At 41.9% G+C, this 258,621-nt stretch overlaps 2 protein-coding genes across 2 annotated transcripts; one reads left to right on the forward strand and one right to left on the reverse strand.

Moving 5' to 3' along the window:
• The first annotated feature begins 5,963 nt into the window (after positions 1-5,963).
• Positions 5,964-204,928, forward strand: znf407 (zinc finger protein 407). The gene is made up of 10 exons (XM_023331438.1): positions 5,964-6,043; positions 9,578-10,209; positions 10,398-12,599; positions 21,805-21,919; positions 90,384-90,458; positions 123,635-123,801; positions 136,655-136,738; positions 139,256-139,376; positions 144,995-145,173; positions 203,422-204,928. Exons 2-10 carry the CDS (start codon positions 9,645-9,647, stop codon positions 204,270-204,272), a joined length of 4,359 nt encoding a protein of 1,452 aa, XP_023187206.1. The 5' UTR covers positions 5,964-6,043; positions 9,578-9,644; the 3' UTR covers positions 204,273-204,928.
• Positions 204,929-252,008: 47,080 nt separating this feature from the next.
• zadh2 (zinc binding alcohol dehydrogenase domain containing 2) lies at positions 252,009-257,198 on the reverse strand. The gene is made up of 2 exons (XM_005799046.3): positions 256,563-257,198; positions 252,009-253,160 (listed from the first exon to the last, which is right to left on the reverse strand). The coding sequence occupies exons 1-2, from the start codon at positions 256,847-256,849 to the stop codon at positions 252,230-252,232; spliced, it is 1,218 nt and encodes a 405-aa protein (XP_005799103.1). The 5' UTR covers positions 256,850-257,198; the 3' UTR covers positions 252,009-252,229.
• Between the last annotated feature and the right edge of the window lie 1,423 nt (positions 257,199-258,621).

Below are 258,621 nucleotides of genomic sequence, written 5' to 3' on the forward strand. Positions count from 1 at the left end.
AGAAAATGAAAGAAACCAACGTTAGTACAAAGAACAGGTACAACTCCTAGGACATGCACTCAGTGCATTGCCAAATTTTTATACTAGTTTCCCCCGACTCTGTTGGGTTTTTGTGTGGTAGACTAACACAAATTAGTGTATAACTGCAAAGAACATTTTTTGCAACATTTAAAAAGGGAAGAAAAATCTGAAATTGTGGGATTCTTTAAATAATAATGATGCTGTTTAAGAATAAACAGCATCAGGAAGATCAAGAAAAATCGCGGACAGACCAGGGAGAACGTTGATGCGTAACTCGTAAGATATGACCAATTACCTACACTTACAGGCTGAGCAAGGAAAACATTGAGCCGAAAAGCAGCTGTAAGGTCCTTGGTAACTCTGGAGATGTTGCTAAGAATCTGTTTCTTGGAAAACTATTAATCCTCTACGCTACAAACCTGGCCTCTGATGGACGAGAAGCCCGAGGAGAGAAACATTTTAAGAAGTTTGTCATAAGCTCCATAGAGGGTACGGCAGACATATAGGAGAAGTTGCTCTGGTCAGATGACGCCAGGACTGAACAGTCGCCCTACAAGTAAAAAAAAACAATGCGGACTAAACCTCTCAATAAATCTGTGGGGATGCAATCCTTCAGCAAGGCAGATGGTCAAATGGGAAGATGGATCGAGTTAAATACAAGGCAACCGTGGAAGAAAATCTGCTAGAGGCAACAACGCACTGGGGTGGAGGCTCGCCCACTGTCGAGATCCAGCCCTTCGCAGTCAGCGTTCCGTAACCTTTAGATGCGTCTCACCTTCAGAGCACAGGGATCAAATAATTGGTTTATTAGTGGAATTCTGTATAACTTGACCATATGCTGACTAAGTAATTGAGTTAATGAGTCCAAGTGTCTTTGGACTGAAAACAAATGTAAAAGTTACCAGATACCTTTGCCTTTAAAACTGGAGTTAAACACTCCTTGTTTCAATAAAGGCCTAGTTACAGAGGAACAGTGGGGTGCAATAGTCAAACAAATGTTAAAACCCATGAGAGATGCGCGCTCCAAATTGATACAGTTCAAAATTCTGAATTGATTATATTGGACACCAGTTAAATTATTTAGAGCTAGAATAAGTAACTCTGATATCTGCTGGCGATGTAAACAAAGTCCGGGAGACATGCTTCATATGTTCCTCATGTGTCCGAATCTAATCTCTTATTGGCAGGAGGTTATGGTAAAAATTAACAGCACACTTAACTCCAACTTACTCTTGATACCTACACTGGGACTTCTGAACTTCTTAGACTATAAGGTCGGAATAGGACCAAAGGAGGCAAAATGGTTAAAAATTGCCCTCACCACAGCTAAGTAAGTTATATTAAGACACTGGAAAGGTCAAAATATCCCTACCTAGACAGAATGGTATGCAGTACTTTTAGAAACTGCCTCTTACAAACGACTCATCCACAAGAAAAACGGTCAGATTGAGGCGTATCAGAGTACGTGGGAACCATTCTTAAAACCAGAGAGATAAGGCTCAAACACTATTGGTCCAGAATAAAAGATACAGTGTGTTTGAACTTTTTGTTTACATTATTTTATTTTATTTTTATTTTAGTATATATATTTTTTGCTTTAGCTCCTTTTGTTGGCTGGGGTGGGGGGCGTATGGGAGGAACGGGGGAAAATGTTAAAACTCAGATCCTTCTCTGTATAACTACTTAATGTTGTATACTTTACAGTACTGATATTGTCAACATCGGTTTCACTGTATGTTTAATTGTTGAAGGATTTAATAAACATTGAAAATTGAAAAAAATAAATAAAGGCCTAGTTGAGCTGCGTTGGGCCGGCCTGTGGTATACTACACCAGCGGTGTGTCCGCATGCACTCGTCATAGGGCTGGAGACCTACATGCCTGAGATGAGTCCCTGCTCCAACACAGCTGATTCGAATAAGCTCCTCGGCATGCCGTCCAGTTCTCCGGGAGTCTGCTAATGGTCCATTCATTTGATTCAGGTGTGTCGAACCGGGATAATGTCTGAAGCACGCAGGACTCTGGCCCTTGAGGACCGACTGAGCGCAACGCTGAATCCAGCAGAGAATCTGTGGCAAGGCTTGAAAAAGGCTGTCGACAGACACCCAGCATTCAATCTGGTTGACCTCGAGCTGCTTTGCAAAGAAGTATTGAGTCAGTAGGGCTGAATGAAAAATGCATTGCAGAGTTTCCAGATTTTTGTCTGCAAACAATCGTCAACTTTCCTGGTAATGCTCTGACACTTTGGCCGTTGGCCTTGTGATGGACGGTGAGGGTGGCTATCCAGTTGTACCCGGCCTTTGGACTGTTGAGATAAGCTGAAGTTTTCATGCTGAAAATTGATGGAAGACAAGAAACCTGGTCAATGACAAGTAAATCCACAGAGGCTCTCTATGCTAACCAGGTTTCTTCTTTTGGGTTCTTTGGTTGTCACTCTCAGATTTGGACAAACATCTTCTCACTTTGCTTGTCTGATAGGCAGCTACAGCTCTCCTTATTGCAGTTTTATTCCCCAAATCGCAGTAACAGCATTTGCTCTTTGACAATTAGCCTCTCAGCAGATCATTTTTGAAAAAAAAAAAAAACGTATTTAGAGGCAGTTTCCCATAGCAACAGATACACACAGTGAACATCTGTGGTCTCAAGACAGCCAGCGTGTTAGAACGTGGTCCCATTGCGCCCTCTGGTGGTCTGAACTTAACTTTAAAACGCCATGTTGGAAATTTGAACAATTTTTTTTCTAGGGTGAATATTTTCACAAAACATTCCTAATTAAGTTAACCAAGACAAATTCATTGGGAATTTTCTCTACTCCAAACAAGGTCAAAATTATTTATGCAGTTTTAAATATAAAGCACCAAAACTGTTTAAATCTATTTCTGCTAGCAGGTTGGAGAAAAACCACATGCTTTTTGTAGGCATCTGCACAGATAAGACTGGATATTTGGCCTCTCTTCTTGTCAGGAATAATCGAGCTTCTTTTAGGTGACTGATTTGTTTGCGTAGACCGAAACCTCAGTCGGTCAGTTTGAAGTCAGGGCCCTTCCAGCATAATGTTAACGTTTGCATTCATTTAAAAATTAAGACTTGAGTTTTGGATCATATTCCCATGTCCATGTTTAAGCCAATGCGAAATGTAGATCATTTCAACGTAGCCTTCAATATTCCATCTCAAATGCTCCAAAAGTAGCTGTTGTCATTGACGCCAAACAGCTCAGTCTTTGTCAGATCTGATCATAAAACTTTTATTATGCAAAACATTTTCCCCAAATTCACTCAAACTGATGATGATAGCATATAAACTCTCAAGCAGCACTCTCGCAGCATTTATGATGTTATCGACATGAGAAAGAGACTTAGTTTCTTTATTGTCGTTGCACAAAGACATGACAGTGAATTTGGCAACGCCATGTTGTCACTCGGCTGCTGCAGTAGCCAAGTGACATTATGACGTTATAAACATGACGAACTTGTGTGGTTTGATTCAAAGTTAAGATTAGTCTGACTGATGAAGGCCCTTCAGACCTACACATGTGCTTTCAGTTTGTCTGCCTGTTTAGAACTGCCTGGTTTCAGGTTACTTGTCATAAGTTAATAGCGTAATATGGATGATTAATGTGTAATTTCATCCTACCCCAGGGCACACATGCAAACTAAAATCGGACAAACGGCAGTCCAGAGTTTTTAAATGTCGCATAAGATTTCAACCTTTGACCCCTTTTAGTCAGACATGTTTTAGTGTCCTGGTGTTACGCACCCTGACTCACTATTATGGCTTCCTGAAACCCTATTATGGAGCTGCAACATTATTAGTACCACCTGTGCTTTTCCTAGTGTGTGCAGTTCTACCCTGCACTGTGGAAATACCTATTAAGCTTAAACAAGTGGACAAACATTCATTCATTTGACACATGATTAGTTGTGTTAAAAAAATACTGAAACAAAGGAAATAGTTTTACCTTGAACTGTGGTGAGGTTTAGATATGATTTAACTATAAAAGACAAAAAGTTTCAGCCTTATGTATTTAGCCCAAATGGTAGTTTTTATGTTGTTTGGACAGATGTTTGTGAAGTTTTAAGCAAATGTTTGGTCATTGTAGCGTTATTGTAGCTGAGTTTTACTTGTTTAGTATTTCAGGTTATGAGTTATTGTTAACAGTTCCCGTTTTGGTATCCTAAACACTAGATGTTAGTTATTTCAACACATATTTTTTTCTCTAAAAGCCTAACCTACTATGCTCGGTCAACCCAACTACTTATAATCAACCAATAGGGCTGTGGCATGTAGCAGTGTATCTGGCGACCACTAAGGAGGCAACAGTCCTCTACAGATTCAAATGTATCTCTCAAGATCTTCCCTGTATGTAATTGTGATACTAAAATGATCCAAGTCAGATTGTTTTAAGCCTGCAGCTGTTAGAGTGAAAATGTTGAATATCTTTTTATTATCTGACCTCCTGAATATTGACTGGTGGAAGCAAATTAATCTATTTTGAATGGCTGAAAAACAAAGTTTTTGCAGGGTTAAAGTAGTCACATGGAACCAATTTGAAATGTATTTAGAAACATAAATATCTAGCTTTTATTTTCTGCTTCTCTGTGGGATTTAAGTTGAATAAGATAAACAAAGATATATATCAAAATTCAAGCGATTCATATTCAAATTTCAACGGTACAGAAGAACACCCACCAAAGTCTGTCTCTTTTAAAAGTTAACTAATGGAGAAAAATTTATGATAAATCCTGGTGAAAAATGAAAAACGAGGTAGGAGGCCAGTTGTGTTTCAAACCATCCATATAATATAAATTTGACTGTGATGAATTAAAGCGAATTACTGCAAAGAAAAAAACAAATTGTGTGTTCATTTGGGGTCGGTATCATTTATCACCTCCTGACTCGTCAGACTGCTTAATCAATTAATGCTCACGAATTAATCCATCTTAAGTGTTTCCATAAAGCTAATGCTGGGTGTCACATGGAAGTGGTGATTCGTCAAGGCTTGACCATTTGAAGAAAAGAAAAAAATGTAAACTACGCATGCAGTAAGTGGGTTTCTATCTCACACACACACACGGTGTTTCTGTATAGCACACAAACTAAAATTTAGAGTGTTAAGCAATGGAAAGTCTTATTTTTATTTATTTTTTTATTCTCTTGTTTCAAAATCTTACAACCAGTTAGAAACATCTCTTTAGCAAAGGTAAAACTATTTTTATAGACAACTGGAATCACATACACTGAATAAGAGGACATAAAAACCTGTCTTCCATTTGTTGACTGTAATTCAGACTAAACATTCTCTGTTTTTAGATGATTCAGGATTACCAAAATGAACATTTGTTTAACCTCAAAATCATGAGTGAGCTAATTATTTTTTCTTCAAATTTCAAAGTTTACATGTACTGGCATTACTATGCCTTTGAGCAATTTGGAAAAGCCCAGGTGATGATGTCATGGCTTTGGAGGCGAACCTGGCAGCAACTTGTATACAAAAAATAAATTAATCAGAGGTATACAGGTATAAACGGGGAATGTCCAATCACCCTTTTTATTTGGAGGTAAAACAGAGATGTCAGTAACATTAATGTCAGTAACATTAATACAGTAACAGATATTTAAAATGCTGATGCATCTTTATTTTATATTGACCGCCTGGTTTTATGCTTCATTTTATCGTTGAAAAATTGGCAAATTCAAAATGAGTAATGAGTTCATATTTTTCCTTTCTTTTCCAATACGTTTTCAGCTTTTATTATCCATCAGTTATTCACTATCAATGTATTTAAAAGGCAAAATGCAAAGTCCTTTTTACGCTAAATTGTTTTAAGAGGTTTTAACGGGCATCTTTATTCAATATTCCCACGGTACTAAAATGCATCATGTGGTCTACCAGCTGATGTAGAAAAAACCCGGGGACAACAAGGCCGCCAGTAATTCTGTGACGCACCGCTCACGCTACGGTACGCCATTTGTGTCTAGCAGCAAAAAAGCGCGCACCCTGGAAACACTCACCTAACAAGGGGTAAGTCCGCTTGATTTATGAAATTGAGTCCATATTTTTACTCAAGCTGCGTTTAAATTGGCGACCTTTATGTATAGAAGGTGTTTTAACGTGCTGTTCAGACTATATGGGTGACTAATTCAGAGGTCGACGTTAGCCTCCTTTTTGGGCCTCTGTGCTGCCGTCGTTTTCCAAACGTTCGAGCTTGTTAGACCCGCCTTAACCCCGCTATGATTGGCTGACGTAGCCGAGGAAGGCATTTCATTGGACGCGCTGTGAGTCTGTGAAAGTACAGTAGAGGAACGTGTTGCTAGTTAGCAAGTTAGCAGCAGACTCCAGCTTCAGCAATGCTACATAATTTTACTCTGACACGGGGACATAAACTACTGAACCCTCAAATATATGGGTTTTTCCAAAAGTGGCTCAACTTGCGGAATGTTTTTTTAATAGTTTTTCTCTGGTGTAGCCGTTTTAGCGTGCTTTATAATCATCTGTGGCTAACTTTAACACGACTTTCAGTTAATGTTGCCGGGCTAGTTAGGAAGCAAAAAGTCAAACTTAATGTAGTCAGCCGCCAAAATGAACAACGTGGCTGTGCTTTTAAGTAGTTTTGTAAAATATTAAGGACGTAAGATGTTGCGTGAGTCTATATCTGCATCTCCTCTCATAGCAGCTATCGTTCTAAAACGACACCTTTCACTGTCTGTTTGGACATTTGGTCTTCTCAAATATTAGCCAGACAGGCGTCAGGAAATGTACTTTAACTAGGAGTTTTATAAGATTTTGTTAAAGATTTGTTGCCTCCACTTTAATTCCACACGCACAGTGGATGGAGCTGATGTTTCATTGTCAAAATAAAATAATGCCTCCTGTGGTTTATACTTTGCACCTTTCTTGAAATGTTTAAGCTATGTTTTATAGGTTTTTCTAAAATTTGTGGATACAAAAACGTTGCATTAGTTTAATTTAATTCATAAACACAAGCGGACTCATTTGAAATGTAGCAATTTATATTGTCACTGTGAGTTGATCAGATGTACATTTGTGGCCAGTCTTTTTGTAAGCCCACCATTTTGCTGTCAGTAGAGTAGCGCAACTGCATGTTGAGAAAATGTGTAAAGACAGCAGCACAAACATTGTCAGCCATTTGTGTAATGTTAGCAATTAGGGAAAAAAAACAGCTGGATGGTCACTTTAGAAAGTGGAAATATAGAAGTTAAATTAGGAAATGAAATTGAAACATAAGTAGATAAAAGGTAAATCCCCAGTCTTTGGCTTGTTAAAATAGCATGCGACAGTTAGAGAAAATCATGTTTTCTGTCCATACCTGATGTATTTTGACATGGATACAGAACCTAAATTGTGGACAAAATAGTGAAAGCTTTGCCAAGGTTTGAAAATACATACAAAAGTGAACAATTACACATTAACCTTAGTAGGATACATACATATGCCCATTGAAGTGCTATTTGAACTGTGCAGTTACAGTTCCCTAAATATTCACCACCAAAAACTTTAAGGTGAAAGAATTGGATGGAAAATGCTAACACAAAGTAGCACATAGCTGAATTATGTTCAGCCCTATTTACTTCTGATTAAAACCCACTGCAACCATCCATTTTCTGGTGGTGTCTAGCTCCAGTGAACGTTTTGGACGAGAGGCAGGGTTCACCCTTGGACAGGTCACCAGTCGCAGGACAGACAGACAGACAGGACAAACAACCATGCACACACACTCACGAGAATTTAGAAAGACCAATTAACAGTCAAATTTTTTGAACTGTGGGAGGAAGCCAGAGTACCCTCACCGGCCCTGCCTACAAAAAACACCCTCACCTTTGCGTTCCCAGCTGGCAGGCTGTAGGGAAACAGCCTGCTCATTGAGCCACAGAGTCATGTCGTTCAAATCCCGCTACAGATCCCATAGCTCTGTTCCCGGCCCGGGAATCGAACATAAGACCTTCTTGCTGCAAGGCAACAGTGCTACCCACTGCGCCACTGCCTCTGCAACCAGTCAACTAATAAGTAAACATAGTCCACTTCAGTGTAATTTAATCTTAGTATGATTCTCGGAGTTTTGTTAGAGACAACTGGTGAACAGACAGCATCATGGAGACCAAGGAGCACGGCAGAGAAGTTATAAAACATGTCATGTTTGCAAAAATGGAAAGAGTATGGCATAACTTCAAACCTACTGAGACAAAACCACTGACTATTTATTTAACTGACAGGCCAGGTAAGGTGTGCATTAATCTGAGAAGATAACTCTGTAGGTAGCTGCAGAAATCCACAGCTCTGTTGGGAGAATCTTAAGAAGTCTGATGGGAAGGTCAATGTAGCTAGTTGTGTAAGAAAAACCTGTTTGAAAACCTGGCTGAGACTGTGGCAGAGGCTCATCTCTCAGCAGGAGAACGACACTAACCATCCAGCCAGAGCTAGATCAAAACACATGTGTCTAGGATGGCTTAGTCAAAGTACAGACATAGATCCAAACTGGGGTCAAGATTTGCAAACTGATTTTCACGGATACTCTTAATCCACCCATCCAGTCTGACTATATAGGAATTAAAAACAAACATTTCAGGGGATAAATTCCCTCAGCGTCTCCTACACCCCCCTAAAATAAACTGGTTATAAAATACGATATAATTGAATTTATAATATTTATATCATTAATATAACTCAATTAAGAGCCAAATAAAAACCTGCCTTTAAATATCTTTTCATAAGTAACAACAATCATTAAGATTGTATGTTTGCTTTTAATTATTATGGTCTGTAAATCTTTTTTTTATTTTATTTTAAAATAACGTGATGTTGAATATTCTTCAATCAAATTTACCAATCATATTTACTCCAACAAACCAGACTTTACCTAAATGTTTCAATCTGAGATAAAGTTGAAAAAAGATGAAGCAAGTGCATTTGTTACTTAGATGTCACTCGGATAATAATGATAGCGATGTAATGAAACCTTTTAATTCTTAGAAACTACCTGTTATGTTACCATGCTTTTAGTAACAGCTCGTGTCTATTAACACTAGATGGCGACATTTACTCATGTTTAACCAGACGGAGTTGAACTGGATTTACCTCTTGACATAATCTTGGGCCGTGGTGTCCAAACATTTTGCCATGCAGGCCAAAATTGTAAAGATGACAGTAGTCATGGGCCACAAAGATTAGATTTTTAAATAAAAATGCCAAAAGGAATGTGAGGTTTTTTTTTTCCAAAATTGTACATGCAAAACAGTAGTCAAAAATGGGATATTTAAATGAAAGTAATGTTTTTTTTATAGGATATTAATATGTAATTCATGGTAATTCTGAAATATGGAAAAAAAAATTCACATTGATCTTATTAAAAGAAAGACGTGTCATTTCTGAAATGAGAGGGTCAATTGTCATAGGACATTATGACCTACATACAAATTCATTCTGAGAGCTACATCCGATCTTGGAGTTGGTATTAGCTGTTATGCAGTAATATATTCTAGACACTTGGACATGCCGCATATAAATATGTTGTATTTCTTTTTTTTTTTTCGCCCTCAGGATTTTGATGTGGTTTTGATGATACCCCTGGATTTCACATTTGTGCAAAACTATAACAGGAAATGATATGGAAAAAAACCTGGAATTAGGAGAGGGGGATGCTGAGAGCAAATCAGCTGAAAACGACTTTGTGAGGGTGCAGGCAGACAATATGGAGATGGAGAAAACCACAGGGGTCTCCCCTGGTAGCACTGGTGAACTCGATAAGGCAGAGGAAGAACGTGCCGAGAGGCCATTGCCAGACGGTGGATGCGAGGCCGGGGAGAACGTTTGCAAAGTTTGTGGGTTCTCAACCATGTACCCGAGATCACTGAAAACTCATTATACAAGAAAACATGGGAAAGTCATTGGAAAAAATCCTCGACCTCATGAAGAAAAGGTAAATAATCTTAATGCTAGTGGAGTCCAAGAGCAAGCCACCATAAAAACCGAGGAAGACGATGGTGAACAAAACCAGAGTCCAGATTTAGACCAAGAAGAGACTAACACGGCTCAGGAGAGAAGGGTCAGCAAGCGAACCCCAAAACCAAAGATTATTTATTCCTGCAACTACTGTGGACATGAATTTAGGGACAAGGCTCCTCTTGATGTCCACATTCAGAGATACCATGCCAAAGATGTCCCTTTAACTTGTGAGTATTCCCTTATCTCCTGTTCACAGTTGACATTTCATCCATGAAAATATTTACATCCGCAACCATACAGGTGAATTACATTTTTAAGTGAATTAAATATTAATGTTTGCTAGTGATGACGATGGTGTTTCTCTGTACTTGTTGAGAAAGACTAAAAAGAAGGATATCTCTCTGTGTCTTTTTAGTTGAGGCGGAGGAGAACGTGGGCGAATCGGAGGAAGCCGCGGAGAGCTGCAGCACTGAAAAGGCTTCACCGTCAAAAGTGGCACCAAAGCGTGTTCTCAGCAGGTTCCAGCTGAAATGTCCAATCTGTGATTTCAGGGTGGGCAGCACTGCAGTGCTGGAAAGGCACGCTCGCGATAAACACCCCGCCCTAGAGTGGTTCCGCTGCAAAGTCTGCAACTTCTTTGCCGCGACTTCAGAGTGGATGAGTTCTCACCTGTCGTCGGATGGCCATTTGGAGCAACAGAAAGTAAAGAAAAGCTCAGAAGCTTCTTCATTTGAACAGTGCGTTGAGAAGGTTAGCAGAGACTGTGTGGGAGATGATGCAGTTGGGGGTCACCTCGATCAAGTGGTTCCTGGAGATGAGGGGACTACTTTGACCGAAGAACAACAGAAAACTGATGAGCTGTCAGAGGCAGCCGAGTCTGTGTTGACTGAGGAAGAAGATGAAGAGCTTGAACCTCCAAGAAAGAAAAGAGGAAGACCAAAACAAGGGTCTTCTACTACTTGTGGATACTGTGGCTTGGTTGTGTCCAATGCCACTAATCTCAGTGTTCATGTTCGCCGCAAACACAGCAAAGATTATGGCTACAGCTGCACTTTGTGCAACTACAGCTGTGTTACCAAGGGAGATATGGATCGTCACTGTTTTACTAAGAAGCATGTGAAAAGAGCACAGGAGAGTTCAAGTAAGAGCCCGGCGAGGGCCGACTCCAGTGCGCCGTTGCTGGAGCCAACCAGCGCACCAGCTACTGCCACACAGCCTACTGACGCAAAGCAAGAACAGGATGGGGAACTACTCGAAGAACGCAAAGATGAAGACCAAACTGAGTCTGACACAAGCCAGCAAAAAAGCAAGTATGACTCTGTTAATGCTTGCAGTCTTTGTGATTTTGTTGCCCAGTCAATCCCATCCCTCCATCTCCATGTCAAGAGAAAGCACACCAAAGATTTTGAGTACATCTGTCTAGCATGCAGCTACTATGCCGTTACTAGTAGGGAAATGTATCGTCATGCTAGCACAGAGAAGCATAAGCAAAAGAGTCAGAAATACCTGGAACATCAAAAGAGCAAAGAACAAAGAGCTTCAGAACATCCTTTAAAAGGGACAGAGATCAATGAGCCTCCTGGGCAGAACTCCAGCACTGGCTGTGAACATCCAAACTCCTCAGATTGGTCGGGATCTTGTTACATTGACAGCCCGTGTGTGGAAATGCAAGATCCAGCTGCGCCATCTGTCACTACAGAGATTGTTCGTGTTGTGGTTGGTGGAACTGGAGATGAAGATGAAATGCAAGTGACAACTAATACATCATCGACTGACAATGAACCACAGTCAACCAACCAGACAGCTGAGAAGACTGTGCAGCAGGCTTCAGCTGAACTTCAGCTTCCACTAGATGAGTCTGCACATGAAGAGAATCAGAATTTAGAGTGTACACAAGCAGGAGAGGAGACTTCAAAGGAAGATGTAGCGGTTGTTGATATGCAAATGTCCAAAGCTCCCCCGTTTGATGCCAGTATTGTTTCCTTCAAGGCCCTTGCAGAGCAGGAGGTAACATTGGCAGAGAGTATGGCACTGGAAGGAGAGGCCCCTGTCATATCTTTGACTGGAGGGCCAATATCTAGCGTTATGTCCCCCAGCTCCACATATGTGAGAAAGCTCAAACCCAAGGAGGTGAAGGTTAGGGATGAAGCCAAAGGCAGCAACTCTCGCATACGCTGCGAGGACTGTGGCTTCATGGCGGACGGCCTCAGTGGCCTCAATGTCCACATCTCAATGAAGCACCCGTCCAAAGAAAGGCACTTCCACTGCCTGGTGTGCGGCAAGTCCTTCTACACCGAGAGCAACCTGCACCAACACCTCTCCAGCGCCGCCCATCTCCGCAACGAGCAGAACAGCGTGGAGGAGCTGCCCGAGGGGGGCGCGAGCTTCAAGTGCGTGAAATGCACCGACCGCTTCGAGACGGAGCAGGACCTGTTTGTCCACATCAAGGAGAAACACGAGGAGCTCCTACGGGAGGTCAACAAGTATGTGCTGGAGGACACGGAGCAGATCAACCGCGAGCGCGAGGAGAACCAGGGCAGTGTATGCAAATACTGTGGCAAGGTGTGCAAGAGCAGCAACTCCATGGCCTTCCTGGCACACATTCGCACACACACCGGTATGTGAGCTCGCCTTTGCACACTCACTCACTGAATCTTCAACTCGCTCTCCTACTTTGAACATGTTGTGAAAACATGCATATCATTATTAGTAGTACCACATAGTTTAGCTGCTTGATTTGAAAACATCATTACATATGCATTATTACAAATTCACTACTTTGCAGCTGCATACATTATTAAAACCTCTTGTAACTGATACAGATTACATACGCTGCTCTTTGGAAGTCTGGTGAGCACTTAAATGTAACACGTTTTCCTGAATATGTCAAAACAATAATTTCCTTTAGTGAGTGTCTAGCGATTAGGCCTTTGTTTTTTAGATGCAACAGCATGAAATAGGACGAAACAGACTCCTTCAGTGGCCGCTTAGGCTATTGTTAAGGCCACTATCTACTTCAGCCAGGTAGTAGTTCTTCTTTTTGTAGAGGTGAAGGTAGAGACTGATTGAGCTTCAAACCAACAGGAGAGACGCTAATGGACCCCAGATTGGGATTTCCTGAGCAACGCTTGGTCAGAGACATGTGCGACTCATAATTGATGTGTCCATTACCAAGACTCAGTTGTAATTATAGTCAATAAGTCTCTGTAAATGTGTTAAAGCTTAGGCTAAAAGCATTGGAGGTCCAAAGAGAGGTGGGCTAATAATTTAAAATAATCAATGCAGACATATTCAAAGCCTTTAATTTCCCTGGTGTCTGTATGTCCATGTTTGCGCATATATATATGTGTGTGTGTGTGTGTGTGTGAGAGAGAGAGGGGTTGTATGCCTGGCGAGCGTGCGTGTGTGTATGTCAGCCTTCATGGCTACCTGATTATCCTCAATCCATTAGGATTTATCTTGTCATTTATAATGCAAAGCAGGGCTGCATTGGTCAGGGTTTCGGCTGGGAGACGTCCGGCAGGTTAAGAACACGGGGCGCTCCATTACTTTTCCCTGACCGTGTGTATTAATTGCTTTTAAAATCAACTTAATGCAGGAACGAGATGTGAGGGCGCCATCAATAAACGCCCCTCTCTTCCTCCCATAGTCCATCCCCCCTTTCAGGCTAAACTTTAATGGGACTTTAATTGAAGTCCGTGCTCTGTGTTTACTGTGTGTGTGTACATGTGTCTTTGTGGGCGTGTGAAGCCTCCTTTTAGAGTCAGATAAAGTAAGGAAGGTTTCCACTTGGAGACAGTGGATGGCCTGAGTGGGTATTTTAGCTGACCAGCTAACCTGATGACTATTTATCCAAGTTTGTCTTGACTGTTGATTTTACCTTATGTATAACTGCCTAGCTAAAGTAAAAACACGGGATTATCATGAAAAAGGTCAATATTTTTTGTTGCTTCTTTCAGAGGGTGAAACTCATGAATTATATAAACATCAAGGGCGAAAAATCACCCTGTTATGTTTTGTAGTTTTGATGCTTATGGCATACAGATAATGAAAACTCCCTGTGAAAATTAGAATATTGTGTATAAATAATATATTGGAAACTCATGTTGTCACACCCTAGTCAGCTAATTAACTCAAAACACCGTCAAAGGTTTTTTGACCCTCTCAGTGGTCTTTCAGTCAATAGACTGGACAGACGTCCAGAAGACTGTCATGCACACCCTCCACAAAGAGGGTACGCCATAAAAGATTATTGCTGGTTGTTCAGCATGCTGGATCCAAATATATTAATAGGAAGCTGAGCGGAAGAAAAGTATTTTAGGTAGGAAAAGGTGCACCACCAACTTGGATAACTTCAGCCTTGAGAGCATTGTCAAACAAAATGTATTTAAGAATTTGTGGGTCCAGACCCAAATTCAATTGAGAATCTGTGGCAAGACTTGGAAATCAAATTATATTTGCCTTATGTCTCACAATTATAGACTGATTTTGTGTTGATTCAGCCCAGGAATTCAAGGGGCATCCGCACATTTTATTCCAGTGCAATGTTCTTAAATTTAAGGTGGTGTTGGAGGAAATGATGCCGTAGTCCTAGATTAATACAATTTATCTAATTTTACAGATCCTACATCACGGTTCCTCGTGTGCCAAAGTCCGATTTCTTCCTGCTGAACTCAAATGGCTTAAAGCTGTGAAAACTGGAGGTTAAATCCCAATGATTAATGCTTAGCTTCTACACTTTTCATATTAATGGTTACCCTACACATATTCATAATTTTACCCGGTGTCATAATTCTTGAGTTTTGACGTCACTTACTTAGTGTTACTTAAGAAAATGAAAGTAGTGACACTGAGGTCCCAAAAGATGGCATCCAGTCAAGGGCACATTAAAGTTTCAAATAAACAGTTTGTTTTGTTTTTATCCAACAGAGCTGTGGACTTGCTTAGGTGATTAAATCCCCACTTTTATGTGCGCTTTCCGTTTCGAAGACGAGCCTTATTTCTCCTCGTTTTGACAGCATATGTCAGTTGCTATTATTGCTAAATTCTCTCATTACAGTGAATTATTTACCTTTCCACGTGTGGCCATTCATTCTGAGAGTGTGTTCGCGGGGGCCGCGGTGGGGTTCTGCCAGTTTCTGAGCAGGGAGCACGTCCAGATCCTTTTAATTAAGACCTAGTTTTTATTCACTTGATTAATCAGTGAAATCAGGGAACGGTGGTGGGAGGCTGCACACAGATTTGTCAATTTGTCCCTTTAAGGAAACCCGTACACATGGCTTGCGTATTGCCAATGAGCTGGAATTAGCATTTCGAGCTAAATTGGTCACTTTTTCACCAAAGCGAGCTGTCTGACCTCAGACCGAGGCTTCAAGCAATGTGCGCACATGCAAGGCATGGAAGTTAACACACAGGGTGGGATTTGGGTTGCTATTTAGAATTGCTAATAAAAAAACAACCACCCAATACAATGGCAATTTCTTTGTATGGATATTTTTTTTAAAAGTGGCTCTTGAAAGTATATACACTCCTATTAATATGTCAGATTTTTATGTTTTAAAAAAAAATCACATGTACTTTGCCCATAAAGTAAGGGAACTTTTGTTTGGCTTTTTTTTTTTTCCCCTTTGTTGCAACAACACCTACCGCTAACACTCCCTAGATGTTTTTGCCAAAGTGACCAACATGACTATTTTGGCTGAAAAGCAACAAATGCTGTTCGAAGATTAGGACGGTGTCCCACAGCAGTGTGTGGCCAAGCTGGTGACCAGCATGAGTAGGTGCCTCTGTTTGCTCCATAAATGAACTGTTAGATTGAAAACATGCCATGTTTCTTGAAACATCAACGATCCAATCAAACCGAAATCAAAAATGGCCTAATAAATGTGGCACCATTTAAGAGGAAAATAAGCAGGCTTTCCAACAGTATACTTACTGCCATGAAGCATTGCTACAACAAAGACAAAGTCATCCAAACAACATTTTCTCAACTTTTCTGCAAAGTTTAGAATTTTCCACATCTGCTGTGCAACTTAACTGAAAAAAAAAACCCAACCAAAAAATTAAAAAATTGAAAAATATACATAGTCATAATAACTCAGTCACAAACTTAAGCTAATTGTTTGTTTCCAGCATTTTTAGTAGGAGCCTACCAGCATCCTTGCAAAAGTTCTCCTAATGTATCAGACTGTGGGGACATTTCTTGTCAAGTAACCCAGATGTTATGTTAAATTTAGTTCTAGACTTTGGCTGAGCCACTCTAAAACCAACGCTTTAATTTGTTTTTTGGTAAATCAGGAGCCAAAATGAATGGAAGAAATATATCTTTTAATATTAACATACAATTCAATTAAATAATACACCAAATCTGAGCGTTTTATGACTGTTATAATACATGAAAATCCTTGTCAGCAAAGAAAGGTATACTAGTACTCACAGGCACATGGACACGAACAAATGGGTTATTCATAGGAAGTAAATGAAAAGGGCCTCATAAAAGTAAAAGGGACAAAATGGCAATCTGTAGACGAAGAGTCACTCAGAAACTTCAGATCAAATCTCACACAGGAACTCGAGAAGGAACCACAAGTCAGCTTGGCTCTTTAGAGAACTGTCTCAGGCAAGAAACTGAAACGGGGCAAAAGGTCTAAAAAAAGAAAAATTACAACCATTTTGCAGTCTTTAGATCATTCCAGGAGACAACAACCTTAAAAGCTTTTCTTCCCCCCCCCTTGTCAGGTCTATACCCTCTGCCAAGCTTCTTCTATGTTGGCCTTCTGTCCTCAAGTTTGTGTAAGAAAGCAGTTAGTTCAAAGAGAGCTCACTTACATTTCCTTTACTACTATACTATAACAGCATAACAGTCAGCTTCAGCTTATGCATTGAAAGATGCTTTTGTTTGAACCAACACATGTTCATCCATGTTGACACAAAACCTGTTCCTTTTTGCGAACAGAAGGATTTTTGTCGCGTTTTATATTTGCATATAATATTTGAACTCTGTGGAAGAGCTTGGGACCTGCAGCCACAGGCAAATTGTACCCAACAATGAACTAGAGTCGTTGAGGTCCATTAGTCTCTTCCTTTTGTTTTGAGAAATTTATTGCAATATTTCTGTGACGCAACACAAAAAAACCGGTGTGCCTCTTTTACACTCAGTTGTTGTAATCAGAACCTTACGAAGCCTATATTATTACCATCTAAATATATCTAAATATATTACATGTAGAAATAATACATGTTATAGTAGTTTATTAGTCAAAGTTACTGTCATGTGCCACAGTTTATTTTGAATTTTTGTAAAACCAAAGCCTGAAAGCTGGATGAAAAAAAAAATATATATATTTTTATATTTAAAAAAAAAAAAAAAAAAAAATATATATATATATATATATATATATATATATATATATAAAGGGAACATTCAGCAGCCTGGGGGAATGTGTTAAAACATGCTTCCAGGTTGCATAAAGGGAAGTGGAGGACGGCTTTGCAGTTTACTCATGCAGTCCTCCACATGTCAAAATATTTCAGGCTCCATTGCATCATTATTTAATTTCCATTGTCATGTTTGTCAGTTGTGGAAGTGCAGTATTAACATACTTCATGCGTTTTTTTGTTGTGTTTTTTTTTTTTTTTTACAAAAATGCTGCCACGTTTTAAAAAAAACAAGAAGTACAATTTCTTGGCTTTGTGTACAGAAACCTTTCACAGATGCCACGGAACTATGTGGCGACACGCAGGCAGAAGTGCTTCTCTGGGTGCACTTTTCACACTCTGGTGCTGACAGGTGAAACGTTTCAATAAAGGATCATGTTTAATATATCTCTGACTTGGAGCCAAAATTCAGATCCACTCATTTCTATGTGGGGGAAGAAAAAAAAAGATATTTGTAAGCTGAAATAATGGAAAGGAAGGAAAAGAGATTGAAATAAACTTTATGTGGGTATCTTGCAATCTCATGTGTCAAAGAGAAATGGAACAAACATGAGCACAAAGTCATTTATTCATGTGAAATTGACATGTTTTTATTCTTATTTTCCTCCAAACCTGAAAGCTGAAGGCTATGGCAGAAAGTGTGTGGCATGTAAAAAAAAAAAAAAGCTTAAGACATCACGATATGTGAGGTGAAACATTGCATGAGGTTTCTCTCTCCTCTCAGGAAATGAATTAGTCATTCTCTGTCTCATCTGGGATGTGAAGCAGCCACATTGCCCCTGTGTGGATGGCAATATTAATTTAACATGACACCGCATTGATGGTCAATTTCAGTTTCAGGGAGGCTGTTTAAGTAGAGTGGTGGAGTATTAATGTGATAAGATGTTTGAAGAGGGTTGTGGGGGGTGGAGGCGACAGTACATCCCTCTCTCTCTCTTTCTACTCTGCCATGTTTCATGCTCAGCCAGCCATCTGGACAAATCATCTCCCCACACGCCTCTCTCTCTCTCTTCTCAACTTTAGGTTGGATGTGTCTGAAAGTGTGTGAGTGAGAAGGGAAGAAAGGACGATTGTCTCTTTATGTTTTCTCAGTGGCCAATGTGTTTTGGGAACATAAAGCTCGGCTGTGAGGCGGGGCTCTGAAACTGCATGTAGGTGTGATGGTGGGTGTGGTGTGACCCTGTGCGACTGTCGTTTTGTTTTTTATTAGGTGTCGACGGCAGTATTGTTGTGTGTGATTTCTCGGCGTTTGGGTGTGAAGTCTGCAGCTACAATTGGGGCTGTAATAAGTTTTTCCCTGTCTTTATTAGCTCCTGTGTTTATGCCTATGTAAATATGTGTGGTGTACTGCAGAGATATGTGAAATGAAGAGGCTGGCCATGTGCACCGCCCCCCCCTCCACCGCTTTCCCCCCTCCACACACTCTCTTTCTCTTGTCCCTTGTGTTTATGGACCTTGTTAGCACAAGCTTGCCTTTCAATCTTCGTTACTGGCGTAAAATTCGATGTGTCGTACTTCCAGCTCACAGCAAGTGAACCGTGTATGAACGAATTAGTAATCTACACAAAGTGCTTAATCAAATCAGCAGCTGCCCCTGGAATAAATATTATAGAACGTCTTGGGATATTCGCTGGCAGAGGGTGAGGGTTTGCTCAAAGATGCATGCGTGGATATCATACCCGGCTGCCACTTAGAGTGAAGTGTCGCACTGTGTCATGCCAGCCTAAATTCGGCTCAGCCTGCTAACAAATTCTACATTTGACTTTGTCGTACGCATATGCTTAATTTATGTTTTTTGGGGAGGCTCTATGAAGAGTAGGTACAAAATAAATTAGAATAATGTTCGATTTAGGCGTTTTATTTTTCTAAATATACCAATCTTGAGATATGGTGTATTTCCTCAGTTTTCAAATATTTACATTTCACTCCATTTCATACAACGGTCATTAGTGGATTTGCATAACGGACATCCAGTGAGAACATACCATGTTTTAACTTATTATAGTGTAAAAAAATGGTGCTAAGACAGACATTCTCCATTGATACGGCTTTATTAAAACATACAATAATACATAAATCACAAAAAGAATAAAATGATGAACAAAGATTTACACAGAAATTAAGTGGAAGAAACCATGACTTGTTTACCGGGGTTTTATTCATTCAATTATTCACTGTGTATGTGTAATTAACCTTAAATAAATGGTAATTAGGGCTATTTGTAGCTATACAAATGGCATAGCTCTTATGTATAGGTTTTCATTTTGATGCATATAATAGAATAAGAATACCCTACAGTGTTGGAAGATACCTATAGACATGCATCCACCCATTTACAGATTATTTTTAGTTCAGCATTTCACTTAAAAGGTCTACATTTATCCACTATAGACTGCTAGAGGGCGATACTGAGCTGGTTTCTGCATTGTGTGCTCAGGTGAAGAAGAAAACCGGACAGAAAGTGTTCTTCAGCGGAATATCAACATAGTTCTCGCATCCTTGTTATTAGAAAAATCCTCCGAAATATGAAAACAGCAGAGATATCTCGTCGCTAAATTTCTTTACAACAACCTTTGGTGTTTTTTTTTTTTTTAATTTTCTCCTCATAATGTAAGATTTGTTTTGTTCATCTGCTGTGCGCGTGGTGCCAGCCTCCGACACAGAGCTTTATTGTCCCTGCCGGCCTGCACAACCAAGGTCTTCACACAGTTCTGGGCGTCACCCAGAGCTTTGTTGCAGGAGGGACTAGTTCATTTCACAAATTGTTGAATTGTTTTTATATGAAAATATGGAAAGCTTCACACATTATATGCGGTAAAGAGGACTAAGAAGTTTAAATCAGGCTGAAGTTTTTGTCACCTCTGGGCCAATTCGTCCTGTCACCAATTCATACACACACGTCACCATTTTGCCCCTCCCCACTTCAATTTCATACACTTGTTCTTCAGTAGTTTCATGTCGGTTTATTTATTTTTGTAGTTCAGTGTATGTAAGATTGTAGTGACAATCATAAAAATGCCTAAATCTAAAGGTTATGTCCAGTTCCCAATGATTTGGTCTCCGTTTAAGAAATATGAGAAATTCATAGACGGTAGCATGACCATTTAATGATTGAAAAAGATATAAAATTATTTCCAAGAGATTGAAAATGTCAATCAGAGGTGCTCAACCTCTTATTAAGAAGAGGAAAATGGGGGATTCTTCTTAAACTAAACATCAGCCAGGTAGAAACTAAAGTTTCAGCCACAACTGCAATATCAATTGTTTAGGATGAAAAGAAATCCCCCACAAATTAACTTCAAATGTCATACAGGGCTCTCCACTCCAAGCCACTTTAAGATGCACATGAAGAAAGACTGCGCTGGAAGGTCGAGTAACCAGGAAACAGCTATTTCTACACACCAACGTGACAAGACAAGCCTCAGAATTTGTTGAGGAATAAGACTGAACTTTATGGCCATGATTGCTTCAGTTTGAGATGAATCAACAAGGTCTATGATTAACAATGCTACATTCCTACTGTGAAACATGGAGGTGGAGCATTTGAGACCTAAGAAACTACAGGGAAGTGAGTCAAAATTAACAACAAAGATGGTTACTGGAAAATGATTTGCTCTCGACCTTCGATTGGTTACAGCAGGAGAAACTGAAGGTTCTGGAGGGGCCTTCTCTTTCACGATACGCTTTTGATCAGAGTCATGTTGGTAGAAAAGCAGAAAAGTTTAAACTCTTCCGGGCTACGCAAACTTACAAGCACAACTGCATATAAATGATAAACACTTCCCTGCAGACTCTAACTGAAGGAGATGTTTTTGGAACGTACCGGACTAATTTCTTGACATCAGACATCCAAATGTATCCCCTCGAATTCACAGAAGGTGACTTTTTTTTTTTTTGTAGAATGCTCCCTTTAAGTTGAGCTGGTGGCTGTTCATGCATCACACAGATAGTGCAGGCATCTGCCCTCACTGCTCTGCGGTTAAATGATGGATGGCGAAGAGAAGCTTTGCCACTCTCTCAAACGCTACCCCGCCCTCCGGACTTATTAATGACAATAATTAGGAGGAAACCTCCCTGAGAAGCCCGCCAGAGTGATTAGTGCTTTAATGATGGAATGGGAGGTAGCGAGTGCACCCAGAATTGATTTACGTATTCGCCCTGACCTTTGGAATCCAATTTACACATCCACAGGCAAAGAAAGAGTCGGTAGGAGATGAAGGAGAGTGACAAGGATAGATGGAGAGTGAAAGAAAAGCTGCTTGGCACTTGAAGTGGGACTCTAGTTTTTATTGGTGCTGAATTAGAGACATATGTCTTTTTAAAAAAAAAAAATCTTTCGTTCTTTTTTTTTTTTTTCTTATTGTTGCGTCTGATTTGCTTTGCAGGATCTAAGCCCTTCATGTGTAAGATCTGCAACTTTGCCACTGCTCAGCTGGGAGACGCCCGGAACCACGTGAAGAGGCATCTCGGGATGCGAGAGTACAAATGTGACATTTGTGGGTGAGTGACAAGAGTCGGTTTTCGTGTGGCTAAAACACTTCTTGGTTAGCTTCCTTCCTTCAGAAGCCCTTCACTCAGATGACGGCGGTGGCGAATGAACAGGCTTTTACATACATAAGCAGAACTTGCAGAAATGTCTCAGGAGGAACTGTATCCGCAGCAGCTGCCAAAGTGTAGGCCGTTTTGTCAATTTGAGATGGAAACAAATCATCAAAAGCCAGGATTTGTTCCGCGAGCGCCGCTCTATGAAGTGTGAACTACAAATTATCTGTATTATAGCCTGCCTAGATTGTATTTGTCTCAGGTGAATTTAAAAGCCAACCCAGCGTGAGAGAGAAATGGAACCAACGGGTTTATGAACGTCAGAAAATAGTGTTCCTTTAATCCAGAGATGTCCCGATTTGATCACAGGTATCGATTTGGGTCCTGATCCGAGCTTTGTTAAATGAACTGAAACTGAGTCTCTGAAGAAACTCAAGTAATGATAATGTCTGCGAAATATGTTTCGTACATATTTGTTAAAACCGTCACCATGTCAATGACTGTAACATGGACAATCTGAGAAAATTTTGAGCTCCTCTACCTCCTCCCAGTGCCATTATTAACGTCTGAAGAAACCCGTCCCGATCAAAAACAACAAGCAGAGCCAGGAGGAGGGTCTTATTGCTGTCAATCAAACTTGTGTATATGGTTCTAAATGTGCTAATGACTAATCCGTAGGTTAAGCATTCAACCCACGGGCTAGTCACATGTGAACTGATGAAATTATATTAAATACGCAGTTTGAGATCTGTGAAATCTGCTTCAATTGTGAAAACAAGAAAACAGGAATTCCGAGGTTTCCTCAAAATATGTCAGGAGTCTTGTGAAGCGACTAGCTTTTACTTTAAGCTCATGACATTCGCCGACTGTGTCGTCGTCAGTGTTGTATAAAGTACTGAAAACTCAGAGTCAAGTAAAAGTACAAGTACCTCTCCAAAATACGACTTTGGTAAAAGTCGAAGTCACTGACTGAAATGTTACTTGAGTAAAAGTCTTAAAGTATCTGAAACTTCTTGTACTTAAGTATGGAAAGTACTGTAAAAATGGATGTACTCAAGTAATGTAATGAAAAGTACAAGTAAAGAGTAAAACAAGGCAAGTTTGAATGACATTTCTTATATTTTGGTAAACTTGTCAAATACTTAAAATAATGTACCCAACCAAGTGCAGGCAAAATGAAACCTGCTAATAAATTGTTCCAGTTCTAAAGAGTAGCACATGTTAATGGTTTGTGGTTTTGAACTCGCATGCCTTTCCTATATTCGTTGAATTCAGTCTAAATTGCTATCGCTATGGCTTCTGTCCCCCATTGAACTAGGGTGACCAGACGTCCTCTTTTTCCCGGACATGTCCTACTTTTCAGACCTAAAAAGATGTCCGGGGGGAATTTGAAAATTGTCCGGGATTTTGGTCAACTGCCTCAAACACATTACATAGCTTACAGTGCATTATAGGGCACGACGCTGCGTGTCACGTAATCCCTGAGCCGCGTCAGTGCGGGCAGCACTCTTCTCTGTTCGACCCTCCCCACCCACCCGCTGCAAGGTGTTCTGATTTCTAATTTCCCCAACACTGGGAGAAGCGAAACAGGTGTATCCTATTGGAGATGATGAACAAGCCCAGGCAAGCAGGCTACGGACTTTGTTCGGTAGCCTGCTTGCTACTTGCTAATCAGTAGGTGGGGTCAAAACACTTTGTTTCTCTCTCGCGCTTTTTTGTAACGAGTAACTAAACCACACATTGAAAATGTATCGGAGTAAAAGTACGCAATTAAGTTCGGAAATGTAGTGAAGTAAAAGTGAAAGTCATCAAAGATTTCCATACTCGAGGAAAGTATGAAGTACTCCAAACTATACTTAAGTAAAGTAGTGAAGTATTTGTACTTTGTTACTATACAACACTGGTCGTCGTGCTTTTACACGGCACTGATTTAAATGAAGTTTTGAGCTGGGAGTCTTTATCAGCAAATTCCTGTTCTCAAAGAACTCTGAACGGTGCAAAAATAATCCTCCTCCTCGTCATTATTTTAATCTGTTTAAAACCGCCAACAACAGAATTGAACTGATTAAGCTACGAAGTGAAACACTTGACATTATGTATGTCTGTGTGCACTTATTGCTTCGTGTCTGAATATCGGCAGTCCAAAAATAACATGAAAATGCGTAAATAATGTGGGATTCTTTATTATAAAAGAAAGGGGGGGAAAAAACAATCATCTGCATCAACTTTCCTCTCAGCATAAGGTGAGAGAGATTATTTAGCCAGCTGTACAAATAATCCTAATTGGAAGTTTATGTAGGTTACCACAAGGCTATAAATACCCAGTAGTTGAGGAGTACGGCTGTTCTGGCGGTACGCCGTACCCCCTGCATGTTGACCATATGTTGTGCTCAGCTCCCTCCATTCCCGTGATAGACCTCCTCACAGCTTTGCCATGTTCAAATAAACGTGTTAAGCTGTTTAACATGCAGCCGGGGAATAGAGTAAATTGTGGGATTTTCAACCTTTTTTTTTTTTTTTTTTTTCCTGAAGTTTCTGCAGGTGCATGTTCTCCGGGACGTACTCCACTAAAGCATACACGTCGGAAGAGAGCCGTTAGTTTCTCTCTGTGCGATTTTTAAATGTATTTTATTTTTTTGGGTGTGTGGGGGGGTGGGCGTGTGTGTGTGTGTGTGTGTAAACTGGTGTCATTCGGTCTGGTTGCAGGCAGATTTCTTTTTTATTTACTTATTTCTTTTTTATTTTTGTTCCTCCAAAGTTGAGCAGAGCAAATGTGTTTATTTGCTCCCGCTGATGTTCGCAAACATATTACAGCAGGAGCCAACAAGCTTTGCTTTAAACACAGCATCTCCTTTAATGAGAGGAGAGGCTCATGTTTCACAAGCCCTGAACATCCCCCCCCCACCCCCCAACACACACACGCACACACACCCCAACCACCAACACACATCTGAAAACCCGCTTCTCCCAAGTGCAGCAAACATGTTGGGCTTTGACCAAGCGTCTCGCTTTACAGCGCGTGCGCGCGCACACACACATGCGCGTACGACTGGAGCGGTTCTCCAATATGCTTTTAAATGGGACTACTAAATACAACCCCAGGTTTCACAAATCATGCGGCTGTAGGAGCCGCGTGCTGCCAGTGCCAGCCACCGGTGACAAATCGGCCCTGTGTGTGCTTTCAGGACTGACTGATCACCAGGCCATCCCTCGGCTTGACTAAAGAGCAGCAAACACAAAGAAACTCCCAGCAACAACCTCATTAAGGCCAGAGCCATACATACACATAACCCGGCCTTGCCTTTTTTTTTTTTGTTGTTAAATATTTTTCATCCCCCCAAAACTTTTCACACTTTGATACGTCCCTAATCTGAATGTAAAGCATGGTACTAATGCGTGGCAATGGATCAGGTGTAATGTGTGATGTTATTAGCCGTTTTGTTTTAGTTTTTTGGGGTGGGGGGTGACCCAGAAAAAGTGAGATCATAGTGAAGGGAATGAAGGCGTTTTACTTCAGGAAACTGATGTTTTTGGGAGAATTTTTAGGCGCAATCACACTTCATCATGTCAATTAACTCACCACTTTGTTTTTGGACTCCTTTTTTTTCCCCATGCAGTGTTGGTTTATGGTTTTCATTAATCATTGATAAACTTTCCTTTGCCTCCATAGCATTTATCGTCATTTTGTTTCAGCTCAGATCATTTCCTATCCCCTTTTCCCAAAGAAAAGGAGGGAGAACAATAACAACAACAACAAAAAAAAGATTTCTGCTCTTCCATTGATCGCCACGTCTTCCTTGTTAAACTTCCAGACTGGAGGATTACCTCGCCTCTGACTCTTTGAATGAACGGACGCGCGGCACCTCGGCTGTCCGCCTCGCTTTAGCAGCTGCCTGCCGCTGCTTTTCTCTTCCCGGGAACCTGGGGGGAGTTGTTGATAGTTAAAGATCATATTGTTTTGGCATTTAATTAAGAAATGCAAATGCAGGGCCAAGACAGATTAGAACCCCTGACCACGCTGCCAATCAAAGCTGATTACGGCAGTCGGCGTCCTGTTCGCCATTCACTTCACGGGCATTTGGCTGCCGTCTCATTGTTTCATTTGCTTCTCTCTGTTGTAGCCTGCAAAAGTATTCACATCCATTAAACTTTTCCACATCTGGAAATATAATTCTAATTCAGTTTCTGGAAGGAAATGGATACATTTTTAAAATACTGCACAAATAATAATAATAATAATAATAAAAACAAACCTATAAAGTTTAGCCAAGAGGCTCACTGTCACTCTGGAGGAGCTACATAGTTTCACAGTTGTGGAAGGAAAGAAAGAAAGAAAGAAACACATAGCCCGAAACAAACGGATGGAAAGGTTTGATCTTTTTGTGGAGAAAACGTAGGACTAAATGTTAGGAGGAAGGTGTACAAGTAATGTTAAGCAGAAAGCGTTTGCCTTGATTTTGCATGACAATGATGGCTGTCAAAATGAACTTTTCTAATCTTAATGGCCAATTTGTAAATTCAGATCTGAGCATGCCGAAAATGAATCACAAAACTCAGCTTATTGCTCCATGTATCGTCTCTTTAGTTGGCGTTTTTTATGCAGCTAGACAGAACCCTAACCCTGCAGCACTGATTAAAAGTGCGCTACAAAAAACCCGAAGAATAACAAGTATTGTTGATCTAGTTTTATGGTGCAAATATCTCAAAATAAGACAAAACCTAGCAAGATTCAGGAGTTTGTTTTGAATCAATAATTCCTTATTACCGATGAAAAAGTTCTACGTTTTCACTCACAGTCATATTTCTTTGATAATACATTTTTCCCATGTTGGATGTGAAATAATCTGCCAGTCGAATTAGTACTTCTCTCATCAATATTAGGAAATTATTGACTTAAAACAAGCTGCTGTATCTTGCTGAAAAGTCACTTGTAAGGCAGTTTTGTCTTGATTCAAGTTTAGTAAAACATTTGCACTAGAAACTAAACAAAAAAGTACTTGGTGAGATTTAGTTTTTTTTGTGATGTGAAAAATAAAGCAAATCTACTTGTAAGAAATAGTTCGGACAACAGGATCCGGGTACATATTAACATTTTTGAAACGCCAGAAAGTCATAGTTATCACTGTAAAAATAACTGTTTACCTAACCAGCCTGCATCTCTACAGCGAGATCATAAATGTAGAGGTGGTACGCTGACCTATCATATGTTGTAAGGATAACCACATACTGTGTGATGATGCGAGTCTCTTTAGAAGTGGCGCGAACGAGTGGAAAAGCATCAAAAAGCAGAGCGGCAGGAAAGAACCGCCTTGTCCCTGCAGAGGGTAGCTTAAAACTGGGAGACGCACGGATATCATCACACCTGAATATTAAACCTGTCCAGGAGAAAGTCTGAGGCTTCTCGTACTCCCGGGAAGAGCTACAACAGAATGGTTTTGATCGACTCCTATTCATGTGTTAAAATGGCCCAGTCAAAGTCTCAAGCTTAACTCTAGCTGAGAATCTGGGGTAAAATGTGAATACTGTTGCTTACAAATGCTCCGTCTAACCTGACTGAGCTTATAGAGAGAAACCCCATGAGGCTTGCACCTGTGTTAACTCTGGGAAATCGAAGGGGTGTGAATACTTTCCCATGGCCCTGAATGCTCTCGCTGTCCTACATATCTATCTGCTTACTTTTGTTTTTCTTTTTGAAAAGCCTTATTTGTCTTAATTTGCCTATAAAGAATTCTTTAGATCTAAAAAACCAGCAGAAAAACACAAATTGGCTGTTAGCATGCAAGATCAGATTCTTCAAATTTAATTGGTTAAGAGAAAAAGAAAAAGGATGGCAGAATCTTGCGTTTCCTCCTGGTGTTTTTTTTTTTTTTTTTTTTTTTTTGTCCACAGTGGGGCTTGGCTACTTAATGAGCCTCCTCTTCCTCTCCTCCATCATCTGGCAGAAAGGCCGTGGATTCAGCACTTCCAGCTCCCGCTCTCTTGTCCTCCCTAAAGATGCAGCGGACGTCCAGTGCTGTTGTAAGTGTTAAATTATGGATAAACAGTCTAAATGCTTTGAAGCATTGGTTTAATATCTCGGCTCGGGCCCCGGTAGCGGGAGCAGCATCCGCCTCGGACGCCGATTGTCCTCATGTGGATCGGCGTTTTATGATTATGGGTCACGAATCCCCCACCCCCCTTCTCTACTCTCCCGTTCCCCCGAGTGTCACTTGAGAAATTTGAACAACTGTTTAAAACCAACATCTTTCTGCCAACACACAAAAAAAAAGTTTCCCCCAAGCTACAAAAAAAGTTTTGTTCCTCTCCCTCTCCTTAACTTGGTGTTGCAGAGTGTGTGTGGGGGTGGGCGTGTGTGTATATATATATATATATATATATATATATATATATATATGTGTATATGTAGTGGTGATTTCATGTGTGTGTGATTTGACTGTTAACGGGCCGGGGCCGGCTCGTGTCAGGGGTTTTTATGTCGTGTGAGATTGTCTGGTTTGTTCCCAGAATAGCCCATCAGTTCCGCCCTGCGTGGCTCATCCGCTTGTAATGTGCCTTAATGCCCGGGCCCGTATGAGGAGCGTGAGGCCCCGGCGGTGACAGCGGAGGAGCATCTTAGCTTGCTGCTTATCCAGAGAAAGCCGTCACTTAACTCAGCCCCTCTATTGTCTGTCCACACACCCTCTCCGTCTCCTCCGCCGCCCCCACCCGACGTGATTCTCTATAATCCTCAAACAGATTCTGGTTAGAAGTCCCTGAGAACTATTTTTATGTGTTTTTTTTTTTTTTTCTTCGTTCCTTCTTTCCTCCTATTAAAACATTAATGGCTGTTGCAGATGAAGAGAGGGATCCCTATGAGGATGATTATAATGTCACTCCGCTGATCTCCTGCCGCCCCGAAATAATTGTACATCATCGCTTCATAACGTGTCAGAGGGACACGTTGGTGGCGTGCAATTAAAACCGCAGAATATAATACAGCAAATTACGGGCTGTCAGGCCTACGAACAACACACTCGGTATTTGAGTTACACTTAATCATCACGTACATTAGTGATTTCGCTAAGATCCCTTCAGCTCACCCCCCCCTCCCCCCTCGCCACCACCGCTCCTCCCTCCGCTCATGCAGCAGGACTGTGAAAGGAGCTGCTGCTTGCAGGCTGCTGAGGGATGGTGGAGTGATACCCCGGCTGTGCGTTTATGTTGCTGGTAGAGCTTTTTAAAGAGTCGCCCAAAGTTGGTTCTATAACACCTTCCATACGCTTATAAGCAGCGTTCCAGCTGTTTATAAGCTGGAACTCAGAAATTGTGGAGGGTGGCGGAGCACGCAGTAACTCGCAATCTGTCAAAAGTTTAAATGGGGGTCGATTTAAAAAAAAAAAAATTAAAAATACGCAAACGCAACTTTTACAAGACTTCTGGAAACGTGTGGAGTTTGATTTGAATGTTGTTTCAGCTTTAAGCCCGGATAACTATGTGAGTTTCAAGGTTATTATAATTAACTAAAACTAAACGAAATACCAAAAAGCTGAAATTGAGGAAACGTTTTTGTGAAGTGTAATAAAACAAAAATGTTAATTAATGGGCAAAAACAATAACTAACTGGAACCATATTGGGTGTTTTATGAGACTAAAACATACTGAAATGATTATAATTTCATTTGTTTTTGTGTTTGCGGATCTCCCTATTGGCCTTTTGAACTGACGTGAAGTTGATTGATTTATTTGTTTTGTTTTCCTTAGACTGCAGATTGTTTAGATTCCAAATAAAGTGTTATTATTGTTAAATAAAAAGGTTATCACTGATCACAAACTGTATTAAAGAATTTATGCTCAGTGTAAATCCAAAGTAACTCATATATATATATATATATATATATATATATATATATATATATATATATATATATATAATTAATCATTTTACTTTTGTATAACCATGTAAGTTGATTGAGAACAAATGTTCTTTTTAACAATAACCTGTTCAGTAAATACTAAAACATCATACTTTATTATACAAAAATGAGGAATCTTAGTTGATCTAGATACCAAACATCTAGTGCAATACTTCTTAACCGTGCTGTAGCTTTTGAACCTACCTTGTTGTGTGTTGTGTACAGATAATTAAACAAACCTTTTTACTTTTTACTCATTACACAATTGTCTGTAAAAGAAATAGAGTCCAGAGAAGTGTGAAAATTTAGTCAGCATCCTGTGGTAAAGATGCATGAAAGTTCTTAAAATAAATAAATCATCTTACGCTAAGTTTAAAAGAACATCAAGCTTTGACTGGAGAACATTTATTCACTTGAGGAAACGTATGCCTTTAAGAAAATGCTTAAAAAGAGAGAGAGAGAGAGAGAAAAAAAATCAAAATCACACTTTTCGGCACACATAACTTATTCTACAAGGTAAAAGTAACTGAAGGATCTTTAGTCGTTTATGCTTTACTTTTTCTTTTGATCATAACTGATAGACTTTAAATTAGTGATGAAAACAATGGGGGTTTTAAACCAAATTTACCAATGTGGGGTCAAAAAAAAAAAACCAAGGCAATATTTTATCATTTAATATATTAAGTGAGCCAAAGACGCACTTGTTTGAAGACAAAAACTGTGATCCTATCTCAAGACAGCTGAAGCTTCTTGAAAACATTCAAGGAGTTAAAACTTAAAAACTTTAATTTTTTAGCTCCTTGTTAAAGTAAAACTGTGATGGTAAAAAGGAAATTGGTCCAAGGAACCTACTGGTCACGTTTTTTGTGCTGGTGCTTCTTTAGTGTTTCTTTAGTTGCATATTGTGCAAAAACGTCCTTTGCCCTCCCCCACCTGTTGCTACGTTTTTGCCGCTGTGCATAGTGGCAAAAACACAAATTCTGAACTTTTCCCTCAGTCTCTGCTTTAAGACTTTTGCCATGAAGCAAAGAAGCATTGCTCAGCTAACAGAAGAGTTCCAGCAAGCACTTTTTTAAAGCTGTTATTGTTTTGAAACATACGCTTAAAGCAAGCTGTAAAAATTAGCATGTGCTTGAGTCTAATAAGCAGCTGCTTTCAGAAGAACCAGTGCCGTATTCTGTGTAAAAACAACTTTTGCTGCTAGGACAATTGCAAAATTGAGATGGCGTCTACTTTCCATGCTCGTTTAGGTCTCCTAGTGATAATTGTGGAGGGTGCCGGAGCACACAGTAACTCGCAATCTGTCAAAAGTTTAAATGGGGGTAGATAAAATAAAATAAAAAATACGCAAACGCAACTTTTACAAGAATTTCCCATCTATTTGCTTGATCTATCTCCCGTAATTTCTCTTCCTCAGACGCAGCACCTGGCACTTCCTGTCAGGAAGACAAATTAACGCTTGCAGCCTCCGAGACTTTAAGAGTCTCGGCGCTGGAGACGCGGTCCTTGTCAGTCAGCGCGGACCACCCTTCGCCAAAATAAACACATTTTGCTCTAATGCGTTTAACTAAATCTAGTGCGCCATTATGGGAAATGAAAGAAGTAACGGCAAAAGGTCATTTGGAAAATAATGCAGAGAGGCTGGTCTGGAAAGGTTAAGTATGTGACGGAGCAGCTCTGATGATAACGAGGGCTGCGCGTACGGCTCGGAGAGCTGTGCGTTCTGGTTTGACTCGGCGCCGCGATCGCTCTTTATGACCGAGACAGCTTTACAGCCCGTTCCCCCCTCCGCAACCACCACCACCACCACCACCCCTCCACCCTCCAACCACCACCACCATAACACGATAAAGCGCGGCATAATGGATTGGATGTGTTTAGTAGCCTTAGGCTGATGTTTGTAAAATTAATGCTTTTTGCAATAGAAACACACTCTAACCCGGGCACACTTGCTCACACGGAGAAAGGCAAAAGAGAAGGGAAAGAAATTCAGACAGCGCTGATGAATCAGTGCATTTCCACGGGCCCCGTGTTAACCTTTTATTTATTTATTTATTTTTTTACCTTGAAGCACAATCCCGAGACTTTTTACATATTCATAAGCTGTGCGCCCGTACAGGTAACTCTCAGCAGAAGAGACGGAAAATACATGGCTTCATTAGTTAAGTTTGTGTTGTAAAAGCTCAAAAGCGAACAGAAGAGGCAATGAGCGTTATTAAATTTGTGTCTCAAATTACGCCGCACGAGTACTTGAGGGAGATGGTCTTGCTTGCTCCGTCCGTCTCTGGTTGGGCAAAAGACTCTTTTGAAGAATCGGAATAGGACCCCACTCAGCATCTCTGAGCTCGAGAGACAAAAAGAGAACTCTCCGTCAGCATTTCAGTCCCATTAGGTTTTAATAACAGTCTCATATTCTGTCGCGGGCCCACAACGGGGGCCTGGGGGCTTCATAATCAAACCATTTTTCCTTTAATCAAAGACAAAGCAAAACAAACTCTCGGTCCAGACGCTAAGCGGCCAAATCAGTAGTAAAAATAAGGAGGCGATGCTGCGCGTTAGCTCGTAATGGTGTGTTTTACAGCTCTTGAGGACTGTTGAAGTTAAGAGGCCATTGTGTGAGCTGTGCATGACCAAAGTAATCACTCTACTTAAAGTAAACTTCTTTTGTTCCCAGCATATTTTTTAGCAAACGTGAGTGAAATTACTCTACATCCTCTACCGATGAAGGGAAGAAAGGCACACTTTCTTAAACCAGGTTAGTTATGAATAAGTCTTTGCTCTTATTGGCCGTTCCTATTTCGTCGCCTTAAAACTGCAAACTGTAATGTGTTCTTAAAGGATTTCATGTGATAGACTGCCATTTTGAAAGTTTTCAGCTTCCTACCCACAGAATGACAGTGTTATCCTACTTATGCATACATGTTTTACAAGCGGCATAATGAGAAGATACACATTTGAAAGCAGTGAGAGTGTTTTGTTGTACATAGAAATAGAAAATTTGATTAACCCAACCTCAAAATTGGCCAATTTTGTCTTAATTGACTCTAATTTCTGATTGGCAGGTCTGGTATCAAAATGTCTGGACAATACTCACCCCCATCCTTTTTCATTAATGTGTCAAAGCTACAAACTGTCACCATTTTTGGTCGTAACAAGCAGCATACATTGAACCCTTGCGGATTCAGCCATTTGTGTATTTTCCTGTAGAACGTGATTCCACATCATTTGTGAAATATTTGCCTATTCGAGGATTTTTTAGAGCGCATCTAAAATCTTTGAAAGGAAATGCATCCTACGAAGCGGAAACACCTTGGTGCGATGCTACTTGACATGCTATTGGCTGGTCTGTGTACAGTGCCAAGGAAAAATGGCGCCGATTGGTTGAACCCCTAAGTGTGGAAATAAGAAAGCCTGCAGATATTAGGTTCTGCTGTTGTCTTAAGATGGTTTCCACTGTATGTGTATGAATGCATATTCAGATATATTTTCTGTTTGAACTGTTGAAATAGGCATTTATACACGTCTTTAGAGGGCGTCTCAAGAATTTGTGGATTTTAGCTTTTCTCTAAAACTACAGTACATAGTCGTGTTGTAGTTTTAATAAAAAAATGGTAAAGGTTGGCAATGCATGCTTTAATGTAGAGATACATTTATAACTCCTTCACTTTCAGTTGAATTTAAAATTATAACTTCTGCCAGAGAACCTGTAGCTCCTTTATGTGATACACTTATGGAATAAACAAAGATGAAAAAGTGCAAGATTGTAGTCTGTAGCTCAGACACCAAAATGTATAAAATAAGTAAAATTGCTCACCAGTGCATCAATTATAGCAATCATATCCTTTTACTACTTGCATCTTATTTACTTTTCACTTCTGGTGATGATCTTTCCAACGGGGTCTTTACCTCAACTTTGGGCACCACTGTGGTAGAGAAACTCAAACAATGTTTTTACAAACAAAACATTCATTCATTCATATTGAGCCCCCTTCAATCTGATACCTACAATAAAATGCAGTGCACCCAGCTGCCTTCAGACGTTGTCTTATTTGTAGATAGAGTTTGGGTTTGTACCGCGACAAGATGTGTGAAAGTAAAAGGTAAAAGAATGCTTTACGAACGCACAAAGAAAATAAAGAGCGAGAGAGAGGGGAAGTTAATGAGTGATTAACAGCAGCAATTAAAAGATGAAGTGAGAGGCAGATGAAAAAAAGGCCTGTAATTAAAATATCAGTCCGCTCATTGTCAGAAGTGCGTGTGTCATCCATTGTGCTCTTATTAAAAAAGCCGGGCGGAGGTGGGGGGAAGGAACGCGCAGTGCTTAATTCCAGCAGCACCAAAGTGTCTGGTAATCTGCCCGTGGATGGGGCTCCCGCGAAGGGCCGTAACTCACATTTAAGTGTTGGGGCCGTGTCACGGCGGGTTCACAGTCGTGCATTTCCGTGTTGACACCCATCGGGGCAAGGGGATATTTGGCAGTCAGGAGTAATTTAACTTAATTAATGGGATGCATATTTGATGGAGGAATAAAATATCCCGGCTCAGCAAAGTGGAAAAGGCGAAAGATTTAGTGGGAGTTAAAGGTGGAGGGGAGAGTAATTTGTGCCTTCGGTTACCGGCTGCTTGAGAGACGAAGAGGGGAGAGAGCAAACGGAGACATGGGGGAGGGAGTCTGAGGGGGGCGGAAGGGGAGATGGATGGTTGACACAAAGCTGGGCTGATGTGTAGACGGGAATGGGCCTCCATTGAGAGGACCATCAGAGTGACAGTGCTTGATTTAATTGATATCCGGACTGAGCTCTTCCTCAACGCAAACAGACACATTACACTGGTTTGCAAACTTCTAGCCGAGCAGCCGACTGCCAAGGGCCTTTTTAATATTCATGAGAGGGCTTTTAAAAGTGTTCGCCGATGGTGTCCTCCCTCTGCTGCCACCACCGCCTGCTTTCCAACTTGTCTTTGCTACCAACACATACACACGCACACACGCATTACCTTCCACTCACACGCCAGACACGCAACATGCCGATTTCTCTCAGACAAACCCGTGGCCTGACGAAAAGCTGTCAAGCCACTCTTAATCTCCCCTGGCACTTTTTAATTGACTTCCTGTAGGTATAGATTATATTCATGCCGAGTCTACCGCCGGGTTGTTTGATACCGTCCCAGAGACTGGCATCCGGGTTGCTTGTAGCTCACCGAGGGTGACGCCGCTATCTCCGTCTCTGTCTCGGCCCCTCTTTCTCCTCCTCCATCTCTCTCATTGTGATTGCCAGACTTATTTGGGCAACAGGGGAGAGGTAAAACACTATCACTCATTGCCATCATCATAATTGAGCTGATGTACCTGCTGGGAGTGATGGGGAAATTCTGGCTTGGGCATAGGGAATGCTGCTCGCATCTGACCCAGGCTGTTAGTAGCACGAGGGCCCCGGCACACGGGGCAAGTTCTGGCCTTCTGCTCGGAGCTGGATGGCAGCCAGCTTGCGCTGTCCGATCAACGTGATGGATTTGTTGTAGTTGCCTTGATTATGTGCTGCATTTATTTGTACGATTGTGTCGCGTCTGCCCCTTGAGATGTTCCACGTCTTGTTACGTTGCAGCCGCAAATGTCGTTGGATTTTATTGTGATTTTATGTCGTAGTCCAACACTAAGTAGTGCATAATTGAGAAGTGGGAGTAGACTTTACAACACAATCATTACAAAATGCTTAGTGTAAAGTACCAAACAAAACTAGTTAATAAGTAAGAAAAGCTGCATTCGAAACTGAAGACAGGAAGCTAATCAGAATTGGACCACAGATCAGACCAATAGAAAAAAAGTTTAATTTGTTGAACCACCTTACCATTCAGGCTTTAGGTGGAAGTATCTACCAGTTTTATGCATCTGCAAACTGAAAGTTTGCCCTTTTTTCTATGAAAAAGGCCAAAGCTCATTCGGATCAGATGGAGAGCATTTTTGAACATCTATGTTCAAGTCTCACTGCTGATTCTCAATTGGATTTAACTGTGAACTTTGACTGGGCTATTCTAGCATGTGAATCTTCTTTGCTCTAAACAAATCCATTGTAGCTCTATCTTTATGTTGAGGGTTTTTCTTAAGGCAGCTGGCTGTGTTATATTTTAATCAACGTTATCAGAACATAATGGACTGAACGCAAATGGACCTTACGCTTTTACAATTTTATTTCTATCAAGCAAACGTAGCTCCATGGATCATTTTCTTTCCACATAAAAATTTTTACACGACTCTGTAAGTGTTTGTCACATAAACCCCAGTAAAATCTACTGAAATGTGTGTCTTTAATGTGACAAATTGTTATCAGGTGAAGAAAGCCATTAAATCTGTTAAAGCAGTTTCGCTGGATCTCAAATAATTATCTGTGGCGTATGATTATAATAATTAAAATGAGTTTTTTGTTTTTTGAAGCACACAAGAATCATTTTATGGATGAACTTGATCTCTTTTATATCTTTGTTTTTCTTCTTCAAAATGGCAAAACTTTCTAGCAGGTCTTATGAATGTGCCGTTTGAAGTTTTTTTTTGGGTCTATTGCAATTGTGACATTTTGAAGTTATGAAATACGAGCACAAACTGTCGTCTGTCAAAGGCTCCAATCCAAAAACCACTATGTTTTGGATTCAGGCAGCTCAAGGCAATCGACGCGCCAAACTCCACTCTCACTTTATGTATCACATGTTGCCTGGCCCACACACAGCAGGCACAGTAGCGCACAGGTCCCCCGCCTACACACCGTCGACTATTTACACGTTTGTCGGATGAACACTAACTTGGTTTCAGAGTTGGAATAAAAGCCAGCTGATGCTACAATGGCATTTAAATCATGGTTTTATCTCTGTTTGAATTTGTGATTCCCATTTTTGGCGAAAATATGCCACCAGATAGACAAGAGCACTGTAATCAGCTGCTTGTTTCCCTGGGTCATTTCCCGCCACAGGTCAACTGCACACATCGGTGCTTAATCTCTCGCAGTAGCTGTTTTTTTTTTTTTTTTATAGTTTGAGTTACCTTGCTTCCTAATTTTGGCCCTCGTTCAGTGTTGGCCATTATTCGGTGGCTTAATATCACTGGATCCCCATGATTCTCCCATTTATGAAGCGATATTGACCATCGTCTTATGCGAAACAGATAATAAGCCGTGATGAATGGCTGACATTAGTGATGAAATTACATCAACCTTAACAGGCTATTGTATTAACACACCTTGCCGATTCCACTCCTCCCCACCGCCCATTTAATTGATTAATTGCTGACGGGGATGGATGAGGGGCCGGTTGGTACTGGATCGGTGGGGCTGATTGCTAGTCAACCGTAAACAAGGAGTGGCCACAGCGGGCCCTCAAGGGCAATATTCATGCTCCCCAACCTTATGGTGATTCCTTATCCAGCCGTGACAAGAGGAAAAATATTTGACCATAAAAAGGCTGGTATAAACCGGGCTGACATATATAAAGCCCCTCTCTGTTTTTCTTTCCCTCCCTCCCGCCTGGCCTGTTCCTCGTCTCCTTTAGTGCTCAGCGCACCCGTCGGACTCCGAAATCACCCGACCTCGTCTGTGCGCACTATCCAGAGTCCCTCAGGTAACCCCTGAACATCTCCAGCTTTAAATATGAGCAAATAATGGCAGCGTGAGTGATGCCGCCCGCGTCCTTGACTGGGATCCTTGGTGTGCCGTAGCCACTCCTCAATGTCTCGGAGCCTTGTGGGACGCATAAAACACCCTGATAGCAAAAAATCCCGAAGCCTGACTGAGGCATCTGTTGGAAGGATGCGAGCCCACCCAGAGCAAGCGAAGGGTGTGGGCTCGCATAATCCTTGCTCTGCTTTGAGTTTGATGACGGGGACACTCTGTCCTCTTTAATGTGTTTACGTTTCAGAAGTGGCGCAACAAAGTCATTAAAGCGCAGCGCCACACATCGCAGGTTCTTTCCGTCTTTCCAGCCTGGTTTGTGGCCCCAGTAAATAATGCCGTGTTTACATCCGACAAGGCTAGGGGTCGGTGTATTGCTGCTGGCGCTTAAAGGCACACGACTATTCTGAACCATCCAATAGAGGCAGAGGGGGGTTAAATTTCATTGTGCAACCAATATGAAAAAGGGGGTAAGTTTCTACTCAGGCCTCCCCGACTGTCAAGACAGGAGAACATGCGATTGTAACAAGTCTGAGACCCTTCTGTCGTTCGCGGCGCCTCTGCTCTGTCCGACGCAGCCCCACGTTAACCTCTGTTCCGATGAGGCCCTGCAGGCAGAGGCGTATAGGTCTGAACCCCCGCAGCCAGCCGTGAAAACGCCGACACATCGATTACCCCACAAGAAAAAAAAAAAAGAAGACGAAGAAAAAAAAAAAGCAGCGCTTGATGAGTTGGAACGCACAGCTCGAACATGAAGAAGATGCATTTATTCACTTATTCTGTTTATTCAGCAAAACAAACACGAGGTCAGGATTATGCTGCAACACCGACAGCCTGTTGTCTGTTAGAGTTAAATTTCAAATTAACCGGTTCACTCTGCCCACTTTTATGGTCATTTCAAAGCATGCACGCTGTCCTCCCCCCCATCCCAATGAGATAGCCGGCCGTGTTTTCTCCAAGTCTTCTCTGGAGCTCAAAGAAGCACTCACTTGTGGGTTGCACTCTCTCTGCTGAACATTAGATGGCGCCATTCAACTTGGTTGAAAGCCCGAGCACCGGGCTCTTTTGCAAAATGTGACTGCCTGCTGTGTGGTGCATGTAGATGTCTAGCACAGATGAAATATAGTTAAGATTCAGTTTGTTCTGTTGAGAGTTGAGTTTGGATTGTCAACTTTATTTGTATGTGAAGGTTAAAGTTAAATAAGATTGCACTAGAGCAGGTTTTTGGTATAAATCTGCAACAACCGGACCTGTTTGATAAAAATGAACCTATTGATTATTATTTATAATACTTGTGTTTTGCTTTGATCTGATCAAAGAAATTCTTACCTTTGGTCACAAATTCTAAGTAGGATATTTCCTTTGACATGGCGGACTGCTGATAAATGTTAGATCAGAGGAAAATGAGCCAAGTTGGAGGTTGGGCTAGTCAGTGGCAGGTCAGACGGCGTGATCAGGGGAGTGGGGGACAGAGGAGGGTGGTGGTGTTCCTGCCGGTGCTGCTTTAACTAGGACAAGGCTCTCTATAGCAGCGGAGCTCAGGGGCCGATCAGCAGGTCTCAGGAGAGGCTCCCTACACCGCCGTCTCACCAGGGCCTGTCACGGGGGAGCTGACGCTGGGGCTGGCTGGCTGGCTGGATGTGGAGCTTCTGCGATGATGATGATGATGGTATTGGTAGTGGGTGGGTGCGGGGTGACATGCCGAGAGGGCAATTATAGCAAGGACAAAGACTACACAGTGATAAGTCCCCACAGCAGCCCTAATGAAGAGAGCAGGTTAGCCTGTTAAGAGGAGCGGGAAAAGGGGGGTTGGGGAAGCGAGCACGGCCTCGGCGCGTGCGCGTTTGTTTGCTACTGAATACGTTTTGCGCGCGTTTAACCTACCCGAGGAGGATACGCTTCCAGAGGTCAGCTTGCTCACCGTCCCTCGCTAACCTCACTAACTGACGCCTCTTCCCGAGACGCCGTTTTTTTCTCTCTCTCTCTTTTTTTTTTTCTTTCCTCCTCGTGGAGCAAACGCAAACAACAACACGAGACTGGAAACCAGTCCCATCTGTAGGGAATTCTGTTCCTGTGGCTCTGCGAGGAGCTATGAGGGGAAGTCCCGGTGCAAGCTATTAATGAAACAAAACGTTTAAAATAAGCACGCCTCCGCCAGATAATTGTTTCGCCTTAGTGGATCTGAAAATGTGTTTTTATTATAAAGTGTAATTATAATTTTTTTTATGGCAACACAAAAACTTAAGAAATTCCTCGCATCATTTCCTGATTTTTTTTTTTCATAAACGGAAATAAATGAGCTTGATTCGATTGAAAAAAAACACACACACACTCACACAAAAGGTGAGCAGAAAAAGGTGGGAACTTTACATTTTTCAGTAACTGGTGCGATTATAACCAGGCCCCCAATACTTCACCACTTTTCATCTGCTTTTCTTGTTTTCTTTGACTTTCTCGTTTTTTTTTTTGTTTTGTTTTGTTTTTTTGGGGGGGTTGTGGGGCTTGCGGAGAGGAAAGATGGTGTGTACCTGATACTGCTGTGTTGGCACACCAGTCTGGGATCTGATAAGGGAGCCCCGTGGAGCGGCACTTATTCAAATCAGTGCATGTTCACAGTGAATGGGGAGCAGGTAGAGGCAATAAGATACAAGGCGATAACCTTTCTGGAGAGGCAGAGGGAACAGCTTTACACCCCGTTTCACAGCTGCATAGGATGAGGGATTTTCAGCTCAGTCTAATTGATTAGCTTTATGTAGAGTTCAATGCTAAAAAAAAACAACAAAAGGCTTTTTTTTTTTTTTGTTAAAGTTTAAACAGTTTTCTAATATGTTAGGCTGTTTTACCCTCCCGATCTTTAGCTGCTTTGTGCATTAATCAGCTCTCAACCTCTGCATTTACTGCTTAGAAGTTGTAGCGCAAGTGGGGTGTGTGTAAATATGTAACTCCCTGTTTCTATTAAACACACATTTAAATTTAACACCACCCATTTATTATTTTTTTTAGCATCCCCCACCTCCCTCCAAACTCAGTCTCTGATAAAAAGCAGAAGCGTACGCAGCATCGGGGTGGGCCTGGAGAAGTTAAAAAAAAATAACTATCAGTGTTTATGACACAAACACTGACATGCACACACACATTACATGAAATCAATTAAGTTTAATAACTCTGATCCGCAGTGATCAGTTTTAGAGCGGCTGTGCAGAAGTCTGAGGCGAGGCTCTAAGCTTAATTGCGGCGCTCGGTGGTGGTGTGCCTGGCGTTCTCGAGGGGTGATGGGGTAGAGGAGTGGGGTGGGCGGAGGAACATATGTTGCTTGAGCCTAACACACGACTCAGCAGTGATGGTTAGATGTTTGGCTGGGATGCAAACTTCGAAGGCCTCGGCCATAATGTGTTTGGCTTAGACGTGCGGACCTGGTCTTTAAAATCGCACTGCTTTGGGGGGGGGTAAAAAATAAATAAAAATAACAGTGCTGCAATAGTGTTTCTGATCACGCAACTAATGAAAAAAAAAAGTTTTAGATTTATCACTTTAATAAATGATCCATCTTTAACAAATTTGTTGTAAATTTACAACTTTGTTTCTTTTTGCTACAAGCAAAAAGCCGGAAAGTAATTCTTTAAAATTTTTTCTTCTTCTTTTTTTTCTTTGTGGTTATTTTGTGAAAATCTATTTTCAAATTTATATTTTATGCATTAAAAAAAAAAGGCCATACCTCAACACACACTAGGAGAGGCTGGCTGTATTAATGGGTTTTAGATTTAGCAGAATACTGACATCAAGTACAATAAGACTAATAATATATATGGAGGGCTATTGGGCAGCTCATTACTGTCAGGGGTCTAATGTGCAACCTCCGTATTTCTTCTAAGTAGCCCACCAAGAGAACAAGATAATGAAACACCCAACCCCCCTGCACCCGCTCCCCCATTTGCAACCAAACATCAGTAATCTAATATATTAGTCGCCCGTGCTCCTTTATGCGTGAGCAATTATTCTACAAAAAAGTTTCCACGCCGCAGCGAGGCGACGAAGGGAGAGGGACCGCGGACACGTTTGACGGCTGCATGGCGACGCTGATAGGCCAAACGGCGGTGGGAAGCTGCCACTTTTAATCACGCGGGAGGGCGACAGCTTTCATAAGAGCACGCGGCGACTCTGACTGCTCTAATAAGGAGAGGTGACAGAGAAAAAAACTTTGTGCGTTAGTGGCAAAACAGAGACATGGGGTAAGGAGGGTAGGCGTGGGGATGGACGGGGGGGGGGGGGTCATTTTTTTATTTTATTTATTTTTTCCTAGTTCAGGTTGAGCATAACAGTCGAATTTCACTATCTGAGACTGGATTTGTGGTGAAAGAATGTCAGCATTAATAAAGGGCTTTGGGGACAAGGTCACGCGGGTGCCTGTGCAGCAGAACACCTCGAGTCTGTTTGTTTCTTTAGAGACGGGCAGAACATGCTAAAACGTCTCCGTGTGCGTAAGGTAACCGACCGGGACACCTCCCCACCCCACCCGCGGCCTCATCCCCTCCGTCAATGTCTTATCGTAAAGTCTAATTTATGATTCCCCCCTCCCCCCTTTCTCCCTTTTTTTTTTTTTTTAGATTCAAAGACAATCTGGGCTTTGCTTTAGACAAAAAAAAAAAAAAGAAGCGAAAAGGAATGATGCTTTGAGGATATAATTAAAGATATCGTTCAAAGAACAACTTTTTGCATATTTGAATTATTACTGTCGTTAAAAACCACACAAAATATGGAAATATGATTGCCGGAAGCACATAAATCAATGATCAGCAAGGCCTCAGAGCCCAATAAATATGGGGAGTTAAATACTTTAAAATGCAAATCACATCTAAAATTTGCATATGGGTGAATTTAAAGGAAGTGTGCTTCCTTAAGACCCTCTGAGGTAGAAACTAGTGGAGCTGGAGGGGCTTCAGGGAGGGGTTGTGGAGGACACAGACAGACAGGCCAGTGTGGTAGATTTTATATTTATATATATATATTGTGTGTTTTATTCCCATTGTCATTGGTCAAGTTGTTGGATCGCTCTCGATGATAGCAGCTGAAGTGGGCTGACAGACATGACTGCATTGCTTTTTGTGGATCCAGAAAGTGCCTTAAGTGATCTGAATAATTAGGAGTTAATTATTCTTCATCCATCTAAATCAGAAAAGGACAGATATGGGAGTGGAATTATAATTTTAGCCTGACGCTCCGTCTCGTCCTAATGTGGTAAACTAAAGTGACTGTGAATAATACCTACTGACCTTCGAGTAATTACGCCTCGCTTGGCAATTTGCTTGCTGTTGCTAATTGAGGGTATTGATTCAGTGATATTCATATTAAAAATACATATGTTTTATGGCTGGGATTCTTTTTTTTTTTTTTTACTTCTGGTTGTGTTTAATGTATTATTAATCCTTATTATTATCTTATTTTTTTGAAAGCGTAATTAGGAGACAGGATATGCAGCACTTGAGGGTTGGAGGAGAGTTTCTTTGTCCTAATCACCGTTGCAGGTAGTTTATGTTTTGCAAAACTTTCTGCTGAAACTGCAAAGCCTTTCAAAAGTTTTCATACCCGTTGCGTCTTTTGTTTTTCGGAAGGAAAATGCTGCGTCTTTGTTTTTGTGTGTGTGTTTTTTTTTTTTATTAAGAACAATTTTATGCACTGCATTTCAATCTGATAATCCTAAATAAAAATGCGTCAGAAGTCTTAAAGAGTTTCCCCTTTTTATAAAAAAAAGCCCAGTCTGTCTTAGTAGCATAGTGGAAAAAAGAAAAGCTTTATTGACAGAACATCTAATTTAAAGTTGGGTCATGAGAGCAGACATGTGGGATTGGAGGGTTCTGATCACATAAAGTAAACATGTGCATGCAAAATGCTAAGTGTTGCATTAAATTACAACTACACATCAGTCTGAGCGTTCCGGTCCTTACTATCAAACACAGTAGCGGCAGCATTTTGCTGTGGGGATGCTTGTCTTCACCTGGGGCCGATTCTGCAGAGCATTCCTGGAGTAAAACCTGAAAAAATATGGTTTTGCCATATTCCATTGAAAACTATATCTAACTTTGCAATGTTTTTATTTATTTATTTTTTTACAAATAAAGTTATGTAAAATATGTATTTAGCCCTTTTACTTTGATACCAAGTAATTAAAATTCATCAGAAATCTCCAGAAGTACTCGAAGGAGTCACTACTGTTGATCTGTGTGTAATGTAACCTCAGTATAAAGTATAAGTACCGCTGTTCGGTGCAGGCTCTGAGGTTTGTTAAAGCATTCTAGGTTTTTATTTTAAATCATACAATTATAAATATGTATTATAAAAATGCAAGATGGTCAAGTTTCTCATATAAGCAAAGATCCTAGGAGCTCTGCATAAACTCCCCCTCTGTTTTTTTTTTTTTTTTCATTTATTTTTCATCCCCTCCCCCCCCCATCAGACATTTAAAGATTCTCTGGTGGCTCCACCGGATCAATGGACATGATGTCTCCTTGTGCATTAACACTTAGGTTAGACTGTTAGGTTAGAAACCTGCCCTGCACCCGCCTGCAAAAAAAAATAAAAAATCAATTTCCCCTTTGGAGTCAGAGGGGTGGTCTGCTAGTTCCGAAAGCATACCTTTACCAATATTTCTGTGGGTGTGTGTGTGTGAAGAGTGTGGGGGCGGCCCAGGGACTGTCACTCGTGAGCTTCAGTACACGCGGACGTCCTTCCTGTGGCGCCTGCAGGTATTGACCAGAGCCGAGGACGAGGTGACTTCCTTCAAACACATCTCGGCCCCGTAATATTTTAAGCCCAGCGGTTCTCCGATGGCATCTAGCAAGCCTCATAAAAACCCAGATAGGGATCGATGCCACTGGATTTAGGCACTTACCCCTGCTAAAACCGGTAAACTCATTTGTCTCTCCGGAGCGAGCGTTGCCTCCGTTGTTAGAGGAGACACTTTTAAAAGAATCCCCCTGAATTAAGATAATGTGACTGTCTGGTGTGTGATCAGGCAGGCTCAACCGAAAGGACAAGCAGCTTTAGCTCTTTTATTAGCTCCGTGTTTAAGGGGCCATACATGTTTTGACGGAGTCCAACTCTCTTTATGTTATTTCTGTCATGCTGATTAGTGTGCCGGAGAACACCCGCGCTGCTCACGCAGCCCCTACTCACACATGTGTGCGTTTCTGCATGCATGTGTGTGTATGTGTGTGTGTTGAGCAATGCCGGCTCTAAATGAGATGGACCAAAGTGCTATAGCCCCGCTGCTCCGCTGGTTCAAGCCTGGACACAGATTCTTGGTGAAAGACTCAATGGATGCCGTGAAATCGTATTTGCGGTACAGCTAATGGCATGGGACTGGTTCTGCTGGAATGTTCCTCAGAGCGAGAAAACACGTCATTCTGCTGTGATGCGCTCTGACCATCCACACTTTGCCATGCGCGGACCTCGTGCTGCATGTACGGCGCACCCAAATCCATGCCAACTTGCAGAAAAAACCACTTCATTATTTCCTATGATGGGGCATTAGTGCCGTACTAAGACAAAATAAAAATGAAACATTACAAGAATAAAGTCACAGTATTACAAGACAAATGTCGTACAAGAAAAAAAATTGCAATAATATGAGGTTAAAGTCAGTATTTTTCAAAATTAAAGTCATAGTATGGGAGAATAAAGTCAGAATGTTACAAGAAAAAAGTCGTACGAGAATAAAGTTGAAATAACGCGAGAATAATGTCATAATACTATGAGAATAAAATTTAAATAAAACTAGAATAGTATATTTTAAAAATAAAATCATAATGTCAGATTAAAGTTGTAATATTGTGACTTTATTCTTGTCTTACTACTACTTTACTCTCATAGTATTATGACTTTATTCTCTGAATTTTATTTATTTTTTATTTTCTTAGCAGTGTCCCTCATACTCTGTCGTAACTTCTAGGAAATTATAGAAGAAATTCTCATTTAAAATATGCAGGGTTTTTGTGTGCGTGTGTGTGTTTTCACCAGAACGCATAAGGTGCGTGCCGAACACTCGGGGAAGAGAGCACCTCCGAGTCTTTAGAGGGGCCGCTAAAGGTGGCGGCGTCTGGAGAAAGTAGGACAAACTGACACCTTCAGTGGAGAGGAGAGAAAAACACAGTAAAGACAAAGGGAGGGAAGAAAGAGAGGCGATTTGATGAGTCAGAAAACAGTAAAACCGCCCATAGTTCAAACAAATCTCGCTTTGCTTTTTTTCTCTCCCTTCTTTTTAAAACACCCCTTCATAAGGAAAAAAAAAATCTACAAAGGGCCTTCCATCCGTAGGAGCTACTCTGCCGTGGGTGTCGCCGACTGCTGCTGCTGCTGCTGGTGGTAATTAGGCGTCACAACACTTAAGCCGGGCGTCTGGCGCAGTGCTGGATTCCTCCTGACATGACGGAGGGATGGAGGAGTTGTTCAGTTCTGCACTTTCTTCTGCTCTGCTGGTCATCTGTCCTCTTCCGGGCCCATCCAGCCTAAACAGCCCAACCAACACACACATATTTACAAAAAAAAACAAAAAACAGGCACGCACGCTGTGTGACCCCCCCACACCTCCCACCCCTTACACCCCACTTCCAACCCCCACTAGTACCCTCAGGCAGAGGAGGGAATCAGTGTGTTGGAGGGAGAGATATCAAAGCCCTGGAGGAGTTAGGATAGGGCTATGATGGGTGTGTGTGTGTGTGTGTTTGTGTTTGTGTGGCCGAGGTTGGATGATGGCGGATGGGGTGGTGGTCAATACTTGAACCTCTGAGTCACCGGCTGTTCAGACGATATAGATCAATATGAGGTGAAGCCACATATATTTTACTAATTACTGCAATAATTAAAAAGGTCTTTTGTGATTAAAATAAAATCAGTGCATAGTCAATTTTTTCTTTTTTTTTAAGCTAAGCGCATCTAGACACAGTGGACTAATCCTGTTTCAGCCTTGTTGCTCCCTTGTCATAAAATCATTTGACGAAATGAGATTAGCAAAGGGAAGCCTTTTATTCTGTCTTTCTTTATAGGTCAGCGCCGTAGAGACCGGTGGGAGAAGTTCTGGGTTATTATCACAACCTTCAGAGGGAATAATTTCACCTTAATCGCTTCGAGTGGTTTACTTCAATTGAAAGGGAAGTTAAAGTGTGATGGAACGGCACTTTGGTTTCGATTGGTACGGGCTGATTTCTGGCTTCACTGAGTTTCAGGAAGTTTTACTGTAACGTCTTGCTGGGACAGAGTTGGAAATTTGACCCAGTGTAGAGCATAATTATAAGAGTAATCGGAATCTTGGCCCTTCTCAGGAACAAATGAGTCAAACTTCAGGTCTCGAATACCTAGATATTAAATGTATGTGATAATAAAATCAGTCGATGTGTTTTCACATTCAAAGAAAGAAAAAAATTATCGTCCATAAAGTACCACAACTCTTCGAATTGTCGAGTAAAACTTGTGATCTTGGTTTCTCTCGAGGGTGAGACCCCAAGCCAGTGACAGACATTCAAGAAGAAGATAAACTAAGGAAATTGTAGTAATATAAGTAGAGAACAGCACAACCGAGATTGTTTGTTTCTGTTTCTCTGCTTTATATTAATTTTAGTGACACTAAAAACCATATTGTCTCTTAATATGTATTGGTAAGCAAATGCTCTGCATTACCTGCCTGCTGCTGACAGTTGTCAGTCAGCTGTTTAAGATGGCTAACAATATTATTTCCTCTACTTTCCTTCTTCAATTCTTAAAGACCTCATTAAAATAAAACAGCAGTTTTTTTTCCTTCTTTGCTGCCCAAAAGACCACAGGTGATGTTTAACTACATAGAAACACCACCTTTCTTAGGGCAAGACGTTTCAGAAATTAACATTTGGAGATTTACTGCGTTGGAAGAACGTAATTGATTCTGCTCAATCATGAGTTTGGAATTTGTAAACGTTGCTGGTGTTTATTTAATATTTCGGTGTCACTATTTGTGTTATTGGCTCTCTTTGTTTCAAAATATGCTCACAAAACAGATTTTAAATCGATTTTGTAAGCAAATAAATCAGCTTAACAGAGACTCTACAGAACAAATGAGCGCCAACACACTGAGCTGTGTGTTTTTATTTCTTATGTTTAGGATAAGAAATGTTCCTCTAAATGTTCCTTTAAAGTAAAATGCAAAGCTTATCAAGATTATAACTATAAAGATATCTGTAATACTTCAGCATCAGTAGTAATGGTAGTTGCATTGCTATTTTAAAACAGTTAAATTATATGCTAACTTTTATTTATTTTTATTTTTTTTTATGTTTTTACTTTTAGGGCATTTTCAATTGAGTGAACTTGTGATATTTCTGCTCAAACTTATGACATTTAATACACATACTCCTTTACTCTGATGCCTCTAAATAAAATCCTTCAGACGTATTGAGAAGTCACCTCAATCAAAGGGACTCAGTGGAATCCATCTGTGTGTTATTTATTATCAGTATCAATGAGGTTCGTTAGAAAACATTTATTTCATTCATTCAGTAATTGTGACAAAGTTCCAATATGGAAAGTAGACAACCATCTGTTCCACACTTTATGTATTTATCCTTATATATTTTTCTATGTTTTGATTTTATTGTTAATTTTTCGAAAAACAATCTCATTGGTGCTCCATATATCTGCACGAAAGAAATAATATGGCCGGCTACTGTTTTTGTACTTGCAATAATCTGTCATTTGGCTCTTAATGCTACGTACACTAGTTCTCTCAACAAAAGGTTTGATTGAATAATGAAAAAGTCATGGGGGCTAACAGAAACTTGCTGTGGCAGGAAATTCAGAGTTTGCATGGCGTGCCGAGCGCAGTGCCAGGCTACGAGAGAGAGAGAGAGAGAGAGAAGGAGAGACATGCTGCTTTTATATCCCCCAAGCCACGTCCGCTGAAGACTTCTGTTTTTACACAGGTAGGCAGTTTGGGGACTATATCTGTAAGAAAATGAGTGGTGAGAAAAAAAAAGAAGAAGAAGACTGGAGGAATCAAAGGATGTTCCCCCCTTTAATAATGTAACAAATATTCTAATTTCCAAAAATAAAACCTCCTCTTCATCCTTCCTGCTAATCTGAGCTGTAATTTATTCCAACCCAAGGCCATATTAGTATGCTAGCCGAGGGCAACGTGGTTATGACTAAACCAAGATCCCCTCAGACACATAGAGGAGCTCAGGCTCCAACTTGCAGCCAACAATTGAATTTGGACTCCAAACTAGTTGGCGACAAAAGAGTGAAACTAGCATGCGACATAAAGTTGCAGCCTACTACTTCCCTATTCAGCTTAATAGGGCTAAGCTGAATTTACTTTAGCACTGATGCTCATCATTTATTTCATTGTATTCTCATATCAGACAGAGAAAAAGGACCAAGGTAGCATAGATTTACAGCTCATCTAAATGTAATATGTCATTCTGCTCTTTGCACATGTAAGCATTTTTATTTCTGATTAATTGCGTCTGAAGTGTACGTTTCAAATGCGTGCGCGTGTGTTTCTGTCCACGTGGAAATATTTAAACCATTTTATTAAAAGCAATTGAGCAATGGGACTTTGTACTAACCATCACACAGACACTTCATTACGGGAGCAGTGATAACAAATCCATTGTGTAGGATAATGACGGCAGTGGTTCGTACTGTTCATTATATGTCTGGGTGTCACACGGCACTTGGAATTTATCTGTGTGTGTGCGTGAACGTGTGTGCGTGCGTTTCTGCTTTTCGTCATTTTACAACATCGTGTTTTAGCAAATGAACGCCTGAACCATCAGGAAGAAAAATATCCCATCATCTGCTATGGGTGACAAACAATATATTTTGGATAATGATTGCGTCTATTGGCTTCTGCATTTGTAAATGTGAGGCAATGAATTTCCTTTGTGAGCAATGGGAGTGCAGATATTATGCCACTTTCCTTCAACAGGCCTGTTGGATGCGTGATGTTCGCTCGTTCAGTGATGAACCGTTTCTCTTAAAATGTTCCTTCTGCGGTAAGAAGCATGAAGCACATAAATATTTCCATAGAATATACTTCTGCTCAGGCACCTTGGCGGAAAGCGGGAGGTTCCCGATGTGGAGTAAAACTGGAGAAGGCCTCTGGCACGTTGAATGGCTTCGGCTTGTGGGCCTGTCAAAGGGTTTTTTTGGGGGCACTGGACTGAATCGATGCCTGCCACACACACGTCATGCCCTCCCTCCCGGACGAGCCCTGCAGTGCCGCAATCAACAGTATTTTCGCTTCCAAATGTATATATTTAATTTGTGAACCAATGACAGTTTCGCTTGATTTATGGTCCAAGGCGAGATTTAATTAATTGAAAAACGCATATTACCCCGTGACTTAATTATTAGCTAATTAATCACCGAGTACTTGTTCGGAGCTCCCCTCCTTTTCCCTGCTATTTTTCGGGCATATTTCTGTGTGTGCCTGACACTTGAATTTCCTCCTGGGGTCATTTTTATGTGAGGTCATGGTTTTTCTTCCTGAGTGGCTGTTAAGATAAAGAACATGCGTCATAGAGAGCGCGGTTATCCAGACACAGTCTTCATGCAGAACACAGAAGAGAATTTTCTCACTTTTTAGCAATAAAATCTCGCTAAAGATTAGTGGTTTGGGGTAAAGTTCTCATCAGCGATGGACTCCTTACCCCTTGTAAACAAATGTCAGACGCTGAGGTGTAGAAAAGGAGAGAAACCCTTGTACTGGTGGAAGGCAAACAGATAGTTTGCAGACATCACCTGTTGTAGCTCATTTTAGCTGTTCAAAACATCTGAAATGAACTCAGACTGTTCACAACCACAGTATGAGGCTGTTTGCATTCAACATGGACACAACACCTTGTAATAGCAATTTAAAGCAACCTAGACTGAAAATGTATACACTTCTGGTGTATGCTATATTATAGTACAGTTTTCGTCTAAGGCTTCATAAGGTGGTGTTTTTTTTTGAAAGTCGAAGAATTTCATTGTCACTGCATGGAGTTATGTTGTCTGTGGCTGCCAGCAGTTTTGATCTACCCAAACAGCTGATCAGTGACCTGTCAGAGCAGCTTTTAAAACGAGGGTTTGGGTTAGGTTAACCCACTCTAATGAGACCTGGACAAGCCAAGCACCGAAACATACCAACATAACAAGATTTAAAAAAAACAGCAACACAGTTCAGTCTCCTGTAAAAGTGTGCTCGGTATGTATCCGGTAACATGGTGCTGCACAACATGGATGGGAACATTTTCAGCTTGAGTTTGTGGTATGGATAAAGGAGTTGTTGCTGATAACTTTACTGAACATCTCAAAATATCCAAACTATCCCTTTAAGACCTGAGCCTATGTGAGAAACACAAATTACAGATGGACTAAAGAATTATTGCCTTCCATCTGCTTCTCTCTACAATTTGGGATTCCTTCAGACTTTGCTAAACTATCTCAAAGCTGAAAATCAAGAATCTATCCCTACATTTATAGTTGCCCACCTCTTGTCCAAGTCTACATCCTGTTTATCAAACTCTACAGACTCAACCCTGAGAGCTTTGGCGAAATGGCTGCCTCACCGCCAACTACAAACACTCACACTCGGCTAGAATCGTAACACTCGCCGATCACACAAGCATTCCCAAATTGCTCTCTACACTTCAAACCCTACGAGAAGCACAACTGCCAGTTTGTTGCACACACAGAACATATTCATATCTTGTGCGGTGGCCTTGGGAAGCCCAATTTGCCAAAGGTGTAAGTTGATCCTCGGGGTCACGGTCAGAAACGATGAATAAACGTCTCACTGTTACAGCTGTCAGTGGTTTACCTCTCAGCGGCGGAGGGTCTGAATGGTAGTTTTTATGCCGGTTGGTTTTTTCCACTAAAAGAAAAAAAAAGCATGGCAGGTTGATCTGGAGATCAAGGATTTCCCCTGCCGTGAGAGCCTTTCCAGATATGTGCTGTTAGAAAATGATAGGGAACGGACACTTTGGAACGCAGGCATGCAGGAAGGTGGGCTGAGATGTGGCTGCTATCAAAAGCCAGCCTGCCAAAAACACCTTACCTCTCACAGCCGTTTGCCTCTTCTGACCACTATCTGGCCCCCATGTGTCTGTGCTTGGTAATGGTAAGCGTTTTAAACTATTAGAGCTGCTGTGTAAAAGGCCTGTTTGAGTGCAGGGCTGTCAGTCTGCAATGAGGCAATTGGGGGTGGGGGGCTGTCATGGCTGTCACTCAATGGGAGGATGAGAACTGTTTGGCCCTAATGGATTTCTCCAGGCGGACGGCTTGCACAGCGGTTAGAAGTAAAATCGATGCGTTGTCATGAGCGAGTGAGGCATCATCAAACGGCCAGGTGGACGGGGAGGAAAGGAAAGGGGAAAGCCTGCTCGGGCAGTTACATCTATATCTAAAATTGTGTGTGTGTGTATGTTATGGAATGGAGGGAAGAGACAGACAGATGCTCAGCTTGGCTTTACATGCCCAATGGGGCCTCCGCTATGATTGTTAGCGTGAAAGGGGGCTCTGACCTCCATCATCTCCGTTGCTTTTATTTTCCGGTTCTCTTGGAATCAGACGCAGATGCACGCGGACATACCCCCCGCACTCACTCACACGCACACGGATAAATGTGAAGCTAAGCAGACAAGCGGTGTACTGCCCTGACAGGTCAAACATCATCTTGTAGGCAAAAAAATCACTTTCCATTTAACAGATTTCCATCCAGTGATTCCCGGTTTTGACTAGAACCTGCAGAGAATGACGCAGCCAAAGCCCAGGTAGTCTAACAGGATGTGACAGAAATTCACATCTGCACGTCTTTTGTGCAAACTGCAAATTATTCAATGTAGCAAGAGGAACAGACTGGAACATTCTGACAGGATAAGATGAACACAAGCAACCTGCAGGAGGAAAGTCAAAGGGGGGAGGAAAAAAATGAAAGAAGAAAGCCCATAATGTGTAGTGGATTTCTGCTTTGGAAAACCAACAGTGTCACCCAGATTGCTCAGGAGAGGGGAAAATATGTCATATATTAGTACCCTGAAAATGCCATGCTTTTGTTTGCTTTGAGACACAGACAACCGTTACAAGGTTTGTGGTTTTATTGTACAGCGTATTTACCCTGGTGGCATGGTGTGTCTCTGGAGGGACCCGACGGGGGCCACACTTTGGCTTCAGATTGGACCTGAGGGAGCGGCTCTGGCTTATTGATCGGGAGAGTTGGAGGAGGTCGCACCAGGCTGGCGGACTGCAGGCAGGCGACTGATGCTAAGCAGGGTTGCGAGGGTTCAGTGTCTGCACTCAGCTTCTTTGGCTGGATGCCACTTGCTCTTGACGATCCGCCTGCCACTTTTTAGTTTAAGTTTAACTGGCGGACGACAAAAAGATGGCATAAAAACACCTGCAGCACTGATGTTCTTGAGGGTAGTACCTGTCAAAGCATGGCTTGGTTTTGGCACCAAGGTTCTCCATTGTTTTCTGTCTTGTCCCCTCTTTTTTCATGCACCCTCCTACCTACCTCGAATTAAAATAGCATTGAGAACCTGATAATATTTCATTATCTACATGTACAAACCACTGGCACCTGCTTTCTGTATATATTGAAGTGACTGTCAAACAGATTAATGACATTAGCTGGACCGTACTTTATTGTTTTAGGTCTTAAAACAGTTTCCAAGATCAGCTTATTAACTCAACGTTTAACCAAGACTGCTTATCCTATTAGCTTTCTTACAAGATAGATTCTGGCACTTGGAAAGACATGTAGGTGTGATTAAAAACCAGAAAGTGGTGGTATGGTGAAAAAGTTCAAAGAATGTCACAGATCTCTTTTGTTAAGGTAATACCGTTTTAAACCTACAAGTATCAAGCTAAAAGTGTTCATTAAGCAGCCAAATGCAGATAGCTTGACTACTTAAACAACAGGTTGTTGTAATTTGTGTTTTTACAAAGTCTGTACAGGCCAAATCAGGAAAAAGTAAATTAAAGATCATTGTGTTTCCTTTATGTTACCCCAAATCAGAAGAAATGTCACTTTGAAGACACTTGAGGCAAACTGATATAAGATGTTGAAACCTCCTGTCTTAATAAAATAGTTTATGGTTCACTAGGTAACCAGTTCAAAGTGGTAGAAACAGGATAAGTAAAGTGTTTTATTTAACTTTTTAAAGTTAATAATCTAACAGAAGCTTTTCTCCCTTTCACATTTTTCTTTTTGTCTCATTATTGAAGGCGCAGACTAACAAGAGCGAAAGTGTTCTGGAAGCCCCGCGAAGTCGGAATGCTTCTCGTCTCTTCCTCCGACTGGACTGATAAGCTCGTGTAAATCTATTCTGTTTGTTCAACACCAGTTTTCTGTTTGGAACTTGAGTCGAGACATCCTCCGCACCCCGTCTTGTTAGCCCCTTGGAAACAGGAATCTCTTCTTTTCCTTACTGCTGAACACATGAAAGAGTTGGTTTTGATTAAGGAGGCCTTTTAAGCCGTGAAAGCCCTAAATGTGCTTTGTCCTTAGGAAGATGAAAAGGAGCTGAAGTTAGCCCGAGCCGCTTCTTACCTTAGCTCCTCCAATGGGAGAACCTCTGGGAGGATGCCTGAGAGAGAGGCAAACTCCAAGCCTTTATTCTCTATGCTAATTCATCTGCATTTTACTTGTAATTATGCCCCAGTATCCCTCTTTCTCTTTCGTTCTCTTTCCTCTCCTTTCTAACTCCTTTCTCCTTTTCTAACCGCACCCTCCCTGCTTGCCTTCTCTGGCAGATGAAACATTTTTCCTCGCCAGCTCCATCTTCTTCATTTTTTTTTACTTAAACCCGATCCGTATCTATTAGAACTTCACCAAAACTGTATTTGATTACTTCCATCCAACTTCCTGCTAGAAGAAAGTAAGGAAGAAGAAGAAAAAACAAAAAGAAAAAGACACCTTTGTTTCTGGATTCATAAGACATTCATTTGGAACATCTTGCGTCTTTATCAATATGCCGCCGAGGTCCGTTCAAGCCAAAGTGTTTCGTGGTGACGTACGTCCTCTTTCTCCTTCTGACATGTCACTTTCCCTCCATCTCAATGCTGCCATTGCCCATATTTATTTTATCGTGCTAATGTGGGTCACCCCTGCATGGCGGCCGTCAGCTAGCCGCTGTCAAACAGCCGTGTCTGAAGCCTACCTTCGGCATGATTTATGGGCCCGTGTGACGCTCGGCTCTCAGAAGGACCGCCATTGTCCTGCTCCAGCTCTCAGCCCTCGACGTAGGGGCGCTTTGTCTGCGTTTGAGGCAAACCAGACCCCTTTTCTTTAAAAAGAATCAAATTATTTCATCATGTTGGAAATGAAAAGGCTGTAATTACTCCTAATTAGAGCCTGACTTTTTTTCTTCTTCTTCTTCTTTCTTTCCCTCCTCTCATCGTGCCTTTTTTTTTTTTTTCTCCCCTTTCCAACTCGGGCGTTTCTGAGGTGAATACTGTTTTCCAGAGGGGTTCGAGATTGCTCTAAATCAGAGCCCCCTTTTAGGGTGGGAGAGTAGGAAACAATTTTCTGTTCAGTTTGAAATTGATTAATGTAGGCTCTTGACAGCTCTTCTGGCTTTGATACTCGGTGAACGGGGGGGGAGGTCTCGAGTGATGTGATGACAGTGCAATGTTTGCTTTAGGATCTACCTTAATGAGGCCGGCTCCAGCCGTGTCACCGTGTTTCGCAAGCCGGAGGGGAAAACGAGAAGCGAAACACACGCCGGTTGCGGGGCGTCCGTACACGCGTCTGTGTGTTTGTGTGCATGGGTGAAGCCTTGGTGGATCGCCTGGTTGTGGAGGGAGCGGGCCGTGTAGGGTTTCCCCTTTCCAATAACAGCTTTCCATGCCAGAGAGAGAGAAAGAGAGAGAGAGAGACCCAGCCTAATGGTCCGACATCACTGAAAATCGTTTTCGGCCCGTCGACTATTTACATGTATCTTTACTGCACAAGTCTCGCCGTTTTAGGCAGCTTGGCAATTTGCTTAGCAAATCCACTTGCCGTTGATCTATCAAAAGGAGGCGGTTGGTGTGTGGCTGGAGAAAGTTAGGGGCTGAGGAGGCGGTGGGCAAAATTATTTTTTCTTCCCTTTTTTTTTTTCGGAGGACAAGGTGGGGTGGGGGGCACCGAGGGAGGCAAATATTTTCTCTGGCTTGCGACAGCGCAGTGAAAACACACTCGTGATGCTGATGTATATTAGAAGTGAACCGGGCAAATATTAGGACTGCCTTACAGTGGCAGAGCGGCGGCGTGCGGATGTTGGGGTGTGTGTGGGATCGGAGGGGCTCACTGTGCTGCTTTGTCACAGTGGTGCTACTTTTATTAGCTTACCATAACACAGCCTTACAGAGATGACTCATTTCATGGCTTAAGTGAGCATTCTTCTCCTCTTAAACCAAAGTAAGCCCTGAAAACTGTTTATAAAAATACAGACAATTGCCACAAAATTCTATAATTTAATTTCACAGAAATCTTGTAAAATAGTCACATTTTGTTACAGCCTGTCCTACAAATGAACCTCTACGTAGGTTATATTGTATGATTGTCAGCATTAATGTCATGTTTATCTGAGGCTTTTTTCCAATGCTACTAAACACCTTATAGAATTGGATGGATAGGTTTGAATTCAGTATAAATTTTTTGTAATTCTGACAGAGTCAAAAAAAAAATTGCCTTAAATATATGCATACACCCTGTCTACTCTTTAGGTAACCTTTCATTACAAAGTTGCAGATAAACCATGTTGGTTTTTTGTAACTCTCCACAAAGGTCCGGGGTTTCTGTAGATCCACAGTATTTAGGACCACAACCACTCCATAATGGCTAGAATCCATGGATTCTTGAGACCCCTCTCTAAATACATCCTATTTCGATCGTTCAAACAGCAAATTTACTGTAATCTGCATAAATACGTACAATAGAAGCCCTCTTACAAGTACCGCTTAAGCTAACAATTACAATCTTTCTTTCTTCCACTCTTGAGGGTACAGCCAGTCAACAGCAAGGAAAATAAATGGCAGTCCTGGACAAATCTTTGGAAATTGTAAAGATAAGTTGAAATGATAGTTACTTAAATGGTATTTTAGGCTAAGTTAGTTCTTAATTTTAATCCTTTCACCTGTTTTGAGCAATGCATCAGTACCTCTGCCAGCTTTACAGCCCCTTATCACGATGCATTTGCTTAACACTTGGCATTAGGACTCAGATTTAAACACTCCCAAACATAATTCTTGTTGCTGTGGCCAAAAAAACTCAATCTCTGTCGGACCTGGTGATAAAACCGTTCTCCATTTGGGGGGTTTATTTCTGTGGGAAGCTGCATGGTTCAGTTCAGCTGGAAGAGGTGGATTTTGGTGCAGGAGTTTCTTTTCCTTTTTCTTTATTTTTTTTGTTTGGGACAATTGGAGCCCATGTGTACTGTCGGCTTGCTTCCCCAGTGTTCTAGAAGCGTCGTGTTTACGAAGGGCGTAGACCTCTGTGGTTCAGAGGTGGTTCTCGAAAGCCCGAACCAATTTCTTTTCAGGTTGGAAGGAACATTTTTGGTGAGACATATAAAAACCCTTTATGGAGGTGGGTGTCCTAAAAGGAGAAAGATCATAAACACACATCAGAACTGATTGTGTAAGGACTAAAAGAGGCGAGCGTTAAGCGTCTAAAATGACTCTGACCTTAAGCCTATTCAACATTTACAGCAGGGTGTCCGCTCGTCTTTAAAAAAAGTATTTTAAAGTCTTAAATTCAGGTATATAAAGTGAAGGCTTTAAAATGTCTTAAATTCATTTTAAAAAAGAGTATGTTGGCCTTAAATACGTTAATCAAAGGTCTTAAATTTAGTCATGGCAGGACTATTTAATCCTGTATGCAGTCGTCTTTTTTCTCAGAATTTTGCTATCAGGCAAAGGTTGAGTCTCACAAAGACATCTTTATTGTTTTCTGTGACATGAGGCCTAGCTTGCTGGGGGTTTTTTTATGGGTAAATACAAATTTAGCAGCTGGACGTTGATCATCTTGGCCATTGGCTCAATTCTGTCGCCAATCCATAGAAGGCTTGATGCTTTCTGTTCAAATAAGTTTGGTACAGTGGGAGTTATTGCTGTTTAGAGAATGGGCAATTTTTCATCTGTAAATTTCTTTCGTGATGCAGGTCCTAAATTTAATTCATAATTGTCTTAAATTTGGGTTTGGTGAAGCCTGCAAAAACCCAGAAAACTATCATCTTAAAGGTTTTGTCTCAAGCAGGTGTTTTCCTCAAGACAGACCTACTTCCAACTGCAGTGGCCCCCAAACAAGCGCTGGCATCGACTGAGCCAGACATGAGCTGGTTCAGGTTGGCATGTGTCCTTAAGGGCACAACAGCAGCAGAGGCCAATTAACTCCACCCACCATTTCTGCATAAATCGGACACTCTTAACAGAGGAGGGAACGGGAGAGAGAGCTGCGAACGGGGCTGGTGGTGGTGGTGGTGGTGGGGGTCAAACCGAACTGTGACGCGTCCTGTTTGTCAGCGGCAGGCTGCGAGGAAATGTGACAGAGCGCTGGAGGAGGTTTCCAAATCCATTTCCTGCTCTTGTCTGTCCACATCAGGCGCTGACGACGGATCTGCTGGTTCTTATTGTTTTTTGTTATGGTGGAGTGGAGGGGGGAGTTGAAGGAGGGATGCGGATGTGGAGAGTGGTGGGCGCACACATGCCCGAAAATGATGCATCTCCTTTGATCTGTTCCAGTGCAAGGAACATGAACAGCTCCGCCTCCAGGCACACGCACACACACGCACACACACCCCAGCACGCAAAGCCCTGCAGTTTGGCCCTTTGCACTTTTTGCAGCCCTGCTCAGAGTATGCTTCTTTATGTATGTGGAATGTTTTTTTTTACATATTTTTTTCAGCTACATTTGTGTAGTGTAATAAGAGCTGCTGTTTGAGCTGCAGCACTTATTAGTTTCTTATCTCAGCTAATTACCCATTAAATAAGCACACACACACTCTCTCTGGTTAGTGGGTAATTAGAAACCGGACAATTATGAATATGCATTTCCCACTGCTTACTGCACAGAATTATGAATATATCCATTCTAATTTCCTCAATTGATTTGTCACACCTTTCATGACGCCGTTGCGCCTTTCTGCAGCTGAACCCAGGAATCGCAAGCTGAAAACGGGTCGGCTTGTCGGAGTACGCGTGGACTCTCCTCCGTGTGGGAGGTATGGACATTGGCAGCCACTTCAGTATTTATATCTTTAGTTTTCTGTGCGTGGTCTGCTTGATACTTCATTAGTTGGAATCGATGCCGCCGGGCTGCAGGCGACCTCATGAGTCGGTCCAGCAGATGCGAGGCCTAATTCAGTTCTCACCGGAGCTCTGCCAGCTGATTTCAAATGTTTTTTCGGTTGTTTTTTTTAAAGTTTTGAATATTAAAACCCACTTGATAAGAGTTCCAATCCTGCAGTTCTGGACAGTCTGCTTTCCATTTAGGTTTTTTTTTTTTTTACAATTTTCACCCGTTGTTGCACGGAGGACGCTCGGAGCGCCGCGCGTCACATCAGGCGCGTCAGGATGCCCATTGGCCACTGCTCGCTGACTGTGCTCGTCCCGGCCAATCAGATGTCGCCGCGCTGACCTTTTCGCTGCCACCTTGACCCTGATGGGAGGTGAAGTGTGTGGCTGGTAGCAGTCAGTACTGGCACAGCAGGTTGAGGTGGAGGAGGAGGAAGAGGGGGGAAGAGAACCACGCCGCAGGCTGAGAGGTTTTCTTGGCCAGCTTTTCCCGTCCTCCTCCTGGCTCTCAAGTCCCGTTCAGTTGGATTCATGACAGGTTCATTTGGCCGATTTGCTTTGAGTTTTACATACAGGGACAAACTCTTGACTCTTGTTTTAAAAGTCGAACATAAGAGACGAGGCATGGGCTGGGGTGAGATTCTCACGATGTCGTAAATATAACAATATGTGTCACATATGATCAAATGTAGGGCTGAAGCTATTAAACGGATTAATTGTGATGATTTGTTAATTAATTCAGTCAAGGGTTAATTAATAGGAGGACACAAACTCAAAAAAGGCCAACACACTCAGAGCAGCAAGTCAAAACTGTATGAACATATATGTACATTTTACATTTTAAGACAAAAAACACCTTTATCTGTAAATATGTTCTATCCAGAACTCCTTTAGTGTTAGTTTTAGCTTCACCTGGTTCAAATTCTGTAAAATAAAATCTTAATATACAGTTAATAATTGATTAAACAAAAAAAAAAGTCAATAATCAGATCATCGATTGTATTGATGTTGGGTCAAGCAGAAAGACTCAGCTTTTCACATGCTGATGTTAAAAGTTTTTTATTTTTTACCTGCATTCTTTGCTACAAATTATCAAGTTTTCACTAAATGAATGCTGCTGTTTTATATTAGGTAGTAAAATTATTATTTTCTTTTCTAAAAACGGGAATTGAATTGTTAGTTTGTATTTTTTAATGTATTTCCAGTACCTACTGTATAAAAAAAGGGTTAAGTGGGAAAATTCTCCCAATTTCGTCGCCTCATAAATCAATTACTAAAATTATCAATAACTAAAATAATCGTGAGCTGCAGCCCTAATCAAATTGATTTTACTTAAAAAAAAAAATCAATCAGTCAAATACAGTTCAGTCTGTTAAATTATGACAGCATACTTTATGTATTTTTGATTATTAATATCCTTAGGACGTGCCATTTAACCAATTTTGTACAATGTAAACTTTTGCAGAGCCAAACCTCTAGAAGTGTATTTCACGTTTTCGGGCACTAATGTGCAGTCGACCCTGTTTCTGCACTGATTTCCACACTTCATTAGGATTTGAGCTGCACAACGTAAGTAAAGCCTGACACTGCAATATCATTGTTTCATATTGCGGTGAGTGTAACGATTAACCCACTTTCTCCTCACTGCTCTATCGTCAGTGAGGAGATGACAGAGCTCGGGGAGAACAGCGAGAAAGCTCGCTGTTCTCCCCGAGCTTTATTGCCTAAAGCGCTGAGATCTGTATCAGCATCGGGCCTAAAGGACAGCAGAACCTCGTCTCATTGGCCGAAAGCGTTCTTGTAAAGCTGATCTTTCTGCTTTACTCACTGAATCCAAGCGTTCCTTTACAATTGCAATGTTGCACACTTGGATATTGCAACAGTGACTCTCAATTTGTTTGTATAACACTTCATGTCATAGATAATACTGTTTATCGATATTCATTTGTTGATGTTTTTAATTTTATGCAGACTTTAAAAAAAAATACAGGGATGCTCCTTAGTAGCTGTCATTTCAAAGCAATATTATTTTAATAACAAAAAATGGGTGATGCCAGTTTAGTTTGGCAAGAAACGTTTTAGCATTTGTAAGCAAACGAAAAGTGTGGCAGCCTTCTTTCAGCCAGCTGACGAGCAGTGAGCAGCAGCAGTACAGAAACCGTAGCTTCTTAATAGTTTAGTTTAGATGTTAAGAAAAAAAAAATAACTGCAGGAAGAGGCAAAAGCCCAACAGGCTTATATAAACCCTCCATCCAAATAGGATGGAAAAACATAAAATAGATTTCAATAATACAGTTGATCGTAAGTTTATGAAATACTATTATGAAGAAGAAAACATTTACAAAAGTATTAAGAATATGTAAGAATAAAAAAGGTGCAATCACAACTCTGAGTAGTTTTAAATAATGTTGAAACGTTTTTTACAGAAGGCTTGCCCTAAGTCACTTCACAGTTTATCTCCCGTTACCTTATCTGACCTGTGCCTAGAAAAAAGATATTTCTACACGCATCCCTATTGGATGACTTTCTTTGTCTTTTTGTTGTTGTTGTTGTTTCACTTAGCGGTTTAAAATTTCTAGCTAGTCTCGCCCCACAATACTTTGCGAAAACCGTCCTCCGAAACCAGAAAACAAAAATCGGATGAAGCTTGAAAACGCTCCAAAATGCCGTAATGACTATTTCCGACATAAAGGACCGCTCTCCCAGCTTCCATTTGCCTGGCTCTGTCCTCAAAACAGCCCTTTTAAAGTCAAGTGATAAGGGTTAAGTTAATTATGCACATTAGGGCCAGTCTCTCTCCCTCTGTTGCTTATTCAATCCCTTCGTGTGTGTGTGTGTGTGTGTGTGAGGGTTGCAGTGGTAGCCTGGGATGCCAAAACTCTGCCTTTAATTAAACACATATGCATGCAGGGAGAGACTGTCTGTCACACAGACCTTTAACAACAGCTGCATGCATGCAGACGTGCACTGTATGCATCTAGAGGAGATGAAAGACTCTTGATTGTGTAAGAGGAAGCGAGTTATTCTAAGTCGCCGCTCTTCGAGAGGATAAATATCTTCATCTAAATTAGGCTTGAAATCTGCTGGCTTTCAAAGGAGAAATGTCAGAGTTTTAATTGTTTTCTATTTTTGTTGTTGCTTTAACAGCGCCGTAAAAATGCTTCCCGCGTTTTGTCACGTTAAAGCCACAAATCCAAATGCAGCTTTATTGAGATTTCACGCATTGAGGTAGACCAACGCATAGTAGTGCATAACTGTGAGGTGGTAGCACACAGATCTGAAAAGTGTGGCATGTATATACCAGTGTTTTTCTATGGCCGCCGTTTCCTTGACATATGCTTGTGGAATGCCTCTACCAGCTTTGCACATCTAGAGACTGATCACTTTTCTCCCATTTCCGTTTGTATAATACGTTAAAAATCTGTCCAACTAAATAGGAAGTATACATATTCAGTTGCCATAAAAAATAAGCGTTTGCTCTAAACCAAAGGTTTTCTACCACAGGGTGTGGTTTGGTACGAGTTGGACAAGCATATGGTTTGTAGTTTGCCTGGGATTGAAAACTGGGCTAACGAAAGGAACATTTGATTTCAGAGAAACTTCTCCAAACCATAACGCTGCCACCACCACGTTTCAGGGTTCAGCAGCTTTGGCATGTTGGCCAAAAAAATTACATTTGTAAAATGAAAAGGAAATACTGTACAGTAGTTATCCCATTGACAGGTCTTTTTTTCCCCACCTGAGGAGTTCCCCAGTGGATTCTTCTGATTGGTTTAGATCCGGGATCAGCAACTCTTACAACCCAAAAAGTAATTTCTGATTCCAGCTGATTAAAACTTAAATGTTTACAAAAGCTTCTGAAAAAAAGACAGCTTATAATTTTTTTATGAATATAGCAGCCGCTATAGGAGGGGTTGGCAGCGGCTCCGGTGGTAGAGTAAGTTGGCCGCTGACCCGGAGGTTCCTGGCTCAAACCTCGCTCCTTTCCTTCCCGGGGAATAATCCAGGGAGTGTTTCATCAGGAACGGCGACATCTTCCAAGTCTGTGCGCACGCAACTGAGACCGCTGTCCTGTGGCGACTTCATGGTGGGAGGTGTCGAAAGGACAATCAGTTGCCATAAAGAACCACTGCGCATTAAACAAAGTGGAGAAGGATTTCACAGTTTCTTTTTAGTTGATTGTATTTGATCTTCCGAGACATGACAGCTGATTGACTGACTCTGTTTATGAAAAGGAAGGGAAGCCAGTGATGATGGTTGACTAGTCTTTGATGTACAATGTACCACATCGAGATCTGAAGCAACCAGAACACTACCAGAGTCCAGATGCTTCAAGCAGGAGTTCTTTCTTATTAACAAGTACATAATGATTCAAGTGTTATGGGAGCTGGATTCTACTGCCTTACCTTTACCTACAGCTCTTTTGACAAAGATTTTAGTTTAAGAGAATTTCAATTCAACAGAGTATTAGGGCCACGCTAAGAAAATAAAGGAAATTATGAGAATAAAGATGTAATATTACAAGAATAAAGTTGTAGTATTGCGAGAACACAATACCTAATATTACGAGTCGTAATATTACAACTTTATTCCTCTAATATTATGACTTCATTCTTGTAACATTATTTAGACTTTACTTTCGTACAATTTTTTTTTTTACACTTTTTGTATTTTTCTTTGTATGGCCCTAATACTCTGTGGTAAATTCAAGGCACAGTGACTGAAAACATAAAACGGATACATTTTTGATATTTTCTATTGTCACTCTTGAGATGCTCTTTGTGTTTAATGTACACATTTTTTTTTGTCAGTCGCTTTTCTTCGAAAGCCTGAAATTCCCAACTTCTTCCTCCTTTTTCTTTTTTTCTTTTCTCTTTGCTTCCTTTTGTCTCTCGGCCTCTCCTGTGCCGCTGCGACCGCCTCATTTTTCATTAGAGGATTGCCCCATTATTTCATTTCTTGTGATAAAATGACAAAAGATTACTCACGAGAAATACTAAATACAGAGCCGGGCCGATGGGATCTCCCCTCATATGTAACGGGGGCTGCGCAGTGGCTGAAGGCTTCATATTTCCTATTTCTCTCTCTATTATATATATCTGGCAGAGGTGGAGATATAAGGAGACTGGTGTTTGTGTGGGTCGTATAGGTTTGTGTGAACTGCATTGCATTCTGGGTGTCCCAATCTGATCAGACACCACTAGCTGGTCAGCTGGTCTTTTTTTTTATTATTATTTCTTATTTCACAAGGAAATTTTTTGTGTTTTTTGTTGGCTGTTTTTTTTTTTTTCTTTCTTTTTTTGTGTGTAAATTGATGCAGTACTGAGGGAAAAATCACCAGATTGTTGGAAGGACAACTTCTATATCTCACGAAGAAAGAGGATATAGGCAGCAAACATGGACCAAAGATGGTTAACTGGGGATTGGAAAAAAAAGCCTGTATAATAAATAAATAAATAAACACTGTATCTTTATCTGAGATGATTCATATTTTATTTCAAAACACCTCCTGCTTCGGTCATATTTTTCAGTGGTGGATAATAGAAAATGTAAAGATATGGGAGGTGAAATATGAGTCGGTTTGGGGAGGTAAGAATAAGAAAAGATTAGACTGAGATTAGAATAAGAAAGATGGAGGAGGCCAAAGAGCCCTGTGGTGTGCTGCTTGAGCGTGTGTGATTGTGATTATGTGTGAGGAATTTTGCAGGTTTCCTTGTCTCCCAGGGTGTGTTTGTGTGTGTGTGTGGGAGAGTGATGATTGGACACACTCCAACACTGCTTTGTTTTCTCCCCCACTTCCACACCAGAAGAGTGTGGGGATCCTTGACCGACCCGCTCACGGCAATTTCAGCGTGAACTTTTAAACTCAATCGCTCCCTTGACGATTTACCCAAAGGTGAACAACCACACACACACGACAAAAAATGTAGTCGTTACAGGCTGCTAGCCATCATGCAAAGTAATAAACTTTTTTTTCTGTTTCGTCACGCTAAGCCCGTCGTTTTTGCATATTCATTTGACTTTATGTATCGGGTAGCGCACCGCGAGCTGAGCTGCTTCAGTTGTTTGTCCAGCTGGTTTTCGTGACCCAACGTGATGCAGCTTCTTAGTGGTTCAGACGTTGCTGAAGCTCTTCCCTTGGTGGTCTTCAATTGAACGTAAAACCAAACAAGCAGTTTTGGAGTTATGGCCACGGTGAGGGAGACCCAGCCAGACATTAGCACACACAGAGACAAACGGTGCTTGTGTTCAGTGGAAACTTCTAGATCAAATTCTTCACGTTACCCCAGGTTTGAGCCATTTTTAGCTTGAGGAAGAATTGGTTATTGGCTACTCTATTCCTTGTTTTGTCAGCAACTTGAACTCTTATATTTATGTAATTGCAATTATGCAACCACATAAATATAACAAGTCAGGACATTTTCATGATGGGGCTCGACTCTGCGCTATGGGGTGTAACTGTACCCAAAGATTGCAGTGTGTTCACTGTGGTCACATAAGGTGGAAAAATCCCCTATCTGTCCAAAAACCGTATGTTAAAAATTAAACGTACAAAGTAAACGTGCAGTCCTTAAAATCCACTTTTAGATCATGATCTGCACTTGCACTGTTCCTGTGGGGATTTAAGCATCAGTCGTGAAGGCAGAAGCATAAAGCTTTTAGTTAAGTTATGGACTTCTGCAGCTATGTCATCGTACCAAGTGCTCAGTTATTTTTTATTTTATTTGTTGTTCTTCACTCTGTTTTTTGTGTTTTTGTCCTAATTTTAACTATTTGTACTTAATTTTACATTATTTGTATCTATTCTGAAACTGAACCAAACCGCACTTTAAATTTTGTTGTTTTTTCGTTGTGAGAATAACAATATTGCTAGGCTTACTGTTAGCCTAGCTTAGTTTAGCTTAGATCGGTTTAGTTTATCTTAGCTGATCTTGTCTATCAATGTTCTGCAGGTTCAAAACAACATGGCGTCCGTTCAGTCCACTGCCCAATGAATCCAATTGCAGGTGTGTTTTGGATGAAACTTTCTCACTCTTTTACTTTCTCTCTGGAGTGAGTTACCTTAGGAGGAACTTAAATTACCTTCAGTGTAACAGCTGCATCTTTTTGTATGAATAAATATCTGACAGGAAGGTGTAAAAGGCGTTTTTCTGCTAACGATTTAGCATTACATGCTCTTTGGTTCCTCATCTCAAATTAGCTTCAGAGTTTAGAGTTCTCATTACATCACCTTGAAAAATCAGTTCATATAAACAGCTCCTTATTTCTTCTTCTCTCATTATCGCCGTACCCTGCATCCCCCTTTTTTTTTTTTTAACAGAGCCTGCTCCGATGGCATCTGGTTCGCTTTAAAAGGAGAGCTGAGTGATTCGCAGTGATGGACATGGCGGACTCATCACGCAGGGCTAATTTACTTTAACTTTGGCCACGTTTGCGATACTTCAGATCTGCCACGGCACAGCTCAGACGTTGCTATGGCGTTATTTTGTTTTGTTGTGCAGAGAGCCGAATAACGCATGACGAATAATGCTGTCTGACAGACGGGGCCTGTTGTTGGTGGACGTAGCTGGCAGAGGCCGAGGCTGCCGTGTGTTCATGTGTGTCGGTATGCGAGAGTTACACGAAGAAGGAATGGAAGACAGAGTTTCTGTCTTTTGATTGTTTTGTTTTTTTGTCACTTTAATTGAAGCAGTGTGTTCCACGGTGCCCCGTTTCAAAAATGCTGCTTTATGTAACGTTTTATCTTCTTTACTCATCTTTTGTATGACCTGTGGCCTCGGCTTTCGAACACCGGCCAGCATTGCAGCTGCTTTACGAAAGCAGCAAACGAGAAAGCCAGACAGCTGCTCTAAAAAAATAAATAAGTCTACATTAAAAATCTAGGATTTAAGATGCCCAACCAATAAACTGATCTAAACTCTTTCAAATATAAATTTAAGAATAAATAAAAAATATCCCAGCTAGTATTATTTCACAGTTTTTGTGCTTGAAAACGTTCTCCTTTTCCTCTAAATGCACAAGTTTTCTTTAAGGCAAGACTTAAATGTGATAAAAAAGCGACTTTTTTTTTAATGTGTACACAGTGCAAGATCTGAATATTTCAACCCAGCTGTCAGACCATCCACCCATGACATGACAACTGTTATTCTCCTATACAACCGAATAAAAACAAGAAAAACTCCTCTAATGTTCAAATTACTTCTTGCATATTCTTGAGACTTCTTACAGAAGCTAAGGAGTTGTTTGTCTACTTAACACATGCACACTAGGAAGAAAAAAAAAACACACACACACTCTAAAAACACTAATTAGAGACGGGAATCACTGTCATCTGTCTCCTAACGAGGAATCACGATCGCTTTTTATTTCTTTTTAATGCCATTTGATATTTTACTGTGTCTACAAATGAGCAGCTTGAGTTGTTTCCATATTTTAAGGTTCTGCTGTAAACAGGGTCACTTGCTGTTTTTTTTTTTTTTTTTTTTCCTTCTTCTTCTTCGTCTCTGCACTGTCAATTACCGAGTGGAAGCACAGAGACAGTACAGTGGAGCGCAGACCGGCTGACTCGCTGGGCGGCTGACTTGGTGGCTGACTGGCTTGTCTCTCGGAAACCTCTGAAATGTGATTTACATTGTGAGCATGTTGTAGCGAACCCTATCCCACGTTATGCATATTCTCCCATTGTTTGTGACAGTTGGTTGTATCTGTACTGGAGGAGTGGCGGTGGCGGGGGAGAGGCACCAAACAGGCATCCGACTTTGCATTTCAGTGGCTGAGCTCGGGGGTCAGGAGCACATCTGGTTTACTGGGAGCTCTGCGCGTGCGGTGTGTGTATGTGTGTCACTTCCCCCCAGCCTGGCGCGCGCGGGAGCTCACTGAGCTCACTTGTTGCCGTCCAGCCGGATCCCCGCGTGTGGTTTAAAAAAAAAAAAAAAAAAAGGCAGCACAAACAGCAGAACCCTGCGCACTGATTCCCTCCTACACAAACAAACAAACACACCTGCTGCTCCTGGCAAGTCGCTCTGACAATCAGCCGAAGGAGGGGAGGCAAACAAAACAAACGGTTTAATTTACATGACAGTAGCCTGCTGTACATTAGCATGCCGTGGCAATGATAGAGCGAAGCTCCACAGGAAGCGCTAAGTAATGAAAAGTGATGGTCCCTATTTGCGGCGTACTGTAAAGCGAAGGAATCGGAGGCTGAAACAGTCAGAGCTAATAGTGTCCGCGCGCACGCACACACACACACCCACCCACACACACACACACTGCTCGCGTGTCTCCCATGAACTGCGTGTTGCTGTGTTGTTGGAAGAAGCAAATAAATAATAAATAATATAAAAAAGAGGCTCACTTCTCTATTTCTCTCCTTTCTGAGGGAACAAATTCTTCAGCAGCACAAAATAAATGTAAGCAATTTGTTGTGGTGAGGAATTTAAGATGCGTACAAGTGTTATGTGAAGAGAGCGCAGCCGTTCGCTTTTAAAAGCTATTTTCTTTCTCTCTCTTTTCTTTTTACGTCTTCACAAACTTTTTTGCTGGAGACAGAACATGAAAGGTCCCTGCTGCTTCTGCAAACTTTAACGAGCAATTAACTTTATCAATGGACAAGGAAAAAAAAAATTGGGGGGATGTTTATAGTTGCTCAGAATAGTATTTGTATAATGAAGCTCCTTTTTATTTTTATTTATTTATTTATTTTTTACTTTGTTAGCATTATTTTTGAAGACATGAGTCTTAAATTGTGTATTTGTGTGGACTAGGGTGTTGGTATGGTTTGAGACTGCATATTTGTGTTTTTCCATGGATGATGGTCTACACTCTTCATGCCATGTGTTCATAGTAATGGTGTGTGTGTGTGCGCGTGTGCGTAAGGGTGTGTGTGTGTGTTCTGGCTCCAGTGGTCTGCTCCTCATGTAAAGAGATAGCATCTTTCCACAACAGATCAATAAGGGAATATTTCTAGATTCCCTGCTTCTGTCTCTGATTTAACTAGCTGTGTATATGGGGGTGTGTGCGTGTGTGTGCTTTTGAAAAAAAGAAAAAATGAAGAAAACTCAGACTGACAACCTTGCTTGTACACTGGTGGTACGATTCAACTTTGCTACCATTATCAAATCTATTGGCATATTATCAGCCAGGGAGAGGCTGGTGGAGCTGGGTTTTGTTTCGCTGCTGTTCTATAATATGTCCTTCTTCTTAATATGGCTGCCCAAACAAACACCTCAGCAGCCCCATACTATAGCATATATGAAATAAAATGTGGGTAGAAGTGCACCATCCTCTCCAGACTCTATACAGTCATATCTGGATAGACTCTGTCTCGCACTCAGGCTCTCCACCACCTCCACTTTTCACGTAGCCCGTGTTTACTTGCAGCAAATTGTCCTAAAGGGAGGCAGTCACTGATGATTTATGGTGTCGGATGTGATTAGATCTCATTGTTTTACATACTTTTTTACCTGAGCTGCTTCAGTTGGAAGTCAGTCGTCATTAAGGACTGGAAAAAAGATTATATATATATATATATATATATATATATATATATATATATATATATATATATATATAAAATAAAACGGCTTGTTCCTGACTTATTAAATCGCAGCTTTCACGTTTCCTCCTCAGGAAGGTGGCGGTGGCAAACACCCTGGCAACTGAGGTACATCCCACTCGGCGGGAATGTGAAAGTATTTATCTGAGAATGAGGGCCGGGGGTGTCGCAAAAGTGTGGAATGGACTCCGGCAATCGCTGGTAATTTAAACTGCTGAGTGACAGCTCGACCGGGCTCGTCCTGAACCGTAGCTGCTCTGGTCGTCCTGCACAGCACGATGTGCAAACTACTGGCTGTGCGTTCGCAGAGGAAAATCTATAAGTGGATTCATTCGATTGAAAAAGTAGTTACAGGCATTTTTATCACTGTGCTTTTATTACCAGTGACAGCTGCAGCTGTAACATTTTAGAACTAGCAGAAGAAAAGATTGTTGTAGCTAAATGCAAGCTGCAACATACTTGGTGTTAAATCTGTAGCTGTAGCATTATAATAGCAGCAAAATGTGGAGTTATCAAAACAGCAGCTCCAACAGTGTTTTGTTTTTATATGCTGATTTTGTTATGAGTAAACCTGCTCTCTTCCTTTAATGTTCAGCTGTAACTTTAGGGTGCATATCCCACCAACCCTGTTTAGTCTCCTTTAATCAAACTCTAGTTTGTTTTTCTAGAAAGTCCGGTTTGTTTGGGGAGGTGGGAATGTTCAATCGAACTCTGATGCGGACCAAAAAAAGCAAACTCTGGTCCGCCCCTCGGTTCCATTAAAGTGATCTCCGCATACGTGAATGCAAGCCAACCGGAGACTGCTCCAGAATCAGGAAGTGGTTTATAGCACAGGGCATTCTGGGTAAATGCAACCAAAGCAAACACGTGAGTGTAGCGCTAGAGAGAAAAATGTCTCATTGTCTTTTACCAAAGAAAGACAGAAGCAAAATCCTACAACAGTTAAAATCTGACACCACTCCATTCTTGTTTACATTTAGTGAAAAAGGAAGTTGCTGTCAGTGTCTTCTTCAGAGGTTTTCATGTAGCTTCCGTCAGTAGTTTGTGGTGCAGCGCCACCACAGGTGAGGGGGAGAACAACTTTTTTTTAAAGTGTGAAAATGCCCTTAATGAGGGTTAGCAATGAAGATATAAAATTAACTGACTTTGACTCAGAAAAAAAAGATTTAACAAAATTTTGTTAAAATCCTTGCATGTACGTTTATCTAAACGATATTCTGTGGTTTCAAGTTCAACTTTGTCAATTTTTCTATAAGATGGTAACGCTGCCCCTCCCACTACTTGTTGTTGCACACTGACAGTCAGCTGGCTTTAAGTAGAGTGCTAATGTCTTCCCTGGCTTCCAGAAAACGTACATTTAGCTATTCAGAAATATTCCCGGTCGTGAAAAACACAGACGTTCACCATATGGAAATAATGCAGCGCCACCTGTTACTCTTAAAGTGCTATTTTACAGTAGCATAAGCTGATAACTGGAGGCTGGTCTCCAGAGATCTGCTGGGTTTTTTTGGAGTTTTTTTGCTAATTTTTTGGAAAAATATTACTGTGTGCAGTAAGAATGTTTCCCGAAAAACTCCAAAATTATAACTGGAAAATGTAAGTCTATGTGTTCAAATCAAGTTAATCAACTCATCACTTTAGCAGCAGATGATGTAATTGTACTTTTATGTTTAAAAAAATTCACACAAAAAAACCGCAGCATACTTTTTCCAAAGAAATACTGTTCTGATTCCATGTACTAAGTGACTAATTATTCTCAAAACACTTGCTACATGGCAATCTCTCTCCTCTGCGAATGTTCCTCTGAGGTGGGACATTCTGAATGAAAGCCGCTCTGTGGAATACTCCAGGGATGCGCTCACAGTGCGCTACATGTGTTTACTTCCCCATCACTTCATTCCTAACATCTTTAACCTGTTTACTTTTTGCTCAGGAGAGCGTGCCGGCATGTTGGACCAGTCTATATGCACTTTCTTCGTGTCTTGCAGAGGTTAGACATGCATGGTTCAAGGTTATCCTCCAGCTCAGATAATTGTCAATAAAATTGATCTCTGTATTTTTTATTTATTTATTTTTTACTCTACTCCCATTTTGTTATCCTTCTCCCCTTCCTCTAGACACTTCCCTTCCCTTCACTCCCTCACTCTACTCCCTTGCCAGTGTCCTTCTCTTTTCATCTCAAGCCAGATAAGTCTGCTGCTCCGACTGCCAAGAGCAACGAGTATCACTGCCTTCTTTTTTTCTTTTCTTTTTCTTTTTTTTCCCCTCCTCCTCTTATGTTCTTCTCACAGTGCACTGAAGCCATGTCGCAATTTCTCAGGGAGTTTTGAAGCCTGGATGTCTCCTGTCTGGGCCCATCTCGTCTGAGGCGCAGCGCGGGCCCTATGCGATCTGAACTGCGCTGCCTCGCTGCAGGTCAGCCTTCACGGCCGATTAGTGTCGACGCGCCACTTTGGTCACAAGTTGTCGGGAGCGCTTATCGTGAAGATCAACAGCGATCAGTCTCGCTGCTGCCTCACTCTCGCCCTATCTCTCTCTCTTTCTGTCCAACTCCTCTGTATCTCCTCTCTACATTTTTTTTCTGCCCTCTTCCCCTTTTGGCATTACCTCCCTCCCATCACCCCCCTCTTCATGTTTTTTTTCCTCCTCAAATCACCATATTTCCATCTCTATCTCATCATTGTCATCCTCCCTCCTTTACCCCCCCGTTCCCCTCAGTCTCTCTCTCCTACCTTCCTCTGTGTTGTTTGTTTTCTGGATCCAACCAGCTCAAAATGCCGGTCTCTTATTTTGGGTGGAAAACATCAGGAGGCCAACCGAGAGCTTGAGTCGATAAATGTTCCGAGATAATCTGAAGAAAGCAAATCTATAGCCGTCTTTCGTGTGATGGCATTGATTTTAAGCAGGAGAAATATACATTTTCTTTGTTTAAGAGGCTGCAGGAGTGGATCGGTGTAGCGTGTTAGCAATAAAACTCCAGCTTTATGATGTCAGCACTTCACTTTTTTTTTCTTTTTTCTTTTTGCAAATGAAGGAATGAATTCTATAAAATACGAAACCCTCTGCAGAAACTTGGCCATTTTCTCACTTAGCCATTTTCTCGTCGGTCTGACAGAGTCGCAGCCTGCATCTCCGTGCTCTTTCCTCCCACGTTTAATCCCTCCATCCCTCCTTTTCATGGTGTCTCTGCGCGCCGTCAGGCCTCGTCTGTGGCGGGAGCGGAGACGAGTCATGTTTGGCCTGTCAGTGTGGCTGCTAGTGTCAGTATCTGGAGCTGCTGGTTCCTCTGACAGCGCTGGAGGGGCTGCTGGTCCTAGCAGAGTGCAACCATCACCCTGTGACACGCTCAGTGTCACCGATCCCCTACGTCTGGTGACATGGCATCCCCCTCCTACCCCTCGTTCTTCTTCTTCTTCTTTACTTGCCCCAGCCTCCCCCCCAAGCTGGTGGCCTTTTCACTGCCACTCTGCAGTCAGTCACTCCAGTCAGTCACTAACTGCCTCACTGAGGACTCTTTAGTAGAATTTGACCTACATGGATTTCTGAATGCTGAATTTCCCCTGTAGTTTTGGACTGATGTTGCTGTTCAGTATTATTTTTTCTTTTAGATTGTTTTTGTGGAAAAGGTGTCTGCCGAGTGCTGATAGAGTCCCAGATGATTATAGGTAGGAAAATAAACACCATGTGTATGTTTGGAAGACTTAGCTTCAAACTACGATAAAATAACACCAAATGTGACCATTATTACAATTAATTAATAACTGTTTTTTTTACCTGTAGTAGAAAGATGTCACATTGAAGTAAGTTTGTTTTAAAAAAAAAAAAGAATAAAAAAGCTAGTACAGTTAACCCCCGTTATTTGAGAGGTTAGGGACCACAATCATAAGTAGTTTACTACTACTACTTACAGTGGAGTAGGTTCCCTTGTTTGCTGGTGAATACTAGGAGACCACATTACCTGCTTTTTGCTGCAAAAAATAAAATAAATCAGATAATTGTCTGGTTTTTAATTGTGTGGCAGAATGTGGCTCTTGCCCAGGGAACCATTAATGCAAGAAACAAAAACCGCATGCACATTTATTTATATGTCAAGCTTACAATTCTAATTTAAAAAAAATTGACACAAACCTTGCGTTAATAAAACAACAATCAAGAAACCTCAGAACTATCCCTTTAATATGCTAACCCAGCACAGAAAAGCTACTGTATTGTCCTGATGAGTCATCATGTGCAACGATCATAATTTTGAAGACACACCTGACTTTACAGACATAGTTTCAGTCTCCAATAAACTCATATCTCACTTCTGCTGACAATATTTTTACGAAGTTTGGGAAAGTGCCTGGCTAATGTTATGAATTGTTGATCATTTTGCTTGTGACATATTTCGTCATGGACTCAATTATTTATGTACAGATAAAGGTTACAGGAAAAAAAGCTGTTCCCTTGTTTCCTAAACTCAGCGCTTTGCTTTGAACGTCGTAACAGTTAATGGCCAGTGTTTCAGCTGCTCTCTGTGCAGCCCCTTCTCCCAAACACCAAGAGGTATCTGTGGATCCTGAGCTGGCATTTGGGGTTAGATTGGAAGAACTGACTTCAGATCAAAAAATCTGTCGCCCCCTGCCTCAACACATACTCTTCATGAGTTTAAGAGATTCCTAAAAGAAATTCTAACAAGCTGAAAATGCATTTCAATGTTCTCAGGCCTCTGTTCTAAAGTTTTACAAACCCCTGAACTAGAAGATGAAAAAGGGAACCAACACAATCAACAGGAATAACATGATAGATGGACGGATAGAAAGATAGATGGAGAGATGGATAGATAGATGTTATGTGCACAGCAGAGCTAAATATGTGTGTGATTTAATCTGGCCTTGGCGAACATGCAGCAGTGACAAATGGATGCTCACTATGAAACTCTCTCATCCAAGAGACAGTATTAGTTTTTGCTTTAATTACCAGCAGCAGTAATGTTTCCTATCCATAACTGTCGGCCTGCGAGAACGCAGCCTGGCAGAGGGGTGAGGGCCTTGTCTTTTCTCTCAGTGGGCTTCCTGTCTCGTCTCCAACCAGCCCACCCCACAACTCCAGCCCCGCTCTCCCTTTATCCTCCCCCTCTCCATTCCCCTCCTGCCCCCTCTGCATCTTTCATTTCAATATTTCAATATTTATGCCTCATCTGAAAAGTTCAAAGTCACAGTAAGGAGGCATAACTTTCTCTCGCCTCCCCGCCGACAGCGCAGGACCCTGCCCTGTGGACGGGAGAGGGGATGCCGCGACGGCTTGTTTCTCCTCCCTTCTGGTGACAGAAACCGGACTAAAGTCTGCGCTTTGGGAATCTGATGTACAGTTGAAACCAAATATTTACATTTACTGTATAAATAGACAGATAATCGTTTTTATTCCCCTCAAAGTTATATGTAAGTCAGACTGATTTTTTTTATTTGCCAACTGTCAAAAATAATGAGAGACAATCTTTTATTACTTTCTTCAAAATCACCTTTTCTTTTCACAGAAATATTGCTTTAAGTGACCTAGGAAAGTCCAGATGATGATGGCATTACTTTGTAAGCTTCTAAATTGACATTCGAGTTAAATGAAGGCACACTTTTTGATATATTCTAAGGCGAGACCTCAAGCACACAGCCTCCTTGCGTGATAACCTTGAAAAATAAAAAGAAATCAGGTAAGATATCTGGAAGACAATTCAGGTCCTCCATACGTCGGTGCATACTTGCGTGCAAATCGCAAGTGCCAGAAGGAGTTGAATTTATCTATTTAAATTGTCATATCCTGTCTGTAATGTGAAATCTGCTTACCAAACCTAGAACAAAAGCAAAGGACCTTGTAAATTGTCTGACACTAGAGTGCAATTATCTACAGAGAAAGTGGTCCTGACATGAGCTGAAACATCACTCAGGGAGGTAGAAGCCATTACTGGACAAAGCAACATAAAAGGCAAACTGTACTTTAATAATTCACTTGGGGCTAAACGCATGTGTGAGAAATGTCCTGTGGTCTAGTGAAACTAGAACTGAAGTGTAATGTACAATGTTTCATTTGGAGGGAAACGGGAAATGCTCGCAAACCCGAGAACACAAACTGCATGGTACGGTGGTGGCAGCATCATGTGTTGGTGCTATGTTGCAGAAGGGACAGCTGCACTTCAATAGGTCCCATGAGTAGGAATCATTATTCGCAAATATTGAAGTATCCGAAGACATCAGCCAGGATATGAAGCTTGGCCACAAATAGGTCTTACAAATTAATAGTGAAGCTCAATGTTTGGAAGGAGCATCACAAAGAAGTGGAAAAGTTATGAGTAGAGCTGAAAACGTGTGATAAGTCAACCTGTAAACCTGACTCAAATAATTTGCAATACCATCACATTTTCATGAAATGTATGCAAACTTCAAAATGTATGCTAATAAACTATTACTATTCGGTCACTTTTGCAGTCTTAACACGTATAAAAAAGGAAAAGTTTAGCCTGATTTAATGTCAAGCAGAGGGAGAATGTTTGGTTTTGAATGAAAATCCAGAAACATGAATGTAATCAACTTTATAACGATTGTCTGAAACAGTTTGGCAGCTTTTCAAACCTATGTTCTTAATACTTGTTGATAGGACAAGTATTAATTATCCGTCATTACCTTACACGCGTATCCCTAGTGGGGTCGCAACGGGTACTGGTACCTATCTCCAGCAGACGAGAGGTGGGGTACGCCCTGGACAAGTCGCCAGTCTATCGCAGGGCAACACGGAGACAGACAAGACAAACAATCATTTATACACACACCCAGTCAGACCTAAAGACAATTTAGAAAGACCAATCAACCTGACAGTCATTGTTTTGGACTGTGGGTAGAGCCGGCGTATACGGAGAGAACCCACCCATGCACAGGAAGAACATGCAAACTCCGTGCAGAAAGACCCTGGGCCGGGTTTCAAACCCAGTCAACAGTGCATCTAACTTTACCATTGTACAAATCAAGCCTTTATAGCAGTGGTAAAAAGACAGTCATGGTCCACCAAAAGCCATAAGCAGTCCTTGCTCTAGTTTGTTAGAACGAGGAAAGGGTGCCCATCACCCTAGATACACTATCCGGCCCTTGGAACCATGGTGGTGGTTGCAGCATGCTATGTGAAGACTTTTCTTCAGCAAGGACACAAAAGATAGTCACTTATAATGGAGAGATGGATGGAGCTAAATGAAGGGCAGTCCTGGAAGAAGATACTTTAAAGGCTGTAAAAGACCTTAGATGAGGGGTTACCTTTCAGCAAGACAGAGTCGCTAAACACGCACCAAAATTACAATGGAATAGTTTAGACTAAAGCATATTGAGGGATTAGAATACCATTAGTATAGGTATTAGAATGTTACAAGATGTGGAAATGTTCAATGCATATTAATACTCTATATTAATACTTTTAAAACTGTCACTTGTAACACCTCAGAGGTCAAGGGGCAGCAATAGTTCCTATGGGTTCTAGTTCTTTCCAGAGCTCAAGTCAGTTTATGAGTACTTTTTTCTGTACCATTAGCTGACCATCTCTTTAAGAAAAGAAAAAAATAAAACTCTGCGGCCATTTTTAATAAATAAAATGTCTGACAAGTCTGTCCTTTGCCATAAAGCTCTCTGACAGGCACCGTCTGGTAATAGATTAGCCTAATTACAGCGTCCCTGAGTCTAGATCACAACGTCACGTACTCAGCCTGTCGCTCTAATAGCCATTACAGCCACTGCTCAACACTCCCCTCCTGTTAATGTAAAGTTGTTAAAAAAAAAAAAAAAGGAACGGGTGGGGGGAACTTGGGGAGAAAAAAAAAAAAAAAGACCCGAAAAGGTCGTTGTCATTTGCATGCAAGCCTTCATTAGAATATGCGAATATGCTAAGGACCAGAGCTGGCGGTTTGCATGTGCAGGTGATGAATGGGCAGCGCGTTGAGGAATAGGCCGAGATGAAGGCTTCGTCACCCTCATCTGCATAACGCACTTTATTTACTTATTTATTTATTTCATAATTTAGTTTTTGAGTGCTCGCTCTCCGTTACGCATTCCGTGTCTGCGGATGTTGACTGAAGACCTTTCCGATTTTAACCACCTTCCGATTCCGTGACGCATTAATAAGACGTGACTGAATGAGAGCTAGCTCTGGGTTTCAAAGAACGTTGAGAAAGGCCTTTATGGTGAAGTCTTTGTGTTTGCTTGACACCGTGCACAACGCCAGAAAGACATACCCGACATGTCTTGCTAGTCGTTGAGCGTTGATTTAACCTGTAGCGTTAGCCAAAGAGTGTCAAATAGCGGGGAAGAGGGCCGAGCACTGGAACGAAGCCTCGCATTGAAGGATTTGGGGGCGGCGGGGGGCTTGGAAGGTGCCCGGTGAGTTTACAGGAGAGAAACTCTTCTCTTCACTCTTCTGCGCTGTCAGGGCAGCAGATGGTGGGTGTCAAGACAACGGCAGCAATAGGCAAACAAAGACATCTTTTGTGTGTGTGTGTGCACATATTTTTTCGAAATGTAGAAGTGCGATGGCTTTGAGTAGGAGGCATCAGCAGCTACAATAACACATGGACAGTGACTTGTGTTAATTCCAAATTTTTTGCTCTCACTCGCTCTCCAAAGTGTCCATCGGAGGCTCCAAAATGAGCCTGCCTCAACCGGAGAATGTGACAGATGTCACGTTTGTGGAGGAATGTTTCACTCCAAGAAAATGTGAACTTCCACTTCCTGCACCAAAATTTCGTCTCCCTTCAACACGTCTTATTTTCTTTGAGCCTAATAAGTCATCCTTTAATAGCGCAGCGGAATATTAGATTAGTGCCTTTGCAGTTTATTTTGCTCCTTTAGAGTGTGACCTTAGCCGCCCTTCACAAAGGCGGGGAGATAATGAGAGTGGTAGCCCGGGCCGACAGACGGGCCTGACATCCCAGCTGCGCCCTTCACTCAGCCGGCTGAGGAAAAACGTCAATACGGAGGCCTTATGTTTTATGGATTATCTGCTTTTGCAAAACTATGGTGGGAGAAATCCGACTCTCGCTTGTCATGTTGCTTCAGTTCTTTTTAATGTGCGAGACCACTCTCCGAAACAACACCGGTTGAAATTAGAGGCTGTCTTCCGTCTTTGTTTTTCCAGCTCCCCCCCACACTTCTCTCTCCTCCTCTCCGATTCTTGACATCCTCAGATCACTCAAGTCTGATCGCGCTGACCTGGTTGTCTTTGGTTTTTGTGGATAACATTTCTTCTGCCTTCATTGGGGAAAGAGCAGTTTTGCTTCACAGTTTTGTATGTGTGTATGGCTTGCCAGCACTCTCTAATGTGTCTGCTGTGAATTAGGCACTTACAGTCCTTCAGCTTTGGGATTTTTTTAATCTATTTTAGTGTACATTATTAATTCTAATCTTCTCTTATTTAACAGATTTTTTTTCTTTACAGTCTATTTCATACATTTAATTTGTTCTCAGAGGATTATGTAGTAAACAGTCTGAATAAATCATGTTCCTTTTTTATTTTATTGGATTATGGAGGTGGGCAGGGGGATACTGCGTTGCTGTTATTCCCCCAGAGGGGTAGGGCGCGAGGCCGGATCCGCGGTCGGGTGTTTCTGCTGTAAATGGACCCAAGTGCGCCCATGTTACATGCAGTTTAATCTGTCCCTCTGGGGGAGGGGGAGCAAGGCGGGAGAAGTCGGAGGGCATGGCGGCAGGCTCGTCACGACTCATGACGGGGCTCAGAAGGGGGCAGAGGTTGCAAGGGGTGCCTGGTGTCTTTCCCCTCAATTAGGCTCCCTAACAGGGCAGAAGGCCCTTCTGGGGTGCTTTCCTGTTCTAATGAAGCAGTGGTCATGCGGAAAAAAGTGGTCAAAGTTGCTGTTCTTTGAGTTGGTAACTGTAAATTAGGTGCCAACTAGGCATCATCTCCAGTCTCAATAAGTCAGTGCCCATATCGCTAACTGAAACTTTAACAGTTTTATTAGGAAAAAAAAACCTTTATTACAGTGAAAAATTACGTTCCCTAAACATGTTTACGAGTGAAGAAAGAGAAATTTGAGCATATGTTTTGCTTTTGTCTGTTATAGGGATTGGTGACCTGTTTGGTTGCCTGCCAGCGTGGTAAAAACCAGCTCCTTGTTCTACGCTTTGCTTCGTACAGAAGGTCTGGACCCTCAGCTATTGAGAAACCACTGCTTGTTGAAGTTTTAAATGATTAGCTCTGATTTTACCCAGTCGGTAACATTTGGCCGTGAGTAAAAAGACGACTGACAATGATTGATAATGCTTCATTTGGATTAATTGATGCATTCTGTTTGCCGTGGAGGTTGGATTTTCCATTTTCAAAATCGGAAACATGATCAGAACGCCTTAAAGTCAGAAATATCAACTTTAAAATACGGAGCTTTCCGACAGACCCCAGATTTAACAGCTAATATGACTGCACACATATGGAATGTTGGTTATTCTTATAAATTGCGAGTATTATTAGGACTTCAGCAGAAATTGCCAAACACCTGGTGGTGTCTGCTGATCTCGTCATACTAACTGCTTCTCTGTCTAAGACGATTTAGACTATAAACTGGCAGAACAGTTTTCTGATGAAACTTTGATTTTTGTTGGAAAGAGTCGGAGCTTCTTAAAGCGACAGAGGCCAATTTCATGGCAACAAATTGCAAAGTTGAATTTCTTCTCAGCTATGTCTGGCGTTATGTGTCTGGAAAAATACATAAATCTTTAAGAATAATCTCATATAACCAGGTAAAGGGCGGTAGAACGGTATTTCAGAAGGATGAGGAGAACATAAATTATTATGAAAAACCTCATAAATGTTTGCTTTCTGTAGATCACATCCATTATTCGAGGCCTATTGTGGCCCCTCGGAGCCTTAACCTCAAGCTCATATTGTCGATTACTAATTACTGTTGTGGGTTTATTAAATGTGAACAGAACTAGAGTCTGGTTTGTTTTGCTATCATTTAGTGTTCAAAGAAATAGGCCAGTCGTTAGAACGCCCACTGCTTAAAACTTGGAAACATGTTCTGAATAATTGGAAGGAGTGAACAGGATGAAGCTTTTACCATTTAGATTTCCATCACATCTGTTATCTTTATCAAGAACATAACATAAAATGATATGTCGATCCATTTATAAATTATATGCTGCTACTAGCTTTCGAGACAATTGAGTGAAATTGGAAAAAAGTGTTTTGTTTTTTTTTTATTTGTGGCAGTTTGGCTCCAGAATAGTTAGCCGGTGATCTTGGACCACAGAAATTAATGTCCTGGTATTCTAATTGACAGTGTTGTTTGGAATTTTGTTGTTTTTGTTTATGTTAAGTCAGTCCTTCTCATGCTGGAAGATTTTCACGAAGGCTCCTTCAACAGCGTCAGTACTTCAGTTTAGAGAGGCTTCTCAAACGTAGCGCGTCGAGATGTCCTTTATTTGCATCCCGCGACGCCGAAGAACTCTTTCATAAATCATGAATGATTAAATGTTTTTCTGTTTTACATCCCCGCAAACTGCTCACTCCTGGGAGCGAAGCTCTGTCCTTCAATCCCAAAAAAATCAACAACAAAAATAACTAAAAAATGTAAACAGCTCCTTTTCAAAGACGGCTCCAAGTCCCTCCAGTGACAGCGTGCGCTTTTTTCTCTCTATTTGTGCGGGTTCTGGCGAATTTTCATCCACTTTATGAAAACATCGTTAAACTAATTCGGCCCGATAACACTGAAAGCGCGCGGAACGGCACATTTTTCACCTCTCCTCTCCCCGGGCGTGCGCCGCACACACCTGAAGAGGCCGAGCGAACCGAGCATAAGGCGAACCTGCATTACAAATTACTGCACATCATAGAAATTGTGCAGCAAGCTTTTTAAAATACCAGCGCTGCCAGTGAGGCGCTTTGTAATTTATCCCTTCACGGCTGTTAGCTGCGCGGCGCAACGGTGATTTATTTGGTTTAAGAGAAGTTTTGTTTAGAGAGATAATGAGCAGGACTTCTCTTTAATGATTTAACACGGCGCGGTGGAGGAGAAGGAAGGGAGGTGGTGAGGGTGGTTGGGGGGGGTAGGAGAAAAGGAAAGGCACATATATTTTTCATATCTTTAACTGCACTGCAGAGAGAGGGGGGAACGGAGGAGAGGAATGAAAGAGAGAAAGAAAGATGCATTAGCGGCAGAAGCTAACAGCCCTTAACACGGGGCATTTTTGATTCATTTTTGTTTTGTTGCGTAAAAACGACTTTTTCACCTCCTTCGGAACGCCGCATCATTTTCCCTTGTTATGTATTTCACTGGAAATGTTTCTCGGGACGTGCTCCGTCTTCACAGCACTTCCTTCTCTCCAGCTTCTCTTCACCCCCCGTCCTTTTTTTTTTTGTTTAATCTATAAAAGTAGATCATGTTTGTGCTGATACCACACAATATGCCAGCTTTTGGAAATCTATTTTGAAAAGTGCTTTAGCTGCTTTTGTAACCCCCCCTCCCTTATCCCCCCCCCCCCCCCCCAACACCTCTTTTCATCTTGACACAAAATACAGTATTATTCTTTCTTGTTCAGCATTTTCAAGTTTCTCCTCTCACTTAGGATTCAGACCCCAAATTAAAGCAGTTAATTAGAAAATATAATGAAGCTGAGGAGCATAATATGCAAACAGGGCTCTGACGCTCGGAGCTGGGGGCGTGTGTGGAGGAGGGTGGGGGGGCGGAGGGGGGTCCGTGATGCTGAAACCGCCATCGGCTCATAACGATGATGATATCAATAATGGATTACTTCATCAATCGCTGTTCCCTCTTGAAGATGGGAATGCGCTGTCGGGAAGGGGACAGATTCCTTTTCTTCTCGCCGTCTCCCTTCCTGTAGCTTGAAAATGTGTGTTTCATCTCGCATTAGGGTGTGCTCTGCATAAGTGCAGGTGGAACCCAGCCGCCCCTCCCTCCCCTAAATGATCCTTTAATGGAACAGTGTGCACTGGAGCCGGGAAACTCTATGGGGCGCTGCCATCGTCGATGAGAACTTCGCCTCAATCAATCCGTCAAGCCCCATCACCTGCCTCACCAGATGATCCAAAAACCCCTTCGGAGAGGCAAAGTGAGCTTTTTATGTACCTCCTCTAAGACTAGAGGACACACACACAGAGAGAGAGAGACACACACACACACAAGCGACGGCGTCACAAGTGAGAGGTGTCTGTTTCACTGAGAGCCTTGACGTTGATCAGTCGTCAGAGAGCCACTTTGCCTCCCCTTTTATTTTTATCAAGATCATCTCAGAATAGATCGAGTGCTTCGCTTTCCTCCGGCTGGCGCTTGAAAACACAATCAATTCGGATGCTTTATTCATTTATTTTCCTCCAAAATGTCCGTTAAGGTTACGGGATGTTTGCATAAGTGGATCCCTCTAGAGTCTGAGCCGTATTGACGCGCCGTCGTTTCCTGCTTCGGTCAAACAAAGTGACAACAACTCAGACTCCCCCAGCTTAGAGTTTTTCCCCTTAGAAGACAAACACTCTAAAGGGGCAGCATTATGTATATTCCTGGCACATAGTGTCATTTTATAGCACAATAAAATAAGCATTACCTCTAGTTGTCTGTGTGTGTGTATATATATATATATATATATATATATATACAGTATGTATATGTGTGTGTGTGTGGTATATAAAAGAAATTTGACTTTGTGATTTAACACCTTGAAATAGGGCCTGTCTCTTTAAAATCTCCTTCTCTTTCTGAAACTTCGCCTTCAGAAAGTCATCACAACATGACTCCTCTATTGACCCTTAAAATAACATTTTCATCAGCGTTGCACTGAGAAGTAGCTGCTACAATGAGCTCAGTAGATGTGCAGCTCCACCAGAGGTTTGCTAATTGCCACTGGCTAGTCTGAAGGAGCTGAGCGGGGAAGTTGCAGGGGAGGGGTGGTCTGTGAGGAGGAAGTTTATAAGCTTTTAAGCTGCAGCTCTGATGAGAAGCTGATACCACACACCTCTAAGGCGGAGCTATGTCCACCCAGGCATTTTGTACAGATGAGTGGTTGCCACGTTTTTGATGAAGAAGTAATATTATATCATGAGATCAAAAAAGTCAATTTCAAATGATACTGCCCCATTGATGTATTTTATTGGGATTGCATGTGACACATCTGTATAAAGAAAGCAAACATGGTTTTAATATTTTACAAATGAAACTCAAAGTAGGAAGTAGCTTGGGAGTTGATGGACAGATGGATGGAGATATAATAACTAGGTGATCCTGGAAGAAAGCCTATAGATGACTTGAGACTTCCAGTAGGATTGTGACCCTAAACCCACAGTAAAATGGCCCAGCCAAGACCTAGATCCAATTCTTAAAGAGTGTGATGTTGACTGCTGCTCTGTATTCAATGTTACTGAGCTAGATCTATTTAGCAAAGAAAAATGTTTGTCTCAATGTTCAAAGTGGGAGGAAACACACTTTTCTCCACTTCGTTTAAGACTAAATGCGTTCTTGTTTGTGTCTGAATACAGTGTAATTACTGTATATGCAAAAGGAACTGATTGACTCAGAAAATGTCTTTTACTTGCTGTATGTATATTTATTGTAAATATTTGCGTATACGTGGACATATACAAATGTATTTTCTTTGTTTGTTCCTCTTTTTAATTTATTAACGTGCATTTTTTCCCCCCTAAATTAACCGCAAAATACCGATAGGACAACCACATAACTCAAAGGGCTGAACATGAAGACATTCCTCACTTTTTTGATTCTTGTTAGAAAAAAACTTTATTTTAAAATAGCCAATTAGTCCCTTCTTATTCCACTTGACAGTTATCCTGTACTTTGGGTTGGTCCATCAAATAAAATCAAAGTGAAGCACATCAAAGATTGTCAATGCAAAGAGACAAAATTCACAAAACTTCAACGGCCAAAAGAAGTTCCGCATGTCAAAACGGCATTCATTTCCTGTCCTCTGTCTTTCCATCAGCCTCCATGTCTGCTACGTATCAGCAAATTCCACTTCACGTCTGCAGCGGTTCCTACCCATCCATCCCGCCTGCTGAACAGCTATCAAAGGGAGCCCTAAACTTCGTCTCGATTCCCGTCCCCCCTCCCCCGTCTTTCGCGAGCTCCTCCGTCTCGACGTGTGCCCGTCTTCCCTCTCCGTCAGAGAAGCAGCAGCAGCAGACGCCGCTCTCTTCTGTCAATAAAAGTCTTATCTGTTGACTACATGTTCCTGTCTGTTTGTGTGTCTGTCTGACACGTCAGCAGCTGTCTCGGCGCTCCGGGGTTGCTGTCAGCCAAGTGTTGGTTTCTGTTCTTCTGTCAATTCACCTGCCTGTCACCGTCTCTCAGATTAGACGTGTCAACTTACCTCCAGCTTTTCTGCCTCCTCCGAGATGACTTTATAAAAAAAAATAAAATAAATAAATAAATAAACAAGAAGGCAGCAACTTTCGTTTGCTCTGAAGAGTGAATTAGCGGTGACGTTGCGGGATGTGCCGTTTCATTTCACGGATCCCCCCCCCTTCCTTCATCCCTCCTTCTCTCGTCGGTGTTAAATATAGTATGCGACTGCATGCTTTTATAAATCTAGCATGTCTCCTACAGCAACAGAGAATTGTCAAGTTAATTGTAAAGGGGCTCGGTGCTTTTGCAACTTCAAATTGTTCTGAGTTCCCAAATTTCCCCGGTTTGTTCTAAATATGGAGTTACTCCAAATTGAGCGGGGGGACGGGGGGGATAGACGGATTGGAAAGATGGACAGAAATGGGATGAGGAAGTGAAAGGAGGTATGGCCCAAAGGATGTAGAAACGTAGAGGCGATGTGGAGTGGAGGGAGATGGATGGAGAAGGAGGCTCAGCCGAGACGAGAGCTAGCAGAGGCAGAAGATGGAGGTGAGGGGAGATGAAGGAACGTGAGATGGCAGACGAGATGGAGGTGGGAGGATGTGGAGGGGCGCTACCTGCTGCTGATGGCAGTCAGAGTCAGTGAAGGATGGAGGGCGATCCAGCTGTGACATTAAAGCAGCAGGTGGGGGCCGTCATTAGGACTGGCACAGTAGGCTAGATGAGCCCGCACACACTCATTTCTTTGGGGCCCAGCGGACCACTGTGGGAGTGTGTGTGTGTGTGTGTGTGCGTGTGTGCGCTCATCGAAAAGAGCTGAAACGTAGTCCCATAACTTCAGAGCTCATACCCACCTGCACTTTCATCTTCCCCCAGCTGAACTGCTCCTCCTTACTGAGATTTGTCGGCAACTCGACCCGCTGACGGTAGAGCCAAACTGCATCTGATGACTTTTTGGATCTCTTTTTGGCCCCAAGACCTTGTTGGATATGTGTTTTAACTTTTAACTTTGGGGGTGTTTAGATTGTAAACAATGAAAGCATCACAACTCAGTTTCTTTTAATTTTCATAAAGAAAACAATGGCAACTACTAGAAGAAGGTTAACCTGGTGAAAACCAGCATTTTTACGACACTTTGCTTCATACACAGGGTCTTGACTCTCTGCTATTGAGAAACGATTGCTTCCTAGAGGTGCGGAAGCAATCGTTGACTTTAAATGTTACGCATTTGTTAACGTTTGTCCGTGACATGTGAAATGCATTAGTTCAATGTGTTCAAGTTGGCTCTTCCCACGCTGCTGTGGGAGAAGAGTCGAGCTGAACCAGATGAATATTGATGTTGATTTGTTATTTGGAAGCGTGGCCAACACGGACTGACCGGCTTTGTTCGCTTCCTCCGCTGCCATTGCTAAAACTCCAGGCAAACTACAATTATGAAAATGGACATCATTGTTCACAGCTTCCCCTTCTGTTCGTTGATTGGCCCGGTAGAAATTGTACCAAAGGAAGTCAGTGGGAGAAAGCCTCAGACTGTGGATCGAGCAGAACTGCGTAGGAAGGCAAGGGCTAGGCTGGAAGAGTGTAGAAAATGCTGGAGATTTGAGTCTCGGCATGGTCTGCTTGCCGTTACCATGGTTTCATAAAACCCTTAGAGTGTTAAGATATCTTGTCATTCTATTTATATTATTGAAATTACTTTAAATATAATGCCAGACAAAGTTTCAGATTGGGTTTCCTCATTAAGTATGGAGCATAGAGTAATGCAGCTCTGCCCGTCCCCCAAAGCCAAAGATTGCAATTATATTAACCTGGCCATGCAATTCTGCTCGATTCTAATCTCTCTTCACTGACAAGTCTCGGCTTTCTCCCATTGAAGTGAATTTCTCCAGTAAAATATCAATCGTGCCAATCAGTGAACAGGAGGAGAAGTTGTGAACGTTGACGTTGATTTTGGGCGCTGTTTTGGAGTAGTCTGCCTGTAGGGTTAGCAATGACAGCGAAGGAATTGAACGAATCCATCCAAATATTGAGTTGGCATTAACAGCCATCTTGCTCAGCTCTTCTCTTTTCACAGTGGAGGATGGTTGTTTACAGCACAGGCAATTTCCAGTAAGCTTCATACCATCCAACTGGCACATTAGCCAGTTAGATTAGGTAAAATTTGAAACTTGAGTTCTTGCCTCCAGGAAGAAATCGTGTCTCAATAACAGAGGTGCCAGACCCTCTATATGAATTAAATGGCGCAGAACAAGGGGCTGGTTTTTACCAGGCTGCGATTACAGTGAAACTTCAAGACACCAGCATAACAAATTGTAGCAAAACTTTGCGAGATACACTCTGAACGTCCTTGCTCCAACCCGGCACGCCACGTTGAGCGCCTAATGGGCATACGCCCGTTTTGTTGGTGTGGTGTTCAGGTTCCCCTAAGCCCAGTCTGGCTTGAGGCCTTTCTTCTTAGATCTTTCATCCCTTGCAGCAGACCTGTGGACGAGCCTATCCAGGAACCCCGTTAGGCAAACAAAGTTGTTTGTATCAAATATTGACAAGTTATCTCTTCATCGTCAGGCAGAGGGTGGGAAGAGAAAGAGAAAGATGGTAACTGTGGGTAATTGAGCCGTGTCTCCCCTGCTTATCGGTAAAGCTCCGGCACGTCACGGACCTAACGAGCTGTGGCGCGCCGATTAGTCTGAGGGGAAAGTCGAACGTGGAACGCCAGAGCCTCCGTCTTTCCTTCTGCCTTTTCATTTTTTCTTTTCTTTTTTCTTTTTTTTTTCTTTTCATATCCGCAATGGATATTATGAGCATCCCTGGAGGGCAGAGGCACAGCCTTATTAGTTCAATTCATGAGGGGGAAGAGAATTGATATGGATGAATGGCATGTTAAAGTATCCCTTTGTTACAATAACCATCAAGGCTGATGGTTGGGGCTGATGATGCAGCCCAAGGCAGCGGGACGACAAGCTGAGGCCTTGACCTGGATGGCGGAGGATGCACACACACCGTGGGCAGGGGGCTGATTACACACTGCCTTAAACAAATGGATTTGGCCCCTTAACATTTAGATACGGGATCCTTCTCTGTGTTAGTGCGCGCATGAGAGATTGGGTACTTGTAGATGTCTTTTCGTGAGGAAGGATAACCATTTTTCTGCCCTTGTGTGTCTGCAGCCCACATTTGGGGTGTGTGTGTGTGTTAAGATAATCACATGGTGAAGAACTAATTGTGAACGTGTAATCGCCCTTTGTGCACGTTCTCCACTTCCAGTTACGCACGGTAGCCTGGCGGCGTGCACGTCCCTGAATATGAACGCACGTCGCCGTTTCTGTACGTGCCAGGTGCCTCCGCGGGCATTAACCGTGTTGCGCTGGTGCCATTCAGAGAATAATCCTGTTTTTAAAAAAAAAAAAATAAAGAAGCTGTGATGAAAATCTCACAACACGGCGGTTTGATTTGTACCCCTCGCTATCAAAGAATGCTAATTAAAATCATATTTTGCATATGTCTTGTCTTTCATGCGCATATGCAAATTGCCCTCGTTGCCTTTCAGCACTCTGTAATTAGGTTTATGAAGGACAGCTGTAATACATAATTAACAGGAATGTTTGCAAGCTCTTTTTTTTCCCTTCATGTCTAAACACGACGACTTAAACAGGCACGAGTGAAGTGTTCCAGAGGCTCACATTTTTCCCTCAAACATGATATTGATTAACTATTTTTCGCCCCACCACCTCCCTCAGAAATATCTTAATTTTGCTTGCATATTTATTTATAGACGACGGCGTCGGTCAAAAGCGAAGCCCGGCATTTTGATCTTGCCGGTCTCCCTTACTGGAACGCACAAGATGTAGCCGTGCGCTAGCTCCCGGGTTTAACTCCGAGGCATCACTCTGGATGTGGTGGACGGACGGAGTTGGAGAGGATTGCGAAGATCTAGAGTGACGATAATGAGGAAAAACAGTGGAACATGTTTGAATATTTATATGATGGTGTTAGTTAGAGTCGGCCTCGGGGGCCTCCGTGACGGACGGGACTCCAGGGCCGTGGAGGACACTGCAGTGTGTGTTGGAAGGGGGAAAAAAAGGGAAGCGAAAACTGACACACCGACATAAATGGTGAAATAATTATGCTTTTGCTTCACAAAATACGACTACCGAGCGAGAAGGAAAGCTTCAAAAGCTAAAAAATAGAATGCCGGTCGACTTGGAAGAAGGAGAGGGGGAGAAAAAAAATAATGAAAACATCCAGAAAAGAAGGAAAGGGAGGGACTGAGTTTGTGCAGCGACGGTGCCAGCCGCGCAGCTGCCGGTTCGACTCCGCTTTCATGTTTCGTCGTTGCGCCGTCCCCGGCTCTCAGATGTGGTCATTGTCTCTCCGTGGCACAATAATGGGAAGTGATGGGTGCTAAATGAAAAGGGCCAGGGGATGAAAACACTGGCGAAGCAGCTTGGATGTCAGAGTAGTTATTCCTGTCATCCGTTCATTATGTTTTCATAAGCTGTTTCGGAGACACGCTAAACTCGGGGCCCTCGACAAAGTCGGGACGTTGTGGTGACTGTCGAGCAATGGTACTCTGCTGGGTTTTGATTATGTGCGTGCGATTGCGTGTTCTGTTGATACATGTGCGTTTAAATTCTTGCACGTGTGTGAGAGCGAGTGTATTGGTGGAACACTCGTGTTACGGGGCGAGACCCACACAAAAACACCACCAAAAAGGTGCCGACTAAGTCAGGAGACTCACACTTTGTGCTCCTGGTTGTGCTAAAATTCATTAACAGCCGGTTGGTTTGGGTTGCATACTTTACCTTAAAGAGTTCATTAATATTGTTTTCTCTTTTATTAAAGCATGGCTAATCAGAGATATCATGGACAGTAAATGTCCTACCTACAAAACTCTGAAATATTCCCCAAAGATTTGAGCTAATAGCTAGTTAGTAGCCATCGTGAGGCCTTCCAAGCTGTTTGTAAAGCATTTAACTTTTAGTTATGTCGTTGCTATATATTGCTGATTGTAGGAACATTATTTCCTTTTTTTTGTATTGGTTGGGGATTTATTTAGCTGAAAATCCAATAAAAATATTCAGATAATTTCCTTTAAAAAAAACAAACAAAAAAAACTGTCACATTTCTCTTCATACTTTGGTTTCTTTCTAAGCACCACTCCTGATATTCAAAATAGATAATGTTGAACCTTCTAACCTCAGTAACAACATCCAAATTGAAGAGTGTTAGTCTGGCCTGGTAGCACTTTGATATGGTGCGTTCAGTGGTTGGAAAAAGATTATATTTAGTTCCTCACCAATCAAGCTGATTGTTACTCAAATTTAGTCACCAATTGATTAGTTAGGGCATCTGTAAATCAGTTTTTTTCAAAATGAGGTGAATGAGGTCCTACCTATTTCAAGTTTGATACTGACTGCTATAACCGCTCTTGGTAATCCCAGGCTACAGTAAATATTTGCTAAAATGTTTCTTCTTATGAAAAAAATTAAAGAATCTAAGCCATGAATGTGTTTTAATTCACGCTTTTTGAAAGTGATCTCTTTCGTCTAAATCGCAGTGTGCATATTTGACCTTGGCAAATAGAGCGCTTTTGTTTCACTCTTTTATCACAAAGCTCTGGCTTTGATCCTGCAGTAAAGTTCGATTGTATTCCGCTGTTAACTCTGGTGCTGAATTTGTGCTCTTGCTTTGTGTTTTTTTTTTTTTTTTGTAGATGGGCCTTTGTGATGAAGAAACACCTCAATACCCACCTGCTGGGAAAACACGGAGTCGGGCAGCGTAAAGAAAGGTAAATCAAACGCATGCGGCTGCATTTTTTATAAGTCACTGTCTGCATTCAGAATCACGCTTTGCTCAGAACGAACGTGTTTGAAAGAAACGCAAAGAGCCTCGATGTGTTTCTCGGATGGATCTAGTAGAACTGTTCAGCTTTTCTGTTGTTTCTTTACGCGCTGACTCTCCAGAAGAAGTGACCTCAAGATTTTGGAGGATGACTGCAGCAAACTCTGCCGGAGCCTCTGCAAGCTCTCAAACCCAAATTCCCCGCTAGTTAAATTTCCAGCTAAATATAACATGAAATCCTCTCATTCCCTAATGAGTTAAATGGCTGTCTGCTGTCTGTCTCCGTCTCTTGCTTACATCATTTCCCGCGCGCCCCCCTTCTGTCAAACTTTATCTCGCTCTCTCCCTCATCTTTCTCTCTTGAATTAAGGATGAATGATGTTGCTTTTTCCCCATTTCTGTCTATGGGATGTGAGTGTGGGGTTTGCTGCGCATGTGGAATGCCTCGCTCGCTTGGCCCTGTCTATCAGAGACAGAGTCCTGCTGTCAGAAGGGGTGTGTTTGCGCGTGTGTGTGTGTGTATGTATGCGATGAGCAGATGAAGTTGTGAAGCGCCCTTCCCTCCACCCCCCCGAAACACTGACAAGCCCAAATGAGACTTTAAACACCTCTCAATCTGTCAAGCGAGCTGCTGAAATAGAAACAGACGTGTTTTTTTTTATTTTTTTCATTTCTCCGCAACCAAAATTGATACTTTTGACAACATGCTGTATTAGACATGACAAGTGGCTTCAGATATAGCAGCGAGCGGTCCGACCAGATGCCTTTCAATCTTTCAGACTTTATCAGCTAAATTCCTACTGTCAGCTGCTGCTCTGGATTACGTGGCAACTCATCCAGGGTCTCCTCAGCTCCTGCAGGTCTGTTTCATCTGCGGTCTGGATGCTGTAACCTCCGTTTCTCTACAGGTTGCAGGAAAATTTTCCGTTTTTCCACTCCCAAAACATATATCTACCCTTTGTGACTTCCCAAATGCAGCGACGTTTTCCTTTTTAAATCCCTCTTTCCTTAAAACCCATCTAATATGAAAAAGCAGGCTTCTATGAATATTACCACCTGCTACCAACTCTGGTAATATTGAAGATTTTGTAATTTAGCAAAAAAGACTAGTTGTTGTGGTTGCAATTCTACACACAGTGACTTCTGGGCCAACCTTGTAACATCTAAACAAGTGGTCTTTCTCAGAATGAAACCTGTGGGAACATTACCTTTTACAGAGGACAACGTGATCCTAACTACACCTTTAAAAACTATGTATTGTTGGTTTTTCTCACAAGAGTTAGTTGCACGCAGAGAACTTCATTGCTAGCTTCCTAGTCACAGATGGCTAGCTAGCAAGCTTTTTTGCGTTTATCCTGGGTAAGTGCAAATTTATCGCCACTTAGGTGAACAAGTTCATACATTTCTGTGGAGATACATGTTTGTTCCTTTGATAGTGATCTTAAAGAGGTCTCAACTAGTCTTAAATTTGAGTTGGTGAAATCTGCAGAAACCCTTCCGCTCCTCAATTGGCTGGTCTTCACACACCAGTCAATAGTATATCAAGTAACTTCACATTTTCTTTTGAATATTTTATAGACATGTTCTATAAAAAAATACACAAGTAGGCAGAGTGGCAGAGTTTCTGCAGATAATTTAGAGTCTGCTAATACTTTGTCACCTCCACCAAACTGATTTTAATTCGATATTGATATGGGTTGTGTAGTTTTCCTACATTGTCTGCATGGGACCGGAATTAGCTTTCATCATTTCCTACTTGAATAAGTGTGAGAGGAAGTAAATTAAGTAGAGAAAAGCTTCATGCAGACATTTCCATAAGTAAGTGATTATCAATATAAATAACAAAAAGAACAAACTTCAGCTGCAAATTAAAGTTCCCGGACAAAAGACTATCAGGTCAAACTTTGAAGATGATGTAAAGTTTCAAAGAAGTTTGGGAAACTAAACTCAGTCTGCCCCGATTGATCCACCCTGATTGATCCGCCCCACCTGTACAAGGAAATGACAAAATCAAAGTAAAAAATAACTATTTAAATTCAAGTAGCGACATCTTCACCAACGTTTACCAACCAAGGAAATGTCAGATTTTACTCGGATGAAGTTACACTGATGTCTAACTGTATTCCACTAGAGACTCAGCTGTTGCTTTAGTTTGTTTCAACTCTTTCAAATTTTGGGGAAAATTTGCCCAAACAGCAGATTTAATATAGAAGGTCAAAGTGCACAGAGCAGCGTGGAGACCCCCAGTGGTTTGATTTAATCAGTGTTTTTGAAAAAAGGAATAGAAATTAAAAAAAAAAACAACATACCTACATGTGAAAACATTAGCCACCATGGCCTGCAAATTCTTTTTGCAAATGACCACAACCTCCTCTTTTCTTTCATTGCACACACGGACACACACACACCCCGGCACGCGCGCGCACACCCACACACTTCTGCGTCTCTCTTTGAGAGAGGACAGCCACAAGGTTTGTTCTATTTAAACCTGTAAAACACGGTGTCATCATTTTTCTGACAGTCCTGCAGACAGAATTTATCTCATCATTAATTAACCATCATATTTCCAACGCAGTGCAGCTTAATTAGCGCAAGGTCATTGGGGAGGGCTTATTAAGTGGAACAAATTTGGGCAAATGTGCAAGAGGAGGCAGAGGACGACAGGATTGGAAGAGTGAAACGGGAAGAGAGATGGAGATAGAGGGATGGAAAGACAAGAGAGACTGGAGACGAAAGGAAGAAGAGAAGGAAACTGAGAAAGAGAGGAAGTGTGTGTGCGGGTGGGGGTGTGTGTGTGGGTGTACGAGACAGAGCTGGCTCAGTGATTGATAACCGCACCGGTTTTGAAAGCCCAGACCTGGAGACTAGGACGCTTGCTGAGGGAGAAAGAGAGACAGCGAGAGGGAGCGGATGGGGAATTGTGCATGCGCCTGTGTGTAGGCGTGTGTGTTAGTGTGTAATGGAACGGGTGGAGAGGGTGTGTGTGTGTGTGTGTGTGTGGGGGGGGGTATCCGAACAGGCAACTGGGGACCAGTTTGCGGAGGGGTGGGGAGTTGAGAGGCAATGGGGGTTGTTGGGGGGAGCCAATTGCAAACATATGCTGGCTGGCAGGCGGTGGAGAGATGGATTGCAGTGGGACAGTGTCAGAGAGGCAGTTTCATCACCATCGCTGCAGCCCTGTTCACCAGGTATTTTTAGAACACTTGGGAGATCTGTTAGTCAAAAGTAGAGAGGAGGAGGAAGAGGAGGAGAGGAAGGCCTGACTAGCTGTTGGCTATGCTAGACTCCACTTAGCCAAATCTTCCTGGGACCACAAACACGGAGAGATTTCAGACAGATATCTAAAATGTCTGACGAATGTTGATTTAAAAAAAAAAAAAAAAAAAAGTCAACTCCTCATGATTTGTATTATTAGCTTACTATATGATAGAGCTGCATGATGTGGATCAGAATTAAAATCTGATGTTTTTCATGCCAGATCAGATTTGAGTAAATTCTTTTTTTTTTCATTTTTTTTGCTCGCGTTCTTTTCTAAAAAAATAAATAAAGAAAGAAATAAAATGAAATGACAAACGATTGAAAATATTTTTTCAGAACGTGTTTTTTATTGCAATCATCCCTTCTGTGAGTTGTACAACGGAGTATCGGGGCCAGGCTATGATAGTTTTTGTGTCATTACGAGAGTAGACATAATATTATAGAAAAAACATAACGTTTTTACTGATCTGACATGAGCAGCTCAGTTTGTCTTCGAAATAGACATGATCGTTTCAAAGTTCTGCTACTGATAATAATCTGATGCTGTTGTGTTAAGAGATTAAGATGATTTCAACTAAGTATTATCTGTAACACTTATACCAAAGTATAACTTCACAAGACTTGACATTCCTTATTGTATTTTTTGTTTACTACTTTATTCTCGTAATACTATGATAAAATAAGTCTTAGCCTGGCCCTAATATAACAAAGTTAACCTGAATTCAAACTCCAGTCCTATTCTATGTCTTGAACATAAACACCAGTGATATTTATTTATTCATTTTCTAATATTTAAAAACCTTTTAACATTTTCTTTTAGCTCTGGTGGAGCGGCAGCGAACCACAGCTCAGACCAAAATTGAACATTTTGAAATATATGCAACCATTTCCTGCACAAGGCCCCGGACAAACCGTCCCACAGTGATGCACGGTGGAGGCAGCATTATGATTTTTTTTCCTCGGTACGGCCAGGGAAGGAAGCCGACTGGTGCTGAACACAGGCGACCCTTTAAGATTGAGGCAGAAAAACGTGAGGAAAAATTGTAAAACAGAATCAAATCAGTCGAAAAATACTTTATTTCTCCCAAAGGAAAATCTTCAAAGAGCTGTTGCAGATGGTGATACTGTATGCTCAATATCTTGGCAGTGGAGATGAGATTTCAAGGCAAAATGTCCTGGACGACCCCGTCCGTCATTGACGAGCGCCGCTAACCCACCTCCTTTGCTTTTGCTTTAAATCTATTTCCTTGCTGCGTGGCTGTTCAGAGAGAGACGGAGCAGAATCCTGCTCTGCTTTGCCACTTCCTACTTGTCACAGTAGATCTTTTGGGATTAACAAGAATTGAATAAGTTTTAGTGTTTGATGAGGAAAACCGGGGAAAAAAAAAGGCATCATCAGACAAAAACCCGCAGTGTTCCAGTAAGCCTTAACCCGTATTCTCTCAAGCAACTTCCCCTCCCTCTCAGAGTCCATCCATCAGCGGGAAAAACTACCTGTAGGAAATTAGGACACGGTGTCTCCATACAATCACTTTGCACTAATGAAGAGCGGACACTGCTGGGTGGCGCTGGTCAGATCTGTTTAAATAAAAAGCTAATATTAGTCCCTTACATTGTTCTACCCCCCAGAGGAGGAGGGGTGGGGAGAGGAGAGGGAGGAAGACGAATCGAAAAGGAGGAAGGGTGAGACGCCAAACTCCCACTACCTGACAGGTTCTGGGAAAGAGAGAGGGGGAGAGAGAGGTAGGGCTGAACTGTTGGGAAGTGACACAACTGGGTCTTTGTCTCAGTCACACCAGCACTCCTAACTGCAGGCACTGAGCGCAGATGAGGGCTTTTTTTGTCCTTTTATCTCCGTGTGTGTGTGTGTGTGCTGTCACAGAGTCACGAGGAACACACGTCCGCACAGGTTTACGAGAACCTGCCCCATTTGACGTCGCTGGAACGAGCAGTTCGAGCCACGCTGACTTCTTCCGCGGATCCGATCTGGCGTTTCCAGTTCGCGCGCGCGAAGCGTCGGAGGCCGCAGTGCGGCTCGTGACGCTTCTCGTTTTGACTGAGCGCTGCTCGTCAAACACGCCGAGTCGTCTTAATTCACACGAGAACAATAGGGTTGTCCTGATTATAACAGGAGGGCTGGGATGCGGAGAGGTTACGGCAATCAGCCTGAAATATGCTGCGTTAACAAGCTCAGCGAAGAATGAAGGCCCCCTCAGGAGGAAGTCGGGTTTAAATTAAGGAGTCGTAACTGGGATTCTCAGCTTAGATCTGGTGACATTTTGCTTGACTACATCATTTTTTTTCTCTGTCATGTATGTTTGTTTTAAGGGGCCGTTTTATGTAAAATCAACTTTTTTGAGCATCACCCTGTGTTATAATATTATTCTGTCATCAAAAACATACCTGGAATGTTGCCTTTATTCTTTCATGCATGTTTGAGAAATCCTTTAATCTCCCTTGGCAACCAATCAGCCGTGCAAAACGCCTGGTTGGACCTAGCTCCGCCTACAAGGTCAAAGCTCCTCCTCTAATTTGCAGCTTCCAAGCTTCTGCTTCAGAGAGCATCCCTCCCACACAATTTCCCTATTTGGCTCCTTCAGACTAGCCAGCTATAATTGGCAAACAGCTGGTGGAGCTGCACATCTGCTGAGCTCATTATATGAGCTACTTCTCATAAAAACATTGTTAAAGGTTCGATAGAGGAGCCATGTTGTGATGATGTCCTGAAGGTGGAGTTTCAGAAAGAGCAAGAGTTTTTTTTAAAGAGACAGAGGCCCAATTTCGACAAAGTCAAATTTCCGTTGAGTCATATTTGAAATATTTATCATTTTTATAACAACTGAAGGTGACAGAGTTACTTGATTGATACTATGTGGCTGGAAAACATATAATACGGCCCCTTTATTCTACATTAGAGGTGCACATCTTTGAATTGTGTTTGATTTCAGTCATTCAAATCTTTAAAGCATATATAGATTCTTAATACGGAGTGATGTGTTTCATGTTTACTACTGTTAATTTTAATAACTACAGCTTACAGTTGTTCAAGATCAAGATTATAATTTGCTTATTTTTTGGGAATTAGAATATTACATTAAAAATGACAGCAGCTATCTTTTATTTGGTCTGTTTTTCAATTTCACCCCTGAAATAAATATTACTGTTTGAGGATGTTCTGATTTACACACATGGGCCAGTATTTTTTGCTCTTAGCACAACTATTTATTTACCTTTTTAGCCCATCTTCCCATCTTTATGAACCCGGTATCCTCTGTCATATTTGCATGGGGTCTCTGCAGACACCTAAACAAACACTCCACCATAAAGGCCAGAGGTTGAGAGCCTGACTGACAGCAGCAACCTTGACTCAACTGTTTGTAATTAGTCCTTTAAAAACAGGGCCCCGAAACACAACTGACCCGTCCCGCATACCTGTTTTTATAGGTAATTGTTAAAAACGCCTGCCATTTTCACGCTTGTAATAATAAGCATCCCCGACTAATACACTCGTCACTCTCGGAAGCGGAGTGCCGACAGGCCTGGGGGAAAGACGTATTTGTTTAAAGTAGAAGATGGAGCACAGGGTACGGTATGCGCAGCTGGGGAGAAAGTTTTTACTGCCATGAGGGGCATGTTTCCTTTTTTTTCCTTTTTTTTTTTAAAGCTACAACGTTAGCGTGTGTCTGAGCTACGTAAGCTGGTGCTAGAAACTCATGGAGGAAAAACAGGAATTCAAGGGGAAAAAGGCATGAACCCACATCCAGAAATAACTTCCAGGATGCACGAAAGCAGCGCAGGTGCGGTGACTCACCAAATGGAGACGAGACTGCAGCGAGAGTTGTGCAAACAAGGACTGGTTTTCCATTTAAACTCGCTACACTGAAGCTGTAGGTGAAGGTTATGCAATTGATAACTGGCTTCTTGTAGTTTGTCTTCAACTGAGGAGGTCTGGTTCACAAGTGCAAAAATCGACTCTATTATGGCTTTATAATATTACACATTAAGATGCAGATAACCTTTAATTTGAGTATGCTTAATCATTTAAGAAAAATCCTCTGTTATTAAAAAATATTTGTGCTTTACTGAATCGTCTCTAGTACAGTGACTGATTTGTCTAACCACTTATGCCAAAAGAACAGAATGCCTCCGATAACATTTTTCAAGGTAGAATCATTCAGAGAAGGTGATCTTTGACCTTTCAGATTCAGATCTTTATTCATTTTCCAAAGGGCAATCAATTTTATAGCAAGTCACAATAAATTTTTTTTTTTTTTTAAAGCAACACACCAACAATTAATGTTTAGCTAGAGAGTGTGGGGCAAAATTTCACTCCTTCAACCAATGGAGGTTAAAATCACAAAACCTGTTGATCAAAAACACGTAAGTGCGTTTTAAGGCTAAAAAGGTAAACAATAAATAAACTAATAAATACGTAATGTCTTGCAGAGTCTGTCATCAGCTCAGCTCACAGGGTCGGCGGATGGAGGCAGCCAGCAAAGAAAGTGGATTTAATGTCTAGCAGAAACACGGTTTCAAGGCAATTACAATGCATTTATCAAGTTTCCATCAGAGGCCACCATATTTTTATGTAAAATCTCTGGTTATTTTAAAGAGTTTATGATGCTACGCTGTTAACACGGTTCCAAGACTTTTGGAATGGTGGACTTCTTCCACCATACTGTGCTACAGAAGTGCTTACTAAACTCTACATGTTTACATTTGTAACGGTAGAGAATACTTTTTCATTACATTGTTCCTAAGCAACCAGTCAGCATTTAATTTCCAGTTCAGTATTTGCATGTTCACCTTCTTGTGAATTTTCTCATAGAGCAAAACTAAAATATTCAAAATAAAACACGACTTAGGAAGCTGAAATAACTAGCCGCAATGCTGCTTGGCGTGCTATTGACTGGCATTTGCAAAGCAGCCAATCCAGAAGCGCTATTCATTTTCCTTTTCACTGACTGGCTGTATCTCTCATAGCAAAGATAAGCAAGACAATAGATACTGGCTTCTGCGGTAATGCTAAGAGAGTTTCCACTGTGCACATAAATGTTAAGATATGTTTGGTATTGGCACTATTAAAATAGGGAACTATAAGCATTATTAGAGGTGATCTCAAGAATTTGGAGATCATAGGTATCCGGGGGCGACTCGAATATCGGATGGTCCAGACAGCCTCTTGTTTTGGAGCCTTAGTGACACCAAGTTGTCACATTAAGCTTCTTTAACAGCGAAATTTTAAGATTAGTTTTTCCTCCCTCATTTATACCTTTAAATATCTTGGATTGCTGGTTTAAAGTTTCTAGACACGTAGATCCACTCAGAAGATCAGAGTTTAGAGTAGATGCATAGAAAATGTAACCTCCGTAAAACTCCTGTAGCCGGTGGTGAGCGTTGCTCTGGTTGTGACTGCGCAGCATTTTTATTGCACGTGTCCACAAGACCGAACCGACACGAACCCGCGGTCGGTCGTGTTGTCGAGCTAGGGGCCGACCTCGATCTCGCCGGAGCAGGCATCTGGCTCCGCGGCGCAGGACGCAGGGCTCGCAGCCGCATCCCAGCATGCAGTGCAGCGTGGCCATATTGCCCCGGCACGCAGGGCCGAGACCGTCTGAGCTGGACGGGGGGAGCAGGGGCGGAAGAGCCATGCGTGGAGCCAGCATGGTGGCAATATGGAGCACACGGAGCAGGCGGGGGTCATGTCACACACAAACACCACTAGCAGTGTGGGCGAGCGGCGGGTACATGCATGTGGGTGTGTGTGTGTGGGGGTGCATGTGTGTGAGGGAAGTAAAAATGTTAGTAGCGTGATGGGGAGATAAAGAGTAGATAAAGACAACTCCTAATTCATTATAATAAATCCTTTCCCTTAATTATTGATAATGAAACTGCGCTTTAATCTTCGTCTTTCTTCCTTCTCTTATCTGCTCGTGTCAGCACTTTGCCTCTCTGGCTTGGTGTTGGGTGGTAAAGGCCTCGTTTTCAGCCACCCAGGGGCAGCAGTCAGTAGCATCCTGTGTGGCTGCTGCAAGAAGAGGGAATTTAACTGCATGATAAGGCAGGGAGGGTGTCTGGATTTCTTTAGCCCTTTTAAGTGATTTTATTTTTTCTTACACTTTGCAGCATAAAATATTGTAATACAAATAAAACTAAATATAAAATTATAAAAACACTGATAGGTGCATCTCACGGTTGGGCAATAGATCAATAATAACATGTATTGCAATAGACACATGATCAGAATCAACAGATATGATAGAATTTTCAATGAACTCTGATTCAGTTCTGGGAGATGTAGGCAGACTAAAGGCTTTAGCTGCTCAATCCTTGCCAGCTAAGCAAGGTTGGTGGCATCAACTCATTCGCTCTTTGGTTACCTAGCAACAGTTTCATGTTTGGCCACCATGCCCTGTGTTTGAAAATGTAAAGAACTATGTGGAGTGAAAGAGGAAATGAGTTCAGTAGCTGGAGAGGAAACTGGATAAAACAGGAAAAGGTCACCTCACCAGCTTGGCAGCCTTATAAATATGTAAAACTTAAAAATTAATCAGTACTTATCAGTGCCGACTAATATGAGTCCCTTGTATCGTGATACGTTTTTAAGTTTTATCGTCCAGCCCTAGCGCACCTAGAATCCAACTGATGTGGAATATCATAGAAAGTTTATTTTAACTCTTTAATTCAAAAAGTGAATTATTATTATGCTGTGTAGTATTATTACTGGGGGTGTACCGATACAACTTTTTCACTTCCGATACAATACTGATATCCCAGCTTTGAGTATTGGCCGATACCAATATTGTCCTGATCCGATATTAGCACGAATCATACACACTTTTATTACTTATTTTCTGGAGTGGAATGTTAGAAAAGGCTTCCTCAAGGGATATAACTCAAACAAAGAACATCAGTCAACAATAATAGGTACGAGAACAACTGGACCATTTATTAGTTACCAATGGGTCTGTGTGTGGGATACAAGAGCTGCTGATAGAGATGAAGGGGCTGATTAAATCCTGGAGCAGAGGTCTTACACCAGAGATTTTAGATTCAGACAAAGATAATCCGATACTTCTTTTTTTTGTTGTTGTTGTGTTCCCAATCCGATATTGGTATCGGAGTGATAGATTATTCTTCTTAATTTTATCAGTTTAGTTGATCATAGTTTACAGTCATTGAAAACCCCAAATCCAGCTTCTCAGAAAGTTTGCTCGGCACACTAGAACTGTCCTGCCCCAGGTTTTTTCCTTTCACTCAACTTTCTGTGAGCATGTTTGGAGACAGCACTGCGAGAACAGTCATCAGCAGTCAGGACTTTGCATTTTTAATATCCTCTAAATGAACAGAAACTCTGAAAATCTATCAGCTTGTGTGTAATGATAATGAGTATTTGTTTTTGAATTGGATTACTGAAATAGAATCCTCCGTCATTATTCTCCCCGCAGTATCAACAAAGCTCCGTCTCGCAGAGGGCAGGCGCGGCGCGTGCCGTCCCCGCTCGGTCCTGGCAGGCCCTCAGACCTCTAGCTCACCTTTGTGTTTCGCTGGCTGCTTCGTTTGAACGGGAGCCAGCGGACGCCGCGCCTCCCTGTTTACCCCGCTCAATATTTCATGGCGAGTGAACACTTGCAAAATGAGGGATCGCGCTAATATTGCTGTTAAAATTAAGCGATAATTAAAATTTGTTAGTTTAAAAGCCACCGCAGTCTATAAAAGTTTGATTACTGGAAAATTAGGTGCATTAAGTTTTTATAGGTTGGCCCCGTGCGAACGCCTGGGAACCATTTTTATGCACTTGTCACGGGCATATGGCGTCGAATTGGGAGTGTGTGTGGGTTTGTGTGTTTGTGGCCAGGAAACAGGACACGTTTTAGAGCTAAAAATCTTCATTTCCTTTTATTAGCCAGAATGCCTTTGCGAGAAAAATGCCAATTATAAATCTAAGCTTGTGTCTCAGAGTCCGGGTCAGAGGTCATGTTCCTCGGCATCTCGATCGGCCTGTGATATCATGTCGGCTCTCGTTTCAGGGCTGTGTGCTATTCCTCCTCGTTCTAGGGTGAGCCAGGGTGCTATCAGCTCCTATTACTAACAGTGACGCTGGTCAGCAGCTGACAGCTCGTCCCACAGTCAGAAGCCACTTTTCACGCCGGAGCAATGTGACCTTGACTCGTGGAATACACCGGCAGCAGTTGTTCATCTTCCACCTCATCTGGGCAGCGCAGTTCCAACAGTCCCTCCAGCTTTTGTATTTTTTATTTATTTTATTTTTTTTGTATGATCTCACCCCCGCCGGCTGAAGCCCGACTGACATTACTCAAGCAAAGAACAACAGCGAATGTCCACACCTCAGCTTCGTGTCCGTTTGGCATCCCGCGGCACAGAACCAGACGGGTAGTTCTGTGACGCCACTGTGCGGCTTAACCGTCGACAGAAGTTGGACATCGTGCGCGGAGGGACGGTGGAGCAACTGGGCTGCCGCCAGCCTGCGTATTTTTTTTCTTTCGTTCTTCTTTTCTTCCCAATTGAAACATCAGACTGTCATAGCAGAAATGGATGTTGCCAGGCATCACTAATGAACCAATTAATCAATGAATTAGCCGAGCAGCGATTAAATTAATGCGAGCTGGACGGGCGAGCGGCAGTCCTGGATGTATCCTGGGGAAGGTGATTAACAGCGCGCGCGGAACAGGCAGCGATCAACAAGGCTGCTATTAAGTTGGACAACTTCCTGAACTTTTCTCTTCACGGCTAAATAAGGAACGACTTCATTGGTGTGATTTATAGGGGGAACTGCAGCGTGCTGGGACACGCTGATGCTGTTATGTTGCGGAAGTGTCTTCAGCAGTGACAGATGACAGAAATAATGACAGGAATGAGAGTTCAGAAAGCCTCGCGCTCAACATTCCCAAGGCCGTCCGAGAGAAACAGATGTACAGAATCATATGTTATCCACCATACCTAACAGTGGGCATCACTTACTGTTCAAAGTAAATATCTTTTGATTTACATCAGACTCACCGATAATGCTAGCTGCCTAAAATCTCACTCTTAGTCTCAGCTGACAGTTCTACTGAAGGTGCTGGTATAGTTAAGCAAACTGCTTTTTTACTGGCATTCTTCCCAGGCAAACACATTGCATGTATAAAGTATTTAATGGTTGCTACGGCTACTTGGCGTTGATGCCACTCTTTACAGGAACTCTCAGTCAGAAGGTTTTGGTGAGTGTTTAGCCATCCACCTCACTGTGACCGGTCGCAAGTCAAGTTTATTTATACATCAAATTATGCTGTATAAATAAAGAGCAACAAGGCAGTTCAAAGAGCTTTACATCATAAAAACAGTCACCAATTATGAAAGAAGAAATAAACATTACATTTTGTCAAATGCCATCATTACGATTATCTAGCAAATGTACATTAACTATGTTCAGCAATGTTCCACTTGATGAACAGGTGGGTTTTCAGCCTAGATTTTAAATGAGCTCAGTGTTTTGGCTGTTTTGCAGTTTTCTGGAAGTTTGTTTGATATTTTGATTTTGTGCATAGAAGCTGAATGATGCTGAATGTGGCAAGATGAACTTGGGCCTTTGTCCAGCCTCCTTTGTCACAGTTTCAGTTGTTTTGAACTTTATCGCACCGACTATAGAAATGAGCAAGTTAATTTCATAATTATTGTCGTCATTTTGTTACTTATGAAGACAAACTTAAATGAGTGGCATGATCTCCTCTGTTGTCTATTTTCAGGAGCCTAAGAGAAATAGACCTCGCTCTCAAATCATATAATTTATACACCAGGACAATGATTATTTTTGTGTGTGATTTTTTTAGAGAAACTTTGAGCTAAAAAAGAAAAAAAGTGACATACAAATTAAAAAGTGGTTCACTTGCATTTATTTTACAATAATTTTGATGCGACAAGAAAAACATTTCTAAAATGAAAAGTAATTTGTAATTATCTTTTAGCGTTCATTTGTTTGGATGTTAGGCTACTGTTGATGAGTTTATTTTAAGTGCCTTTGCACATAATTAACAGAAGTGCCAATAAGTTTGTAATATATATAATAACCAGGTTAATTTCCTGAATCTCTGGTTGTCAATGCTACTAAACAAGTAACTAAAAATCCAAAATAAATAAAATTTATTCTACAAGAATTGCAAAATATGACATAGAAAAGCGATACACTGTGAAAACATTTGGGATCAAAGACTTTTACTTTTGCATATTTCCCCATGAGTTGACTTGAATTCTTGTTCTTCATTGGATATCTGCAGGGTTTGCTTCATCCATCTGTGAGCTTAGTTCATGTAAATCAAAGCAGGTGGCCCTCTGTGGTTTAGAACATTGTTTTTATAGTGAGTTTTTGGTTATAGGGAATCAACAAATATGGGAACGTTTCTTAGATTTTGTGTGGGATTTAGAAAGCATGGAAGGCTTTTAAGGTCGCTAATCCAATAAGACAGAGGTTGCCTTAACCCAGTGATTCTGAACGTCCTTCATGGGAGATGTATGAAGCTGGCAGTTCAAACGTCCGCCTGCGCCGCCGTTGTCTGCCGTCTCCAGGCCTGCCGTTCTCAATCTGATCTGCAATATTACAGAAGGCAGAGCCGGGCATGCCATTTTGTTTGGGGAGACGTCGCCGAGGCGGCATGTTTCAGAGGGGCGTCTCCCTTGATTATGTGACATCCTCCGGAAGAACGCTGGACTTGTGTCCTCCATTACTTAGAAGGGGAGGGGGGCAAAAAAAAAAAAAAGAGGCCTTTTCACCATTGAGACTGTCACTCTCAATTTGGACTAACGGTAAGCATGCACATGGTCTCCTGAACGCCTCCCCTCTACCCCACCTGCTCTCCTCCTCTCTCTCTCTCTGTGCACACACACACACACACACACAAACCGCACCACAGCCGCTGCTCCTCCCCTTGCAGCAGGTCGCCGTGGTGACAGTTTGATTAGATCATCAATCGTGGCCGTTAACAGCGGTTTTCCTGAGCACCTGGACCGGCAGGTCACAGCTGGCTCTGAGCTACCGCTGTCCCTCTGACCTGGCACAGCGTGTGTGTGTGTGTGTGTGTGTGTGTGTGTGTGTGTGTGTGTGTGTGTGTGTGTGTGTGTGGGCGTGGGCGTGCGTGTCTGTGCATGTGGAAATATGCTCGCAGACACAAAATTGCACTTGCAGTTTAATTGTATCTAAGGTTTTTGTTCTTTGTTGGCTTTGAAGTGGAGCTTAGCTCATGTTTTTTTAGTCGTTCCTTGTGTCCTTGTAGCTTAAGCTAAAAGGAAAGTGAATCCTCTTTCAATACACCGTAAAAATTATCCGGTTCTTTCAAGGTTGTGAGCCAAAATGGAGAGAACATCTTCATGACTCAATACCTTCCATCTTCAGTAGCTAACACTTCGAGTAGTTGTTTTCCGAAAGACTATTAGTCACTCCGACTCTTCTCAACTTCATTGCTTATTCAGGTTTGCAGGGACTTATTTCCGAAGAGGTATCATAAGGTTGAGCTATGGACTTTGATTGGGCCATCCCAACAGCTTATTTTCTTTTTTCAAGCATTCTCTTGTAGATCTGCTGTGTTTTGCAGGATTGTTGTTCTGTTGATGACCTTGATTTATGTCAAGTTCTACCTGCTGGGCAGATGGTCTCATTTTTAAAGCCGGAGTGCCTTGTGGTATGAGAGAGTTTGTGGATGCAAAACAAAGCCAAATCATAACCCCTCCACTTCCACGCTTCACAGTTAGTTTGAGTTGTCCATGCTGATATGTTGCCTTCAGCACTGTACGTGATGGCTAAAGGTCATCGTTCCAAATCCCTCATATTTAGTGATGCAACTACTAATTATTTTAATATATCAATTAATCCATCGATTATTCTGACGTTTAATCTATTAATTGGATAAAACTAGCAACAACGGCAAGATTTTTCATTTAACCACTTACGCCTTATTTTGAACAATATTGGAAATACATTGAAAAATGCAAATAAACATTCTTTTTAATTAGAAAATGAGCATTTTATTGCCTAAATTGCAATAATATAACTTTAACATTTGTAGCAAAGGATGCACCAATTAATGATTGGACAGCAAAAGACGCTTTTTTTTTTTCTTTAGAATTTTTCTAGAATAAAACTATGCCACTTGAGAAGTTTTGGTTAGAATTTAAATTCATTTTTATTTTATTTTTACTTTATCATAAATGCAAAATGTATATATATTTTTTTTACATTTTTGTCTTAATTGCTGATTTGAGTGTGTCCTACTTTCAGCAATACGCCCTTTTTCACTCTATATATTCCAGTTAACAATAATTTGATTATTTCAATTATGGATTCATTATGATTAATCCGATTGATCATTTCGGCCCTACTCATATTTTTCATCTATATTTTTTCTATTTTCCACATCTTTGTTATAAATAATGCAAGTGTGGAATATGTTGTGTGTTTTTGTTTTTGCATCAGGTGAGATTTGACTACATTTACAATCTGCCTAAAACCAAATCATTTTTTTTTTCTGTCCCAATCGGTAAAACTCTTCTACCGAAGCGGGGTGTACTTTCAAACGGTGATGCTCGTGTTTATGTAGTTAGTAGATATCTATTAAGTCATGCCTCTGCAGTGCAGAGGAGGTTTTTCAAGTTGAAACAAATATGAAATTGCATGAAAACTGGAGGGCCTTTAACCCAACGGTTTTATGAAAACCCTTTGTCTGACTGGGGAGATTAAACAAGTGCAAAACTCAAACGTTAATATAACCGGGGAGACTTCTAAAAGAATAAAATAATAACATTTTTATCTCCGTGTTCCCTCCCAGATGCTTCCCAGAGTCTATTACTCTCCATGTTTGCAGATACACAGATACCAGAGGATAACTGTTATGGCTATTCATCTGAAGCACCACACACACAAACACACACACACACACACACACACCCATAACACGCCGAGTTCACTTTGCAAACACACTCGTACATAAATTCACCTGCTTCCCCGCGTCGTCTCCAGCTTCTGCGTCAGCCCCTTCCTCTGCGTTCAGGTAAAGCAGTTAAATTTATGGCTTAACAATAATGGGACAAACTGTGTGTCTCGTTGCGATTCCTCAGGTATTCTGTGATTAAATAAATGTCCCCGCTCTTTTCATAAAGCTTGTTTATGGCACTGTGGCACCATATGCTGCCGCTTCCACCCAACCCACCCATCTCCTTCACTCTCTCTCTGCTTAATTCTCTTTTTCTTCGGCTCTCCTTCTCGCTCAGCGGTTACGGGAAAAAGCCAAAGTTGCGCGTCAACCTGCAGGCCTCCAAACCTTCACGGCCTACTACGATCGAGTCAGTCCTAATAGCTGTGTAAATACACGGAAAGCACAGAAAACCGTTTGAGTAATTAATTCTCCAGAGCGGTATCCAGCATCCTTTGTGTGCGTGTGCGGATGTGTGTTTTACTTCTTTTTTTCGGTTTGTTTTTTTAAAGAAAAAGTGAAACCAAATCAGAAAAGCAATTAATTTCTCCAGCCACAGCATGGCAGTAAACACATGTGATTGTTCACCTCATTGTCTCGTCGGGTTTCTTCTCTGTACTCCGTCAGACACTTGAGAGGCCAACTCCAGCTCCGCGTGACTTTTCTCGTGATTATTAATGGCCGCTTCACATTAACTTCGCTCTGGTAATATACTCCGACAATGGCCCAAATCACCTGAGCGATGAGGACGACGGCGGCGGCCCCCGTGTCCCCTTGTCCAGCCAGCTCTGTGGCGGCTACTCCGCTAACCCCTCCCTGTCCTCAATGACCAAGATTAATGAAACCCCCGCCGTTTTTAATTAGCATGGCCGCAGTCATCAATTACGTCTGCCCCACCCCAAATACAAATATTGTTATATTTTTTGGTGGGGGGGTGAAAAATTCTTGATTTATTTCATTGTGGCGGCCGAAGGAGTGAGATGAATGGCCTCCCATCATGGTCATTTGTGGAGATGAGGAGGAGAAGAGAAGAGGGAGGGTGCGGCGGGGAGGGGTAATAAGATCAGTGCAGGGAAGAAGGGGGTCGGCGCCTCACACAGTACAGTAGAGGATGTGAACATGGCTGGTTACAGATAAAGTCGAGTCTCTCCGTGTCGCTGGACTGCGGTCACAAAACTCAGAACTTCAGAGTAGTTTCTCCAAATCCAAACCTGGTAGGTTCAATTCCCTCCTGAGGCAATTTAAGCACCAAGTGGTTCAGATTCGACAGTCTCTGGTTGAGGCGACTGTCTTGGTACTGTCAGATACTGCAAACACTTGCATAAGTTATGATTTTAAAAGTATAAAGCTTACAAAACAGAGGTGTTCAGTAGACTCCATCACACTGGAGCCTATGTTAATTAGATGGCAAGATACACAACCTCTTGGTAAATAATACTCCATTATCATCTCCCTACTTTCCAATGAGCCCCAAAACTCTGGTAGCACATAAATACGGCACATTTACACAAGTGCCACTCACTCTGTCTGCTCTGATGAGGAATTGATCACCTTCACACCAAATGCTTGGAGTGGCTCCGACTGACAGCAAAGTGACGCAGTAAAACAGAGAGATTTTTACCGTTCATCCAACTATTCATACGTTAAACTATAACAGACACATGTAGAAAGTCGCAGTAGTGCATCATAGCTGTGACAGGACAAAAAATTGTCTTTTAACGTGCTTCATTTCTGTGCTTTCAAGCCCGTTCAAAAGATTCTCTAAATAGTTCAACTTCGGTGGTGAGGCAAGAATCTGTGACACCATCTTTAGAGGCAGTGTGTTCCCTACATGCTTTATTTCCTGCGGAATGTCCACGTTTTAAATCATACTTCATTTGGTATTTCCTGCTTCACAGGCATTGGCCAGACAGGCTGGTTGCCTCAATATGTCCCAAAGGCATGGTAAACAAGGTGTAAATGAAGAAAAAAAACAACAACAAAAAAACATGTCCCCGCTGATTTTGCTCTTTGGTTTGTCTCTCAATGAGTTTCTTCAAGTTGATAAATGCAGAATGGACTTACTAGGAAATGATTCCCTTTTTAGCTTCTTCCGATGTGATGGAGCAAAGAAGAAAACGAACATTTCAGCAACGGTGTGTCTCCTTTTGCACTTCTCTTGCTTTTCTTTTAAGAACAGTAAGTCTCGAGGTAAGTCGAGACTTACTTTAGAGCTCTTATTTAAATTGAGATATGAAAAAAAAAACTCTCTTAAATCTGGGGTTTGAAGAGTAAAAAAAAACAACAAAAAAATTTTTTTATATAATAATAAACCAAGCGATTCGACTTCTGCAGTTCTCCAAACTGGCTGAAGTCTGTCATGATAATAGTGCGAGCGCTGCCGCTTTATGACTCGAATATGTGTGCAGCTCCTTTTTGTGGTTTTCCTGAGCTCGGGTGTTTATGCTGCGGTGAGCCACCAGCCGCTTGATTCTTGATGGCTACACACACACACTGATTTTTATTTTATACCCCTGCCGACACAACCATCGCCTGCCCACTGGACTCGAGAGGGAACGGTGGGAAACATCTTGAATATTTTATGAGGCTTGGGAACCCCACCTCTCTCGTCTTGCCCACCCCGCGAAAACCGCGGCCACTTCGTCCGGCAAATTCGCACGCATACACACACACACACACACACGCATACACACCCGCAGAAAGAAATAATGTTTTAAATGCAATCATTGTCAGGCCCAAACAATGTCATTTATCAAGGGAGCATTTGGGACTGTATAATAAGTTTCACATTATTAATACAATTTTTCATCCTCTGTCAAGCCTATCTGATTTATGGCACGCGTGTGATCTAAGGTGATCATTGAATTACAATTCTAGTAATAAGAGAGAGAATGGACCTGGTTTACTTCTGCCCACTGGAGCACAACTCCTCCCCTCTTTCGCCCCCCATACACACATGTACACAGATAGAAGAAGCTATAAGATTTAACGGATAAAACCAGTTTAACAATTTATGTAGATTTGTGTAAGTATTTCTGAGTAGAAAAATATATACCTTTAACAGAAACTTAAACAGTTGAGGTGATTTTGACTTATTTTTCCGTTTACTTGACAAAATGAATTAGATTTAATCACATTTCTGTGGTGATTCCATTCAAATAGTTTAATTTCTTTAATAGAGTAGGTTCTCATTGTCGTTTTTACACTGACTTAATGTTTTGACAACAGCCAGTGTTTCTTGGGTTATATTTTGTTAATAAAATGGGAACCCGAGATATTTGTACAACCAACAGTTTATTCAGAACAGGATATTAGCCTTTATTCCAAGCATCTTTATTCAGAGCCATCTTTCTAAATTAATTTTTCAACCCTATTTACTCAAATTGATTAATAATCAACTAGACTTCTTTTAAATGAGAAAATCTTAAACTAAAGACGTAGTTTAACAGGTGCGGTCATCAGTGTTCAAAAGCACGTTTTTGTCAATGCAGCGGATCCTTCCTGTCCCAACAGACACCTCTGTTAGCTCCTCTTTGGAAAGACAAATGACTAACAATCACCTAAATTCCTCTGTTAAAAATAAACAAAACTAGTTTGTCATTGAAGAAAAAAATTAACTTCAGTAGTAAAAACGTTTAAATCTGCTCAAAAAAGTTTTCAATTTAGAGACTTTTACAATTCTTGAGCAGTGGCTCTGAGTTAAGAAGCAAAGTTGGCCGGCAACTTTGACATTAGCATTAGCAACTTGCTAGAGTTTTTGTTCCAACACAGAAACTTTCTCAACTACAAGTCTTACCTACAGGTTAATATTTCTTTTTCTGATGCAACTCATATATATATATGAGGTATATATATATAGTGTATGTATATATACACTATATATACAGTATACATACACTATATATATATATATATATACACTATATATATATGGTTTTACTGTATTCTTTGTTATGTCATGCCACAATGAGCTAGTTTTAAAATGTTCAGACCAGAAGAAAATGAAAAAGCTAGCATTAGTCAACTCGTATGCTTTATTAAATTGTAATCAATTTAATTACAATTATGTAACGCCGTCCAACATCCATTGTTATAGTGCAGCTGATGTTCTTGATGTCTGTCTCCAGCTTAAGCTGCTCAGGTAGCTAGCAAGTTTGATTGTAGCATTAGCACTGTTGCTAAACCAGTTCAAGTTAAATGTACACTTAAAATCTTACACCAACACAAAAACTTTCTCAATCTTAAAGTTTATTAAAGTTCTTAACTTTTACAAAAATAATATATTAATTCATAACATAAGCCATATAGTTATTTAAGCCTCACTATTATTTACTAGCTGGATGTGACGATAATGAATAACATTAGACTGAACCAACATGTTCAAGTAAAGCCCAATCAAAATGATTAGGCATTATTTGTTTTTAGGAATGCATAGAAAATTATTACGCTTGGTTGAATGTAAATACCTTTAGTGGTTTGTATTTGAAACCTGCCAATATTTTTACTTTCTTGTGTGCTTAAACTTTCTGATGAAAGACATCGACAGTTTAACTTTTACCTCTCAAGACTACGAAGCCGCTTTGCTTAATATTCCTGAGTTTAAGGCAGCGAGCCAGGGCCCTAATTTTAGTGACAGAAAAGAAAAAAAGAAAACAAACAAATGAACCCGGGTCCTGTTAATTAGATCAAGAGCAAAGCTCATTATTCTAAAATGATATTGGCGCCCGGAGAGTAAATATGAGTGGCCTGTTTGGGGTGGGGAGAGGGGAGGACTCCGTAATGGGATAGGGATGCAGGTCGTTACAGGGCCCAATGATTTACAACCACATGCTCTTTGATGTATAGACTGCACCTTTTATTAAGTGCCTGTCGTTATGGTCACTGGCTCAGTCATTTCCCTTTGTGTCTAATCAAAATCCATATCCGCACCAGCTCCGGCCATCCAGAGCCCAGCTGCTCCGCGCAGGGAAAGCAAACTCTGTGGGAATGTTGGCCTTCCTGCTCGTCTGCTCCCTCCCACCTCCAGCGGAGGCTTACGTGTTGCAAGTCGCTACAACTCGCAGCGAGCAACAACAGACAAACAAATGAAAATGCGAAATTCTCTTGAGGTAATTAAATAACAAAGACAGACTCCCGTCATAAGATTTCGGCTGCGTTTTTTTGTTTGTTTGTTTGAGCGAGTATTTTCACTATTAGCGCTCTTGCTCGGCGCTTTATCGAATTAGCCCGTCGTCGAGGGCCCGCTGATCGCTGTCATACATCACCCTGTTTGATTTCTGTTTAGAGCGAATTTGAGGAGGCCACTAATTGGATTGTGGCAGTTTAGCCCCGGTTAAAGATGGTAAATGGCAGAGCCGGCTCTCCTCTACCCCGTTCAAACTCAAAGGCTCCGGAGCCCGCCGGTTCTCCTCAGGACCGCCACAATTTATGGCACATTTTCTCTGTATTCTTAAAAGATAATTAGGTTTATCGCCAGTTTTTTTTCTTTCCCCCACCCCACCTCCCATTACTCCTCTTTTGTGTACCTGAGAGCACACAATTGCAGCATGAAAACATAAATATTTCTGCAGCACAGCCGCGCTGGCAGGTGAGCCTAATGAAATTCTAGCAGTGTAATTTGATTTACGAGGTGCTAATGCGGCCTGATATTAGAGAGAAAAAGCTCTGATATGGCTGCCTTGTGCTGTATTTAAGGCCTATCAGAAGCCTGATAAAGAGCATCCTGTCCTCAGCACTGCGCCTGAGTTATTGTTGCAGATATTCATATTGATAGTAATTCTTCCCGACGCAATTTAGCACCGGCAATATATAAAAACGGAGATAATAGTTAATTTCGGTGGCTGTTGCTCAGATTGCGATGCTTTAAATTCAAGACTTTACAATATATATAAAAAACAAACTTTCAAGATGTGAAGCATGTGGACACTTTTTAAAGTGTTTAAGCGATGTAGGCGTGTGCGTGCGTTGATCTTGGCTTGGCCTTTGATCCCCGCCACATCGCATAAATCACATTTTCTCTAATTTTAGCAGGAGGCCTTTTTTTTCTTTTTCTTTTTTTCAAAGCTCTTGATTTGCGGCCATTTTGTTGAAGCATTTTGAATAATTGTCTAATATCTGTAAGGCCTCTTAAGCTTTTAAGGTGAACCTAGAGAGGCAACAAGACATCATAAACACAAAAAGAAATCCTTTGAGGGGTTCATTTACTTCTCAAAAGGACTTCTTTCTAATTGAGGTTGGTGTGTGTTGTGGTGTATCCACAGGGTGGGTGTGTGTGTGTCTTTATTCGTGTTTGCGTGGACTTCTGAGGGTCATATCCAGGTTTGTCTGTTTGGGACCATTGAGCTATGGCTCCCAATAAAAACAGGCAATAACAGGGCCACCACAGAGGGACCTGGCCTTTGTGCCTCCTCCCCTCCTTCCTCGTTCCCTCCCTCACACACACCCCGCTCCGCTCCTCTGCACCCCCTAAGTTATGAGCTGAATAACCGCGCAACAATATTAAGATAACATTTCCTGATTGTTTGTCAGGCAGGAGGCTCCTTCACCCCGCTTTCATCACGTCCACCGTGTTCATTAAATTGACAATTTGTATTTGCCCTACAGCAGGATAAACAGGAGCTTATCTGATGGGCTTGGTCTTTTTATTATTTATTTCATTATCTTTTTTTTTCTTCTTCTTCTTCTTCTTCTTCGTCAATCCTCCGCCCCCCTCTTTTTCTTTTTCTTATTTCTTTCTTTCTTTCTTTCATTCTTTCTCCCGGGATTGAAGGTAAACACAAATCAGCAACAGCATCTCTGTTGAGTGCCGTTGTTTATATTGCAGCTGTATGCAGCAGCGCTCGTCTCGCAAGAGGTTCATCTACTGCACTCTGCAGACGCATGTGGCCTCCTCCTGGAAGTTTTAGGAGTCCTCAGTAAGATGTAACTCTGTGAATTTTTCACTTCAGTATTCTTTTCTTGTCTTCTAGTAATTTTGTCTCCTTTTTTTTGTTTGTTTGCTTCAGTGTTTTTGTGCTGTGGGTCAGTTCAGGCTTCTTTTTTTTTTTTTTTGGTACCCATGGATTTCTGTTTGAACCCATTTCCTGTCATTTCCTGCCCATAAACACGTCACTCCCACTCAAGCCGTGGAGCATCGGTTTTAGTTTAAGTATTTTCAGGAAGTATGGTAATAAAGTGAAAATGAAAGCACTACTACAAACCAAGACTCGTTGTAACATGTTAACTTACTCTGTTTAGAAAACTTTTTTGTGGCTTTTATTTATTAGTAGCCGGACAGTAAAAAGGACAGAGAACAGAGGGGGAAGATGTGGCGTGGCTCTTGGAATCAAACCGGGAACATTATGTTGCGCCTGCTCTGTACGGCTCCCCCCGCATTAACTCACTTTTAATTTTGTCACATTTTCACAATAAAGAAATTGTACCTGAAGACTTTACATTACACCCTACGACCAGGTGCTGTTAATCTTAGTTTGGGCAAGTCCACTCTTAATGAAATATAACCCCTGTTTAAGACAGAACAGCTTACAGACTTACAGATGCTATTTATTGAACGATCTGTGCTGTGGTTTTGAAAAACACAATTTATTTTGGTCGAAATGTGAAGAAATCATTTGGATTTCCGTCATGTCTTTGACGTATGCTAGTCACCTTTGATAGGCTCCTGTACTTAATAGTTTATGGAGATCTGTGGGGTTGAATTCACAGTGCTCTGCTGTGTCATGACAGGGTATGTTTTTTTTTTTCTATGATGTCATGTCTAGTTGTTTGTAGGTTTTACGTAATACCGACTACCTTGGAATGGCATTTTAATGCTCTGGGTATCAAATACTTGATAATTAACAACCAAATAATATGACCATAAGTGGATGGTAAATGATAAATGGCCTATACTTGTAAAGTGCATTATAAAGTGCAGAGGCCTACAAAGCATTTCACACAGTAATTCGCCCATTCACACACACACACACACACACACGCACACACACACACACACACACACATTCACACAGTAAGTGAAGGCATAGGTTTCATGTTCAGCATTCCAAGATGAGTGAAATGCCTGGATATTTTTCAGATAGTTTGAGATTATGTAATTATATTATAACTATCATTGTGAGATCTGCAGCATTCATGTGGTGGACTTTTTTTTGAACTGTTCAAATATATTGTAGTTTCAAAGTATTAGCATAAAATTTTAAAATAACATTGTATTCTAAGTATTCAAGATTTGTATTTCCCGTGAGTAAAGAAAACGGTTGGAGCCATCAGCAATGCTTAGCAACAGGTGGGAGAAGCACAGCCCTGCTCCATAAACCAGTACACTAAGTCCTCCTACACTCTTTTCAGGCCTCTTAATAAAACGGCTTTAAGCTGTTGCATCTGTCTAATTCAGTTTTTTTAGCAAAGTTTAAACTGTAATTTTGGAAAAACGCGACATACCTGGGCACCTATGGCAGGGTGGTAGCTGGCCGCTGCTTAGCAATATAACTTGCTTTCTTCTATGGGCTTCTTGAGAAGAGGTAATTGAAAAAGATACTGTAAGAGCTAAACCCTGTCTAACTAAGGAAGATTTATATGATTTAAAAAAGATGGGGACATTTTACATATCTATTCCTTAGGTCACTCTGCGTCATTATGTGGTTTCAGTTAAAAACAACAACAACAGTAAAACGGCTAAATATTCCTCTGGCGTTGTGATAACCAGCGGGTCTAGCAAATCTCATGAAAACATATTTCATTAAGCCTTAGATGTGAGTGCCTTAAGTTTGACTTCTGTATTTATGTTTGAGATGTCTATTTTGAAATGAAAAAGCAGGTCAGCTAGTTGTTTGAGAATACATAGACTGGCTAAGCGTTAGCCGCTAGCAAATACGCTAGCATTTGGTTCAGATGCTGTTTCTACACGTAGAGACGGCTGAAAAGAGTTCTATTTGTCAATCACATAAGAAACCATTTTAACACTTTTTCAACATTAAAAACACTTTAAAATTAGGCAAATACAAATACAATACAGCATTGTAAAACCTGGACTGAAATATTGTTGACTGATTGGATTCTTTGAAGTAATGTTTCTAAGTTTGTGAAATCTTTAGTGCACTTTTGACCACAAAAATAAGCTAAAGAACATTTTCTGGAAAAAAAGGGAATAACAATAGTAATACACATGTCCAAATCTTCGCCTCTCAACAAACCAAAGTACTGCTGTTTGCCGTAACAACCTGTCTGAACAGACAGTAAAAACGTAACGTATACAGGCTCAACCTTAATTGAATCATCTTCGTTTGAATGTGGAACTAAGCATTATGCCGAAAACTGATTTGCACCCACAGACCACAAAGACTACAGCTCTTCCTAAAGCACTTCTCCTTAGCACTGTGAGTGATGATGTTGCCCTCCTCAATCTCTTACCTCCCGGGGGAAAACCCAGCCTGTCGTCGGTCAACGTTGAGCCCGCAGACGAAAACTAACGAAGCCTGTGACTTTACTTAGGAAACAGTTGTCCCAGAAATGTAATCTTTTACCCATTTTTTTCCCCTCCTCCCCAACGAACCGCCCGCCCCACCCTCTAATCAGGTTTCAATTGACTGCCACTGAAGGAAGAGCCTCTCCTCAAGACGCTTATATAGGTCCGAACCGAGTCAGACGCCATTTAGAGCTTACTCAGTCTTCCTCCCAATATCTCGGAGAGCTCAGGGCCAAATGATTTAATCTTCATTCAGCTAATTTAGTCTGGATTTAAGCTGCCGGGGTTGTCGAAGTGCAGAGTGATGGAGTCTGAAAACAGGATGAGAGGGAGAAAAACGGAAGGAAGGAGAAAGGGAAAACAGGGAGAGATGAAGTTAGAGCGATGGAGGGAGGAAAAAAAAGGAGACGAGGGAAGAGGAGTGGGTAGAGGAGGGGGGGGGGGGCTGCTGAAGATGATGATCCATCCTGACCCTAGTGAATGCTGTCATGTTCCCCCCTCTAGGTAATCTCTCTCACTCTCTTGCTATTTTACATGTGAAAATGCTCTCCTGACAGTTGCATATCAGATAAATTTTCCTCTTTTTTTTTTTTTTCTTCTTCCCCCATCTCCGCTCCTCTCCCTTCGCCAAATAAACAACAGTCTTCACTTTGAAGTTGTCTGTTTGTGTCAGTTTGGCTTCGGGCGAGCGTCGGCCTCTCCCTCTTCTGTCTTTGTGCTGCAGCACGAGGGAGCGTAGCGGATCGCTTCCTCTTTGCGATGGCCGGCCAGAACAATGCGGAGAGAGGCGGGACGGGAAGCGGTTTGGGCGTCCGAACGGGTCCACATCACTGGAACTGATCAAATTAATTAGGGGGGAAGGTTTGAAAACAAGTAGAGGCGTGTTGCCAGCGTGGACTGAGCTTTAAGATACATTTTATAAGACATAAATTTTCATGGACTGGGTTAAAGTTGCCCTTTTTAAAAAAAATAATAATAATTTTTTAAAAATTAAACAGCATAGTTTCCAGTAAACACACTATTTTCCTAAACAGACACAGCCTCGCCACTTGGGGGTGGTAGTGAGTGTGTGGTAATGAACCAGATTCCCCTCCCCCCCCATCCCCTTTTCGTTTTTCCTTTTTTCTCCCTCCAGCCCCTATTAGAGGTGCAGTAACTCCTCCTGAGGGATCTCTGTCACAATTAAAGCCAGCGATGTTCTGACAGTTGCCCCACGTGCCGGAACTGAATCAGGATCACACCACAGTATAGATATGGTAACGAGTGACAGTATGGATACGGCGGCATGCCGCTCTCTGGATGTCGACTCGAGACGCTCACCTGTGTCTGTGAATAAATCGGCACAGGACGTCAATCAGGTGACTCTGCTTCGCCATCAGAGGGGGAAGGAGAAGGAGACACAGGAGGAGGGAAAAGGATAAATATGAATCAAAGTGGAGCTTGTCTGTGATTACAGATGAGCGTTTCGTAAAGTTATCACCTCGCTTTCTTATGTATATCTGATTTATTTTCGTCTCATTTATTTGTGTGCTAACACGGCTATGTAAGCATATGGTGTGGAAGTATATATTTATATATATAAGGTGTCATATAGTTGTAATTTACTGAGTCTGAGATTCTAGTGCATTTCTGCACTTTTGCCAGTATTTTTAAAGCACCTTGCCAGACTTAGCTCTACAACATACCCAAACTAATTACAGAGATTGTTTGTCACCTATATATATAAAAAAATGCAATGGTCAGTGGTTTCATTAGTCTTTGTTTTGCTGTAAACCATTTAGTCGGAGTAAAACACTTCGACTTCCTCTTCTGATGTCACAGCAGGCTGGCTGAGGTATCTGGAGCAATTCTGACTTCGTTTGTTTGTCTTGTTCTCAGTGATTTTAATAATTCAATGGTAGGGATGTAACGATACACAAAAAGTAAAGTTTGGTACTTCGGTTTAACGTCAAAGTTGGGAATGTTTTTGGTTTGCTCAAGAAAAATGGAATCTGGATGGATGAATGGAAGATACAACAATGAAAGCGCTTGATAATAAATGTTTAGGATGTTTTTAAATTAGTGCTGTACAGAAATTTTAAAATGTAGAAGAGTTTTTTTTTTTTACTTTGGAACTGATTCCTCATTACAGCACCAGTCTGTTGTCCGTCTCTCGTGCTGTGCAGCCATTTTGGGACTGTTGAACGCTGCAGGCAGCTGGATTTGGACTTCAGAGTTTTCTCAGGTTTGTCTCCATTCAGCTCGACATCGTTGTTTCCTTCAGTGCACATTTTTTCCTCCGCTGTAGCTGCACGAAAAACCTTAATGATCCCAAACTCCAGAGCGATAGCTTGGGAGTCCTCTCTTTTCTGTTTTGGTGTCACATTTTAAAGTTGCCCTGCAGAACATTGCGCTGCACACTTAGTTCCGCATCTAAACATTCTGCATGTGCTCATTTATAAAACGACGCTCTTTTTGCTCAGTACCTTTGACAAAATGGCTTTATCGGATATTTTCATTACTTCGGTATCAATACGGCCCTATTTAATCGTGTTGACTTGTGTACATAATGGCTGCAGCAAAACTTCTGAGCCGTAGGTGAAACACTGCGTGGATTTCTGGATGATTTGTTGACGAGAAAGAAGCAAAAGGAATTCCTCAGAAGGAGCACATTTCATCCTTGAAGACATGAAGAGATCATTTGTAGCGTCAGTCAGTGGGAGAGGAAATGTGGAGTTGTTTCATGTCAACGTCCTGCCTGGTGTGATGTCATCAACCCAAATGCACATAATCTGGAGTAAACAGTTATTTAAAAAAAAAAAAAAGTTTTTCTGCAATTTCTTTAGCAAATGCCATACCATCATCATCATCCAACTGTGATTTTGTAATCATTGCACAGTTGGTATTGAAAGATAACCCACCGCCTGTCGGTAAATTTAGAGGGATTTTATTTGAGATGCACTGATAGGCCAGAAATCTGATTCTGACAGTTCAGATCGGCGTTTGGTCAGTCAGTTACTAAAATTTCAGATTTTCTCCCAATCAGTAAAGGTATCACACAATTTTTGATCTATGGAAAACATCGGAGGAAGGTTAGGGACATGCTTTGATTCAATGATGGGGAAATCTTCATGTTTATTCAAAACTACGACCTCTACTAAAGAATCAGCTGATCAACTTTTACGTGTTGTTAACCTGAGGAGGGGGAAACGTTTTGGAAGGTCAGACTTTAAAGAATACTTGATATATGTATCCACTAGGGGGAAACAAAACATTTTTATTCAAGCTACAGTTGCAAATTTGTCCACTTTTAAACTTCATAAATGTCAATGTTGTCATTTGGTCACATCAGTTCTAATATTTGAACTTACTTACGATAACTAAATCTACAACCGTTTTATCATTTAAAGGTTTTTGATTGTCACTGTGTTTCCCTACTTCAATAACAATTATAAAAAACATAAACCCTTACAACTGAGATGTTTTATGTTATATTGGAATTTTTTTATCCCCTTTTTTTAAAACTTAAAATTGAAGATTATCTCTTGAGAAAATTGGAAGTGAATTTAGCATATGGTTGAATTCACTCTTATCAAAAAGGCCAATTATCAGGCAGAGAGACATGCAGGTCTTCCTTTTACTAAAACAAAGCAATACTTCACCCTACATGAAAGCACACCACATTTATTTCTGAAGACATCATTGGAGCTCTTTTAAAGGAGGACATTTTAAAGTATATGCTATATGAATGCCTTCTTGTGTAATTTAGATTATTATTATTACAATTTTTTTTTTATCTGGGTGTTATATTTTCATGCGGCCCCTCATAGGGAGGACTTTGCGAATATATTTCCACACCTTTGAGTTTAATTCTCAGAAGCACGATAAGTTTTCAGACATTTCAAATGGACAAAAATCTAATTTTCTCTTCTTCCTCCCTCTCCCCTCCAAGCACACACATCTGCTCTCTCCCACTCTCCATCCGTCTGCCCCTCTGCCTCCCACCTTTGGGTGCGATCTTTTTTATTTATTTATTTTTTAGCACGGTGCCTGGCGGTTTAGAGGCACTATGCATATGTATGGGCGAGACGGTGGATCGTGACGGGATCTGACATGCAGGGACAAGATCAAAGCGCTCCATCTCATCCCGTAAAAACAGAAGCAAACCTTCCTCTCATCCTTACAAAACCCCCACCGACTCTGCCAGCTCCTCGACTCCTCCATCTTCCCTCTTCCTCCCGGCTTCCTGTTCACGCGCCACCCGTCCCACCACGCTTCCCCCGCGCGCACACGCTTCCTTCAAGGCCCACGCCGACTTGGCGATTACGCCCCGGTGATAAACAATGGCCCCCCATTTAGCTCATAAAGCAAAAGGAGTGTTGTGCATAATGCTTACAATAAAAGATAGCATCTCTTCACTCATCTTATTTACTTCTGCCTGGCAGACGAGCTGTTTCTATAAATACCACAGGGAGAGCGAGGAAGGTGGAAGGAGCCGCAGATGCTGCTGGTCAAATAAAGTCTGGAGATGAGAGTTAGAAACCAGGATTCGCATTTTTAAGTCAAGTTTCGTTTGTGGCAAGTCAAGTTTATTTATACAGCAAATTATGCTGTATTAATAAGAGCAACAAGGCAGATCAAAGTGTTTTACATCATAAAAGCATCACAGAGTCGAGCAATAAACATTAGTTTGTCGAAGTGTCATCATCAAGAAAACACACATCAGACGCGTTGATCAATGTTTGATTTATTGCTAATCGAAGGCAACTCTACACAGGTGGAGTTTTAAGACTTGATTTAAAGCGCGTGTGTCAAACTCGAGGCCCCGGGGGCAAATCTGGCCCGCCACAACTTTTCATGTGGCCCTCTAGAGTCTAGAGGAGCACATAAATAAAACTTTCAAGATGACGGTTGTGTAATATTATTTTATTGTTTTATCAATCGAATCAAAGCAGTTTTTATCTGCGTCCTGCCACATTATACAGCTCTGGAATAAAATGAAGAGACCCCTTCACTGAACCTCATTGAAAACGTCACAGTTTTTCCACCAAATATTGACTCTGATCTTTTCCTGAGTTAAAACAGTAGCAATGTTGTCTCTAAACGAATATAAACTTGTTGCCTTTGCATTGTGTGAGGTCTGACAGCACTGCATATTTTTCGTTATTTTGACTGTTTTCTGTAAATAAATTAAAAAAAATTTGTTTGGAATTTCGGAGACATATTGCCCGTAGTTAGAATAAAAGAATAGTGTTTGTAAAAAAATGCAATAAAAATATTGTTGGGGAAAAAAATATTAAAACTGGTTCAATAAAACAGTTGTTGTTGGAGCAGCTCTGTTAGCTCAGCTCTGATTTGTTCTCTCATAGAATTGTACTTTTTTGACATTTTGCCACAGGGACCAAAAACGTCAAGCTCAGAGGAATCGAGGGCCACTTTTTTTAATCAAAATTAAAACTGAAGAATTTTCATCTCTACAATAATATACTAAATAGATATTTTAATAAAGCAAAGTAGCCAAAAACAAACAAACAATGTTCATTTTACTCAAACATATACCAACAAAGAGTAAAATCAGAGAAACTGATCATTTTAAATGGTCTCTTAATTTTTTCCAGACTTGTTTAAATTCTGATAAAAAGTTACCTAACTTTAAGAAGTACTCAGCAAATGCAGAGACAGCTATTTATTCATATTTTAACCATTTGTTAATGCGTGTTTCTATCTTAATACGTTCTACGACATTCGTCATCTTAAAATGAGTTCGACACGCCTGATTTGAATGGACTTGGCGTTTCGGCTGTTTGGAGGTTTTCTGGAAGTTTGTTCCAAATTAGGGGAGCATAGAAAGTGAGCGCTGCTTTCTTCCACGTTTGGCTCTGGTTCTGAGGATGCAGAGCAAACCAGAACCAGAACCAGAAGACCCGCGACAACAGACCTTGAACGCACTTTGGTGCTAAGCCATTAAATATCTGCCATCACTTTAAAGCCGCCTCATCCTTCCTCGCAATTGAGCCTAAAAAACGCCCTGTAAACCGTCGCTTGGCGACGTCTTCATCACATTTAGATCCATCTCCTTGGAGCATATAGATTGATACGAAAGCCAGCCTCCATCCCTCCAACCTTCCCCACACCTCCACCCTCACCCTCTTCCTTTCCAGTAAGAAAGATGTATGAGTTTGAATTATTGATTCAGACACATGCTACATGCTGCTCGGAGTCATTATTTGTTCAGGTGAGTGTCACGCTGCTCGCTATGAAACAGATACCGCGGGGATTAAGCGACACAATCAGGACTTAAAGACAGCCGCCCTCCCTAAAATAACACGGCCCCTCGCTGCAAGACGAATGCTTCCCAAAAGCTGACTTCATTTGTTTATGACTCGCGCATTAGTCATTCTGCGCCTAAATTATCGCACGGGGGTAAAGATTAATTCAAGCACAGGCGGCTTTCGCTATTGTCTTCTGCGTTTTTGTTTTTTCTTTTTTTTTTCTTTTTCTCAAAGCCGAACAAGGCGGCGGATGAATATAGGTGCAAACCTCCTACACACTGATTAAAAAGCCAGAGCTGTGTTTTTTTTTTCTCATCATCTTATTCTTTTTCTTCTTCTTTCTTTTTTATCAATCGTAGGCGTGAAGAATAGACAGATGTCCAGAGCAAAGACAGAATGGCGTGCATATTCACACGCCATATTTTGAGCGCCTTAGGCATCAACCAACAAAAACAAAAAATGAAATAAATAAATAAATTTAAAAAATGCACCAAACAATGAATTATGTCTTACATTCATTGACTTGATTCTGACTATCTGAAGCTGTTGATGGCTGGTGATCTTAAAACAAACAGCTGCGCTGTAGAGCAGGTTCTGATAGGCAGAGATGCTCCGGTTCAAGAGCCTTAAGAGGATAGCAGGAGGTAAAATGTTGCTAACTGTTCATTTAGCCCTGGCTAAGTGGTCAGGGACACTGGACAGGTGAACTCTATTCTCCCTACTGGCCCTGCAGGGTGTGTGTGTGTGTGTGTGTGTGTGTGTGTGTGTGTGTGTGTGTGTGTGTGTGTGTGTGTGTGTGTGTGTGGACTGTAACAGAATTTCTCTAGTCCTCTGGGCCCTGGTGCAAAGCAGAGAATAAATGGTGGAGGTGGCAGGCCTGGACAGAAAAATCAATGCCTGCTTATACAGACATGACACACCAGCAACCGACTGCATTCTGTGTGTGTGGGGTTGTGTGGGTGTGTGTTTGGATGTACAGAACACAATCACACAGCCCCCGTGCTCTGTGGGTGTAAGTACTAGTGCCCAGCAAACCCCCATTTCCCATCTCTCTCTTTCTCTTTTTCTCAGTAGATTTTCTACCGTTTTTTTTTTTTTAACATCAGCTTTGGGATCAGTAAATAACTCCTTGTTTTATCCCCTCCTCCCTCCCCCTGGTCCCTCTCCTCTTGCCTCTCTTACCCTCCCGAAGGAAGTTTGAGTGCGACCTGTGCGACCGCTCCTTCAGCGAAAAGTGGGCCTTGAACAACCACATGAAACTGCACAACGGGGAGAAGCCGTACAAGTGCATCTGGCCGTCCTGCCACTACGCCTTCCTCAACCTGTCGGCCATGAAGGACCACTACAGGACGCACACCGGTGAGACACACAGACGGCGATTCTCAGCGGCCGCGCTTTCACCCAAAAAGAAAATAAAAAATAGGTGCAAAAACACGTGTTTATACCTTGAACTTCTTGACATTGCGACTTTGAACTTCAACGTAAATAGTTTTGTTCATGCGCCCCCGTTGTAATAAGATCAAGCGCAGCTGATCGTCTTCAGTCACTTAATTCTATGCTGAAAAAGAGAGAATGGAGCGCCAATTAAAAAAACAAAAAATTTGTTCATTTGTTATGTGTAATCAAACTGAGAGATCCTCAGCTCAGGTGGGAAAATATAATGACACAACAGCTATTAGTCGTACATTCTGAAAATCTACTATTTGTAGAAGAAATTACTGGAAAGGTGTGGAAGAAGTTGCTCTGACTGGGCCCCGTTCTGTATGGGGAGGAGCTTTGCTGTGTAACACAGTAGTGAGAGTGTCATGCTGTGGGCATGGTTTCCTTTGGCAGATACAGGAAAACTAATTAGAGTCCTGGAGGAACAGCCAACAGAGACTAAAAAAGACCTGAGAAGAGGTTTAACCGTCCAGCTGGACGGTCATTATTATCCAGCTAAAGCTACAAGCGAACGATTTGGATTAAATCATACTCACGTCAAAATCTTATTTAGAATCTGTGGCAAGACTTGAAAATTGACGTTCACAGAGGTTCTCCTTCTCCGTCTGGCTGTGCGTGAATTTATTTCCAAAGACTGATGGGCAACGTCTTCGCCTTTGTAAAGAAAGTTTAGCAAAGCGCATGCCTTTTTCGCCTCTACTTTACATTTGTGCGCTACTTTGTTTCGGCCTCGTGCAAAATCCCAATAAAACACAGTGAACTTTTCTAGTTGCAACATGGCAAAATGTATGCAAAAAAAAAAAAAGTTCACGGGTCAGGAATGCGTTTGCAAGGCATTACGAGTGGCACTCTAAAGGGCGGATTCCATAAGATTTGACGTTTATGGGCAGTCAACAAGTTTGGGACAAAGAGCTGTTTGTCCGTACTTGGATCCGCTAAAATCCACTTTATGGCTGCGGACTTGAGCGAAATCCAAGTTTATGTGAACTGTGAAAATCTCACATTTACCATGAATCTTCTCAGCCTTGGCTGGAAGGAACATTCACAAGTTTGGGCCAATAATAGCCGCCGCTCGTCCATCTGTAGTCGTTATGAACATCCAGGCGAAGTGGAGCCAACACTTGGCAGCCAGTCGGACGGTTAAACACAACCTTCTGATCCTGATAGAACTGTGACTGTTATGAGATGCCTCGTCGGCCAATTAATAGTTTAAAGGGGAGAAGATGAGCAGTGCGGGGGAATCTTCGGATTCTTCTGTTTTTGTTTTCTGCCGTCCTCAACACTTGGAAAGAGTCACATTGCAGGGGCTAGTAAGGTGGCGTGCGTTTCCAAATCCGACGGTTGAATCTGCGTGGTCCCCCCCCCCCCCCCCCACCACCACCACCACCACCACCACCACCCAAAAGGCTCCATCTGGACACAGAGTGTGTTTTCTTCGAATCCAGCTGGTCACTAAGCATGTTTTGGTCAAATCCATCTGATGCCTGAGAGTATTTTTTTATCCACACTGGGCCGGTTTGTGTTGCCTTTTGAGAGGGGGAATAAAAAATGTTTTAAAAATGATGCAAATCCGAGTGAAAAAATAATCCTCAGAAGAAGAATGTTTGTATAAAAGCAAAAGCAAAAAAAAAGAGTCAGACTTTGAAAGAAAATGCAGAAATCTTTTTTTTTTATGTAAACATGTTGTACATGCTGTAATATCACTGCAACTTCCTGCTAATAGGGCAACATCGGGATTAAAGTTGGTATAGGTAGTTTCCTTTAATTTAAATCAACAAATTGATGCAGCGGAAAGACCCAACTTTCTTGTTCATCGCAGCCGAACTGAAATCTCCAGAAAGGCGATGGATCTCTAAGCAGAGCCGAGATCAAACGGGGGGGGGGATCTTGGGTTTTCAGATTAGTGCACATTTTCATTATGCCACCTTAATTCCATGCAGCGGCTTGTCTTTCCAATTCCTCTGCTCCTTTTCGTCTCTGCAGATCCGATAAAACACACTGTGGTGCTGCACTGAATGGTGTTTTTTTTTTTTTTGTACTTGCTAAAAACTTTGGATCGACAGATGGTTCAGTGGGCGGTGGGAGGATACTGTCTTGAATAATAGCCCCTCGATAGGAGCCCAAGTCAGCCTCTTTGAAAGTGTCTTTATGCTGCAGCCCAGCGGTTTCCCCTCGGCCTCGGTAATGTCCCACACATGGCTCCTTGATGCCCTTTTAAGTCAATGACAGAAGCAGCAGCAGCCACTGGCCTGACAGGCTGACTGAGCGCTTGCAGCAGAACCCTCCATCCGTCACAGGCGCCCGCTGTGCGCGCGGACTCTCAGACCCGTGTGTGTGTGTGTGTGTGTGTGCGCGCGCGCGTGCGTCCAAGATTTGCTGGATGTTATTCCAAATGTGTTTTAGCAGTGATGTAGCGTCAAGGCGTCTCTGACATAATTAGACGTTTTATTTTCATTAGTTTCCAGCTCTCATCACTCCTCATCAGGCGGCTGGCGTCACACTGTCACCGTAGCTGTCACCTGCGGAGGTGCGAGGTGCCGCAGGGGTGTGTGTGTGTGTGTGTGTATGTGCGTGCTCGGGTCTTTGTGCGAGTACGGCAGGAGGGAAACGCGCTCGAGAGAAAGAGAGGGAGAGAGAGGGTGATTGAGATGGTAAAAAGTTATTGAATAAGAGAACTTGAAAGATCAGGGGGTGAGCAAATATGAAAGCGGAGGGAATTAAGAACAGACCTGAAACAACCTCATTTCTAGTGAGCGACAAGGCCTGACTTGATTAGCGACACTCGGAACGATAACGCAATTTGCACCGCCGTGACCTCCAACACTCCTTTGTCGGTAATTGGTGCCGGGCTGGACGGTTAGCTGCAGTCTTCCCGTCGCCACAATCACATTCCGGGGGCCCACCTGACACACTGAAATATTATCTGCATGTTTGTGATCTGTTTAGGGGTTATAAATCGACTCCTTTGCCGAGCAACGATGCAATACTAATAAAATAAAGAGATTGAGAAGTTGAACTGATCTGTCCAGAGATCAGAGCTGTCAGGAACGGAGGGGATGTGAGCTATGGTCCTAATGCCAGAGGCGGGAGCAACGTAGAGGAGTAGAGTCCGTATTGTTCTTGTGTTGAACACAAGCAAAACTTGCTGCGTGGTAAGTGTAAGTAGATATTTTTGTTTTGTTTCTAAAGGTTCGACCTGCTAATTCTGATTTTAGCCATTTTTTACTCCTTTTCCGGTACCATGGGTGATAAAAGAACAACACCAAACACTTTTTTCTTGTCCTGTTGAGAGGAGTCATTCGCTAGCTAATTAATATGATGCTGTAAATGAGTTTTATTATTATTTTAACACAAGTTCTGACATCATCTTACTGATCAGCCCAGTTTGCGCAACTAGCGTACATGAAACAACATGTGTGTATTTTACAGAAAACAGACTTCAAGTTCAAAATGATCGGTGCCACTCCGATCGACTTTCTGTTATCTTCTGACCGCCCTGCTCTCTCTCACTTTCTTGCAGTTAGAACAAAATACGGACATGTTGTTGACATGTTTTGCCAAACAGCTTTCTTCTTTAGATAGCTTCTTTTCTTTCCATGGTTCTTTAAGCTCAAAATTTTTAACAACATCACTGATACCGGAAAAATAACTAACTGAATCCTAATCCTTCTTAACTCCATAACAGCATCGACACTAAGGAGTGTTGCTTCAGTCAATGCAAGCCATTAGCCCTTTGTGTTGTAGCCCAATGTATCATTGATCACCAGCCAATTTTTTCTTTGCATCTGTAGTGGTAAACAGTAAATTTTAACTAAAAATTTGATGAGAATTGCAACACCAGAAACCTTATTTGGTAGGTAATCCTGAAACCGCCTGACTACTGAAGTTTTTGAGAAGACTGTAAGACTTTGTAATTTTTCCATCCATCCATCCTGAATTTTGACCACTCTGAGAGGATCAGCCATGAATTCAAAACTAAATTTAAATTACAATATAAACTGGAAATTGGAGTCTGAAAAAGTGTGTAATTTTGACTTGAAAATATGGAGGAACTCTGAGATAAATTAACATATAGCTGAAATATAAATTGTATCAACATTTTACACTTCTTCTCCTCACATCACTGAGATGAAATGGAAAGCTAGGCTTCGTGTTGTTTACAGTGCGTAAATAGAAGACTAGAATTCACTCAGTAAAACAAAGTGAGGCCCTCCGAAGGAATAATCTACAATGGGCGTGCAAGCAATGAGTCCCTGTTCTGAATTATCATATTATCACATTCTGAGCTGATTGTAGTCATGAAAGGGACCAGACCAATCCAGGGAGTGTTGCAAGAGAAACACACTGGCGTTACTGAGGGCGGTGGTAGTTAATCTGGGGGTGCTGACCACACAGCACGATACATTCTGTATCCAGGTCCAACCCTCTGTTCAGTCAGCACAATGGTAACGGTTTTCCAACTAGATCATGTCTGCCCAGATTTTGTTATGACCTAGATGGCTCCTTATGAGAAAGGTGATGTAACCAAAAGTTAGTAGTGCAAGATTTTTAAGGCTCTCATGTTTCCTACTATGTAAAAATGCACAGGATGTTTCCGTCTGTTATAAAACTCCTTCAAACAAGGCCAGCTATGGAGCCGCTGGACCAGAAACTCTACAATTTTAATAGAAGACTGGAAAACTCCGCTCTTCAGCCAATCAGTGGCAAGGAAAATAATGCAGACCCTCAATCGGATGCCTTGCAAATAGCACATGTTCTACAAAGTAATCTGCAAATACACACATTTTCTGTGAGTGATTTTCTTTAAAATCTGCAATTAGGTGCATTCACAACTTTTGAACCGCAAATAGTTGGAGGTCCACTGTAGCCAGAGGGAGCTGGTGCAGGTCTCTAGCGGCTGTTGGGTGAGAGGAAGAGTACATCCTGGACAGGTGACTAGACTGTGATAGGGCAACAAAGGGCACATGAGAAAAAAAAGAATCTAAATGTGGAATAAAAAGTTGTAGACATTTATTTGTATACACCAAACAATGATTCAAATGTGAATAAAAAGTGTTTTTAATTAACCTGTTAGCTTCATAACGCTCTTGGCTAGCACACTTACTTATTAGCCTAAACGTAGAAAATGGAAATTATGCTGTTGGCTAGAAACGCTAACGTATTAGCTTACAGGTCGAAAAACAAAATTATGCTGTTAGCTAGCAACTCTAACTTATTAGCCTGAAGGTTGAAAATGGAAATTACAACACTGTTGGCTGGCAATGTTAACATATTAGCTTAAAGGTTAAAAACTGAAATTAAGATAAATCTTTATCGTCATTGTCACAAGAACAACGAAATTTAAAAAGTGCCACCAGTCAGTGCATTTGCTTAAAAACAAAAAATAACTGTCTCACAATTCACACACAATGTAAGAAATAACAAATAACTGGGGAAAAAACCCCAAAACAAAACAAAAAAAGAACTAATAAATAAGAATAGCCACATTCTCACATACATCATCATTCATGATAATTAATTACATACCTCCTTCACTTTATGCCTATGTCAGCACAGACTTTCAGTGATTCTCTTTTTGAAAAAAACATCATTAAAGTCAAAGTGTTTGTTAGAAATGTTAGCAATTCAAGCTAGATAGGTATGCATTTTGCTCTACTAAAACCAAATTTTTCGTGCGCCATTGTTCAAATATTATCTGTCATTGAGTAAATAAAGCTTCTGGAATATTCAGATCTTTCAGTTTAAAAAAAACATTTTTTTAACCGACAGGGGTTGTGGTCGTCGGAGGGAGTGTACTGGGGAATTACACCTCTATCGTCGGTTTCCTTCCTGCTACAGGATTCATTGTCCCTCTCTTGATTTGTGTGTGTTTTTATGTTAATCGCTCCCCGCTCACACAGCAGTCATGTCTGAAGAAGAGGGAGAAGGCCAGTGACGAAGAGGGTGGGAGGGGGGTCTTCAGTGTTCATCAGCTGCCAGGGTCATTTGTTACAACTGATGAACGAGCGACTCAAATAAATAAATAAGAGCACTGTATCTGACCCGCCCAGCTTTTCCCAGGCACTTGGGTGTTACGAGCGGCGGGGAGGGCCGGGAATGCAGGGGAGGCAATTGATTTCCTCATTGCTTCGGTTTGTCGCTTAATCTGGCGATCCGCTGATAAATCTTCGCACTTTGTCAATTAATTTCGCTGAAAAATGAGACCCAAAATGGCGGGCACATCAATACAGCGGCGGATTCCGTGTCAAAAATTAAGCGGTAAAATTAATTGCCCTCCCATCCGCTTCTGCTAAAACATAACTAATGAGGGAGGCAATTATAGCTGCATGCTGACTCCTCCGGGGTTATTTAAAAGACACACACACAGACAGACGCACTGTATGTATAAATCTGCACACACATGCAAAGAAAAGGTTGTACAGTTTGACTTTAAAGTGCTTTTATTGTCTTGCTGTTTAATTCAAAGAAGGAGCGGTAGGGTTGGAGTGCATCATGGGAACAAAGGCGGAGAATTCTTATCAACATATAGCGAACGTAAAGGTTTCTCCTCTCTGCGCAGATGCATTAGCTGGCGTGTTTCCAGTGGTTTTTGACCTTTGACCTGATTTATGTTCTTTGGAACCTCGATCTGCCAAACAAACGCTGTTGAATCTTCGTCTGAATGATTGTGAACTTCAGACATGAAATCAAACTTCGACTGAGTTCTCCCAGCGCATACATGAGTTTTCACCAGGTATCCCAGCTTCCTCCCACCGTCCAAAGACATGACTGTTAGGCTAACGGGTCTCATAATATGTGTAAACAAATCAATCAATCAATCAATCAATCAATCAAGTTTATTTGTAGAGCACATTTCAGCAGCAACAGCTCAAAGTGCTTTACATCACCAGTAAGGCATGAGAAATAATCTGTGAAAAATCTATTTCCTCTGCCTTCTTCCAGTGCTCTCTAGAAACAACTAGTTAGAGACAGGAGAGTTTTAGTGCTGTCGATCACAATTTCATGTGGCTGCTCATCCCTATGCTGCAGCTAATGCAGCCTGTTGTTAATGCTCAGTCTAGTTAGCATAGCTACCAATGACAGCAGATAAACATTTTTCCTGTAACAATAAGTTGTTTTTCCAGCATTAGCACATTTAGCAGTGAGTGAATGAGATTGATTGACAGCGCTAAGACCCTCCTCCTGGTTCTGATTGGTTGTTTTGGTCAGAACGTTGCATTACTTTAGCTAGCAATAGTAATTCAGGGAGCAGATGGAGGAGATTGATTGTTTTCACATATATGACATGGTGCCAGCTTTAACAAATATGGAGTAAACATATTTTTTATTAAAGTTATATACTGCAGCTTGGATAAAATGCAACTACATAGCATTTTTTGATAAGTCTGGATTGCTTCATGTATATTTTGCATCTTGCCTATGACTGTAGCTTGTGGGGAGAGACATTTCAGTAAGCTAAAACTAATAGAAAAAATTAAGCAACCTACTTGCATATCGTATGTGGACTGTTGCATGTAAAATTAATGAGCAGTAAATATTGTGCTAGTTATCAGTATTGGACCAAAGAAAGCAAGGCAGTTGCAAACCTTTAAAATTGTGACACTTTTGATGGGCCAGATAGACTCAAAAAATTATAACAGCAGCTGCATGGGGGGCCCGATTTAATTTTTTGTCATGGGGCCCAAGATTCCTGGTGGCGCCCCTGGCCACAGATATAAAGAAAGTTTTTCTGCCGTTTTGCAGTTTTCAGGAAGTTTGTTCCAGATTTGTGGCTTAGAGAAGCTGAATACCGCTTCTCCATGTTTGGTTCTGGTTCTGAGGATGCAGAGCAGAACCAGCAGACCTGAGAGGTCTGGAAGATTGATAGAACAACAGCAGATCTATAATGTATTTCGGTGCTAAGCCGTTCAGTGATTTATAAACTAACAGCAGTATTTTAAGGTCTGTTCTCTGGGCTACACGGAGCCGGTGGAAAGATTTTAGAACTGGGTGATGTGATCTATCTTCCTGGTTTTAGTCAGAAAGCCAGCAGCGGCCTTGTGGATCAGCTACATCTGTCTGATTTCGGGGGGGGGGGTTGACCTATGAAGACACCATTGTAGTAATTGATGCAATTAAAGGAGTTATAGAAGATTCTTGAGTTGCTGATGAAAATAGCTTCAAATGTCCAGTTTGCCTCGAGCCACATAAGACGAGCTCTTGGCAGATGAAAGCAAAATTTGAATCTTTGCCCTTACATGGAAAGAGTAGAGGAAAACACCCTACACGTGCCATCCTGACTGTAGTACACGGCGGTAGCAGCATGATGCTCTGATGTTGGATAGACATACAGCCAGAGGTCCAGTGGAATAGTTTAGGTTCAAATAAAATTAGCAAGTCAACTTAAAATCTGATGTTAGAAGAGGCTCTCCATTCAAAGCAGTCTAGACGTGTGATAGACATACACGTTTCAGAAACTTTCTGTTTGTTCCCGTACTTTTAAAAAAATAAAAAGGGATTTGTGTCATGTAAAATCTCATTAAAGAAAACATTGACGTTTACATGTTGTCATGTGACAACATGACAAAGATCACTGAGGTCTGAGAACGTTTTGGAGATCCTGGAAGTGCTGTGCTGATCCTCCAGTTTGATCACGGCGTTGTTCCCGCTAACCCCCCCCCCCCAACTCCCCTGTCGCCATGGCGCTCGGCCCCGCACAGCAGCAGATGAAAAGCACACATGTAATTTATCGCCAACGTTTCCTCCTCAGGAATAATTGTGCCGACGATGGCGGGGCAAAGGGATCGATGGCTATAGATTTCTTCTTTTTTTTTTTGTGGTGGGGTCTTGTAGCATTGGTCGTAATGAGAGATGGAGAGGGAGGGGTGACTAGTGCTGTCTTTTTTTTTTTTTCAAAGAGGCATAAACAACCTGAACAGATGATTGGTAGCTCATTGGGTTTACAGACCTGCACATAAAGGTGTTGTTCACTTTGGTTTTTCTTTTTTTTTTCTTCAATTATTTCTACATTTATTTAAATAAATGCCTTAAAAATCAACTCTTCCATTAATATTTAGTTATGGCAAGAACAACGAAACGTGGGAAAAATGTTTTGGTTTTTTTCTTGATTTGTTTCCCAAAATCCAACTTAGTTGTAGTTTTAGCAATTTTCAAAGTTATTCTGTCTTCCTTCCTTCTGTTGATTCCTCGATATGTCTATCGGGAAGGCAACTAAAACATAAATCTAGTCCCTCATGTTTACATCAGAGGACCAGCCAACTACATTTAATGTAATTTTACGAAGCAAAGTTAGAACATTTCTGTTAATTCTTTGTTTTATGCCAGAAGAATCAACCAGTAGTTCTTGTCATTTTCGCTTTCAGGATTTCATCTGTGTATGTCTGAGAGATCCAGTTAAAAATCTGAAATTCCTCCAGTTCTATTGATGCAAAGCATTTATGTTAAGAAACAACTTTAACCAAAATCCTCATAAATGCCCACAGATGAGCATTTCTTTGTGAATAACTGCTCATTGTTAATGTGAGGTGTGCCTAATGTTTTATCATTTCTCTACTTTACAGCTGCACAATTTACCTAATCGTAGTCATCACTGCAGTATCAATTTGTGCTGTCTCTTATTTACAAAGGCATGTGCATCAAAATTCTGCTTTCCAATGATATATTTGGCCTCTCCTACTTGTGGTTCATTATTCACAGATTCACCTATTTGTGTATTTTTCTGTGAAACTTAATTCCAAATTTCTTAGGAAAAATTCACCGATTCAAAATATCTAAAATAGTTTAATTAAAATTCAGCTTGGGAAGTTGAAATATCTTAGCACAATGCTATTTAACACACTATTGGCTAGCATTTGCAGCAAAGCCAAACCAGGAAATGCCATTCATTTTCCTTGTTGCTGATTGGCTGTACACCCAAGAATGGAAATATGGAAAAGTGTTGATATTAGACAGTTTCCATTGTGTGTGTTTATGCATATTAAGCTATGTATGGTAACTAAACTATTAAAATAAAGTAGTTTCAAGCATTTTTATAAGAAATGTCAAGTAATTACAGACTTGATCTATTTGTGGGTGGTGGTGATCTCTAACCCTTGTGAATACCTAGAGTCCACTGTACTTACAGTTGTGTCACTTTTAATATCCACATCACACCACAATCTCAATCCTCAGTAAATGTAGATTTAATGTAGATTTATAAAACAAAAAATATGTTACTTTTATTTTTTAACGTAGAACGTTTTTTTTTTATTCTTATTTTATTTTTTTTCTCTGAACACATCTAAGACTGATTTTATTGTATAAGCACAGAGAAGAGGGATTCTTTAATTGATGTGGGGGCGGGGGGGAGAAAACACAAAAAACTTTCTAACATATTTTCCAGGATTATTTTTCAGATGCATGCAATTATAATAATAATAATAATAATAATAATAATAATAATAATAATAATAAAATAAACTTTTAATGGATAGTTCTTTAACTTATAGGATTGTTCTTTGTAACGACATTCGGGTTTGGATTGTCCGGCTAACAAATGTCCCTTTTTAGGGTTGTTTTTTAAGTGGCACTGCATTAAAACTCCTCTCACAATCGAGTGGCTTTAAATGGGCGGAACAGAGGAAACTTGAGGCTGCCGGGTCTCTGTGGACCCGGTGAAAGCTGCTATCTGTGCCAAAGAGGAGCAAGCAGCGCCAAGGCCCAGCTGGAAGAGTCACCCCACATGTGTTATCAGTGTGTGGCGAGAGCCGTGCTGCACCGTCGGCAACTGGGATGAATACTTAAGTGTGAGGAGCTCAGCTGCACGTAGAAAACACACACATAGAGTACATGCATATACGACCTGCATGTTAAACATAAGTGTGGCACCTACAGCGTATCCACACACACACGCACACAAGCACGTACGAAACAATATGTGCGTGTACAGTAGCTCACCACATGCAGCTTGTGTGTGTTTGCGTACATTTGCATACACATCTGCGTCCAATCTGTAAATGTGTGCACTCGTTTCCCTGAGTGAGGCTAATCACAAATGTTGCAGTCTTTGTGTGTGTGAGGAGGCGGGGGGGTGCATGTGTGTGTGGTGGCAGACAGAGAGAAGTAGGAAGAGAGACCATCATGCCGTTAATGACGGAGCCAGATGCAGGGAAGAGAGGAGGAGTGTAAAAAAGCTCTCCACGCTCCCCATCTGGAAGGCATCGCCCCCAAATGAAGTTGTACAAAACCATCCCATTGATAATAAAGCTAATTTTTATGGCTCTGACAAGTATGTAATTATGTTCAGCGGTGCTTTTCAGATTTTATCACAGTCAATAAACCACACTGGCAATTTCCCGTCCCCCATTTGACATATTTACACGGATCCATCTGATTGGAGGAATTAGTTAGCTATGAGAGCTCTGATGGATATACACTAGTGATCTGTGACTTCTGCTTGGCTCATCTGTTAGCCAACTAGGCCCTCTGCTCATCTGCTCAATCTGTCTTTTCTTTTCTCGCTTTTTGCTTCGCTCCGACTTTACACGTTTCCCCCTTTCTCACCATGCCCGTCCTCTTTGTCTTGTTGAACGCCAAGCTTTTCTCAGTGGCACTTTAGCTGCTGCTCTCAGTGACAGGAATGTCACATTGAGGCATCAAGACTCATCAGTCTAATCCAGGGCCATATGGCAAGTGCGATTGCACTTGTGCCATTTGATTTTTATTTTGCGGTTGTTGACGCAGCCTCGGAGTGAAATACACGACAGCTTGAAACGGGATCAGTGTGAGAGAAACCAGCTTTACCAATAAACTTTGCTCCGTTCCAGGAAGGGATCTTTTGCATCCATCCATTGAAAGTATCATGTTTATAAGTCGTAGGCAGAGAAGTCACACTAAGAGTGTTTACACACACTCTTAGCCCGCTAGACTCGATTCGATTGGGGATCAAAATTGCAACATCTGCTACATTTTCAACTGGTGCGGTTCACTTTCACACTGCAGTGTACCAAACAATCCAAACCACCTTTACCCTCTGTCCCCCCTTCGCCGTTGGTGGTGCTGCACCAAGAAGGACTACAAAAACCTCAGAAGAAGACATGCACAACTTCCTTCTTCACAATATGCAAACAAAGATGTAGAAGCGCCATATTTTAGTGGTTGTAGGATTTCTCTTTGTCATTGGTAAAAGACAACGGGGCATTTCTCCCATTGTCGCGATAGTTTTAGTTGCATTTACCCAGAATGCCCTGCGCTAAGTCCACTTCCTGCTTTCGGAGTAGTCTACAAAAGCATCCACATATGAATTTGAACTGCGCCAGAGTTCTCTTTAATCAAAGTTCGCCCAAGGTGGATCAGTTTCATTTTTGAAACTTATGCATTCACACCTCCCCAAACAAACTGGACTTTCTAGGCAAACTGACTAGAGTTTGATTAAAGTGGACTAAACAGAGCTGGTGGGAACACACCTTAAAATGGTCATTAAGGTCAATAATAGACAAGCCCCTTTCTTGTTTGATGTTTGGTTCACTTAACAATCCATCATAACCCCTTGTTGAGACATGTCAAGGCTGTCCTGCAGGTGTTAGAAAGACGAAGCCTGTAGCCTCTTCTGCTGTTTAGTATTTGTTTTCATATTTATTTTAGATGGCTTCTCTCAGGTAGTTGAAATTAAACAGGCTGTTCTTTTACACCTTTGATCAACAAGCACTAAATTAAGGTATTAGAATTTCCTCACAACTTTCCTTGTGTCCTCAGTGTGTTTCTCTACGTTCCTTCTTCTACTCTGCATTTACAGGAGAGAAGTCCTACCTCTGTGACCTGTGTGGCTTCGCAGGAGGCACAAGACACGCCCTCACCAAACACAGACGCCAACACACAGGTAAACCACCAGGCACACACTCCGATCTCGCGATGTAAACTGATCCGAGCACAAACTAACTCTTGTGTTCGCGGACTTTCTTAATCTCAGTCGTCGATTGACGCCTTCAAATGCGAACTGTGGTGCAGTCCAGGCGACCCGTTTGCTGCGTCTCGCTCTCACACGGGCGCTTCGGTTTGACGCGCTGCCGTCGTTGATGGGCATGTGTACGAGTATGGCTGACTGAATCTGAGATTTTTAATTTCAGTTATCATTTCACCATGTCATTCTGTCGCTTAGGGAAATTGCATTTTTCAGATGGGCTGTCAGTAACAAGTGTTTTTATTTTTTTTCTCCCCAAGAAGGGGAGAAATTGAGATAGTGAAACAAATACCGTTTCTAACCCTCAACTGGCAGACTACAATTAATTATTAATGCTCTTATAAATATTCATTGCTAAATATTCATTCTTAGATTTTGTACCTAAAGCGTCCAATTCTGTCCAGCCCTACTGTGCCGATGCTTGTCGGTTGATTTACCCGCATGGTGAACGACAACAGATTTGACAATGTAACAACCGAGGCAACTGGGAAGCCCAACATTTTATTGCGCAAACTCCCGAGGGTCATATTGTGCCATTATTTTTGATGAATTCGTAGCTCTTACGCAGCAACAGCGCAGAACAGGCAAGCGGCCATCGCCATTCCTCTCAACGTGGAAATGTCACCGAGGCAGTAACAAACTGTGTCCAGTGAAGGTCATGTTAAGAGTAAAGAGAAACTTAGACTTAGACTTAGACAGACTTTATTGTCATTTTGCATGCACAGGGTGTATACAGAACGAAATTTCGTTGCATACGGCTAAAAGAAGCAGACTTTCTTGAAGATTTTGAATAAAATACCTTCCTGCTAAAAAAAAAACCCCAACAAAAAACAGGGGGGCAAGAAAAAAAGACGTTTTCTGGAAACCCCCGATGAATGGCTCAGTCGTTGCAGGATGCAAAGCAATACAACTAACTAACTAACGGAGAGATTTTATGAAAAACACAAAGACAAATACACATGAAGGCAGAATTTACTCTAATGAGTTGTTAGACAACAATATCAGCACCCCACTGTTACAACAGTTGCCACTTATTTTGAAAGGATAGTTCACATATCACTTCCTGGTGCCAGCTTATTTCTAGCAAAATAAGTGTTTTCCCCAGTCTTCAGTAAAATAATAATAAAAACAGACTTCTACTGACCTTTTATTTTTATGCAAATGTATTTAATGCTCAAAGAAGACTGAAGACTGCTTTGATTTTGCTAATTTTACACATTATTTGATCTGTTGAAGCAGATCAGACCCCAGTGGATTTTTTTGTTTTACTTAAGTTATGTAAGCTCCTTTTATCTTTGTCAAGTCATGTACAGGGCTCTGCACTAAGAATTAATTGTTAACTATTAAATAGTGGAAGTATCCGTTTCACTTTTTGGCATTTTTGCAACATTGCAGCAATAATATTTAATAAATTTTATTGGGATTTATTTGCGCCAGCAATCAAGACAAAATAGTACAAGGAAGAAAGAGAATTGGTGCTTTTCAATATTTTTTCAAAGTAAAATTTGAAAAATGCCGTTTTTATTTGTATTCAACCTCCACATCTTCCACGCACACAAAACAGATGACAGATTTTTTTTTTCATCCTTTGCAAAATACCTCAAGCCTACTCAAATTGGATCGAGAGGACGTGAACTTCAGTACTTCAATATCCAAGTCTTTTCACGGATCCTCAGTTGAATTTTATTTATAGACTTTGACTAGGTAATTCTAACATGCGAGCATTTTTTTTGATCCAAGCCATTTATTTGTATCTCCGGATGCATGTTTAGCTTCGCTCTCATGCTGGAAGGTTAACTTCCTCCACACTCAAAACAAAAGTTTGTCTCTCTCTCCAACAGTCTTTCTTCCAGGATTGCTCTGAATTTAGCTCAGTTCGTCTTCCCATTGAATCTAACGCACATCTTCATCCCTGAAGAAAACAGGGTGATGTTGCCATCACCATGTATTACTATAGAGAAAGTGAGACCTGTCTTCTTGTCCATCCAGTAGGTGGGCGGCCATGTTTTGGTTGGTTTCCAGTGGCGTACTCTTGCTTCATGGCCTTGACTCTTCTTCAAACGTCTCCACTAATTTATCCCTGATCTGTGCATTGTGTTTCTTGGTCTACATGATGCTGTTGGTCCACTCACGTTCTGTGTTTTGCTAATTAGGTGACTTGTGAAATGCGGATGAGAGCTGGATACAAATGAATGCACCATCTTTAAAATGAAACTATTTGAGTTACTTTGTGTTCTGCATACTATTCCAATAAAATACATCAAAGTTTGTAATTCTGAGAGGTTTTTTTTCCCTTTTTGGGGGAGTTATTTACCTACTTCATGTCAGCTGCAATGTTTTACTGGCGTGTGATTGTGTTTGTTTCTGTGCTTGTCTTCCCATGTCATCTGTTTCTCATCTCTAATGTCTACCTCCTGTCTTTTTCAACCCCAACAGGAGAGAGACCCTTCAAGTGTAAGCTCTGCAACTTCGCCTCCACCACACAGTCCCACCTGTCGCGCCACAAACGTGTTCACACCGGAGAGAAACCGTACCGCTGCCCCTGGTGCGACTACAGGTACCGGCTCATTGACCCACACTTGGCTGTTGGCGCCGGTGGCATCGATGATCAGGAGGCTGATAATGCAAAAGTGTGTGTATTTGACGGCGAGAAAGCAGGTGGCTTTGCCGGGTATTTTAAGGGGGAGCGTTTGGGGATAACGGTAAAAGCTTTGTGTGTGTGTGTTTATGGAGTTTTATGGTGTGTGTGTGTGTGTGTGTGCACGGTGCTTGAAAGCGGTGGAGAGCCGACAGGTCTAATCTCCGCAGCATGGCTCCATCTCATCACTCTGCCATCATCAACAAGCCCAGCCAGATCTCCACAACACGCACACCCACAGCCACGTTCCTGCTCGCATCCTCACACACCGTGTCACTGTCACCGGCGGGTCCCTGTCATTAAAACACCATCACACCACATCAGTAATTACACAGGAAATTGTCGGTGAAATTGAAAAAGTTTTGGCCGGCGTTGCACATCTCTCCCTCTCTCTCTCTGTCTCTCTCTGTCTCTCTCTCTACCTGTCTGCTCCTCTCTCGCCTTCACTCGTTCCCCCTTTCTCTCGGCCCGGATCGTGGCAGGAAAGTGTGAAAGGGAATGATCTCAAACCCATCATCGGTTTTAGATGTACTCATTTGTTTTTTTCCCCCCACCTTCTGTGACAAAATCATTTCAGCGGCTCGCTACACCTGCTTTGCTGAAATGAAGCACCGGACTCAAACTTTATCTGTGTTTTTGAGGCGACTACATACATATGACAGATAGAAGGGGGAAAAAGAAATGCTGACAAGCTATAATTGTTCTCAAATTATTGCTTTGTGTTTTAAAAAAACGAAACCTCTGGGTCACCCTATAGTTTATACTCAACTTGGTCGATACTCTTAAATGTCCCTTTTACGTCTATTGAACCAATGTTTGAATGTTTGGAGGGGTTTTTTTTTTACATCCAGATGTCTCTGCTTCCTTTATATTCATTAGTTTATTCAGTTTTTAACTCTGTGAGACGACGAGGACTGTTCTTATGAACCTGGGCGCACACAGTTGCTTCTTGCAGATAAACTCAGAGGGTGTTGTTAATGACCGATAAGCTCTAGTATTTCTAACAGATATTTGCTGGCGTTTGAAGTCTTCCTGTCTTCAAATACCAGCATCATAAAAATATACAGAAACTGAAGCATTTCGTCCTCCGTGATGCAAATGTTTTACTCACTTAGCCACTTTTACCTGTAGAAAACAAGGAACAAAAATAGTCAGGATACAGGACGATGCTGAACAGAAAGCTGTAGATTGTCGCGTAGCATTCAGTTTATGCGCTTAAAAAACGAAAATTTCTTGTTACATAAAAAAAGAAATCATCTCTTATCTCGTTGTCTTTTTCAAACCCAGCCGATTGAAGCGTCTCACTCACTTTGCAGCAGTCCCTCCACCTGGACGAGCATGTGGCGACTGTGTGCAGTCGATTTCATTCAGTCGTTAGCTGTGCAGCAGATCCTCATGTATTAAAACCTCCTGCGGTGTTAGCATAGCATCATTAGCTGCATCTTGAAATGGCTGCTCTTTCTCAATAAAACCTGTCACAGCTAGTCACATAAAGACTTTATTGTCATAGCAGTAGTTTATGTAAATGTCCTGAACATTTAGGTTCAACTCCTAGTAACTGTTAATAGGCATGTTTTAAATTTATTTTGGAAATAGTTTCCAAAAAAAAGTTGAGTATTTGCTCTGTAGACCATCCATCATATAAAAAAAATATCTTACGTTGAATGATGGTCAGTATTTTGTAAATTTTGTTCAAGCTGAACATGCTGAAAATCATTCAAGATCGTTTGTAAAAACTTGTGCTACTTTATGAGGATCACTGATCCACATGCTCCTTTGTGTGAAATTTGGGCCTCGTCTCAAACCACCAGGCTGAACTCGACTATAAGAAAGATACTTTCCCGCAGAACGAGCCAAATGTTCTCGGCCCTATTGTTCCCTGGCTGATACATAATGATCGTTACTGATAGCAGCAAATGAAACACTAAATTAGAAGCCAAATTAACATTTTGGTAGCCCCAAGGGTTCTGGGGATCCAGAGGGGGAGGAGGTAGACGGTGGAAACACCCTGCTGGCTTACGAAGATGAAGGCAGGACGTGAATGTGAGGGGCCGTACCTGCGCCTTGCTTTTACACCCTCACCTGGTTGTAATAAGGAGCTGCTGGATAGGTTCGACCTTTGAGTGAATTTCGGGCTTCTGAAATAAAAACGCCGCTTTCGTAGGGAAATAGTTCAGCCTTCTGTGACTGACAGCCGCTGCTCGCTGGAAACAAAATCCGCTCCAGGGATGTGATTCGCACAGCTACAGTATTGCATGTTAAATGTTCCGGGTGTCGTTCACGGTTCTCACTTGATACGATGCTATCCCCATCAAAGCTGCTTCTGAAACGCATGTAAATGAGCGGGGAGTAAATGATCTATCAAATGCCACTCATCCACCATTCAGACAGACACAGATAATGGAGGGGGGATAATTATAGTTGGGAAATAGTGGTGAAAATATTCTAATGATATTGCGCTGGGAGTCCGGGGTTGTCAATTAATGATGTCTGTCTCACTTTTCCGCAGCTATTTATGCAAGCTGCTAAACTGCTTTACTTCCACTGTTTAGAAATGATTGCTATTGTTCACAATGAGAAGTTCCCCCCCCAACCGCCTCTCGTTAAAGTCATAGTGGTTTCTTAAATGGTCTAATTAATCCGTAGCCTCTGACTTCTCGCGAGCCTGTGCCGACTATTACTTATTGGATGCTTAACCGTTTTTGTTTTAATCCGGCTGATGGCGCGTTTGACGATGAAATGCGTGCTGTCGGCGGCGGTCAAAGCCTGCAACCTTGTAAACTGACGGAAACGATCAACGGAGGAGAGGGAGCCATTAACCATTCGGCACAATGTTGCACAAATGATTCGCATTATAACCCCCTCCAAAAAAAAAAAAAAATACTCCAAACACACACAAGGAACACATTTAAATCTTTCCTAACAAAGCGCCTCTTCAATTACACCTCTCCCATTAGCATACAGTCTTGGGGAGGAGGAATGTGGAAGTGGCTCAGATGAAGCAGGGAGCCGCAAAGTGGCGGCGATGAGGTGACGTGTGCGTCGGCTATCAGTATGGCTGACTCCCGTGGCGGGCGCATAAGTTGGGGGAGGTTGTCGAAACGGCGTTGGACTAATTAATCCGCCGTATAGTAGGAGGGTTAGTGTGGGCTTTCACTAACTGTGACACCTGCTGACTCCTAAACGCACATTGTGTTGTTTTAATATGACAATTACGCCATTACCATATCTGAGAGATAGCATGGCCCCCATAGGAATCCACCCGCGCTCTCTTTAGAGCCTTTTAGCTCTGCTTCAAATTTTATCTGTTTATGCCGCAGTCCTAGAATACCAGATCAGCTCGCTTTTCAGCATTAAATGCTTTCTTTTTAGCAGTTTCGTTTGTGTTCATTTGAGTGCGTCACAGTTTAAAATTCTTTTTTTTATGTGTTTTTCTGTTGTTTTTTTTGTTCTCCATCAGGCTGAAGTGGATTCAACAGATGGCTGCAAGTTGCCTGTGAAGCTGCTTTGCTTTGTTAGTCACAGCAGATAAAACAGTAATCACAGAGAAAATATAGTTATTTGTTTGGATAAACTCATATTATTTAATACTGAGTTCTATAAAGTAAATGAATCGCACTGTGTACAAGTCCTTTACAAAAGTGTGTGTTTTTTTTCAGTTTGTCACTTTGTAATGACAAACTTCTATCAGTCATTACAGTTAATTCTGATTATTATATAGATATGAGTAGGAGGAAGAATATAACATGTTTTTTTTTACATTTTTATATGTATTTAGCCATCTGTAGGCAAACTTTTGATGAAAATACATCTGAAAACATTTAGCTTCTCCAGGAGGGTGCTTGACCACGTCACTTTCTTCCACGTTTGTTGTGCTCCATGACTGGTGGTAAATTCCTATCAGGTCATCTTGTAGCTTTGTTCCAATAACAGCTTTCTTTTAGCCACTCACCCCTAAATGCCAGATTTGTTGACTAAAACCAGTAAAGGAGGCTAAAATACACTTGCACTGCATACCTACATTTGTTGAACTGTTTATTTTTTTTAACTCTGCAGAATCCTTGACCTAGTGAACATTGTGCAACATTACCTGCATGCAATAAGGGAAGGTCTGGGTACTCGACGTCAGTTATGCAAAGCTAAATTAAAGTTGGCTAAGCTAAATCTATCTATGGGATGCTAAATATAGTAAAGGGATGCTAAGTTAAGTTATATATATCTAGATCTATATACAGTAGATAGATCTATCTATCTATCTGTTTGTCTGTCTATATATATAGATATATATAGATATCTATATCTGTATATATAGATATAGATATCTATATATATAGGTGTGTGTTGGTAATTTTCAAGACTCATAAAGGTATTATTTCTTCGGGTTGAGAATGCCTCAACAATAGAACATCTATTCTCTACTTGTGCACCACCCAGTGAGAGCTGGCTCCGTTTTTTTATTTTTTTATTTTTTATTTTTGGATTGCAGTGAAGCCAGGCCGGACCACAGACCTGTGATGGAGAGAGGCGTCTCTGCAAAAGTGAAAACAAATTCCCTCTTTGGCTGGCGTGAGCTATGACACAGTGGGGCTTTATTGTCCCGGCCAAGGTGATAAGGGAGAATAATTGCGTATTATACTGTCCGAGAATGTCAGGTCCAAACTGAGCACAAGTGCCTCATCCATCAACGCACGACGGTGTGTGAAGGAGTATTCCGCCCCGCACATGCGTATTTGTATGATGTATTGTGGGTGAGCACATGTCTGCGTGCGAGTTCATTGATTCATGTCTGTATATGAAGACCACTGCTGTCATTTGAGTCTTTATTCTTATTTTTTCTTTAGCTCACGCTTTTTATTTTGCTGGTATTCAGTCTAAATATGTACGCGCCGGTCTGGCTGTACCTTTAACATGAGCCTGTTTGTTTATGTGTGTATGGGGGCAGGTTTAGATACAGTCTGGGAGCAGATCAGGCAACATCATTAATCAGCAGCGGGTTGCGTCTGACTCTCCGAGCTGACATTGTTACATCCTATCCCCCTGCAGTAGCTCACTTCTTGGCCTGGACTGTTTGACCAGCACACACATACACACCCCCACACACAACACACACACCACAACAACATCATCCTTTACCTTTCTTACAGCTGCTGAAGATACATAACTGCATAAAGGATGTCCTCAGACATCTCTGTTCAATGCATTCAGTGGGCCTGGATCCTCCAGCGGCCCTAACATACTGCTCCCAGCATGCTCAGATGAAAGAAAAAGGTGTGATAAAAGGAACACAAAATAACTTTATTGTGTCAAAACTGGATAAATTTCATGCTCGGAGCCCTCGTCCGGTCTGTGTCTGGGGTTCTTGTCTCGTACATGTCCACATAACAATAAAATGTTGGACTCGATAGCAAATATTTCACTTATATTCTCCCTCTTGAAACATCTTTTGAGCACTCGCTGTTTCTTTTTTTAAATATAATTTTTCTTTACTCGGGAAGATAAGAGTTTCATTGTTTGTTTTTCTCGGTTTGCCTCCCCAGGTCCAACTGTGCCGAGAACATCCGGAAGCACATTCTCCATACGGGGAAACATGAAGGAGTGAAGATGTACAACTGCCCCAAGTGTACCTACGCCACCAACTCCCCCATGGAGTTCCGTAACCACCTGAAGGACAATCACTTCGACATCGAGAACCCAGACCTTGCCTACCTTCATGCGGGTAAGGTTGCACAAATACCAACCTAATTCCATATTCTACTAAGTTCTGGAAACAGATTCAACAATACACGATAGAATATGGCATTTGATCTTTACTAACTGTCTGACTTTATCTGTAATAGTCCAATGAAACCTTTGCCTTAGGTCAGACATAACAGAGCATACCTGAATTATTCAGATTTCTATCAATGCAACAGATAAATTCTTTAATTTCTTCTAAAAGTCAGATGAGTGTCACTCTTTCTGTAAGTTCCTCACTACTTCAATGACTTTGTTTGTCTTGGTTACTGAGCAACTCCTCTGGATTGGCCAAAGGCTAAAGGGGCATTTCACCAATTTTACTGCTGAAGATCTGTTCTGTAGTCAGAGGAGCCACCGCTCTGCCTCTGAACACATTTCTTTGCTATCTCCAAGGGGACCTCTGTATTCTTAGATATCAACCAAGGTTGTGTCACACTGATGCTATCGGCCTGTTAGAGTCTTCAAATATTTGCTAAAAAAACAAAATAAAATCAAGGCATACACTGCATCAACTTACAAATCTGAAAATATCTAAAGAAATATGATGGTGTTACTGATAATCATCAAGTTATTTCCTCGTTTTGCCAACTTTGTTGTGGAAGCAGAGTGCAGTCACAAAATATCTATATATAACTCATTTTGGGGGATCATTTATAGTGGTGGGTTGCCTCTCAAATGTAACCTCTTCAATGACACTGAATAGTTTTGCTTTAAGGTTTTTTGAAGTTTGTGGCATACCACAGGGATCGTTCCTTCTCCCCCTTATGCTTTTTAAATTCATGTCTTCTATGAATCAGATTGTTTAACAGCATCCGTCCATTCGTCATCAGTTCATTTTAATTACTAAGGAATCTTGAACTACGGTTCAGTTTGCAGATTTTTCTGAGGAACGTGTCTCCAGAACATTAAGCTATTTGCAGATTTTTTCATAGAGCTGATGTAAAATATTTAAAATAAAATACAGCTTGCGAAGCTGAAATATTCAGGTACAATGTCACTTGGCATGCTGTTGGCGGCAAATGAGCCCTTACCAAAAATGCATAGGATACATTTTAAGTTGAAGGAGACAGTTTGTTATAATATAATAATAGTAATGGAGATCATGCCTACTTCTTTTTTCTCCATTTTAATGTCACTCCCACTCTTCCTTTATAATGGTGCTATACAAATATTACACTGACTTTGTTGTTTTTTCTTCTTTTTATGTCTTCTACCCCACATCTCATGTTAGTGGGGAACATTTATTCTACTTCCAAAACCTTATTTCTTTTGTTCTTTCGAGGTTTTCAACCTTGATCTTGCATTACTTCTCTGAAGTGTGCTAGTCGACATTCTTAGAGTGCATTTTTGTCAGTGGACCAAGTCTTGTCATTAAGCTCTGATGGAGGTGCGCCCCGCCACAAAGAAGCGGAGCTCAGAGATTGCTGGTGTAGCCATCCCTGCCAATCACTCAGGCCACAGAGACAGATGAAATCTCGTCCTTCCTCGATTGGGTTCCTTTGTGTTCCAGTGTTCCTCTTTGTCCTTGAGGACCTCCAAATCCAATCGGTAGAGTGGCTGTCCTTCAGAGGTGCAGTGAGGACAGCCTTTATCCTGTTATCCCTCTGACCTTACACAAAGGCATTGGAACCAGAGGGGGGCACCATGGAAAAGAGGCCAGGCAGGGACATTACTGGAAAACCACTGCTTTCTGTTGATACGTATATTCCTCGAATTGATATGGGTTGCGTCCTTGTTCGGACCCTGAAGCTTGTTGTTCTAGATTAGTGACTCGTTCTTTTTCTTTATATGTTTTTGTCAAATTTAGAGATCTTTCTTAACCTTCTTTACTTCCACCTCCTAACCTTCCCGTTCAACCTTTTTACCTTAGTACTTCCATATTCTCTGTATGCTTTCACCTTTAACCAAAGCACACATTTAGGTTTAGATTTTATTTCTCACCTCAGTATAGTTCTCACCTTTGTTTTGTACAGCTTCCTATGTTTTTGTTTGTCCTGACCTTTGGTTAAAACAGATTCTGAAGCGATTGTACTTTATGCCTCCCAAGTTTCACCAGTGAACCGAAAAAAAAGAACTATGTATACAGACGGAAACCTATTCTTTGGCTTCCCTGATGAAGACGTGCAAGGCTAAAAATACATTTACCTTTTATTTTAGTATGGTAATTTAATGTTGAAAATTGCAACCTTTATTGTGGTAAATCCTTCAATCCATCCATTGTCTATATCCGCTGGAGTTGGTGTCTATCTCCATTGGTCACTGATCAAGAGGTTGGGTATACTCTGGACAGATTGCCACTCAAACACCGGGCAACTCAGAGACGGACAGGATTAACAATCTTTGACACATACATGTACCTCGGAACAATTTGGAGCAACCAATTAACCTAACATGGTTTGGGACTTCGGAAGGAATCTGGTGTACCCGACATCCTTGCATGCACAAGAAGAACACGCAAACTCCATGCAGAAAGTCCCCAGACCGGCATTTGAACATGTTAAAAGAATAACTGTTTTCACAGAATTCCTGGTCGGACAATTATTTGTACCTCCTACTGTAAATACTTTCTTTAACCTGAAAGCAAAGGACTTAAGGAAAATGTTGATTGGGAGCACCCAAGTGCATCTCATCAACACATTATTTGCATTGGGTTGACGGCTGCCGATACACTACATGGTACTGGACTTCAGCCTTGGATAGATTTACCAGAACTTGAAGAGAGCAGGTTGGAACAGGACCATACCTAGCCCATGGGGTTAGGGGGTGTGAAGTATTTGCGGCAATTATTAAGCCTGACACCATTCATGCGTGTTGCCTTTCAGTTTCCTCGTCTACTGCTTCAACAAGGTTGGATCATACAGAGAGGCTTTGAGAATCCATCCTTCCACTATCTCACTAGATCCGTCAGAGCATTTAATCCTCGCTTAAGCATCCCACACACCCGGGCGTACTTCACTCTACTGAGACTCATGCGTGCCAATGTAGACACAAAGAAGACTTCTGTGCAAGGGTCAGTTTCTACAGCCGTGTATGCATACTCGGCGTCTGAACTAATGAGGCTGAGACTCAACACAATCAGTCACAAGGACACACATGACATGTGACTGACACTTTCTGTGCATGCTGAAAGTGGCAGGTGTGTGAACTTGACTATCTCATCAAACTTGAAAGGATCTATACGGGTTGTGGGAAATGAAGGGATTTGTCACAAGAAATGTAGCCAGTTGGTATTCTTGACTATGAAGTCTCAACCGTCCATGAACAGTGTGCAGGGATTCCACATGGCTGACAAAATATGCACAATACACCCCAGTATGTGGAAGCCTTGAGGGATTCTTCCCTTCAGCTCATCCTATGGGCTTTCCACAAGACTTAGTTCTGTGGACTGAGACGGGTATGGGAGAAGGTTGCTTTTGTGTCTGACTAATCATTTCTCTTTTGATCTTAGTTGCTCATGATACAATGCACTCTAACATGGTTACCAAGGCTGACACAATACCACACTTTATAGTTGGCATAAGATGCTTTGCCACGTTTGATCAATTGTGTCATCCAAAACCCAAAACCTCAGAATCTGGCAAGATAAACCCAGGTCCGTGTCTATAATAATGTGGAGACCCGTGGATATTATATCTATATCTTAGGGGAACATAGAATCATGGAAACTATTATAATTTTTTAAGTATAAGTAAATAGCATAAATAAATTGCTAATTATTTTAAAGGACTTGTTGTACCAACATTTGTGCCACTGTTGAATTATTATTTATAACGAATGTTCTCTACTTTTTTTCTGTCCAGTACTGCAATGGGTTACATACGTTATCACAGACTTTTTTTTTTTTCTCAGTGTTTTGTGTGAAGGTCAGATCTCATCTGAAAAACACACCATCCAAAGGAAGCACATCCTCCTCCTTCAGTCAAATTAAGCAGCGTATTTTCAAGATGTCATCTTGCCTCTAATAGATATTCAGCTCACAGCTCACCACACGCAGGAAGCAAAGAATGACAGCAGCTGAAATAACCCAAAATGCAGCAGCTGGCCCTTTCAACCCAAAGAAGTAAACTTTTTCTCTGAAAAATAATTGCCTTTAATATTTTATCCTCCAGGAGTATCGGCATGTAAATAAGGACAAATTTTGTCGTTAAAACCCAAAAGCAAAAAAGAAGAAACAGGTGATGTGAAAGATTGAATATCCACTTGCGAAGCGCTCCTCTTTGAAAAGGAGCAGAAAGGGGAGGTGGAGGTGGCAGCGGGAAGAGGAGTTCTTCATCTAAGTAGACAGAACGAGTCCAAAAGAAAGAGACAGGGGGAAAAAAGATTAAGAAGGTAGATGTTGAATTAACCTGCTTGTGATTGCTCTCTGTCAGAGTGGCACCGGGGCCAGCAGCGAGAGGCAAATCAGCTGTGATGGCCCTTCCTGCTGTTCCCCCTTTGAAAGACACAGATCAAACGCAGCCCCAGTCACGGGCCCTTGTAGCCCCTCGCGCCGGATTGATTGACACCCGAACGTCTCGGCTCGCGCTTCGCCTTTCCATATCTCTTCTTCTCGTCTCCTCTCTCTCTCTCTCTCCCTCTCTTTCCTTCTTTATTCATCGTCGCACTTCGAATTAGAGCCTCTCTCAAGGATGAAAGCAGAGGTCCTTTGCAAACGAAGGAAGAGAGGGGAATTAGATCCAGCAACTGATGGAGGGGAATGGTGATTAGGGCATCAGAGGGAAGGAAGAGGGAGAAACAAAAGGAGGTTAGATACGTGAGGGGAAAATGTTGCTGACAGGAGTCATTTTGATAGAGCGGTAATGACGATTGTCTTTCATGTGAGGAGAGACGCCGCGGCAGAATCACGAGGCGACAGCAGAAACACGGCAGAGCTTCCGCTACACCTACAGAGTCTGCAAAAAGCATTTATACCCCTTTTATTTACATAATTTGTCAGGTTGAAACTTCAAATAATACAGATTTTTGGGGGGATTTGAGGCGTTAGACCGGGGGTCAGCAACTTTTTTCCATTGAAAGAGTCACTAACAAAACTCGCCTAGAGCTGCAAAACACGATTTACTAAATTTGTACCTCGTACAATGTTTTATTACAGAAGCCAGCAAGATTAAACTAACATTTATTTCTATTTTCAGATTTTACATCAAGATGAATCCTCTATTACTATAGAAAAACGCAACTTTGTGGAATGAGATGAGCCTTTTCTATAAATACAGAAGAAATATAGGTAGCTAGTTACTTTTAAAAGCCTGTTGTGGATATTGAAATCACATTTTCCATTCTAACTTATGAGAGAAACTTCTAAAACGTGCATTTCCTACTGCATCCATGATCAAAAGTATCTCTTTTTTGCTTTTGTAAGCATCATTGTGGAGGAGCCAAAGAGCCGAATGGGTGCAGGCCCAACACGCAGTAGTGTAGAATTATGATGCATGTTGTTAAAAAGCTTTTGAAAGTGTTGTGTGCATATTCAATCCCACTTACTCTAATACTACTAAATAACATCCACTGCTTTGACAAGGCTCACATTTAGAAAACGGAGTCGAATTTAACTCGGCATAAATGCAGCTGTTCTACTGAGGCCTCAGAGGTTGTTGGCGAACATTAGTGACATGGTGCCCGTGCATCCTTAAAAAGGCTTAAATTCATGTACCTAAAATCAAGGCCTTAAAATGTCTTAAGCTCATTAGAAAATGTATATTTGCCTTAAATATGTTGATCACAGGTCTTAAATTTTGTCATAGCAGGATTATTTGTGTAATTTTTTTCTAAGTCGCCCACAAACATAATCATTGTGTTTTTTGACTCTAGGCAGTTGTGGCTAACTTTAACTAGCTTCTAATATACCCTAGCTAGTTAGCTAGGGTATATTCTTTGCTAGGGCTTCTTTGCTTTTGTCATCGTTAAAGTGTAAATTTATCTCTTGTTGGCCGGACATTGGCTCGCTTCTGTTGACAACTCTGTATGTCGCTGCATTTATTTTGTCCTAAGAAGCTGGACAGTGCTACTATTTAAAATGTGCAATTTTCTATCGTACACTTCTGTCGTGATGCAGGTCTTGTTAACTTCATAACGGTCTTAAAACGGCCTTAAAAATCTTACATTTGTGTTTGTGAAACCAACAAAAACCTTAAATGAATCTGGAGGAGTTGTAGAGATCCACAGCTCATGTGACTGAATCTGTTGATTTGCAAATATTTCCTTTGTAGAGGAAAGCCATAGTATGTCCCACTTCCAGTTTATCACAAGCCATGAACAACAAACACAATAAACATATGGAAGAAGGTGCTACGGTCAAACTGCGACATCTTTCCTTCTGCAAGCTAATCAGAGATGCTGGGAAGACGGATGGAGCTAAATAAAGTGAAATCCTGGAGGAAAACCTGATGGACATGAGAGTGCGATAATAACCCTGCACTTAAACTCAGTGCTATTATGGAAAGAATCAAAGTATATTCAGATGCTACAATAGTTTGGCCAAGATGTGCTAAGTTGGTAGAAAGTTTCAAAAACTATTTGCAGCTTTAATTGTGGTGACTTTGGTTATAAAAAAAAGCATTTGCTGAGAGAAGCCAAATTTAAAAGTTTGCCACACCTTTCAGATTTTTCCTGCTGTTTCTCACATCAGTCTATCCTGTGAAACACAGTGAAGCTTTCAGTTGTACCATTTTTAAAAAATGTGGAAAATGGTTTGAATCCTTTAACAAGACACTGACTATCTTTGTCAGACCATCTCCGTTGCCCCCGGTTGTTTTTTTTATTTTTATTTTTTTGCATTTTGAAAAACTTTCCCACATTTTCAGCCAAGGTTATAACCGCCCACCTCCGGGGCTCAGAGATCAAATGCTTTGTAATTAGCTGAGAGCGTCTGAGGACGCGACGCTCGGCACCTGACAAAAAAAAAAAAAGGTGAAACAAATAAATAAGTAAACTTCTTGGAGGCATTGTTGCTGCTTTATGCAGATTATGTTTTCCATAATAATCCATGATGGATTGCCACGGCAGAGGGCCAGAGGAGGCGCTGGCCTTGTAAGTGATGATCTTAATACACAGTTATAACCACGGGCAAATTCATTTGTTTGCTCCTTTTTTTTATATTCCTTATTAAGCAAATCTGTAAACAAATATTCGATGGCTTTTACTTAAATAATGCACCTCTGTGGGCGCGCAGCTACCCCTCCTCGCTTTCACCTTCTGTTCATCATGTAATGAAACATTACTCTCATGAGTTTTACTTGCATATTGTGTTACAGCGGCACACTGGATTGTTGGAGGACAGGTGTGTGTGTCATGCAAATATGCCCCAGGTATTCCCGAGCATACGACACCGTGTTGACGTTGTGAAAGAAGCCGCAGACACCGGCGATAAAATCAACATCTGTTTCTAATAACACCGTGTTATATGTGACAAGTTTTTGTACGGGCAGGGACAAAAACACAACACAGGTTTTGAGAAAAAAAGAAAACGGTGATAGGACTTCAAGTCGTCAGCTTCGGTGATAAACCCGTGTCTCCGTGTCACCTTCCTTATGTTTGCGTCGGCTTGATGGACATTAATGAAAAACGGTGTTCTGTTTGGAATTATGTAAAATCTGAGGAGCAGGGTTGGAAAATTGTGCTGACGCCACGGCAGCAGCAGAAGAAACTTGGTGATGCTGATATGAAGCTAACGCTGGGATTCAAACCTTTTCTCATCCTGTTCGGTTCCGCTGCCGACTTTAAAAGTTTAGAAATGTTTGTGTTTGGATCTTTTTCTGCTCTGGTTGAAGACGGAAAAAAGCAAAGAGTCTCAAAATTGCATATTGTATTGTTTTTGTGATGTTTCATCCATCCATCCTTTTGTCATCAATCTATCATTTTCCATCCATTCTTTTTTACCAATCTGTCCTTTTTCATCCATCCATCCATCTATCCATTCTTTTTCCCCCATTCTTTGTAGTGCATTCTTCCATCCATCTGTAGAAATATGCGCCATAAATTCACTTCATCTTTTTCCATTCACACAAATTACTAAGAATTAAAAAAAGAAATCAAAGCAACACATTATATATTTTTTTCCCACCATCTGTTTGCTTCACTTCAAGATATTACAACCTGAAAATGACTCACTTTTATTGTATTGAACCAACTATAAAATATTTCTCCCACCATCAGTTAGTGACCTCAGCGTCCACGGACACAGAAGCCTTAAAGCAGCGATTGAAGCTCTGCAGGGAGAATGAAGCTATAAAGAATAAACCTTCCAGCTTCTTCTGATCCACTCACTTTGACCCGTTTATCCCAACCTTTAAAAAAAAAAAAAAAAACACCCTCTTTTTGATTGTTAATCAATATTCAATACCTGCTTCTCCCACATCCGCCGCCACCACCACCTCCTGTGTTGTGTTGTTTGAGTTATGAGAGCAGAGAAGCATCTGCTCTGTCTCCGGTCCCCAAGGAGACGAACGCCAACGGATGTGTGAGTCTTTTTGGGGTTAGCTAAGCATTTTATGGAGGTGGAGGGTGGTGGGGGGGGGAATAAAAGCACATCAGTTGCACGCATCTCAGAAAACCAATCCTGGCCCGGTCTGGGACGAGCAGGCAGCAATTCCTGCGTAATGACCTGCTCCAATGAGCGTGAAAGCTCTCCCAACTGGCTGCATTCATCACACATCAGCCACAACAAACTCTCTTTTGTTTCATCCTTTTTCCCTCCCTACCTTTTTTTTTCTTCTTCTCTTCTTCCTGCCGGCGTCAATCCGACAGCCTCTGCTCGGCTGCTTAGCCGCCATCAGGAGTCCTGACTGACATGTGGTGCTCAGTCAGACAGTTCAGGTCTTATGAAACCGATGTCTACATTTTGTATTTCTTATATATATATATATATATATATATATATATATATATATATAGATATAGATATAGATATATATAGATATATATATATTTGTCACCTTTTGGCTATCTTGAGCAAAATTAGTTCCGCGGGATAAATGATGACCGGAGGAGCGGCTGTCATTGTCGGACTGGGTCAAACCCGGTGCCTCTGGACACGTTCTGTCACATTCGGAACATCCGAGGCAGATTGATGACACATGATATATGCTCCCCGGTGTTGCCGGTGACACACTTAGGTTAGCTTTGTGCTTATGTTGCAGTGTTCTGAAGCGTTGCAGATGGCTTATGTAGGACACAGCCGAACGGGACGAGAAATGAAAACTGTAGGAATCTGTTTTTAACAGGCGCTACATTCCCGATTATGACATTTGGAGGGTAGGAAACTGGGCGAGGTAGCGTGACGCGGTAGCCGCGGCTCTACTGCTTTTGGTAAGGAAAATGAAAATAAAATAAAAAATAAAGCTTTAATATGATATTTCCTTATTCCCTGAACTGGGAGCAGTAGATAATGAGAAACTTTTTATACTTTCTTTTCCTTGAAAGCTGTGCTACCAGTTTTGTTTTGATGCACTACGCCGGCTCCCTCATGAATTGGATAATCACTTATATAAACTACTGGTTTTTAGAGTCCCCAGGGATTTACCAGTGCTTATCTGAGTTCCTTTCTCCTGTTTGTTTTTTGTTTTTTTTCTTGTTCTGTGGAGGTCGGCGTAGCTGCCGGTCGCTATAAAGTCTCAATCCCTCTGCCTCTCTTCTAACCATCCAGTTGCAGCAAACAGCTAACATGCTAGAGACAGACAGATGCAAGTCGGTATTGATTTAAAAAAATGTGTTGATAGAGTTAAGAGACTTAAAAAAAGAAGGGGGGAAGCAGAAAATATAAAACTGTTATTGAGCGATTAGTGCAGCCCACTCTGCCCCATCCTGACCTTTTACTGAGCCAACAGTACTCCGTAGTACCAACATGTTGTCCCTGATCGCCACTCTCATTGGCTGAAGTGCACTTCTGAGAGCTCCATCGCGACCTTTGCCCCCCCCTCTGCCGTGCCAGGGACCCTTGCGGTCCCCCTTCCTCTCTACCCCTTCCGTGTGTCGCCTGTTTGGTGGCTCTCCAAATGTGTCAGCGTCCCTAATTAGCTACAGGCTCAACTTTCCCCAACTAAACAACCAATTACCGACACTTTAGCCCTGCCCAGTCCCATGTTTCCTGATACAGTGGCCTATTAGGGCCCCTTATTTCTTCCCCAGCATAATTGAATCCCCTGGCTTCTCATCAGCGGGCTAATTTAAGCCAATGTGCAGAGTTGGTAATCAGACGGGTTGCCCATTAGGCTATCAGACCCCAATTAAGTGCCCTCTTTTTTCCACCATAACAAGACACTATCACTGCCGCTGTTATTGTATAGCGTCTTGTAGTTCTTAGGTTTGTTTGGGGAGAATCTGCGGTTTGTTTGGAGAAGGAAAGGAAAATGTGGAATAAAGAAGTTTTAATGTCAAGTTCTCGCCGATGCAAGAAGCGTTTCACCAGATACACTTACAAAGGAAAAAAAAGATGTGTAAAAAAAGTAAGCCAGAGAGAAAGAGGTCTCATCTTTAGAAAGTCCTGAGAGTCTTTAAGACTTTTCACAAAGTTTAATGTTGGTCATAGATTTAAATTTGTCTTAGGTAATAATTTAACTCTACGACGTAGCTAATCGGTAGTTGTGCAGGTTGATAGAGATGCTCCAAGAAATTATTTGGTGACTATTGTTGACCTATTTCCAGCTTGACTGGGCTCTACCTGTGACTGTTGCTCAATGACACAGTAGTCATCTTGCAATTGGAAGGTTGTAGGTTTGATTCCAGCTTCCTCCTTTCACATGTTGATGTGTCCCTGGGGAAGGCACTTCACCTCCAAAGCTGCCTACAATCTGTGTATTGGTGTATAGATGTTTCTGAGTGAGTATGGGTCAATGCCGACACCGGAAGCAGAAAAAAATTGCATCGATTATTTTTTGAAAGAGCAGTGAACGCACCGTTGTGAGTGGGGGCACTAGCATGGCTTCGTAAAACTGGAGAGACATCATTTTAATCTGAACATTGTAATCTTTTTTTGTTAAATTTATTCTACTTTTCAATCATTATTGTAAAGTGTATGGTAGAGTAATAACATGATCATCTTTCTGATTGGTTGCCAAATCTATGTAGCTGCTATGCTCCTCAAGCTAGCTTAGCATTGCCAACTAAACTCAAAAGGAATGAGGAACCATTTATGCCAAACGAATAAAATAATTGTTGAATGAAGAATAAAGGTGAGAAGAAATATTCTAAAAGTTTATGTTTCTTTACACATTTTGTAACGTCTTCTGTGGGCTTGCAAAGGGGGTCTGTATCCAGAAGCTAATGCTGTTTGAAGGGTCATGGCATGGAAAAGCCTGAGAAGCTCTGAATTATAACACCTTTCAGTGTGGATGCTGTGGTTAAGTGAACAGTGTTAACCTTTTATTAGTCTCCTTGAAATGAAGTTGTTAGAAGTGGAAGTACAAAGCTTTTCGAAAGGTTCTGTTTACGTAGATATGATTGATCCAGGCGGCAAGAGCGTTCATAACTTCCAGCATATAATAAGAAGGTTCAACTAAATTCAACAAAGTTTGTTTTTTAAAATGATTGATTTGGACATGTTGGGTGCCTCAGAGAGGAGGTAAGAATCTATGTTATCTAGGAAATAACTCAGAATCTGCTCTGTTAGCGATGCTGGTCATGCTAACATCAGGTGCTAAAATCATCCTGAACTTTGGTCTTTCATACCCTTATAGTTTAAAAAGAAATCATTATTGGCTCAAATTGTCAGGGGTAGTTTTATAAAAACTTGGGAGTTTGAAAAATTGGCAGTAATTTCAGATCATTACATTTTCATTTTTCCATGTTTTTGTAACAAAACAAGGCACTGCATAAACGTCCTAAAGCTCCCGGGTGACTAAAACTAGCCGGGAAAGAACTACCACACCTCAAAGTTAAAAAACCCCCAAAAAAACCTGCCATCAAATTATAAAAGTTTGTAGATGAATGCCTTCACCACGGGCACGCCTTTCTGTCCTCTCACAAGTGTGAGAAAAATCTTTAACTTCTTTTTTCTCTCTTTCTTCTTCTTTGCTCTCCCGGTTGCCTGTCCTGTCTTGGTGACTGGTGCAGCCGAGAGGAGCCCGAGTGTGAAAGAGGCCCGCAGAGGCCTGATGAGGACTGTCTCACCAATGTCTGGGACATCTCAGTACCCCCAGTGCCAGTGTGTGTGTGTGTATGGGTGCGTTTAAGGTAGCAAGAGTTCTGCTGCGAGCGCGTCTCAGTTTCTTTGTGAGTTTAGTGTTGGTGTCGACTCCCCATAGCCTAATTAAAAAGGCGAGAAAAGCCACTCACAGGGAGATTAAACCTAAAAGGGTAAATTAGTGCTCAAAACGGGTGTGGCATACGCACACATATGCACAGGCCATGAAATCTCTTCTGACACCTGTAAGAGAGGGGAACAGAATAACAGAATGAGGGGGATGGTAATAAGAAATGCCTTTTTGGTGATTCAGTACAACTGGGTCTTACGAATTTGTTCCAATGAGCTGCGCTTTGTGACAAAAACAGAAGTAATGAGATTTTGAGGGTTTTGATGGTGTGTTTTTGTTGACTGAACAGCAAATCCAAACTATTTGCTCTTTCTTCTATGAGCAGTGTCGAACCTTAAAGTCCTGTGTAATGAAAACTGCGTGCTTATGATGTTGAACTGAATTTGATCTTCGGCTGTTAAGGCTAAACTGTAAATTTGCTTTTGTAAAAACATAACCACAAGACGTATTATGTTAAAATTGAACACTAAAATTGGAAATTTAACACAGAGACAACTAAAAAAAAAAGAATATTCAATTATTCAGTTTGTTTTTCCTTTCTAGCGGAAATGTCCCGACCTCGCTTGTATTAACCCCTCTTGTTTTTAATCAGCGCTCTAAGACAGAAGGGCTGCTGCGCAGCGTGGCGCTGGAGCTCTGAGCTTGAGGCGATATTATTTACTCAAGGCCCTTTTAGCCTGTTTACACTTGACAGTCCATTTTATTTGACTCAAATCTGCTTTAACCTAATATAAGCTTGGTCTCTATATGCTCTGTTTTCGCACCTTTCTATTGTTTTTTTTTTTAACATTTATTATAATTTTTCTTTTGTTTTTATCAAAGGAGGTTATAACTCGCGCTTTACCGCTATTTTTTCCATTCATATTTTATAGACTACTTTTCCAGTTTATGCAATTTCGATGTTTGAGGGGAAAAATGCAAAATTTAAAAAAAACAAAAACTTTCAGCTCTCTTGAGGTGCTTTTTACATTTATTTCAAACTGTTTATGTTAATGAAGAGGTTTTAAGAATCCAAAAGGAGTCCAAAAGTGCCACAGTTTCAAAAATAAAACTGATATATCTGCATTTAAGCAAAAATCAATAACAAATACTGAGATAAAACCATATCTATTCAATATTAACATAAACAGATATGTGCTCCTACATATGAATGTGTTTTCTCCTTCACGTTTACTCATCAAAGCCAGAGGGTGGAGTTAACACTTCTCCTGTGGGATACTAGACAATTAAAGTGATGACTTATACTTTTGATGACTTGTACTTTATGTGCACACTCACTTTCCAGTCGGTGTTTTATTGCGGTGTGTACAGCTTATGAATTGTAGATGACAATATCTGCTGTACTTGAAACACACTTTGGGGTTTTCATGATTGAAAAATTTGCTTAAATTCAGCATAAGCGTGGAAAAATGTAAACCTTACTTCCCAAAAGATCTTTCCTAGGACCTTCGACCTTAAAAGCAGGACTTCACGGGACTTTACCACTTGGGAACTTGCAGAGAAGAAACCCGTAAATTCAAACTAATATCCTAAAGAGCTGCCTTCGTTTCTTCCCCATGTAGCGCTCGCCAGAACTTCTTTGCTCCAAGTAGAGTAAAAGTGTGTACAGAGCCTTCAAAAAGCTCACTCCAATAAATTGAGAAAAATGAAGCCTTTACGTAAAGTACAAAAACAAGATTTCAAAAGCAATTGTTTTCCCATGACCAGAGTCACAATCAGTGGCTCCCACAGTGATTCCAATGACTTGAATTCACCTCCAGCAATTTATTGCATACTTCAGTTTTTAATCAAAGTGTCGAGGAACTTTTAAAGAGCAACGCATGAATCCTAATACACTACACTTGTGGCACAGGTCCTCTTTCTCATAGCCACTCCTTAAAATGGGAATGACAAGAGAACATGGAAGTAAATTAAGGCAAATGTGAGCCAATCGTCAGAAGTCAGGAAACTGCTGTAAAAAAATAGATATACTGTATATACCAAATTACTTAAATTTGCCCATATCTAGATTCAGGTCAAAACATTTCCAAAACTCATGTTTGGGGAACTGAATCAATGAATATTTTCTACAGTTTGTTTGGTTTGGTTATATGTAAACGTTTTTGCCAGGGGAATTGTAGATGACAACAATATCTACAATTTATCGGGTTTTATTTACAGCCTGCATCTTGCCTGCGCTGAACTTTATTCCATCCATACATTTCTACAGTTTTATCTCTAAACTGTAGAGCTACACTAAAATGAACTTAAAATCACCCTAAACTTGTTAATATAAGCAGTTTGGGCAGAATTTCCTGTCAATCACAGGAAAATGTGAGGTCCAGAACAACTTTATTTTGTAGTTTCCCGCTAATTCTTGTTCTCTAGCTGCAGTTATTCTGCTATTCTCTTTAGTTATGATCTGATGTTGTATCAGGAAGTCAAATGCAATATCATTTATAGATCTCTGCAGCAGCACATCCTCCTACTTTAACTAGAAGACAAGAGGGAAGGTGTTTATTTCGCTCTTTAAATTTTGGTGACTTTCAATACCCTGAAATGTTAGCAGGAGTGCATTGTTGTCGTTTTTTTTTTCTTTACAGTCAAGCTCCACACACACACGCACACGCCGACACATGGATGTCACATCATCAGTCACCCCGTTTCATATAAACATCCCACATTTCAGCAGTGTGCAATAACCACCTCAGGCTACGCTGGTATCTCTTTACTACTATCTGCTCATTTTTGACCCCCTCAATCTTCCACCCCCTTTCTGCCTCGTGTTTTGTGCTTTTCTTGCACGCTGTGATGTTTTATTTTTTACCATTTCAACTTGTCCGGGTTTCGTGCGCGCGAGCGGAGAGTGAGTGATGTGACCGTGGGGCCGGCAGCTCAGCTCTGCCGAGCGATCCGTCTCTCTGTCTGTTTGCCCATCTTGCCTGTTTTGCTGTCTCCCCCGTGTTGTCTCTGCTCCGTTTGACTGCTATCAGACAAGTGTGCTGTTTGGCAGAGCAAGCGTACGCCGTGTCATCTGTCAGCGTCTTCCTCCTAAAATCCGCCGTCGAGGAGTAAATCTCGGCCTGGCACGCGCACAGACACGCACCATTTCACCCCACAACTTCATCTCCGATCTTATATTCCTTGTCCCCCCTACACCCTTCTCCCCTGGGGACTTGGGCGCATATGATTGCATGTATGTGAGAGTCAGTGTGCGCGTTTGGGCGCGCCCAAACACACCCGGTATGAGAAAAATAGATCTCCGTTCTGTCACGGCTGGGGCCTGCGGGCATAAGAGGCCTTAACGGATGTCTCTCTCAGCAAAACGCACACTTCCGTTCCCCTTCACCCGAGCCCTCACCCCCCTCGAGCCCATGCGGGATGACGTGCGCGAGCGGGTCCCAGACCCCTCTCTCCCTTCCAGAGCTCGTGGCAAGTAATACAGATTCGGGCTCCTCTCAAGATAGTGATCGGCCCTGCTGTGGCTTCAGAAATGCTATCTTTACCGGTGTGGCTGAATTGATAATACCCCCTCCCCCGAAACCCCTGCTGAACCCCCACCACACATTTTATTACAAAGGCCTAGTTTGTAAAAAGGTAATCATTTACTGTTGCTACTATCTCCCCTGAGCCATACATCTTCTGTCTTCGCAGGACAAAGTTCTCCTGCTGCTACTGCTGCTGTTTTTTCCCTCAGTTCTTGTGTGCGTGTGTGTTTATGCAGACTGCCTCCGAGTTTTCCCCACACACAACATTCCACCTGATCAAATTAGATCTGTTTTTGTTCAATCTCCTTCTTTTTTCTTTTTTTTTGCGTCAATCTGCGTGGGCACCGTTTGTGTCTGTCTGTAAAGGACAGGGAGGCTGAAAATGACAGCAAATGAAGGCCTAATCCCTTTGGGCACATTGAGGAATCCACCAAGGAAAGTACCAAAATCTCATAATTTCAATTATCATATTTATCATATTTATTCATTTTCCCCCAGCCAGACTTAATGCCGTCGCTCAGCCTTCCCACCCCCCGATTCCTCGCCGCTGCCTCCTCTGTACGTTAATCTATTTTTTTTTCTCCCCTCCACTTCTCTTTCCACTGGCGAGATGTGAGCCTGCCAGTCACGCTGACTGACAGCACTCAAGTGGCCTACGGAAAAGCAGCTCGTCTTTTTTTTTTTTGCTTTTGCTTTTCCTCTTATTTTTTTATGTATTTTCTCTCCGTCCGATGTAGCGTCGGTGATGCCGGGGCCTTATCAGGAAACCCAATTTGTGCGGGCGCGAGGGGGATGCCACTCACTCTGACTGACAGCTCTCAGATTTCCAGGCGGTGGAGGGATTTCCTTTAAGTTGTTGGGTTCCACACTGTCATTGGATTATTTTATCATACATGGAGGTGCTTTCACTCTGAACACACAAAGACTTACCAGACAGACTAGCCCATGTTCCCACTCCTCTTCTTTTTCTTTTTTTTTTTTTGCGCTGCTTTGTGTCCATCTGACCTTGGCAGTCATTTTGACAGACAGATGGCAATCCACATCAGGTAAGATTCAGCCTTGTGGACATTATTGAATTGTTTTGTTTCAGAGAGGAAAAACTGGGGTTAAAAAAAAGGCCTCCTTTGATTTGTGCAGAAGCAGGTATTTCTCTGATGTGTTTTTATGCAGCCGTGCAAAAGCATATTTGACTTTAAGAACATTACATTTGGGAATACAGGCATATGTATGTACTTATGTTCTCGTCTGATCTGCGTGCGTTAACATTTTCCTCCCCATCTGTGTATGCGTGTGTATGTGAGCTTTTTTGACTTTACGAAAGTATCACAAGCAATCACAAACTTAGCTTATTTTATTAGGATTGTGTGTGATTCACCAACTCAAAGTAATGCATAATTTTGAAGTGACCGGACAATTATACATGACTCTCACAAATCTGAAAGGTGCAGCACGTGCTAGGTTTGTATTTGTATTTGTCTACGCAACCTTGAAAAGTCTTAAAAAGTCTCAAAGTCATATATTTAAAATGAAGGCCCTAAAACGTGTTAAATTCATAAGAAAAAAATAAGTTGGTCTTAAATACATCAATCACTGGTCTTAAATGTTGTCATGGCAGGACTACTTAATCTCGTAATACCAATGTTTGTATTCTTGTCGGACTTTTCTGTCAGGCGAACGTTTGAGTCACCGGCAAACAGTCATTGATTCGAGGCAGTTGTAGCTATCGCTAACTAGCTGTTAATGTACCTTACCTAATATAGGTTTTTTGCGTCTATCAAGAGTAAACTTACCGCCAGTTGACTGAACAACGTTCATCTCGCTTCTGTTGCCAACCCATAATCCATCATCTGAAAATGGAAAGAGTGTGCTACACCTCTAAGTTTGTTTTCTTGCTGGAATGTTTAAACACTGTGTCTTTAGCTCAATTCAGTCTAGGTTCGGTTTAAACATGCAACCAGTGCTGATATTTAAAAGATGGTTTAGGTCAAAAAATTCTAATCTGAAATTACACATTGATCCCATAAGAAGCATTTCAAGTTTACTGGGAGAAAATGTGAAAAAGTTAGAGATGTGAATCCTTTCTCAAGATTCTGAATCTTGCTCTTTTCCCTTCGTTTTGAATAAAAACACACTTTGAGTCTGTCACTGTTTTTCTTTTTTGTGATGCCCACGTGTTGGGGTGTGTGGGGGTGTGTGGGGGTGTGTGTGTGTGTGTGTGTCGGCTGCAGTGATGCTCACGCCCGTGTTTGTCAAAAGTGACCTCCGAATCCAGAGGCTTATCGTGGCGGTGTTCCACATTATTGATGGCGAGCGGAGATATCGACAGGCCGAGCGCCGGCAGCTTCCAGCGGAGCCGGCAAGCGGGATGGGACTTTGATATGACATATTGTGCGTCTCAGCACAAGCCATAAATAATTCTGACACGTTTTTGTATGCATGGGAAAGTCCTTGATTCAGCCTCCCATAAAAATAAACTTCTATTATGGAAGGTATTTGTCAAGTGGGTGCGTGATGGATGGCCCGGCGTTTACCCCGTGGCAGGACGATGGGTTATAGATGCCCGCCGCCCCTTGCCGGGGGAGGAGTCGCACCCGGCAACGCTGACACCAGAGTAATTACTGCCCTCCTCGCCACGGCAACGGAAGAAGTGGTGTGGGGGGGAGGGGGATGCTTTATACATACACCTGCACCTCCCTTCAACCCTCCTTCCACAACGCCCCGTCACACCATCAGCATAAAGGGTGATGAAAGCTGGACATGGACGGATGAACGGACAAACACGGGGATACATAATGAGATTTGTATGTTGATTCGCTGAGTGATTGATTTAAAGAGGGACAGCCCCTGTTATCCGCCCATGAAGACGATAACTTGTCGTATATTAATCAATAACCTGGAATATATTGCTGAATAAGTTTGGATGTGTGATTGCTGACGTCTTCAAAAGGACATATTTTAGCTGTTTTATTCCTTGTGCCCGTGCATCCTCGAGTTGGCACTCTCATGAATATGTACGGGCCATCTGATTGCCAACAAGCACACGCTCGTGTGTTGTCATTCTCCGGGCCCAGAGGACACGTTTAGCCGAAGCCACGCTGCCATCTGAGCAGGAGGAGGAGCGTGGGCGTGGGGTTGAGGGGACGGGTGCTCTCCGAACTGCCATTGCACCTCGTCTACCTGCGCAGGCGTGCAGGTGGGACAGGCAATCGGGATAAGGGAAAGTGGGCCTGGGGTGGCAGCCTGACAGTGGGAGTGACACCTGCTCGCCTGTGCCCGCCGTTTTTATTCGTACAGCTGTTTCACTTCCTTTCCCTCAACCTTTTCCCTCCCTTCTTGCCTCTGCCGAACTCGCGCTCTTCCCCTCCAGCAGACGGAGCCAGGAAGAGGCCCGTCACAGCAGGCCAGGGAGCGCTGAGTGGGACCGGTCCAGATGTTGTTGCGGGCGAGGAAGGAGGAGGGTTTCTGACAGGATACAAACCCAAACTCGGAGAGTTACGGTAACATCCACACGCTGCCTCTGTGCCACAGAGCCTGCTGTTAAAGGAGACGGTTTTTACAAGACGGCGGTTTGTAAGTCAGCTGCCATATGCCATGCTCCGACACACAGTCTCCAAAATTACACATGAACATGGACCTAGAGAGTAGCACTCAGGGTTTTTTTTTCAACTGACTAAATTTAAAATATCACATTCGAACTGTATTTAAAGTAGTTAGTGTTTTATTTGTAAAACTTTCCATTTCAGAAGCCAGTCAAGAGATTGAAACAATAACATGGATGTCTGTTAGACCTTTATCCAGATTACAGTTGGAATAAATACAATATTTAGCCATTCAACAAATTGTATTTTAGAGCCTGAAAATCGTAAAACCACAAAACTTAAAGACATAACAATCAGCATTTTCTATTTTACAAAGCAGTAAAGTATGTTCAAGAATACTTTTTGAGTCCTCTACAACAGGTGAATACTTCTTTATATATGGATGACAACGCAGCAGTGTCTGGAAAACTGACTTTTTTTTTAAATAGCCTTTTATCAGAAATATGTGGAGTGGATGTGTGATTGCTTACTAATAGGACAGATTTGCAGTTCTGCAACAACAACCATCTATGCGAGAAACATTGATATCATCAGTGGACATAAATAGGTGAAGAGGATGGACTTCTCTTCATCCAAGACAAACTGTTTCTTTGCTATAAACAGGATTTCTCCTGCAACATTTAGAATCTTGGATTTACTGCAAGGAGCTATTTAAAGCTGAGGGAAAAGGGAACAACATGTAGTTAGATCGAGCAGGAAGTCGACAGCCAGACCAAAGCTTTTGTTTGTGAACAAGAACCTGCCCTTTGCACGTTTAGCTGCAATAATTAACTTCAGCTTGAACTTTGTTTCTTCTGTGTATGAGCCAGGAAATTAGAGACTTTGTACATGACTGCTGTCTGATGGTATAGTACTGTTAGTAACTTCCCCTAGGTTCACCAAAGTGCTTGAAGTCACACTTTAGGGCGACAAAACATGCTGCTGTAGGTTTTTTTTTACAACTATGGGTGGTGTGGTGTTTGAGAACTCCCAAAACTAAAACCTGGACTGACTATGTGGAGAAAAGCAAGACAGGCATCCGTCAACCTGTCAGAGTAATAATACTGGTGAGAACTTATTAACAGTTCCAGGCCGAACGGATCGGCGCCGATCCTGCCAAATTTGCTGTACCGTAATTCGGCAACACTATCTGAGCTATCTGAAAAATTCCAACGGTTTCTGAAAGGGGAGTCGTTGCGCTTTCCAGGCACTATCGGGTTATTCGGTAAATTTTTAGCAGGAAGTGAAATTAATCTGAGGGGCGCACCTTTAATAGTCGGTAAATTGCGAAAATAACTTGCTAGATATCGAAAGTTCCAGTTGTTATGGATAAATGGGCAAATATATTTACTCACAGGACATTTAAAGAACTGTGTAAAATTAAAATAAGCAAAAATATCCAGGAGGACATTTTAAACTTTGGTATTTAAGGGTTAAATCATTAATCCATCTGAATGCAGTCATAATTGTAATGTTTTGAATTACAGGTTATGTCACAAACAGTAATCACACTCTGTGGTAGATTATTGGATTGAACTCACAACAGAGCATGTTTAAATCCCACCTTATGGTGTCGGTTTATTAGGTCTCCGCACTGCTCCTCTCAAATGGCATTTTTCTTTACCTTCTCATCCTGGCTGGATAAATTGTCATATCAGTTAACATTTTGAACTTGAATTTGAGTTGCCTCTTGTTCCCTTTTTCTTGAAGGTTTATTTTTACATATAACGATCATGGAAATAAATATAAACACCATGAGCGAAAAGACTGTACACAAGTGAACAGGACAGTGTTTAAGAAAGAAAATATGATACACTCCCTTTAAAAATACTACTTTGTCATTTCAGAAGGCTTCTGTGTGTGGTTTTCACAGTTTGAGTTGTATGTGAAGCTAAGCGTGTCGTAGCCACCAGTTTAAGCGGCTAACCCTCCACTATGCCTCCCGCATATCAATGCAGACAGCATTAAGACATGCTTGTTTGCAAGAAGCACACCTTGTTTAACCCAGTAACCCGTTCCCCAGGTTTGGATTGGTGGACTGACGCTGCCGCTGGCTGCTACAGATTGGGGGTCAGGGAGAGGAACAGGCTTCGGTCAATAGGCTTAGAAGCCCATCAGGGACTATTGATTGTGGCGGACAGTGAGGCCAGCTCTGCACTAATTGTTTCTTTACTAGCCTGTGGCAAAGACAACAGTCACCGGCAGAGACTCATGAATCTTACATCTGTTTTGTTGCGAAAGCACCGGCAGTTAATAGCCTTTGATTACTGAGGGCTTTGTGGGTGTGTGTGTGTGTGTGTGTGTGTGTGTGTGTATATTTGTGCAGGAGTCTGACTGAGGATGAGGCACATGTGAAAATGTCTGTTGGTGTTCATTTGTTTGACAGGATATCGAGGGCGTAGAAAATCAGACCAAGACGCTAAACATCTGAAGGTGAAAAATAAATCTTAAGGCAGAAATCTGATTTTGATTCGATGGTTTTAGTGGACTTGCTGTTGAATGTCGGTAGGGAGCGTAAGTCGACAGTATGTATTGTTTTGATGTCACGCAGCATGTTAGTCAGCATTGTCTTAACAGTCAAGCCATACAAATATGGATCTAATTAAAGTAAAAGCTTAGAAATCACTAACTGTCTTATGAAGAATCTTAGTTTAGTGTGTACTAAATTACCTGCTAATGAAACATTCATTGTGTTAGCTAAACCATTGAAATACCTAAAAACATGCAGGGCACCTTCCCCTTAAGGACAGACATTGTACACCACAGATTTACGTATTTCAGCATTTGACCTCAAAATGATCAAATGCAATCCAGACTCATTATGAAAATATAAAATAATCCTTTAGTTTAGCTCTGCTAAGAAGCTGCAAGCCACATGTTTACTTTAGCGTTATTAGCAGCTAATGGTTAGCTAGCTTTGACATTCTCACAGTGCTTACAAACTGTATCGGCTCTGTCGCGCTGCCACCATTCCTTCCTCCCTAAAATCTCAGATTAACTAAAGCATAGTGGAGGCTTCTTTAATGCTTTTGTATCTCATTGTCGTTATTCTGCTTACACTTGGCTTCACCAGGGTAAGCTAACACAGCATTAGGATAGTGGTTCATGAGACAGAATCCCACTCAGAAAATATATTTGGTGTTTTGATATAGCAAGAGCTCATTACACCTTTAATCGTTTATGCTCATTAAACTGAATTGATCATGTCAAAAAAATCTGGGTCAGCAAAAAGGGGTTGCTCTTCCTTTAAAATAAAAATCGAGCGTATAAAAATCTAAATCTAAAATCAGATGGTAGCAACACATGAGCCTGATAGCTTCAGGGAAGAAGCTGTTTCTCAGCCTTGCTGTTCAGGCTCGAGGCTACACTGCCTAAAGGCTATACTAGGTACTGATTTTTCCCGTTCTGCTGATTATTCCCAATGAGCACAACAAATTTAGCTGTGAAGGCTTCTTGACTACGCGCAGAGTATTTGAAAAATAATTTTTTTGAAAAGAATAAAAAAATGCCCTTACATGCAAATAAAAGAAAAAATGTTTCTAAAAGTGAAGTTCTACCAAAACCTTGCCAAACCAGCAGGCGCTTCCTTTATTTTTCTCAGTTGTTTATGATCCACTTCGACACGAACCGTGGATGGTGCCAACTAAATTATGCCCAAAAGCAGTCATCTTGTTTTAGAAAACTACGACCTGACAAGGTGAACATACTGTCAAAACTTCATCTTGGAAGGACATTTTCTTTTTTTTCCATAAACATTTTCACAGCAACAAATCCAGCTTCAAACAACACTTCCAGTGTAGTTTTTCCCCCCCCTGCTGCCTTGAAAAAGATGTCGTCTCAGAACCATTTGCTTACAGTATTACACTCTGCCACTATTTTTGCACGGAGCATTTCTTCACCACACTTTCGCTGTGGGGATCTCCGTGCAGCCGGTATCGGTTTTTCTGTCATCGTGGACCTTGTCAGTGTTTCAGAGGGCGAACCCGTTTGCCCAGGAGTCATGTCTGCTGTTCTAACCCCCGCATCCGCAGTGGCCACGCTGAAAACCGCACAAGGTTTGTTTATTGCATACAGCAGCAGAGTTTGTTTGTGGCCAGCTGTCAGAGCAGCCAGCCTGTTGTGATGAAAGACACTTGGACCTTCCCATCCATTTCACATTTGCTCCAATCAATTATTCAACAGGACAGCCAATTAAAAATGAGGGAGAGCGGTCAGGGCCTCGCCCCCCAAAGGCCGCCACTAGACAACTCTCTCCGTGAATAATTGGTGCAATTAATTTAGCATTGAGTAATAAAGGAGTTCTCACTCTCCGCTCTGCCTCTTTCCCTATATACCGCAGAACCTCTCAACACACCAGTCATTACGGACACACATCACAACAGCACACGCATGCACACACACGCTCTGCAGAAAGGTTATAGTAGGAGATTTCAGGAGCTACTGGACTAAATTGAGAGATGCAGGTGAGATCGGTGCCTCCTACTGCTATTTTCCTTCTTTCAAAAGTATTTGCAGATTCGTGCGTTGTGCGTTACCCATCACTAGATCACTTTAGTGCGAATGGGTTACAACAAAAAGGTGAGAAGACAGAATTAGAAACACATTTTACTTATTTCATTAGAACAAGATCCGGTTCCACCAGGTCGTGCGATATTAAAACACGGTGGTGTTTCTTGTCGAAGCCTGTCCCACTCAGCTCTTTTTATTTGCTTTGTCAGCATTTCTTCATCTGGTGAAGTAGGTCTTGAGCTGTTACGGACCCCAGATATAAAGGTGGCTCCTTCAAGCATGACACCCTGTTGCGTCTTTGTTTGGGACTTTTATTTTGATGGAAGAAAGGAAGTAGTTCTTAAATTATTCTTAAATTACGCTGACGGAGTCTGGAGACACAACACAGCATTAAAGAAGATCCCACCATCTTTAATTGATTTACAGGGTAGAAGAACAAAATGGTGACTGACAGAAAATACAATATGGAGGAGCTTTAAAAGTACTTTTCTAACTTATTCTTGTCATTCTGGTCACGCTTAACATCACCAGACTAAGTCACAGTACAGCTAATACAGCATTAAGTTAGTGGTTTATGACACAGAACCCACTCAGAAAATATATGTGGTGTTTTGATATGAAAAACAAGTGCTGGTGGGTATTTGCATTGTCTTCCAGTTACCTATGAGGTTATTCTCTTCTGGGAATGACGTTAAATCCAGCTTAAGAGTGTTTTTGCGGAAATCTGGAAAACTAGTCGGATTTGCTAAATGATACGTTCATTGACTAGTTTTGTGCTATTAATACTGAAAGTTAAAATTGTATTTCTTTGCATTTTTGCCTCTAAACACTATAGCAGCATATTTAATAGAGGAGTTTGTGATGGTAAGTGTGAAAGACTATCACAAAATTTATGTTCAAGCAGCCATATTGGATTTCTAAGTCACGTTGGTAAGAAATGTCCAACTTTCCAAATGACAGAAGCCTTTTTCAAATGTTCTTGTCTATTTTTGGACTTTGACATTTTTACGTTTGCGTAAACAAACTTAATCCCCTCTACCAGTCATGTAATTCCAATGGAGGAGAATGTTTTCCCTAATTTTAAGATTAAGATTTATAAATTCTTAATTCTATTTAGCACAAACATTTTGGTATTAGAAACATTAGACGCTTAGTTTTAACATAAAAAATTTAATAAATGGATTAGTCAACCTGGGGTTTATTTATTCCACCCTAATTAAAAAGTCTTTAACACAGTTTGAGTAAAAATATAAAATAAAAAAAATCTTGATTCTTAAATTTTACCAAAAATATTGTTTGGCTCTCGTCCTACGTACCCCCAAGGTTATGTTGTCTCACAAAGTTGATGCACAGAAACGCCCCTATTGCTTCTTAATGATCACCGGGTGGAAGCCATGCTTTATGTAGCTTGTTATTTCCCCTGCTATATCAATAAGGACGTACACAAAACCCAAACACAGCTGCGCCCTCTGGGACGCCACCCAAGCCGATCCAATCTCGGGACGCAGCGGGAGAGGAGCCGAGCTCGGGGTGAGGAGCCTCGGTCCAACCGTAAATTAAACCCACGCAAAAAAGGGAATTAGACAATTTACCCCGTTCTATAGGTTTCCACCTCTTATTGTTTTCTTATGTTGCAATCACGCTTAATTGGCTGTTGCCCTGGGAGGACGGCGCGGCGCCCGCAGCTGGCACGAACGCGTTGGTAGGAACGCTCAGGCGGGGATGGGGTAATGGTGACGGCTTAATTCCACCACTGCTCTGATTTATTCAATCACAACAGAAGTATGATGATGGACCAAATCCCCTCCCCGCTCTCGCCTTCATCTCGATTCTGACCCCCCGCTTTCCTCCCACATCTTCTCTTTATTGATCAATCTTTAACTCTCACCACCACCTCCACATTCCTTCTTTTCCTCCTCCGCCCACCTCGGAGAACAACTCCCCCCTGCCCCCATCACCACCGCCGCCCACCTCTTTTGATAGCCAGATTGACAGTTGAGTAATTTCGCTGTCAGCGCTGACTGACGCATGGTAATGGGAAGACGTTTCAGGGGCGCATTACAACACAAAATAATTTCCAATTTACCGCTCATCAAAAGCACTCACAAAAGAAAGAAAGAGAAAGAGAGGGCACGGGAGGGATGGGAGGAGAGGACAGGGAGGAGGTGAGGGGGAAACACAACAGTGGATTTATGGCTTCAATTACTGATATTTCACATTTAGTTTAAAGCGACATGTTTTTGTAATGTGACAGGCTTCACTGGATTTGAAAAGCTCTTCAGACCTCTCCACTTGTTTTTTTTCTTCTTCTTCTCCCCCCCTCCTTCCTTCCTTCCTTCCTTCTCTCCTTCCTTCCTTTCTTCCTTCCTTCCTTCCTTCCTTTCTCTCTTCCTTCTTGCCATAGAGATAATGAAAACTGGCTGGGGGAGAGGCGGGGTGAACCCGGTGGAGGCGGGGGAGCTGGAGGTTAAAGTAGAGAGTGATAGCTGTGGCTCCACAGCCTCTTTAGAGACCGGAGCCGGGGAAAGAGGACGAGGCCCGGAGCTTCCATGCAGATGGATTTGACTCGGACCTCTCGCCATCGTTCACTGGGTGGGCTTCAATCTCTGCCCCGCTTGTCACTGGCTAGATTTACAGCTTCACCTCACTAATCATTAATCAGCTTTAACCTTCTCTTAATGATTGTCTTGGGTTGGTACAATACCCATGCTGCATGGAAGCAGATGGCCGCAATCAGTTTTTGCACTTAAAGAATTCCTTTAAAGAGTCATCGAGGACTGCTTCTTGTAAAGCGGGAAAAGAAGATTGTTTTCAACATTATTTTTATTTTTATTTTTTACAGATAAAGTCCGGAGGTAAATCAAAGTGAAGATCTTGGGAAAGATTTGAGTAAATATCCTTGCAAGTCAAGCAAGGATATTTACAAATGTTTTTAAGGGTGTTTTCAAGTCTGGTTTATTCATGTAGCACACCTCAGCAACCAGAAAGTTCAAAGTTCTTTACATCGCCAACATATCCTACAGTCACCGATCATGAAATAAGCAATAGGGATTACGTTTTGTCAAATGCCATCATTAAAAACAAGAAAGGAACTATCAAACAATCCAACATTTGTTCCATGTTTCAGCTGCTGCGGTTCACTTTCACACTGCACTGTCAAACAAACCAAACACATTGAGCAACCGGTTCACCTCCTCACCTGTGGCGGCGCTGCACCGAGAACTATTGAAGGAAGCGACACAGAAACCTCTGGAGAAGACACTCAGCGCAACTTCCTTCCTTCATGAAATGTAAACAAAAATAGAACAGCGTCAGATTTTAGCGGTTGTAGGATTTTCTTTTTTGACTTTGTTAGAAGACCTCAAGCCATTTCTCCCTCTAGCGCTAGACTCCTATGTGTTTATTTTGGTTGTATTTACCCAGAATGCCCTGCCCTATAGTTTGTTTCCTGCTTTTGGAGCGGCCTCTGGTCTGCTTGCGTCCACATATGCATTCGAACTGTGCCGGAGTACACTTCAGCCAAACCAAGGCGTAGGTTTTTAGGTGGAGCAGAGTTAGATTTTTCTTTTGGTCCGTATCAGTAGTTCAGTTGCGCGTTCACACCTTCCTAAACAAACCGGACGTTCTAGACAAACTGACTAGTGTTTGGTCAAAGCGGACTAAACATGGCTGGTGTGAATGCACCCTAAATGTGCAGAGCTTGTAGAGGCACGTGTCAAGACGATTGCTGCAGAAGCATCGAGTCGGGGAGGGGGTGCCCAAGACAAATTTTAGATTTGTATTTTTAGAAAATATGGAAATCAATCGATTTCCTTTTTCTTCAACTCTACGCAGTACTTTGTTTGATTGGTACATCGTAAATAACTCCAATTAAAACGCATTAGTCTATGTGGCTGCAAAGGCCAAGCGGCTACAAATATTTTAGCAAGGCACTGTAAATATTTTTAAACATCCACACTGTCAGAGAGCAGGTTTCCACCTCATTTCCTCCTCCTGCTCCCTGTGCAGAGCCAACACAGTTCCCCTCTGTGCTCCACTATACCACACACATAACGCCATAATTGCTCCCAGGGACACCTCTGCATCCCAGCATCCTACAGGTTGCTGTGAACTACACTTCCTGATGGGCACAACTTTCTCAGGAAAAGTGGTTTATTATGTCTGAGACTAAAATAAGCCTGACAGTTTGAGCCAATAGCGATGACTTTAACTGCTATGACTCAAAGCTTTTTTTCTTTCTTTTTTTATTTTTTTGTCTGTGAGCCTGAGCAAATTTCTGACATTACATGCAGTGTGTTTTTGTTGGTGAACATGTGCTTATAAAGTTTATTTCAGATCTCCACTCCTCTGGTTGTTTTCGCAGCCCTTTGGAGTGACCGTGTTGTGTGCATCGACAGTGAGTCAACAGAGATATTACATGTTTTTGAGTAATAAGTGATGCTGTTGTGATTACTGTTTGTGGTAGCCCATAGAAATTCATGCTCACGTTCTATTCGTCCAGCCAGTCAATACTGTCTTGAACATTCTTTAGTTGCAATAAATGCAGTTTTTTTCTTTTACTATACTACCACCATTGTTACGCACAAACTAAATCAGAACATCATTTTTAAAGCCTTGCTACAGGTTCTCTCCTGGATTTAGCTTTGGACTTTAACTGGACCATTCTCCTACATGTTGACTGTGTCTTCATGGACGTTCCTAGTTTACAGCCACACACGTTCTGGGTAGAAACACCTTCTTCTACGTATATACTCCTCTACCACTAGAGGATGTAGCAAAACGAGCTAAAAGGTAAGTAAACCCTTCTTAGGTCAGAGCTAAGGAAGGATGCATGTGCTCAGCTGTGCGTCTCTCCCTTTTCACTTCAGCTGTTTCCATTCTTTAACCCCTTATTACACATGCGTGGCTCGCGTATGCATGCAGGTGAACGTGCGCACGCCGCAGCCTTCACCCAGCTGTTAGTCGTGTCACAGCAGAGATTGATAAGTTGCCACTAAGAGCTCTTTGTTTGAGCTGCCTCCTGGAGTGAGACAAAAACACCACCTGCTTGCTACGTAGAACTGAGAACACACACCCCCACGCATGCACGCCCACACACACACACACACACACACACACACACACACACACACACACACACACACACACACACACACACAATTGACGGTTCTGATCAGATGCAAATCCAGTTCAAAAAGCAGGTCATGCATTGTACTCAGTCATATGAAACCTAACAGCAGATCACTGTAAAAGCTTACTATTAGGTGTGTATTAGTAGTGTATCCTTCTTCTCTTTTTTTTGCTAAATCATCATGAATGAGAGGCTATGATATGAATCCAGTCTGACAAATGATTCCTATTTGTCATTTAGTTGTTTTTTTATGACAGTTGCCACCTTTAATTGCGAATAAACATGGTGATTAGAAACCGTTCAGCAGGATACAACAGAAGATGTGTAATCAACGCTCATTAACATTAATTATCCCGAGCTTAACAAACAAGCTAATCCAAAGCCTTTTCTTTTTTTTTTCTTTTTTTTTACCTCTGCTACCTATCTCTGATGGTAGATCATGTACACAGATGATAGGGCAGCTACAAAGGCAGAGAGCAGCAGCTCTGCTGATAAGGATAAGCAAATGTGCTGGTGACAGTAAGTAATACGTTACCGGTTGTTACTCTGCATGCTCGTGTTACTCAATTTCCCCGTGCTTCAAGCAATGCGACAGATTATGCAGGTGCTCAGTGGCCACCTGCTAAACAGAGCAACTCCCACCTGTCTCTGGCTATCTTTACACCGACATAGGCAGAGTGAGTAAGTGAATGCACCGGCGTAGAAAAAGGCAAAGGGCAGAAATAAGAAAACCTCATGGAAGTGCCCCAGAACCTGGGGGCATTATCAGTTGTAATGGTATTCGACACAGTAATAATAGTTACTGTATGCTTCTTTTATAAGGAATGTTGTTGTTTTTTAGATTTAAGGATCTATATAACATTAATGTTTTATTTTAATATATTTGCTTGAACAAAATGTAATGTATGTAAGAGGAATTTCAAGTTAAAGACAAAGAAATGCATATTATGTACAACTGGTATGCTAGCAGCATTGAATAGAACAAATGATTTCAGATTTGTTGTATTGGGAACTTTTTCTTCATATTCTTTTGGAGTTTTTGCTCTCAGTGACTTAATTTTTTAAAGTTTTTATGCTTTGTTTTGATTTTTACAACGGGGAGCAGTTTACTGACATCCCCAATGCTCGAGTTATACCTGAACTATGACCCTGAACCTGAGAAGAGATTAAAAGAGCAGAGAATAAAAGGCAACTCTTCCATCTACACCAGTGGGCAAGGATCGTATCCCCCACTCCAACAACTCTTTGTCCGGCTTAAAGGAGGAGCAGCAAAAGCAAACCAGATGGATTAGCAGTGCATTCCTCAAGAAGTGGAAGAAGGGACTCGTATGATCAGCTGTTTTGCAAAAAAATAAACAAAAAATAGGCATAAAATTATATCTCTTAACTTGCAAAGCTGTTACCGACATTCCTCTAAAGACAGCCATGTGTCATTTTCCTACCAATTTGTAATTGTATGTTACATTATGTTGATTTTGTTTCATTTTGAGTTTTAGGGAAGTCGCTATACTGATCCCCATTGTTAAAAAAAAACAAACATAAAGAAATTCCCTCAAACCAAAAAGTTATTTGTATTTTTCAGTAAGAATATAAAGTGAGTAAAAATGAAAATTTATTCATCAAATTAATATGGCTATCGTCCGCCATGCTTCTGTCATTGCTCACTCATTTTGTTGCCGAAGCCACATTGCAACACTCACGAGCTGACACACAAAGACTGCTGTCAGTCTGCTAGCGCCAGCCGTTGCAATACACTCGGCATTCTTCGTGCTCCTCGCGCATATGTCCTTTCATATGTAAATATGCATGCGTTGGTACCATATGTCGGTTCTACCAGATCTGAGCTTCCGCGTCAGGTCCAGATAGAGCGGTCACCCAGTGAACTCTGCAGAGGTGACGCAAAAGCAATGGGAAGCAGAGGAAAACAAGATACTTACCAACAAGGGATATGAAGGTTTAAAAATGGGGCTGGGGGGAAGAAATGTGGAAAGGTTTTTATGCATGCGTGTGATCCCATGTGGGGGTTTTTTTCTGCCATTTTTTTTTTAAGTTCTGGACCGTGACACTTTATCCGTCCTCTATTAGAATCCCTGAATCCAAACTTGCGGTATTCAATCATTTTGATTAAAAGCCTCGGTCTCTAACAGAAGTGTTGGGAGTGGAGCTGCGCGGCGGCCTGACACGTTTGAGAATTCATATATTTTCATAAACTTTTAACAATGTCAATGAGACACGTCTTCAATCTTTGGCCGCGCCACGGCGGGGCATTCAATCTTTCTTTAGCTTTTCGACAGAAAATTTGAATACGAGCGCGGTGTTATTAATGTGACAGTTCACGTTGGGGGGCTTCGCGGGGGAATTTGTGAGGAGGAGTATTTTTTTTCCCTTTTTTTTTTGTATTATTGTTATTAGTTTTGGAGACACTTGAAGCAGAGAGGGGAAGAAACAAGAAACACGCTCTGCTAGGTCAAATACAGCTGCAGGAGCCTTGTCCACAGTCCCAGCTTTGCGGTGACGTTAACATTTTAATTTTGCACGCCCAATTAACAGCGCTAACTAACCAGGGACATTAATTTCTGCCGGAGCTTCTGTATTAAAAAATGGAATAGATTGTTCTTGTTTTGTTTTTTGTTTTTTTGCCTCATTGTGAATCTCCTGTTTATTCGTCATTCCGTTTTGCTCCAATTGTTTTAATCTTTTTATTCAGTTGCAGTGAAATCAATATTGCTCTATTGCAGATTTGTTCAAGAGGCTCACCTATCTGTGCTCTGAATCAGGAATAAGTAGTTAAGTGATTCTCTCACTAAATTGTGCAATCAAAAAAAATGTAATTTACCCACTTGGGTAGTTTAATCCATATTTAATTCTTGTAAATTATTAAAAATCCCTTTTTTTCTTCTTTTTCTTCTTCTTTTCTTATACTTAATGTTCAGCTTTTTCGTACTCTCTTAAGTGGGTTTGATTGCCCTTAATGCCTTGAAGAGCAAACCCCAAGCAAAATATGAAATGGTTTGATCAATGTGCTCATCTTGGGCTGGCTCCGGAATCCATAACAGTAGGCAGAGAGCGGCGGAAGCAGCACAGCTTTGTATTGTATTGAGTGTCTGTTGTCTTTGACACATCTTTGGTGTCATGGGTGGTGCCACAGAGGCGCCTGAGAAGCAGGCCGGCCCCCATTCATATAGCTTTTATTACCTTTCTCTTGTTACATGCCATAATAACGCAGAGTATTTTATCAGCATTAACTTCAGCGGTGTAGATATCCATCTGTCAATATGCAAACTCAAACTACTGACTGCGCTCATATTTATTCGATGGTGGTGTGTTTGTTTGCCTGGACTGCTTGTGTGCGCTCAGCTGTTTGCACGGCCAGCAGCCGGTTAGTCTATTAAGATCCAAAACCCGATACAGAGACCAACGCTGTGGAGGATCTTTGGTAAGACAATATAGATTAAAATACCAGCAGGTACGCCAATCAGTCACAACATATAAACCACTGACAGCTGAAGGGAATGACGTCAATCATGTTGATGCAATGAAATTTGATGGTGGAAATTGTTAGGCCTTGACATTTAGGCCGATGTTGTTGTTTGTTATTCACCTGAACCTGGCTTTAGAACGAGGGGCGCACCCATTGCAGTTTTCTTTAAAAAGCTTGAGCTGCCGATTCTGATTTTGGTCGATACCATTTTTGTTGCCTACAATAACAAAAAAGTCACTGAGTTGGTAACAATGCGGTGACTGTTGTTAACTGTAAATGTGCAGACATGATCCAATGGGGTAGTCTGTCAGTGAAACCTCACTCACGAGAGAGAAGAAGACAGAGGTTGATTTTTTTGTTTTTGTTTTTTAGAGCTTTGTTGAGGTAGCTAAAATCGGCGAACAAGATCGCCTTCACATGTAAGTTTCAGCCCATCAGCGACCTCCTAAAATCATGGAAATTGGCACCGATAAATCGGTGCACCCCTATTTAGAGTTTTCATTAGATGCCCCAGAAGAATTGTATCCACAGAGGTTCATGTCCTTCAGTGGATCAGTGTCCTAAATTAGGACCCAATATTAGTCCTGTTGAGTTAACAAGAAACCTGGTGGTAGATGTCACCTTGCGTATACCGTCCCTGGAACTTGGTGGTGGGAACGCTTTCATTCAGCAGGGACAGGAAAATTGGTCAGAGTTCATGGTAATGTGGGAGGAGCTCAATACAGAGCAGTAGTAGAAGAAGAATATTTGTTAAAATGGTTCAGAAAGGGGCGTGCTGTGGTGGCGTAGGGGATAGCGCAACCCACATTTAGAGGCCTTGAGTCCTCGACACGGTCGTCGAGGGTTCGATGTCTTCCCCCTCTCACCTTCCCCCTTTCCTGTCAGCCTACTTTCATATAAGGGACACTAGAGCCCACAAAAGACCCCCTGAAGGGGGGGAAAACAAAAAAAATGGTTCAGGATGTATAGTTCAACATCCAGAACTATATCCAGTGGATAATCTGGGGTAAGTCTGATGCCAAAAGACTGGCAAAAAAATGTCTTCAGTTAGGACAGTTGAATACAAATGTTCACAACACTTTTCAAACTAAATATGATAAAAGTTAGAAGACCATATCATGGCAATTATTTATTTATTTTTCCCCAAAAGATCTCTGCTCTTGTGTAATTCACCAGGGCAATTAAAAATCTTTATGTCTCTTCCTCCTAATCTGGAGCAAGAGAAAACCGTCAGCTGCATCATTACGTCATGTAGAACATTTCTAATAAATTTCTCTACAATGCCAATAGAGAGGCAGTTGAGGTGGCTCGGGCATCTGGTCAGGATGCCTCCTGGACGCCTCCCTGGTGAGGTGTTCCGGGCACGTCCCACCGGGAGGAGGCCCCGGGGAAGACCCAGGACACGCTGGAGGGACTATGTCTCTCGGCTGGCCTGGGAACGCCTCGGGATTCCCCCGGAAAAGCTGGAAGAAGTGGCTGGGGAGAGGGAAGTCTGGGCCTCCCTTTTGAAGCTACTACCCCCGCGACCCGACCCCGGATAAGCGGAAGTGGATGGATGGATGGATGGATGGATGGATGGATGGATGGATGGATGGATGGCAGGCAATAGAGGCTTCCTAAACTCTCATCAGTGTTTATGTTGAAGTTGACTCATATGCACTGTCTCAAGCAGTCAGTGATTTTAACAGACCTAACAATCTTTATAAATAGTTTTAAAACAGCATTTATAGAGTCAGCAATAAATGGCAACTTTGAAAGCAGCTGTCTCTGGTGCATTGACCTGACTGAGACGGGTGACGATGTGTGAAACAAACAGCAGGAAGATGAACCTTATCATAACAGTTGCGATGCTTCTGCTTCTTATAAGTGGTGACTCTTGGTGCTTTTATTGCTCTTTTTGTCTTTTAGGCAGAATAAAAATTAAGCTATGGGTTTTATACATTGTACTCACAAGTTTATATATGCTATGGATGGGGCTTTAGGTTCATCTAACTGAAAGAATTGGTTCATAGCAACCATTGGCCCTGGGTAAACAACACAAGACCTCATATATTTTTGATATTACGACTACGATGTTAAATGTTCAGATTTTGTGCTACGAGCACAGCAGTTCCGAGATTAACCCAACATCCATTTTACCCTTAATCTACTCCCACCTGCACCCGAGTTGTTTTTTTTTCCTTCTTCTTCTTCTTTTTTCTTGCAAGTTTCCTACAGAATATGTCGTGTACACGCTCTACATAGGTACTCTCTGACTTACACAAAGCATGTGCGGTGTTTTTGTTTGGTTTTCGCGTGCCCTCCCCTGCTCTGAGCGGGGTTTTCTCCCAGCCTCGGCTGCACATCACTGGCCCGTTGTCACGAGAATGGATGGAGTCCGTCCCCTCCGGTGAAAACCTGGTCCGACACGTGCGCTAACCCGCCGGATAACGGATAGACACAGACGCCCTGCATCCCTTTTGGGAATTTGAAAAAGGAGGGTTTCAAAGACCCGTGCGGTGTGTGTGTGTCTGCGTGTTCTTAGAGGAATCCTGTGGTCGTTTGTAACCCTGGCACTCCCGTAGCACCTGCTGCCCAGCCCAGGCAGCCTGGTAATGATGCAGACTGATGATGCTAATAAGAAGAGGTGCCCCCCTTCGGCTACACGGCTCAGGTCGGATGCATGTGATCACACCCCCGCACACACACACACCCCTCCAAGAAGATGCACACGCAGTCACTTATATATAAACCTTTTGCAAGACTATCTAATCACCGGCTTTGTCTACGCACACAGAGAGTAAAGTAGTATTCCTTTAATAAGAGGTTTGGCTTAATTCAATGTGGAGAGCAGCTGAGAAAAGATGCCACCAAAATCAATTCTTTTAAAAAAAAAAAAAGTGAATTGCTGTCCTTATAAGCCTCCCTGAGCCAGTCCATGTAAAGCCACATTGTTTTCCAGCTCCAACCCTGTTGGAGTCAGTCTCCACCTCCTTTGCACATTTAGCATTTAGATCTAGTATTAAAAACTTTTCACAGCCTTTTGATTAGGTTTAGATATTTGACTTTGACTAGGCCATTCTTACACGTGAACATCTTTTGATTAAAACCAGGGATGCCAAGTGTTGGAGCCAACTGGTTCAGTTAGCCGGCCCAGGTGGTCGATACAGAAATTTACATTCTTTTCTAATAAGGGGGAAGTTTTCACCAAGGACAGGCCTTTTAAAAAAGATACTGACAAATTCAGTATCTAAAATGGAAAATAGAAACTACTCATCTTTTATTTACCGCATTTTTTGCTTTTAGTTGAGTTTTATGTTAAATAAAACCACAAATAACCGGGTTTCCACTCAGAAGCAGAGTGGGGTTAACTCTTCTATTAAACCTGACTAATAACAAAATAGAGATTTTAAAGAGCAACCCTTACACACTGTTCCTGAGAATAAACATGCGAGACCATTTTTAGGAATTTCCAATCTGCAATGATTTACTGGTCCTTTTTTGCACACAGACCACTTTCTTTGTTTCATTTATTTTATTGTTGAACAAGTAAAAAACAACAACAAAAAAATGACATTACAATGAAATGAGTAACTTTTGTGGCCCACAGCTACTTGACAATTTCGGCCCCCATGGCTAAAAGTTTTGACACCTCTAATCTATTCTACTGAGCTCTGGGTGGATTCAGTATTTAACATTTTGTTATTGCTGTAATTTGGCAGAAGACAGATAAAAACTGATTTGATATAATTGATAAATGTATATTTGCAGCAAGCACCTGTTATCTTGAAGGTCCGATTTATGTGTGTCTAAAGTTTAGAGGGCATTGTAAAAAGTTATGGCGAGCCAGATTTGGCCCCCGGGATTTAACGCTTATGGTAATCTGCAAGCAGCACCTTTTCAACAATATCTTTAACTTTTGCCACTCCTCTGAAAAAGCCAAGATTTGGGGACTCCAGGACAAGAACCTTTTGATGAGGATTGATGAATATTTGCTCAGTTTGTTCCACCTGAGCTGGAGATCTCTGCTTCTCCTCCAGAGTCACCATGGACCTCTCAAGTGTTTCTTAATACTCTTTACACCTTTCAGTTAAAAACAAATCCTAATAAACCATGTATTGTTTTTACGCTTCATAATTGCCTCCTACTTGGTGTTGGTCCATAACATCCCAAGCTGAAATGATCTGAGTACTTTTTCAGTACAATGTTTGTAGTCTTTTTTCTTTTTTTTGTTTTTTATAATTGTTAGTTTATGTTCAGGCCATCTTCCCTACAAGTTCATATAAATAAATTTCATCAGTGTGTTTGTGCTGCGGTTTCCTGGCAGTGGAGGGTTCAATCCAGATCTATTTAAGCCCAATAGTTGTGATATAAAAAGCCTACCTAACTCTGGTTAATAGCTTCTCTGTTACACCCCCACCTCACCCCCTTTTCTACTGTCTTTGCTTTTTTATTTCTCCTCACAATCCTAAAGAATTGATGGAGTCGCTGTGTTTATTCCGGCGATGTCAGCACTGCGCTCTCACTCCTTCACTCTCCGCCTTCCCCGCTCTCTTCCTCTGTCTGTCTCCCTTTCTCTCCCCTTCTCTCTCTCTCTCTCTCTCTCTCTCTCTCTCTGTTCTCACGAGGTAAACATATTTTGCAGAAAAGCTGACGGAGAGCTTGTTTTAACAACCTCAAGGTCAGCAAGTCAAAGTCTGCAATCGTCACGCCACCCACACCGCATGTGGCCTCTGTGTGTGTTACAACGGGGGATGGAGTCGCCGTGGCAGATTTATACCTCTCTGTGCACCTTCAATAATTCAATAACAGCGCCTGTGTCTCCTTCCCCAGCTTTCAGTGTCATTATAGAGCAGGGCTAAATGCCACCGAGCCCTGTCCATCTCTCCGCCGGTGTCTCTTTACTGCAGCGACAGGGCACACACACGTATACACTCGCATACATACACATACATGTGGGTGCTGATTTTGTTGCTGCCCCATTTTCGTCTGCCTCCTGTTGCAATCGCTCCTTCAAAGGCCTGCGGTGTTCGTCATATGAGGGAACCAGCACCGTGATCTAACATGGAATCATCTCATCTGGACTCTTCGTCGTCCACAGTTCCTCTCCGAGCGTCAAAATCGGTCAATCTCGCCATCCCCTCACCTCTTTTTACGGCCCGTCAGTGCCTCATCCTGCCATTGCGAGGCCTTTTTAACCCCGCTGACCCGTCTCCCAGCCCTGCTTAACTTCGCTCTGGACATCCGTGACTCCTCCGGTATTACGGACCTCCTTCAATCTCTGCCATCGATCCGGCTCCCTCTCCGTTGCTATGCGCTCCAACCTCTCTCTGACCCATCTTCTGCTGCCTCATAGTCCCGTCTAGTAATGCGCCCCGTGCGGTGCCCTCCGTTTGCCTGCGTGTGTGTGTGTGTGTGCTCACAGCTGACCTGAGTGATGAGTGGTGACCCTCTGGCTGGCGCCTGGCGTCCTCCTCGCTCCTATTGATTAGATCTGAGGTTTCATACAGTAGCCGCCTCACGTGACTCTGTCATTTACTGTCTCTCCACTGTCTCCAAACTGTCTTGCACACACGCGCTCACCCCCCCCGCACGCACACACACATACACACACCGACTCATTCAGTCACTTAAGAGGTACATGTGTAAGCGATGAGCACGTTTTCATCAACACTAATTAACGCAAAAAGGGGTTAAAGGACCCGACTCTCCCCCTATCACGTGTATGAATACGGTTGGGCATCCTGTAGAATTAGTTTAATTAGGAGACAACAGATGCAGCATGCTAACTGCCTGTATCGCTTAGATTACAGCCACAGAGTGAGTCAGCAGCAGAGTGACGTGTGAGTGAGGGATCAGAGAGAAAACCGGGATACAGCTGTCGTCCTTCATCTAGATGGGATTTGATGGAGTGAGATTTGAGGGTCTTTCATTCCCAAATGTGTCAGGAATTCATGGGTTGCTGTGAGATCGTCACAGCATGATAGTCTTGAATAAAAGCATCAGTTTTTCTGCACCTTGGTACATGGTAATTGGATTGGACTTGTATAGCACTTTATGAAGTCCACGGAAACCCAAAGTGCTTCACACTACATTCAGGCGTTCACGCATTCACACGCTGATGGTTGGAAGATATTTGGTTTTAGCCAGAGCTGCCCTGGGCAGCCTGACAGAGGCGAGGCTGCCATGCACCGGTGCCATTGGGCCTTCTGACCACCAGCTAGCAATACAGGTGAAGTGTATTGCCCAAAAACACATCGACGAAGATGGAAGGAGCGTTGACCGAGTACGGGAAGAACTCCTACCATAGTCGCCACCATCACCCCTTCGCCTCCTGCTATTGACATTCTAATTTCTCTTATTTGAAATGTCATTATTAGACAGACATAAAACAGTCTTTAATTTCCCCAACTTGTGTTGAGGCAATGGTGCAGCCCCCTGCTGTACCGTTTTGTTCTTTTTGATCGGCTCATCAGGTCCAACTTTCTGTTTATACTTTGGGATTTTTGTTTTCTTTTTTTTTGGGACACGGGGAACCGAGGATTTAATTCTCTCTTTTTCTTCACAGAAAAATCAAAAGAAGCTCATCTTAAAGAAAAAGGTCGAGAGAGTTGAAATAAAAATTACTTTTGAATCCTCATTTTTGTCTTTGTGTCCTCAAATATGTTGTGCCCTTTGTGGACGTAACACAGGAGTATGTCCAGTCCACGCCTCTGTGGTTGTATCCTGGGGCAAAACACTTCACCCGCCTTGCTTACTGCTGGTCAGAGGGCCACGCCTAGGGCAGCTGTGACTACTATCCAGTAGCACATTCACATGCCAATGTGAATGTGTGCATGAATAGATGAATGGCTGAAGGCAGTGTGAAGCTCCTTGGGGTTCTCTGGAGTTGATGAGATGCTACACAAATATATTATTTACCATAGGCTGGTAGCAACTATAGTAGAGTGACTTGAAAACCGTTCTTCAGAAACCGTTCTTCAAGCGTGAGCATCTTTGCCAAAAGGAAATGTCAAATATTTCAATGTCAGGGTGCTGGGTGGGTCAGTTAGCAGAGCGCGTTCACCATGTGCAGAGGCTATAGTCCTCAACACGGTTGTTCTGAGTGGGATTCACATTCTCAGGCCATTTGCTTATCCCTTTTTCTTTCTTCCCTATTTGTTGTTCAATAAGGACCACTAAAGCCGAGACATCATTACAAAACAATCAGACAAACAAACATTTCAGGTTCTTGATACGCAAAGCCAGTAGAAACGTATCTCATAATCCTGGAACTGTAAATGCAACAAAAAGGTAGTTCTGCAAACACAAATGGACGCCATACTCCCAGTTTGACTGAGGTCGAACTGGTTTTGCAAAGAGCTTTTGAGAACGTGCTGTGATATTCTTATGGTAATCGAGTAAAAGTGTCGGAGCTATATTTTAGCCAGCTGAGTGGCAGTGCAAAGCAACATGCGAGGAGACGGTCAGTGCTAATACTCTGTGCTTCGGTCAGAGCAGAATTCCACTTTCTCCGGCTTCTAACGTAGAGATCTGTAATTTGCGGGTTTTGGTATCGGTAACCAGGCCTGGTGCCAAGTCGTTGTCTGCCAGAGTCCTGAGAAAAACCACACTTTCTTTGTGAGCGTGTGTGTTTAAGGGTGTGTGTTTGTGCCTCTTCCACTCAGTCTTTGCCACAGTAATACTCAGGTTAAGTGTAGTTGCAGGCTATTATACATCATTAGGGTAAGTAAGGCTCAGGCAGCTTGGCAAGAGAAATGGGCCCTCTCAGATGCTTCATTTCTCTCCAGCCTCGGCTGCAATTGGACCCGACTCGGCGCACGAGCACGGCGGCGCGCCTTGCTTGTGTACAGGTTGAAAGCAGCCTGTCGCTTATCCAGTCAGTCACAAATCACCCTGTCAATCAGGTGGTTTATGGAGGCTAAAGCCTCGCTGACGGCTGCTAGTCGGTCAGCCCTGCCTGCCACTCGCCTGCCTCTGCGGAAATTAAAGCATTCCTAATGGATAGATCTGAGTGTTTTATTATGTTTTCACATTTTATGATACATGTTAACACCAGCCACGACGGACTTGGAGTGTAGTAATTTCTTTTAACCACATCAATTAGAGTCGGCCGGGTAGACGGAGGAGACATCAGCCTTTTAATAAAATGAGAGATTAGACATCCAGCATGATAGATAGGAGGCAATTCGTTCCTGTTTTACTCCAGCCGTGATTAATAAGGAGTTTATTCAGATAAGATATTTTTTGTCATTATTATATTACGTCCTGCTTGGGAGTTTTAATCCAGACTTTGTAATGGAAATCAATTTGGTGAAGGAGGAAAAAACACTTGAAAACTTTCTTTAAATATTAAAGAGATCTAGTGCCCCTCCTCCCCCTGAAGTATTTATAAAACTGGATCTTTTTCATATTTCCTCTTGTTACAGCCACCAACTTTAATGTGTTTAAATCAGGGTTTCTGTGGTGTTCCAACACAATTTAGTGCACAGTTTAAAAGGGGAAGAAAATAGGACACACGGTGATAAAAGTATGCTACAAATATAAATTGGAGGTGAATCAGTCTGAAGTTTTAGCCCATATCTTAAGTTCATTCAGACTGAAGCAGCAAGGTTAAGTCTGAACAAATTCTGACTTGGATTTAAGCCTGAACTTTGACTGGGCCATTCTAATATATTAATTTACTTTCCTCTAATAATACTCAGATGTAGTTCTACACTCTAAAACGTGTATTTGGGCTGTAGTTCATGTTATTGACTTTTTTTTTTTTTTTACCTTAATCCCACTTAATTCCTTTGGTTTAGTGATGACATTTTAACTTAAAGGAACTTTTTACTCTGACTTCACTTGGAAAAAATCAAGTTCAGTGCCGTGTTCGTATCCGACGTCTCACGTCATGACACAAGCTTCACCGGGGACAGATCCTGTCCTGACCAGGGTGCTGTGGTGGTGCAGAGGTAGAGCACAACCTTAGTCCTCGACGCAGCCGTCACAGGTTCGATTCCCGGCCTGATGACCTTAGCTGCATGTCTTCCCTCTCTGTCATGACTTACTTTCCTGTCTGACTGCTCTCTTACAAAGACCACTAAAACCTTTAAAGGAACAGGTTCTTTATTAGTTCCCTTCTTTATCTGAAGTAACTAAATGATTTGAGTAAGAGTGACTTAAATTTGTCAAATTAAACCAGCTTATTAAATTAAGTTAGATAAACTTAATTGAATTAAATTGAATTGAATTTGACAGTGTATCTGCTTATTTAGGCTCATTTTTAAAAATTAAACCTCTGCCACCGCTCTCAGGTAACACGTGCCCCTTAAAGGGTCATTCTGTATTTAACTCCATGCATTTTCCCTGTTCCCACTGGGGAAAATTAAGCATCACCACAGAATGATGCTGTCACCACCGTGTTTCACCATGGAGACTGTGTGTTCGGTGTTACTTTTCCGTTCTGCGTGTTGACCAGAAAGTTCCAAATCATTTTATTTTGGAGTGTCAAAGTAAAACTGAGATAGTACTAATGCACCTTGCTGCTCTTTCCACTTTACAAATACCTTCTAGGCTGGGCTGCCTCATCTATATACGGATAAATTGAGTTTGAGTAACTTTTCAAGGCGCCGCAGTCCGTCAAAATTTAGTTTAGTCTTCCTCTACCCACTCAGAACCCGAGAGCGTCGTTCCTCAAACGGCTCCGGCTGGAGCTGCGCATTAAAGATTTAGGCCACAGTCAGATGAAAAAGAGCAAGAAAGGTCCTCTGTTATCTCTCTTCGCCGTGATTGTGACTCAGACTGCGCACGGCGCCTGTCCTCTGCCCGGTGAACAAATCTCCAGCTGGGTTTAAAGGCGGAGGCCGGATGGGTGGCACTGCCACGGGAACTCGGAGGCGATGGATGAAAGAGGGCAGGAACAAGACTAATTGTTCTCATTACAGAACAAATAAAAATCAATAGCTCTCAAAGCAAAAAGGGGGGCGGAGGGAGGCAGGGGAGGGGAGAGCGAAGGCGCTGCGCGGCTTGGAGGGCGCTGTAGTTATTGCACAGGAGTGGATTCTGTCGGAATTGCGAGCGGCGGGTGAGGCGCAGTGGAACCGATCACATTTGAATGCTAATTCCGACGTAGGACAGTTAGATTAATAGATGTGGCGGTCCGGCGCTGGGCCTTTCCCCGCGTACAAGCTGAGGGGGCGTTCGAGATTGAAGTTTTAAAAGCAATTAAATGGGAAAACACATCAAGGGGGTGGGAATGGGGGGGAGAGGAGAAAAGAAGAAGAAGAAAAAGCAGAGATATTTCCCCAATTTTTTCAAATTAAAGCAGGAAATTTCATTACCAAGGGGAGCGTATTTTACACAGGCAATTACAAGGTTAATACATCTTCGACACCCCTACTTGAAGCCCTCATATATTTGTTCAGGGATTTTCTTCTTGTGTTTTAGTTTAATTGGCTGAGGAGATGCTGGATAGAAAGTCTATGTGGTGCGCACACACACACACACACACATGCACACAAAACAAAACTTCACTACTATGTCATATATATCTGATCAACTCCCACACGTTATCCTGACCTTTTCTCTAAACTTTTTTATGCAGTAGCTCTTATCAATCTTTGGAATCTGATGAAATTTTCTGGATTTTTCTCGCAAAATATCCCCGCGTTGGCTGTCGAGAACCATCGAAAGTCTCGCTGCTCACACACACACACGCACACCCCCCCTCCCACCATTTCTGCTTAGAGTTTCAGTGACATATTGGCAGCAGAAAGTATGTGTGTGTGTGTGTGTGTGTGTGTGTGTGTGGTTGTATCTCAAAACGACTTCGGTCTGGCTTTTCTCTGACACAGATGACAGCATTATGTGCATGGATTTCTGTGTGTGTGTGTGTGTGTGTGTGTGTGTGTGTGTGTGTGTGTGTGTGTGTGTGTGTGTGTGTGTGTGTGTGTGTGTGTGTGTGTGTGTGTGTGTGTGTGTGTGTATACTTCCCCGCTTCATACATGTAGAACAGCTCTCACTCATGAGTTCTCTTTGACGCGGTGAATAACAAGTAGCTAATATTCACTTTTTTTTTTTTGGAATGCATCTGCGACACGCGATGTCGTGAAACTCGACAAAAACCAACTTTTAAGGTGTTTCTGAGAGCTTAATGAGGAAAAAAAAAAACTCTCCCTAATAAGTTTGTAATACCGAGTCGCAGATCATTCCATCGCCGCCCCTCTCAGAGCTTCCTCCCTGTCAGCTTGTTTTCGTCTGATTTAGCTCTGTCGTACATCCGCAGAGACGGCGCGCCGTATGATAGAAACTCAACAGTGAGGCAAATTGGCAGAGCCACAGAGGGCGGATCGACAGCGAGAAGACAAGCTGGGAAGGAGGCGTAGAGCAGAGGAGGCAGTGTGAAAAGATACGGAGACGATGACGGAGAGAGAGGCTGTGTTGGTTTATATAACATCTCCACCGCGGTCTTTGGCATGCGTCAGGATTGGGTGGCAAGGTTGAGCCATCAATCACTCCATCTGTGTAAAATCACGAGCTGACTCCAATATTGCTAAATATTTATACTGTCACATACACACAGGCGTGCAGATGAAAAGAGCCATTCATTAGGGCCTTCTCAGGCCTGTCAGCCTTGGAGATGGAGATTAGAGAAGCAGCCTCCCACTGTGCCTGCGTCTCCTCTCACCGAGCTCCTCCAGCCCTATATATAGAGCCATCAGGACGATAAATATCTCCAGCGTGCCTCTTTTAGGTAAACACCCAGCAAATACGGCAGAGAGGAATCGGGAGAGGCTCGGCTAAACACGCCGGTGCGTTCGCAGGTGTGTGTTTTGCGTAGTCACACGGCAGGGGGAGGGAACGAAACACAATAGGGACGTGTTTGTCGTACGTTTTCTATATAGAGCTATAGGCCAGCTTCAACGCAGCGGGGATCGGTCGTGTTGTAATAGGAAATGTTGATTTTACTTCATATTCCCCGTTTAAGGTTAATGCAGCTCAGTCGGCCATGTTTCTGCGACATTAAGAATGTTTTCTCCTGCTGTGTGTTTGAACTGGAACAGAAATTTCAAAAATGTTCAGAATTCTAGGATTTTTATTTTTTTTAATTTTCCCCCTCATTTTGTCCACAAGTTTTGATGTAGTTTGTGGGGATTTTTGTGAGACGGAGCAACACAGATTAAGGCAAGGCATGTTTGTTTTCATAGCACCATTCATACACGTAGTTTTTCAAAGTCTACACAGGCAAAAAAAGAAAAATAAACAAAGGATAGAAGGGGTAAAAAAAACACCTTACACTGCAAAAACACAAAATCTTACCATGTATTTTCGGTCTGGTTTCTAGTGCAAATATGTTAGTACACTTGAAATAAGGCGAGACTAACTTATGAGTAACTTTTTACCAAGATATGAGAGCTTGATTTAAGATTATTTTCCTTATTATGTCCCTTATTATAACTTCAGATATGGGAAGAAAAAGAATAAATCAATTTGCAATAGAAATGAGACAAACAGTATTTGGTGAGATTTTGTGTTTCTCCAGAGTATTTGCTAAAGAGACAAACAAAGCATCACATGGCTATAAAAACGGCAGAAATGACAAAATATTAAACCAATAAAACGCAGAGATGTGGTTGAAAGTGCAAAGTCGTGTACAGTAGCGAAATAAAAAGAAAATGAGACACATAAGAACCTGCGGAGGTTTCTCAGCGAACATTAGTGAACAAACGGCATCATGAAGATCAGACACAGCAGACCGGTCAGGAAGAAAGTTGGTGGGAAGTTTAAACTCGGGGGGTTTAGAGAAAATGTTTCGACATCTCGCAGAGATTTCCAGTCCGCAACCTGAAACAACTAAGACGCGCTGTCCACCTGAACCGCGAGTGCCTGGAGGAAAGGAGAATGTTGATCAGAAAAGCGGTCAAGACGATGCGGAGAGAACCACTGTTCAGGTGTGAGAATCTGTTGGCAGCGAAACTGTTATCCAAGTCAAGTGACGAGAAGAAAGCTTTTGTTTTTCAAAGAAACCCTCTTTGCAGTTTGCAACAGGCCCACAAAGACGAGTCACGACCCCCACAGTTTACATCAAAAGCCTATTTGTGTGTTTGAATGGCCCAGTCAAAGTCCAGACCTGAAATCAACTGAGATTTTGTGACAAGACTTGAAAAGAGCAGATCATAGATGCTGTGTTTGTTGAAGAATAGGCAACAGCTTCAGTCTATAATGTTCCCCAAAATCCCTTCAACTTTAATTTTAGCAACAAATGGTTGTATAAAGTCTTATTCAGGTAAACATTTCAGAATTCTGTTAATGAAACGTTTTGAAAACCGTTTCCTTTTTGTTCTTTTATGTCCTATCTTTGCACTCTAATGCCTCAAAGGATTATGGAATCCCAATAAGTTGAAGTTTGTGACTGAAAATTGAGAAATTGTTTTAAAAATGTTTTTTGGAGGTTTTGTTTTTTTTGCCAAAGAATATAGACTTGTTACCTCCCATACGGAAATGTTTGTAGTGAAAAATCTCACAGATTAAAAAGAAAAAGATTCTACCTCTAACACAGCTATGCTTTTATACCTGGAACGGATTCACCAATAATGAATTCTCTGTCATAATTTGTTTGCAGTTGCCTGAAATGCAGTAAAAATGCCGTAAAAAGGCAACATTTAGGAACGGTAAGCGCTTCAAGGTGCTTATCCTACAGTTAGGCACTCATTAGAAACATTTACTTTTTAAATCAAATGAAAGTTGACTGTGACAGTCAGGTTTAACCATTGTTGATGTCGGGTAAATTGTTGCTTTGATTAACTAATTTAAAGAAAATGCAAGTTTCACCTTTAAACATCTAAACCGAAACATTCCAAAGACAAACATCGGTTTAGCGTCGTCAGGTTGGTCGTTTCCTCCGTTTGTTTCCCAGTCGGGACTTTTTCTGCTGCGTCGTTTCAAAGAACCCCGTCTTTGCCTTCTTTGTTTGTCGCGTCTCGACATTTCATTTCATCCACCATGACGGACCTCGGATCAGCGCGCCGTCCGGGGCCCCGGCAACAAAAAGACATCAGCAACATTATCTTCACACTGTAATTACCCCCCTCGCCCCCCCCAAAAAAAAGGTGGTGGGGGGAGCGGGGATTTCATTTTGATTAGCCGAAAAGCTTTTATTCTCCAACTCACATCCATAATTAATCATTAAATCATGGGAGAGTTACTGAGAGGGATAGATGGGGAGCCGGGAGAAGAAGTGGAGGCGGTGGGGGTGTGTGAGGGAGGGATGTGAAAGGAGGATGGAGGGATGATGGAGGGAGGGAGAAAGGGAAGAGGCATGCAATTATCTGCAGAAGTTTGACATCGCCAGTAAATCCACAGAGCTGCCTGACGTTGCTAATTAAAGAAGCAATCAAAGGTCCACCTCCAGAGCTTTTTGAGAGGAAGACGAGCGGGAGGGAGGAAGAAGGGAACGGGACAGAAAACAAGAGGACGGACGTCTTCTGGGAAGAGTTGGAGAAGAAAAGGAGGGTGTTATAATCTTTGTTATTGTTTCCATATGTCAACCTCCCTGGACGCCAGGCTGAGGCTCACGCACACGTTTATTTCTTTATTTCTTTATTTCTTCCTGCTGCATCCTGGACATCACGCCGGGATCATCCCTGACCTTCATCTGGAGAGTCGCAAATAGCTGTTGATTTGCAGCATGAGGGGAAATAGCCGCTCTCCAAGCCAAAGTAATACATTAGTCATGTCTGGTTAGTCATTTTCAAACCTGAAACGATGCGTCTGGTGATGCTTTTTTCCACGACGTCCAATCAGCGACTTGACCCCGCAGTTGTCAGGTGTGTCGGGCCTTTCGCCATCGGACGCCCTCTGCCTGGCAGCGGCCGGCACGCCGAGCTTGATCGGGGAGGAGAGGGGCCTTTTTCTGTTAGCGGCAGCATCAGCCTCCCACACGTTTGCTCTTTTTGATCCACAGTCAGCCAGGGAAAATTCCAGCAGCCTGCACGTATCGCGCGAGGTGAGTCTCCTCTAACTTTGCCCTCGCGATTCAAGGCCGCAAGGGTTGAGCTCCGAGACGAAGATCTTCTTTTTTTTTCTTTTTTTTCCTGCAAAAGCTGCTGAATGCATGGAGAAACCTCTAACTGTCTAGTAAAGCCTTCGTGCTCCTCCAGGAAACGATTAGCGCTCGTGTTTTGGGCTCATGAAGTTGGACTGCAGAAATAAGTCAAGAAATGATTTGGTTTTAATTGTTTAAATGTTCTAAACAAATAAAAAAAAACTTAAGCTCCTGGAGATGTAGATCAAATAAGGGCGCATCTCTGTAAATGCTAATGTCATTAAAAACTCATTAAATGCAACTCAAAACCGAAACGGGTTTTAATGCGTAAATGCAGGCCGACTGAGAAGTGTGTAAAGTTTTCACATTCAGAACTCGGTGGATTCTCATTTGGTGTGAATTACTGCATCAGTGCAGCACGGCATGGACGGGATCACAATGTGGTTCTGCTAAGGTGTGACGAACGCCGCCGTTGCTTTGGCAACAACCTCCAGCTTTACGCCAGCTGCTGGGAATCTTTTCAAGCTCTTGATTCTCAAACAATCTGTTTCTTGTGCATCTTTTTCTACCGTAGGTATTCCTTCCACTTAACTTTCCATTACTGCAGCTGGATACAGTGCTTGCTTTGTGGCTTGTTTTTTAGGTGCAGTCTGCTGGACAATTGTCAAGTCAGCATTCTGCTCCATGAAAGCCTCAACACTATATTCCTGTTTTTAAAAATCCTTCTTTTTTGCTTTTTGTAGTATTCCATTTTTCTGAGAAGCACAATTTTAAGTTTTTATTAGCTCCACGCCATAATCATCCAAATAAATAGAAATAAGCAGTTCAAATATATCACTCTGCGTATAACAAATGTAGCAGTTTCACTTTTAAAATTAATGTTGCACTGCAATGCAGCTGTGATACAGGGTACTAGTTTTTGCAAATGATACAAGTTTCAAATTAACTTGTGTGTAAAAAATGACACTTTAATCTCCAGTAATATAGTAGCTGAAAATAGAGTTTTCTGTTTTGGTTTTTAAATTTTTTTTTTGTTTGTTTTGTTTTTGTTTTAACCGCACCACAGTTTTCTTAACAATGGCAGGAGAAAGCCGTCTTGAGAGATCAACGCCGGGACAGTTTTCTTCATTATATATATTTTTCTTCTTCGCCTCCCTCCGGTCTCCTCTTCACCTCCTTTTTCCCTCTTCACCTCCCCTCTGTCTCATTCTCTTTGTGTTTCCCTCCGTCTCTCCGGGGGCACCGACCTGGGGGACTGGAGGTAGATAGAGTTAGTGTGGACCAGATTACTCTCACTCCGGGTCATCCTCTGTCAGCAGAAAAAGAGCTGAGAGCAGGACACTGACCTGCGTTTCCTCCGACCAGTTCCACTCTGTGTGTGTGCGTGTGTGTGTGTGTGTGTGTGTGTGTGTTAACTCACCTCTTGAGCACCTCTCTACAGTATTTCATTGTTTTAGGGGAGGATTTGTTGTTGTAGTATTCTGTCTGAATGACCCCTTTATGAGAAAATGTTTTCACAGTTATGGTCAGGGACATGGATGTTTTTTTTTGTTTTTTTTTACTTTTACTTAATTTATTTTTAACCACTCTCCCAGGGTGGAATGGTTTGCCCAAAATTACAACTGCAATCATTTTCAACATAAAGATTTGATTGGTGATCAGGACTTATTGCTGGTAGTTTCTCTTTGTTGGCATGAAAATAAAGAACAGTACTTATTAGGACTGTCTTCAGAGCCGCACACGGCGAACCGACCACGGACAGACAGAAAGTTTGGGGTTTTTGTGGATTACGAACTCTTGAATTTCAGAAACGGTAGATTTTCAGACCTGAAAAGAATGCATCTTCTACTGGGACCGACCAGTTTGTGGTCAGTCCACAGACTGACCAGTGCACAGAATGACTTGAAGGAACTAAATAAAAATCTAAAAGTTTGAGCTGTTGATTAAAGATATGTTTAAATATCAATCTCAGGCGTTTAAACTAAAGAAAACAGTATCAACTGTCAAGCATGGTGGTGTCTGGATCAGCTTGATGCAAATATACTGGTGAGGAACTTATTCATGCATGTATATAAAAACAACTTTTCATCAGTCTATTGGTACCTTTTTGGTTTTTTATTTTGATTTCATTGCTGTAATTGAAGTTGCAAACATTACTACTAGAGAGACTAATTAACCTCAAAGAGAAACTACACATGCACTGGGAGAGCATACAAACTTCATACCAAAAGAAAACAAGCTGGGAATTGAACCTGAAACCACGGAAACAATGCTAAAGCAGCTCTGCTAACCCTAATGCTACTGAGCGGCCTTCTTCTAAACATATTGCGGTTGAAATTACATAATTGTAATAGATAGATAGATGGATCATTAAAAGCTTCATGTTAAGTGTTTGTTCACTTCTGACTCCAGCTGTGTCTCATCCTGCCATATACTGAATTTTGTTTCAATTTATTAACACGTGGCACATTTCTCTAGGTAAATATTTGTTTCTCGTCCTTTTTTTTTTTGCACAAAAGTCTTTTGGTTAGAATAAATTTCGCCTAACTTTCCTGCCTTCTGCTGCTCAGGTTACTGTCAGTTAAAACACACGGCGCTCTCCTCGCGCTACCGGATTACAGAGACGGCAGCTTCTTGATTATGAGCAGCTGACATTTGGTGTGTTTTCTGAAAATATGACTAAAGTTTGCTCAGCTGTGTGTGGGAGGAAGCCTTAATATACCAGGAAACAAACAAATATTGTTTTGTATTCTGGATGGTTTTTTATTTTATTTTATTTTATTTTTTTCTTGCTGTTGTTGTTTGTTTTGTTTCTCCAGGCAGCGCGGTGAGAAATATTTAAGAGTCTACTTGTAAAGGTTTGAGTTTAAAGCTGAAAATGATCCCACAATAGGAGGTTTGTAAGCAACAATGATTCATCCTCCTCGCTTCCATTGCACATAAAAAAAGGTGTTTGGGACAGAGTTGTGTTTTCCTAGCCAACTCAAACTCCTCCATCGGTCTGAGACGATGCTGAACTGTGGAGGGTTTTTACGCTGCCTTGCCATGTTAACTTAATACTTTTCCCACATTCTATCAGGTTACAACCACAAACTGCAATGTATTTGACTTGGATTGTTGGAACGCAAAGTAGTGGAAGGAAACAGATGGATCTTTTAACAAATAAGATTGAAAGTTAGTATTCAGACCCGTGGTATTCGCAGTCGTACCCCCTTTTGCAGAGGAATCCTTGCATATGCTTCCTTTGCTAAATGGTTTAATGTTAATCAGATTTGATGTGAACCTTCTTTTTGTCTTGCCACAGATTGTAAATTCATTTAGGTCTAACACATGTACCAGGGTGCCTGCACGTCCTTAAAAAGACCTACATTTATGAGTGTAAAACTAAGGCCTTAAAATGTCATGAATTCTTTTTTAAAAATCATGTACGTTGGCCTTAAATATGTTAATCGCAGGTCTTAAATTTTGCTGTGGCAGGACTATTTAATCTTGTATATTCTACCTCATTTTTCTTTCTTTTTTTTCTCAAAAGTTTGAAACATCTTCATTGCGTTCTGTGACTTGAGACGGTTTAAGCTACCACTAATGAGCTGCTAACATTCCCTCTTTAGGTAGCCAGGTGTTTTTGGGTTTTTTTGCATCTGTCCTTGTTTACGTGTAAGTCTATTGCCAGTTGGATGAACATTTGTTTTTGCCGTTGACTCGATTCTGTCGCCCACCCGTACGAGGCAACCCGTTCTGTTCAAAAAAAAAGCTTGGCACTCCAGGAATTAAAGCTGTGGAGAGCGTCGCAAGACATACGATTTTCTTCTTGTTGTGAAATTTCTTTCAGGATAGTCTTCAACAAAGGTTTTAAAAGCCTTAAATTTGAGTTAGTGAAACATGCAGAGACCCTGTGTATATACTTTGATCTAAACTATTACGTTGAGCTTCTAGCTGCAAGTTTAGGGTCGTCTAGCTTGAAGGTGAAGCACTGTAAATTGTGCACAATGTGTAAATTGCAAAAAATGCCGGCAGGAGAAAACCTTCCATATCAGGTAAAGGAGAAACTGTTTAAGACTTTAATTTGTAATAAAGCAGATTATGTAAAATGTTAATCTACAGCATTTTCTTCGACTATCAGCCAAAGTCACTCAGATTAGCTCTGGCCTTCAGAGTCATTGGTGCTCCGGTCCTGAGGGCCTTCCATCTGTCTGTGTCCTCGTTCTCTCCTGGTTCTTCGTCCTTGGTGTGTTTTCAGCGTTTCTCCATCCCTCTCTCCACCCTGTCCGCCGGATGTCAATCTGGCCGCTGTGTAATTGGTTGCTTTCTGGTTGGCCGACCTGTCCTAGGTGGCGTTGATTCATGGCGTTTGTAAAGGTGACAGTAGCGACTGTCCCAAGCAGACAAAGTAGCGCCGTCACTGACTGGACCTCAGCTGACCTGCACACACACACACGCCTTCACACACATGCACAGGTAGCACTTTTGGCTTTGCTTGAGGGAGTCCAGGGGATGAGAGGGACGCAAGGGAAGGTCGTCGAGTAGCTCAACCATAAAAGATGATCAAACATTCAGAAAACGACCACAGTTGGTCATTATTCTTCACGTCTCAAAACCTTCATTTGCTTCTTGTAAAGCTGCGACACAAATAAAAAAATATTTACCGACAATAAAACTAATGAAATAACATCTTATTTACTAAATAAATAATAAAACACCCACCTGTATACGCGCTTACACACTCTCCCTGAGCACGCCGTCATTCACCCCTTTGCTGGTGACCTGGATACACCCAGAACTGACACTTTATCTACTTAGCAGTGTCACCTTCAAACACACAACACACACACACACACACACACACACACAGAGGATCCTCCTGGTTTGTAAAGCATCTCCCCATGTTTGTGTCCCGATCAGGCGTCTGCGTTTAAAGGTTGTGGCTTTGTATCTGTAATTGAAGGGAATGGTCTGGTAAAAGGATTGTAAAGAGGTCTTTTTGTGGCGTCTTGATCATAAGCTCTGACTTTTTCATGGTGCTGCCATTGACCCGCTAATTGATTTGGAGAGCATCTCATTCTGCCTCTAGTTTTGACACAGTTTAATTGACTTTGCTTGCCGTAGCGTCTGTTCAGGTTGATTTCTTTGTCTTTTATTTTCGTGCATGCAGGGGTGTGTGTGTGTGTCTGTCTGTCTGTCTGTCTGTACGTCTGAGAACCAATTAGCATTTACAGTGAGGTTACAGTTGAGGCTGATTTCAAATTTAGGGATTACAGCTGCTCTGTCCTCAGGATGTAGCCGGGCGTGCGGCTCCCCTGATTACGCCAACGCGTGCTCGCGGGCTTACATTTGCGTCGAGGCTGACCTGTATTACAGCGGGTGTAATTGATTGTGTGTGCGCCGGTGTCTCCGTGTTAAGGTTAATTTCTCTAACTGCTGGTAAGTGCTGTCTGACCGCTCCCCCGGCGGCCTCTCCAAGCTGAAGTATTGCCACTTAGAGACCCCCTGCACCTCTCCCAACACAGGCCAGTCTATTGATCCGCTGATCAATAATTGCATCCGCGCCACACAGTGAGCACAGCAAGGCTCCTGCACTGACCTCCTGGTGCCACACTAAGAGTCGCACCTTGGAAACGGCTGTCAAACTGAGGCCCAGCGATCATTTAAGGGTCCTTGAAGGGGATCCAGCGGGGTCCCAAGCAGAACGAGGGTTACTTCTGCTGCATTCATTTAGCGCATCTGAGGGATTACTTCACTCTCTACAGAGAGGATAGTTGTGTTGCGTCCATATTTCTTTGGCTTTTGCTGCAAATGATATCGGGTTGTTGTAGAATAGATTTATTTGACAGGACGATCATTTATCAGAATAGCGCTGGAGCTGAATACCGTGTTTAGAAAGCAGCCCGTTTGAATCCCGTTTGTGACACCAACATTTGTGTGGGATTTCTTATGAGATTTAATAAACAACAAGAAATTCTATGCAATTTATTACCACTTGCAATCGGGAGAAATGCACACTATTAACAGCTCAGGGAAACTCTGGAGCTCAGTTGCGGAACGTTCTCCTCCCTAAACTCACAAAAAAGGGCAAAGATTTCTTCTCCAGTCCAGGTTTTACCTTTTTATACAGCTGAACAAAGATTGTCCAAAGAACATCCTTCCCCCAAAGCTGCTCTACATAACGCAAAACACACTTCATACAGAAAACGTCTTCTCCAGGCCACAATGACGACACATTGGCATGGTGGTGGCACCATCGTCGTGTGTGGCTGTTTTCAGGGCAGCTGGTATTACATCATTAAGTGAATGGATGAATGGGTGGATAGACAGATTGGTGATTGTGCAGCAGAGATATCCTCTAAATATCTCCTCCATCATTTTACAATCCAAACAGCATCAGTCACTTCCAGCCTCCGCTTCCCCGTCTTCCTCCTGTTGTTTCATTCCTCTCAGGGAGCCTCCATCTTGTTTCAGATCACAGGCAATAAAGCAGCCTGCCTCTCTGTGTCGATCTCATTCCCCCTCCGACTTCCTGTTAAAGGAATCAGTCAGTCAGAGCACTCAAAACACATATTAAACAGGCATCAGCCTCTCGCCGGGGCCAAATCACGCTGTTCAAATGTTGTTCTTCCACCGGGAGCGCAGGACAACTGAAGAGATGGGATCTGCAACATTAACTTGATTCACGGCCGCGGCGACTGAGTGACACTCCATAAACCTCAGCGGGGCCCGCCGCCGGTGGCCCGCCGACAGCGCCCCGTGGCTAATGTGACACGCGCTAGCCCCGCCATCCCCACTGCAGAGCGGCTCACACACTCCGAAACCCTCGCATAGGCAGGCACGTACCGAGATGAATGCAGTGCGGGAGCACACACTGTTCAAACAACGCAACAATAAAGGCTGAACTCTTACGCCACCCACATTCCAGCACACACACACACACACACACACACCTGTAAATTCAGGCCTCAAAGCTGAGAATCTAGAGGTTTTAACAACCTGAAATGGCACCGCTCTCTCAGATTTGCTCGCTTTCAAACAGCTTTTATGGTAATGCGGGAAGAAGCTGCACAGTTATAGAGTTATTGTCTCCTGCAAGCCGACCTCTCAGCTCGCAGCGTTTCGGCGTAGGCAGTTAGCATCGGCCCCGTAGCTCCTGTGTAAATAGGTAACCTCCGCTTCTCAAAATGCCAACCTGTTCTGGCTCTCTGTGACAGTGCTGACTCCCTCCACTCTCTAACTACAGGGCTTGTCACTAGAGGTGCAAATGGAGGGGTCTGAATTGATATTTACCACACAATGCTGGCAGTGAGCAACAACCTCACTGCAAGGTCTTTTTTTTGGGGGGGTAATTTGGTCATGAGGAAATTAAGAATACCTTTTCATTATGTTGAAGGAGATGGAGATGCACAACAACAAATAATTTTTTTAAAGTGTCATAAAACCCTTAAAATAAATACAGTTTTTATTGCAGTAACATATTCCTACATTTTTACCTTCCTTGTTATCCTCCTCAACTGTGTGTAGCAAAATAAACTTGGCTATCCATCCGGTCTTGTTTGTCGCATTCCTGGTTGTTTGAAACCTTTTGACTAATTCTGAGTAATAGAGATCAACACACATACGTCTTACTTGAAATGCAATGTTTTCTTTTCCTCCGGTTTTGAACATGGCCTTAGAGAAGTGGTCGAAAAACATTAGAAATGTGGTGATTTAATGTTTAGGAAGTCATGGGTTGTTAAAAATTAGGGTTTTTTTGACACTTGAATATACAGTAAATAAAATGACTGTATGTTCAAGCGTCTAGCGTCTGCTCACCTCAGCTCTCCTCGGTTCTCCATGAGTAAAGGCTGTGTGCCACCACCACCTTTATCGAAGCATACTTCACCGGGGTTCCAAGCGTGTGGAGTTGGACAAGATGTCAGAAGACTGGCAGTCCCTGATTGACTAAACGGTGGAGCCACACTCTGCTGTTCTTCTCTAGAGTGTTTCATCTCTGTGGCTTCCGCCTTTTCTGGATCTCTCTTTTGTTTTGAGTCTGACGACAAAAAAAAAAAAAAAGCCACAAACAGCAGACGTAGCTACGGCATAGCTCCCATGCCCTCCATTGTTGGGTTGTGTTTGTGTCAGATCACGTCGGACTCTGGTGACGACGCCATCCTCTAGAGTTGTTACTCAATTGTAATGGAAAACCACACGAACTGTAGAGAGTTAACTCGAAATGAGTTGAATCACACTGCTAGGTGCTAGCCGAAAGTGGTCATGAGGTGTGTGTGGTTGTCCTCAAGGGACTAGCAAATTGATGAACCCCGCCTCTCGTCCAATGACCACTGGAGATGGGCACCAGTGACCCTACAAGGACAAGCCAGGACAGACAATGGGTGGATGGATAGCACATAAAGTCCATTTAATGTACAGTGAGGTGAAAAGAGTTCCTGGGCTTTGAAAACTTTTTGAAAGGCACTGTATATTTATGTTTTTGGAACGTCATTCCTTTGTGTCTCTTCTTAAAAGCGGTTCGATTAGCTTTAGGTCAGAATTCATCCTCACCTCTCCAAAACGAGAACGACTTCATCGCTGTCTACTTAAAACAGCCGGGCTTCTGCCTCGTCAGAAGCACTTTACGCAACTGTACTTTAGAGTCAAAAATATCCCCAGTGTGTGTCACGGTGTATGCGCAAGAGAAGAAATAGGAGTTTTTATACTGGAGAGAAAGATGAGCAGTCAGAATGTCTCATCTTTAGCTGACCTATGAAATAAAAATCTGTAGTTTTATGTGATGGGCTAACGCAACAAGAGGTTTTGGTGGATAGTATTTCAGAGAAGTCCAGAAGACTCAGGATTTTGTGAAAATTTCATTTCTTGAAACTGCAGGGCAAACAAACTGTCAGACTGCTGACGAAGAATTAGTGGCGACCGCATGTGTTTGGAGTTGGGAGTTGGAGCTCCCACGTCTGAGTCTAAATTCTCAAGGGAGAAGAGGGCGATGGCTCAGATCCACTTTGTAGCACGAGTCTGACTTTCTAATCACATCGTCAACCTTGTGAGTTGAGGACATTAAATGTCAGGGGACGACGGGAGCATCAGTGATTGATGAGTTTGGTTCTGTATGTACCGTTCTGTTTGTGTGATCTCATAGCTGCCCTCAGGTGCAAACCTTGTATCTCTAAATGTCAACTCCTCCCAAGCAAAAAAAACACACAAAAAAAACAAGTTTTGGTGTATTACAAAGATGTAAGAGTTTTTTGGAGACTTTACAAGGTATCATAAACCTAGAAAGCTCCTCTCCTGGACAGGAACTAGTGCCTATTCTCACCTGTTGTAAAATAAGTTCAGCTTTCAGCAGCTTAGTCGTGAACAGAGGCTCCCACCTTTTTTTTTTCTTTTTTTTTTAAATGTCTCAAATCAAATCCCCTTTTTTCCTCCTGCATAGATTAGCCTACAAGTGTCTGAGCCAGGCGCTGTTTAAACAATGGCATTTCTAACACTGTTCCTATCACCTTGGAAACGCCATGGTAACCTGTGATGTGAGAGGGCACAGTGTGGCTCAATTAGCAGCAGCTGTATCTCACCGCCCTCCGGCAGCAGCAGAGTATCTCCATATTCTCTCTGCTTTCAAGCCTCTAAGTGACACAAATATGTGAAGTGTTACATCTTATGTCTTTAATGTCACTTTAGGTTCCCATGATTATTTTTTTCTCTTTCCTCCCATCGTATTCCTTCTCACGTTGATGCATGCATGCATGCAAGCACGAAGCAAGTCGAATAGATATTCACTAACCAGAACCAACAATTCAACAACCTCAAGTTTTTGTCCAATTTTTACCTGCTAGTTTCACTTTTAGCTTATTCAGATTTCTCTTTGACATTAGCAAAGAATGAATTGCTCAAACTATTTATGTTATGCGCAGAGGCATTGCACTGTGTGTGTGTGTGAGGCAGCGGAGTTGTAAAATAAGGTGCCTCTGCGAAAAAGGACAAACGTACATCATCTTTTTAAGTTGTATTTTGCACCTTAATGTAGCAATTAGCACGGTTAGCATGACTAACTCTAAACACCCATCTCTGTGCTTATTCCAGAGAACAGACATTTGTACTTTTGCTCTGAGACTTCCAAGTCCGGAAAAACATAATCGAAGGACTTGGAAGTTTAACCATAGCAACCTTGTTTTGCTCCATTTATCCTTCCTTTCATCTCCTGATGAACTAAGAAGTTTGGCCCCTTAGTTCTCAAGCTAAGGGGCTTCCCGACATTCACACAGCTTCTTTCACGTCTTCGAAGAACATCTTACAGATCCTGAAAATAACTTTTGAGTCTTCTTCTCAAAGTAATAACTTCCATACTAAAAAGTGTTGTTGTCAGGGTTACATATTAGCTCTTGGATATGGTTCGTTCTCTGGTGCACAAAAGATGAGATTTTTCACTATCCAACGAGCCAATCACAAATCAAAATAGTCCAACTCTGGTCACTAGTCAATGTTTTTTTCCCTTGATCCATTTCTAGCAGTCTGCCTTCTTGTTTCCAGAGGAAGTCTTGCTCTCTCTCGCTCTCTTGCTGCTTCACTGCCCCTCAGACAGGTCTAGACAGGCTTTCCCTTTAAATAGTTTCTTACATTTCTGTCCTTCCTCTGACTTTACCTTTAAGCGAAACACTGACACTGAAAATAGCTAATGATGAATGCTTTTCTGTAGTAACAATTTCCATAGAAAATAGGGACTGGAAAAAGGATCAGATTTTTTGAGTTTCTGACTCAAACCACACTCAACGCTGGTTTTCTCTGAACGACTCTTCAAAAATGTAACATGAATGCGTTTGTCTTTCACTAGGTATTGTGTCCAAGTCCTTCGAATGCCGTCTGAAAGGCCAAGGAGCAACATTTGTGGAGGCCGAGTCTGTGGAATCGCCCGAGGACAGGAAAGGCTCGTCGGAGGCATCCGGCCACGAAGAGGCCGTCCAGCAGGTCATCATCATCCAGGGATACGGTGAGGAGGACGTGGCCATCGACCAGGCCCTGGAGGAGTCGGCCGCCGCCACCCTGCAGACGCTGGCCATGGCCGGTCAAGTGGCCGAGGTGCTCCACATCACAGAAGACGGACAAGTGATAGCCTCGGGCAGGGAGGTGGCCTCTTCAGGCGCCCACCTGGCTGGAGGCAGCACCCAGTACGTGGTGGTGGAGTCCGGGGACGCCAGGAAGGACTTGCATGCGTCTGCGGGTCAGAGTCACATCGTTTCCGAGTCGTCCACCGCTCTGGACGCTCTGCTCACCGCCGTCAGCGAAATGGGCCATCAGGAGAAAATGCAAGGAGAGGCAACCGTCGTTCATGAAGTGTTGGCCCCCGAAGCCTCGACGGAGGCCCACGCCGCCGTGGACGTGAAGCAAGAAGAGCAAGAGGAGGTGCAGGTCATCCAGGAGGCCGGCCACGAAAACATGCAGGAGGTGCTGAAGCTCGCCGCCTCCCAGATGATGAAGGAAGGCCTTACCCAGGTCATCGTCAACGACGAGGGAACCCATTACATCGTGACCGAGCTGGAGGACTGCACCCTGCAGGTAGAGGAGGCGGTGTACAGCGGTGCAGCCGCCGGGGACGGCGAGGCACAGCAGGCGGAGCAGCAAGCAGGAGAGGAGATGGTGGTCTACCTGGATGGAGCTTCTCATAACATCGTCCTGGAAGGCTGAGGCGCACAGCAATGACAGTCCCTGTCTCAAGTTCTGTTCAAGAGTGTCTGCAATATTGTCTCCCTCTTATAACTCAGTGTGTACATTATATCTATTTTCTCAGATGATTGGAGCTATGCAACAAAGGAGTTTTTTTTGGTGCTACTCCTGTCAACTTACAATGGTGACAGCCGCCAACGACTCATTTTCGTCCATACCACTTAAGCAAATGTTTTAGTATTCTTCCTTATGAAATATGTTTTCAAAGCGCCTAACATGAATTTTGCGTACTAGAGTAACTACATTGTCCTAAGATTTTGGTTCATTGTTAGTATGAGTTTTGTTTTGGGTCTAAAAGATGGAGGCAAATATTTGATTTTGCTTTGTCTCGAGTTCGTTCCTTATCACCGTAAACAGTGGTGATGATTTTGCATTTTTTTTCCATGTTCTCCATCTCAGTCTCTTTGCTTTTAGAAAAGCTTTGCTTCGCTGTAATTTTTGACAATAAAGACTGTCTAATTTTTTAATCAATGGTTTTTGTTTTTTTGATCTATTACACTTCAGACATCAACATTGATTCTATAGTCAACGCTTGTATATTTTTCAAAAATCTGTCTCGTTATTGACCACAAACTCAAAGGTAGAATAACAAAAGTGTGCTTGTAATATGTGTTTTCTTTTTTAAAAGAGAAATCAAATATAAAAACCATGATCTTCTTGACTCTGACACCCCTAAATAAAATCCATAAATTTTTTTTTCTTTCACTATTATGCTCTGCTTTGTGTTGGTCTATAACATAAAACACAGTACTGTACCAGCAACATATGCACACACACACCTCCACACACACGCACAACATGTCTTCCGATCACCAGCAGTCATTACCTTCACCATTATCATTATCGTCCTCATGAACACCATCATCCACATCGTCGTGCTCTCACCCCACCACCATTCTCTTCTAGGTGTTCAACTCACTCTTCTCGTCTTTCTCTCTTTCTTTTTCCTTTTTTTCCCCACCCACAGCATTTAGCACTGGAGGGAGAGTCGATACTCATTTAGGCTCCAACTTTCTAATGGTTAGAGTGGGAGAGAAAGACAACGGCCAGTTGCTACAGGTTGAGTGGAGGAGGGAGGCGAGAGTGAGCACGGATACACACAAAGGGCATCAAAAGGTCATCCGTTTAACACCCATATACACACAGGAAAGTGGCAGAGGGAAGTGGGCAGGAGAAACGGATCTTGCAGCGGAAAGGCCAGAGAGGTGGGAAAGAGAAGCAGAATCCAGAATCTCGCGGAGAGAGGAACCTGTCATTTCAGCTGAGACCTGCACAGCCTCAGGTTGGACCCAGTTTTTCTTCTCTTCCGTCCAGCTAGAATTGACACATTCGACATGTGAGCATCAAGAAGAGCAACAGCCACTATTCAGCGCACAACTATGTTTTATGATGACGCACAGTCAAGCTTGCACTGGTTAGTCCGGGCTCGACTCTGGACGAGCCAGAAAAGGAAAGTATTTCACTGCGTCAGAAATTCAAAACTGACCCCAAAGCAGCGAGAGAGTTTGTAGCCAACACATTACACATAAAGCACAAAAATACAAAGACATAATAGACACCACACAGTAAACCAGTAAACATTACATTTTGTCAAGAGCCATTATTTATTATAGTTCAAAAGCAACTCTTAACAGGTGGGGTTTTAGCCTTGATTTAAAGGAACTCAGTGTTTCGGCTGATTTGCAGTTTTCTGGAAGTTTGTCCCAGATTTCTGGTGCACAGAAGCTCAATGCTGCTTCTTCATGTTTGGTTCTGGTTCTGGCGCTGCATGTTTTCATTGCAATGAGAACAAATGTGAGGATATGTTGGCAAAGCATAGAAGGTACATGGTCTCATATTGATTATAAAGTATATGAGTTGTTTTTCCCATAACAAGCATTAATGTTTCTCCTACTGGACCCACAATAGGAATGTGTGTCTGGGCCTGTGCTTGTACATAATTCTGCATATCTTGTCAGAGGGATTATGTACTGTACTGTGTTCACTTCCCCTGCCTGCCTGCCCCCCCCCCCCCCCCCCCCCCCCCACACACACACACACACACCCAGTGTTTCTCTGTAATCAGGGCTGGATGGGCTCATTATTAACTGCGGCAGGCCACTCGTGTGACATGGAAGAGGGAGAAATTAGCAGCTGTCATCCACTGATGAGTTCATTTCCTGACAGGCCTCTGCTCTGAAGAATCCTGCTGCAGACGACCAGACAGCTGATGGAAACCTGCCGCCGGAGCTTAATTGGAGAGCCGGAAAAGGCCAGGAGGAAGGTAGGGGAGGAGGCAGTGTGTGTGTGTGTGTGTTGGGGTGGTGGGTGTAGGATGCAGAGTTGAGAAAAAAAAAAAAGAAGTGAGGTGAGGAAGAAAGCAAAGCGTGAAATGTAATGTTTAGGGTGCATATCCTGTCAAAAGGGAAGCAGAATGTTGACATTCTTCAGTATTTCTCTTTTCGATTCATATTTACTGTGAAGGAGGTTGAGGAATATCTGGAGAGCTTTCAGCTGCCTCGCTAAGTTCAGTGGCGCCTTAGAAAAAGACAAACATTAGTTGAGTCTTTCTCATTCTTAGCTTATTAAGTTGTTAAGCTGCTGTGGAACGTCCAAAGAGCCACTTGTGGCCGGCCTCTGAGATAATCCGACACTGGTTGTGGTATATTTGTTTAATGGAAAGAAAAAACTTTTACATTTTTAGATTTTAAACAGGAATGTCTAAAAATGTTTTCTTAAGCCATTGCCAAAACATTTGCCTTACAGGTCCCTGCATCTCCCATCAACTCTGAGCAGTTTCCCTGTGCCTGCTGAAAGGAAGCGTCCCCACATCATGATGCTCCCACCACCAGCAGCTTGTTAAAGTATGGTTTTTACTTCAAGCCAAAAAGTTACATTTTGTTGTCTTCTTGCACATGTTTGCTGTCTACTACAGACAAAATAACTTTTTTTTTAAAAACTGTTGTTTCCGCTGCCACTCTTCCTTAAAGCTGCAGTATTCAACTTTTGTAGAAAACATATTTTTTTTTATATTTATTAAAACTGTCACTATTTCATGACAGCATAGTATGAGACGGATAATCTGTGAACAAAACGGAGCTCCTCTGCCTTCTCTCTCTGCTCCTACTGCCATCGGCAGAAGAACACCGCTCCGTCAAAAACAACCAATCAGAGCCAGGGGGAGGGTCTTAGTGCTGTCAATCACACTTAAGTACGCCTGCTCGCACTCTTCCCCTTGTTCTCTGCAACGCTTCAGCTTATTCCCAACAGCAGAACGTGCCATAAATGCTAAGGCTAGTTAGCTTAACCGACGACGACGGCAAATAAACAAGTTTCCTGAAGCGGTAAATAGTTTCTCTCCTTTGAGCAGCGTGTACACAAGCATGTTTGGCAGCGCCAATACCCTCCTGCTGCTGGCTCCGATTGGTTGCTTCTGCTTAGCAGCGATGCATTTCTACACAAATGCAGAGGAGATCTTTTTTTTTTTTTTTTTTTTTTACAGATTAGCTGCCTCATCATACTGTCACAACATGGCGGCAGTTTTAACAAATATGTAAAAAGAAAAGAAAAAAACACGCTTAGCAGACTCCACATATCCACTTCACATTTCTGCACTACTTTCTCTTAGTTTCGTATTTACATTTGTGGTTTTAAGGTCATAATCTAAATGAGAAAAAAATCTGTTCTGTTTGGACCACGTGCTAATTAAGTCAATGAGACCAGATACATATTTATGCCTCACTTTACTTGTAAGATAATCTTATCCTATTGCTTCCGCTTCACCGTCGATCACACAAGATTTCTAAAATACATAGAAGTTTGTTGCTGTCAACAGGGGGGTAAGACTATTATTTGCAGCGAACCTAACAAAAGAAAAACCCAACTTGCACTCCGTCCTGAGGGGAACTCTCGTCCTTCTTATGAGAACATCAGACGGCGACAGAAGTGCCCGTAAAGGTCTCCCTCTCTCTCTCTCTCCGTTTTCATGAGCGTGATAAATATGGCAATTCTGTTTAGTCGCCATCTCTGGACAACATATCTGCCCGAGGATCATTTTCCTAATGTCCCCACTATTAGTTCTGGCTACCCCGTGGCAGTATTAACATGCTCTGTTTGTGTGGGGGCGTGTGTGTCTCTGCGAGAGACAGACGGAGTCCTTGGGGTTTCAGGTACAATTCTATTAAATTGTACCTGTATTAAATTGTTTATTTCCTGTCCGTCTCCAGCTCTTCCTGCGCTGCTCGGCTCGCGCTCGCTGCGTGTTAACAGTGGGCCTGACGCTGCGTCGTGGCGCTTCAGAACCCCAGCGTTTGTTGTTTGTGTCATTTTTTTATTTTGTGGCTATAAACCGATAGCTGTTAAAGAGAGGCTGCGGTGGAGCGCCGGGGAAGCCACGGTTCAGTGATGGTTCGCCTCCATGGGAGTTGTTATGGTAAAACGAATATGGGGGATATTTGAGGGGTGGGCCCTGCTTGAATCTTCTCCCCTTCTCTTACTTTTTGTGCGCTGTGCGCCTCTGCATTTGTGTCTTTGATCATGTTAATCCCTGCCTAGTCACCTCGCCTCACACACACACGCACCCCCGCCCGCACCAACGCACACACACACACACACACCTCCATGCTTGACAGAAAATTGACAACCCACTCCATCCGAGACCCCACCTCCAGAACGGCGAGCGTTCCTCGTTCCCGCGGTGAGCCGCCTCAATAAAGGAGTAAAATAAAGAAAGCACTTGGGAGGCAGGCGTTCCCATTGACAGTCTGCAGCACTTCATTAAAGAGGCGCAGTGATTGAAAAGGGATCTGATTAGCCGCTTATGGGGAAACAGCAATGTTTCAGCCTTGAACCGCAAACTACAGTAAGTGCTCTTTAATTAGCCACACAACACTGAGAAATAACACTTCAAATCGTAAAAAAATAAAAATTTAAAAAATGTGAAGGACAGAGAAAGAAAAAAAATTACTCTCCAGAGAGCGGATCGGTGGGAGGCCGAATCCCCGCTACGCCTTTCCAAAAGCATCACTGCTGCAGGACCAGGGGTGCCACATAAGACATACAGGCTCCAATTTCACTTCCCAATTCAACGCTGCAAGAACGTATTCACCTCCTGAACCTAATAACTGGTTGCTCCACCCCTGGCAGCAGCAGCCACCATTTGGTGCTTGTGGTAACGATGGGAAAGGGGGATTTTTGGCCAACTCTTCTTTGCAAAACTATTTTAATTCAGCCATATTGGAGGTTTTTCAAGCGTGAGCGGATGTTGCAAGGTCAAGCATCTCGACAGCATCTGGATTGGATCGGAGTTTAAAATGTGATTAAGTCCTGGTGAAATTGGACTTGAGAAAGAAAAGCATTCATTTCATGACTGGCAGGTCATCCAGGTCCTGAAGCAGCAAAGCAACTCCAAACCGTCACAAAACCACCACTCTGCTTGTAGATGCGATGTTCTTCATTTAGAACGCTGCCCTAGTTTAATGCCAAAAGTACACACCTTCCAGAAAGATCAAGAATCCTAAAGGTCTTTGGATCATCAGGAGGATTTTTGAGAAATAAAAGATGGGGTCTGGGGATTTCTTGAGATCGGGGTGTAATCTAACACTTTTTGAGCTCTTTTATCCCGATTCATGTCGTCAGACAGGCTCTGTTTATAAAGGTCAAGCAGCTGTCAGGCCTGAATTTGGCCAGGAACAGTGAATCAAAAATGTGTTTGATCGGTTATTCTATGATTAATGGTTGCATAGATGTTACCTCATAAATAAACCAATATTTAATTCTTCTAGTTTTCCTCTAATCGAACCTGTATTTACTCTGGTTATTTTTGGCTTCTATTAAAATCTGTGTCATGATATGAAACGTTTGAATGCAGCAAAAATTCAAAACCAAGAAATACATGTATGTAAGTGGGTAAATGCTTTTTTTTCGTGTCACTCGCTTTAGTTTAAGAAAAAAAAAAAACAATGGCAAAAGCGGAAACATGTCAACTCGATCATGTTCATTTGAGATCTGCACACGGTTTGATTCACGTGCGAATTCCACATCCTGAGCGGCGCCAACACATTACTCTGTTTAGATAGCAGATCTTCACTGTCAGTCTGTGATAACACCTTTCCACAGAGCTGATGCAGCCATCTGCTTCGTATCAACACAGCCGCAAAGGGGTTAATTCTGTTGGTTTAGTCGCTTTAGCAAAACAAACACCGTGACTGACGAGGAGAGGAGACCCATGATGTGATTTTTCTTGATTCCAGAAATATGTCAGGATAAAGCAAAAATCGAACTTGGCAACAACAACAACAAAAAAAAGAAGCGTTTTCAGTTCAGCTGTGAATATTTCAAAGAATCAGAAAACAGATTGAGCCTGTAGCTGCACTCTAAATACCAGTGAATAATGCACCTAATGATCTCGGAGAGGTCAGAGGTCGTTGATATAAGTTTCCGTTAACTTCTCATCGTTGTTGCACTTCGTAGCAGTTGTGTAAGAAAGTATTACAGGTCATAAAAATAAGGTTGTCAGCTCCTGATAGCATAGAATAACCTTCCAGTTTATTATCATTGGTACTGATATGATATGAGCAGCATGTACACCAGGATGATAGGCAGCGCTAAGACCTTCCTCCTGCGGTCTGGCTGGTTGTTTCTGGCTGGGAGCGAATCATTTCTGCAGATGACAATAGCCCCACTGAATCTTGTCACAAGATAATGTCGATTTTATGTAAAAAAAACAAAGAACATTTTTGTACCTAAAAGTTGCTTTCTGCAGATTTGACATGATTGATGTCTGGAGGACTCACAATCCCAAAAGGTAAGAATACTGATTTTTGATGTATATGTTTTGTGGACTTGTGAAAGCAACAAGTACTATTTCTCAAGCTATCAGTACTATTTCTTGCCAAATCAGTGAAATATTACACTATTTTAATTGGAGACCATAACCCAGTGTCTATAGGTATGGACTTTGGGTGGGAAAACCCCTCATTATAATTATATTTATTGTGCAAATAAAGTAGTTCTGACAAAACGTTTTTTTTTTTTTATTCCAATGGTTTTTTCGTCTGTTATTCCACATCACTCATAATACTAACAAAAAATGAGATTAAGTTTACATTTTAGCCTTTTAAACTAAATACCATCTCTCTGTTTTTTCTTTGAGAACATATTGTTCCTCAAAAACAGAAATGACTCAGATCTTTCCCTAAGTTCATCCCAAACTCGTAGTTTTCCTCCAACTCTCCTGTAGCGGTGTCTTTCAAAACAGGACGTAATTGCAGTGAACTTTCTTTCCAGGCTCCCTGACCCTCAGCTTCTGACCATCTTGCATGGTGAATTCAGCCCCACATTTGTGGAGTCTAGCCCTGGGAGTCCCCTGGTGGCCCCTGTTTTTGCAGTAACAAGCATGGGGGGCCCCTGTGGTAAGTGCACTCAGGGGACGCAGGCTCTGATCTGGCCGTCCCAGGGGCCCTGTTAATTTCTGCTCTGCTCAGAGAGCCTCGCCACCCTCTGCTGCTCTCTTTTCCTCTTCCTTTTTTATACTGTAACTCTTTTTCTCTTCTTCTTCTTCATCCTCCTGTCTCTCTCTCTCTCTCTCTCTCTCTCTCTTTTTCCATATGTAGAAGGTGTGCTGTCAACGGGGAACCTGGTTAGTCTCATTAAAGAGCTGGTGGAGGCTGTGATGGTGACAGAGACGTGGGGATCAGTGGCAGGGCGGTGTCATGGTTGGAGAAACAGTCCATTAACCAAACTCCTGATATTCGGTTGAAATATCATCTGGAATTAGCTCGGAGTCTTGGGGAATTTCCGCCATATTAGATCGGCACAGTACGAGGCCAAGGTGAAATCCTGAAGGGTGTAGGCTGGAAGTGGAAGGGCGTCCAGCACCTCTGGCTTTCTGCAGGAATATGTTTGGGTATGCTCATATTGTGCATCCAAACATATGACTATAACATATCATTATGAATATAAAGCTAATGAGTTTCAAAACAAGAAGGGAAGTTTCTTTAACCCACACAGGATTCAATTTGAGAAACAGAGGAAGCCCCGGGTTACTGAAGTGATTTCCACGTGCTCACTTCATGTGTGCCTCCATCACATATTAGTTGAGGCAATTCCTGCACTTACCTTTTCTTGTCACATGCAGTGGGAAGTTGTAGGGGGAACAAAAATCGATGGGGAAACGAAGACTCACGTTACACCACAAATGTCCCGGCACACACCGCAAGTCCTGGCACATTGACACATAAAATTTAAAAGTGCTGGCTCACTTAAAGACACCATTTCAGCCATTAGCGAATTCAGACTTGACTCTGATTTGGGTCAAAAGACTTTAGACTTGACTTGGACTTGCCTCTCCAAGACTTGAAGCTTGTTTTACACAATGAAAGTAGTCTAGATAATGAGCTAATTGACTCAAAGCTAATTAGCTATATTGTAGTCTACATCCCAACCTCCAAATGCCTCATCTACATATAATACTTCTACATAGTCAGCATTGATCCTGGAAATGGCTGGCTTGTGGCCACAGATGGACACAATGGTAATAGATGTGGGTAAACTAGTTAGAAGTGACTAATTTATCCTATGTTCTGTGTCTTAGTCAATCGGCAATCAGGAGGTTGAAGTTGCTTTTATTTCCTAAAGGAAAGGAAACTCATCCCGAAACTTTTGATCCCATCAACAAGAATCACTCAAATTGTTTACGAGAAGGCTTTTTTTAAAACTCCGTAAACCTTTGTGTTTGGTAACTCTGCAAGAATTTGCACCGCAACTTCTCCTTTTCTCCACTCCCCTCCTCCTGCCAGTGCCGTCCCTGGACCAGGCCAAGACGGGGCTTGAGCACAGCAAACCCGGGGAGGGTCAAGGGTAGGCAAGGGTGGAGGAGGACGGGGAATGCGCTCATATCATGCCGGGCGACTCCACGGGAGTGATAAGAGCGAATAAGCTGTCAGCGTGGGCGTCAGATGGGCCTTATTGTTCATATTTAGATGGAGGAACAATGGCGGGGTGTCAGGCGCCTATAGTTCATAATCTGCTGATGCTGACCAAGTGTCAGTGTGATCCATGAGCACAGAGGCTCCTGAATCCTTAAGCAATCCCCCGTAGGAATGTCATGGGGGAGAGTACAAATGGGACAGCATCTGCTGGACTATAGATAGATAGGTATAGCAGTAAGATAGAGAGAGTAGGGAGCGTAAGGAGGGCAAGGAAAAGAGCGAGTGCGGACGATAGAAGAGAGGAATGATGCGAAACAAAACACGTTGTGCCAAATCATCAATAGAGCTACATTTTTCCCCAGAAAAAAAAAGAAGGGAAACCTGCTAATTGTGAACGACTATGGAGGACAGCACCTGCAAGGAGAGAGAGAGGCAGGGTAGATGGATGGATACTGGACTTAAAAGGGTGAGGGTGAAAGGGGGAACGGATGAAACAGTGCACTGATTGTGCACAGGCCTTTAGCTGTGTGAGCTCCCTCCTGCAGGTGAGACAAGGAGGAGAATGGGTGTCAGATTAGAAGGAGGCCCTGAGAGCTACTTGCCCCCACAATGAAAGCTTGATTCCGGGCAGAGAGATGCCCCCGAGACGCCGGCAGCGCCCCAGAGCCGTCAGAGCCTATCAGCCACTCTTCTAGAACCGGCTTGATGGAAATGCAGCCGACTCTGTCCTCACACCACCTCCGCTGTGACAGATGACAATTAAACGGGATTCTTTGATGGAGTTTTTGAGCGGATCGTATCATTCTGGATGGTGTGTGTGTGTGTGTGTGTGTGTGTGTGTGTGTGTGTGTGTGTGTGTGTGTGTGTGTGTGTGTGTGTGTGTGTGTGTGTGTGTGTGTGTGTGTGTGTGTGTGTGTGAGCCCGCGCGGTGACAGAGCTTTGAAGAATTGTAAAGGGGCACGCAAAGCTGCACACACATGCAAACTCTCAAGTCGCACATTGCTCCGGAGCTCTTAAATGTGTCACAATGAGAATGCCCCCCCTTAGGCATTCTTCATTTACTGTCACAACCATTAGACATGGAAGCGGAGAAAAATAAGAGATGGTATCAGTAACGCATGAGCTACAGTAATTAGCCTCCCGATGCAAGTGTGTGTACGCGTTTGTGTGACAGAGGCTGTGTTAATACTCACACACACACACACACACACCCGCATGCACGTGTACGCACACACGCATACCAGGATATTCTACATCTGCTGAGGGCTCTCATCAACAAGAGCGGTGTAAACTGGAATTACCGTTTTTAAGGCCTGAGATTTTCTAAATTATATATTATCTCCAAAGACTCACAGTCATACTATAAGCTATGTTAATGCTTCAATTAGTTTATGAGCTGACATGAGACTTAATGGGAGCTTTATCACGCCATGACTATTCCATCCAAGGCTTCAGATCTTCTTTTTTTTTTCTCCTCCTGACTTATTCTTCTTGCTTCCACCTTAGCATCTTCCCACATCTGTCCGTATATAGTGTCTAACTGTGTAGTTTTTGTTTTTTCCAGCAGTATGTCGTTCCCCTAACCTAGCTTTGACGTGTCAAGAAGCTATGGGATCTGTTAATACTTCCTGTCATTAGGGGCTCGTTATCATGGCAGCCACAAGCAACTTCATTATCTTTACAGATCTGTTGTGGTAATGAATAAAAATGGTATACTGATTACCAGATTGCATGAAGGCTCCATTTTGTGACAGACTGCTAAAGTTTGTATGGAGTTGCATCTGAATTGCTGCGTAGCACCTACAGGGAGGCAAAGAGTTGGGCTAAAGTATTTGGTTATGCTGATGACATTGTTCTTTCCTGATAAAACTTCAGTAGATCATTTCATGACCAAGGATAATGATATTATTATTATTTTTTATTTGATTGGGCTTTTATTAGGTGCTGTTTGTTCTCTCCAGTATTACAGGATTCTTATCACAAACGGATCTGTAAAAAAAAAACCTCTAGAGATGGAAACATTAAGTCTAGATTCCCTGAAAAAGTAGGCAGTAACTTTTTTTAGTTTATGTCTGATAAGAGTCTACAAAGCAAATCATTAACCAGTTGTGACGTTCTTACAATGCTAACAAATCGCTGTCATGCCTTGTCTGTCACTCTGTCATTGTTATTTTTTTAACTTTCTGCTCTCCTACGCCTGGAGCGACTTCCTCCGACGACAACTGAGAGTAATAACACAAGAATCTTCATCACATTAAGACACAATGAGTTTCATTGATAGACTTTTTTCTAACATGTCAAGACGGTGCACCGAGCCGTCTTCATGAGTCTGTCAACACAAAAGGACAATAGAAGAACTACTTCCTTTCTGGTTTCAAAATAAGTTTCAAACGTCTAGACTTATTCCACCATAAGAGGGCGTGTGGATAGAACTTCATGAGACACAGCAGGAAACACTTTGGGATTTTGTTGTCTGCAGTTCTGAGGAGTTTGAGGAGACACGATCTAAACTACAAGATAAACCGAATTTCATTTTTTTTAAAAGGACGTTCTTCATTCTCTCATACATTTCCTGTTTCTGCTAGTCGTTTTCAGAACAATGAAGAGCTAGCATCTTTTCCAGCATTGAAACAGGAAGTGGTTGGGTCACACCTTGGACAGATTTCTAGACCATCACAATAAGTTCCCAGTCAGTGCACCCGTTCATTCCCTCATTTCATACCCAACTCCTGTCATTTCATCCAATTATCTTCGGATCAAAGAGTTGCTTTTGCAGTCAGAATACAATCAGACATCCAAACCCAGTCATTTGTGCAGCTTCAAAGCTTTGCTTCTTGTAAACTCAACATTAAGATGATAAGTTTGTTCAATCAGGTCAGTTAAGGATTAATCGCAGTTGCTGCATTCTCGTAAAGCAAAAGACATACAATCACTTCTGTCACTGTAGAGATATACAGATTTAAAATGGGTTTTTGTGACACATCTTGAAGGAGTTCTTAGGTTGCGATATGGTGGTTTTACGGCAGTGGCACAATACTCTCCTGATTCTTTACCGTGTCAAACAACAGTAAAATTAGTCCCAAGAACCTTAAGTTGAGTCTCTTATACAAGCTGGGCTACGATCTGTAATACAGACTGGATAAAAGAGAGTCTGCAACGGCAAATATGACCATTTTTGCCATGATGAAAACTGATCCGGTGGATTTCTACTTTGTCCTAGCTTTGCAGAACAAACAATGAAATGAGAGCAATAATAGAGGGTTTGTTGAAAATATGGAGTCATATCAGGTTGTACATAAAACAGACGATGCATGGAAAAAGACCGAGACCAAAAAATAAATATAAAAAACATTTCAATCTAAATTCTAGCCAGTGTTATTTTACTGACTGTTTCAAAACATCCCTGATTGCTCTTTTGTAATAATATTTACATGTTCAGTCATATGCGTGTGTGTCACGTGTTCGTTCTGATGTCGATTGGACTGCTGCGTAACATCAATGAACATAAATGCAGTATGCAGAGAAGCACGGGGGGAGCGATCCAGTTCCTGGTCCCTGGATGTAGTTACCGAGCTCACCTCGGGGTCTTCCGCCGCTGCCGTTACTCCGTGTTCGCCTTAGTCCGTGATCTGCTCGGCATCAGACATCACAGAGCGACGTCCAACACAAACACACGGCCGCCAGGATGCAGCTCAGCACGGAGCAACACAGAGGCCCTGAACGCTACACCAAATGCCGCTGACATCAATGATAGCTCAGCCGGCCCTTTGAGTGCACTCCCCAAGGCAGGGGTCGCACACTCGGCAATCAGCGAACAGATCCCGTCGCTGCCGGAACACGCAGACACGCGGAGGAATGAACTGGCACCCATGTATTTAGTTGAAACGCGGCGGCTAAAAGCACAAAAGGACAAAAGGACATGTAGGAGTCGAGAGACAGAACTCGGTTACCTGGAAAAGTTTTCACGGCGTTTGAACCTCGCCGTCCCCGCGATTCGGATTTTTAATCCTGGAAGAAAACCTGTTAGAGGCAGGAGGAGACCTGAGACTGGAGTGGAGGCTTGCCAGTCAGAGCGGCAGGGAAATGGTTCAGATCAAAGCATGTTTATGTGGTAGAATGGCGTAGTCAAAGTACGGACTTGAATCTAGCTGAGAATATGTGGCAAGGCTTGAAAAAGTAATGTTTGCAGTCTGATTGCTTTTCCAATCAATCTGACTGAGCTTGAGCTAATTTGCAGAGAAGATTGGGCAAAAAATGTGTGATGTCAAATGCATACATTAAAGACAAGTGCATCAAAAGAGATGAATACATTTTGAAAATTAATGTATGTATAAAACATTGACAACCTTTGTCTTTTTCTTCCATATTTACAGTTCCACCCTACTTCGCGTTTGATAATCTAATGTAGTCGCAGGAAATACAACTGAGCAGTGGACAGGATGTTACAAACTGAAAACTTTCAATGCGTAGGAACAATTTTGCAAGGACCTACAAGACAAAGTCAAATTAAGATTTATAAACGCAAATTTAGATTCAGTTCCAGTTCTGTGGAGGTACTACTTGTGAATTTGTGTTGGTGTGACAAAAGCGATGCTCAACATTTACATTGATGTGTGCAAAATTTAGAACTGCAAGCCAAAAATAGGACATGTTTTCTGTTGTCTTTTTATTCACCCAGTATTTTAGAATAAAATATTTAAAATCAATTTCTCATTACTAGAAAACCGAGTCACTTTGTACATACTTTCCTATATATAAAAAAAAAACCTCAACATGACTCCTCTGTTCTCAAACTTCTCTAAACTCTTGTGATGTGCTCTCTTTATCGGGAGTGATTGCGTACTGACAAGTGCAACGCCGATGCACTGCTGACACCAGCATGGTCACGTCTAAAATGTGTCACATTTCTCATGGACGGCTGAATGGAATAAAAACACAAACTCTGGGTGCACAAAAGTGGTCGTTGTGTTCTCAGGACTCAACACTGGGCCTTTAATTGAATGAAAGCAGGAGGCTGTGGGTGATCTCTGACATACATTCCTTCTTTTGCCCCGCAGGATGAAAGCAAGCCAACGAACACCTCCACATATCACGCATTTCACTGAATTCTGTGTTGCAGGCGTTGGGCTTATTCAGAAGAAACATCGCTCTTGAATGCTCGTGTCTCGACAGCACACATTAGAAAACACACTTTCGCAGCGCGAAAGCGTCATCTATTTTAAAGTCATGGAGGCAACAGAAGTCGGAATCAGTCTAAATAACATGTAATGATCCTTTATGGGTAACGTTTGTTTCTGAAAATACCAATCACACGGGTTGGTCCAAGCTTCTTCAGTGGCTTCAGGCGGTCTCAGCTGCTCCTGCCTGCGTATGTAAATATAGATGGTCCTGATGAAGTTGAGATGTGTGGGGGCCAGGCCATCTGCTGCAGGACTCAGTGTTCTTCTTGATGCTGAAGATAGCTCTGTATGACTGTCGCGGCCTGCTGTCATGCACCCGGATCGATTTAGCTCCAATCACACGTCTCCCTGATGGTGCTGTGGCTGCCTGCATGTCCTAACAGCTTACAAAGCACCACTTAGCGTGAGGCAGAAAGTTTACGATCTTTTAACGCCATTCAACTTGCACAGTTGGCAGTGATCCAGTGGTTTGGTTAAATTAAGTTGATTTTTTTTAACAATAAGAAAATGGCCCAATAGTAGTAAAAGTATACCTGGCCTAATTAATCCAATACAGTCTCAATAAACGAGTTTTGAGATTAAAATTAGTTATACACCGTTTGTTGAATTTACTCCAATTCAAGTCAGATAAACTCACCCCAAATGTATATCAGGCCACTGCTATTATCTCAGTTAGATTAAATTAGTTTTTAGATACAGGTTGCATTCACATCAGCCCAGTTTAGTCCAGTTTGATTAAACTACAGCTTAAAGGCCCAGTTCGTTTGGGGAGGTGTGAATGCGTAATTGAACTCAGACCAAAATAAAGTTCACTATGGTCCACCTAAAAACCTAGGTCTTGGTTCAGTTGAAGTGAACTCTGGCCCACTTCCAATACTTATGTGAATGCAAGTGGATCAGAGAACCGGACTATGCTGCAGCGCATTCTGGGTAAACACAACCAAAACAAACACACGAGTGTAACGCTAGCGAGAGAAATTGGTTGTCGTCTTTTACCAAAGACAAAATTCTGCAGTTTAATTTGTAAAACATTTGAAAACCATTTTCCTTCTACAGGTCAATAGTTTAATGCTATTAGAACCCAGGTTGTGCACGCTGACACTGAAACCGCTTCTTCATAGGACCCATGCCTGCTTTGTGCCTTCAAAAGCTGTGCTCACACTCGGTCCCTCACCTGCTTAACGGCAATACGCCTGAAATGTTACCCAAGTCAGTAGAAGAGCCTCTTGCCTCAGCTAGGTGTGGCAATGATCTGCGACGGTGGCCTCAGTCATCACTTCAGGCAAAAGAGGACGGTGGGAGTGAGGGCCCTGGAGAGCTCCTGGTGGAAAAACAGTGAGCAGAGCACTTACAGCAGAGCTACAGAGAAACTACAGAACATCCTCTGCATTGGAGGTGGCTGTCAGGGAGTTCGCTAACCGCCTCAGGGTCAACTTCAATATTCTGACTGCCGGTCAGCTCCAACCGTCCATCACGGTGCCATTACTTTTTAACTCTGGTAGGGAAAACACAATGGACTGAGCATTCCTGCTGGCATGTGGAGATCAGGCAATATTTGCATCAGACTATAAATCCTTCAATCGATCACAATATTTATTTCTGAAAAAAAAAACAAAAAACAAGTACATGTGGCGGTTTGCTGACAGTCAGACAACAAAGATGTAGAAACTTCCTCTACATTGTGAAGAGTTACACAGTGCTTTGCAAAAGTATTGTGTAAAAAAAGTAATACCCCTTTTTAACATATATTACAAATACTATGTGTATTTAGTGAGACTTTATGTGATACACCAACAGAAAGTAGAGCATAACTTTGCGGTGGTTGGAAAATATATGTTTTAAACAAATCTGAAAAGTGAGGGGCGCACCTGTATTTAGGTTCCCCTACTCTGATATGCTTCCTTTACTTTGAGCAATTACCCTCTGAAATCACCTACTTTGTACAAAGTCCACCTGAGTGTAATTCAATTTAAGTATAAATAATACATCATTTGTTAATATTACTCAAAAAGTAGTATTATTATTCCTCACAGCAAACAGGTCAAGGATAAAACAGTGGAGAAATTTGAACGACTAATGCAGCGCTGTTCAATCCACGGTCAGAAAGTGGAATGAGTACGAAACAACTGCAAAACATCCGAGACCTAAACTTACAAGAAGGGACAAGACATGTTTTGGAGGCAATGCAGAGATTCAAAACACAGGTGAAAAAAAAAAATCGATGCCCTAACTTTATCTCCTAAGTAGCAAGAAACATGGAACACCCTAAAAAGGACAGTAATCTACTACAGGACAACAATCAGACAATAGAATGAACACCAACACACTCACTCCAAGGGGCAATTTAGAGATACAATGTGTTGGACTTTGGAAAGAAAGTTAAGTACGCAGGGAGAACTTGCGTATTCAAGGAAAGAACCTTCAAACTCCACGCAGGAAGACCCCGCTTGAGATTCCATGACCTTCCTGTTCCAAGGCATCAATGGCACCAGCTGAGCCACCGTGCAGCCTGGAGTTGTAATCCGAGAGGAGAAAACAGTAAACATCTTGGCCTACATGGTATCTGTGGCAGAAGCAGTGTACATTACCATCAACACGCCCTGGTGGGGATGTTTTTCGAAGCAGAAGCCAGGATATTTTTCAGAGTTGAAAGGAAAATTGTTGAAGCTAAGTACAAGGCAGTACTTGGAAGAACATTCAAGACTTGGGTGGAGGTTGTGAATACTTTTCAAAGGTAGTCTATGTCCGTATCGTTACTCTCTATATCTACCATATACCTTTTCTTTCATTGACTATCATGTATGTCTGTTGGTCATAGTAGTTTCTTTATTACTGGAGAAAAAATAATTGACTGAAAACCTGCTGATCTCTCGTTTGAAGCATCCACAGTCAGTTAAAATATGTAGAAGATTATTGTTCGAAAGTCAGTCATTATGGCAATAAAGGAACTTTCTCACCAAAATGGAGTAAAACATGCGCTCCGCTGAATAATCCCACACCAACACCACACCAACACATCTGGATTTCAGCAAAAATAATGATTCTCAAACAACTCTCTTGCCAATTTAAAAGAGCAGCTGAAGTAAATGATGGATGTGCCCTCCTGAAAATTGTGTGCGATAAAACATATTAGTCGAGGCGATGTTTTATTACTTAATTGAGTGCAGTTCCAGCAGGCTCTGTAAATGAGGAGCGACAGTAGGCGTTATCGTGGCGCGCCCTGTGTAATTACGCTCGAAGAAGGTGAACCCGCCACAAACAACAGCGTTTAGATGAATGTACAGCCATAGAAGCTGTTTTATTTCCCAGCTTCTCAGCTCTCTTTGTCGGAAGGGGAACAGACAGTCTTCCAGTGAACGGCTGCAGGTCCAGACGGTTTGCGTGTCACCGCTGGCACATGTAACACCTTGCTGTCAAAGGCAAAAACAAGCACAGTCCTGGTGAGAGGTGTAATCATGTTCAGGGCAATTAGACAGGTTTGTTGTTCTCTGCAGCCATGTTATGCACCTGTGGGATGCTGATTGACTCAACAATCTAATTAGGTTTCGTTATGTACGGCTTGGCAACATGTTACAATCGGCAGTGAGGCTCTTACGGTATAGCGGGCCGCCCCCAGCCTCGTTGTGTTTTGTTCTTTAGCTCTGAAGCCCTGCGATTGCCTTGTGAAACAAAGAGACACGCGTTAAAAGGGTTTCATTGTTCCGTAATGCGGCCTTTTTTTTTGTTTTTAATAGAATTCCAAATCAAGTTAAGGAGAAGAAATATCAGCCAACTATTGCTTACAGGTTGACAAAGAAAACAAATGGGCAAAAGATGGTCAAATTTGCTTTCATTTTTAAATTTAAGGTTAAGGTTAAACAAGGTTCACCTGTTTGTATTCTATGGGTAAAAACCTGAAGAAATGAACATGTTCTGTATTTTATGGCCATTTTGGAAATCTCAGAACATGTCACATCTCTTCAAGACAGCAGAGCAGGCGGGATTGTTTGAGAAATCTTTGAAACTCCTTGGTGAGCAATCTGCCCTCTGAGCTGCACCTTGCTGACCCAGCTAACCAGTTCAGTCTCCGAGCTAACCGACCTTTCTACTTACCAGTAGATGGTGGTAGACTCAACTTTTACTGATGTGTTGGGTTTTAAATCAGATACTCACCACATATTTAAGATATTTATCTGAAAACTTGTGCTATGTCACCTGATTACAGCCAAAGCAGTCTCCAACATGTCCAACTTGTGTTGTCGCTTCCTGCAGGTCAGCTTTGAGGGACGCTAGCCTGACGACTCTACCAGCCTTCCAGCGCACTGCATTCCACGCGTTCTCGCTAGGCCAGCTCAGCAGTGACCCATGCAGCTACATCTCCTCAACAACCCATCCTGCGTCTTCATCACAGGATGGGTGAAGTCTTCAAATCACTGAAGTCCTTCTTTTTTTGCCAGCAAAAAACAGAAGTCTTGCTTCCTGTCACATTGGGAAAGTGAGAGCTGCCATTGTAGAATTGGTAAGGTATAGATAATTAATAATCGATGACTTTTAGCAATGATAGGGTAAATCTAGTTTAGAATGATTGCCTAGCCAAAAGTGCATGCTTCAGGATTATGGCAGAATCAGAGGAAAACTCGCATTTTCGTGGGATGAACGTACAAACAACAACTCACGATATTAGGTTCATGAAATGGATACCAAATAAGATTTCAGCATTAACTTCAGGACAACCTCAATTTAAGCTGTGCAGGAGAGACTTCACTTTGACGAGTTATAACAAGGTATTATAATCTGTTGATCCTGTGCTACAAAAAAAGCCATTCAATGTGAAATGTTGCTTTACCTGAATGAGTTTGATGTCAACTGCCATCCAGATGATTCTTTTTGAGAAAAGTAAACAACAGACAGTAAAAATGATGCCTGCATGACAGATAATCCCCGCTGTTGCAGAGAGGAGGAGGATCCGGAAGCGTGACACGTCTATGAAAACGAATGGCGCACGAAGATCCGAGGACGGACTATATGAGGGGCAAAGTCTCCATGGACTAATTATTCCTGTGACAAAGTGAAAACGTTGCCTTTGTGGTGTCCTCGCTCCACCCAATCACACATGTAGCATTAAACTGTAAAGAAATAACTTGTTCTTCTCTGAAACAGACTTTTTTCTTTTTACATAATCTTCAGCTAGTGCAAAGGAGAGACCCTGATTAAGGTGGCGTACGGTGAAAGAGAATCCACGACATCGCCCACCTTTGGGGCCCTTCTTAAGTGGCCTTAAATAAGATAATAAGGACGATGGGCAGAAAAGAGAGGACTTTGTCTGCTGGCATTGGTGCGACGGCCGTGTTAGCGGTGATATCTTGGAGGAGTTGGGGGGGGGTAGTGTGCCAGTAATGAGACAGGGTTGCCTTCCCTTGCCGGCCTAATTAATCCTACATTTTCATAGCGTATAATCACTGCCCACAGTGCAGCCATCCACTGGCTGGAGAACAGAGATGTCGGAGGAGTCTTTATCTGTTGCCCTATCTTTCTCTCTTCGTGCTCCATCTTTCTCTCTCCTCCCGTCTCTCTGCAATTTATTACAGTGGTAGAGTGAAGTGAAACCCCACGGTATGGACCTATCTGTCATCTCTACATTATCAGGAAAACACACTGCCTACCATATTGTGCTACAAGGGGCTCCGGCAAATTACTATTTTTATGGGACATGATAAAGGAAATGCGGCCTTACGTTACCGTCGCGGGGGGAAAATGGGAAGGATTGAGTGTTTGAGGTTGCTATGTGTTTTGATCTTTGCGTTCATGTCTGTGCGGGAACCAATAGCGTTACCTCTGATGGATAGCACAGCAATTGGCCACAATCTCATAAAAATGTGCTCCTATATGGTTAAAACACAATAAAGCATTTAAAATGCAATACACTCCCACATAATATGGGGACACGGGGTAGTAGTTGCTTACGAAAAAAAAAAAACAACACTAAGCTAATGGTAGTCATATGCAACGTAAAAAAGTTGTAAAAAAATAATCATTTTTTATGACTTCTTTGTTTCGGACAAACTTGAGGGGTCGAATATCATATTTAGAAATGTTATTCTATTGTCTTCAGAGTTTTATTTTAATTCTATAGAAACAAAAGATCAAACTTAAAAAAAAAAAAAAAATAGTTAAAATGCGCTCTTGTAATCTTGTATGTGCAGTGTCTTGCATTTACACCCGCTAAACTTTTTCATGTTACAGCAGCGAAACTTAACTTTATTACTGATTTTCTTTTGTGACAATCCAGCGCAAAGTAGGAAATAATTGTGAAGTGGAAGGAAAATGAGCAATAATTGTTTTCTTTTTTTTTTCTTGTATGTATATGTGTCCTTCTCCACGGAGTGAATTCTTTATAGAGCCATCTTTCAATGGAATTACAGCTGCAAGTGTTTTAGGATATGTCTTTACCAGCTGCCAGGAAAAGTTCCTATTTTTCTTTGCAACATGTCCAATTTCACTGTCCTTTCTAAGGGCTCATTCACACCAGCCCTGTAATCTGTAATCAATCTCTAGTTTGTTTGGGGAGGTTTGAATACACAACCGAACTCTAATACACACAAGATGTAGCCCTGTCTAAAATATTCATTTTAGACTAATGAGGCTAAAATATACCTAAATACTATTACTAGAATTAGTAAGTGTAAATGTGTTTAAAAATATATATACATACCAGAAACAAATAAAAGTGCTGTAACTAAGCAAAATAAAATCTAGTTCATTTACTAGTTAATAGTTGTTCATAAGTAGTTTTGAAAAATACTTTAAGTCACCAAAGGTTAAAAATACTGTTTATTTACCGTAAGTTTGTTTGAAACATCTGTCTAAAAAAATTTGTTCTTTACACAACAAAATATGTTGTGCTGTCCATCTTGCATTTCGTTTTTTTTCATTTGTTGATGTAAACCATTGTCCAATCATTCATGTGATTGGACAATGGTTCACCAAGTGAGACAGGTGAAAGGTTACATTAGCCTGCCATGCTGAGCTAGAAGGAGGCTTAAAGAGCTAAGCTAACGGGAAATAGCAAAAAAAAAAACCTAATGATGCAGAGTCGACGTTTTTTCTTCTGTTTTTTGGATTGTTTAACCTTCGGATGAGTGAGTACTTGATGTAAATGCATAAATGAAATGCTGGAAGTGCATAATGCTAATCGCGAGTTAGTATTTAGCATTTTCTGCAAGCTTTTGATAACTGTCTGTAGAGTATATTAGCCTTATCCATATATATGAAGATAAACGGAAACTTTTATCTCACAGTGAAAGGAATCTTCTAGACCAGGAGTGTCAAACTCCAGTCCTCAAGGGCCGATGTCCTGCAACTTTTAGATGAGCCTCTGCTGCACCACCTGAATAAAATAATTAGGTCATTAAGGCTCTGGAGAACTGATCTACACAAGGAGGAGGTAATGAAGCCATTTCATTCCAGTGTTTTGTACCTGTGGCACATCTAAAAACTGGAGGACAGTGGCCATCGAGGACTGGAGTTTGACATCTGTGTTCTAGCCTCTTCTGCTGTGGATTGAATGTTGAGTTTTGCCTTCTTGCCGGTGATGTAAAGCACCGTCCAACTCAGTTGTCCTGGTCCTGGACGAAGCCCCATCTATGCCTCAGGCGGTAGTAAAGGTGAATAAACTAAAGCACGTGCACTTGTTTTCTGCTTGGTTTCAAGTGAAGAGGCAATTTGTGTTTTTGGGTCACAATGAACACAAACTACATCTCAGGCCTAAAATGTTTTTTTTTTTTATTTCAGTAAAAGACTGAAGTCTTCAGTCCAATTCTGAACTGAGTTTAAAGGGGAACCATTTTGTCAGACAGACTGACATTGTGTGCTTTCTTTAATTTTCATGCATTTGGTTTAATACACCTTGATATTCCACTTGTGTTGGAACACACCCTAATATTTTTTCATTGTATGCCCTAATATATTTTACTTTCTAAATTCTGCTTTTGATGTTAAACTTTGAGTTGTTTCTTAATTTTATTACTATAGATGTTAATAAGGTTTAAAAGTTGAAATGCATTATTTTTAGTGAGTTTAAAATAAAGTGCCTCTTATTTTTCTTTATTGGAGGCACCACCATAAATAAAAATCATAAATAAGCATTAAAAGGTGAAAACTGGTTAGTATAGGTTTCCACTTTTTACCACTAATTGTTTATTAGTGAGACTTTACCGTTAAAGGGCCCCGCCCAGAGTACAAGTATCACCTTAACAGAGGGCTAGCATGTAGTTACTGGGTTGGGTGCTATGCAAAAAAACAAAACTCTGGTCCACCTAAAAACCTAGTTCTTGGTTTGATTAAAGTGAACTGCAATGCGGTTCAAATTAATATAGGGATGCAAGCGGACTGGAGACCACTCTAAAACCAGGAAACGGGATTATAGTGCAGGTCATTCTGGGTAAATGCAACCAAAACAAACTTGTGTCTGTTTGAAGTAAACCACCCTCACGTCATGATTTTACCTCCACGTTGTTTCACTGTGGAGCTGGTGTGTTCAGGTTAATGTCTATTTTTAGTCTGTTAAAAACATGAGGTTTTCAGATAGTGATCCAACCTGAACACCTTCTGAGAAGTTTGTTGTGTCTCTTCTATGGTTCCTGGTAAACTTTACATTTAACTACCTCCATCTTCAGCAATGGTTTTCTTCTGGCCAGTGTTTACTAAAACAAACCTTTGTGCAGAGCATGACTATTAGCAGTTCTGTTCACAGGCTCTTTCACCTGGGCTGGGTCATCTCTGCAGTTCATCCGATTAATGCCCTCCTTGCCCAGCCTGTCAGATTAGGAGGATGTCCATGACTTGATAAGTTTGCAGTTGTGCCATTTAAAAATATATAGTTTTAGATGATAGGAGCTAGATTCAAATGCATGGTACACTTGCACACTTTTGTGATTTTCTTTTCTTTTAAGTTTAGAAACCAAGTGACATTTTGCTCCCACCTAACTTTGTGTTTGGCCACCACATAAAATCCCAATTATACACGCTTCAGTTTGTGGCTGTAGCGTAGCAAAACTTAAAAGAACACCCCGGTATTTTTTGCACCTGTAGAGGCACTCTTCAGTGGCCTAAATTTTTGACTCCGATTGGTTTTTGTTCCCGTGACGACTCCCGCTCCGCGGAGGCATCAAAGGCACCAGACTGTGCCATTAAAGCCTTGCTGTACAACGACGGTCCCCGGGATGATAAAGAGAGGAAAGTGAAAAGTCACATCCTTGTCACATCTCATGATCTCCTGGCTGAAATGTGAGAGCTGCGGAGCCTTGAGGGTGACATCCTCTATATACCAACACAGCGTAACGCACTGAGTAGAACAAGTGGATACAGAGAGAAAGAAAGAGGATAAAGATGGGGCAAATGAAGAAAACTGGTGACTAAGGTTTGCTGTTGGAAATAAAAAAGATGTGGGGAAAAGCAACTGATGTCCCTTTATCTCTTTGAAATTCTGCACGCCTTTCCATCTACTTCTGCCTCTCTCTTTCCCTCTCTCTCTCTCTCAATCGCTGTCGGAGTGAGACAGATACCCCAACCTCAAAGTGACAGGCCCTCAAACGACTTGGCGAGGAAACCAAGCATTAATTAAGTCATTGCCGGACTGTAATTTCCTTGAGAAGGGAAAAAATGCACGAGAAAAGGTTACTGAGACCTTTTCTGTGTCAAAATTACCATTCGTCATGAATATTAATGCACCTAATGAAGACAACCTTTGCTTCATCAAGAATGTTCTGGAGCAGGGTGCCACGCTGATAGACTCTCCCTGGCTGTTTTTCTCCTTCAGTCAGGAGGGGAAACTGGCACACAGAAATGCACGTGCACATACACAAACCTGAGGTTTACTCATCTGAATCGCCAGCATGCATCTTTTTTTTTTTTTCTGTGGAGCTTCTCATCCATCCAGCAGCAAGGTATGATATTTGACACGCTTTAGAAAAGAAAGCACCAGGCATTAACATACAGCACCACAATGGTGATGGCGAGTATTTTTAACGTAATGCTTGTCTGCAGTAACATACCAACAGAAAGATTGGGTGAAAATACAATGCTAGTGATGGAGACAGCAAAGCAAAGGAAAGAGCCTTTTGGTGACGTATCTAAAGCTCCGCGCTTATCATGATTTTAGGATGATTCTGCACTAAACTGATTGATCCTCTTTCTTTTTTTTAACTAGCATGTACCATTAGAAATAATTTGAGTAATTGTAACTGAATGAAAACAGGAGAAGTTTGATCAGATTTAACTTCAGATGGTGAGAAAAAACATGCATGTCTTCTTCTTCAGTGTATGTAAATGTCTGGCGTCAGATGTAATTGACACCATTTTCTCTGTGCCTCACAATTTCCAAAACAGTGGGCTACGTTTGCATTGATCATAAAATTGCGTGGCTTGGAATTACGAAAATGAATCCACTTGATGGAAGCACACAAATGTTAAAATCTCGGGTGCGGAGGGTTATCGAAATTGGTGTATTTCGCAAAACTGTGATGGAAACTTCTTATTGTGTACGATTTGATCAAGTTGTACAACCTTACCTTGCGCAGCACTACCAGATGGTGACTTCCTCGGAAGTAGAGTCAAACAGGCCGTCTTCCCATGTTACTTGGACATGGCAGAGTTCTGTTTTATATTAGAATATGGACATATCTATTTTCTGTAGCCATGTCTTCCATCAAGAAGAAATCTTTGACATTGTGATCATGTTGAGGTGCTGAAGTCTCCCATTGCTTCTTGCATCGCTGTCAACTCGACTCTCTTTGGTCCTCAGTACATTGTTCAAGGTGGTTTCCTCTTTAGTCCAAGCTGAAGAATATGTGACACTACGTATGACTCAAGTTTCGCTCCCGACAGAAAGTGCGAGACAGTGACTACTTCAACAGCAAATCTGAGATATAGACTACATACCAGTTCCTGCCATGCTCCCCTCAGCAGTATAGACTTTCAGGTTTGGCTTTAACATGAAACTGTCAGGGATGGTAACTTTAAAGATTCATCTGATTAGGACTTCACCTGAAATCAGCATGCAGGAAACAGTGAAATTATCATTTTAAGTGCCGTCCCTACATACACACGCACACACACGCTGCAGTTGCTACCACTCAGCCGCCATCTTTGCCCTCTTTACTCCTCAATGTCTCTTTCTCCCCTTGACACATACCTCTCATTAATTCAAACCTGTCATATTGACACACACACATACACACTCGCAGGGTGACAGCTCCTTGCTGAGTGACAGCAGCTCTGTCTGTCTGCTACAGGAAGATCTTCTGCTGCCAACAGTTTTGTAAAGTAAACCTCGACTGTCACTGCGAGAGAGGGAAGGGTCATCTATTCATATGTCTGCCTCCTCAAACTGTAAATAGCTTTCAGAGGTTTCTTCCCTCATCCATTATTAACTGCTTTTGAATTAATGACAGGCTTTTATTTTGCAAACGTGATTGTTCGACTTTGAGTTATCCATCCTGTAGCACTTCCACTCTATCCTGTCATTAGGCTGAGTTGAAAGGAGATTTCATACCATATTGCTGTTCTCTTTTTTTTTTTTTTTTTTTATTCAATTCACGTTCAAATTACTAGGTATGTAATTTTTGGTAATGTCTGAAAAATTAAAACCTGTTGCCTAAATTAAAACATGGCAAAGATGTAAGATTCCTAGTTATATATATGGGTATATACAGTATATATATAATTCCGAGCGCTATAACTTGAGAATAACACTGCTATTTTAGTCAGATGTTTTGCCAAGGAAACTCAGAGCCAGAGGGTTTAGAAACCCAAAAGATAGAGACAGAGATGCCTCACTAAAACCTGATGTCAAAAACATTACCCCCACTCCCCACCCCCGCTTTTTTTTGTTGCCATTATCCGCTTCCCATCAATCTAAAAAGAAATTAATTAATTGGCCTTTTGGAGGCATAAAAAGAAAGTTTGCCTTTGTTGTGAGTCTGCATAAAAGAGCCACAACCATACATTATCATGAATAATACATCCATACCTCCTTTATAGCAACGGGTGGCAGGGATTAGATAAAGCACCATAAATAAGCTTCAAAGCATGCTGAACGCCGGTTTGCTACACCTCACCATACAGGCCTTCCCTTTAATCGCAAACTTACCCTGAGCTGGTGGGGCCCTTTTTGTGGCTGCCGCTGTCGCTATTAGAGCAGGGTGGCCCCGTTTGTACACATGTATTCATTTACCTAATTAACACGGGACTCACACTGGGAGTCAAATGAAAGCTACCATAGGGGAGTCACCGAGAACAAAGCCTGGAGAGGAAGCCCGGCGTCCTACTGTTAGCAGTCACCAGATCACTGGGAAATAAAAGGAAATTTCAAAAAAACGATGGAAAGACACCCGGACAGAGCTGTTGGTTATTTGGTCCAGAAAAGACACAGGTGATGAACTTGCTATTATCTTTTTTTTTTTTTCTTTTATCGTCAGCTGTGTAAGAATTCATAGTTATACCTCTATGTAGATGAAAATCCACAATAAGCCAAGATATAATTGAACTAATTATTTTCTATTTGTAAATCATTGAAATTGTTTTCAATGATTTAAAAACATTTTCAGGATCGTTTCCCTCCTGAAAAAATAAAATGCCGCAAATTATGACGAAATTCTTACGGATGTTGAGAATATCTAAAATTCTCACTGAGCGATTAGATTACCAACCCTGAAGTAATCTGGGTCTGGACTTGTTAGCCAAATTATAATACATTTTGTCCAAAAGAGGAAAATGGTAAACTGCATAACAATATTATCTTTGGTACTGCCCTGACATCAAGACTGCTATTAGAGAAACAAACAGAAGTGTGCTATCAGTTTAATACATTTTTTAAATAAGGGTTGCATGTTTGCGTCATCTCCAAGTACTCTGGATTCCTCTCTCTGTATATGTTAGGTTTATTGGTCTCTTTAAATCGTGCTTATGTTTCAGTGTCTGTGTGTAATGTTGCTGGTCTCCACTTTGCCCTGTGGTGGGTTCATGACCTGTCCAGATTGGACGCCGCCTATAAGCCAATGGCTGCTGAAGATAGAGTCACATGAGGAATGTTATATGGGGGGAAAAAAAGCTGGTCTCACCTCTTCTGAAGCAACTTTGGCATTTTGTCGTCCTCACTGTCTGGTTAATGCTGGACTAAGGTTTAGTGGTTGCTTGAAAAGCTGTAAATCTTTAACAACCGACAGTCTTAGAAAAAAGGAGCTTGAAGTTGTTTGAACGTCTCTATAGTTGATATTCTTCAACTTTAAATTATGCAACAGCAGTGATGGTTGCACTCGTGTTGAAGACCGCAGTGTTTTAACAGTTTTCACACACAAATTTTGAGTAAAACCACTTAATCTTCATTGACATATGAATTAAATGAGGTTTGAACTTCTGCTTTTAGTGTCTGAGTACATAATCTCTCATAAAAGTCATTTCAGGGTTTTAAACTGGTGACTGCCGTAACTTGGCACAAAACCCAGTTTCTCCCACTGCTTGCACATATTATATTTAAAATAAATGTTTTATATTTTGACTTGAGATTTAATCTAAATTGGATTAAATTATGCCAGGTCTGCTTTTGCTACTCTTTCTCTCTTAGACGTCTCCAGTTTTAATTATTAAAAGTCAGATAATTAGTAAAGTTCCTTTGAGTTAATGTAGAAGTGATTCTAGGTAGGTTTCACTACTCCACTCTGGTCCAAAAGCAAGATCATACTAAAATCTGTGTTAGGAAAATTCACTGGATTGGAGAGGTAGATAAAATTGTAAAGTACAGGTACTTAGGTTTGTTTTTTTTCTCCTGTCTTTAATTTAGACAGAGAAGCTAATTGCCTATGTGTGTCATGCTTTTCAAACAGGTGAATATCTCAATATGGAATCCTAACTGCATGATTCACCTTAATAAATCAAGACTGCTTTTACCGTAGTGCCTTGGTTCGGTGCAGTTTTGGTACATGAAACAAACAAGTCTTTCACCACTGACTATTCATCAAGAAATGGCGACTTTAGGAAGCAAATAACTGAACCATCACTAGCCGATGCACTTTTGACTAACACGGGGCTTGTTTTTAATAACCAATCATTTCTCCACATATTCCTGCAGCCTCAGTGGATTATATCACAAAACTTTAGATGCTTTTTGACGCTCACACACACAGCTACACAGACAGACATGAATTATGAGGGTTTTGATCTTGCATCATCAGCCAATTATCACCTATGGAGAGTCAGTTGGCAGGTATCCTTTCCTCTACCTCACGCCTCTCCCAGAATCAGCTGCCTAACAGCCCCGAGCCAACCCGAATGAGGAGCCAGGAAACACTTCCTAACGCACAGTGGCAACAGATCTGCAATCAGAGTAACAAACTCCAAATTTATCAGGAGGAATGAAAGAATGAAGGATGCAGGCTGGTCATAAAGCTGCTGAACAATCCTGCGTGTGAGAATCCAGTCAGGTGTTTAAATTTTAAACAAAACACTCAGACCTGAACCTGCGGAGACACACAGAGATAATTACAAAGTCAGCCTTTTATCACCTAAAGAATATTTTCAGGATTAAAGACTAATGTATCGACAAGATCTAGAGAAACTCATTCATGCTCATCTTTAGTCACTTTGATTTCTTCATAGGTCTGCCTAAAACAAAAAAAAAAAAATCAAGACAGCTGCATCTGATCCAGAACGCTGTTGACAAAATATGTTTACTACTTGTTTCACAATTGGTGACCGGTGTTTTTAGGATGTAAAGCACTTTGAATTGCCTTGTGGCTGTAATGTGTCATGCAAATAAACTTGAACTGAATTGAAAAGGCGGGTAAAGTTGGTGATAATGCATTAGAAAGTGGCAACAGGGCCTGTCTAACACAGAAGAGGTGATGGACAAACTGAGGCCCAGACAGAGCAAAAGAAAGCAAGTTTCGCGTGACGTTGATTTCTGCGGAGGCACATTCCCCGTCTCACCAGCAGCATGACCTCTCCTGATTCCAGTGATCCCAGTTGCCATAGAAACTGACAAAACAAGCATGACACACCTCTGCTTTCCGTCCCTGTCTCTGAGCGATGAAAATGAATGTGGCCCGGGGATCAACACAAACCCATATTGGCAAAAAATCGATGGGTTCGCCCTGCGCCTCGCGTCGGCCCAGTAAACTGAAACATATCAATCCATGCGCGCGCGTGTCGTACGCTAATCCTTCCCTGCCTGTGTGTGTGTGTGTGTGAATGTGAGGAAGACAAATACTGCTGCACTGAACAAAGCTGCCCAGTGTGTCTGAACTGCTCTATTAAAACAATCTTTGTTTTTGATGCAGACGGGGAAGAAAAAAGAAAGAAAGAAAGAAAGAAAGAAAAGAACTAGCTGACTGAACACAGACTTGGATGTCAGTCGAAGATGGAGAGGAGGTGGGGGTATGTTGTTTTGTTTTGATTTTTCTTCAAATTTTGCTTCTCATTACTGTGTGCTGCCACGAGCAGTTAGATGGTGGGGAAAATAAAATAAAAAATGAAGTCTGAGCAACTGCGCCTGTGCCCAGGAGCCCCCGACGAGCAACGGGGGGTCCCTACTTTGATGGAGGCCTGTGCATCATTAGAACAGATAGCATGATGGGGTCACAAACATGTTGCAACTGGTGCCCCCCGATTCTGCAGACTAACACAAAAATACACATACCGACAAATACTGGCATCCAGACAGATGGATAGATAGATATGTGTGGAGTGGTTTTAATTATGTAACCCAGTGAGGTTCTCTCTGAAAGTTCACTGTTCATGAAAGAATGAATATGAGCTGCACCACTGCCTTTATAGGCATCATAAAAATTATACTGTTGCACTTAAATTTTTTAATAAAGTGACTGAGAACATTTAGAGAGACTGGCATATGTTAATAGGACTGAGAGGAGTGGGCAGTCCAAACAGCACTGTTGAGGAACAAGCCTGCTTTAAACCATCCGTGGACCTTCAAAGGTCAACCCTATTTTCATAATAGCAGCCCTATGGCGAACTCTAAATCTGTCCTCAGACTATGGACGCCGTCCAACGAGAAGGAGTAGGAGATAAAGCACGGTACCTGTGCGAGGCATAGTAACGACGCTCTCTTTATAGGTGGGCAGGACTGAAAGATGGGGCTTTATGTTTTATAGGCTGGCGCTAAGTAAATTTTTGTCATATGAGCCATTCCTGTCATATGTGGAAGATGTAGCAAGTTTCACACTTTTGCCTCTTAAAGATTTTAATACACTTGTAGGGTCTTTTCTGTTATGCTTCCAAAACAACCAGAGTTCCTCTTTAAAAGTGGCCTTGATCAGTAGTTCTCCAGGGTTTCTGACAGACTAATATGTAATTATTTGGGCTTTGGCCACCTCCATTTACTATCTACATTGTGCCTAAAAAGAAATGGAGGTCAGCCTATCTTTGGAGACTATAACAGTATCAACTTTCCAGAAAGACTTTCCACACAAGTGTGTTTAACGGAATCATTGACTTTTCTTCCAGAAGTACATTTGTGAGGTCAGCCACTGATGTTGGACAAGACCTGTTCTTTGACTAAGTTGGGGTTAGGACTCTTTGCAGGTCAGACAAGAAATACATTCGTTCATATATTCATCCTTTCTTTCTGTACTAGAGCACAGGCATTTTAAAATATTAAGTGGCCATCCTCAAACTGTCCTCACAAAGTTGGGAACAGGAAATTGTCCAAAATAATTTGATATGCTCAGGGATTAATACTGCTTACTCCATCGTTGGCCTGGAGCTAGCCTGATAGAAACCAGTCTATGCTTTGTTTCATACAGAGGATCTGGACCTTCGGCTGTTGAGAAATGATTGCTTATCGGAGACTCTATTGAAGTTTTACACGATTGGATCTGATTTCAACCAGTTGCCAATATTTGGCCGTGACGCATGTAATGTGCCAGCTTGATGATGCTTATCAGAATTTCTGTGCGCTGCAAACAATCCCACTCAGAAGAGGGCCGCAACACCTTTGCCAGTGATAAAATGTCTTAAATCATCATGTTGTTCCGACTTTAATTGCTCAACATTTGGAAGCATGCTCAATGCAGACTGAATTGCTTCCTTCACTTCCTTCGCTGCCATTGCGAAAACTACAACACAGACAGACTACAGTTCTAAAACTGTGCGGAAAATCAACGTCATCGTTCACAACTCTTTGTTCTGTCAATCAAACTCCAGATGGATCACTGATGAGAATCAAATGAAGTGAGTGAGAAAGCAGTGACCCAGCCAGGGTCAAGGCCTGATCCTGAAAAAACTTCCTCACTCCAAAATAATCTATTGCTTCCCACTGCACAATTAAAAATCTGCCATTTTGTTATCATCTGTCACAGAAACTCCAAAAGAATATGTTGAAATCTATGGGGGGAGGGGAGGAAACGGCTCCAAGAGAAACTTCAAGAGATATAAATACTTTTGCAAGGCATCCTAGATGAATCGGTTGCTCGCCCAGTTGAGTTTTAGTAACTCACTTATCTGCTTTATTCCCAGGGTATTTGTGCGTCTGCTCCAAAGTGTTTATGTGGGAATATATGTTGAGTGCTGGTGTCGGGATCTCTGAAGCTTGTGTGTGCGTGGGGGGCAAGGAGGGGTTGCTGTGATGAGACCCTGTTTCTGACACAATGCTGCTCTGTTAAGGTCAAGCCCTACAGAATGTCAGAGATGATGACATGCACTGAAAGGTTTCATCTAATCCCTCCATTTCCTCTCTTCCCCTCCGTCCCTCCGATCTGTCTGCCCTACCTCCATCTCTGGCCCGCTCGCTCATGAGACAAGACAGACATATACCGGCCTTCACCTACAGTCTGCGTCAAGACTTTTCGTGGGTGCGTTTGTCTGCTTTGTGTGTGAGTGTATCTAAATAACGTCAAGGCATGCCATCCTGCTAGTAAGGCCAAATAAGAAATGCCTGGGGCCACTGTCTCTGTGTCTGCATGGTTAGCCCGCTCTTTACAATCGGCTGTCAGACGTCTTTGCTCCGGTCTTCAGCAGCGGCGCATTTCCTGTTTGTTGGTGTTTGGCTGCCAAGAAGTGATGGAAACATTGACGTAAACGCAGAGTTTTGATTGTGCCTAAAAATTCCAGTCTGACCCGGCCCGAGCCCGTAGAAGTTGCGTCCAAGCCCGATCCGACCCAGCTAATGAAACTTTAATTATAGGCCCAAGCTTGTAGTAAACCTGACATATTATTTTAATTAAGATTTTACTGCTGTAATTTTTATACCACAATTTGAGTAGGTGGTGTAACTTCTCACAATTTTTAGCTTTCAACCTCTTCCTGCTCCATTTTGTCGCTTGTTGTAACCACAGGGTGAGTCGAGTGCAAATCACCTGGGATGTGTGATTGATGGAAGCAGAGCAGGCTGGGAAGGCAGTTATTGTGCAATGAGTTGTGCTTGTTAGTCTAATGAACGCCAGCACCTCATTTCTCCTCTATTTAGACTACAACAGATTAACGCAACTTTATAGCGAACATTCTCATTAGATTTTCTTTGTGCTGAATGTATTATATGCTTATTAAAAGCGCCACAGAAGCCTGTCAAAAGAATCATTTTGGCCTGACCTGGTCCGCATTTCGGGTTGGGTTTGGGCTATAAATCTAAACTCCGCATAAAAGGAGCTTTTCAGATCAAAAGGGTCTCTGAAAAACTCTGTAGGGATGCCACGTGTATATTTCAGGATCGGGTAAAAACTTTTTCACATTAATTTTCTTTATCATCCACCTCGCCTCGCAAAAGCATTCATACCCCTTGAAAGTTTTCGTTTTGTTACTGTACAGCCACAAACATCGATGTATTCTGTGGACATTTTATCCTATTAAGGTCACATTGCTAATTCTTCTCTTTATAATAATAATAATAATAGCCGAAAAATGTGGCATGCATTTACATTCACGCTCCTTTAATGTGATAGTCCAAAAAAGGATCCAGTCCAACCAGTTGCCTTTGTGATAGAACATTAGTGAAGAAACAGACTGCGTAGACTCTGGAGGAGCTGCAAAGATCGAGAGCTCGGGTGCACAAAGTGGTGCATGTCAAAAATCTGGCCTTAACAGCAGACTGTCTAAATGAAAACATTGTGCATGTTTACGTCCAAATTATTAATCGCCAATAATACCCTACTTTAAGCCCCTGTCACATTTGAATGGGTTTAGCTGAGTCCACAAAACACAAATCATAAAAGATAAAACTAATGTTTTTAGAAAGGCAGAAAATGCTCCCACAAAACAGTCGGTAGTGATATACAAGCAGCAGACAGTTCTCCATGAGCTGCATCTGCGGTTTTATGTTCCTGATCTGCATACCATCCCCACTGTGAAGCATAGCGGTGGTAGTGTCATGCCGAGGGCTTACAACATTTTTATTACCCAGCCAGTTTTCTGTGTGACTCCAAAAATAGCTTATGAATATGTGTGATGTTTTACACGAGTGTAGTCTTCAGTCTTCATGTGTGATTTATTCAGATTAGCGTGAAAATAAGTTTAGTTCAGCCCTTTAGCAAAGATCCCTTCATGATCCTTATTGGTTCTGCGAAACTCTTGTTCCTAAGCAGCATCAAGTAATTTCAATTGAGCTACAGAGAAAACAGAAAAAGAAAGAATGTTAGTTACACTTTATGAGATTACCTGGACTTAATTTCCTGTGGTTTTTTAAATAATTGACAAACAGCATGGGCGTGCTGAAATAAGCTGCACATTATGCGCACAGCTGAACGTGTCATCGTTTGATCTCTATGCTTTATTTTACATCTTTTTTACTTTTAAGTTCTCAGTCTTTTTTTTTTTCCTCCCTTCTTTTCCTTCGCCTGGCTGCGCCATAGTTAACACTTATTAAATCAGCAGTCATCCAGCGATCAAACAACAACAACCCTCCTCCATCGAGCCGACTTGAGCGACGGCGGAGGTCTCCTCGGCATCTGGTTGGGTTTTGTTGCGGGTAAACGCAGAAAACCCTGCTAATTACGGTTTAACAATTCCAGGAGAAAACCGATTCATCTACGGCTTGTGCAGTTTGGAATTTGTTGCGAGCGGCGACAAAGAGAGACACGATGCTGGATTCAAGATGCCCTCCTTCCTCTGCAGCTTCCCGACCTGTCATTTATCCTCTCACCTATGTGGATTGGGTCTGGTTTAAAAACGGAGGAACGGCGGAGACGGAGGGAGTAGAGGGAGAGGCGGTCGGAGGGCGTGGGGGGGGTGAGAATGAAGGATTATATAAAGAAGAAGCTGCACTTGACGGTAACTGGTTGAGATTAGCGCCTTAGGGGTACAGCAGTGGCTGTGATTTTGATACTGCGCCCCCAGCTAAACGCTGAAGGCCGCCTTGCCTAGAGGAGTCTGCCTTCACCCACAGGCACTCAAAGATTGTTTTTTTTTCCTTACCCGGCATCTCTTCCTTTTTCTTCCTCCTCCTCCTACTCCTCCACTCCACAGACACCTGTCATCTCCAATGTCAAAACTACACAGAGAGAGGAAAAGACAATGCAAAGAATAAACAAAAGAAACATGTTTTCTTTTTTTTTTTAAAGGCACACTCTGCATACAGATCTAAGATGTTTAGGCCCAGGCTTCCCCTGCAGCAGGCTGGATTGAACCCATTCAAATCTGCGTAAGTTAGCAGTGTTTAAGCTGTTTCTTGTGAGTTTTATCATTAAAACGGCGACATCACCAGCTGGTGGGTGCACAGGTTCCTGTCAGAAGTTCACATACACAGATAAATGGTCCGAAATGTCAGAGAATCTCTTTGAGTCATTTGAGCTATGATTTATATTATCGGTTAGTTGAATTAAACAGAATGCATCTCCAGTTAAATTTAAAAGCAAGATTTGGATACCCAACTTTGCATGAAGGTTTTATTTTTCTATTCATGTCCGTACTGTGCTGATATAATTTCAAACCACTGAACGATGTATGAACAGTCAAGCATGGTGATAGGAGCATCATGCTATGGGACACCCAGCACTGGTGAATTAAACAGCGGATGTCTATCTTTGATCACAAACGGCAAACATTAACTGAAACACTTAGTTTAACAGGTCTGATCTTTCTCCTCTTGGAACACCAAATTGTGTCAAAATGTCATTGATAACACTCCCGACAGTTGAGCCAGTTTAGTTCCAAATATGACCCAGATGATGTTGACAAAAAAAACTGAAAATAGTCCAACGACTTAAGGGTGAAGGAAGTACAGCAACTTAAATGTTCACAAGACGTTATTAGGACTGTGCTTTCTCCTGTGGCGTCAGTTTCGAAATGATTCCCAACATCACCATCAAATTTGTCTCAATCAGCCATTTTGTGTGTGTAAACTGAAACAATGACTGGTGTTTGACAGGGGATTGTCACTGGATGTGTGTTAAAGTTGTTACCAGACCTCTTCTATTTACGATTGAAGCAACAGGGGGGTTGCTTCAATCAGCCTGATTAGACAGTCAAAACCAAATTGTCATTTCATTAAAAAAAAACAAAAAAACTGTTTGGCTGTTAGTCATACAGTAGCTCTGAAACCAGGCAATAGTAAAAATGATTTCAACAATTTTCGCGGTATTTTCTTTGTTTTCGTCTCCACGAAGACAAAACAAATGACTAAATCTAATTTGAGCTCACGCTGGCTTAGGAAAACGCATTTTTTATTAAATCTACTGCGACTGACCTTTCCCACCTTGAACAGACGCTGCCGCCTGAAGAGCACGAAGCGCTGAACCGATCCCGGTGTGAAATGGCCCTCATTGTCCATGTAGTTAAGCGGAAATATGAGATGATGTGACAGTGGCAGCCGTGCCAGGAGGTGTTGTTGCGACCAATGGGGGGCAGAGGACACCACAGAGAGTAATGGCTGCTACAAGCCATCAGGGCTTAAAAAAACACGCCGCCACATTTCATCTGGTCTGTTTTCTCTCCGTTTTAATTCCTTCTGTTTGTTTGTTTGTTTGTTTCTCGACCTTGCCATGTCACCTGACCTTCCGCTGTCCAAGACCCTGACGTGGAAAGGAGAAGGGGGGAGAAGAAAAATAGAAACAAGAATAAGCAAGACGTTTTTGTTTCGAGAGAGAACAAACAGTACACATAACCCCCCCCCCCCGCTACCTTAAGACAAATTTACTCAAAAAAAAAAAAAAGCGTGTGGTGTCTTCGCCGTCTGAGGCTGTCTGGCCACCACTGCCAAGGAAGTGTCATGGTGTCGTGACAACTTCAGCGACTGCGGTGCGATGCGTGACCCTCGGCCAGGCGGAAGGGGGAGGGGGGGCACGTTGAATCCCCACACCCACACTGGATCTGACAGATGTCACATACCTCCTCCATGGGCACCTTCTGTTTCCTGTTCACCTTTCTCCATCCTGCAGTGTTAGGGCTCCTGTCTCCAGCCCATCAAAGCACACACACACGCACACGCACACACACACACGCACACACACACACCCCAACAGGCAAACAAATAGACAGCGGAGGGCAGACACCAGTGCCTCTACTGTAGATGCACACCTTTCAGACATAGCATTATGGCCACCTGCTTAAATTTTCATGTGATGGACTCCACTGGAGTCCTGAAGGTATGCAGTGATATCTGGTACAAAGATATAGGCAGGAGACACTTTACTTTCTGTAAGTTGGAGGTGGAGCCTCTAAGGTGTAAATTTGTCCGTCCCACAGAAGATGCTCTACCGGACTGAAATATGGGGAATATGAAATGTAAGACAGACTCTATTGTGCTCTTCAAGCTAATCCCGAACCCCCAGAAAACGTTTGAAACGTCAAATCACTTGCAAATGTGAGTTTTGTCATTTTTTTATTTAAATAGTCCTGTTTCGCTTTCTGGCATCCTGCTGAAAGTGGCCTGAACAACATTCCTCTGGTAAGTGTCAAAGTCCATGAACCCAACCTGTTCCAGTGCTGAACTGTGACAGTGATTGCTTATACTAGTTCTTTGTATTTCCTCACCCAAAGTTCTAGCTCCAACTTTGAGCTTGGCCAAAGGAAATTTTCTTGTAATTTTTGGTGGGTTTTACAGAGCTGCATCTAATGTGTACCTTATGTACGATGTATTCTAAGACCTTACTATCAGAACTGGCATTAACTTCATCTATCTGAGCTATTCGAACTCATCCCTTGGACTGGATCAAACAGTATCGCCACATTTATCACTGAACATTGACCCAGTCATCAGGACATTACGATTTGGATCTTGCCAAATCTTCATGTTAGCCCATTTTTTTGTTGTTGATTCTAACAGATTCACTTTAAGACTTTTTTTTCTTTCACTGCCTAACATATCCCACCCACTAACAGGTGGCATGATTGGGAGATAATCAGTGTTATTCACTTCCTGTGTGATTGTGTCTGATGGGTGCATAAAGATGCATCAGTCATTAGTCTTGATCTCAAGCTTAATTCTTTAGCATCTACTTATTCTTTTTAGTTTAAATATGGTTTTCCTTCATAAACAGCAAATGAGCATTCTGCGCTTTCTGGCATTGATGTCACCTTCTCCAAGGATGTTTCCTGTTATTTATCTAAGACTTTTCTCCAAGAACGGTTGGTATTTTAGTCTTAGCACACCCCACTCAAAACCTGTTTGCACAGATTTTCCCCATCATCCTTCAGACCACAGTTTGACGGAAGCGCTTCAACAAAATGAGATTCTGCCTTGTTAGATTGTCTTACGCTGTTATATCAGAAGTGTCACCAGCCCACTCTGCGAATAACAAGTCTAACAAACCAAAAAAGCCTTATGATATTAGATTTCCACAAACCTTCTGCCGGCTCGCCTCATCCACTCAGAAAGCTCTCCCGGATGGAAATGCGTGGACTAAATCCGATCATGGCACTAGATAATGTTCACTTCTCACTCCTGAAAAACACACTTGAGTGTGTGTGTGTGTGTGTGGGGTGGGGTGGGGGGGTTGAAGGGATCCTGTGACTAACCCATCAATCATGTCGACGTTTTGCTCAAGTGATGGATATTCTAATTTCCCTTTTATATACAGGTGCGCAGGGATGGATGGCTGACGATTAATGGACGGGCCGGTCTGTTTCCACAAAACAAAGAGAGACGGAGAGAGGGGCCACGGAGCTGTGTTTTCCCGTGTTTTGAGCAGGATGGCTTTCATTTGTGGAAAAGACGTTCCTGTAAACATGCGAAGACGGTGCATACATCCTGAGGTGATAAAGGTGCTGCCAACACGACAATCGTCTCGTCTCCGCAGGGACCTCCAACAGGTTCTGCAGTTGACTCTGCGACAACTCCCGACACCCTCACCTCTACTTTTTCACACAACCTGTTTCGCACTTTCTGTCATTGCTGTCACTTCCACAATTATGAACTAACTTTTACCGACGCAGAGTTCTTATGGGGTGTTTTATTTTTAGCATGTCTTTCGACGTCATGTGCAAGTCTGTTGAGATATTGGAAGTCGAAATAAAGACATTTTCTGTTGGTGACGCAGATTTAAGTCCTCGTCTACCCTGATCGTTAATATTTGAAATTTTACGCACGTTGTCATGTTACAATCAAATCAAATCAAATACAGTATAACAAGATCTTGCGACATTGAAGCTTCACAATGTTTCTTGTTGAGGTGACTGCTGTCTCGCAAGCTCTAGACAGTTGCGGTCGTCATGACTTTATCTGATGAAGTTGAAATAGAAGATACCCCTATTACTCCTAAATCATCTGTTTGGCAGACTTTTGGGCTCCCAGTAGGAATAATAAATGGCAACAGAGTAAAAGAGGAGACGCGAACAATATGTTAGCATGAAGGTAGAAAGCATGGCTATAATGACCAATGGCTGACCCAAACTAATAACCTTTTTAAAAGCATAAATTTGAACTTTGAAGTTTTCCTGAAAATGACATTAAAATCTTGTCTCGTTCTTGTGAACTCAATATCATGTCTCATCTTGTGAGTTTTAGGTATCGCCTCACCCTATGCAAACAAAGTTTGCCTTTACCCATAGGAGACGATGGCAAATGTGGGGAAGAATGTGTACGTCAGCCTGAACACACCATCCATACTTTTACCATGCTTTTCTTTAGCAGGGACATGGAAGCTGGTCCTAATTTAATTAACTGAGCCAAATTCAAAGAAATTCCATTCATCTATTGTCTATACCTCTCGTCCGTACAGGGTGTCTGTTTCCAGCGGTCATAGGGAGAAAGGTACGACATAGTTTGGACAGTCCATCACAGGCCAACACAGTACACACAGGTAAAACAACACACAAACATCAAACCTAGGACTGTCTTTCTGCAAGGCAACAATGGTACCAACAGTTTCACAGTTCAGTCCTAAATTCAAGGCAGTTCTGTAAGAAAACCTGTTTGGTAGAGACACAATCCAAAAGACTTGTAACTCGTTCTATAAGTATTGACTCAGAGGGCTAAATATAAACGCATGCCACAAACATAAATGTTGCACGTTGGTTAGTTCATTTCGCAAAACCACAATAAAATGCATAAAAGTCTGAGACTGTAATGAAATAAAGTGTTTAAAACCTCTGAGAGCATGAACACATTTGCGAGGCTGTGTGTCTTTTCTATCCTAACTATCTCTGTTTAGGCGAGTGGATCTTTCATGTTGGATCTTCAGTTTAACTGTGCAGCAGGATGCTGAAGGTTAAAAGGTTTAACTTCACTAATTGGCCACAGTCGCTGATGAAAGGTAGTTAACAAACAGGGATGCTGGAAAATGAAGAAATTAGGAGAGCTGGAAATGAAAACTTTGCTTAAGAAGGACAACAGATCATGTATAATTTGAACCAGTTAAGTCTTTTTTTAACAAGGCCTGGTGTTTTATTTGGAGAAGACATGCATGGCTGAATATATTTTCACTGGAATACGAAAAAAAACCCAACATAATTTGCATTCATCTTTCCAGTTCAACTGATTTAATTATGCTATTTTCGCTGACTTTAGTCTTCTAGGACTGTTTTTTTTTGTCTCCCTTTTTTTGGACATCAGCCACAGACGAATTCCCTAGCGATCTTCGGGTTTTTCCCCTTTCCGCTCTCTTTTCACTCTCAGCTGACATTGAACACGTACCTCTATAAACCACCCGGTGCTTAAGACTTTTCCCAAAGACTTTAACAATCCCGGCTGAGATCTCTCTGTCCGCCGCAGTCCCCCTCTCTCTATCTCACTTTACCTCTCGCTTTTCATCCCTCCCTCCCTGTCCGAAGCTGTCCTCAAGGCCATCTGTCATGTTATGTTTATGGGCCCTTTTGCTTTTGTGTCCTGATGACCACTGTCACAGAGAGCTCCCCATTACCGATGCGGCCTGATGAACGATGTTACCCAGACGCGCTGCTGACACCCCCGTGTCCTTGGCCGCAGAGACACTGCCTCTGTAGCAAGCTGGGGCTGGTAAAGAATGAGGACAGAAGGGGGCCTGAGGGAGCCGGACTGAGGACCTGTCCGTCATCCTGCCGACGGGACGCTCATATTTCCTCCTCTGTTCTTTCCGCCATTTTTCTTCGTCCTTATCCAGCCAATTGAAGGCAGCCTTGGTAAGCATGGTGACAATGCTGTCATTAATCCTGAGCTGGTGAGTGGTGCCCTTGCCTTTCACCTGAATATGTATCTACATCCGCACAGATGCACCGAGGGATCCCCCTTCAAAAGTCCAAATAATGTCCCAAAGTCCGAGACAGCCGACAGAGAGATGATAAATGACACGGAATATGATTTTTATCTGTCAAGTTGAAATGTTTTTATCTTAGATTCAACATATTCAAAGGCAAAATGTTATTTCTTACCACATTTGTTTAGTCGTTTTTTTTTTTTTTTTTTTACATTTTTAAATTTCACTTTTGTTACGAACTTGTACACATGCAGCCGCGCTGTTATAAAACGAATATCTCCACCGCATTGTTTAAAATAATATTGTACACGTTATTTCCAGAAAAGTTTTCGTCCACACGAACCCGCACAAATCCACCTCTGAGCCTTGTTTTGAACATGCCGAACCCATAGGGGGCAGTGCAGCGCGAAGCTAAAACCTATGTCAACCAATCAGAATCCTTCAAAACAACTGTGACTTCCTGTTAGGAATTTAACATGGCGCTAGGAGGTTTATTTGTGTGGACAGATTGATAGAGGTAGCTACTTTTAAATTGCGTATTACAATGTATAGATATTCAAACACAAGATGATATCGATTGGGAATCGTGTCAAAGCAGGTATGTGGATATTTTGACACATTATTTGTCACAGACCCCAAGTCTCCGTTTTCCCATGTACACATGCAAACGCGTATTTACGTGATTTCTTGATTTCTACAAATCTTGCAGCAATCAGCGTAGCATAAGGCTAGTGCAACTGAACTCAGCTTTAAAAAAAATGCAGTTAGTTTTTTTTTAAAGCTTTTAAAGAGTCCGTAACTTTTTAACACTTTGGTTTGGACAGGTTTTGTTTTCTAAAATTGAATGAAGTTACCATTTCAAAGTTGCTTTTTACATTGATTCAAGACCTTTGGTTGACAAAAACACACGCCTGACGATCTGAAGCTTATGTGTGTGCCAGAAGAAGCAGAAGTAAATCTGTGTTACACATACAGTAGAAGGCCAGCCTCTCGAGTTGCATGAGCTCAGTGTTCTTAGGACGAGGTGAAATAAAACAGATATTTAACAGAGGAAGTTTTATTTTTACAGCTTTGTAGCATAATGTGAGCAATCTGTTGGACAAAATAAAAACCTCATTTAATCAGCGAGGCCCACCGCACCCCCTCCACCCTCCCACCATCCCTTGCTGTCTCTTTGCGAACGTCTTTACTGGCCGGTAAAGCTGCTGATGAATTCTTAAGCAGATCACACTGATAATTGTATTTCATAACTGTCAGTTGTGCGAAGGCTGCCACTGTGCCCAGGAGCTATTTGTGTCTCCACAAACCTCCTCCTCCTCCTCCTCCACCCGGCTTTGTCCAACCCTCCCCAATCACCGGGGACGGGCCCACCGTCTCCAGCCCCGAATTACTCAATCAGGAGGACACATTTACAGATGACACCTTTATTACAATTAATCAGGGGAACTTGATTAAGAAAGTTATTCCTCCCCCTTCGTTGAGACTCACACAAGTGGCGCACGTCGCATATTGTAATTTAGGTCCCACTGAGCTCTCGCGCCGCTGACGGACAGAAGAGACGTCAGACTGCCAGGACGCACCGAGACACGCGGGGGATGTTTGCGTGCGGCCGCAAACAAGCACGTTTCCTGTCTCGTTCTGTCACGCGCGTCTCAGGTTTTGTTACAAAAAAAAACCCAACAAAAAACAACTGTTTAATAAATGACTTTAATTGGATGTAGAGATGTGCTTGCAAAAGGAGGCATGAATATTCTGCTCCCTTTCTTCTTTTTACACACTAACACACACACATACATACACCGTCCTGAATGAAGCCATCTCTTTACCTTTACTCACAGCTCCTGGGTCTGCTGTGGCTAATTAGTTGAGTGGGGTTTTAGGTTTGATAATTAGGCAGGGGTAGGAGTGATGGGGGCTCGGGGAGTTGGAGAGCTGAGAGGGGTCTTGACTGACTTGCGGAGGGGAAGAAACTGGACTGTCTGGATGCTGGCAGCACCAGGCAGCAAGCTGGTGTCCCTGAGGCGCCTGGGAGGTAGACTACCGTGCCACACTACGGGGGTGATGTCTTTGTTAGGTGACACATACAGAAGCAAAGGGGGGAGGGGGGTATTGGAATAAAAAGGGGGAATCTTTCAAAAACTTCCCTGCAATTTGAATAAGAAAAAGCATAGAAGTTACTGATAATTTGAGAACCAGGAAACGTCACTCCAGTTACATAAACATAGTCTTGTTATGGTTTTACTAGTTGAACTCTGGGCTCACCGAACGATACAAAGAGATGCCAACACCCAAGGGAAAGTTGAATGCCAAACCGTTCACACCCCTTCGATTATTTCCCATTTTGTCATATCAGAATACACAAATGTTTATGTGTCTCATTGGGATTTTAAGTAAAAAGTCGTGAACATTTCTCAAATTAAAGGAAACTACATGCATTTAACATTTAAGGAAAAAATTCTGAACAGTGTGGCATACATCGATACATGGAACCACATTTTGCTGAAATTATGGCTGCACGTCTTTTTGGTACATCATCAGTTTTGCAAACTGACATTTTTTCCACATTCTTTTTTGCAGATTGACCTTGAGAATTTATGCTGCCAATCGGGTAGGAAGAAAAGCTTTCCCGCAGCATCATACTGCCACCATGTCCCATGTGAGTTCAGGTTAATGTGTAATGTTTGTTGTTTGCCACAGAAAGCATTTTCTCACAGCCTTTCATTTAAGTTTTTCTGTTGACTTGTCAGCTGTTTTTTTTTTTTTCAGTGGTCTTGATGCTTTTTGTTTAGCAAAACTCATTCACTGAATTTATTTTAATGTGTCAGAGGAAAGGCTATTCAAATTTTTAAATGGAGGAACTGTGAAAATCACTTTCTATCCTTTCACTTCACAAATATTTTGTAGCATACAAAATATATATTTATATGATGTATGAAAAATATATATATTTGCATATGTATGCATCATATCTCTTGAGGTTTTGGTTGTAATATGACAAAATGTTAAAAGGTTCAAAGGATGTGTAATGTTGCAAGACATTGAGGTCATTTTACTGTAAAAATGTAGCAACGGTGTACGTCTTAAAATTCCACTTTTCTTTTATTTTAAACTTAAAGTTCACAACTTTTAAAAGTACATCTCCTTTAAAAGTAAATCTCAACATATCTTTATTGGGACCAATGCAAATCCCCCCCTCGCACCACACACACATTTAAGCGCAATAGATTGAGCTGAGCGTTACAGCCTGCTTGTTATCTTGAAACGATTCATATTTGCATATAATAGGCATAGATCTCTCCACCTGTTCCACCGTCGCAGTCTTCAGCAACACCTTCAGAAGGCCCCTCTCTATCTTTAATGTCTTGTTTACGCTCGGCGGCTCCACGCTGATTCGGTGCAATGCCAGTTAGCAGCCGAACGCGGCAACACAATCCAATTAAATAAAGAGTGTTGCCTCTTCAGGTTGCTGTGTGTTCTCTAATTGGGGCTGTGACTGCTCACTAATCAGCGGAGGTACAGGTAGGCCCCCTGAGGACGCCGAGACGAGGCCTCTCCTGTTAATTGTGGAAGACGCAGAACTTGGCCTCCTCCTCCTCTTCTCTCCTTTGCAGTCCGGCTCTCGGATGCGGGCTGAACCCGTCCAAACATCTGCGCGCATCGTCACCTCTGTCACCTCTCGGAGCGGCTGGCGTGTAGGAGCTTGCTTTTGTGTTCCAACACCTGAACAAACAGGGGTGTTGCAGAGGGAACCTGTTGTGCGCAGTCAGAGTGATTCCCAGTGCTTCCATTTAATTATAGTCTTAAGGCTGTAGTTTAATTATCATTTTAGTCCCAAAAGTTGCTCGAAGCCCGGTTTGTTCTATAGTCGAGAGAACCAGTATCTCATGGCAAAAAAATAAATAAAAGTATGCTAATTTGAGGTGTTTCTGAAGGTGGATGTTTGCAGGATGGTCTAAATAATGGACAAAATAAGCAAAAGCACTTTTTTCATATTTTCCGTCGTGAACCAACTCCAGCTTTAAAGACATCCCAGCCGTTTATTGCTGCTGTATGAAGCTATAAAATGTCATTGCACTGATTATTATTTACATGGAAAGCAGAGATTGAAGGTAGTGCGCCAAAAACGATCTTCCTATGTGAAACGTACTAATACATGTAAAGTGTGTTGATGTTGGCATCTAATAGAAAAATAAAGTAATCCAAAAATCTATACCATCTATTCTATCATCCATCTGTTTTTAACATATAAAAATACCACAGCAACAGCGATTTCATTAACATTTTTGTTTCAGCTTAGTGTATTTATATCGTGCTAAACATTTGCATTTACTACTTTGGTGTTATCTTGGTCTATTAGTTATATAGAAGCCAGTGATTGTTTGCACGGTAAAATGAGGTTGGAGGATTCGCGTCATCATTGATCGTCCACAGTGAAACAATTGCAGAACACATGAAGCATTTTCAGTCACAGTAACTCCCTCATATAAAAGTACACAAAAAATTATGGAGGTTTCCATATAATGATTATAATAAAGCCTTATTTTTTTAATTGGGAAAATAATTACATTTTTCTCAGTGGAAACACTTTACACGGTCTGTCTCAGAACGTGATTTCTCGTAGCGATATCAACAGTGGCGTAATTCCTCATACCTCCATTTCCTGTTGAATAAACACCATCAAGCTAACAGCTGATTCAAAGGGGACCCAAAACCAAATATCCTAAAACAATTTCCATTAAAAAAGTGGCTTGCATTTGTTATTTACAGAGAAGTCATTTGCTATTCATACCAGACATTTTAACCTGGGCCTTTCTCTGACTAGCCGTTAGCTCCAACATCCAGGACCAGCATCTGGATTTACACCGTCACTTTACAGCTGAACGAAGACACCAAGAGTGTTTTCTACCGCAGGTAAGATATTAACTACTGGAAAGCTTTTATGGGTTATACACTGTGGAAATTCTGGACGGTCCATTTCAACAGTGTTTTGACTTTCTCCAAACCAAAATGGCTCCGTCCTAGTGTGCTGCAGCATTTTGTTTTCTCCTGCTCCCGTCTCTTTGAAAGTGGCAGCTTTTGCATGCTGGGGTCACACCTGTAACGCGTTTCACACTGAGTTGTATTTTTGAGCAGCCACCTGGATGAGGAAATAACGGGATCACAGAGCATGAAGACGACAGGGCCTCCCTGCCAAGAAAGAACAGGTGTTTGTTTTTCGGCGGAACACATTAACACGAAACAGACTGCTCTGACATTCGAAGACTAATGTCACCATATAGCTTTAAAAATGTCCAATCAGATGAGACGTTTGAAAGCTTTCGTTTGAGTGAAATGGACCGCTGTCGTTTCGTGATCAACGGCGTGTGAATAACCTTGATAAGTAATTTTGTGCGCCTTCGGGGTTTTTTCTCTCCCAAAAAACAAAACAAAACAAAAAATAATGATAAAGAAAGAAAACAAAATATGTCAGGGGGCCTTTTCTAAAACATTCACCTTATGTGATTTGTTTTCCCACTCAGTTTGAGGGAGAAAATAATGACATTTTCTAGTCCAACTACTGCTTAGCTGGACTAATTTATCCTTTTTTCTTTTCTTTTTTTTTTTTTGCTGTTATTGCGAGCGGCTTTGGGGGCATGTGAATGAAAAGATTGATTGTGCGAACGCCGTTTCTGTCAGCCACAAACATGGCAATGAAATGCCGAGCGCACCTGGAGCGGCACTTGCTTTTGACAAGCTCGCACTGATGCCAACCCCCTGCACTCTCCGCCATTACAAAAACAGTGAAGTCCATCATAAAATATTTATGGCAGATAAAGTAGTTGGGAGTGCTAAAAGCAAGCGCATTACGGCAGCAGGTATAAAATAATTCCAGAGGTAGCACTGTGGGGGGGGGTCTGTAACATGGAAATGTTTTGAGAGGCCGAACGTGAGGGCTTTGGTTTCAGGACCTTGTTTCAAAAAGCTACAGGTGAAACTGGATACAGTGTAGAAAAAGACAATTCTCACTGCCAGACTTGAACTCTTGACTCAACGTTTCAAGTTTTAGTTCATCTGGGATTAGCAAAATTATTTCTGTTGGCTAAATGCAAGAATATTGAATTGAAAATTTTTCTCATTTCTTTAGTATTTGCATTTAAACTGTATGACTTCAGTTGAACATTTTTGATTTCCTTCCACAAGCTTCTCACAACCATTCTGACCAATTTCTCTTGACAGAACCAGTGAGCAAAGTCGGGTTTGTAGGCCGCCTCGCTCGGATTCAAAATATTGACCTGGTTGTTCTTGAGATGCTTTTTATAAATTTTAGATTGTTTAGATGTATGTTTGGGGTCCTTTTCCACTTGAAAGACCCATTTCAAATGGGTCTTTGAAGTATTATCTTCCTGGCTGATGCTGGTTAAGTAACGTTGCATAAAATAATTTCCAAATGATGTAATCTAATTTGTGAAGTGCACCAGTCCCTCTTGTTGCAAAACCCCCACACAAGATGCCACCACGTATACTCCACAGTCAGGACAACTTTCTCAGCCATGATCCCACTTTCTTCAAAATGTAAAAATATGTGTGTCTACAAAGTTAAGGTCTTTGTCTCTGAGGACAATTGCAGAGCTGAAGTTTCACCACCTTTCAACCAGCATCTTCTCAAGGTCTTTTGCTATTTTTGGGGGGTTAACATGTTTATTTTAAATATGTTTACCTCTGAGGCACAGAACCCATCTCCTTTCAGGCGGTATGATGACTGGACATTCCTGTGGTTCATGCTTGTGCAGAATTGTTTCAATCAATTAATATAGAACTTTCAGGCATCTGGACATCGTCACCCAAGGACAGAACAAACCTGTGGAGGTCCACACTTCTATTCCTTTAACTTGGTTGAGTTTTTTTTTTTAGATTTTTCTGTTATGTCACACAAGGAATGTGTTTCTTCAAAATATCCAGATGTATACCTCTATGTAATTTTGGTAAATCTGACTGTTAAACATGTTGTATGATTTAATATCTAAGAAGAAAGAGGTTGTCTTTTTACACAGCTGTTAGCTTTATACAAAATGATACAGGAATTTAGATTGAACACCGTTCAAATCTTACAATCAGGAAAAGAAAAACTTTTTAAATGCTTAAAATCTGTTTATCAATCATTCTTTATTGAGCTTTATCAAAGATCTTATGAAAATAGAATCTAAATTTTGAGGCCACATAAAGTTGTTCAGTTTGATTGGATTTTAGTGCATCAAGGTAAATCACAGCTTGCTATCTTCAACATTTGGAGGTGCGACCTCTACCACGACCTTGCCCAGGTTTTTCCCAGCATACATGTAATCCACTGCCCTGAAAACTGATTCCAGCCCCACAAATTTTCCCTCCTGCGCCATATCCCCACAATCCACCTCACACACCAGCTCCCCTTTGGCAAACATCTGCATCATGCTGGTCAGGGCCTCCCTGTAGTCCCCAAGGAAGTGGGGTAGGAAGAACCCCCGGACGCTGGCCGACTTCTGGAGCAGCTTGACCGGCAGCGTCCCTCCCTTGAAAGGTGGGATACCTGATGCGGTCTGGTAGCCTGAAATGAAGCCGATCACTATCAGTCTGCCCTTAGTGGCCAAGCTGTTCACAGCGAGCTCCAGGACGCTTCCCCCGACGGACTCGTACACCACGTCTACGCCCTGCGGGTACTCCTTCCTCAGTGTCTTGGCGAGGTCTTCCTTGGCATAGTTGATTGGCCTGTCGCAGCCGATGGATTTGAGGAAGCCTGCTTTCTCGTCGGACGAACACGTCCCAATCACGTGGCAGCCGGCCCGTTTGGCGAACTGCACGGCGAACTGTCCCGTTCCTCCGGCAGCTGCTGTGACCAGGATGGTCTCGCTCTTAGCCAGGTCGCCAAGGCGCTTCAGGGCGATGTAGGCTGTGGCGCCACTCACCAGCAGGGTGAGGAACTCCGGCTTCGCCGAGGGAACGGGCACGCTCTCCTTGGCAGGGACTACTGTGTACTCCGCGAACGCGCCGCTGCCGAAGTAGGCCACTGTGTCCCCGACGGTGTAACGGGAGCTGGCGCTGAGGCCGAGGCCTACGACCTCGCCGATTCCCTCGAAGCCGGCGTCAAAGGGGGGCTTCACCGAAGGGTCATAGCGGCCTGCAGAGTAGTTGATATCAGAGGCGTTGATTCCCACAAAGCTGAAACACAGAGATGCAAAAGTTTATTGTGTAAAAGGTGAGAGGAAAAGACAGCTGCAGCCTGGTGTGGCAAGTTAAAAGCTTGACCTAAAATGCCTCATTGGATCATAAATGTAGGGATATAATTCCTGAAATCCTGCGTTAAGGTTAAGACTCGAGCCTTGTTCTGTCGGGTAAAACACTCAGGTTTGTTTAGGCAATACCGCAACGTTTATTTTTCTTCCCTTAGAAAAGAGCAGTCCTATACCGACAGGACAGGGCTCATATCATAAAACACATGAAATGATGTCATAATTTATTGTCTTCAGAGACACCCACAACAAAACTGAAACTGTGCTGTTTTTGTTTTTTTTTTTTGTTGGTTTTTGTGTTCAATCAGAACACAGTCGCTTCATGCCTCAACACGAAAAGGCGGTGGTTTTCATCTTACTTTTTGTAGCGACGCTGGGAACAAATCTGGGAGAAAAGGAATGTATAAATAAATCATTTACTGTCTTTTAGAGCGGCGGCGCATGCTGGGCCTCATTACTGTGCATGTCACATGTGTACTTTGAGCTTGTAGATAATGCTCCTGTGGTTTATAGATGGGTAAAGATGATATAACAAAACGCCTTGATTCGGCTGCTTTTTTTTAATATCTGTGGGATCAGCTGCCTCACAGACATAATGTGGTTTTATTAAAGAGGAACAATTATTTGGACTTACACAGAAAATACTGAAGCTTTTTAAGTTCCCACTGATATAAATATAGAGATTATTTTGGAAATGAAGCCCGAATCTGTTAAGCCTGCAGCCTTTGAAATTGTGTGGAAAGCTCAACAGCATTCGGCAAGATAATGTGCTCGAAAATTCTTTCTTTCTGTGGCAAACGTGATAGCGTTCATGTACAGGTTTGCTGACAAAAACAAAAACACAAAATGTTCTAAAACATCATTTGCACGTTAAAATTACGGTTTTAAAACCGCAAAACTTCTGTCAAGCCATTTCTAGGATTTAAAGACTTCTGAATGGGATGCCCCAGGCAGTAATGGAGTGAGCATGGAGGAAGACAGTGCTGCCCCTCCCTCACCTGCTGCTGCACGCTGGTAGACGCCTGTCAAATAGACTAGTGTATTTGTGAGATATGTTCGGAAATATTTTCAGTTGCAAAAAAGCCACTGTCATGGTGTGGGGACTAAAAAGTCGAGCAAAAATCACTTTTATTGTGATATCGCACGTTTTAATACAGATTTTTAGTTTGATTCTTTGCGTCGATAAAGTGAAACTGTGGCGTTTTTTTTCATCAAAGGTAATGGTATCCACAGAATCTTACACCTAAAATGTGTGAAACAACCAAAGCTAGATGTTTAGATGCACTGAAAACTGAACCTTTTAAAAATATATTTTATATACTACAATAAAACTAATAACACCGTTACACATCAGACATAACATGTCATCAGAAAAAAAAAACTGATGACAGTGAACTCTGTAATAATGTCTTTCAGGAACAGTTTCAGTATAAACGTGTGTTTTGGGGGGCAAAATCAAAACCTAAAGAATACAGATGAAACGATGCTTTTTGCAGGCCAATAACACCTTTTAACTTTACTTTTAGGTCTGATTTGTATTTTGTGCAATTCCATTTTTGTTTTTTTACGGCTGTAAGACATGAATAGGATTTCATGGCACTTGATTGCGATTGTGGTTTTAAATGGAACAGAGGCTAAAGAAATATGATTCAAAACGTGTCATTTTTGCTGATTTACTGGTTAGCTAAAAATCTGTTGTAGCTTAGTCCGAGACAGACTTGCTTACTCTGTTTGATGGGCAAACATGATTTGTTCTGAAGCAAATCAGTCAATAAGTAAAACTGAAAAAAATAAATAAAAATGACCAGAGTTCTTATCTCCGAGAACTGTATCCCGATCTTTCTGCATTGTGCACAGAAACCAGAACAGTGCGACACTATTGAGAACCTCTGAATGAAAAGTGCACTTCAATTTTATTAGACGTTGTCACGTTTACTCCTTGGATATCTTACAGAAAAAAAAAATCTTTCCATAAATAGAACTTTAACAAAACAAAGAAAAATTAAGAATTAAAAAAGAAGTCTAATTTGTGGGGTATGTGGAATAACTTTATTCATAATCTAATATCACCTTTCTCTTTCTTGCTCATATTGCTCTATTGCTTTAGGTTTGTACTCCACCAAATTGTGTGCACAGATCGAAGACGATTCGAACACACACTCGGTAGAGATCGCTGCAGATTAAAAACATCCCGCTGCACTGGCTGTGATATTTAAGATAAAATTACTACATAATTACTACATTTAGCTGATTCTCCAACTCCAGTCAGAGGCAATCTATGAAAACGATGAAAGCTCTCCCTTTAAAAATTCATCACCTGCTTCAAATTTTATACAATTTCTACCTCACAAGCTGCACCGATCAATCGGCAGAAGAGTGGAATCAGCCTATTTCCCCTTGTTGATTCACAAATCTAGAGCCTTCAACCCCTACATCTGTTGAATTTAAAACTTCTATCGGCATAAAGGAAGCGACAGCAATTTTGTCTTTATAATCTTCAGAATAAAAGAGGTCGGGTTGGGTCAAAAATAAAGGCAGGAAAAACCTGATCGGTGCATCTCTGCTTGCAAGCTAACCAGGTTCTAATGCAGAACATTTCACACTCGTTTATGTTCAGCCTAATGTGGGGAAAAAAAGGCTTTTTATGGAGAGTAAATAGAACAACAAACATTAAAAACCTAATCAGGCTTCCCGCACATTCGGTAGTGGGGTAGTAAATCAAAAAAAGAGGAAAAATACAAGAAATCAAGCACTATAAAGTATTTTTTTAGTCCTACATCAAAGTAGACAAATGCTTAGTTTAATGCTGCTTGTGCATTCAGGTGCAATCGGTGCTGGTCTGTGGGGAAACATGTGCCTGATTCCACCCAAACGCACTGCTGCTGCTCTGAATGGGAGACATGATGCTGCAGCTCCAGCGCCACGTAACGCCGCATCTCCTTCTCCATCATCTCCTGATGCCAGTCTGAGCCCCCCCACCGACTTTCTGTGGTGACGTAGGGAGACAGGAGGCCAGAGAGACCGAAAGAGGAGAGAGGGAGAGATGGAATGATAGACAAATGCAGGGAGGGCGGAACTTGGGAGTAACTGTGTTTTTCTCTCTCTCTCTTTTTTTTTTTTTCCATCTCGTGATGATGATGATAGTGCTGATGATGATCGCGGTCGCCGGATTTGAGGTAAGCGGAGAGCTTTCTGTAACTCCCCCCCCCCCCCCCCCCCCAACAACAACAGTGATAGATCAGACACCGTATCGGTCATCTCCCCCGAACCCCTCAGCCCACCTTCCACTCCACTCCACTCCACACCCCACCTCCCCCCGGCAACAACTCACCGATTCCGGACGAGGAGCTCTGCGTCTCCGGGCGTCGGAACGGCGACGGTCCGCACGCTGACGGCCTCTCTGAAATCCTGACTGAGCTTGGTGACGACCAGCTTCTTCATGCCGCTCGGTATGGAGGAGCCCTTGAAATCCATGAAGTGCGCCGAGTAGGACGTGTCGATGATGAAGCGCCTCGGAACCGTCGGGCGAACTCCGGAAAGCGCGTCCCGGCCGACGAGCGACCCGCCGGCTCTCCTCCCCAGTAGCAAAAGCAGCCGCGGCGGCGGCGGGCTGAGCATGGCTCCGAATTGTGGCAAAGTTCACGGAGCAAACTTGCCAGTAATGAGCCCTGCTGCCGTTAGCCTGCGCTACAGGCTTTTTTTCCTGCCCCCTCTGCGCATTGCGCGGCGCGCGCAGACCTGATCAGGCCGAGCTGAGCCGCAACAAACGCGTTTCGACGAGTAAAAAAAACACACACACAAAAAAAAAAAACACAACGCTTTTGTTACGCAGTGTCTACAGCTAAAACCACGCTCTGAATGTGTATGTGTGTATTTATTGGGATTAAAACGCAGCACCGCCGCAGCTCAGTGGGGAAGAGGCGCAGCGGCGTCCCTGACTTGTCGTCGGAGTCCCTCCCCTTTCCCGGACACACACACAGCATTCACTTCCTAGTACATGCAAAGGTGAAACGGATCAATCCACACAAATCCCAACGTCTCCCCTCCACACACACACATCCTCCACAAATTCATTGTAACATCTAAAATAATAATAAAAGAATATGCAATTCCAGTTTTGCCTGTCTGATCGTCAGTTTGTGTGGGTACACCTGTAAACCAGAGCTTTCTCACTGGCGATTCGTGGAATTTGCATGTTTTCATTTTGCTGTCATCTGATCTTTTTTTTCTGGAAGCAACGGGGTTGTTGTCTCTCTCTCTCTCTCTCTCTCTCTCTCTCTCTCTCTCTCTCTCTCTCTCTCTCTCTCTCTCTCTCTCTCTCTCTCTCTCTCGGAAGTCCGGCAAAATGATGGTGGAATGTGTATGCAAGAAGAAGGAACAATGAAATTGCAGAAGTGCTATCAATATGTTACCACAAATATCAAAGTGTAACCACCCTCCCATGTGAAACCATAGACTCTGCTCCAACAAATGTAGAAAGAAATAATTCCAGAAAGTGGGCGGAGCCAAATGAGACTTGAGGGGCAAGATGGAGGGTAAGTGCAGTTAGCACTGATGCTAATTTATAAACTTTGTCACTATTTTGTGACTTTCCAGACACCTCTAGTGACTTTTTAATCAAAGACCAACAAGTGACAAATCTAGTGACTTTTTCTGTGTTGAAGACTTTTATGGACAACGTTCTGCAATTCAGCTGCAGCTCTTCTTTGTGGAGAATAAGCGGCGAGAGCTAGCATGAGCACTGGTTTAAACAAATGGTAGAATTAAACTCATTAGCCACAGTCTGACCTCAGGAGGCCACTCCTGAGACGGTTTTAGACAAAAACAATGCAGAATTAAACATGAAAATGTCAACATTTGCACAGTAACAAAAACATAGAAAACTAAATTACCTCTTTAGACTGTGCTGAAAAACATGGTTGATTTAGGGCTACACTTTAAAGTAAAACCCAATACATTTAGCTACGTTTTTAACTCTATATAACAAAAATCAGATGTTTTGATGTGTTAGCATATGCTTTCTCAACCCCTTGAATGCTTGGTGACGAGGATTTCGGAGCTAGCGCAAATCTCATATTTCACCCACAACATTGAAGCATCTTTTTAAAACATTAACAACTAAATATTATTTGTATTAACCATAGATGTAAACCATTAGGACTGCTAATAGCTGATTCATTTCTCCAACTTTCTTAGTGTTTTATAGCCTCCATATTGGATGCTGTTTGGCCTAAAAATCCTTATAAATGATCTGGCAGCCATTCTCCAGACCGTCTTTTACGCATAGTAAATTTTCTAAATGTGAATTTAAACTAGGAAAAGACATGTTTGAAATAGTTGTAGCATATTTATTCTGGCAGTTATCGCAGCAGAGCGTTATCTAAATTGTA

Source organism: Xiphophorus maculatus, chromosome 3 (assembly GCF_002775205.1).
Source record: "Xiphophorus maculatus strain JP 163 A chromosome 3, X_maculatus-5.0-male, whole genome shotgun sequence".
Taxonomy (NCBI): domain Eukaryota; kingdom Metazoa; phylum Chordata; class Actinopteri; order Cyprinodontiformes; family Poeciliidae; genus Xiphophorus; species Xiphophorus maculatus.

What these genes read in the sequence shown, in the direction of transcription:
- znf407 (XM_023331438.1), top strand. Translation starts at nt 9,645, where the DNA reads ATGGAAAAAAACCTGGAATTAGGAGAGGGGGATGCTGAGAGCAAATCA. An exon ending in ACACATTCGCACACACACCG is followed by an intron (nt 12,600 to 21,804) that starts GTATGTGAGCTC and finishes TTTGCTTTGCAG; the next exon opens with GATCTAAGCCCTTCATGTGT. An exon ending in CCTTGCCTACCTTCATGCGG is followed by an intron (nt 145,174 to 203,421) that starts GTAAGGTTGCAC and finishes GTCTTTCACTAG; the next exon opens with GTATTGTGTCCAAGTCCTTC.
- zadh2 (XM_005799046.3), bottom strand. Translation starts at nt 256,849, where the DNA reads ATGCTCAGCCCGCCGCCGCCGCGGCTGCTTTTGCTACTGGGGAGGAGA. An exon ending in GAGCTCCTCGTCCGGAATCG is followed by an intron (nt 253,161 to 256,562) that starts GTGAGTTGTTGC and finishes TCTGTGTTTCAG; the next exon opens with CTTTGTGGGAATCAACGCCT.